Raw genomic sequence first — 288,358 nt, forward strand, 5'->3', positions numbered from 1 at the left:
TATTTTGCCGTTTTTTCTCAATATACGTAGTCTTCTTTTGAAAACAAGAAACTTAAGGCATATTCAAAATGGTAAATTTTTGTGGGGAAATATGAATTTTAAATTGGCCTCTCAGTCTGACAGCACATGAAAAATTCGTCATAACTGAAATCAGGACGGGTGGGTCGTGCTTAATCTTAGTTTTTTTTTTAATATTTAGAGGTTCTTTCAACAACACGATAGTGAAAAACATTTTTTCACTTTCTTGTTGGGAAATGAAGAGTTCGCATATTGAGAAAAAACAGACAAAATATAAGCCCCGCCCGCCCACCCACCCCATCTCAATTGTGCTGAAATTTTTATTCATTGTGATTCTGGATCTTTCGATTTTGAAAATTTTAGAATTTTCGATTTTTCAATTTTTCGGTTTTAAATTTTTCAATATTTGAAATATATATTATATTTTCCAATTTTTCAATTTCTCGATTTTTCTATTATCGCCTTGTTTAATTTCTCGATTTTTCAAATTTTAGATTTTTCGATTTCTTTAATTTAAATTTTTTTAATTTTTCGATTTTGAGTAGTTTTGATTCCTCCATTTTTCGACTTCCCGACTTTTCAACTCCTGGATCTGTCGATCTTTACGTATTTCGATTTCTCGATGTTTCAATCTTGTCATTTTACAATGTTTCAATTTTTCCATTCCTCCGTTCTTCGATTTTTCGACTTTTCGATTTTCCCATTTTTCGATGTTCCCATTTCGATTTCTCATTTTTTTAGCCATTTCAACTTTGGGATTTTTCAATTTTTCGATTCATCAATTTTTAGATATTTTATTTTTCCGATTTCTCAATTTCTTAATAGAGTATTTATATTTTACCGTTTTTTTTTTAACATACTTAGTCTTCTTTTCACAACTAGAAGCTTAAAACACATTCAAAATGGTAAATTTTTGTGGTGAAATACAGATTTTGCAATTAGGCTGCGCCCCTTGGTCTAACAACGATTGAAAAATTCATCACAAATGAGATCGGGACGGGTGGATCGTGCTTAATCTTTTGCTTGTTTTTATTTATTTTTTTATTCTTAATACATATAGTTTTTTTCTGCAACAGGATACATAAAAACATATTTCACATAGCAATTTTATGTAGAGGAATGACGATTTTAAAATTAGTTCCGCCCTCTGGCTCACGACGAATAAAAAAAATCATCACAATTGAGACAGGGTGGGTGGGCGGGGCCTATATTTTGCCCTGTTTTCTCAATATACGTGGTCTTCTTTTAACAATAAGAAACTTAACTTATGTTCAAAATGGTAAATTTCTGTTTGCAATTGGCGGAGCGCCCATAGTTCTGACACAAATGAAAAATTTCGGAGGGTCGTGCTAACTACTTGTTTTGGTTTTTTATCTTAATATGTGGAGTTTTCTTTCAACACGCGATAGTTAAATATTTTTTCAGTTTTTTGTTGGGAAAAGAAGACTTCGTATATTAAGAAAAGATAGACAAAATATAAGCCCCGCCCACCCACCCATTGTCAAATTTGATGAATTTTTTATTCATTGCTTGAACCGAGGGGGGGGGCTACTTGCAAAATCCTCATTTCTCTACAAGAAATTACCATGTGACATGTTTTTAAAATTTTCGATATTTGAGGTGTTCGATATTCCAATTTTTCATTTTTTTTATTTCTCGATTGATCTGGATTTCCACTTTTCGACTATCCGATTGTTTAATTTCCCGTTTTTTCAAATTATAGATTTATCGATTTCTTTAATTTAAATTTTTTTAATTTTTCAATTTTTAATTTTTCGATTTTGGGCAATTTTGATTTCACTATTTTTCGACTTCCCGACTTTTCAAATTCTGGATTTCTCGATCTTTACATATTTCGATTTCTCGATGTTTCACTCTACTAATTTTTCAGTGTTTCAATTTTTCCATTCCTCCATTTTTCGATTTTTCGACTTTTCAATTTTCCCATTTTTCGATGTTTCCATTCGTCAATTTTTCGATTTCTCAATTTTTTGGCCATTTCAATTTTGGGATTTTTCAATTTTTCGATTCATCAATTTTTAAACATTTTATTTTTTCGATTTCACATTTTCTTAATACAGTAATTATATTTTACCGTTTTTTTTTTAATATACTTAGTCTTCTTTTCACAACTGGAAGCTTGAAACATATTCAAAATCACAAATGAGATCGGGACAGCTATTGTGGTGTTTAATCTTCCGTGAGTTTTTATTATTATTTTTTTATTCTCATTATATAGTTTTTTTTTTTTTTTTTTTCTACAACAGGATACATAAAAACATATTTCACATAGCAATTTTATGTAGAGGAATGACGATTTTAAAATTAGTTCCGCCCTCTGACTCACGATGAATAAAAAAAATCATCACAATTGAGATAGGGTGGGTGGGCGGGGCCTATATTTTGCCCTGTTTTCTCAATATACGTAGTTTTCTTTTAACAATAAGAAACTTAACGTATGTTCAAAATGGTAAATTTCTGTTTTCAATTGGCGGAGCGCCCATAGTTCTGACACGAATGAAAAATTTCGGTGGGTCGTGCTAAATACTTGTTTTTGTTTTTTTTTTCTTAATACATAGAGTTTTCTTTCAACACGCGATAGTTAAATATTTTTTCAGTTTTATGTTGGGAAAAGAAGACTTCGTATATTAAGAAAAGATAGACAAAATATAAGCCCCGCCCACCCACCCAGTCTCAGTTGTGATGAATTTTTTATTCACTGTTTGAACCGAGGGAAGGAGCTTACTTGCAAAATCCTCATTTCTCTACAAGAAATTACCATGTGAAACATGTTTTTAAAAGGGAACATTTTTGGAGAGAAATATGGATTTTGCAATTAAGCTCCGCCCCTCGTTCTGATTACAAATGAAGAACTCGTCAAAATTGAAATCGAGGTGGGTTTTTTTTTCTTAACATATACTATATAGTTTTTTTTTTTCAACAATAGGATAAAAACATTTCAATTCCTTAATTTTTCGATTTTTCAATGTTTCGATTTTTTAGATATTAGGTTTTCCAAATTTTTTAATTTTTATATTTCTTTAATTGAAAAGTTTCTTTTTAGCGTATCTCATTTTCCACAAAAAAATAGACAATATTTTCCGAATGAATTAAAACAATAGTGAAAACTACGTTACAAATTTCCATTAATAATAGAGATATTGATTTTTAAAAAATGTAATGAAAAATTTCACCAAATTGATGCTAAAAAGAAGATGACGATCAGCCGCTTTTATAAAGCTGCTCTTGTATTAGATAGCAAAAAGTGTGGACATTTATTTAAAATTCCATAACAATAAGTCTGTTAATAACGAAGATATTACGTTCTGAAAAGAAAAAAAAAAGTCTGATCATTGACACCAAAAATTTTGCATGGGAAATGGTATTTAAAATTTATAATATAACCTACCACTGTAGATGTAATTTATGAATGTTTGACTAGTATTTCAGAAGCGAGGGAAGTTCTGATGAAAGTCCGCTACATACCTCATATAAATACAAAAAACTCAGTTAACCCTTACAACAATTCTTAGCCAAGCTTATTAAATACGGCCTTGTACGTGGTTTGACGACGGAGAAGTATTTACATTTTTTTTTTTTAGAAAAACAAGTTATCTTTTTTTGCTATTTTGTAACAACAATTGTAACGTTTTGAAGTTGTTGCATCGAAGGTTAATTTAATCGGTTCAAAGTAAAACTCGTTGTTGTTTAGCAGCCAGAAAATTTTCCGGCAATTATCCTAAATAATTTATTAAGTTTTGTAATGTTCTATTACGAATCCATTTGTTGTAGTGGGCAGTTAATAATAAACCTTCCGCCTGTTACGTCCAAAGTTAGTTCTTTGCGTAAGCGAGTTTCGTGTGTGACGTCGTCGTCTTATCGTCGTAGTCGATCGTGTGAGAGACTTCGCCTAGTTTCCGTGAGTGTGTTGCGCGATCTCTAGCTGGTGAAGAAAAACCCAACGCCCCGTAATTAGGTCCCGTCGAAAGCGCATCGCATCGTCGCCGTCGCCGTCGTCCCGACGCTCGCATCTTGGGCACGCATGCCCGAATCCGGGAGCGGCTCGCCGTCACTCAGTGTGCGGTCGTGGAGCGAGGCGGTAACATGCCAACCGAGCTCCGAGTCGAAAGCTCCGCCTCGGAAGACGACGACGAAGAAGAGGGCGCCGACGCCGGCGCCTCGGACCCCCATATTCTAAACTAGCTAGTGTTATCTTTCTCAAATTGAATTGTATTGCGTTTCCCATTATCGCCGACGTAACTCGGGCGCTTCGGGTACACGGGTATTGTACATAGTGTTAGGGACCAATGGCGCTCAGCAACCTCACAGCGCGGGCGGCCGTGGCCGTCGAGGACCTCCTGCTGCTGGCGGACAACGCCACCGCCAACCTCTCCGGCAACGCCACCGTCGCCGTGCCGCACTACCCCAGCGGCTACACGCTGCCGCAGATCGTCGTCGCCTCCGTCGTCGTCACCATGCTGATGGTGGTCGTCGTCGTGGGCAACATGCTGGTCATCATCGCCATCACCACGGAGAAGGCGCTCAAGAACATCCAGAACTGGTTCATCGCCTCGCTGGCCGTGGCCGATTTCTTCCTGGGGCTGGTGATCATGCCTTTCTCGCTGGCCAACGAGCTGATGGGCTACTGGATCTTCGGGATCTGGTGGTGCGACGTGCATTCGGCCATGGACGTGCTCCTGAGCACGGCCTCGATCATGAACTTGTGTCTGATTTCGCTGGACCGCTACTGGAGCATCACTCAGGCGGTGGAGTATCTGAAGAAGCGCACACCTGTGCGCGCCGTGCTGATGATCGCCGCCGTCTGGATACTGTCCGCCCTTATTTGCATCCCTCCGCTGTTAGGCTGGAAGGTGGAACGCACGCCGGACGAACAGTATCCGAAGTGTCAGGTAAGGGCTCGGGAGGGGGCGGGGTTGGGCGTAGGCTCGAACGCACTTACATCACGTACACTTTCATACAGAGAAAAAAACGGATTTTTTTCTGCCTCCAAGTCAGTGACAGTTCTTCTAAAAGTCCAAAGTTTCTTATAAGTTGAGTAAATTATTATTTACGTATGTACCAGGGGTGCTCAATAAAGAACAATAACCTAAGACTAACGATAAATTAGTATATTATGTTTGTTGACAATTCTCTAGGCCCGGGCTCAGTTATTTGGTTCTGGTATTGAGCCAAAATTGTTGTTTCTTTTTCTGGCCTCTGAATCCTTTGCAACATCGATTTATGTTTAAAAATTCGGTATTTTAATTTTATTTGGTGCAAACGTGACGATCACCAATTTTAGGTGGTGTAAATCTCCAAATTTAGTATATATCATTAATACACTACAGGAAAACCAATGAGCCAAGAACACGTCCTTGCGGTACTCCGAGAGTAGGAACACTTAGTATTCGTTATTACTAAAGAGCGGATTTTAGACTAAAAAAAGGTTAAGGTAAAAGGAGAATATATAAAATTAGAACTTTCACTGGGGTTTATTTTTAAATCTTTTTCTACATTTTCGCCTTGTAATACTTTGCTGACACGTGTAAACTCTTGCTACCCCGTATTTTTCATAATATATCTTGCCACTTTTTAAATGTCATTTCCAATCGTTTATACAATAGCTCTACCATATCCACAGACTGAATTAAGGTCAGCCAAATGGTTTCTAATTTAGTTATACTTGTTGTTGAGATGGTAAAATGGGTTTTTATATGAGCCAAATTATGTTTAAGATGCTTTTGTTGGAAACAGTATTGAGCATTGGCGATGCATTTCGACACTGCTTATATTTATTTATATTTTGTCTATCTTTTCTTAATATGCGAAGTCTTCTTCGGAAAAAATATCTAACTATCGTATTGTTGAAAGCAAACCCAATCTCAGTTATGACGAATTTTTCATTTGCTGTTAGACCGAGGGGCGGAGCGCCAATTGCAAAATTTATATTTTCCCACAGAAAATTATCATTTTGAACATGCATTAAGTTTCTTGTTGTTAAAAGAAGACTACGCATATTGAGAAACAAGGACAAAATATAAGCCCCGCCCGCCCACCCTATTTCAATTGTCATGATTTTTTTTCTTTGTCGTGGGCCAGAGGGCGGATCTTAATTTCAAAATTCTCGTTTCTCTACATAAAATTGCCATGGCCAAGAGGCGGAGCGTAATTGCAAAATCTCTATTTCCCCACAAAAATGTACCATTTTGAACATATTTTAAGATTCTTGTTGTAAAAATAAGCTAAGTAAGTATATTAGAAAAAAAGGTAAAATATAATTGCTATATTAAGAAAGTGAAAAATAAGTTTCATATGGTAGTTTCTTCTAGAGAAATAAGCATTTTGCAATTAAGCTGCGCCCCTTAGCTCACGACGAATAAGAAAATTCATTCCAACTGAGAGGAGGGTGGGTGGGTGGGGTTTGTATTTTGCCCTTTTTTTCTTATATGTACGTAGATTCCTATTCACCACAAGAAACTGAAAACTTTTTTAAAAGGGTGAATTTGTAGAGAAGTGTTGGAGATAAAATTTACTATTATAAACATATCTTCAGTCTTTTGTTGTGAAGATTATGTATATTAAAAGGAAAAAAAAAAAAGTAAAATCATAAGCCCCGCCCACCCGCCCTGTCTCAGTTGTGACGATTTTTCCTTGTTCGTCGTAAGTAAGAAGGCGGAGCTTATTTACAAAATCCTTATTTTTTACGAGAAATTACCATGTGAAACGTGTTCTTAAGTAAATGTGTTGTTTAAAGAAAACTAAATATTTTAAGCAAAAAAGAAACCCAATGATAGGCCCCACACTTCCGTCGCGATCTAAATCGTGATGAATTTTTCATTGGTTATTACATTTAAGCATGTAGCATGTGGAGTCAAATTCCATAATAACCTAAAATATTTCATTTAATTTAGATTTACACAACAAAATTATGAATAATAAACGAATTTTTATTATATCGTCAAAAAGATCGCAATTATATATTGCCGCTTCAATCTATGTACCCCATCTTGTCAGAACAGGTTCTGGAGGCAATGGTTAATCCGGTAAAGTTTCCTGAAAGACTTGGATCCTTAGATGAGTTTTAAGAAATAGTTTCTTTACGTTGGAAATTGAGTCATTGACATCTTCATACTGATTCCGGATAACTTCAGCTTATAAATTTGCTCCTTGGTCGGACAACAAATGAACAATTCATCACAACGGAGGTTGGGGTGGGTCGGTGGGGCTTATTTTTAACTTTTTTTTCTTAACGCATATATTTTTCTTTCAACATGATACTTAAAACATGTTTCACTTGTTAGTTTCTTGTAGAGAAATGAACATTTTGCAATTAAGCTCCGCCCCTCGACTTACGAGGAATAAGGGAATTCGTCACAACTGAGATGAGGGCGGGTGGGCGGGGTTTGTATTTTGCTTGTTTTGTTTATATGTACGTAGTTTTCTATTCATGACAAGAAACTGAAAACTTGTTTAAAATGGCAAATTTGTAGAGAAATGTGGGAGATAAAATCTACCATTTTAAACATGTTTTCAGTCTTTTATTCTGAAGAGTATGTGTGCATATTAAGAAAAAAAAAAAGTAAAATCATAAGCCCCACCCACCCACCCTGTCTTAGTTGTGACTATATTTCTTTGTAGGTCGTGAGCAAGAAGGCGGAGCTTATTTACAAAATCCTTATTTTTTTTACGAAAAATTACCATGTGAAACATGTTCTTAAATAAACGGGTTGTTTAAAGAAAACTAAATATTTTAAGTAAAAAAGAAAGCCAAAGATAGGCCACACCCTTCCGTCGCCATCTGAATCGTCATGAATTTTTCATTGGTTGTAACATTTAAGCATGTAGCATGTGGAGTCAAATTCCATAATTACCTAAAATATTTCATTTAATTTAGAGTTACACAACAAAATTATGAATAATAAACGAATTTTTATTATATCGTCAAAATGATCGCAATAATATATTGCCGCTTCAATCCATGTACCCCATCATGTCAGAACAGGTTCTGGAGGCAATGGTTAATCCGGTAAAGTTTCCTGAAAGACTTGTATCCTAAAATGAGTTTTAAGAAATAGTTTTTTTACGTTGGACATTAAATCATTGACATCTTCATACTGATTCCGGATAACTTCAGCTTCTAAATTTGCTCCTTGGTCGGACAACTAATGAACGATTCATCGCAATTGATGTTGGAGCGGGCGGGTGGGGGTTATTTTTAACATTTTTTTTTCTTAACATATGCTTTTATTTCAACACGATACTTAAAAACATGTTTCACATGGTAGTTTCTTGTGGAGAAATAAGCATTTTGCAATTAAACTCCGCCCCTCGGTTCACGACGAATAAGAAAATTCATCCTAAAAGAAATGAGGGCGGGTGGGCGGGGTTTGTATTTTGCTTTTTGTTCTCATATGTACATAATTTTCTATTCACGACAAGAAACTGAAAGCTTGTTTAAAATGGTAAATTTGTAGAGAAGTGTTGGAGATAAAATTTACCATCTTAAACATGTTTTCAGTGTTTTATTCTGAAGTGTAGGTATGTATGCATATTAGCAAGAAAAAAGTCAAATTATTAGCCCCGCCCACCCACCCTGTCTCAGTTGTGGTTCTGGGGACAATGGACAATTCGGTAAGGTTTTTTGAAAGACTTGGATCCTTAAATGGGCTTTAAGAAATACTTTCTTTACATTGGAAATTAAACCATTGACATCTTCATATTGATTCCGGATAACATCAGCTTCTAAATTTGCTCCTTGGTCGGACAACTAATGAACGATTCATCACAATTGAGTTGGGGCGGGCAGGTGGGGCTTATTTGTAACTTTTTTTTTTCTTAACATATGCTTTTATTTCAACACTATACTTAAAAACATGTTTCACATGGTAGTTTCTTGTAGCATGTAAGCATTTTGCAATTAAGCTCCGCCCCTCGATTCACGACGAATAAGAAAATTCATCCCAAAAGAGATGAGGGCGGGTGGGGGGGGTTTGTATTTTGCTTTCTTTTTTCTTATATGTACATAATTTTCTATTCACGACAAGAAACTGAAGGCTTGTTTAAAATGGTAAATTTGTAGAGAAGTGTTGGAGATAAATTTTATCATTTAAAACATGTTTTCAGTCGTTTATTCTGACGAGTATGTGTGTATATTAAGAAGAAAAAACAAAGTCAAATCATAAGCCCCGCCCACCGACCCTGTTTCAGTTGTGACTATATTTCTTTGTTGGTCGTGAGCAAGGAGGCGGAGCTTAATTGCAAAATCTTTATTTTTCTGCGAGAAATTACCAGGTGAAACATGTTCTTAAGTAAATGTGTAGTTTAAGAAGTGACTAAATGTTTTAATTAAAAAAAAAAAGGCCAAAGAGAAGCCCCACCCATCCGCCTCGATCTAAATCTTGATTAATTTTTCATTCGTTTTTACATTTAAACATATAGCACGTGGTGTCAAATTCCATAATAACCTAAAATGTTTCATTTACGAGTAATTTACTATTACACAACAAAATTATGGTTAACAATAAACAAACCTTTTTCATATCGTCAAAATGATTGTTATAATATATTCCATGAACCCAATATTGTCAGAACAGGTTCTGGAGTCATTGGACAATCCGGTAAGGTTTCCTGAAGGCTTGGATAGTCAAATAAGCTTTAAGAAATATTTTTTTTACGTTGGAAATTAAATCATTGACATTTTTATATTGATTCCGGTTCTAAATTTGCCCCTTGGTCGCAGAACGAATGAAGAATTCATCACCACTGAGGTTGGGGTGGGCGGGTGGGGTTTATTTTTAACTTCTTTTTTCTTAAAATATTTACTTTTTTTTCAACATGATAGTTAAAAACATGTTTCACATAGTAGTTTCTTGTGGAGAAATAAGCATTTTGCAATTAAGCTCCGCCCCTCGATTCACGACGAATAAGAAAATTCATCCCAAAAGAGATGAGGGCGGGTGGGCGGGGTTAGTATTTTGCTTTTTTTTCTTACTTGTACATAATTTTCCATTCACGACAAGAAACTGAAAGCTTGTTTAAAATGGTAAATTTGTAGAGAAGTGTTGGAGATAAAATTTACCAGTTAAAACTTGTTTTCAGTCTTTTATTCTGAAGAGTATATGTCTATATTAAGAAGGATAAACAAAGTCAAATCATAAACCCCGCCCACCCACCCTGTCTCTGTTGTGACGATATTTCTTTGTTCGTCGTGAGCTGAGGGGCGGAGCTTAACTGCAAAATCATTATTTTTCTACAAGAAATTAGCAGGTGAAAGATGTTCTTAAGTACAGGCGTTGTTCAAAGAAAATTAAATGTTTTAAGTAAAAAGAAAGCCAAAGAGAAGCCTCCCAAAATGTTTCATTCAATTTAAAGTTACACAACAAAAGTATGAATAACAATAAACGAACCTTATTTATATCGTCAAAATGATCTCAATAATATATTGCTGCTTTAATCCATGAACCCAATCTTGTCATAACAGGTTCTGGAGGCAGTGGACAATCCAGTAAAGCTTCCCGGAAAAGTTGTATCTTCAAATGAGCATTAAGAAATACTTTCTTTACGTTGGAAATGAAACCATTGGCATCTTCATATTGATCCTGAATAACTTCAGCTACTAAAATTTATATAAAAATAAATATTTTCAGATATTTGCCACATTTAACCATGTATTAAGCGCCGTTAGTAGCAGTTTTAGTTTTTCGTATTTGGTTCTCTTTGGCCATAATATACCTGTTTTACTATGTTTGAATTAACATTATTATCGTTCAGAAATTGGGTCACAAACCAAATTAAAGTTCGGTGTAGGTACATCAGATTACTTACCGTACCTCATAGCAAAGTCGCAAATTTGCCCTAATTGTGCAACAAAGTTAATGCAACTTTGCAACCGTGCATTGGTAAATATAACCAATCTAATTGACGTTTGTAAGATGCAATTTGAACACTAGTGCATGTCCAAGTTAATTTAAATCGATCCGAGAAAAATAGATTTTTTTTTAAATAATAGAATTACCTAACAACTCATTGATAAAACGTGGTGATAAACAATTTTTAAAACACTTTTACACTTTTAAACTTCACTTTATGATAACCCAACACGCACTAATTGATACAGGAAGAGAACTCGAAAAGAAAGTTGTAAGAGGGCTTGGTGTATTTAAACATCAAAGCTCTTCAACTTGTGTCGGGGTCTGTAAATGTGCGTTTTAATTATGTAGTGCGGATTCTGGCTCAGATCAACTGAGATCAGAGTGAGCTAGAGTCAGCAAGAACGAGTGACGAGAGAAATTATATCGAGTAAACTACAATGTTTGACTAGGGTTAGAAGTGCGACTTCTTCAACCACACGATTTTCGTGTTTCGACCGCGTAAAAACACATTTAACTGATATTATCAGCGACCATTGATAAAATTCCAAACTAATGGTTCTAGCTTTGGAAGCAAAAGGGCGATGTTATACTTTAATATAGTAATTATTCACACATTATATGCGCCTTATCGTATAATGTATGATTCCACCCGTATCAGTTAATCATTTTAAACAGTTAATATACATTCTGCTGAATGGTCTTAATTGCATGATAAAACGCTGAGTGAGCAATTGTTCGCTTAAAGTCGTAAGTCAAAATTATAGTACTTGGAGTAGCTTGATGTAACAAATGAAATTATTCACGATCTGAGGCAATAAGAATAATAAGGAGTTCTTAACAGTTTAATTATAATTAATTACTTTTAACTCCTTTGCGCGCTGTTGTACACTGTCTGGAGTACGTACACAATGAGAGTTGACAAAAATATGTTACATATTGTACAACATTATTCACTGACGCACTAAGGTTTGCTTTAGCACATTTTAATTAAACTTATTAATATGCCCCTACAATCGACATTTAGATACGCAAGATATGACTGCTTTATGAATAGCCACCTCCTAAAAATAGACAAGCAGCACGTCCTTCCACACACCCGTGAAAAATGTTATTTTGGCACAAAACCGACCTTAACATTTACTGAATGCTCGACAATCCGTGGGAAAATCTCGTAAAAGTAAAATAAAAACCACTTTGCGTCTATGCACAATGAGCTCTTTAATATTTAAAACAAAAGCAAGTAGAAAGAGACCAGCTCCCTCATTATTTTTAATAAAGTTTTTATTTTGTGTCAAACAAGGAGGCGTACAACATCTTAAATATTTAATCTCAAATCTCCTCCTTAGGGAAATTTCGAAATAAATTTGATTCGAGGAAAACCCTGGCTGGCAGCTAAAGAGAATTTTCTTTTTAATAACTCCATGCAGATTTTCGAGTCGTTAATAAAAAATAATCGACGGAAGGATAATTTTACGAGATTTCGGCAGCACAAAGTGCCACCAGCGTAATTACAATTTTACTCTCGGAACGAATGCAATGCGAGTTTCTTGTAAAACACGAAAACACGATTTTCCATTAAAAAATTAACATTTCGGGCGTTTTCAGCCAGGATTTTCCAGCTCGCGACTGAAGCATTTTTCAGCGCCTCCGGGCTGCCGATGACGTCATCTTGACAACTGTGTTCGTGTAAACTAGATCACGGTCAACAGGAAACTCCGATTCGAGAACGCTGACAGTATAAAGACGAGTGAACTTCTTGTAAATAAGCTGTCAGTTTTTAGTGGGAATCCCAGACTAACAATAAACATGTGCCGGATCAGACAGTATGTAGCGCCTTCACACCATACCCACATGCACAATTAATTCACAACTCTGCATTCACACGATCTTGCCAATCCACCCACTGACACGCATATTTTTACGAAGATTTGTTTCGAAAATAATCAAAGCAACAAAAATCGAAATAATTCTGGACCGGGTTCAAGAAAAAGTGTGGCGTCATTAAATCGGGTTGTTTACTATAAGTGTTCGATGTAAAAACTACCATGGTCAATGCCAAAGTTTGGCCGAATTTGGCACAGTTTCGTCTGCAACTTTCGGTCTCGTGGCAGTTCATCGATCAACGGCAGCCGTCTTTACCAATTACTAGACGGAGCTTCAATTTAATCCTTCGTTTAGTAATGTGGGGTGTCGGTTTTGCATTCGCCCTGTAGATGTGGAGGCCTTTTCCGGAATAATTAACTAGAGTATTGTGAACATCGAGCGATTACGTTTCGAGTAGTCGGAGATATGCGGGTGTGCAGTGATCAATATTCCGTGATGTCCCACATTGCGAATATTTGGTCATGTGCAAAATACGGGTTATTGTATGGGTAATTCGGGGTTCGTGTTGTAACGTTGTTATCGATCAAGTTATGTCCCAGTTACTATTTAATCTTGTTTTCGTTGCTACAATACAAGAATTTTTTTCTTCAAACTTGAGTATGACGTTTTTTGTGTTGAAGAGATTACTAAACAAAACTCGCTCTAAGAAAGTTTACTGTGGTTAAAGAGATTTGTAAAATGATAATCTCACTTACACATGAGACTTTAGAAACTGGAGGAATGCAATCTAAAAGTTAATTATTAAGATAAAATTTAACGAGGAAAGTTACGTATTTCACACTATGAATTAATACCAACCTGAAATCTTTGGAATTGTTGAACCTATTACTTGAAAGATTGTGTGCGCTTATCTTAGAAACGACATAATGAGCCTCTTAGGAATTGAACTGTGAAGATAAGCGGCCTTGTAGTCTAGTGGTCAGGGTACCAGCCCGGCAAGCGGTTGATGTGAGGTTCGATACCTTCAGAACGTCGTATTAAAGAAAATCACGCCAATTGATTGCATAAAATAACAAAATCGTGGTTGATGAGGTTATTTTTAGATAAAAGGTTTCTTATGACCTTTTGTTCGCCGATAAGGAGTTAACCAAATTTTAAATGCATGAAAATTGACCCTTCTTGATGAAAGAATGTGGAGGTGTGAATAACGGTCTGTGGGTCGATGCTACACTTTCTCTATTATTATTCATCGAAGTGTCAGCAAACCCGTGCACCGGAGTCGACTTGTCAAAGGACGTTATCTCCGCTGCATCACCTCCAGTTTCTCCATAATTGCAAAGAACTTCTTAAAAAATCACTTTAGAATACCAATTAGTTTTACGCCATCCATTAGGTGCGCGTTTACGCCAGGAATAAAAAAAGTCTTTTAAAAAAATCGATACAGCCCCAACATAAAGTTGCTTCATTAAAAATCGTCACATTCACTAGATGGAGAGATTAGAGAATCCAAACATGTGCGTTCTTTGCATACGCAAGTGTCGTTTCTGCCCCGCCCGAGATAAAAAAGTTAAATTGAGAGTTACTAAAGGTTCATTAAATCCCGGGCTCCCTGCGGATTTCCAGCCCAACATACGTCCACCGACATAACAATAATTGAAATAGAAGTGCAGTGTCAGCAAGCGCACAATTTGCTATTCTCTCTATTCATTGCGAGTTTTATTTCCCGGCGGTCACAGCATTAATGGAAACTCGGTCCACTAACCGTGGAAAATCATTAACTAAAGGGTTACAAGAAAACGGCTTCAACGTAGCATACTAAGAGGTGGAAGGTTGTGCCTTCGCTCTAACGCCACCCCTGGGAATGCGCCAAAACAACACCTACAATATCCGCCTCTAATATTCTACATATAGGAAAATTAAAAACAGTTTAGGACCTAAGAGACCGACCCCCGTTTTAAAGAAAACTCAACGTGATGATCAGCTTTTAGAGAAAATAGCTTCCGTTCGTTAGAAAAGATCAAAGGAAGGCAAAAATAAGACTCCAACAAATCCGCGTAACCGATGCTCCTTAGTCTGGAAATCAAACAGTATCAATTGGAGCCGGATTGATTACTGTCAGAGCTTGTTTAAATTTTTTCAGGTCAAAGCCGAGGGCTCGGATATGATAATTCGGCGTTGTTCTTTTCCGGGAAGAATTATACTCCGGAGACGTGATTAGGGGCTTTTTATTACTTCGCAGAATAAAAACGAGGACGATTGGATTGCGATCCGGAATTTAAATACACAGAGGCGGAGCGGCTCAAATTAAACGACGTCATACAAGATACCGGCTTCTTATTTCCGGGTGATTTAAAGAAGCATTAAGGTCCTGTGGCGGTAGCTGCAAGCGTCATCGGAGACTGCCACACGAGCAACATGCCATTTAATTCGGCTTTAAACAACACTCGGTTTTAAAGTGGCTGACTCCGGTCCTGCGCGACGAGCCACATAGAAAAATCACAGAGCTCCGCGCGGTCAAAAGCTCTCCTAGATAAGCCATTGATTGGATTACGCCGATTGCGCTTTTCCTGACTCTAATTGAAAATAATATCTCGAATCTTGCCAAACGGAATCCTTATCTCCGCTTCCTTTTTTCGGATTGTCTCGGCCGGCATTATGTAGGTCAAAGTTTGCATTCGGATCCTGCCGTAGAAATTGCATAAATCTCCCCCAATTTCCATAATAACGATTGTTTCGTCTTCGTTCCGCTAAAAATGATAGTTAAAAGCAAAATCCTAATGCTCCCGGCCACTCCGACAAATATTTTAGCGCTATCCGCTCCTTTTTCGGAATTTATTGTCTACTTGGCTCCATATCGGTTGAGTTTTTTCGGCGTCCGTTTTATTTTGTTTGTTGTTTTTGAGTGCTCTCGAATCCGCTGCGATGGAAATTTTGTGCGGACATGCAAGGGGAAACGTTTTAGGCGAGTGTTTTTGAAGTTAAAGGAAGTTGGAGACTCAAAGGCTTGCACTAAAGGAACAAGAATGTGGCAATAGTGCGATACCATGAAGTGGCTGGACGAGGCGAGGGGAGGGGTTCATTTGTCACGGGGACACTAAGTGGAAAATATTTATTGTTTTTATTGCCAGGTTTGTATTAACATCAAGATAAATATACGGAATTATTGTTTATTTGGTAAGTGGGCAAACAGAGATAAATTGAGTCAATAGTAGACTATTTGGGTAATTCGATAAGTAGTGGCAAGAATCGTCGTGCCAGAATTTCTTTATTTCACACTACTAAGGCTTTTTATAAAACCTCTCCTCTTTGAACCGCGCAAATTGCGTATTTGTATAAAACTCCTCGCAAATCAGCTCACACGCTCGCCCTCATTATTAATAACCCCATTCCCGCCCTCCCCCCGAATCCATAAAAGCAGCAGATTAAATTTTAATTAAAACAACCTCAAACAAATCATTCGATTTTAACCAATTACTTTCCGCAAGCCCATTTCCTCCTTTTTCGCCTCGCTCCAGACCGAGACAAAAATAGCGGGCGAGCAAATTCCACCACAAATAGTAGCATCATCGCGGATCGCAATGATAATGACACCCCATATTACACGTGCCGGCGGCGATATCGCCGAACGTAACGTTTCCCTCCAAATATATTATTTCCGGTCATGCGAGCCGCCACCGGCCACTCCGCGTCCTTTTTTCGCTAAAAGGCGAACTCGACCGGAAGCGCGTTTCGCTGCGGCCCATCTTGATGAATTAACCATGGTAGAAATCGAAGCCGGAGCATCAGGTGTGAAACGTTTAGAAGATTTAGAGGGGCTGGTCATGGGACTATGATTGATGGCGGTCGATACGTGTGTACACTTCTTGCAGTCGTTAATTTTGTTTTTTCCGGGAGGGAGGGAGAAAGATGGGAGAGGAGGCCGGAAATATCGGGAGGATTAGGTGTTGGGGAGTTATTTGTTTCTGAATTGTTGTTCAAGAGAGAGGGACGCTAACTTGATGGTGGGCACAGGACGTAGAAGACGAAAATGCGAGTTTTCGAGCTGACAGTTCACACCACGACCGCGCCCATCACAAAAAAACCACTCATTTCAACCGTGAAAGCTTTTCTACTAGCAAATATTAACAATAATTTTTATTATTAACAAGAAGAGTGCGTAAATGATTTTTTCCTACAAAAGCCAACCAAATTTTCTTTTGTGTGTTAAAAACTTTTCATAACGGCGATTAAAGAATAGCTTGTTTTTATGACCTATAAACACAATATAAGGGGTGACAAAAAAATAAAAAAAACTTACCGAAGTAAATGTGCTGTATCGCAGCTCCACGATTTTACCAGCGGTCAACATGATTGGTTTTTTTGAACGCTCCATGATAATTAAAAGCACTTTTTTCGTTTTGGGGTCACATTGATACCAATAACTGTTGTAGATTTCATTGGTTAAGCCCTCGTTCTACGGGAAATATTAATTTACTTGGATGGAGTCACCCTTTGGTTTTACTTCCTCCAGTAAAAGCGTGCCGTAGTGACAGTAGAATAATATTTGTAAAACGAAAATTAAATACGATGACACATATAAAAGAAAGTACTTATTTCCTAAAGGAACCTACAAATATCGTTATATTCCTGTGTTACAAAAAAGAATTTATACGAACCATTGTGATTCCAAGTCCACAAAAACATAAAGCAAACACATTGGCCGCAATTTTACAAAATATACAAAAGGAGAAACAATTTTCGAACTCTGATACGAAGCTATAACAAAAAATATGGTTAAACAAACTAGAAAAATGCAAACTTACGTTAAAATATTGTTGTGGTGGGTAATACTCTGTTTCAGGGTTGCACACACTTCTTCAAACTTAGTCAGCGAATAATCGTCCAAAAATTCAGTAAGATTGGCTAAATTAAGCTTCAAAATTTTCAGCTGACAGGTAATATGATACGCCAGACCTCCAATCAAAGGCTCCAACATTTCGCCAGCCAAACCCATATAAATACACACTAAAACATACTCATCAAAAAAAATACATATATTAAGAAAAAATTCATCATACCTGCACAGACGTAGAAATACGTTAAATAAAACACCCCCGGTTCTGTTGTATCGTAAGGCAGCCAAATATCCAACGACAACTTGTGTTTTTTTTCGAACAACGGGAACAAGTTCCAACACGTTTCACCCGCCACGATGGAAATGAGGTAAATCCTGACATGCCGTCGACACGTTTGAACACAGTTGTCGACGATTTTCTTTTCTTGGATACTTTTGGGCACAAAATCTGCACGTCCGAAAAAATTGATGCACTTTTGCATCCTGTGTCCATCTGTCAAGAACGGCACATCTCTGAAACAGCTGGACAAAACCGACGGAAGAAACATCGCTAACTGAGTCATTGCGGTGAAATCGGAGCTTTTTCGGGATACTAAATTGACGAAAACGCCAACTGTGAGTAACACTTTCGACAAGAACAGAGTTAAAATCAAGATTTTCGGGCGATTTTTGGTTGGGAGCAAACCGAAAAACTTGAAGATGGGTATGATAATGTCGAAACTTTGGTCGATTATGTTCGTCATGGTGAGTGTGTTTTTTACGACTGCACGTCTGGATGGGTTTGCTACTTATAAACGTATGCATTCGTGAATAAGGGAGGTTGTGGGCGTAGTTTTTTTTAATCATGAGGAACTACTGCACGAAGTAATTATTTATTTATCAAAGGTTGAAAAATTGTTTGCAAGAAGCGCCTGTCATAAATAAGTAATGAAAACGTTGTTTTTTCTGCTTGCTTTGACATTTTTTATTATTTAATCGATAATACTAATTAATGCAGTTTTAATAATTAATCGGTGTAGGGGAAAACTGTAAGATTAAAATAAGCGCATAAATGATATTTTGCCGCTTCGTGGTATTAGTGCTCTCGACTATCTCTTAGCCAATGTACGCAGATTGATGTAAAATAAATATGTTGTAATAGAAGTGTAAGAAAAAATATTTAAATTCTTTGTAATCCATTTATGGATTTTTATTAAATTTGTTGTGACACCAGTTTGATTAGCATTTAACAATCCCAAAATACATTAAAATTGCCAGCTTACCGCAAATGCACGACAGACAGACGGAAATGGGGTACCTACTATAGGTTATTCTAGGAGCTATACCGGGTGTCTCAAATTCTTCAGTACGTTATGTACGGGGGCTTCTAGAGTCCCAAAAAAATAATAGAAAAATTCCTAATGATGTAGATTACGAAAAAAACGTAATTTTATAAAAGTAACACACTTACCAAAAAAAAAGCATTTTAATCAGATATTTATAAATTATACGATTTTCTGTTGAAGATTAGTACCAATCTTCAAATAAAAAAATTTCCAGTACAAATCGACATGAAAATATTTTTGCTCATAAAAACTTTGTCACCCCCTTTTATCTTCTCGGGGATGGAATCTCGAAAGAATCTGAAATGCGTGTTTCATTATTTGTGTTGAAGAGAATTAATACCAATTTTCACCCCCTTAGGGCTTGAATCTTGGAAAAAGCTTAAATGCATGTTTCATTATGCATTAATACTAAATTCCATGTCAAACATTTACAATAGAAATCATTTTCCCATAGAAACTTAGTCTCCCCATTTCACCCCCTTAGGTGTTAGATTTTAGAAAATGCTTAAATACTTAGCCGCTCAAACTTAGACACCACTTTTCACCCCTTCAGGGGTCGAATCTCCGAAAATGCTTAAATACGTGTTTCGCATTAATACCAAGTTTTAAATAAATATTACCATAAAAATATTTTTGCCAATATACATCCCTTTTCGTCCCCTTAGGGGCTGAATATCGGAAAATGTTTAAATGTGTTTGTTTGTTTGTGCTGAAAAGAATTAATACCAAGTTTCACTTAATAATGTAAATTTACAGTAGACACATACAAATTTTATCAGCCCTTTTCACCCCCTTAGGGGACGAATTTCGAGAAATCTCTTCTTAAACGATGCCTCTAGTATAAAATGAACATTCTCTTGAAATTTCAACTTTCTAATCTTTCATTAATGGTTGGGCTGGGCGTTGATAGGTCAGTCGGGACATTGCCTTTTATATATATAATATTGTTACGAAATAAACCCATACGTCGCCCCGGTACGACGCCTATGAGTCTTCCAGTATGTACGCGTGTGTTCTCGTATCAAGTATGAGTCGCGACGGGCCCAAAAAAAGTCTCGAACCGGCGCTCGAAAAGCCTGGAAGCGGAAGTCGCGAATACCCAATTCGAGAAAGACCTGGATCGCCGAAGTATGGATTTAAATAAAGGCCGTTTTCGGGAACGCATAATTATTCAGCTAGTTGGGTCCAGACAAGCTACGCCGGAGTTATTTTGTACATAATCGCTGTCATAGTTATTCGTGTAAATTCGAGTAAGAAATAAATTGTTGGGTTTTAATTCACGCCGATTTTATTCGCCCGCTCAGCTATAGATAACCAAAGAAAAATCCATTAAAGCATTACCAACTAAACACTAGCGATGTTCAAAATTCCTGCCTTGTGCATATAAGTAGGTAAGCTCGTAAAGTTTTCAAATTTTTTGGAAAAGTTAGTCATCAGTACTTGCTAAGATAAAACTGATTTTGGCAAATAACATACCCTCTAAGAAAAGAGAGGGAGGGTGGGCGGGGTTAATACTTGCTAAGATAAAACTGATTTTGGCAAATGAGATCCTTCTAAGAAAATAGAGGGTGGGTGGGCGGGGCTAGTTCCTGCTAAGATAAAAAAATACATAAAAAGAATTAATTCGTAGTTGTTATTTATGAAACTATGATCAAATGATGGATGATCATGGATTCTTATTACTTTCATCTCACAGGAATATTTGAAATAAAATAAAGCTGCGTCAAACCATGTACCCCAATGTGTAATGGCAGCTTTAGGAGGCAATGGTACATCAGGGACTGTATCTCTATGTACTTGTAATCTTAAAGGAACCTTAACAAAAATCTTGTTGATATTATTAATTAAATTCATTTACCAGTGGAAATAGATTTTCTTCTTCCGCCATTCTGTTTATACTGTGGGCGAAACAAGTGCAATGAATCAAATTTGGATAAAATACTTTTAAGTGGGTTGCAGCTTTGACCATATTGAACACAGCATCAGAAAGCATTAATACGATTTTATTACATGGTATAGCATTGGATGAAAATGTGTTGGTTAAACTTTCTTGCACAAATCTACTTATTCGCCTTTTCTAACTATTTAATAGCAATTAAATAAGAATCTGACACAAGGTTTGCAGATGATGTACCAACTAATAAATTTACTGTACCGGGTGTCTGGAAAATGGTGGATTAACTCTCCGCTACGCTCTTAACAATCAACTGGTGAGTCTGGGAAAAAAATTACTTATAACATTTTGGTGGAGTTAGAATGATTTTAAAATTTCGCACTGTGAGAGCAATAGTCACGTAACTCAAAAACAGCATACTTTGAGGAATGATGATTTAACATTCCCAAGTTTTTATATATTATTTGTATTTTAAATACGAAATACTTAGGAATACATTATAATCGTACTGTCAACCTATTATTAATAGTGTTTTTTTGCTTTTAGAGTAGAACACAATACCAAATATTTTAACTTGCGTGTTAATAAATTTAATACAAGAACAAATAACTAGCAACACATTTTAATGAAAAAAATATAACAAAATACAAAACAATCACAATATTAATTCATTCAACATCTATTATGGCTAAACTCTTATAAAATGTGTGATAATCTGGTGTATTTAGTATTTTTTTACAAAATAATTTTAAAAATTTTATTTCGCTCCAATTAACTTTTCCATCTTTACCATTCAAAAAAAAATGTATTCCCATGTTTTCGGTCAATTCTTTTATATTAAAAATATTCTTCTGCTCTACTTCATGAACTTTGGCTTTCAAGTTTCTCTTGCTGAAGCTATTACTGGTATCCATACATTACTAGCTTCACTTTGGGATTGTTGTTCGCCTCTTGAACCTCTGGAGTGTATCAATGGGAGACTGAATGATGGTTAGGGTTACGACATGTTTCGACTTTATTAATTAACGTCATCATTAGCTTATGTTTAACCAGCTAGTAACGTGGATATTAAAATTTATGAAAATACATTGATAATTGATAAAATTAACAATTAAAATGCCCGAGATTTATCAAAATCTGAGGACGTTAATTAATAAAGTCGAAACATGTCGTACCCATAACCATTCAGTCTCCTCATGATACACTCCAGACGTTCAAGAGGCGGACAACAACCCCAAATTAAATAAAAACTTGAACAGAATGGATCTCCAAAAATTTACTAACTTCACATTTGATTTAACTATATTAGAAGACATTGTGTATTTTTTGTGTTCAATTTGTACCTAAATTAGTATCAGATTATCAACATCGACTGAAACATCAAAAGCTTCATGATAGCTTACTTAGATTTTATTTATTTTTGAGAAACGGCAGTCTTGCATTAAGTGCACATATAACTTTCGGAAATGCAATACAAACATTTTGATTAATTTGAGCAATACGCAGCTATTAAAAGCCGTTTATACTTACATATACTAAAACTACATTAATTTTTTTATAAATTATTGATAAATTTAAGAATTCGGCAAATTTTGACTTACGTGAGTATTTCTGTCACAGTGCGATTTGTTCTTTAGCTACGTTTAACAACACATTCATTATCACAATAATTAGTAATACAAGTTTGCCAAAATCAGTTTTATCTTAGTAGGTACTAGCCCCGCCCACCCACCCTCTTTTTTCTTAGAGGGTATGTCATCTGCCAAAATCAGTCTTATTTTGGCAGATACTACTAGCCCCGCCCACCCACCCTCTATTTTCTTAGCGGGTATGTGATCTGCCAGAGTCGATCTTATTTTAAAAGGTACTAACCCCACCCACCCACCCTGTATTGTCTTAGAAGGATCTCATTTGCAAAATAAGTTTTATCTTAGCAAATACTAACCCCGCCCACCCACCCTCTATTTTCTTAGAGGATGTCATCACCAAAACCAGTTTTATCTTAGCAAGACAATGTTACAAAAAATCGTCAAAATTTGAAAACATTACGAGGTTATTTTATATGCACAAGGCAGGAAATTTGAACATGTTCTCTAGTGTTTAGTTGGTTATGCTTAAATGGATTTTTCTTTTGTTGGTTTTGTTTTTGTTTATAATGTATAAATGTCTTGTTAAATGTTTTTTTTTTGGTTTATTTATTAATGAAAAATAACAGCTTTTTTATTAATAATAATGCACACCGATGAATGACTACTGGTTGTTATTGTTATTGTCCTAAAAAAAAAATAAGAGGTGGATTTCAGTCCTCATCGTTACTAAGAAATCAAAAAGTAAGCCGGAGGTATTCACGATTAGGTGTGTGCAGTGTTGCCAAATTTACTTTTATAAAATTACGTTTTTTCCCTAATCTACATCATAAAGAATTTTTTTATTACTCTTTTGGGACTCCCGAAACCCTCGTACATAACGTACTGAAGAGTTAATCCGCCATTTTCCAGACACCCGGTATATCTGCTACATACATCTGTTGTTTCGTCAAATTATTTTGTAAACGTGTCTTAATTTTAGTAACAATTTCGGTAAAACATTTATCTACAGTTGTTTTCCTAAGAGTGCTTTCGTCTTTTACATTATTTGTCCAAAAATGAATTAAATTTAGGATTACTTAACTTATATATTTAATGGGATATTCGAGGCAAGCATGGCCTGGCATAAATCGAACTTGAATGTTTCCTCTTCATTTTTGGCTGTATTAACAGATAAAGTTTCTCGTATTGATGTTTCAGTTACACTGGTTGAGTTTCTTTTTTCACAATTTCTTTTGTGCAGTGTTGGTCTATAAGATGTTTCTTTGTGCTCAAAATCTATAAAAAAAATTGAAAACAAATATTTATGTAAGAGATACCTGTTATTGACATTGAATAACATGCAAAACAAATTTTTTTATTTGGCTAATATTTTTTCTTTAGTCTAAGATCTGAAAATATATTTTAAAAACCTTACTGCCTTGTTGCCCGGTTGAAAATCGAAGAATGACATACTTACAAATGCATTCTAGGTTTTCTACCTCTTCCAACCAGTCCGCATTACTAGAAAAGGTCGGTATTTATTTACCTGCATACTGCCACTAACCAATTGTATTGAAATTAAGATTTTCACAACTTTTCATGGATATTATGGTATTAGGAAAAGGTAAATTATAACTGCTCTAGTTTCAAACTCAAGCCTACATTTTTTTATTGCTGTCAAAAAATAAAGATAACTTCATTATAAAAGAGTGTAAAATATTTTTCAGATTAAAATTTGTTTCATAGTTGCTTACAAACCCTTCATAGTAGCTATCAGTGAATAGCTTGTTTTTAAAATCTACAAACAACGATACAATTAATAAGAAAAATACAAGAAAAACTTACTGAAGTGAATGTGCGATAGGTGAGCTCAACGAACTTCCCGGCAGTTAAAATTATTCGTCTTTTTGACCTTTCCATTATAATTAAAAGCACAGTTCTTGTTTTGGAGTCACACTTATACCAACAGCTGTTATAGATAGCATTTGTTAATCCCTCATTCTACAACAATATTTTTTAGTGATATGAAGTCGCACCGTTGCGTTACTTCCTGGAATAATAGTGACCCGTAATGACAGTAGAACAGTATTTGGAAAACAAGAATAAAATAAGATAAAATATACAAAGCGATGTACATATTTGTAAAAGGAACCTACAAAAAAATTAATTAAATTAGTTTATTACAAGAAACAGTCTGTGCAAACCGTTACTAAACCAACACCACAAACTCCAAGAGCGAAAATGTTGGCCGCAATTTTACAAAATATAAGAAAGGAGAAACAATTTTCGAATTCTGATATGAAACTAAAAACACAAATAAAGTTAAAATAACAACCATAATAAATTTACCTTAAAATGTTGTTGTGATGAGTAATAATTTGTTTTAATCTTCCATAAACTCCCTCAAACTTAATGAGAGAATAATCATCTGGAAATTGGCTCAAATTTTCTAAATTATATTTTAAAATTTTCAATTGACCTGTAGCATGATATGCTAGACCTCCAATCAATGGCTCCGACATTTCGCCGCCCAAAACCATATAAACACACACTAAATACATAGATTTATTAACAAAAATAAATAAATAAATAAATAAATACCTGCACAAACGTAGATATAAGTCGGATAATAAACCTCCGCCCTTGTTAATTCATACGGTAGCCAAATATCAATCGGCATTTTCCGGTTTCTCTCAAACAGTGGTAACAAATTCCAGAACGACTCCGTGATCAGTATAGAAAAAAAATAAAACCTAACATTCCGTCGGCATAACCGCACACATTCATCCATAATTTTCCTCTCTTCATCGCTTTTTGGCACAAAGTCCGAATTTTCGAAAAAACTGAAGCATTTTCGCACTCTCTGCCCATCCATCAAAAACGGTACATCTCTCACACAACTTGAGGCAATCACTGGGAAAAACAGCGCCAATTTGGACATGACGATAAAGTCGGAATTGCGTAGAAACACCAAGTTGACTAAAACCAAAACCGCAAGCATGACTTTCGAAAAGTATAGACTCAACACCAGGATTTTTGACTGTTTTTTGTGTGGAAACAACCCGATGAATTTGAAAATCATTATGATTATGTCAAAGCTGCTCTCGATTATGTCGGCCATGCTCACGGGAACTTTACAACTGCGAGCTTGGATAGATTGTCTGCTTATAAACGATGCTAATTCGTGATTAAATGAGGATGGTCGGCATAGTGCCCTTTAATTATAACGATCTGATGCACGCCATATTTAATTATTTATCAAAGGTTTAAAGCGACTTAATTTAATTTTTAATGATAACGTTGCTTTTTCTGGGTGCTCATTTTTATGAATTAACCAATAATGCCCGTTGTGGTAATTTTAATGATTAGGGTTGGTTTATTTATTAGTATGGATGTTACAGAGGAAAAGCTGAAGAAAAATTAACAAGACGTGTGTAAAACTAAGTAGTTTTTTCGAAACTCTACCAATATTCCGTTTTCCGTTTGGTTTTACTTAACCGTCCAGTTGATTAGGGTTTTCAACCCAAATCATTGTTCAAAAATCAAATTTAATTGAGTGAACAATCACAGTTGCCAAACATTTGATTTATTAGTAGCGAGTAGTTAATTTGTGTAGTGTGTAGCAAAAGCCGGTTCGTTCTCCGAACTCGCCATTCAGCCAACATTCACTCCAAAAGGATGAAATTGACTGTTTAATTACCATTAAACGATTATTTAGCTACTAACATGCCATTCAATCACATGTATTTAAATTCAAAGTACATACCTATGTGCCTCAACTAACACAAATACAAAATGTAAATAATTATTTAATTTTTTTTTTTTTAATTCTTAGGCGAAATGATTAAGAAGAAATTATAGATTTATTTAAGTACCTTATTTTTAAAGACGATTAAAAAATAAATCTCCGGTTTTCGTCTATCTATCTGTCTCTCTGTCTGTTTATTTGCCTTCCATCTAGATTTTTATTAGACAGATAATCTCAGAAACTATTGTACCGATTGTCATGGGAGGACGCTAACCAAATTTTTTTATCCCCACCAACAATGTGATGACAAAAAATCTACACAGTAAATGGATTTTAAATTGTATAAAATACCATACTCCTACATTTGTAGTTTATGAAACCGCGTTGAGTTCAACAACATTTTGTATTTTAATTATCAATCTCGAGAACCAAGTGCTTTGAAGCGTTTTAAAATTATAGTAAGCATGATTAATCTTCAACCAAAATATATCTCTTTATCCCCCCAAAAAATTGATGATGTCATCTCTAAATTTTATCGAATAAATCCTATCTAATGACTTGAATGACGCAATTTATTTTCCATATAGGTAAGTTCTTGCCTGTCACTTGAAGGGATGAGGTAAAAATAAACACAAATTGTTGATTCTGAGAAAATTCCATACTATGCCCCTCACAGATCGGTTTTATGAATTTAAATTTTTTTGGATAATTATAATATAAATATAAATAATAGCAAACATTTTTAGGATTCTTTAGGAAACTTGCATATGAAGCTATATATTTTAGAAAGAGAAAAACAATAAAAAAACACGAATTTGAACCCAGCTAGCTGACAAACTCATTTTTCATCTGTATTCGAAATAATTCAGCGAAAATAAGCAAAGATTTGTAATGCTGAGAAAAATTTCATTAAGAATAATTCTTTTTTGGAAACATTTAACGAATTTTAACTTTTTGGATAGAAATGGTGGAGGCGCCGGGATAATAAATCATTTAAAAAAATAAATTTGCAAAAAATCTTGTGTTTGAAATGACATATTTTCGAAAGAATTATGAATTTTTTTGAAAACATATTGATATCGCATAAAACACCAAAATAAATGATATATTTTTGGAATGATTTGATCAAATGTAGCATTACTCCATATGATTTCTAGATTTTCCCGTATTTGCGAAAATACAAAGAATATAAGCATACATTCCTGATTCTCAAAAAGTTTCCCATCAAAATAACCCTTTTTGATTTTACGAACTTTAAAGTATTGCATAAAAATTGTGGAGGGGCCAGGATAATAAATAATTTTAATCTTGTTTTCTTAAGGAATTCTTTCAGGAAAGTCGTAGATGAAATGATTTATAATCCTGAAAAAACCTCAATTGAGAATAATTTCTTTTTGGCATTTAAGCATTTAAGGAATTTTTAACTTTTCTGTAACTAAAGATGGTGGAGGCGCCGGGATAATAAATAATAAAACAATATGTTTTCAAGAAGTCTTAAAAATCTTGTAGATGAAGTGACATATTTTGGAAAAAATCGTGAATTTTGTGCAAAATATAGTGATATCTTGTAAAACACCAAAATAAATGATATATTTTCGGAGTGATTTCATCAAATTTTAGATTACTTTATGTTTTTTTTTCATTATTTGTCAAGATGCAGCGAAGATAAACATAAATTCCTAATTCTCAAAACGTCTCCCATAAAAACAACCTTTGTTGAAACGACTTTACGAAATTTAAAGTATTGCATGAAAATTGTGGAGACACCAGGGTAATAAATAATTTTAAAATTATTTTTTTTAAACAATCCTAGGAAAGTTGTAGATGCAATGAGTTGTAATCCTGAGAAAAATTCCACTAAGGATAATTCTTTCGTGGAACCATTTAACGAATTTTAACTTGTTTGGATGGAAGTGGTGGAGGCGCCGGGATAATAACTCAATTTGCCAGAAATCGTGAAAATCTTGTACATGAAATGACATATTTTCGAAAGAATTATGGATTTTTTTCCAAAATTTTTGAATTCTCATTAAATACCGAAATAAATTGCATATGTTTGAAGTGATTTGATCAAAAGTAGGATTACTTCATATGGTTTGCAGTTTCTCCATATTTTTTGAAAATACAAGGAAAATAACCATTAATTCCTAATTCTCAAAAAGTTTCCCATCAAAATAACATTGTCCTAAGGATGTTACAAACTTTAAGGTATTACATAAACATTGTGAAAGAGCCAAAATAATAAATAATTTTAAACTTATTTTTTAATGAGTCATTTCAGGAAATTTCTTCTTGGCATTTAAGCATTTAAAGAATGTTTAAATTTTGTGTAAATAAAAATGGTGGAGGTACCGTGATAATAAATATTAAAACAATATATTTTTGTCAAATAAATGATATATTTTTTGAGTGATTTTATCAAATGTTGGATTACTTCATATGGTTTGCATTTTTTTCCGTATTTGTGAAAATATAAGGAATATCAGCATAATTTCCTAATTCTCAAAAAGTTTCCCATGTAAATAACCTTTGTCGTAAGGATTTTGTGAACTTTACAGTATTGGATAAAAATTATGGGGGGGGACAGGAGAATAAATAATTATAAAATTATTTTTTGAAGGATCCTTTAAGAAAGTCGAAAGTCGTAGATAAAATGATTTGTAGTACTGAGAAAACCCTCATTAATAATAATTCCTTCTTATAAGCAGTTAAAATTTTTTAACTTTGTATAAATAAAATTGGTGGAGGCGCCGGGATAATAAATAGTAAAACGATATATTTTTAAGAAGTCTTAAAATTTTTACAGATCAAATAAAACATCAAAATAAATGATCCATTTTTGGAGTGATTTCATCAAATTTTAGAAAACTTCGTACGATTTCTGTTTTTCCTTTATTTGTGTAGATACAAGGAATATAAACAGAACTTCCTAATTCTCAAAAAGTTTGCCACAAAAGGAACCTTTGTAGGAACAATTTTATGAACTTTAAAGTTTTACATGAATATGGTGGAGGCGCCAGGATAATAAATTATTTTTAAAATATTTTTTTAAGGGATCCTTGTGGGAAAGTTTTAGATGAAATGATTTGTAATCCTGTGAAAATTTCCATTAAGTATAATTCCTTCTTTGAACCATTTAACGAAGTTTAATTTTTGGATAAAAATGGTGAAGGCGCTGAAACAACAAATAATTTGAAAAATATATTTCCAAGAAGTCTTAAAATTCTTATAGATGAAGTGACATATTTTCGAAAGAATTTTTAATTTTGTCTGAAATATATCGAATTCTCATAGGACACCAAAATAAGTGATAGGAGTATATTTTTTAAAAAATTCCTAATTCTCAAAGTTTCCAATAAAAAGAACCCTTGTCGGAACGATTTTTTGAACTTTAAAGTTTACATGAAAATGACGGGGTGCCGGGATAACAAAAAAATATTTCTTTAAGGAATCTTTTTAGAAAAGTATTAGATGAAATGATCTGTAATCCTGAGAAAATTTTCATAAAGAACAATTCCTTCTTCAAACCATTTAGTGAATTTTAATTTATGCATAAAAATGGTGGAGGCGCCGGGATAATAAATAAAAAAAGTATTTTCAATAAATCTTAAAAATCTTGTGGATGAAGTTACATATTTTCTAGAAAATTGTGGACTTTGACCAAAATATATTAATATATCATAAAACACCAAAATAAATTTTCGGAGTGATTTGAAATAATTGTAGATGAGAAAATTTCCATTAATAATAATTCCATCTTGGAACCATTTAACGAATTTTAATTTATCCATAAATAGGTGGAGGCGCCGGGATAATTAATACAATTTTAAACATGTATTTTCCAAAAGTCCTAAAAACCTTATAGATGAAATAGCATATTTTTGAAAAATTATTAATTTTGTCTAAAAAATATTTATAATTCATAAAACTCCAACCTAAATCATATAGATATATTTTGGAGTGATTTGGATTACTTCATATGGTTTCTAATTTTTCCCATATTTGTAAAAATATAAGGAACATCAGCATACATTCCTCATTCTCAAAAAGTTTCCCGTAAAAGACACCTTTGTCGTAAGGTTTTTACGAAGTTTAAAGTTTTCCATACAAATTTTAGAGGGGTCAGGATAATAAATAATTTTAAAATAATTTTTTTAAGGAATCCTTTTGGGAAACTCGTAGATGAGATGAATTGTAATCTTTAGAAAACCTCCATTAAGAATAACTCTTTCTTGGAAGCATTTAAAGAATTTTAACTTTGTAGGCAGAAAAATGGTGGAGGCGCCGGGATAACAATTATTAAAACAATATATTTTTAAGAAGTCTTAAAAATCTTATAGAAGACGTAACATAAAATTCCCATTAAAAATAATTTTTTCGAGGAACCATTTAACGAGTTTTAATTTTTGTAAATAAATAAAAATGGTTGAGGCGCTAGGGTACTAAATTAGAAATACATTTCTAAGAAATCTTAAAAAACTTGTAGAACAAATGATACATTTTCGAAAGAATTATGGATTTTGTTGAGAATATATTGATATCTCGTACAATGCCAACAAAAATTAGCAATTTCTGATTTGATCAAATTTTAGATTACTTCAAATGGTTCCTTTTTTCTCTTTTTTTGTAAAACTACAACGAACGTAAGCATAAATTCTCAATTCTTAAAAAGTTTCTCATAAAAGGAACCCTTGTCGGAACGATTTCATGAACTGTAAAGTATTGCGTGAACATGGTGGAGGTGCCAGGATAATAAATAATTTTAAAAATATGTTTTCAATTAATCCTTTTAGAAAAGTTGTACATGAAATGATTTGTAATCCTGACAACATTTCTATGAAGAATAATTCCTTTTTGGAATCATTGAACATTTTCATAAAAAGAAGTCTTAAAAGTCTTGTACATAAAGTGACATACTGGAGAAAAAATTATGGATTTTCCGCAAAATATATTACTATCTCATAAAACACCAAAATATATGATATATTTTCGGATTTGATCAAATTTTAAGATATGAGAGAAACTTAGATATGGCTCCTTTTTTTCTTTTATATGTAAAGGGACAAGTAATATAAGCTTATATTCCTAATTTTCAAAAAGTTACCCATAAAGGAAGGATTTTACTAAGTTTAAAGTATTGCATAAAAAAAGTGGAGGAGCCAGGATAATAAATAATTTTAAAATTATTAAAGTTGTAGACGAAATAACTTGTAATCCTGAGAAAACTTCCATTAAGAAAAGTTCCTTCTTGAAAGCATTTAACGAATTTTAATTTTTGTATAAATAAAAATGGTGGAGGCGCCGGGATAATAATTAAAACCATGTTTTTAACAAATCTTAAAAATCTTGTAGATCAAGTGACACATTTTCGAAAGAATGATGGATTTTGTTCAGAATATATATTGAAATCTCATAAAATGCTACAAAAAAATATCCATTTTCAAACTGATCTGATCAAATTTTAGATGACTTTAAATGGTTTCTTTTTTCCCTTATTTGTAAAGATACAACGAACATAAGCATAAATTCCTAATTCTTAAAACTCTTGTCGGAATGATTTCATGAACTGTAAAGTATTACAGGAAAATGGTAGAGGTGACAGGATAACAAATAATTTTAAAAACAGTTTTTTAAACAATCCTTTAGGAAAAAATTTAACGAATTTTGTATTTTCATAAAAATGGCAGAAGCACCGGGATAACAAATAAGTATTGAGCTCGTGTGAGCGTGTGAACGTGTGTCGCTGTCTCCTGACTCCTCGCTCTGAAAATAAGTAATCTTAACCAAAATTTAAGCTTCAACATGACACGAGGTGGTGCTAAAGCTAAAAGTGATGTCTTGTGTGACGTAAACTGCGAAAGTTTAAAACACTTTATCAAAAAAATCGTCGAAGATGCTACGAAAAATCTTCTCGATAAAATCGCTGCCCTAGAAGAACAGGTGAACGAATTAAGAACAGCAAATAATCAGCTAACGAAGGAAATCAACATTAAATTTAACAAAAGACGATGTGATGATGAATATTCGTCCTTGGACAATTCTAATGTCTCCACCGAGACGGTTATCTACAATGATGATACCCTGCCCCACAAAAACACCTTAGAAAACAACGGTGTAAAGAATAGCAAGAAAAATTCCGCTAAATCAAGAAAAATAGTGACAGGATGTGCAAATAATGAAGTTACGGACTCAGATTTCGGCGGACCCAAACCACAGTTATGGTTACATTTATTTAGGTGTAATAAGGACACCACCGAGGCGAAAGTGGCGTCATATCTCAATAAAAAGCTTCCCGACCAAAAGTTTCAGATCTTTAAATTGGACTCTAAAGGTGTGTATAAATCCTTTCGTATCAACACGGACTATGATGATATTATCGTGAAACAACTGTACAGTCCAGAATTTTGGCCTTCAAACGTCAAAGTCCAACGCTACAGGTTTTTTCACGAGAGTAAACCAAAATTTGACACCAGAACCTCATCGTCATCAGGAGGACTGTGATCCAAATCAGTTGAAAAAGTACTCAACCAATTCTAACATTAAACCTGATCTTACGTTCTCTTCATGTTCGTCCCTAACTGGTAGTAAACAAGTAACCCAAGAATTACAAGATAGCCGAGAAGTACCCATATTGAAGTTGACTGAAATTTTGTTCTTCAATATCCAATCAATTAGGAATAAAATGGATCTGCTTGAATCCCTTCTCCTGAAGAATAAAATATTTTTTTCAGTGCTGTGTATTAGTGAACACTGGCTGTTAAAACAAGAGTGTGAATCTCTTATTATAAGCCAATACAATCTGTCTTCATACTTTGCTAGGACCTATGGATATGGAGGATCGCTGATTCTCACTCACAACTCCCTTATTTGCAATAACATCCCTGAAGTCACCAACTTGTCGCAGGAAAAAGTATGTGAAATGTCGGCAGTGTTTATCCCTGCATTAAATTTGACTGTTCTTTCCATATATAGAAGTCCCTCTGGTAAGCACTCTGATTTCCTGATAATTTTGAATCAAGTGTTGGATTTATTATATGACAATAGGAAAAGTTTACTTATTGGTGGTGACTTTAACTCATCATTTACTGTACCAAATGAAGATACTCGTAACTTAACTAACTTGCTGCTTAGTCACGGCTTAAGGCCACATGTTAATTTTCCTACTAGATTAGGAAATGGCTTAGATAACATTTTCACAAATCTAGATATGTCACTAGTTAGGGTTACTAATCTTAATACAGGTATATCTGACCATAGTGCTCTTAGTCTACAAATTATAACTGAGACAAACTTATTAAACAAAAGTAAAAAAGTTTCTAAATCGTTTCGCCCTTTTACAGGCTTGGGTAAAACTATGTTTTTTAATAACCTAAAGAAGTTAGACTGGACCTTTATAACTCTAGATAATATAAATATTAATAGCAAATTTAAAAAATTTATTGATGTAATCTATGCTGAATATATAATATGTTTTCCAAAAAAAAACATACTCAAAGGTAATAATAATTGTGATAACCGAGCTAAGGTTAAGTGGTTTAACTATGAGTTACAAATCATGCGAAGTAATTTGTTATTTCTGGACGATTTGTACATATGTACAAAAAATAATTTAATTAAAGAATATAAAACATTGTATAGAAATATGTATCGCAAAAGCATAGAGAAAGCAAAACGTGAGGCGAATAATAAATATATAGGTACTGCAGTAAATAAGTCTAAGGCTATGTGGGACGTAATAAACAGTAAACGAAATAAAAATAATTATAAAAATTTAGACAGCGATATCTCACCTGATGTTTTTAACAATTATTTTAATAATATCGCCAATGATATACTAGAAAATGTACCTGACCCCAAATATGATCCTATAGGATTGATGTGTAATAATAATAATGTTTGTAATAATGTTACCAAGTATTTTCGTTTTACTGAAGTTTCTGAGAGCTGTGTGCGAGATGTTATTACAAATTTAAAGTCGAGTAAATCTAGAGACATATATGGCTTCAGCATGGAATTAATAAAAAATGTGAAAGATGTCATCATTACGCCACTCACCAAATTAATAAATCTATGCATACAAAACAAAACTTTTCCTAAATGTTTGAAAACAGGGATTGTCATACCAGTGTTCAAAAAAGGTGAAATAAATGACAAGAGTAACTATAGACCTATATCCCTATTACCTGTCTTTTCGAAAATTTTAGAGAAAGTGTTATGTATACAATTAACGAAATTTTTTGAAGACAACAAAATCTTAGTTAAAAACCAATTTGGATTCCGTAAAGGGTGCTCAACATCTGACGCATTACTAAGTTTTATAGATCAAATTTCGGAAGTTTTTGAAAGTGGTAATTACTGCATTGCAACATACCTGGACTTAACGAAAGCTTTTGATCTTGTATCACATGAGACTCTTATTCGTAAATTATACGTATATAACATCCATCCAGATAGTTGCAGAATTATCAGTTCTTTCTTAACTGAACGCTTTCAGAGAGTTAGCCTTAAAGGAACAACATCGTCTGATCTTCCTGTCAGCCGTGGGGTTCCCCAGGGGTCGGTACTGGGACCTTTGTTATTTCTAATATTCTTTAATGACTTTCCCATAGAACTAAACGAAAATAATGTAATTCTATTTGCAGATGATACAACAATCAGTACTACCGACAAAAACTGCTATGAAATCCTGACCAGAAATCAGAGAGCGATATCAAAGGCTTCTGACTGGCTTTGTAGTAACGGGCTTGCACTGAATGAGGGGAAAAGTGTCAACATGTTGTTTTCCCTAAAAAAGTCACCAAATCTAGCTAATCTAACACTCTTACCAAATATTCAAACAACTACGAGATTCTTGGGAATCACGATTGATGACAAATTGCTTTGGAAAGAACATGGTGTCATATTAGCGAAACAACTTAGCAAAAATACATTTATGCTTAGAAGCCTTGCGAATCAAGTATCACAAGAAGTTCTAAAAATCGCTTTTAGTTCCCTCATTCAATGCTTCCTGCGATATGGAATCTTAATATGGGGTCACGCATCTTGCAGGCATTATCTATTCTCCATTCAAAGGAGAGCAATTCGGATAGTTGCCGGTCTACCATATCGAGCTGATTGCCGCCCTGCTTTTAGGGAATTAAATATTTTGACATTTCCGGCACTATTTATTTATGAATGTTTACTCTATATAAAACAAAATATCCATATCTTTGACAAATTTGGGGATTTCCATGCATATAATACTAGGACTAGGGATAAACTGTGTTTGAAGAGTATTCGCCTAACGAGAACGCAGACAGCTCACAGATACTTTGGTATAAAATTTTATAACTGTTTGCCGGCTGATATAAAAAATCTCAATCTTGTCAAATTTAAGAAGGTAGTTAAACAACTCTTGATAAACGATGTTTACTATGATTATGACGAGTATTTAAATCGACATTGATTGTAATAATTTTTGTATATGTTTTTTTGTGTTTATGTTTATATAAGTTGTGTTAGTTTGTTGTTTTCTGACGAATGTAAAACTGTACAGTTTGGGCACGAATATACATTATTATTATTATTATTATTATTATTATTATTAAAGTTTAAAAGTCTTAAAAATCTTGTAGATGAAGTGACATATTTTAGAAAAAATTATAGATTTTGTCCAAAATACATTAATATCTGATAAAACACCAAGATATATGAGATAGTTTTGGAGTGATTTGAACAAATTTTTCTCCCTTATATTTAAAGGCACAAGTGACATAAGCATAAATTCCAATTGTCAAAAAGTTTCCCGTTAAAGAAAATTTTGTTGGAACGACTTTATGAACAATAAAAGGTGGAGGTGTTAATATAATAAACAATTTAAAAAAATATTAAAAAAAAAATCCTTTCAGGAAAGCACAGATGCTGAGAAAATTTCCATTAAAAGTAATTCTTTCTGGGAACATTTCAACGAATTTTGATTTTTGAACAAATATAGCCGGAATAATAGGTAATTTAAAAATATTTTTTTGAAGAATTTTTAAGGGCTTGCAAATGAAGTGATATATTTTAGAAAAATGATGTAAAACATCGTGTTCTGTAGTGATTGTTTTTTTAGCATTTTTAGCTAGCCAACGTAGACCATTTTTTGACTATTTTATTATTACATTCATCAAATTCATAAAAAACACGAACGTTCTAGATTTGTAGAATGTTCAAAAGTAAAGCGTTGTTCAGCGTTTGTGGACACGTATCAGAAAGAATTCCATTTTTCAGTGTTAGAAAACACAAATTACCTACCATAGCCATGAAAAACAATAGCAACCTGATTAACCTAAATAATCCTCGCACCACATCGTCATGTTCCACCGTTAGCCCTAATGCCCATCCACACCGTAATGCATTAAACAAAACTGCCCCACTTTCCCGACTCTTCCACCCTCCTACAAATAAATGCAAGTGTATTTGCTCGCAATTTTAATTAAACTAGCTTTGAAACCTTGAAGCCGCACCTCTATCCCTCAATATCTTAGCTCAGCGCTCGGTATAAATCAACTTGAGGAGTAGATTCAATCGGTACGTTGAAAAATCCTCTTTAATTTGCAGCAGCCTAACCTCAGGCGAGAGCCGAGCTATCCAAAGCTCAGCCCATAAATTACCGAGCTAACGCCGCCACCGAGCGACACACACACGCCGAGGAAAAAATCCACCGTCGATCGAACGAGCATTCGGCAAAAAGCTCAACTATATCGGCGCAGATGAGACCGACGATTCCGGCACCGATGCACGCCATTTCCGAGCCAAAAAAGCGACTAATGGCGAAATTAATCCGGACGTCGGCAAGACTGCCGCCAAACCGAACTAAACCGAGCCGGGGAATTACCGACGGATCTGAATTCGAGCGGAAAAAGCAGAAACGACGACGTCAAAATATACACAGAACAGCAAAATGGTTCGTAAACAGTAACCAGCTTGCGGTTTTCCCAAAATCAGCACGACACTCGATAAATACTTAAATAACCCGATTCAATTAGCCGCGGCCCTAACAAATGGATGAACCGAATCGTTTAGCATTTCTGATCAAGCCATGTGACTTTGATGAATGTTTTTGGTAAACATGCGAATAATCCGACTGTATTTACATGAATCAATCACAAGAAAAACAATCTATTTCGTTTGGTTTGACGCCTCGACTAAATAGTGCTGACCCCATCAAGTATTGCTGGTTGCATAAGTACGTTTCGGTTTGACCTCATTCGAGTCGATAAAAACTCTTCATATCGCCTGTAGCTTTCCACGACTCGGCTCTTTTCCAACAGGTGTTGTTCGATCACTTCACTCAACTAACGACCAAGAGATATTAGGACGTTCATATGGCAGATGGCGTCAGTCATTTCCTACGTTTCATATTACAAAACCGACGATCCGACTGATATTGGCATTTTTTTCGTTGTTTTTGTCTGTTCTAATGTGCAGGGGGCGTTTAATACGGGACGCTTAAAATCGCTTTAATCCTGTCACTACGCAGGAAATTTGAAAAGGGTCAATGTTTGCTTTATATGAGGCTAACGAATGTTTTCCCAAACTTTTCTTGAATGAGATAGATGACGATCGCCGCGACCTCGCGAAAGTTGTTAAAAACAACACATCGATCGGGTGAGTTTGTTTTCACGGCCGGGTGGAGCTGCTGCCCGGGCAGTAAGCCAATCAAAAGTCAGTCAAAACGTGTAACAATGTTTTTTTTTCTGTGATAAAACGATATTAATTTAAATGATTATCGGGTCGAAGTATGTCATGAAAGCGTGCCGCCTCTCATTTTATATGGACTAACAAGCTACAAAGATGACGAATTTAGATTGTTCTGAACAAATGGACTATAAAGAAAGACGTGAAAGCGGGCCGTCTACATAAAATTACGTAACACTTGGAATTGAAGGTGACATTCTAGGCAAACTAAACTTGAAAACGTTGTCTGAAGTCTGGACTTTTTATCAAACGTTACACCACATAATAAATTCTAAACGAACTTTCTTTGTTGATTTTACTGGGAACGTAGCGACACCGCCATTACCATTCCCTTAATTAATATAACTCATTATACGACTAATAAAAGTAGTTAAAGTGGTTTTATTTGAAGTTGCCTTAATTAAAACAGGACTTTGTGACGAGTTATTATCCCAGTGAACAACCATATTTGCACTTTTAAAAATCGCCACCCTTTTCGGCACTTCCTTAATAATTTTACGGCCCCTAACCGCCAAAACTATGGTCGGTAAGCAACTTTATACCCCACATTTAAATGTTTAAAGTATACTTTCGCCTTTACGGCGCGAACTTTATCGCTGTAATATACAATAAAACAACAAGTAACTTTGTGCCATTTCGGTTTATGTTTTTGTATTGCAAGGGAATTAATGTCGACAGTTCGAAGCAGTCGACATTATTACAGGTGTCTGCATTACTTTTTACGGGCGTGACTTTAAAACAAACAGAGTTGATTAACTTGTGTGAGAAAAGTTGAGGGAAGGAAGCTTTATTTGCTCTGTGAGCTTTGCACTGACAGAAGTTTCTCTACCGGTTGGGATTACTTGTTACACCTGAATCGAATCCCGTCAAATCTGTCATTCACCGGAAACTCTTCTGACACGTTAAATAAATTTATCGTTTTCGAAGTGTATCCGGGGAGGGTTGGGATGAATAGGGATGATGGGGATGAACGAGTATCAGTCAAAGAAGTAGGAATTAATTTCGGCAACCACTGTTTTATTGGGTTTGGGATTCTTAATGTCAATAGCGCAATTTATTATAGTATTATTGTTAACATTTACTGAAACGTTAACCATCGTTTTTTCCACGTTGAAGTCTCTAGAGACACGTTTTACTTCCATCATCATTTAGCTGAATTATTTCTGACGTTATTGATGGCGGATTACAATTACCTTCATATCCTTTATCAAGAATTCTATTAGACTTTTTGTTCTTGGTTTAATCGATACAACTCCGGTAATGGTGGATTTCGAACTATTTATTATCCCGGCGCCTCCACCATTTAAATAGTCGTTTTGATTTTGTCAATCTGGCTTGCTTGCCTCTCGGACGTGCAACCGCGCCTTTACAGCCAATTTTTCCGCCACAGAACCACCCTTTCACCCTCCGTCTATCTCCACTTCGCACTCTCTCCGCGTAATTAACTGTCGAAAGAATGCAAACGTACACTATATCATCCCTCGACCACACTCATCCATCCGCGAAGGATATCATCCCAAATTGACGTCCAATCAGAACCAATTCCGGCTCACATTAGCGACGCAACTAGTTGAAAAAGGCCCAAATCCGTCGTTGATTAAACGTCGCCGACATGTTAATCCTTCTCGCTTTAATCACGCAATGTTTTTTTTGTAAGGGATTATCGGGGCACATCCTCCAATCATCGGCGAATAGAAAGGGCCGATTGAAGGTCCAGACGGGAGGACGGTTTAGCAGGACGTGACAAGTATATATGAGGCGGAGGTTCATTATGGACAGTGCGTTAGTTATGTGCAGCTTTCAAGCGTCATTGACAAGCTCGGCCGACATTAATAAAGTGAGACGTGTGCCTTTGACTACACTCAAATGAACAATCGGCCCGATTTAACAGGGAGGGATCACGGCGCCGTGGAGGGGCGCGGGATTTATGATGGTTCTTTCGAGTTGTGGAAGTGCGAACTTGTCACTAGCTGACCCGGCATGAGGGGACTAGAGGTGTTGCCTTCCATCTGGTCCCAGGACGATATTGATCACTGTGTTTATCCCGACTACAAGAAATACGACGGCTAGTTTGATGTAGTTATATAGTGGGGGTTCTAGTCACTTTTTTACTTTTTGCTTAAAAATTTGTCTTTGTGAGGCAACCAGGTCAAGATCGATCCAGGCACGCGTTCGAGCCCGCACAGTCCCACTAGTTTACCTATTAAAGCATGTGTATTTGTAACCGTCACGCCGTCTTCTGGCTCCAGAATTAATTCGCCTAAATTTTGAGCGTGTAGCCCCATCCCGCCTTCCGCGTTCCTAATAAATTTTTGTTACGTAACAATGTAGCCAAATTAGCAGTGCAAGCTCGTTCTCTCTAAGCGGTCCTCCGCAAAGTTGGCAGCACGTCGTAACAGTTCCGTTGATGGCGTTTATGGGCAAGGTCTAGACGTAAAGGAAATAAAGCCCAAACGTATGTAAGCCGCCGAATTTAAAGGGGTTGCAGAATATGAAATATTAAGGGCGTATTTCCATATATTACCGTCGTGTATCTATATAATAGATATTGTTATTCAAGAAGCGATAGCCGCATTATCTAAATCATCGACGCGAAGGTTTATCAGCTTTTGCGAAAATGGTGTGCAAAGGGTTTTAACCGGTGACAAATGTACATTCGAGACAAAGTTATTAAATTGGACAGTCGTAATAAATATCAGGGGATGAACGGGCATCGTCAAGGATAACCAAAGGGAAACAATATTTTGTTAGCGGAACGCAGACGAATTTATTGTTTTCGGCGAACGAATTCATTCACAGAAATAACGACAAACTTGTGTTTTTAATTAGTGCGCAAGATGCGTGACGCCTGCTCCTCGAAATGGGTGCCGTATTGCTGTACTATGTTACATAACCGCATCCATGTTGCGTGCTGGAAACACAGCACAACTACGTAACGTAACTTAACGACCGCACTTCTCCGAAGCAACAGCTTGAAGACGCAGAATCCGCCCGACGCCGATTAAAGGCCCGATCCCCGCCAATTCCTGCCTTTATAATGAAGGTATGTAATTTGCACTCGGGTCAGGCAGAGGAACGATCCAAACTTTGCAGATGTCCGCAAAGAATCCGATTCCGTGTGGGTTATTGCGGCGACAACGTGAAATCAAATTAGCATATTTATTCAAATGCGTTCATCTGTGTTGGAATTAGAATCAAAGGCGTCCCTCCCGTAAATGTCCTCGCGATTAATTTGTACCCAGACACTAAATTATTCCATTATCTGTATGTAGCCGGCGGCCGGGCCGCGTTTAACTTACTTAAAGTTAACGCTACGTGAGAGTTATTTGCGTCAAAACGGTGAGGAATTCTTTTCGAAAGCAATTAAATGGTAAATATTTGGGACCGGAATGATTTACACAGAGAGGTAAATATTTAAAGGAATGCGACGGGATTATTTTGAAACAAGAATAATTGCTGAGCTGATGATTGGGGCTCATTAAGATTTCGTCGGAAAGGGGTAATTTAGGGCGCTTTTTTCGGCTCGCCGGGCCGAAAATACAAAAAATTTAGGTTAATTGGAAAGCAATAAAAATCGATTGATACGGTCCTGCACTTTTTGTATACAGTGCAGCTTAATTATATACCGCGATGTCAGTGCCGGCCATTTGGCTTCTTTGAACATCGCACAACAACATTTTTTAACTAAGTGGAGCAAGCTGAAATATGGGTTTTCTATAAATGATATTGAAGTAGAAGTGTGCCGCCTCTCACTTTATACGGACTTATTCAAAAATGTGAAATTACGATCAACGTTATAACTGTAATATTAATGGGTGGTATTGTTTCAGGTACGTTTAGTTGGTAGCCCTGGGTCCTCGGGGTAAGTACTCCATTATGGCGTCGAAGCTGCCAACAAAAACTCGTAATTCATTATGTACACATTCGGCGTTTTTGAGGAAAAAGGGTCGAATCGATGCGGAAACATTAAACCTTTGTAAACGAATTAATTCCGATCACAATAGACACAATAGGACAAAAAATCGTAATTTGACGTAAAATCCATACAAACATTAACGCACAAAATGATGTGTTTGACATGCAACCGGCAGCTGAAAGCTCGCTTTAAAAAAATCACAACATCCTTTAAATTAAACATTGGAAAAATAGTCCGTGCGCTTTATAAATCGTCCCATTTTTCATCTCCTAATCTGAAGCGAGTCCTTATTTTTAATTTAGGTCATTGCAGATAAGCCGTTAAGCATTATCAAAAGTTTGCCGGAAGTCTCGGGTAAAATATTGGTCAAAGTTGCAGCCCGATCTTTAATACCCGATTTCTATACCGCTGCCTGTTTATGAATAAATTAACGAATTAATTGCTCGCAGGTTGGCGTCGTTAAAATTCATCAGAAATTAGGAATTTGTTTTGCAAATTGCGGGGGCTTTGCTCGATCAAAAAATTATCAGTTAATCGTCGCATAATTGGAAGGATTCGCTAGAAATTTTTTCAATAAATACGGGCGAAATTATAGCAACTAAATTGGGAAATTCGCTGCTAAATATTGAACGAGGCAATAAAAACCTGCAAACAATAAATGAGGTCTTCTAAATTCTGCGCTGTTTGTGCGGGGCATTTTTCAAGCCGGCTCGTGATGAATTTTCACTTCATAATATCGGGGATTTAAAATATTGCCAATGTTTCGGCAGACCAAGGAACTCTGGACGCTGCTGAATATTTATCTCCTCTTAATTGCTTCGCTCGTTCTTATAAACCGCAAGTCGTAATAAACCGACCATCAGGAAGAATTCAATGAGTGACGATTATATCGGACAGCCGGCAACAAAAACCTCGTTGTTGTTTTACAAACTCCTGATACCCTGTGCGTGATATTTACGTTACATTTCCGCAAAATTCATTAAAAAGCAGTCAAAACAAAACGCGGATATTTATTTTTCGGGAAAGTTTGTCTGCCCGCGTGGTAATTGGAGCTCGAATCTGGCCGGTTCGTAATTTATTAATTAGTTCGTCGTAATTGCGTAGGTAAACAGTACACGTTTAAGTTGGCAGGCCTGAAGGCGCGCCGGCGAGTGTGCATGGAAATAATGTTATAAAGTGGCGAACATTTATAAGTCCCCTTAAATCCTTTGAAGCATTTCAAGAAGTTTTATCGCTTGCTTAAGAGTGTTGACTGGAGGCCGGCTTTCGGCAAACTTCAGAACTTTCGCTTGATTAAGTGAAATAGTTATTTACATGTTAAGTGCGGGAACAGTTGTTTTGCAGACGAGTGTGTAGTTTCCAAGGCGAGTGCGCTCCGCGCACGAGCGGTGGATTTCACACGAGTCAAGCAAAACTGTTCCCGCACGTAGCATGTACAAAACTTTTTGCGCGAATCCGTTATGACAATATTTAGAAATTTATTTGCTAGAAATTTGTTGTTACATTTCATTTGTGAAGTAAATCAAGTCGTCGATAACCAACATCTAGTCACCTGAGCAGCAGAACTGTCAAAGCTAATTGAAGCTAATTTGTACAAAATGTCTTCGGATGGTAGTTGCACCCCTCCAGAAGTTAGAGAAACTGCAAATATAGCGGTCAGTAATTTATTACCGACAAAATCCCGAGCGCGATACGAAAATAGCTATCACGAGTTCGTCAAATGGTGTGATCGTAAACATATCAAAAATTACACCGAAAACTGCTTGCTAGCGTACTTCGAAGAAATCAGTATTCATAAAAAGTCACTATGGTGTATTTACAGCATGTTAAAATCTTGCATTAATTTAAAACATAACATTGATATTTCTAAGTATCCAAAATTAATAGCTATGTTGAAAAGGAAAACAGAACATCATAATCCCAAAAAATCACAAGTACTTAATGAAGAACACATTCTTAAATTTTTAAGCGCTGCACCGAATAGAGACTATTTACTAATGAAGGTAATTTTTATTTTATTAGTTCATATTGACACATTGAAAATGTATTCTTAATATTGCAGGCAGTGTTAGTTATCGGCATCTCTGGCGCGTGCCGCAGGGGAGAATTATGCAAGATGTTAGTTGATGATGTTGTTTTCAAAGATGACATTCTTATGGTTTGTATTCCTGAAACAAAAACCTACGTTAAACGGGAATTTTTCATATCAAAAGGTGATTGGATCAAAGTAATTGATCAGTTCTTAAAAATACGATTGTTAGTAAAAGGTAACAACAAAAGATTATTTTTAACATACCGTGATGGAAAATGTATAAATTCCCCCGTCGGTATTAACACTATTGGCAGAGTACCATCTTTAATTGCTGGGTATCTGAAGCTGCAAAATCCTCAAAATTACAGTGGTCACTGCTTCAGGAGAAGCAGTGCTACATTATTAACAAATAAAGGAAGTGACTTTTTATCAATCAAACGGCATGGTGGATGGAAATCTTCGTCAGTTGCCGAAGGTTACATTCAGGATTCTGAAAAAAATAAAATGAAAATTGCAGACATTTTCTGTGCAGAACCAGGATTGTCAAAACCAAATACTTACATTTTCTCTGCAGAACCAGGGCCGTCGAAACCAAATAGTTATCATGTTTCCACTGCTCTTAATAACGAAAATACTTTAAAGGCTTCTGGTGTTTCGATTTCCTCCTGTAATCAATGTACAATTAATGTAAACATTTACAACAGTAATAAGAACAAAGACACCGAATAATTAGTAGTTCGTTCATACTTACCTGTAACATTAAAACTTCTGTTACTATCTTTTGTAATAAAATGTTCTCAAAATTTTGTCTTATTAATCATCTTTCGTTGATCACACCGTGCCCTTTAATCGGTGTTCACTGACACTATTGAAAGCACAGAGTCTGTCACCTTGTCATCTGTCAAAAAATTTCCAATAGATGGTGCTGTCCTTTTTCAAAAATTAATTTATTTCAAGAAAATCTTGATGTTTTCAACATAGAACAAGTTGAAAAGTAACATTTAAGCTTAGATTCTTTAACTTTGGTAGGATAGTTTATTTTTTAACGTTCTTTTAAAGAAGAAAAAAACCTCCCGTTTTTCGCACACGAGTGCTCGCGAAACACACCAGACCTGCAAATTTGACGTTTCCGATCGCTCTTAGAGTGCGTGATAACTTGATTTTTGATTAATGAGCGCAAAAATTTCTTTTCGAAAAATTAAATACACAAATTGCGCGCCACCGTCGACAGACGATTAAATCCGGGGGCGGCAAACGAGCTACGTAACGATGAAGGGTTATTTAAAATAACGGGCGAGTAGTGAATATTTAAGTGGGGCGGAAGGCGTCCGGTACTAAGAAGTGTGAGATGAATTAGTTGCGCTTTCGTCCGAAGCGTCTTGACACGGGATCTCGCTAATGCGTAAAATTAAGCGGCGAGGCGGAGAGTACATCCACGTAAAAAATACGGCGATTAATCATCGACTAAATTATAAATTGCAAGTGCGTTTATTTTTGCGTTTCGTATGATTTATCGCCGAAATTTAAAACAGTAAACGCCAAATCTTATAGGGTGCGGAGATTTATCACTATTTTAAAGGATGCCTGATCAAGATTTATGATAATTCGTAATATGATTTGTCGTTTCGATTCTATAACAGACCTTATTTGGCGTTTATTAATCTTTATCGCGCTTCGGGTTAATAAATAATTTATCGTGTTTCGCACTTTACGCCTCATTTGCGCTGCCACTTTTCATAACGTTTTCGCTTCTTGTAATTTTTTAGAGAGAGCTTGTTTATGAAATGAGGAGTTTATTTGCTAATTCGCCGGAATTTATGCGTCGATGTTAAGTATTTTAGAGCGGGATTTTATGATTTCGCGAGGGCTTCTGGAGACGCTTGACACTCGGTGCCTGATTTAATTACTCCGTGATTAGGGTGATACTTGACGACCGAAGATGTATGATGCACACGTTCTCATCCTAATGTGTGTCTTTGTTAGACGGCTGATGAGAGCTCCGGTTGTCACGCCATCACGTGTGCGTGACAGTGACAGCCGGATTAGCATGCAAGGAGGAAACTCCATTGATAAACACTGCGCCGAGAGGAGAAAAAGGAAGCTGCAGATCGACATCTCGCAAACCAACGACTAAAAAGCAACAATCACCATAACACAACACTAATACACAAAAATACAGTTATATAGAATAAAGCAAATTCTATACGTTTGGTATTGAATTTTTCTGACATGTTTGCTTTGGCGCTCACTCTTTTTTTTGTGAGCGCATATACGTGTCTGCTTTCCATAAAAACGCTCATTCGAAACTTTAACAACATCGTTCATCCATAATGACCAACCGCAGCGAACCGACCAAACACTGAAACAAAGCAGTTGAAATAATATGGACGCATCAACTGACGTGTATATGTTGGAGTTCGGAATTTTGCTGTTGTTGTGCGACCACCATACAATGTAAAACGTCGATTACATGTTTGCATATTTCACACTAGTTAATTTTGTATTTTGATTCCATTAAAGCTGGCTTTAGGCGCGATGACTGATTTTTACACAGTGCACTGTGTTTTCTGGATAATATTAATTTAATATTTGGAGGATCAATTGGCGCGACCAGTAATTGTCACTTCCACAAACGCCAATTTTAAACCCCTACGCGTCAACAAGAAATGAATATCACAATTTAAACCTGTACGGAAATTTATAATTTAAGATTGCTGGAGTTTTAAAACCCGAAACTTCTAGTTAACTCACTTTTCTTGGCTGTGCATAATAGAAGAAATAATTAAATTTAAATTCTGCATGAACCGATTGCTTCTAGGGTGAGTAAATCTGTACTATGGATGAGTTTTTACTTGAAATTTATCACTGCACTCATATTTTTTAGATTTGCTTAAACAAGTGGTTCAAAAAAATTAATGATTGAGGCGAGCAATTTTTCTAGTCTTATGACTAAGCAGTGGCCCCGCCCACCCACCCCTTCTTCATTCCAGTGATTAGTCTTAATATTGTTCAATCTTATCTTAGCAAGTACCTACTAGAGCCTCCCACCCACCCTTTATTTTCTCAGAAGGTATGTTTGCCATATCAAATCTTATCTTAACAAATATTAGCGCCGCCCACCCACGCTTTATTTTCTTAGACGGTATGTCATTTGCCAAAAACGTGTCTTATCTTAGCAGGTACTAGCGCCGCCCACCCGCCCTGTTCTCATTCAAACGATTTTATTTCTGTTGAATATAACATCCACCTTTCAGACTACATAAAATGAATCACTGAAATGTAGGAGGGATGGGTGTTCGGGGTTAATTATATTATAATAATAATTCTGTAAAGTGAGAATGGGAACTAATAACTAATAGAACATATGTTGTCAAAAAAAGAAAAAAAAAGCTAAGAGTTCTTGTTATACCATTTTCTATAAGTTTCATTTCTTATTTCAGAAGAAACAATGAAAACACGGGTGGGTGGGCGGGGCTAAGTTTAACTTTTCTTACAGATTCTTTTATAAACAAGCAATAGCATACCAACTTCCGTCTCAGAGCTAATAAAATGAGTAAATCAAAGCGGAAAAAGGATGGGTATATATAATTTGTCAAAATCCGCCTCATCTTACCAAACACTAGCCCCGCCCATCCACCCTTTATTTTTTTACACCGTAAATCATTTGCCAAAATCAGTGTTATCTTAGCAAGTATAAGTTTTGACAATAGGAAGTGAGGTGCAGTGACAGATCTACCAATTTTGACCAAAATTCATCGTACTTGTTGATCAAGCTGTCTAGTACCTACTTTTCTCTTTGTGGGTTGTTCAAGACATTTTCAGAATGTAATATCTCCAATATTAACACACTTATTGTTATATGAAATTTTAAATGTAGCCTGTCTACAATTTTCACTATTATAGGTATAATACACGGCAGTTTTTTAAAGACAGTTTACAATCATATATTTTTTTATTTTCATCACGTATTTTTAAAAAGCAATACGTCAGTTGTTTATGAAAATTTCGGAAGGCGATTTTGACTACTGTTTTCTACAAATCTGAAAAAAATGCTGAATAATTCAGGAGTGCCTCTAGATTCTACTAACTGATTAGTTCTACAGTCATTTTCCAAATTACAAAAACAAAAATCGTGTGACAAAATAATCAAGGCGGATTCATAAACCACAAGTACAGGAGTTGTTATTTAAGAAATTTTTAAATAGTGTTTTCTACGCAAAATTTCAAACTGGCGGCATCAAGTTGTGGGTAGGGATGATTAGACAAATTTTACTAGGGAAGCACAAAATTTCAGTAATCCCGATGTATTTAAATTATTCCACATTTGCACACCACATTACACTAATTCTAAAATAATATTTAAAAAATCGACGTTAAATACTTCCTGTAATATCTAATTCTCTCAAACAGTATGAAATTCAATAATAATACGAGTATATTATTAATAATTTTGTTGAATCTCATAATAATCTTTGTTTCTGTTTGATTGATGAGATCCCAAAATTTCAAAAATTTGTGGAATTTTGGAAATCGTCGGAACATTTAGAATTTCTGATATCTAGAGCTTTTTTGGATTCTTTGCATCCCCTGAAATTTATAATCCTTTAGAATTTTTAGAAGCTTCGGAATCTTTGGAAATTTCCTTCAGAATCTCTAGCGTATTTTGACTCTCTAGAATCGCTGGAATCTCTAATAATAATTAATACAATTTCTGGAATTTCAGTAAATCCAATTGTGTGTGTATTTAGAATTTGTGGAATCCCCCAATTTTTTGGATTCTTTATAATTTCTGAAATTTACTGATCCTTTGATTTTTCTGGGACCTTTAAAATTTTTGAAATATTTGGAAAAAAAATCCTTTGAAATGTAACATCTTGTGGAAATTACTTTAAATTTTCTTTCATTATGACGGTCTGGACTCTTTAAAATCTTTAGAAATTTTTGTTTATTTCCATACAATATGGACGAAAATATTGAAAGCAATTTAGAATTTTTAGAAACCTTAGAATCACTGACAACCTTAAAATCTTTTAGAGTCTTTGGAAGCCTTGAAATCTTTGGTAGCTTTATAATTTTTAGAATATTTAGAATCTCCAGAATTTCAAGAATCTTTAGAATCTCTTTTCCGAATCTCTAGCTTCCTTTGAATCTGTAGAATCGCTGGAACAGCTAGAGTCGAAAACTTGTACAACTTCTAGAAAGTCTAAAACCTCTAGAATCTCTAAAATTACTAAAATCTCTTGAATCGCTACAATAACCGTAATGTCTAGAATTTCGGGAAGCTCTGACACTCTAGATTCTATAGAACCTCTGGAAACTTTATGTTATTTGAAACCTCGGAAATTTTGAAATTTTTACAACCAATTTCAAGAATTCCTGACATTTTTGGATTTTCAGTAAATCCAGAGATCCCAAAAATTTGTGGAATTTTCGAAATCTTTAGAATATTTAGAACCGGTTTATAGAAAGCGAAATTAAAGTTTTAATTGAGGTTCGTTGCTAGGAAACGTTCATGTTTTAACCAATCACGGGCACATTTTAATCCTGTGTTAAATTAATCGAGGATTAAATATTTAATTCCTTTTTTTATAAACCGGCCCTTAGAATTTCTGAAATCCCGAGCTTTTTTGGATTCTTTGCATTTTCTGAAATTTCTAATTCTTAGAATCCTTTAGAAATTTTAGAAGCTTTGGAATCTTTAAAATCCATAGAGTCCTCCTTCAGAATCTCTAGCAGCTTTTGAATCTCTAGAATCGTGGGAATTTCTAATAACTCCGAGTCTCTGGAATCTTTAGAATCTTAAAAACATTTGGGATCTTTGAAAACTTTACAACCAGTTGCAAAAATCGCTAAAATTTTTGGAATTCTAGTAAATCCCGAAATGCCAAGAATTTGTAGAATTTTGAATTCTTTGGAATTTCTAGAATCTCCCGATTTTTTGGATTCTTTATAATTTCTGAACTTTACTGATCCTTTAATTTTTCTGGGACCTTTAAAATTTTTGGAATATTTGTAATTATTGGAAAAAATTCGTTGAAGTCTAACATCCTGTAGAAAAGACTTTAAATTTTCTTTGATTATGAAGGTCTGGAATCTTTAAAATCTTTAGAAATTGTTATTTATTTCCATCCAATATGGACGAAAATAATGAAAGCAATTTAGAATTTTTAGAAACCTTAGTATCATTGAAAACCTTAGACTTCTTTAAAGTTTTTGTAAGCTTTAAAATCTTTGGCATCTTTACAATGTTTAGAATCTTTAAAATCTTCAGAATTTCAAGAATCTTTAATTCCTTTCCGAATCTCTAGCATCTTTTGAATCTCTAGAATCGTTGGAACAGCTAGATTCAAAAACTTGTACAACTTCTAGAATGTCTACATTCTCTAGAATCTCTAAAATTACTAAAATCTCTTGAAACTCTGAAACTCTAGACTGTATATAATCTCTGGAAAATGTATATTATTTGAAACTCGGGAATTTTGAAATCTTTACAACCAGTTTCAAGAATTCTTGACATTTTTGGATTTTCAATAAATCCGGAGAGTTCAAAAATTTGTGGAATTTTGGAAATCTTTAGAATATTTAGAATTTCTGAAATCCCGAGCTTTTTTGGATTCTTTGCATTCTCTGAAATTTATAATCATTAGAAAACGTAGTATCATTAAAAATCTTAGAATCCTTTAGAATTTTTAGTAGCTTTGGAACTTTTAAAATGTTCCTTCAGAATCTCTAGCATCTTTTGAATCTCTAGAATCTCTGGAATCTCTAATAATTAATAAAATTTTTGGAATTTCAGTAAATCCAACTGTGTGTGTATTTAGAAATTCTGAAATTCCGCAATTTTTTGGATTCTTTATATTTCTGAAATTTACTGATCCTTTGATTTTTATGGAACCTTTAAATTTTTTGGAATATTTGGAATTACTGGAAAAAAATCCTTTGAAATGTAACATCCTGTAGAGATGACTTTAAATTTTCCTTGATTGTGAAGGTGTGGAATCTGTGTTTGTTTCCATCCAATATGGACGAAAATATTGAAAGCAATTTAGAATTTTTAGAAATCTAAGAGTGTTTGGAAACCTTGAAATCTTTGGCATCTTTACAATTTTTAGAATATTTAGGATCTCCAGAAATTCAAGAATCTTTAGGATCACCTTTACGAATCTCTAGCATCTTTTGAATCTCTAGAATCGCTGGAACAGCTAGATTCAAAAATTGGTACAACTTCTAGAATGTCTAAATTCTCTAGAACCTCTAGAATTACTAAAATCACTTGAATCGCTATAATAACCCATAATGTCTACAATTTCTGGAAACTCTGACACTCTAGATTCTATAGAACCTCTGGAAACTTTATATTATTTGAAACCTCGGAAATTTTGAAATGTTTACAACCAATTTCAAGAATTCCTGACATCTTTGGATTTTCAGTAAATCCAGAAATACCCAAAAATTTGAGGAATTTTGGAAATCTTTACAATAGTTAGAATTTCTGAAATCAAGAGCTTTTTTGGATTCTTTGCATCCTCTGAAATTTATAATCCTTAGAATCCTTTACAATTTTTAGAAGCTTTGAAATCTTTAGAATCTATAAAATCTTCCTTCAGAATCTCTAGCAGCTTTTGAGTCTCTAGAATCGCTGGATTTTCTAATAATAACTCCGAGTCTCTGGAATTTTTAGAATCTTGAAAATCCTTAGGATCCTTGAAAACTTTACAACCAAATGCAAGAATCGCTGAAATTTTTAGAATTTCAGTAAATCCCGAAATTCCAACAATTTGTAAAATTTTGAAATCTTTGGAATTACTGCCACCCGGTGATTTTTTGAATTCTTTATAATTTCTGAAATTTACTGATCCTTTGATTTTTCTGGGACCTTCAAAATTTTTGGAATATGTGTAGTTACTGGGAAAAAATTCTTTGAAGCTGTAGAAATCACTTTAAATTTTCTTTCATTATGAAGGTCTGGAATCTTTAGAATTTTTAGAAATTTTTGTTTGTTTCCATCCAATATTGACGAAAATAATGAAAGCAATTTAGAATTTTTAGAAACCTTAGTATCACTGAAAACCTTAGAATCCTTTAGAGACTTTTTAAAGCCTTGAAATCTTTAGCATCTTTACAAGTTTGAGAATATTTAGAATCTCCAGAACTTCAAGAATCTTTAGAATTTCCTTTCAACTTCTAGAATGTCTAAATTCTCTAGAATCTCTAAAATTACAAAAATTTCTTGGATCGCTACAATAACCGTAATGTTTAGAATTTTTGGAATCTCTGCAAAAACCCCGAAAATCTAGATTCTACAGAATCTTTGGAACCTTTATATTATTTGAAACCTCGGAAATTTTGAAGTCTTTATAACCAATTTCAAGAGTTCCTGACATTTTTGGATTTTCAGTAAATTCAGAGATTCCAAACATTTGTGGAATTTTGTAAATCTTTGGAATATTTAACAATTCTGAAATCCCGAGCATTTTTGGATCCTCTGCATTCTCTGAAATTTATAATCCTTAGAAAACTTAGTATGATTACAAACCTTAGAATCCTTTAGAATTTTTAGAAGCTTTGGAACCTTTAGAATATAGAATTTTCCTTCAGAATTTCTAGCAGCTTTTGAATCTCTAGAATCGCTGGAATTTCTAATAACTACGTGCCTATGAAATCTTTAGAATCTTGAAAACCTTTGGGATCTTTGAAAACTTTACAACCAATTGCAAGAATCGCTGAAGAATTTGTAGAATTTTGAAATCTTTAGAATTTCTGGAATCCCGCAATTTTTTGGATTCTTTAAAATTTCTGAAATTTACTGACCCTTTGATTTTTCTGAAGCTTTTAAAATTTTTGGAATATTTGAGATTACCAAAAACAAATACTTAATAATGAAAGCAATTTAGAATTTTTAGAAACCGTAGAATCTTTAGAAACCTTAGTATCACTAAAAAACTTAGAATTCTTTAGAGTCTTTGGAAGCTTTATAATCTTTATAATCTTTACAATTTTTAGATTCTCCTTTTCGAATCTCTAGCATCTTTTGAATCTCTACAATCGCTGGACAGCTAGATTCAAAAACTTGTACAACTTCTAGAATATCTAAATTCTCTAGAATGTCTAAACTTACTAAAATCTCTTGAATAGCTATAATAACCGTAATCTCTAGAATTTTTGGAATCTCTGGAATTTTTAGGTTATTTGAAACCTCGGGAATTTTGGAATCTTTGCAGACGTTTTAAATTCAAGGTAAATTGTTAATCAAAATAAATCTTTTAATTCCCTCTAAAAATTAAAGACGTTATCTCAACATTTTGCCGGCTCAATTCTACCGAAAATGTGCAAAATATCATGAGTTTTTACTTGTGATTTATAATTGCATTCGTATTTTTTATTGATCAAATTAAGAACGAGTCGCCCCATTTTCACCAAAAAGGTGAAAATACGAACGTCTTTATTTAGTAAGAATTATAATAATGATATTCAGAACATTTTGGTTGATTGTAGCTTATTACTTAATAGTTTTGATCCTCTGTTTTGAGTGGACAAACTCATTCAAATCAAACTAATTTCTACGTGATATTCTTCCGATGTATAAAATAAATACTTTCAAGTTGTTTTTCTTATCGAACATAAGCTAAGGACGTACACTAATGGGGTCCATGGGGCAGTTTGGTACTTTCATATTTTTTCAATATTTCATAAACATAAGGGGATGCTGAACTTCCCTTAGATTTAAAGAAGCTATAATTAACCAAATGTGAATTACGACATCGAAAATCAAAATAAAATGTAGTGTTTTATTTAATAAGCGTCAGAGCAATAAAAAAGTCTGGACCGTCGGCATTGTGATCCTGTTATTGCAATTCGTAGGAAACATCTTTTAGTTTAGTTTCTCTGTTTCACTCTCACGTCTACAGGTTGATAGACGTTATCGCTATTTGTCTTAAATTACGAGTACCATAAATGATTTTCAGTTCAGTCTTCAGTCGCACCTCTGCTATTACATACGACAGACGTGATTAAATTGATTATAAATCATTATTCAATACGATTCACTCGATTTTCCAGAAAATTTGAGACTACAATACATTTATTATTAGTATTAAGTACAAAGCATCTATCCAAATTCATAATATATCAAGCCTTATCTTAGCAAGTACTATCCCCACCCACCCGACTATCGAAATTTTGAAAACCTTTTCCGAAACATACTTTCACAGTTTATCTATCGTCGGGAACTTTATTCCCTCCATAAATCTATGCCAGGCCCTCCACAAATATTGCGGTTGTTTTATCCAGCTTTCAAATATCCCAAACAAAATTGATTCTTCAAACTAACCACTGCGCCGCGCTCGTAGAAAACTTATTAAACTTGAAAACAGCATGTTTACTCGAAAACTTGAACATTATTAATATTACGTTTGTCCGGAAGTTCATTTAGCACTCGCGCTAAATATAAATAGTTAAATATTACCCGCGCTTACACAAATGTAACATGTAAAAACCCCGACACTCGTCTAATTAAAAGCCGCTATTATTTCCCAGATTTATTATTTATGTCCCAGACCGATCGTTTTTAATTCTATTCCTAATTTGCATCGGCGATAAAAACGTCCGGTTTTGCTGAATTATGTGAATCGCTGTGTAAAAAGGAAAGCTTATTAATGCAGTTTATGTAAAATACTGTCTGGCTTTTGTATTTTTAAACGTGGGGTGTATGGATGTAACGACTGTGCATTGCATTACTTGTGGATTAATCAAAATCCACCTCTTTTATGTAAATACGGGATGGATATGAAACGGCAATTAGCTACCACGTGATGGAGCACTCACCTAGCCCTTTTTTGTAGTTTTGTAGCGGATTTTCACGTGAATGCTGCTATTAGCATGATTCATAGATAGATAAATTCTGCGAGCTAGCACCAAAAATTGAAATTTAAAGCTCCATTTCGTCCAAACGAGGATTTTCGCTAATATACTTACAATTTTATATATTCAGTCGTCAGTTCTCTATTCGACAGTCGACCATAGATTAATATAGATGCGACATACAGGCTGATTTTGCAAAACCACCCTTATAGACATTGGAGTCCTCAACCGCCAAAGACAAGCGCCAAATTTAAATAGTCGATGCCAATAAAAACACTTGTTTCATTACAACTCGTCGCCTGAGAACTTGTTTGATCTACAGACCAGAGAGTGCTCAGGCCATTGTCGACTCTAAGCGTTCAGAAGCAATTTGGTTGGTTTGGACTATAATTTCTGCGGGAAATAATTGTTTGGTCGGTTTTTATAACGACTAAGTGAATATTTTTGGTACATATTTAGATGATTTTACATATTTTGTTTAACTAAGAATTAATTCTTTATTTGTGTTTTATACTAGCAACACGTCTTAAACTAAGAATATTGTTGAAATCCTAGTAACCCACTGGATTTTTTTCGGGAAAATGTTTTGGAAACACTGTGTTCTATTTTGTATGGATTTTTAAATGTTTTTGGTGACAATTTTTGTATGATATTAACAGTGAGAAAAAAAACAGAAAAATAAAAAGAAAACTAATGGAAAATTCTAAAAATCGAGAAATCTAATAATAGAAAAATCGAAACCTTAAAAAATCGTAAAACCGAAACATTGAGAAATCGAAATATCGAAGAACTGAAAATCGAAAAATGAAACATCAGAAAATCGAAAAAAAGTGAAATTCAAAAATCTAAAATTTAAAAGGCGAATAACGAAAAATCGAGAAATCGAAACTCCCAAATTTAAAAAATCGGATAACTGAAAAATCGAAACATCGAAAAACTGGAAAATCGAAAAAGCGAGAAACCGAAAAATCAAAAGATCAAGAAATCGTGAAGTCGAAAAATAGAAACCTTAAAAAATCGAAAAATTGAAAAATCAAAAAACTGAAAAATCAAAAAATTAAAGAATTGAAGTACAGGATAATCGAAACACTCGTAGGTCAAGAAATGCGAAAATCAAAACATCGATTCATTGAAAAATCGAAAAATTGAGAGTTTATAAAAGTCAAATTTGAAAAATTAAAAAATCGAAAATTTTACAAAATGACAATTGAAAAACAGAAAATCCAAAACGGGGAAGTCGAAAAATCAAAAGATTAAGAAATCGAAACATTTGAAAAATTCGAAAACTTGAAAAATTCAAATATCGAAGAACTGAACTGAAAAATCGGGAAATTGAAAAATTTTAAATTTTAAAAATAAAAAAATCTAAAATTTAAAAATCGAAAAATTGGAAAACCGAAAAAGTAACATAATCGACACATCGAAAAATCCAGGAGTCAAAAATGGAAAAGTCGAAAAATCGAAATATTGAAAAACCCCAAAACTGAGATATCGAAAAACTCTTTTTTTCGGGAAAATGTTTTGGAAACACTGTGTTCCATTTTGTATGAATTTTTAACTGTTTTTGGTGACAATTTTTGTATGATATTAATGGTGAGAAAAAAAAGAAAAAGAAAAATAATTGAAAATTCGAAAAATCGAAACCTTAAAAAATCGTAAAACCGAAACACTGAAAAATCGAAATATCGAAGAACTGAAAATCGAAAAATGAAACATCAGAAAATCGAAAAAAAGTAAAATTCAAAAATCTAAAATTTAAAAAGCGAATAACGAAAAATCGAGAAATCGAAACTCCAAAATTTAAAAAATCGGATAACCGAAAAATCGAAACATCAAACAACTGGAAAATCGAAAAACCGAGAAATCGAAAAATCAAAAGATCAAGAAATCGTGGAGTCGAAAAGTCGAACAACTGAGAAACCGAAATAGGCCAAAATCGAAAAATCGAAAAGTTAAAAACTAAACAATTCATAAATTGAGAAATTGACAATCAAAATATCGAAAAATCCAAATCCCGATAAATCGACAAATCAAAAAACTTAAAAATTCGAAAAAATGACAAATTGAGAGATTGAAAGATCAAAAGAACAAGAAATCGAAAAGTGATGATGTCGAAAAATCGAAAGATAGAGAAATCGACAAACAAAAAGTTAAAAGTTGAAAAATTGGAAAAGCGGAAAAATCAAAAAACGAAAAAATGGAAAACTGGAAAGATTGAGAAACCGAAATAGACCCAAATAAAAATTGAAAAACTGATAAATTGAAAACCTGAACAATCAAATCTCGATAAATCGGTAATAAAAAATTAACAAATCGAAAAACAGAACATCTAAAACCGGGAAGTCGAAAAATCGAAATAGTAAGAAATATTGAAAAATTAAAATATCAAAAGATTCAAAAATCAAAAATTTAAAAATCCAAAAATTGAAAAATCGAAAAAGTAAAAAGGTAGACACATCGAAAAATCCAGAAGTCAAAAATAGAAAAGCTGAAGAAATAAAATATTTAAAATCCTAAAACTGAAAAATAGAAAAATCAAAAGATCTAGAAACCGTGAAGTCGAAAAATAGAAACCTTAAAAAATCGAAAAATTGAAAAATCAAAAAACTGAAAAATCAAAAAATTAAAGAATTGAATAACAGGAAAATCGAAACACTCGAAGGTCAAGAAATGGGAAAATCAAAACATCGATTAATTGAAAAATCGAAAAATTGAGAGTTTATAATAGTCAAATTTGAAAAATTAAAAAATCGAAAATTTGACAAAATGACAATTGAAAAACAGAAAATCCAAAACGGGGAAATCGAAAAATCAAAAGATTAAGAAATCGAAACCTTTGAAAAATTCGAAAACTTGAAAATTTCAAATATCGAAGAACTGAACTGAAAAATCGGGAAATCAAAGAATCTAAAATTTTAAAAAGGAGAAAATTGAAAATTTAAAAATCGAAAAGTTGAAAAATCGAAAAAGTAAAATAATCGACACATCGAAAAATCCAGGAGTCAAAAATGGAAAAGTCGAAGAATCGAAATATCGAAAAATTGAAAAATGAAAGAGAAACAAAAAAATGGAAAACCCGAAAAATCCGAAAACTGAAATATCCAAAAACTGACAACCTAAAAAGTGAGCAATCGAAAAATCCAAAAAGTGAAGTAGAAAAACCAAAACCTTAAAAAAACTAAAAAATGTAAAATCGAAAAATTAAAGAATTGAAGAACAGGAACATCGAAACCCTCGAAAGTCAAGAAATAGGAAAATGAAAACATCGATTAATTGTAAAATCGAAAATATGACAGTTTATAAATGTCAAATTTGAAAAATTGAAAAATCGAAAATTTGAAAAAACGACAATTGAAAAACAGAAAATCTAAAAAGGCGAAAAATCGATAGATTAAGAAATCAAAACATTTGAAAAATTCGAAAACATTAAAAACAGAAATATCGAAGAACTGAAATGAAAAATCGAGAAATCGAAAAATCTAAAATTTTAAATATTGAAAAAAAATCTAAAATTTAAAAATCGAAAAATTGAAAAAACGACAATTGAAAAACAGAAAATCTAAAACTGGGAAGTCGAAAAATCGAAAGATTTAAGAAATCGAAACATTTGAAAAATTGAAATAGGGAAAATCGAGGAATCGAAAAATCAAAAATTTTAAATATTGAAAAATTAAAATACCAAAAAATTGAGAAATCTAAAATTTCAAAATCGAAAAAGTAAAAAGTCGACACATCGAAAAATCCAGAAGTCAAAAATAGAAAACTCGAAGAACAGAAATATTGAAAAATCCCAAAACTGAAAAATGAAAGAAAAACCGACAAATCGAAAAACTGAAAAATCCCAAAACTGAAATATCCAAAAACTGAGAATCCAAAGAATCGAAAAATTGAGAAATCGAAAAATCAAAAAAGTGAAGTCGAAATATCGAAACCTTAAAAAAATCGAAAAATTGAAAAATCAAAAACCTGCAAAATCGTAAGATCAAAAAATTAAATAATAAGTAAACTGAAAAATCAATCAATGTCCAAAAACTCAGAAATTAAAAAATTGAAAAATTGAGAAATCGAAAAATCAAAAAAGTGAAGCTGAAAAACCGAAACCTGAAACAATAGAAAAATTGAAAAACCTAAAAACCTGAAAAATCAATTAATTGAAAAATCGACAAATAAAGGGTTTATAAAAGTCAAAAATTGAAAAATCGAAATATTAAATTGAAGAGAAAAACTGAAAACTGAGAAATTGAAAAATCAACCGCCATTTAATTTAAACTATGACACTTCTCTATGTTCTCTGAATCGACTATCATTATCCTGGTCGAGAACGCCAGAGGTGGTGGGGGGAGCCGTAGGCAAGTCCCAGATGAGATGAACTAGCCACTAGACTAAAATGCGTGTCATTCTCGAAAAATTTGTTAAGTCTTCTTGTGTATGCTCCATCCGGGCGAAAATATCGCGTCCCCCCAATCGAAGCAAATTGCGGCTTTTCGAAGGGTATTTAAGTCGGACGCGAATGGCGCGCGAAAATGGCAGTTTTATGGATTGGCCGATGTTTAAATGATCCTCCCGAGCGTCGACTAATTACTTTCCTATTGAAAAAGTTAGTATGAAACCCGGCATGAAAAACGATGAGAACTCAAACGAACGAGGGGAAGTTGCAGCGATCCCCCGGGTTGCCCACCTACAAACCTGGCTGTCACGCTTTTAAGGTCATTTACATCCCTCTTCCTCCCTTTTTCTTAAACTTTTGTCTCTGGCGAGGCCCACGCCTTTCAGCCGCGTCCGTCCTGGGAACGCTTCTTTTTTTCATGCGTTTTCTTAGTGGCCAGGAGGGAATTGCGGATATCGTCTAATTTACACGAATTCTACTTTTCACTTTTGGAGTTGGAGCGCGAGGAGGATGAATTTTTCGTTCTGAAGGAGCAAAAATGCTTGCATGGAATTAGAGATAGGTTTAACTGTGTACGTATAATGAGGCAAGTGGAGTTCGTACTCGTGGAATCCCCTCAGAAGTGGTTTCGTCAAAGGAGCTCTCTTATTTTATAGTGCGTGAGCCTCTTTATCATCCTCTAGGATCGAAACCACAATTGCATACTGTGTTTGGCTGCTCAATTAATCGCGCATGCAATTATCGCCCCTAAATTATTCAATGAACATAATATTCAAAAGCTACTTGCTGTATTGATTATGATAATGGACGTGAACTTCTTCCGGTAATCAATAATAATATATAATGCATAATTAAAGTTGCTTTGACGATACGAATAATCCAGCGTCCACCTGCGGCTCCCCCTCTTCTCTCACCCGACCTCAAAAATCTCGTACCAGCAATCATATCCATTCCAGCTCGAAAATCGTTATTCCAATCCTGCATCCGCCGATCTCCCCACACACACACACATGTTGAGATAGGTTTTAATTGTGTTGGCCGCAATTTCGTTTAGCATCCAGCCGTTCTGTTTAACTAGTGTCTGCGTTCGCAAACGGGCCCGACTTTTTCAGCAGTGGTCTGCTGTAATGTGATTATGCTAACCAGAGCGAATCCCTTTGTTCTTTCTCGTCGTCCAAAGTGGATGCAGTGACCGTGTCCCCGCATATATTAAACGAAACCGGCGCCCGAGAATCCACTCGTTGTGTCCACACGACCACCGAACGCCCTGCATTTATAGATAAAACGTCTCCTTTACGGCCGCAAATATTTTTATTTGGGCCGAATAGAAAGTGAAGTATGCGGGGGCGTTTGATTGTGAAGACGGCCAGGAGTCACGCTAGGTGCAGAGGTCCCGAGAGACGCGTTTAGGTTAATTCGCGGTTATATAGTGATATTAGGGGTCTATTTAGTTTTTTTTTTCGAAGTTAGTACGGCTAATTTTTCTACGAACTTCCGCGTGTGGCGTGTAGTTAGGAACACAAACTTTTATGTCCTTAGTAAAAATGAACTTAGTAGCAAATTTTTCTAATTACTTTTGTTTTTACGTGTGTGTAGAAAAGTCGCCGATACTATTATAACGCTCGTTAGAAGGAAATCAGTGGTCCAGGCTGCTGCTATAAATAGAGTGGCACTCACACCACCCCCGGAACCGCTCCGGAATGTAGATATTAAAATTCCTCAGCAGTCTCTTGCTAGAGCCGTCTATATAGGCTTCGAGAACTAAATGATTTTTAGGAGGTTTCATGAATTATTAGTCAATATATAGACGAGTTGAAGGAATACAAAACACTCATCAAGTCTGACGGAAATTAAGGATTATTCAGGTCAAGGTCCGTATAATAATAATGCGGCTTCAAAATATTTACGTATTAATCGTTTTCATTTTTTACGGTTATAATTTAATTTAACTTTAATTTCGATTAAAACATAAAACAAACAAGTCTGTGGCGCGGAACCAAAAATAATAAACATTTTATGTTTATATCGAGCAACGAATTCATATTCGGTTTTTTAGCTTGTAATGTCACCTTTACTAAAATAAAATTATATAATTACGTAACAGTGTTGATAAAATACGACAAACTACGTAAGTTTCTGAACAAGACAAGAATCGATTGTAACAACTTTTGTTAAAGTTTTGCTTAAAGTTACATGAAAAATAGGTTACCAGCTTCCAGAGCGAATGCAAGCTTGGAAAAAAGAGTGACAACTGGTTGGATAAAATTTATCAGAGGAGAACTTTTATGGGTGTGTCATTTTTCGGTTGTCGACAAGTAACTGAGAAGCAGATAAAGTTCAACTTAGTTTTGCTGGGTTTTCATAAACTTAAAACCTTAAAAAAGAACTAAATACTTTCGTAAAAACAACTACATAGATAACGAGCTTGTTTGCGGAAAAACTGAACAAAATTGATGTTCAGTTTATCAGTACATGCTTAACTTCGACTGTTTATGTTTAAACTTCGAAAGAATTCGACCATTGGCATGTTCAGATAATAAACGTCAGCGGCGGCATTTGTGTTAAAATAAAACAAAACTCAATTAATTTAGTCTCCTAAGTTAATTTAAATTTCCAAAATTTTTCCAAAGAAATCGTTAAAATGGCCTCAATCGATTGAAATTGGTATCAAATTGTAGGTAATCTCCTGCCAATTACAAATCCAAAATCACGATCGCGACATTTATTCAAATATACCTAACTGACAAGTGATATTAAAATGGTCAAAATTTTTCCAAAAAATTGTTAAAATTGGCTCAATCGACTGACAATTGGTGTGAAATGGTAGATAATCTTTCGTCAATTACGAATCCAAGAGCGCTGTAACAATATCCATTCAAGTAAACGTGAAAAGTGAATCTAAATTTTTCCAAAAAAATTGGTCTAAAGAGTTTAGACAGTACTTCCCTCGCTGTCGGAAACGTGACGACTGCATGCCTATTATGTTTTTTTTTTCGCAGTGGATTTCAAAGAATTCGGTTTTGTAGTTCCTGAGTAAATCAATAAAATAAATTTACGCATTCATTATTTTTTTTGAGTCACCCTGTATATGCAAATCCAAAAAATATGAATGGAGTGATAGATCACAAGTACAGACTCATCATATTTTGTACAGCTTAGATAGGATTTATTCGGCAAACTTTCGAGCTGACGTCATCAATTTTTTGGAGGGGATAAGCAAATGTATTTTGACTACACATTTATTATGCTCTTTATAACCTTAAAACATCTGCAAGATTTCAAAGCATTCGGTTTTGCAGTTCATGATTAAATCAAAAAAATTAATTTACGCATTCATTAATTTTTTTGAGTCACCCTGTATATGCAAATCCAAAAAATATGAATGGAGTGATAAATTACAAGGACAGACTCATCATATTTTGTACAGTTTAGATAGGATTTATTCGGCAAACTTTTGAGCTGACGTCATCAATTTTTTGGAGGGGATAGGCAAATGTATTTTGACTAAACATTTATTATGCTCTTTATAACCTTAAAACATCTTCAAGATTTCAAAGCATTCGGTTTTGTAGTTCCTGAGTAAATCAGTAAAATAAATGTACGCTTTCATTAATTTTTTTGAATCACCCTGTATATGCAAATCCAAAAAATATGAATCGAGTGATAGATCACAAGTACAGACTGATCATATTTTGTACATTTTAGATATGATTTATTCGGCAAACTTTCGAGCTGACGTCATCAAGTTTTTGGAGGGGATAAGCAAATATATTTTGACTAAACATTTATTATGCTCTTTATGACCTTAAAACATCTGCAAGATTTCAGAGCATTCGGTTTTGTAGTTCCTGATTAAATCAATAAAATATATTTACGCATTCATTAATTTTTTTGAGTCACCCTGTATACGCAAATCCAAAAAATATGAATGGAGTGATAAATTACAAGTACAGACTCATCATATTTTTACAGTTTAGATAGGATTTATTCGGTAAACTTTCGAGCTGACGTCATCAATTTTTTGGAGGGGATAAGCAAATATATTTTGACTAAACATTTATTATGCTCTTTATAACCTTAAAACATCTGCAAGATTTCAAAGCATTCGGTTTTGTAGTTTCTGAGTAAATCAGTAAAATAAATTTACGCTTTCATAAATTTTTTTGAGTCACCCTGTATATGCAAATCCAAAAAATATGAATGGAGTGATAGATCACAAGTACAGACTCATCATATTTTGTACATTTTAGATATGATTTATTCCACAAACTTTTGAGCTGACGTCATCAAGTTTTTGGAGGGGATAAGCAAATATTTTTTGACTAAAGATTTATGATGCTCTTTATAGCCTTAAAACATTTGCAACATTTCAAAGCATTCTGGTTAGCAGATTAAAAATTAAATTTCAAAATGTTGTTTTATAATTTTGATTTTTTTTCCAAAAATCTGGACGTTTCGGGTGAAAAGTCAATTCGGAGTTGTAAACTACATGTGTAGGACTGTGTTATTTTATACAATTGAAAACCCATTTAGTATGTACAATTTTGAAGTGACGTCATCGCATTAATGGTGGGGATGATTAGACAAATTTTGGTTAGCGTTTTGCCATCTACATGATATTCTTAATATAAGTACAAAATTTCACAACAATCGGTCGAGTACTTTCGGAGATTATCTGTCTAATAAAAATCCGGGACGGCAGACGGACAGACGGACAGACGGACAGACAGACGGACAGACGGACAGACAGACGGAAATGGGGGACCTATTTCTTCGTCTTCTAGGGGTCATGAAAGGTCGAGAAAACGTAAAAGTAGAGAGTCGACCGACGGACTCGATTACAATACTTCCTTTGCTTACGCTCGGGAAGTAAAAATCGTGAAAATAGGCTCAATTAACTGAGAATTGGTTTCAAATTTAAGGTAATGTTCTGGCAATTACAAATCCAAAATCACTATTGAGACATTTATTTAAACATAAGTGAAAAATGATATTCGAATTTTCAAAATTTTCCAAAAAAAAATGTTAAAGTGCTTAAAATTGATTCAAACGACTGAAAATTGACATCAAATTGTAGATAATCTTCCACGAATTCCGAAGCAGAAATCACCATCACAACATCTGTTCAAACAAACGTGAAAAATGAGACTAAAATTTTCAAAATTTTTCCAAAAAAATCGTTAAAATAGACTCAATTAACTGAGAATTGGTGTCAAATTGTGGGTAATCTTCTGCCAATTACAAATCCAAAACCACTATTGAGACATTTATTTAAATATAAGTGAAAAGTGATATTAGAATTTTCAAAATTTTTCCAAAAAAGTGGTTAAAATTGATTCAAACGACAGAAAATTGACATCAAATTGTCCATAATCTTTCATAAATGACGCAGCGAAATCTTCAAACAAACGTGAAAGGTGATATTAAAATTTTAAAAATGGGCTCAATCGACTGAGAATTGGTGTCAAATTGTAGATAATCTTCTGGAAATTGCAAACTCAAAGTCACTGTCGCGACATTTATTCAAATATATGTGAAATATGATATATAGATTTTCAAAATTTTTCCAAGAAAGTGTTTAAAATTGATTCAAGCGACTGAAAATTGACATCAAATCGTAGATAATCTTCCACGAATTAGGAAGTGGAAATCACAATCACGACATCTGTTCAAACAAATCTGAAAAGTGATTTAAAAATTTTCAAATTTTTTGCAAAAAAATAGTTAAAATCGACTGAGAATTGGTGTCAAATTGTAAATAATCGTTCGATGATTACGTATTCGAAGTCGCCCTTACGAGATCTACATAAATAAACGTGAAAAGTGAATTATTAATTCTCAAAAAATTTCCAAAAAAAGTGGTTAAAATTGATTCAAGCTCCTGAAAACTGACATTGAATTGTAAATAATCTTCTGTCAAATACAAATCCTAAATAATCATCGCAATATTTATTGAAATAGATGTGAATAATGACGTTGCGATTTTCGAAATTTTTCCAAAAAAGTGGTTAAAATTGATTCAAGCGACTGAAAATTAACTTCAAATTGTAGATAATCTTCCACGAATTACGAAACGGAAATCACCAACACAACATGTGTTCCAATAAACGTGAAAAGTGATATTGAAATTTTCAAAATGATTCCAAAAAATTGTTAAAATGGGCTCAATCTGAGAATTGGTGTCAAATTGTTGATAATCATCCGCTAATTACGAATTCGAAGTCGCCCTTACTATATCTATATAAATAAACCGGAAAATTGAGTCAACAATTCTCAAAAATTTTCCAAAAAAATTTGTTTAAATGGGTTCAATCGACTGAACATTGGTGTCAAATTGTAAATAATTTTCCGCCAAGTACAAACCCGAAATCACCGTCACGACATCTATTCAAATAAACATGAACAATTAACTTACAATTTTGACTTTTTTTTCCAAAAATATGGTTTAAATGAGTTTAATCAATTAAGAACTGATGTCTAATTGAAGGTAATCTTCTACCTATTACAAGTCCAAAATTGCGTTTACGACATCTATTCAATTAACGTCAAAAGTGAGGTTACAATTTTCAAAATTTTTCCAAAAAAAAATATTAAATTGAGTTCAATCGACTGAAAATTGGTGTCAAATTATAGATAATTTTCCGCCAGTTACAAATCCGAAATCGCTGTTGCGACATTTATTCAAATAAACATGAAAAGTGAGTTTACAATTTTCAAAATGTTTCCAAAAAAGTGTTTAAAATCGGTTCAAGCTACTCAAAATTGACATCAAGCTGGGGATAATCTTCCACGAATTACGAAGCGGAAATCACCGATATAATATCCGTTCAAACAAACGTGAAAAGTGATATTAAAATTTTCAAAATTTTTCCAAAAAATGACTAAAATGGGCTCACTCGACTGAAAATTGGTATCAAATTGTAGATAATCATTCGCTAACTACTATAACTATAAAAATAAAATTGAAAAGTGAGTTAACAATTCTCAAAAATTATCCAAAAATTTGTTTAAATGGGTTCAATCGACTGAAAATTGGTGTCAAGTTGTAGATAATTTTCTTCCAACTACAAACGCGAAATCACCGTCACGACATCTATTTAAATAAACATGAAAAATTATTAATTTACAATTTTGACTTTTTTTTTCCAAAAATACAGTTTAAATGGGTTTAATCAATTGAGAACTGATGTCTAATTGAAGATAATCTTCTACCTATTACAAGTCCAAAATTGCGTTTACGACATCTATTCAATTAACGTCAAAAGTGAGTTTACAATTTTCAAAATTTTTCCAAAAAAAAATTAAATTTGGTTCAATCGACAGAAAATTTGTGTCAAATTATAGATAATTTTCCGCCAGTTCCAAATCCTAAATCGCTGTTGCGACATTTATTCAAATAAACATGTAAAGTTAGTTTACAACTTTCAAAATGTTTCCAAAAAAGTGCTTAAAATCGGTTCAAGCGACTCAAAATTGACATCAAGCTGTGGATAATCTTCCACGAATTACGAAGCGGAAATCACCGACATAATATCCGTTCAAACAAACGTGAAAAATGATATTAAAATTTTCAAAATTTTTCCAAAAAAATTGCTAAAATGGGCTCACTTTGCCCAGAATTGGTGCGAAATTGTAGATAATCGTCAGCTAACTACGAATTCGAAGTCGTCCTCACGATAACTATAAAAATAAACGTGGAAAGTGAGTTAACAATTCTCAAAAATTTTCCAAAAAATTGTTTAAATGAGTTTAATCGACAAAGACTTGGTTTCAAGTTTTACATAATCTTTCACCAATTATAAATTCTAAATCGCTGTCACGGTATTTATTCAAATAAAGGCGAAAAGTGAGTTTAGAAATTTTCAAAATTTTCCAAAAAAAAAATTAAAATAGACTTGATCCAGTGAAAATTGTATCAAATTCTAAACACTTTTCTTCCAATTACAAACCCGAAATCGCCGTCATATCTATTCAAATAAACACGAAAGATGAATTTACAGTTTTGAAATTTTTTTAAAAAAATTCAACCAAGGATCGGTGTCAAATTGTAGATAATCCGCAATCAATCACAACTCCGAAACTGCGGTCATGACATCTATTCAAATAAAAGTCAAAACTAACCTTACAATTTTCAAAATTTTTCCAAAAAAAATGTTAAAATGGGTTCAATCGACTCAGAATTGGTGTGAAATTCTAGAGAATCTTCTGTTAATTGCGAATTCGAAGTTGTCGTTATCATATCTTTTTAAATAAACGTGAAAAACGAGTTTACAATTTTCAAAATTTTTCCAAAAAAAAATTCTTAAAGTGGGTTCAATTGACTGAAAATTGGTATCAAATTTTAGATAATTTTCTGCCACTTACAAATCCGAAACCGTCGTCGCAACCTTTATTCAAATAAATATGAAAAGTGAGTTTACAGTTTTCAAAATTTTTCCAAAAAATAGGTAAAATGACACCAATAAGAAATCGCTGTCAATACATTTATTCAAATAAACGTAAGAAGTGGTAATGCAATAGTCAACAGTTTTCCAAAGAAATGATTAAAATGGACTCAATCGACTGAAAACTGGTGTCAAATTGTTGGCAATCTTCTGCCCATTACAAATCCAAAATCACTATCGCGGTATTTATTCAAATACATGTGAAAAGTGATAATTTTCAAAATTTTTCCAAAAGAGTGATTAAAATTAATTCAAACGACTGAAAATTCATATCAAATTGTAGATAATTTTCCATGAATTACGAATCGAAAATCACTCTCACAACATTTGTTCAAACAAACGTGAAATTTTTCAAAAAAAAATGGTTAAAATGAGCTCAACCGATTGAGAATTGGTGTCAAATTGTAGATAATCATCCGCTAATTACGAATTCGAAGTCGCCCTTACGTTATCTATGTAAATAAATGTGAAAAGTGAGTTAACATTTCTCGAAAATTTTCCAAAAAAATTGTTCAAAATCGACAAAGACTTGGTGTCAAGTTTTAGATAATCTTTCACCAATTATAATTCCTAAATCGCTGTCACGATATTTATTCAAATAAAGGCGAAAAGTGAGTTTAGAAATTTTCAAAAATTTCGAAAAAAAAAGGTTAAAAATGTTAAAATAGACTTGATCCAGTGAAAATTGGTGTCAAATTGTAGACAATTTTTTACCAATTAAAAACCGAAATCGGCGTCATATCTATGCAAATAAACACGAAAAATTAATTTACGATTTCGATTTTTTTTTTTACAAAAATATGGTTTACATGGGTTTAATCAACTAAGGATTGGTATCAAATTATAAATAATCTTCCACCACTTACAAGTCCGAAATTCGTGACATCTATTCAAACAAACGTCAAAAGTCAATTTACAATTTTCAAAATTTTTTCAGAAACAATGTTAAAATGGGTTCAATCGACTGAAAATTGGTGTCAAATTGTAGATAATTTTCCGCCACTTGCAAATCCGAAATCACCGCCGCGACATTTATTCAAATAAACATGAAAAGTGAGTTCACAGTTTTCAAAATTTTTCCAAAAAAGTGGTTGAATGGTTTCAACCGACCGAAAATTGGTGTCAAATTGTGGATAGTCTTAGCTTTTTAGTCAAAGTTTTCAGATCTACCTAAGGTACATCAAAATTGATTTTTTTTATATATATATGTGTGTAAACTTAATTTTAAAAAGAGTATGAAAATAACCTGAACCAACGTTTTAAAGCGTCACCAAATGACGACAATCCAGCCATAAAATTCGTTGCATGTTCAAATATCATCGCAATAAAAGCAGTTTTAGGTGCAAAATTAATTTAAAAATTCTATTTTATTACAACCATCTCAATCCGCAATTAACCTGGAAAAGTTTGAAGAATTTAATAAAAACTTAGCCGAAAAGTATCTCGAGTTTAATGGTTACAGGCCAATCTCAGTGCATAAAATTTTATTTTACGAAAAAGACATTAAGCGTGCACTTTTGCCATTTCAGAAACTATCAAAAGAACCATCGGAAACACGTAATAAAGTATTTAAGAGATTTCGGGAATAGAATTGTAGAAAGTTCTGTCGAACATTTTGAACAGTTTACTTTTGAGTTTAGATCCTTATCTCCGCTGCACTACGTTCTGAATTAGCGAGCAGAGGCGTAATGTAAATTTCGCTTAACTGAATTTTTAAACATAGGTCTCAAAGTAATCTTGCATCTAAGCCGTTGTTTCCGATAAACCATAAAATACTTACCACCCTTGCGCAATAAAACCTTTGAATCGCGCAAGTAAAGTAAACGTTATTAAGTAGTCGCTGCGTAAATATTTACCAAACTTTTATTTTAATTCGTTCGCTGTGACAATTTTCAAACGAAATTAAACATTTACATTCCGCATATCGTTATTTGCTCAATTTAGTCCCACAAACAATTCAAGAAAATTTTCAACTAAATGTTATAGGCAAACAGTGGGTATAAATCAAAAACAGAGAAATAAAGTAATGTCAAGCCACGCGTTACTAAATCGATTAACCCATTGTCACACGAGTACGTCGAAATCAAGGTTATTTCCAGCCAACAGTCAGACTTCCCCATTCATTGTTTGCCTAAAACTTTAGTATTTCAAAAACAACAATAGAAAATATTCCATCCTGCGGCTCATTTCTTCCTTCCACATCTCCAAAGCAAAGAGACGCCGGGAAAATATTGTTTATTTACAGAAGCCATTTATAGGCCATCCAGCCCTACTCCCGAATCCCGATAAAGAAATCAATAGTCGCCAGTTCGCTATTATTTCCGCGAAAAGTGCACTTTCCTTGGCACGTTTCGACCTGTAACGTTAATATAATCGAACCTTGAAACCCAATTAACCGACTTGGGGCTTCACGATTCCCTCCGCCCGTCAGAGGTGGATTTCCGCCGGTTCGCCGGTTGCATCGAAAGTGCCAAATAAGCGTTAAAATGCACGAAATGGGCAAAAAGCTGGAATGGATGCGGACGTGAAATGAGAGACGCAAAGCCCGGGACGGAAGAGCGATGAAGTGGTGGTTTGCACACCGAAGCGACGTGCTGTGAGACGTCTACAACATACAAGAATCTTCTGCCACTTTGAGTCGCGTAACACTAAAGAAAAAAAACGCTAACCGCAAACGACGAGGGTAAAACACTTCGCGATTGTTCAGACAAAATGATAAGTTGATAAACGTTTGTGCATAAGTGCAACTTTGTGTCATTCGTGCTTCCTGGTTGTTGCGGTCGCCCCATTTCCATACATTGTAACGGTCGTAACCTAACTGCAAGGAAGAAAATTCCTCAAATAGGATTTCTGTGTGTAACATACTCCGCTTGTTATGAACTTATTCTCCATAACTGGGAGCAAACTAGAGTTTATGTAAATAGGACACAACATCGAGACTCCGCCACATCAATATTACATAACTTCATTACTAAAAAAATCCTCTGTGAGTAGAAATTGGAGTATTATTAAATATCTCCATTTGGGAGGGTCGTCGTCGCCACACATAACGAAACCAGAAAGAGTTGCAATCAATAAACAAAATGGACCTTGTTTTTTTCAAGGGGAATAAAAGATATCCTACGACGAAAGAGTGGCATTCTTGGCTCTTTTCCAGCTTCGTGTATAGCATGAAAAAAATGCGATTTATCTTGCGCTATTTAATATTAAATGAAAGCTAACGGACCGTAAACATCTTCGACAGTTGCATTGTGGGAATTGCTGTTTCTGGAGATTATAAGATTTTTTCCTTTGTGGGGGCACAACGAGCGAAAAAATTAAGTGCTGGGGGTAAACAAAAGGCTCGTGCAGAGATAAAATATTTATGAATATTTATTCGCAAGCGATATTTTCCCCTTCGTCACGTAAATATGAATACGGTTTGTGGGATGCTCCGGAGAAAATGTAAATTGCCACGACGTTTTTGTACCGAAACATTTTAAAACATAATTAGATGTAATAAAATCACGGATTTTGGTGGATGCGCCGGGCGAGCACAAAAATAATTAATTTTTAACACGGTTGGTTATTCAAATGGATTTTTTCGGTCGTTATAGGATGGATTTCGAATTTTTCGGTTGGGAAAGTGGATTAATATTAACGTCTACCCTGTCCAAATTTCAATCATTTTCAATTTTGTGGGCGAATTTTTCGACCGACGTCAATAACTGTTACTTTGTTTCGCTTTCTGCTGACAAATGCTAAGCAATATTCGGAATTGAATTTATGGAAAAAATGCCAAAACGTCGCTTTCGATGCTGAATACGCATAATTATTCTCGACGCAACTTCTAATATAAATCCATTAAATCTAAAAATATGGTTGAGTGGGTGGAATTCGCTGTCATAGACGTCCAACTTTATTACTCGCAGCGCCAGATTAATAAATCCTTTGTCAACGTCTCCATAGGTGGAATAAAAGAAAAAGAAACTTGCTTTGTGTTATTTATAGACGGCTATTTATTGAAAAATTTTTACGTAATATTTTGCAAATTTTCATTTAGTTATCTTCAAGGGAAACAAATCGTTGTTTAAATATCTTGTGTCTTGCAGACGAACTTAACGTTGACAAATGGGTTACGTTTAGAAGAATAATTTTGGCGATTTATTCTGACGCTTTTCAATTTAAGGGAAAATATGTCGTCATAAATTAGGGGCGAAAATGCATATACCGTGTTCCTACTTCGCGACAACGATGAGTAAACAACTGCATAATTTAGATATGGATACGGAAATTTAAAAATACGCATAAAAAATGGTCTATTCTGGGAGAAAACAAGTACATGACAGCTCGTAATTTATCAGGCCACAGAAACGTTGCCCTGAATGAAAATTTATTGCAGCTCCGAAAAAGTTCCAAGTGATGAAGTAAATTCACAATCGAACTGAGAATTCACACCTATTTTAATTAAAACTCACGTAAGTCCGGGATGCCTCCTCAGTCTGACTCTCTTAACATTTAACGCCAGTGACATCCGCACCCGGATGAGGTGTATTTCCAGTTAGCACTATCTTCTATCCTACTACCTTAAAAACTACGCGTTCACGACTTTGTCGTTACCCGTAATCAAATAAAAAAACGTATAAAAGCCCTATACCCATAACTCAAAAAACGTATGTCCCTGCCTTATTTTATTAAAAAACGTCGTGGCAAGAAAGATAAAGTGCACCTTGATCGAGTACCCTCCCACGCTGCACTAAATTCTCCAAATAAATCAAGCGGATGCGTGGCAATATTTTATTCAAAAAGTTCGTATCGGGTCTCTGAAGTAAAATAAAAATTTGTCCGCCACTCATGTCCCCCGTTGTTTACATGAATTATAAACCGATGAGGACACCGTACGCAGCGTAATGCCGCTATTATGTTTTCCAGCTTTGGAATATAGTTTTAATTAACAGATCGCTAGCAGTCCACTCGGTGTTTTTATTCTTCATTGCGTCGCTTCGTCAACTCTCACGAATATTTAATTAATTGCTGGTTGTTTTGTCGTTTTTTTTTTTACAGAAAAGCGACGACTGATCTTTGTGGCGGAGTTTTTAACGATTTCCCCCTGGCGCTAATTTTTGCGATTCTTATCAAAACGCGTAACATACTGTTTGTCGTTTAGGCTCCTTTGTTGCCCCAACTGGTGGAATTTCGGCCGGAGGTTTCGTACAATTGGCGTGGCGCCCGCATTGTTCAACCAGTCATTTCCACTCTGCGGAATGGCAAATTGGGTGATTTTCAACGGATGTCTTACTACCATTATATAGATCATGTTAGACTGAGATGGTATTAAATATTAATTATTATGAACCGTGAGAGATAACTCCATCCGAACCAGCTCTCGAGATAATATTATTGCGTCGGGAAATTCCCGACGAAGAATAATGAACCAAACTTAATTACTGGGTGATACTTCATATTTTGCTTTTAATAGCGGGTGCTGCTTGGGCGCTCGCATGTGAAAAGTAGAGGAAACCGTCGCGTATCGCTAACGACTGGAAACAAAAATATGGATTTTGCGTTAACGGGAGTGCGATTTAATGGGTCTTTTTGATGACGGAATTCGACGGGGAGAGTCGAGGCGATTTAGCAACAAAAGATCTTGGTGGTTTCCCAACTACTTAGCTCCCTGGATGAAAAAAAAACTATTTACTAGATATTTACATATACATATTCATACTACGTCAAATGGTATGCATTATGTATTTCGTGATATATTTTAAGATCTGAAAGCAATAAATACCCAACCAAAGATTTAAACTAATCTAAGAGGTTTTTTAGTAAAACTTATCATCCATCGAAATACTGCAATTTTTGGATAAAAAAAATGACTTTAAAACACTCTATATTTTTGAAATCAGCACGTCCAAATCTGTATCCTAGAATTTTTTGGCGATTTTTAGACAACTTTTTCAAACGTGAAATTTTTCCAATAGCTCCCTCTTCTTCAAATTTCGACCCATTTTCGACCATTTTCGAAATTTAACTAAGTAAATACATTTTATTGCAGATTTCGAGCTCTGGCCTTGGTTCTTCTATAAGTCCCACCGTTTATCTAGAATCGCCCCAATGAAATATCACAATTTTTGAAAATTAAAAAAATATATATATAACCTAATATTTCTGTAATTTGGAATTAGCACATGCAGATCTTTAACCCAGAATTTTTGGTGGCACTTTAAAAACATTCTAAGACAATTTCAAAAAAGAATTCCTCGGGCAATTTAATAAACTTTAATTTTTGGATAAAAATAGTGGAGGTATCGAATACTAAATTATTATCAAAATAGGTATTTGATTAAAGAATTTTCAAAAACTTTTCAAATTAAATGATAAGAAACATTATATATTTTTCTTGATACATTTTGATGTAGTAGCTAAGATAAGATAAGATTAATTACCTGCACTTAGCCTCTAAGAAAATAAAAGGCGGAGAGTGGAGCTAGAATTTCTAAGATAAGACTGAACAATATCAAGAGTAGACATTGTAATGAAGAGGGGGTGGGTAGGGCTATTGCTTTCTTATAAAAGACTGTAGGAACAGTTAAGCTTAGCCCCACCCACCCACCCGTTCTCCCCTTTGTTCTTCTGAAATAAGAAATAAATCTTGTAACACATAGTATGACGAAAAAAATACGATTAGGTATTTTTTTTCATTTTTTAACAATCTACGTTCTATTAGTTCCCATCCGCACTCTACAAAATAACAAATACAGAAACCCGCCCACTCACCCTGCCTCTATTTCAGTGATTCATTTTATCTGCTTTGAATAAAAGGTGGATTTTATAAAAAAAATAAAATCGTTAGAACGAGAATAGGGCGGGTGGGCGGGGATACTACCTGCTAGGATAAAACTGATTTGGGCAAATAGCATATTCTCTAAGAAAATAAAGGGCGGGGTTAGTACGTGTAAGGTAAGACTAATTTTGACAAATGAGATACCCTCAAAGAAAAGAAGACTGATTTTGGCAAATGACATATTCTCTAAGAAAAGAAAGGGTGGGTGGGTGGGGCTAGTACCTTCTAAGATAAGACTGATTTTAGCAAATGACGTATCCTATAAGAAATTTAATTAAATTATTATAAGAAAATACACTAGAGACTCCAAAGCACCTTCAACTTCTTTTCAAACAGGAATACATGGAAACTCAAGATTGTTTTAAATTTCTCAAAAAAAAAACAGATCCCAAAATTAACTCAAAAACAGATCAGGTCAGATTTTTCCAAAAATAGAACAGCAAGGTCCCCCAAAATTCTAAGGAAATTTACTTTAAGAATGACCAATATGAAGGCGTTCTGCCGAACTTTCATTTTTGTTAAAAATGGTGGAGGCGCCGGGATAATTTTTTTTTTTTCAAAAATATTTGTTTCAAGAAATTTTAAGCGTTTGTACATGTATACTTAAAACAATTAAACTTTATATACTTGTTAATAAATCTTTTAAGATCTAAAAGTAATAACAGTCCAACCAATAATTTCAAAGACGCCAAGGTTTTTTTTAATAATCGACTCGACGGTCTCGAATATTTTTACAGTGAAACGTATTTTTCTCTGCCACTTCAAACGATGTGGAAAAAATAAGCGTAAATTCATAATTCTGAGAAAGATTTAAAAAAGAAGTACCATTTTTCGGACAATTTAATAAACTTTAAATTCTGTGTGAAAATTGTGGAGGTGTGGAGACACTAAATTATTGTCAAAATATTTATTTTAAAAAAATTTTTAGATGAAATGATAAACAGCAAGAGACATTATGTATGTATTGTTTGGTAATTCTTAATATCCGAAAGACATAAGAAATCAACCAAAGATTGAAGTGAATCTAGATAGTGTCTTTACCGATCGATTTCGCCAATTTGAATAGTTTGACTTCGGAACGCGTTTTTGTTTTTCTACATTTTCAACAATATGAGCAAAATAATAATAGATTCGTGAGCCTGCAATTTCCTGTGAAAATACCTAAGAATTATCGTTTTTCAGGGAACCAATTTAGATACTTTTCAATAAAATACTTGAATGTCTTCATGTCGGCGCATTTTTCTCCAACATCACAAAAAATATAGAGAAAACGAGCACAGTTTCATAATGCTAAGACAATTTGTGTTAAGAATAACCATTCTGAAGACACTTTCACGAATTTCCATTTTCGGATAAAAAACGTGAAGGCGCTGGGGTAATAAATTTTTTCAACAATATTTGTTTCGGGAATCTTTAAATATTTCTACATGGAATAATATACTTATAACAAGAAAATATTACATATTTTGTGATAAATCTTAAAATCGGAAAGCAGTAACAGCCTAATAACGATTTAAATGACGCTAAGTGGTTTTTCGCTAATAGATTTCACGATCTCGTATTTTTTTCTGCCATGTCAAACGATATGGAGAAAATGAGCGTAAATTTTAATTCTGAGAAAGATTCATATAAGAATGACCATTTTTCGTGCAATTCTGGATGAAAATTGTGGAGGTGTCGCCAAACTAAATTATTGCCAAAATATTAACTTCAAAAATCTTCAAAAAAGTTTTCTGATGAAATAATAAGTAGGTACATGAATTGTGCCTTTACCGATTGATATCACCGACATGAATATTTTAATTTCGAAAAGCTTTTTTGTGTTATTTTCAGCAATATGGGTAAAATAAGATTAGATTCTTGATCTTGAGACAATTTCCTGTAAAAATGCCTAAGAGGTATCGTTTTTCAGCCGACGAATTCAGATATTTTTCAATAAAATACTTGAATATCATCAATTGGGCGCATTTTTCTCCAACATCTCAAAAAGTATGGAGAAAACTGTACAGTTTTATAATCCTAACGCAATTTGTGTTAAGAAATTTCCGTTAAGAATGACCATTTTGAAGACAATTTCACGAATTTTCATTTTTGGATAAACAGGTGGAGGCGCCGGGGTAGTAAATTTTTTCAAAAATATTTATTTCGTGAATTTTTAAAAATATTATACATTTGGTGATAAATCGTAAAATATAAAAGCGATAACAGCTCAAATAACGATTTAAATGACGCTAAGTGGTTTTTTCACTAATGGATTTCATGATGTCGAATATTTGTACAGTAAAACGTAACGTAACTTCAAACGATATGGCAAAAATAAGCGTAAATTCATAATATTGAGAACAACTCAAATGCGAATGACCATGTTTCGTGCAATTTAACAAATTTTAAATTCTTGATGAAAATTGTGAAAGTGTCACAATACTAAATTATTGCCAAAATCTTTACTCAAAGAAATTTCAAAAAATTTTCCAATGAAATAATACCTACATAGCACGAAACATTACATTTTTCTTAATCAATTTTGATATACCAAAGAAATAAATAATCAACCAACCATTTAAATGAATCTAAATTGTGCCTTTACCGATTGATTTCACCAAATTGAAAATTTTGAGTTTGAAACGCGTTTTTTTTTCGTCATTTTCACCAATATCGTTTTTCCGCCAATTAACGATACATACAAATACAGAGTAAATTAGCACAGTTTCATAATCCTAAGAAAATTTCCGTTAAGAATGATCGTTTTGAAGGCAATCTGACGAACTTCCATTTTTGGATCAAAATGGTGGAGGTGCCGGGTTTAATTTCAAAAATATTTGTATCGTGAATTTTTAAGCATTTTTACATGCAATAATAGACTCATATTATATTTTTCGTGATAAATTTTAAAATCTGAAAGGAATAACAGCCCAAATAACGATTTAAATGACGCTAAGTGGTTTTTTCACTAATGGATTTCATGGTATCGAATATTTTTACGCTAAAACATACTTTTCTCTGCCATTTTAAACGATATGGCAATAAAAATAACCGTAAATTTGTAATTCTGAGAAAAACTCAAATCAGAATGACTATTTTTCGTACAATTTAACAAACTTTAAACTCCTGATGAAAAGTCTGGAGCTATCAGGATACTAAATTTAGCCATTTTTTTCCGCCGTTTTCAACATTATGGATAAAATAAGTATAAATTCGTGATCTTGAGACAATTTCCTATTAGGATGCCTAAAGAGTATCGTTTTTTAGCCAATTAACGAATAACTTTTAACAAGAAAATATTATATTTCGTCATAAATCTTAAAATCTGATAGTAATAACAACCCAAATAACGATTTAAATGACGCCAAGTGTTTTTTTACTATTTTTCACTGCCACTTAAAACGATTGGCAAAAATAATCGTAAATTAATAATACTGAGAAAAATTCAAATAAGAATGACCATTTTTCGTACAATTCAACAAACTTTAAATTCTGGATTGTGGAAGCGTCGCAAAAATAAATTATTGTCAAAATATTTGCTTAAAGAATTTTCAAAAATTTTTCTAATAAAATAATACACAGCACGAAACATATTTTTTAACAAATTTTGATATCCCAAAGAAAAAACAATCAATCAAGGATTTTTTTGATTAGATGATGTTTAAATGAATCTAAATTGTGCCTTTGTCGATTGATTTCACCAACTTGCATATTTTGATTTCGACACGCGTTTTTTGCGTTTGTGTCAACAATATGGGGAAAATAAGCATAGATTCGTCATCCTGAGACAATTTTCGATAAGAAGTAACCTTTTTCAGCCAATTAACGATTTACATTTTTTTCAATAACAATACTTGAATGTCTTCATGTGGGCGCATTTCTCACCAACATCTCAAGAAATACAGAGAAAGTTAGCACAGTTTCATAATCCTAAGGAAATTTCCGTTAAGAATGACCATTTTAAAGATAATCTAATAAACTTTCATGTTTTGATAAAAATGTTGGAGGCGCCGGGGTAGTATTTTTTTTCCAAAAATATTTACGTATATTTCTCGATAAATCTTGCAGTAACAGCCCAACCAAAAATTTAAATAACGCTAAGTGTTTTTTACTAATCGATTTGACGGTTTCAAATATCGATTATAGTAAAACGTATTTTTCTCCGTTACTACAAACGATATGGAAAAAATAAGACGAAACTCATAATTCTGAGAAAAAATTAAATAAGAATGACCCTTTTTTGAACAATGTAACAAACTTTAAAATCTCTATGAAAATTGTGGAGGTGTGAAGATACTAAATTATTGGAAAATATTTATTTAAAAAATTTTCAAAAATTTTTCTAATGAAATCATAAATAGTTTTAAACATTATATATTTCTCGATAAATTCTTAATATCCAAAAGATAAGTAATTAACCAAAAATTTAAACGAATGTAAATATATAGTTCCTTTTCCGATTAATTTCACCGACTTGAATAATTTGATATCGGACCCGTTTTTTTTTTCTCCAATGTCAACAATATGGATAAATTAACCACAGATTCGTGATCCTAAGACAATTTCCTAAAAAAATGTCTAAGAAATATTGTTTTTCAATCAATTTAACGAATTTAAATATTTTTCGATAAAAATACTTGAATGTATGTCTTCATGTTGATGCATTTTTCTCCAACATCTCGACAAATACAGCATAAATTAGCACAGTTTCATTATGCCAAGGAAATTTCCGTGAAGAATGACTATTTTGAAAGCAGTTTGACGAACTTTCACTTTTGGATAAAAATGGTGGAGGCGCCGGGGTAACAAATTTTTTCAAAAATATTTATTTCGGGAATTTTTAAGTATTGATTTCACCAACTTGAGTATTTTGATATCGAAACACGGTTTTTTATAGCTGTTTTAAATGATATGGTTAAAATGAGCATAGATTCGTGATCCTGAGACAATTTCCTATAAAGATGTTTTAGAAGTATCGTTTTTCCACCAATTTAACGAATTTAATTTTTTTTCGATAAAAAGACTTCAATGTCTACACGCCGGAGCATTTTTCTTCAACATCTCTATAAATACAGCGAAAATTAGCACAGTTTAACAATCCTAAGGAAATTTACGTAAAAAATGATCATTTTGACAGCAATCTGATAAAGTTTCATCTTTGATAAAAATGCTGGAAGCGCCGGGATAGTATTTTTTTTTCAAAATTATTTGTTTGGGAAATTTTTAAGCATTTTTACACGCAAAAATATACTTATAACCAGAAAACGTTGTATATTTATTGATAAATCTTGCAATAACAGTCCAACTAAAAATTTAAATATCGCTAATATTTATTACAGTAAAACGTATTGTTACGAAGCAACTCTTACACCACCCCGGTACGACGCCTATGGGCCGTCGAGAGCTTTATATTATGTTCGCACGTAAATGACGGGCGACTCATCCTTGATAATGGCGGTCGAGCAGTATACGAAAAGCCTAGAAGCGGAAGTCGCGATGGGTATTCGAGAAAGACTCCAATCCCAAAAGTATGGGTTTAAATAGCGGACACCAACCTTCGGGAACGATTATTATTCAGCCAGTTGAGTCAATAGAGTCCAGTCAAGTTGCGCCGGAATTATTTTGTACATAATCGCTGTAATAGTTAGTCGTGCAAATTCGAGTTAGTAAGAAATAAATTGCTGAGTTTTAGCCACGTTGAATTTTTTCACCAATCAACGTGACAGTATTTTTCTCTGTTACTACAAACGATATGAAAAAAATAAGACGAAATTCATAATTCTTAGAAAGAATTAAATAAAAATGAGCGTTTTTCGAACAATTGAATCGAAATGATAAATAGCTAGAAACATATATTTCTTGAAAATTCTTAATATCCAACGCTTTTTGATTCGTGATCGTGAGACAATTTCCTGTAAGAGTGGCTAAAAACTTTCGTTTTTCAGCCAGTTTAACAAATTTAAAATTTTCTTGATAAAACTACTTCAATGTTTTCATGTCAGCGCATTTTTCTCCACCATTTCAACAAATACAGCGAAAATTAGCACAGTTTCATAATCCTAAGGAAATTTCCGTTTAGAATGACCATTTTGAAGGCAATCTGACGAACTTTCAGTCGTGGATAAAAATGGTGGAGGCGCCGGGATACTAAATTACTGTAAAAATATCGGGTATTCAATTGAGTCAAAAAGTCATCAAGATGGATTTGATCTTTGTAAAGATTGTGAAGTATGTCCAAAATAAATCTAAAATTTTATTGATGACAGCCGAAATGGCGGAAGTTTCACTTATACACATACGTTTTTCGCTACGTTATCTTCTATCAAAATAACAACGCCAAATTGATAACTTTTTCAATGGAACACTCATGGACAAAATTAACGCACCTGTTGATTGTTTTTTTAAATTTTAAGGTAACGATCATGATTAAGCTCACTAATCGTTCTGATAGTAGAGACGGATCTTCTTTGATAATCCAGACACAAGCTATAAAAAAAAATGTTTGTTTTAAAATCATAATTTGCATAATTTCACATTTTCTCTGAAGTTGAAGACATGTTTGTTACAAAAATCATTAGTCAATAAACAATTTCATTCGCTAAAAGGTTTTGTGTGGTTGGTGGTGTTAAAAATGAATCGTCGAAGAAATTTATGGGTCGAGGAAACAGTAAAGGCATTAACTTTATTGGAAGAAGGATGTTCCATGCATTATGTTGAAAATTTGTTAGGACAAAATAATTGGGTATTTTTATACTTAAATATGTTTTTCTCTGTTATTTTAAAAGATATAGAGAAAATAAAACGAAAATAGTAATTCTGAGAATATTTCAAGTGACAATGACCATTTTTTGAGCAATTTAACGAACTTTAATTTTTGATCTCCCCGATAAAATAGCCCCCGACAAAATAGCCCCACATCCCAAAATCTCCACAAGTGAGCAATGAAACATTTTTTATTAAAGATCTCATTTAATTCGTATATTGTATACTGAATACTTCATATTTAGTGTTTAAAATGCATATTTTCTACTTTGAAAATACGTAAAATGCAAATAATTGTTAGTTGATCACAGTTTCATTTTTTATAAAAAGGTATATTGTATGAACTTAAATATTACTGCTTAATTATGATCTGACCTGAGTTAACCTAAACTAACATGACCTGACCTGACTTGACCTTTGACGTCGGAAACCCAAATTGTTTCAATATTTATTTTTCTTAATTTCCGGGAAACTTTTAGATGAAATAATATACAACAGGAGACCCTAATATAAAATAATAGCTGAACATTTATTTAAATAAATGTCATTTTTTTCCTTAAATTTAACTCTCACCAATAAATCATGTTAATATCTGTCAAGCATCTCATTATCCAACCACAACAACTTTCAACTTTATTCGGAACAAATTTCCAAAAATTGCAAAAATTTCGTCACTCATATTTCACCACATCCCTTTCATCGAATAGGTACGCTCCATCCCTGAACGCAGTTTTATTGTTATTTTTTTTGCGTTGCCTGGAGTGGGCGCTTTGTCTGCGCTTTGAAAAGGTAATGAGCAGCCCATCCACGATCACTCGCTTGACCTCCCCTTTCTTTCATTCCATTGTAACTTTATTAGCACCACATAACACTGCACGCTCCGGTCCCAAAGAGGATGACCCCACTCATGAAATTCCACTCTTTCTCTGTCCCATTGTGCAAAATCACTTCTTCGCCCATCGGATGTGTATAGAATGCACCCCCGTTCAATTTCACCCCTTAATGCGAAAAAAGGAAAAAGCAAAAGCGAACACAACTCGAAAAAGGTTTCCGTCTGCGACACCGCAACGGAGCCATCCAATGGCCACCTTTATGCTCGACGTAAAAGGCTGTTAGCAGTGTGTAATGTGGGTTTTTCTTCTGGATAAGTACAGAAATACCCGCAGGCCGAATCACGGAAACCCTCATTCATTATGAACGAACCCGAAAAATTATTTATTCCACTTTAGCCCTCGTTCACTATTTATCCGGCGCGCCACTCCGAAAAGAGAATAAGAGCGAAGTGCATGGTTTTGCGACAAAGGACGGCTTAAATTATAAATCGGCCGAAGTGGCATTCATTAGACGTGGAATGTACGTTACAAACTAGTTGCATGATGAAGAAATTAAACGTTTTCCAGAAACCAACTAAAAATAAATCATAATAGTGAACTGGTAGTACCTATATGGATTCGTTTCAGAATTCATATTTATTCAACTCGTGGGCCGCTGTTGTTTAATCATTACTCAGAGCTTAATTACACGTTATTTTGAACACGTAATGCTAAATATAAGGCTGCTGTTACCAGGTTATCATGGAAATTGGATCAGTAGAGAAAATCTTCAGGGAGCAAAAAAAACGTTGGTTTCAACTGCATGGTAAACACACTGGAGACATGAGAAAGATTAAAATTAATAACGCTCCAGGAACAAACACAAAGTTAGGTTATCGTATAAGTTGAAAACCGATTACCATTTATTCTGATCTCTTGTAAAGTTCCATAAACTAGATCATGTTAGTAGAGTAATGTTAATCTGTTGCAGATAAAAAGTAGGACATGGGGGTTAGAAACGCTATGCGGAGGTTTTTCCAACTCTGACATAATAAAGAGAAAAGTTCGAGCAAATAAATTCTCCGCAGTTTCGATCTAACGAAAAATTGTGCCTGTGAAGTTGGAGAGAACTACAAAGAAAACAGAGTCGACGCGAATCTCTACACGAGCGTCTCTCTATATTCCGATTTAATTAATTATTCAGATGAGCAGTTATATTTGTTTTTAGTTAGTTTCGCTGTGTGCTCATAAATTATATTTTATCGCTTTGGCAGAATAAATTCCATTTTGAGTGAAATTTAATTTCGGATTTATGCGGAAAAACGGACATAAAAACATGATATCTCCATAAAATATTGTTGTGTATTTTGGCGAATTAAAAATTAATAATGCAAAAAGTGTGTCCGAAATGAGAATTTCCGGAACGCTCGGGGTGAAAAAACAGCTTCTAAGTGAAAATTTCTTGACAATAAGCTAAGCGTCGCCGGGCTGGATTTTTGCGAGCGCAGGCAATTGTTACAACCCAATTACACTTTGTTTTTCGTGTAAAACGCCCCCGAGAATTAGGCCCAACCGCAATTCTCCACTCCAAAGAGGTGAAATAAAAATAAAAGGATTCAGATAACGCACAATAATTATTTGCCCTCTCCCAACAGAGCTATCGGAGAATTTAAATTAGGCGGTGGTGTTTAAGATAAACTTCCCTCGTTGCCGCCATATTTTCACCCTTTACCGAGGCCGGCCCAAACTGCCAACAAACACTTTATGGAAGAGTTTTTCGTGCTTTATTGAGCAATTACGAACGTCGGCTTGTGCATGCCTTTAGTCATATTTTTTAGTCCATCAGTTTCGGTTGTGAGAAATGATTGTCTACTGCCTCCAGAACCTGTTCTGACAAGATCAGGTGCATGGATTGAAGCGGAAATATTGACGATATAGAAAGAGTTTCTTTATTACTATTAAGATTAAAAGTAGACTGCAAAGAGAAACTTGCCTAAAGCGCCTATTTTGCCATTTTGCTCCTGTTTTTATCGCCTATTTTAGGGCCTATTTTGGCTTTTTTTTGATAGATCGCTGACGTTGTTTACGTCAAAGTTTTTCCCACTGTCTTTACACCGACGAGCTATTAACCGTCCGTCATCCCGAATTTACTGTTCGCTGCATCGATAAGGATATTTTATTGGCTTTGAAAGAGCCAATGAAAACGTATTAACGAGCAAGGAGATGGCTCTTGATGTTTCGCACTTCCTGTTCGAGTGGTCTCCGCACACTTACGCTTAGGGAAATGATTGTGGAAAGCGTTTCTGGCCAAAGCTGTGGCAGAACTACATAATAGTTATGTTTAACCACGCCGCGATGAATAAAATTTACGAACCGTTCATAGGAAATAAAACTTGTACAGTTTATTATATACTCTGTACTTGGCAGAACTTCAGGTGCAAAACGGCCCATTATAGTCAAACGAGACGTTCCGGAAATATTTTATGACGCCACTATTTCATAGATAATGGAAAAAGTTCGTCACTTAAGAATGGCATTCTTGGCAACTTTTGCCATCGCAATTTCCCTAATCAATTTACGGCGAAAAAATCATTAGAGAAACTCGCTCCTCGCGGACCGGATTTCTCGGCGCTGTGTTTGTTCTGTTCATTTTCGTTAAATTCAGACAGACAGAGGCTGAAACGGGGGACCTATTTTTTCATGTTGTAGGGGTTTTGTAATCAACTCGATTACAATACTTCCTTAGCTTACACTAGGGAAGTAAAAATGTTCTTTCTTTAGTACACAGAATACTGCAGTCTGACATGCACGGGGTATTGGGCACGTTTCAAACAATGGAAGTCTTGTCTAAACCGTCTAGACCACTTTTCTAATTTAATCTCTTTTATACAACGGTTTTTATTATGATTTACTTGTCATTTCGATAATATAATAAACAAAAAAATCGTGCCCAATTACTTCCACCCATGCAAGTCATTCAACACCGACGTTCGACTCGGATACGATCGGTCAACACGCCAGCGGCAAATTAGATTTTTACGCCCCTTAAAAGACCGAAAACAAAACGTCAAACATGGCCCGCCCTCCTCATTACGTTGATGGAGGTAATTATGCAAATGAGGGCGGCATAATATCGGCCCTAATAAAACTGTAACACAATTTCCACGCACATATTAGGAGACAGGCTTTGGAAAGCCACTGAAACCGCAAGATAGGATGCACAGGTTATATCAGCCATCTACTCCTCACAGGCACGCCACCCTTCACGGGCTTAAGAGGTGTAGGATTCTGGCTAAAACTTAGCGACTTCCGAGTTATGTCGTCTAGAATAAACGGCCGCAAACATGTCCCAGTAACACCACAGAAATTCAATTAGGCCCCGGGGAGTGGCCTTGGATTAACTATGCGACATCATCTCAGATTAAGCCATTACTTGGGGGGACGTCAAGTCGACGACACCTTCAACGAGCGACGCCATAAATTCGCGCACGGGATTCGCACCTGTCCTGGAAACGCACAGTTCGAGGTGCGAAGCAACAGATGGCGCCAAAGTACGAAAATGCAGGTGCAATATGAGCCAGAACCCCCAGTACTATGCCATTTCACTTTTCCTTGCGTGTAATGGTAACGAAGCAGCCGCTATTAACGTCCCGGCCCGCTGCGTCCAAATTGGCCGAAATGGTATGGATGGTGGAATTTGGTTTAACGGCGCGCTGCCGCTACAACGGTCTCTGAAATTCCTGTTTATTAAGCGCCGGTCAAATCCGGAAAAAATCCCAAGTTAATATCGCAGTTTAATTGGAAAATTGGTCGTTTCCTTTCGAAACAAAAGACTCTGGGTTCAGTGAAGCGCGATTTTATGTAGTAACAAAAGCCCCCGCAAGAATTAAATTAAAATTAAATGGACCGGACGCGGATGGTGGCAAAATGGCGCTTGTATGCATAATAACGCAATTCTCGTCTCGTCGGCCACCTGTCTGCAAAAATTAATTCGTTAATGGCGTCATTTTTCATCGGAAAGTGGGAAATCAAAAACGTTATTTGTTAAGAATGGGCGCGTGCTTCTTCACGAGTGTGTGTCATTAATCATCGGATTTTCTTATTTTCTGTTATGGCGTCGATTCATTTTTCAGGGAAATGAGCAGATACAGGTTTTTCAAGTTTTAACGGGGCAGACTATCACTTATAATATCCCAAGGGCATTGCTTGTGTCGCTTCGGCTAATTAATAACTGTTTATACTTCGAAAAAATTCGACTATTAGCACGTTCAGATTACAAGCATCAGAGGTTAAAAGAAAATGAAATTTGATTTTGTCTTCTCAACGCATAACCACACTCAATTTTTTTCTCAAAATACTCATAAATTTGAAGAATAATTTTTGCGTTGTGTCAAAACAACTGTTGAAAAACGTATACACTGACAAATGCTTCCGCGGCGTAAAATGTTGTGACTGACATCCGGATTCCCGCTTTTCTCTTGTCTTGCGCTATGTTCACGTACGGTCTTTTCTTGATCCTCCTGTTAAATAAACCCTGCAAACTCGCATGTAAGGACCTGAAAATACCCATCACCGGATCCGATTTCCTACTAATAAAATTTTGATCAAATCGCAGCTTACTCGGTTACTTGAAATTTACTTCTCTTTCTTATACGTTTTTTATTCAGGGCACGTAATAGACACGAGTGTAACTACCCCGTTGCGAACTGATAACCTTAAATCGAGTTTCATCCAACGTAACAGGTTAAATCATTGTGTTGCTGTATTTTCCTATTATTTATATTTATGTGTTCTCAAATCAAACAGCGATCGGGCGATTTATCTCCGAGGAGTGACATGTTCTCTCGTCTCCGTAATACACAAGATGTTTTCCTTGTATTCCGGGGCGCTCATCCGACGGGGATCAATAAAGTAATAAAAAGAACATTACGTTTCAGTATTGACGACAATGCAAAAAATCGCCAGCGAATGCTTGGATCGACTTTTCCAGACGAACGAATTAATAGCCCCCTCATTCGTACCTTCGTTGCTTTGTTAAAGTGGATTGTTAAAAAAATATATTACCCAAAACTTGGGTATAGAAAATTCATGAACATCCAGTCTATTAAGACCCGCCAAGAGAAATCCAGCTTTTATTAATGGATACCATTTCATATACAGTTCGTACCTCCTTACCTCGCCGCGAATTTACGTAAATCTCCGCAAGAATCACTCTTCTGGCCCCACGCGCCGTCCACTTTTCTTAATTTGCCGGCCCAGATCCCGCCGCCAATATTTCCTCGGTCAACCCTTGTAATCCCCGCGCCAATTTCCAGCCGAAGTGCGCCAGAAAAAACACAACAGGTTTATAAACAAACCCCATAAAAGCAGCTTTCACACACTTTCCAGATCGGCTTGCCTCTGTTTTTTATGTAAATCGTGTTTTCGCGGCATAAAATTTTAATGGAGCTTCGTTTCTTTTTATCTAAACCGAAAATTCAGCGCAAATGGGACTATTAAACCGTTGAAATTTAATCGGGATCGTCGGTTTACGTCCGCGTAATTGCCAAAGAGACTCCCAAACGGTTTTTTAATTTTTATTTTGTAAACTCCGCTCTGTCAAAGGCCGTCCTCTTTTATCTCGATTTTTTAATTTATTTGTCGCGCCGACGCTCCCACAACCAATCGGCTAATGTTCGCGCCTCTAATCTGTTTATATAACTCTCTTTACTGGTACGTAAAGATGACAAATGACGGCACAGAGGCGGCTCTAAAACTGAAATGGAGCGAGTAATATATGTATGAAGTTGGTGATGCGAAAAGATACGTAGTTTGAGGGAGATCAACCTTCGCTACGTCGCCCGGTTATAAGCCCCGAAAGGCGCTTCTTTGCAAAATCTGCATGGCCCTATTCGTCACTGTTAGTTATTGTGAGGAAGGCGGCCGTACTGGATACCGACAACGGCCTAAAATCACACGGATCAGCGATAGCTGAAATCCGGCATTACCATTAGACGATTCTGGTGCGTCAGGAATTCTTTATTGATGGCCCGACTCCAATGCAAAGTCGCCGACCATGCACATGCGATGCACAGATGGCTGAAGCATGCAGATGCGAGATGGGCGCAGCGAGCATCGAACGATGGGAGTGTCGAGAAATTTTCGCCGTCTAAGTATGCACACACTAAACAATTTTATCACAAACGCGAAATTGCCAGGGGCGGCGAGTGAGGCTAAGTTGATGATATTATATAACTTGTCTCGAAGATCTACAGCTCTTAAAGACCTTCCAAGTCTTTTAGGTGATAATAATACGTATCGGTTTTTGTCAGCAAGTTCATTGTATTGTAGATCGTCACGGCGACACGGATCATCTAACTGATTGCTTCCCGCAGAAACAGTCGAACCTTTTTTGTTATTCAGATGGACTGTGCACCTGAAATGTTTTTATTTTTGATATCAAGATGATTTATTTATACAGAATTTCGTGTGAAATAAAAGTCATAGTCTTTGGGAAAAGGTCAGGTCAGGTCCACTTCTAAATTTCGAAAATCCTTGAGGAAAGGTCAAAAATTTCATATATTTTGTCCTTTTTGTCTTAATATATGTAGTTTTCTTTTCATAATAAGAAACTTAAAGCATATTCAAAATGGTAAATTTTTGTGGGGACATGGATTTTGGAATAACGCCCCGCCTCTCAGTCTGACAACGAATTAAAATTCACCATAATTGAGTTTAAGGGGAGCATAGGTGGGGCTTTATATTATATTACATATAGTTTCCTTCAAACAACACCACTATTGAAGAACACGTTTCACAGGGTAATTTCTTGGAGGAAAATAAGGATTTTGCAATTAAACTCCGCCCTCAAGCCCACAACAATTAAAAATAATCATAACACTTTTGAGACAGGGTGGGTGGGCGGGGCTTATATTTCGCCTTATTTTTCTTTATACATGTAGTTTTCTTTGCATAACAAGAAACGTTAAACATATTCAAAATGGTAAATTTTTGTGGGTGATTGATTTTGCGAACGAAAAAACGAATGAAAAATTCACCATAATTGAGGTTGGGACAAGTGTGGGTGGAGCTTTATCTTTGGCATTCTTTTTTACTTAATACATATGGTTTTCTTTGAACAACAGTATTACGTAAGAACATGTTCCACAGGGTAATTTCTTGTAGAAAAGTATTGACCATGCAATTAAGCTCCGCCCTCAAGCTAACGGTTTCGCATTCTCTAAAAAAATTGAAAAATTGAGCTTCCCGCAAATTTGCCTGAAGTCATAAAAAATCGACGAGTTGAATCGGAAAACATGACGAGTTTGTGGGTCCCAGAGCAAGAGTAAAGGTTTTCATTGAAAATTCCCGAACAATGGTGGAATTTTTGTTGAGGAATTATTTAGCTCAATTCCGGAAAAACCAGACCGCCAAAAATGAAAAAATCCTGTTTACGTAGGAATGAGGCCTCTATCAGAAAAAGTAGCCTGAAGTCAATGTGATGCCTGCTTTTAGAAATATTCGATCCCAAAAAGGAATTTTTAAAGGTCTCAAAAATTTCCAACTTTCATTTTGTTGATTTTTGAAAAATGATGAGAATTTTTAAAGAACTGAAACCATAAGGAACTTCAGGAGATCAAAGTCAGCAAAAAAATCTTAAATATAGAATTTCGAAAGTGAAAGGTCAAAAACTAAAAAAAAATTCATTGAAAATTAAGTTTTCGCGAATTCGTCTGAAAATTTACAAAAATTTTTAAGAGATAGATAGCTTCCGACGTTTTGCAAAAAAACTAATTAGCCAAAAATTCTGAAGAAAAATTGTTTGCACAGGAATGAGGCGTCTATCGACAAAAATAATCCCAAATCGATATGATGACTGGTTTTCGAAATATTCGGTTCCATAAACGGATTTTTTAGAGATCTCGAAAGTTCTCAGATCGAAGTTTGGTGCTCTTGGGAAAATGCCAGGAAGTCTTGAAGAACTGAAACCGTAAGAAACTTCAGGAGAAGGAAATCAACAAAAAAACACCAAAACTTTATTTTGAAAGTGCTCGAGAAAAAGTCAAAAATTTCAGAACTGTCTAAAAATTCGCAAAAAATTCCAACAGATAGCGGCGAGCAGAACTGGAAAACGTTCGTGTCCCGGACCCAGATTGAAGGTAATTATCGAAAAGTTCGGAGTAATGATGGCAACTAAACAAATTTTTAAAAATTCCCAAATTTTATTTTGGTGATTTTGGAAAAATTATAAGAATTTTCGAAGAACTGAAACCGTAGGAAATTTCAGGGGATCAAAATATCTGGAATACTGAATTTCGAAAGTGCTTTCGAAAGTTCCGAGGAAGGGTAAAAAATTTCAGAATTCTCATTGAAAATTGAGCTTTTCGCAAATTCGTCTGAAAATTCACAAAAAGTTCTAAGAGATAGTTTCCGACGAGCTGAATCGGAAAACACAGCGATTTTGTGGTCCCGGACCAAGAATGAAAGTTATCATTGAAAATTCCGGAGCAATGGTGGCATTCTTCTTAAGGACATTTTTACCGGGATTTTGGAAAAACCTAATCGGCCAAAAATTATGAAAAAAAAATTGGTTTACACAGAAATCAGGCGTCTATCAAGCAAAATACTTAGTTTCAAGTCGATATGATGACTGGCTTTCGAAATATTCGGTTCTATAAACAGATTTTTTAGATATGACAAAAAATTCTCAGATCGTATTTTGGTAATTTTTGGAAAAATGTCATGAAGTCTCGAAGAACTGAAACCGTAATAAAGTTCAGGACATTGAAATCGACAAAAAAATACTAATACTTAATTCCGAAAGTGCTCGAGGAAAAGTCAAAAATTTCAAAGGGCTTATTTGAACATTTTGCGAATTTGTCTAAAAATTCTGTTTGTGGTCCCGGACCCAGATTGAAGGTAATTATCGAAAATTCCAGAGTAATGGTGGCAACTAGTTTTTCCGGATTAAATTCAATAAACAAATTTTTAAAAGACCTCAAAAATGCTAAGAATTTTCATAGAACTGAAATCGTAGAAAATTTCAGGAGACCGAAAACAACAAAAAAAATCTCCAATTCTAAATTTCGAGTGCTCCAGACAGCGCCAAAAATTTCAGAAAGCATATGCATTAATAATCAAGATTTTTTCAAATTCATCTAAAAATTCGCAAAAATTCCTAAGAAATGCCATTATTTTAAAGAAGATATTTAGTGCGATTTCAGGAAAACTGGACAAGCAAAAATTATGACAAAAATCGGGTGTAAGCAGGAATGAGCAGCCCATCCGAAAAACTAATCTCATGTCGATACGACGACTAGTTTTTGAAATATTCGGTTCAAAAAACAAATTTTTGAAAGATCCTGAAAAGTCCCAAACTTAATTTTGGTGATTTTGGAAAAATGCTAGGAATTTTCGAAGATATGAAACCCCAAAACAGTTTAAAGGATCTAAATCAACAAAAAAATCTCCAATACTAAATTTCGAAAGTACTCTAGGAAAAATTCAGAAGGTATGTACAGGCGTTCAAAAATAGAACTTTTCTCAAATTCGTCTAAAAATTCACAAAAAATTCTAAGAGATAGTTTTCGGTGGGCTAAAACAAGTAATTTGGCTTGTATATAGTCCCAAACCAAGATTAATCATTACTATCATTGAAAAATTCGGAACAATTGTGACATTTTTGTTAAGGACGCATTTGGCTCGATTTTGGAAAAACTGAGTGACCAAAAATTATGAAAAAAATTGTGTTTACGCAGAAATAAGGTGCCTATTAGGAAAAATAATCGTAATTCCAAACGACGACTAGTTTTTGAAATATTCGGTTCCAAAAACAAATTTTTAAAAGATCCAAAAAATTCTCAAAATTTATTTTGGTGATTTTGGAGAAATGATAGGAATTTTCGAAGATCTCAAACCCTAAAAAAATGTAAAAAATAGAAATCAACAAAAAAATCTCCAATGCTTAATTTCGAAAGTACTCTAGGAAAAATTCAGAAAGTATGTACAGGCGTTCAAAAATCGAACTTTTCTCGAATTCGTCTAAAAATTCATAAAAAATTCTGAGAGATAGTTTCCGAGGAGTTAAATCAAGTAATTTGGGTTGTATATAGTCCCAAACCAAGATTAAAGATTATTATCATTGAAAAATTCGGAACAATTGTGACATTTTTGTTAAGGACGCATTTGGCTCGATTTTGGAAAAACTGAGTGACCAAAAATTATGAAAAAAATTGTGTTTACGCAGAAATAAGGTGCCTATTAGGAAAAATAATCGTAATTCCAAACGACGACTAGTTTTTGAAATATTCGGTTCCAAAAACAAATTTTTGAAAAGTCCAAAAAAATCACAAAGTTTGTTTTGGTGATTTTGGAGAAATGATAGGAATTTTCGAAGATCTCAAACCCTAAAAAAATGTAAAAAATAGAAATCAACAAAAAAATCTCCAATGCTTAATTTCGAAAATACTCTAGGAAAAATTCAGAAAGTATGTACAGGCGTTCAAAAATCGAACTTTTCTCGAATTCGTCTAAAAATTCATAAAAAATTCTGAGAGATAGTTTCCGAGGAGTTAAATCAAGTAATTTGGGTTGTATATAGTCCCAAACCAGGATTAAAGATTATTATCATTGAAAAATTCGGAACAATTGTGACATTTTTGTTAAGGACGCATTTGGCTCGATTTTGGAAAAACTGAGTGACCAAAAATTATGAAAAAAATTGTGTTTACGCAGAAATAAGGTGCCTATTAGGAAAAATAATCGTAATTCCAAACGACGACTAGTTTTTGAAATATTCGGTTCCAAAAACAAATTTTTGAAAAGTCCAAAAAAATCACAAAGTTTGTTTTGGTGATTTTGGAAAAATGCTAGAAATTTTCGAAGATCTCAAACCCTAAAAAAATGTAAAGAATAGAAATCAACAAAAAAATCTCCAATGCTAAATTTCGAAAGTACTCTAGGAAAAATTCAGAAAGTATGTACAGGCGTTCAAAAATCAAACTTTTCTCGAATTCGTCTAAAAATTCACAAAAAATTCTAAGAGATAGTTTCCGAGGTGTTAAATCAAGTAATTTGGCTTGTATATAGTCCCAAACCAAGATTAAACATTACTATCATTGAAAAAGTCGGAACAATTGTGACATTTTTGTTAAGGACGTATTTGGCCCGATTTTGGAAAAACTGAATGACCAAAAATTATGAAAAAATTGTGTTTACGCAGAAATGAGGTGTCTATGAGGAAAAATAATCGTAATTCCAAACGACGAGTAGTTTTTGAAATATTCGGTTCCAAAAACAAATTTTTAAAAGATCCAAAAAATTCCCAAAGTTTGTTTTGGCGATTTTGGAAAAATGCTAGGAATTTTCGAAGATCTCAAACCCTAAAAAAATGTAAAGGATAGAAATCAACAAAAAAATTTCCAATGCTAAATTTCGAAAGTACTCTAGGAAAAATTGAGAAAGTATGTACAGGCGTTCAAAAATCGAACTTTTTTCGAATTCGTCTAAAAATTTACAAAAAATTCTAAAAGCTAATTTCCGAGGTGTTAAATCAAGTAATTTGGCTTGTATATAGTCCCAAACCAGGATTAAAGATTGTTATCATTGAAAAATTCGGAACAATTGTGACATTTTTGTTAAGGCCGTATTTGGCCCGATTTTGGAAAAACTGAATGACCAAAAATTATGAAAAAATTGTGTTTACGCAGAAATGAGGTGTCTATGAGGAAAAATAATCGTAATTCCAAAGGACGACTAGTTTTTGAAATATTCCAAAAACAAATTTTTAAAAGATCCAAAAAATTCCCAAAGTTTATTTTGGTGATTTTGGAAAAATGCTAGGAATTTTCGAAGATCTCAAACCGTAAAAAAATGTAAAGAATATAAATCAACAAAAAATCTCCAATGCTAAATTTCGAAAGTGCTGTAGGAAAAATTCAGACAGTATGTAGAGGCATTCAAAAATCGACATTTCCTCGAATTCTTTTAAAAATTCCTAAAAAATTCTAAGAGATAGTGTCTGGCGAGCTGAATCGGGTAACATGGCTTGTCTACAGTCCCAGACCAAGACTAAAGATCATCGGAACAATTGTCGTACTTTTGTTAAGGACGTATTTGGCCCGATTTTGGAAAAACTGAGTGACCAACAATTATGAAAAAAATTGTGTTTACGCAGAAATCAGGTGCTTATCAGGAAAAATAATCCTAATTCCATACAATGACTAGTTTTTGAAATGTTCGGTTCGAAACTCAAATTTTAAAAGAGCTCAAAAATTTCCAAATTTAATTTTCGTGATTTTGGAAAAGTGCTTCGAATTTTCGAAACGTAAGAAACTAGGAAAGGAATCGAAATAAACAAAAAAATTCAGACGGTATTAAGAATTTGAATTTTTTGTGAATGTTTCTAAAAAATCCACAAAAAATTATAGAAGACAGCTTTCAACAAGCTGAATTCGACCTAACCTGACCTGACCTGACCTGATCTGACCTGAGCTTCCTTAATTCGATAGTAGTTTTAAAATCAAGTTTGTTGTTACGTCATGTAACGAGTAGAGGCGTAAAACTGGTCCATAAGCTAACATCAAGCTTGTATTTCAATTCCATCAACCGACGATTGATCGCGTCAGACTCTCCATTGGAACCATGTGCATGTGTTTAGTCAATTGCATACAAGTAGTAAGTAAATACGTTACTACTAAATCCTAGACGACTACCACCTAATTGACTTAAGGGTTGCAGCCCCCATGGGGTGCCTCCACCAACCCCCTCCCCCGCGGACTCTCCCACCCCCGCGCATTTGCAGTCCGCGTTGGCGTGGCCCTCTTCACTGTTAAATTTTTATGGTCGTTCCGGTCACTGGGGATATCATTAGTTTCGGTTTTCACGTCTTTGTTCTCATGGGTGCTCCCTCATTCCTACATCTTGGCCATATTTTAGCAAATTGACAAGTCTGTTTCGTATTTCCGTGCTAACGAGCGCCGACATTGTGGCCTAGCCCTTGCAAATAAATATAATTAGTGCGGTAGTCGGCGTCGAACGCTAAACTACCTTTATTAAGGGCGTAACGTGCGTTTATTACTTTAATAATAATTCGCGCGCGTCATATAATATAGCCGCTGGAACTTTAACGATGGACGGCGGCAATTGTGGAGGCATCGTACGCTAGTTTTGCCTTTCAATTCGGATGTGTCATTAAGCGTAATTAAGGCAAGCGTGTCTCGTTGTAATTACGGGGAAATTTTAATAATTAACACGCGAAGTGACACTCACGGGCGGGGGCGTCTGACATTGACGCAGAACGAAACTACTGAGTGTAAATTATTAACCAAGGACACTTTGGCTTGCGCTACCGGATGACAGATGGCGCCAGCGTCTGCCACCCACGCGCGCTCTTCGCCTCAGCCACTACTTAACCCGCGACAATCCCCCGGCGCTTCGATTAAATCGCGATTTCGAAGTTGTTATTGTTTGCGCTTCGGAAAGCAAACAAACAATTCCGCCGAACACAAAATAACACATTAGTGCAAGTACTTGTTTCCATTAATTGGTTTTAAACGAAATTCTGTACAGGTTTACGTGGATTAAAGCAACGGGAATGTTAACTGCAATAAATTGCGTCGCGACGATCTGCGATGACAAAGTTAATAAATATTATAAGGCGATTATTAGCCCGGCGCCTCCACCATTTTTGACTCAGTTACGTTAATTGGTTTTAACTGTCTAAGTCTACAAATACAACGCTCGAAATATCATATAGGTGGATTAAAGCAACAGGAAATGCTGACTGCAATAAATTCCATCTGGACAATCTGCGATGACAAAATTCGCTGTTAATAACCTGGCAAATAAAATAAATTTCGTGAATCGTTCCAATCGGATTAATTTTGTAAAAAAATTCCGCGACCGCCTACGGCTAATGACACTATCTCGAATTCATTTCCTCTTTAAAAATTATTTATGTCGGCAGTTTTTCATCGCGGAGAAAATAAGAGAGGGAGTGTAAGTGTCTCTTTTCGGTAAATAATTAAAAAACATGCTATGGAAGGAATCATTTGTTCTTTTTTGCGACGTATCCTGATTGGACCAGCTGGTGTGACATTGACAGATTACGTAAGGGTTTAGACCGAGGCTACGAACGGAAACCGATATAATATATGTCCGAGGAAATCTCAGATCGCCAAAAGGCGAAATTAAGAACCATCGTGCATTCCGTATTCATTGTTTAAATTTTTTTCGAGTGAAATTTTTACAACAGGACAAAGGCCAGCGGAAATGGCAAAAACTCCCCTTTCCGAGGACAATTTAAAGCTGCTTAAAATTACAGCAGCCGTGTAGCGTTGCTTAAGTTACAACCGCTTAATGTATAAACTATGAGTTTTTAATGCCACGAATAAAAGTTTGCGACTTTGTTTGAAATTCTCGTTTACGATTAAAATATTCACTTTAAACCCTCCCCCAGACTAATTTATCAGCGAAAACCCCATCTTAAACATTAACGCGGCCTTTGAAATATTTCGTGGAAAGCCCCGTCAAGGTCGCAATTACGAATGACCCGCGCGAGCTTCCCAACTTTTCTTTTTCATTTCATTTGAAAAACTATGCAGCGAGACCGAGAAAAAAATTTAATTTCGAACCGACGATACAGGCTCCGATGCGTCCACGCTTCCGTCAGATGCTAATGCCCGATTTTTCCTCTCGTTCCCAGTTTAATATAAAATTTTAATAAATAAATGTGAGAAATCAATGTTCGAAGAAATAATAGTCACGCGAGAAATTCCATTTAGTTCCCCTTCAATTTACTTTTGTTTAGTTGTCACACTAAATTATTACTTATTATTCGTGCTCTTTGAACGCTTGCATGCTCACAAAGTCTTCGCCGTGTTAATACAATTTTAAATTACTCCATCGTGATGGATAGTTATCTTACGAAATTAATTTTAGTCCAGGAGCGTAATTTGACGCAATTTTAATTGGAAAACGGAAACCTGGTCGAGGTTTAATAATCGGACCGACGACACGTAGGAACAGAAGTAATTCCGACTTTTTTTGAAGGCGAACTTTGAAGAAGTTTCTTCCAGAAATAATTAAATCAAGTCGGGGAATTTCTTACAAGTTGTGTTTGCAATAGGATTTTCGGAGTTTATGGAATTCCAATTTGAGTTTTTATTAACCTGGTTATACGTTTCGGTACGAAAACCAACGGCGTCGGCTCTTATTCTATCATAGTTTTAGCTATCGGTTGCTAGATGGCGCTGGTTCGTACTGACGTTTTCAAAAACGGTATGTGAGTTAGTTAATCTGTCATAATCTTGACAAAGTAAAGTATGTCCTTGAAGCATCGGGGCTGTAGTGATGAAAATTAATGCTTTATTCAGCGAGGATCCGGGCGTGCTGCGAAAATGCGAATTTTAGCTAAAATCCGTGCCTGAATAATCACACCTCCAAAGCAACATAGTTGTAAATGCTTAACCACAATCCACCATTTCAAAGTCTTAAAGCTTTCTCGGCTCAGTTTGTTTTACGGGCGCTTCACTTTTATGGAGGAATTAAAACGGTAATTACACGAAGCCATTAATCATTTTGAGATAACCGGCTTTTAAATACCTGACATTATTTATTAATAACCCAAATAACGCTTTTGTCTTAATTTGAGCGTTTGTGCGCCTGTAAACAGCAAGACGGTCGAGTTTCGCACCGCCTAATCCGTCTGTTCGATTTTCCATAAGACAAACAAGCGGAGAAAATCAGTTAATTCCGCGTTCAAAAGTAACAATTGAATTTGTGTTGTAAAAACTCGAGCGGGAAATTCCGATAGGAGCTTTATGTGTTTAATTTGGAGAAAATGTCCCTCCAAGCTGATGCTGCTGGAAATTTCCGCCGTAATAGTTATGTTGCAACAACACAGCTAATGAAATTTACATTAACTGCAATAACTATCGCAGCGGCGTCAAGCTGCAGGTACGCTTGACGTTTTAATTAAAAATTTAAAAGACATTCGCTACAACGGCCGCTGTTCGGCGCACTAAACGCCACTTCCATTTTTAATTTACGGATTAATATATTTCCACAATTTAATCAGAAACACTGCACATTCTCCATTATTATTGCGAAAACTGAAATATAATACCCGAGCACTAACAGAAATTCCGCACATTTTTACCCCTGACTACGTGCTTTTGCTTGACCTCTGCCGGGGCATGATTTACGGCGGCGTTATAGCTGTTGTTTTCAGTTTCAGCCTCCGGATAGTTATACACAATTTACCACAATTCATTGCTGTTTATGGTAATTTAATTCTTGCGCTCGCATAAGGGTTGTAACTAACGATTTGTTTGCTTTTACGCTTTACCGATCGCCCGACGGGATTTATGGACGGTACGAAACTCGAATTAGTGTCATCTTGGTGGTAATTCTAATCAGTCAAGGGACTCCCAACAAACACGCGCCGATCACAATTTACAGCCGACGGACTCCACGTTCAGGACGATTCTAGTTTACACAAATTTCTACTAAACACATATTCAATACGAGCAAAAAATCGGCTGATGTCGGAAACGCTACGCTTTGAGCGAGAATAAAAGTTCAATTCAAGGCGCCAAAAAATATTAATAAAAATAATTACACCTGAAACAAACCATTACAACGTTTAGATCAGTTTAAATGTTAAGCAACAAAATCAAGAACCTCTGGTTATACATAACTTGATGGACAAAAAAGATAAGCCAGAATAAGTGAATTTCCTGACACGTGATTTATACGAAAAATTTCATGAATGTTAAACTGTGTTAGAACTAGGAACAGCTAAAAATTTTAAGATGAACTGTAAATTTACAACCGATTTTTTTCTCTCAGCGCACAATTTCAATTCAAATTGGAACACCACAAACATTATCGTATTTATTTGTTTTTCACTTTATTTTACAACAAAAGTGAAATTTAGCCTTGTAAAAGATTCAGAAAAAACAATACGTTTTAAACGCTAGCAGAGTTCACACAAACTAAAAAAATTAGTCGACAGTTAATTCGACACAACTTCCCTCGCTTCTGAAGTACATTCTAACAAATACTGCTTCGCCGAAAAATTATAGAATTTGATTTTACGGAATTTTACTTTCTGTGATAACCTCTATGGAGTAAGAACAATGTAGATGGGACTACCCATTCTGCATTAGAAAAAAAAGATTCACTTTCTTAAAAAAAGACACTTCTGATCTAGACAAGGTTTCGCCTTCTTTAAAAAAGCACATTTGGGACCCAAAAAGGGTTTCACATTCTTAAAAAAAGACATTTCGGGCCCCGAGAAGGTTTCACAAATTTATAAAAGACAATAGGAACCCCCGAGAAGGCTTCACATTAAAAAAATACATTTCCGGTCCCCGAGAAGGTTTTATATTTTTAAAAGGACAGTTGGAAACCCCGAGAAAGTTTTACATTAAAAAAAATACTTTTGGGGCCCCCGAAAAGGTTTTACACTAAAAAAAATACATTTGGTTCTCCCGAGAAGCTTTTACATTTTTAAAAAAGACAGTTGTAAACCCCGACAAGGTTACACTTTAAAATTAAAATACTTTTGGGGCCTCCGACAAGGTTTTACATTTTTGAAAAAGACAGTTGGGACCCCCGAGAAGGTTTTACATTAAAAAAAATACCTTTGGAGCCCCCGAGAAGGTTTCACATTGTAAACGAAATACGTTTGGGACCCCCGAGAAGGTTTTATATTAAAAAAAAATACATTTGGGGCCCCGAGAAGGTTTTATATTTTTGAAAAAGACGGTTGGGACCCTCGAGAAGGTATCACATTGCAAAAAAAATACGTTTGGGACACCCGAGAAGGTTTTACATAAAAAAAAATACATTTGGTGCCCCCGAGAAGGTTTTACATTAAAAAAAAAAGACAGTTGGGAGCCCTGAGAAGGTTTCACATTCTAAAAAAATACATTTGGGGCCCCGAGAAGGTTTTACATTTTTAAAAAAGACGGTTAGGACCTCCGAGAAGGTTTCATATTAAAAAAAATACATTTGGGGCCCCCGACAACGTTTTCCATCTTTAAAAAAGACAGTTGGGACCCCCGAGGAGGTTTCACATTGTAAAAAAAATACGTTTGGGACCCCTGAGAAGATAAGATAAGATAAGATAAGATAAGATAAGATTTATTCGTGCCAAAATATAAAAAATATTTACACAAGTCATTACACAACTTAACATAACAAAATAACGAAATACATGGATTACACAACTTAACATAACAAAATAAAGAGATACATGGTAACAAAGGTAATCAGTAATTTTGAAATAAAATCCATTTCATTTAAAACTTAGTTGTTAAGTATTCCTCTATATTATAAAAGGCATTTTCAATTAGATGTGCTTTAATCCTTTTTAAGAACAACTTAGGACTAAGATTCCTAATATTGATTGGTATTACATTGTAACATTTAACACAATAGTAATTAAAGCCTAATCTAGATCTGGTCAGTCTAAAACCACGTAGACAAATGTCATTTCCTCTTGTAGAGTAGTTGTGATTGGAATTTAATGTTTTAAATTTCTTACGATTTTTTACAAAATAATCTAAACATTTGTATATGAACAGACAGGGTACAGTCAGGAGATTCAATAATTTAAAATGTTCTTTGCAGTCGTCGCGATATCTCAGGTTTGATATAATTCTGATTACCCTTCGCTGGAGTCTGAAAACCCGCTCTGATAGTCCTGTATAGCCCCACAGGATTATCGAATATTCCACATGTGATTGGAAGGTCGCGAAATAAGCTATTTTTATGACGTCTATGGAAGGTTTTACATTTTTAAAAAAGACAGTTGGAACCCCCGAAAAGGCTCCACATTAAAAATAAAATACATTTGGGGCCTCCGACAAGGTTTTACATCTTTGAAAAAGACAGTTGGGACCCCCGAGAAGGTTTCATATTGTAAAAAAATACGTCTGGGAGCCCCGACAAGGTTTTACATCTTTGAAAAATACAGTTGGGACCCCGGAGAAGGTTTTACATTTTTAAAAAAATACATTTGGTGTCCCCGAGACGGTTAACATTAAAAAAAAGACATATGGGGCCCTCTAAAAGATTTTACATTTTTGAAAAAGATAGTTGGGACACCCGAAAAGGTTTCACATTTAAAAAAAATACGTTTGGGACCCCCGAGAAGGTTTTACATTTTTAAAAAAGACAGCAAAGACCCGAGAGAAGGGGTCACATTAAAAAAATACATTTGGGGGTTCTACATTTTTAAAAAAGACAATTGGAACCCCCGAGAAGGTTTTACATTAAAAAAAAATACAGTTGGGACCCCCGAGAAGGTTTTACATTAAAAAAAATACATTTGTTGCACCCGAGAAAGTTTTACATTTTTAAAAAAGACAGTTGTAAACCTCTAGAAGGTTTCACATTAAAAATAAAATACATTTGGGGCCTCCGACAAGGTTTTACATTTTGAAAAAAAACAATTTGGAGCCCCGAAAAGGCTTCACATTCTAAAAAAAATACATTTGGGGCCCCGAGAAGGTTTTACATTAAAAAAAAATACATTTGGGGCCCCCGGTCCCCCGAGAAGGTTTGGCATTTTTGAAAAGACAGTTAGGACCCCCGAGAAGAATAATCATAATAAATCTTTATTAGTGCTAATAAAAAATTTTTTCACGTCAGAAGAAGGTAGTAAATACATCAAACATAATTTTATAAAAATAAATAACAATTTTTAAAAGAAACGAATTAGAATTAACTCTATAAATATATTATCTGACTATATTACATTGAATATCAATATAGCCTCCAAATGAAAAATCGCAATTTTTAGGATTTTTTAAAAATGAATACTTCGAAAACCTTACTCCGGGATCATAAACACGATATATTTTTCAAATTAGGTCGTTGAGATCAACATTCCAGAATTTTTTGTCAATTTTTAGATAACTTCTCCAAATTGTGAAATTTTGTTTACTAGGAGCAGATTATTTAATGTATATTTCGACCTCCAAAAGTTACTTTCAGCTTGATTTTTTCGAAAATTCCTATCGTTTTTCCAGAATATCCAAATGAAAAGTCACACTATTTAGGATTCTTAAAAACCCGATTATTAAATTTCCAAAACAGATCGTTGAGATCCATACCTCAGAACTTTTTGAGAATTTTTAAACAACTTTAAAAGGTCAATTTTTCTATATTCCCCCTCAAGAATTTTTTTGTTTTTTGGAACCCCTTCAAAAATTGCCTAGAGAATTTTCTTTCTCCGAAAATTTCCATCATTTTTCCAGAATCTCCAAATGAAAAATGACAATTCTTCTAATTAAAAAAAATATTATCAAAATCGCTATTTCGAAGATCTTGCTCAGAGATCATAAACACGTTATGTTTTTGCGAATTAGGTCGTCGAGAACTATATCCCAGATTTTTTTTGACAACTTTTCCAAAAATTCTATTTTTCTACACTCCCGCCCTTGACGAAATTTGTAATCTTTTTCGAGCATGTTCGAAAATTATCTGAAGGGTTTTTTTTAATGCAAATTTCAACCTACAGAAGTTATTTTCCGTTTGATTCCTTCGAAAATTTCTACCATTTTTGTACATATTTCCCAGAATTTTTGCGGATTTGTGATCAACTTCTCCAAGGGGTCAAATTTTAAATCTGTGAAATGTTTTTTTTTCGGACAACTTTGACAATCACCTAAAGTTCTTCTTATACATTTCAACTTCGAGAAGTTAATTTTCGGTTTGATTTCTCCGAAAGTGTTCATCACTTTTCCAAAATTTCCAAATGAAAAGTGGTAATTTTTTAATTAAAAAAAAATTGTGTCCCAAGTCGAATATTTGCTCCGAAATCGTAAATAATTAAACATGGTATGTTTCCCAAAAATTCAATTTTTCAACATTCCAACACTTTCGAAAATTACCTAGAGTTTTTTTATATAGATTTCAACCTCCAGAACTTATATTGGGATTGATGTCTACGAAACTTTCTACCATTTTTCCAAAATCCAAAAGAAAAACCGTAATTTTTTAAAAAAGACGGTTAGGACCTCCGAGGTTTTATATTAAAAAAAATACATTTCGGGCTCCCGACAAGGTTTTACATCTTTGAAAAAGGCAGTTGCGACCCCCGAGAAGGTTTCATATTGTAAAAAAATACGTTTGGGACCCCCGACAAGGTTTTATATCTTTGAAAAAGACAGTTGGGACCCCCGAGGTTTTACATAAAAAAAAAAATACATTTGGTGCCCCCGAGAAGGTTCACATTAAGAAAAAGACATATGGGGCCCTCGAAAAGATTTTACATTTTTAAAAAAGACAGTTGGGACCCTCGAGAAGGTTTTACATTAAAAAAATACTTTTGAGGCCTTCGAGAAGGTTTTATATTTTTGGAAAAGACAGTTGGGACATCCGAAAAGGTTTCACATTGTAAAAAAAATACGTTTGGGACCCCCGAGAAGGTTTTGCATTTTTAAAAAAGACAGTTGGGACTCCCGAGAAGGTTTCACATTAAAAAAAATACATTTGGGGCCCCGAGAGGGTTTGACATTATTGAAAAAGACAGTTAGGACCCCCGAGACGAATAATAATAATAAATCTTTATTAGTGCTAATAAAAAATTTTTTGCACACGTCAGAAGAAGGTAGTAAATACATCAAACATAATTTTATAAAAATAAATAACAATTTTTAAAAGAAACGAATTAGAATTAACTCTATAAATATATTATCTGACTATATTACATTGAATATCAATATAGGCTCCAAATGAAAAATCGCAATTTTTAGGATTTTTTAAAAATGAATACTTCGAAAACCTTACTCCGGGATCATAAACACGATATATTTTTCAAATTAGGTCGTTGAGATCAATATTCCAGAATTTTTTGTCAATTTTTAGATAACTTCTCCAAATTGTGAAATTTTGTTTACTAAGAGCAGATTATTTAATGTATATTTCGACCTCCAAAAGTTACTTTCAGCTTGATTTTTTCGAAAATTCCTATCGTTTTTCTAGAATATCCAAATGAAAAGTCACATTTTTTTGGATTCTTAAAAACCCGATTATTAAATTTCCAAAAGAGATCGTTGGGATCTATACTTCAGAACTTTTTGAGAATTTTTAAACAATTTTAAAAGGTCAATTTTTCTATGTTCCCCCTCGAAACATTTTTTTTGTTTTTTGGAACCGCTTCAAAAATTGCCTAGAGAATTTTCTTTCTCCGAAAATTTCCATCATTTTTCCAGAATCTCCAAATGAAAAATGACAATTCTTCTAATTAAAAAAAAAATATAATCAAAATCGCTATTTCGAAGATCTTACTCAGAGATCATAAACACGTTATGTTTTTTCGAATTAGGTCGTCGAGAACTATATCCCAGATTTTATTGACAACTTTTCCAAAAATTTTATTTTTCTACACTCCCGCCTTTGACGAAATTTGTAATCTTTTTCGAGTATTTTCGAAAATTATCTGAAGAGTTTTTTTTAATGCAAATTTCAACCTACAGAAGTTATTTTCAGCTTGATTTCTTCGAAAATTTCTACCATTTTTGTACATATTTCCCAGAATTTTTGCGGATTTGTAATCAACTTCTCCAAGAGGTCAAATTTTAAATCTGTGAAATGTTTTTTTTTCGGACAACTTTGACAATCACCTAAAGTTCTTTCTATACATTTCGACTTCGAGAAGTTAATTTTCGGTTTGATTTCTCCGAAAGTGTCCATCATTTTTCCAAAATTTCCAAATGAAAAGTGGTAATTTTTGTAATTAAAAAAAAAATTGTGTCCCAAGTCGAATATTTGCTCCGAAATTGTAAACAATTAAACATGGTATGTTTCCCAAAAATTCAATTTTTCAACATTCCAACACTTTCGGAAATTACCTAGAGTTTTTTTTATATAGATTTCCACCTCCAGAACTTATATTGGGATTGATGTCTACGAAACTTTCTACCATTTTTCCAGAATCCAAAAGAAAAACCGTAATTTTTTAAAAAAGACGGTTAGGATCTCCAAGAAGGTTTTATATTAAAAAAAATACATTTGGAGCCCCCGACAAAGTTTTACATCTTTGAAAAAGACAGTTGGGACCCCCGAGAAGGTTTTACATTTTTAAAAAAATACTTTTGGTGCCCCCCAGAAAGTTCACATTAAGAAAAAGACATATGGGGCCCTCGAAAAGATTTTAAATTTTGAAAAAAGACAGTTGGGACCCTCGAGAAGGTTTTACATTAAAACAAAATACATTTGAGGCCTTCGAGAAGGTTTTACATTTTTAAAAAAGACAGTAAAGACCTGCGAGAAGGGGTCACATTAAAAAAAATACATTTGGGGGTTTTACATTTTTAAAAAATACAGTTGGGACTCTCAAGAAGGTTTCACAAAAAAAAATACATTTGGGGCCCCCGAGACGAATAATAATAATAAATCTTTATTAGTTCTAATAAAAAAATTTTTGCACACGTCAGAAGAAGGTAGTAAATACATCAAACATAATTTTATAAAAATAAATAACAATTTTTAAAAGAAACGAATTAGAATTAACTCTATAAATATATTATCTAACTATATTACTCTGAATATCAATATAATTAATAATAAATGATGTTGCTATTATTTAAGAATTTAGGAAAAGTATTCAAAAATTTTATGCCAAAGTAATTAATGGCATCCCTCGACTTGGTGAGAGCGCAAGTTTCTAAAACAAATATCCTCGTGTCTAGTTCTGTAGTTGTTATGGAAATTGACATAGGGATATAATTCTGTATGCCCAGTAATAAATTCTAAACATCGATAAATATAATATAACGAAGGAGGTGTAAGTATTTCTAGTGACTTGAGGTACACTCTACAATTTTCGCTATATCCTATATTGGCTATTATTCTGATTGATTTTCGTGCTAATTTAAAGAGTCTCGATAAAAATAATGAGTGCCCCCAAACTAAACTGGAATAATTGAGAAAAGGGTGTATCAGAACATAATAGGCCATACATAAAGAGTAACTTCATCAATAAAAAATATGTTATGACTTTATAAACATAGAGAATACACGATGCGAGAGAAAAAAAGAAAAAAAATGACAAGCCAAGTTTGGAATCGAACGCGCGACGCCCGATCTGCATTCCTGACTCGTAACAACTAGACCACAACCAGAATGCTTTACGCTGATGGTAAACTATTATTATGTTTTTGCAAAAATTTGGACGGTTAGCGAAAAACTCAAAGCGGATTCTTACACCACACTTATAGGACTATATTTTTGTATAACAGTTAAATCAATTGAAGGTAGAATTCTTTGAAATGACGTCATCAAATTGTTTTTTGGGATGAGTAGCAAAATTTTGGTTAGCATTTAACCACCTACATGAAATTTCTAATATAAATACAAAACTTGACAACAATTCCCGCTTTGTTTACTATTCCTTTTAATTTTGCCTATTTCGTTGCGTCAGCACAGATGTAGAGTGCGATTATATTCAATGTTTATGTTTGTTACAGACATAAATATCCACTATTGAAACTAGTGCGTAAAACTGACACCCACAGAGACAAAAAGGTCCAGTTGTGATTGTGATTTAGTGTGACGTAATTGTTAAACTTTTCAAACTGTTCTATTCTAATCATTGTAGGTGAAAATTTTCACTTTTCAGGGGCGATTTTGCGGTCGAAATCTGTTTATTGGACAACCGTGGTGACTTAAGCAAGCGTAGCACAAACATGTCGAAGAACGTCGGCTTAAAAAAAGATTTATAGCGGTTGTTCAGTAATGGCCGTAAAAGATGAAGTTTTGTAGCTGTTTATTAAGAGATAAAAAAGTAATTTTTCATACTTTTGACACTTGCCGCGATAACAGCCGTTAACTTGACACTGCCATGCGAGTGCAGCGTTCCGTCGATAGCACCCCGGTGAATTATGGATTATTTAAACAGTTGCATTATCATATTTTAAAATGACAAAACTTTAATCTCGCGCAAATTTATGCTCACCCAGCCGGAAGCTCAAACAAAATGCCAAAAAAAATCAGAAGTGGGATAAGACGCCCGCCTCAGTTTCATGGCCGTTGATTGCAAACTTCGTCACTTTTCGCTAACAAATACACGTGAAAATCTCATCAACATTTCAGAGCTGAAGTAGAATATGAAATAGCTTTCCGTATAATGCAAACTTTTCCCAACTCTACTCGCTCGTAATGAGATTCGTCTCCTGTTATTACCGTTTCGTAAAAGGTTTATTTCAATTTATAATGCACATGCCGAAATAAATTCAGCGACATGGAAACTTCACCTACGGGTTTTTAACGGCACAAGAATGAACCAAGGTTAATTGAGATCCTCGGGGGCGTGGACTTTACATAAAACAAAAATCCAATTTGAATCGCGCACTCCTGTTTTGCTGCGTATGTAAACTGAGAAATATTTGTTCGAAGAACGCGAACGCTGCCTATATGCAAGAGTATCTATTAAAATTTCACCCGGCTTTAAGCTACCTGGAGGTATGAAAGCTTTTTTTATTCATGATAGCGAGCATTGTTTGCTCGTAATAGAAGTCGCTGCCTCAAATTGGAACGGGTTGTGTACACACTGAAACATGTATGCTTTTGTCGGACGAACGCCCCTGCGCTCCCACCTCTTCTGACACGATTCGGAGCGCGGAACGTCAGTCGCAGCGCCACCCAGTCATATAAAGGCCAGTTTTAGCACTCGACGATACTGTAGACTAAAAGTCCGAGAGGCGCTGCTGTAGAACGGTTGATTTTTAAGTTTATTTAAAGCGGTTTCGAGCTGTCTTGTGAATGGTAATCGCAACCAATAAGATTTCTATCTCGCACGATCTGAACATTGAATGGACAGTTTTGAGGAGAGGTCTATTGAGATTCTGTGTTCCGTGACAACGTAAAGCGATTGTCTTGTAAATTAGGGTGCGTTCATTTCTGAAAAATGTCATTCATACAATATCAGTGAATTGTCGGGTTGAACGAAGGGAAAAACTTTCTCGATGTAATCGTCGAAAGTAATTTGGAAAGTGATCCTTTTGGTTCGGCTGGCTTTTTATTAAGTCAAATTTGTTACTCGAGAAGTTTTGCATTTTACGATTAAGTTCATCGTGAAGTTATACCATTATTTAATCGAGTAGGTTCTGAATTAAAACGGCATCAAATTTGCATTGGAGAAGTTTGTTAATATCGCGTTTCTTTGAATAATTGATCGAAGTAGGCGGAGGTTAAAGGAGTGCAGTCGTTAGGAATGTTTGATGCGCCTGCCAAATAGCTCTTAAATTTCGACATTATAAATCAATTTCCTCCCGTGCCTTCATTACGCGAAGCTCACGAGTATCGTAATAGAATAATAGGATAAATCCTAATTTGATTTATCTCTATTATTCTCGACTGGTGCGCGAGGTGAACGAATTTTCCAAATACATTACTCGTACTTAACCACAACAAAGTCTTTTCTTTATGACCCCTAGAAGCTTTTATCGTAATTAGAAACTGGAAAGTCCATACATTATGCACTCCTTCCTGCCTTTACCATTATTTAATACACAATAATGGTTTACTTAAGACACTCGCTCGAAAACTTCAGACAAGTTAAACAAGGGCGATCTTCGGAAAAATTCCGCCACAAGTGGAAAGCTTTCGTTTATTATGCAAATTCGACACAATTCCGGGATATTTTCGGACCCGCGACAGCTTTTCTTTGCACTATCATCGATACCTCCAGAATTGGAAAGTTGGGTTTAATTAAATTCAGAAAAAGGGAAAGTTCGAGGGCTTACAAAACCATTTACATAACAAAACCTAAAGGAATTATACAAGAGATCAAAATCTCGAACGGAGCAACCGTGAAATCCTCTTTTTGAATAATAACACCGCAATAATTCTAACCGACGTCAATCTACATACAAGCAAGCCCAATTTGCATATTAAGCCTGCTCCTGGGAAAAATGCTTAAAACGCGGATTTAGTGGAGTGCGAGGACGAACGGAGCGACGACGGACAGACGCTGCAGCGCAAACAGGAACAGGGAAAAACGCGATGCAAATCGCTACAAAAAACATACACCGATTCGAGCGGGATTCTCGTTTCTGCAACAAACTCGATTTGCTTTAATTGTCGAAAGCTGCTAATGATTTTCTCACTTTTGGGGAACTTTTAATTGCTCGGTGTACGCTGATCCACTTATGTGGAGGGCTTAAGGTGGTATGGATGAACAGCGCTGAATAATTTTCGACGGTGTGTAAAAAGACAAACAAAATTAAACACGGTGAAAAGTAAATACGTTACGGAATTTACATGTTAAATAAGCTTTTACGAAGATGCATTAAGCTTGGTTACATAAAACATGTCATAAGATAAAATAAGGTTACATTTTATTTAAATGAGTGGAAGTAAAGTTGCATATGCTTGGACTCCACTCGGGATAATTTTAATTAACAACGTCCGTTCGTGGTTTGTATATTTGATATTTACTTAGTTTGTATTTTTATTACGCGATTTTTATGCTTGCAGTACTTGTGAGTAGAATTATAATTTTTAAAATCATTATTATTAAAGCGAATGTTTCTAAAATTTTGTCATGGGACCCTAAACACGCTATATTTTTTGAAAATTTTTAGAAAACTTCTGCAAATTTTTAACCTTATTTCGAGAACGCTCGAAAATTACCTAATCCGATTTTTTGGAGATTTTGACCTCCAGAAGTTACTTTTCAAACATTTCCACCATTTTTCTAAAATCTCCAAAAGAAAACTCGCAATATTTCGAAAAACTTACTCCGGAATCATAAACAGGATATATTTTTCAAACTAGGTCGTTGAAATCAATATCCCAGAATTTTTGGTCAATTTTTAGAAAAATTCTCCAAATTGCGATTTTTTTTACCAGCAGCAGATTTTTTTGTGTATATTTCGACCTCCACAAGTTATTTTCAGCTTGATTTCTTCGAAAATTCCTATCGTTTTCCCAGAATATCCAAATGAAAAGTCACATTTTTTAGGATTCTTAAAAACCCGATTATCAAATCGAAGTTTTCGAAAATTTTGCTCCTGGATCTTAAACACGCTATGTTTTCCAGAACATATCGTCGAGATGTATATTCCAAAATTTTTTGAGAATTTTTAAACAACTTCTTTAAAAGGTCAATTTTTCAATATTCTCCTTGTGATTTTTTTTGGAGCCCCTTCGAAAATTGCCTAGAGAGTGTTCTTTATATATTTCGACCTCCAGAAGTTATTTTCGACTTAATTTCTCCGAAAATTTCCATCATTTTTCCAGAATCTCTAAATGAAAAATGGCATTTTTTCTAATTTAAAAAAAATATTATCAAAAAGGCTTTTTCAAAGATCTTGCTCAGAGATCATAAACACATCATGTTTTTTCGAAGTAGGTCGTCGAGAACTATATCTCAGAATTTTTTAACAACTTCTCCAAAAATTCATTTTTCAACACTCCCCCCCTTGAGAAAATTTTTAACTTTTTGGAGCACTTTTGAACATTACCTAAAGAGCCTTTTTGAATGCTTCAACTTGATTTCTTTGAAAATTTCTACCATTTTTATACATATATCCTAGAATTTTTGCGTATTTGTTAACAACTGTTTTTTTTTTCGGACAACTTCGACAATTACGTAAACTCTTTTATACATTTCGACTTCGCGAAGTTAATTTTCGGTTTGATTTCTCCGAAAGTGTCTACCATTTTTCCAAAATTTCCAAGTGAAAAGTGGTAATTTTTTTAATTAAAAAAAAATGAGTATCACGTCGAATATTTCGTATATCTCTTGCTCCGAAATCATAAATAATTAAACATGCTATGTTTTCCAAATTAGATCGTCAAGATCTACATCCTAGAATTTTTTGTGGATTTTTAGACAACCTTTCCAAAAATTCAATTTTTCAACATTCCAACACTTTCGAAAATTACCTAGAGTTTTTTTTATATAGATTTCAACCTCCAGAACTTATATAGGGATTGACGTCTACGAAACTTTCTACTATTTTTCCAGAACCCAAAAGAAGAACCGCAATATTTAGGATCTTAAAAACCTGATTGTCAAACCGAATTTTCAAAAAATTTGTCCTTGTATCATAAACACGCTATAATATACATACACACACAATACATTCGTCTAGATCTATATCCCAGAAATTTTTGTGAATTTTTAGACAACTTCTCCAAATGGTAAATTTTTCAATTCTCCCCCATTGTGAAATTTTTGATTTCCAAAAGTTACTTTCAATTTAATTTTTCCGAAATTTTCCACCATGAAAAATTGTAATTATTCGAATTTAAAAAAAACCTTGCTTGCTATATTTTCCGAATTAGGTGAGAAGAGAATTCTTGGCGAATTTTTTTGACAACTTTTCTAAAATTTTTACTCTCTACAAAATTGTTTAGCTTTCTTCGGGTACTTTCGAAAATTTCCTAACAAGTTTTTTTTTTAGACTTCGTCCTCCAGAAGTTAATGAATGAAAATAGGAGTTTTTGGGATTTTTAAAACTTTGAATTATAACCAAATATTTTGAAAATTTTGCTCTCGAACGTGATTATGAAATCACGTTCTGGTTCTGTTTTCCAAATTAACTCGTCGATATCTATATCCTAGAATTTCTTGAGAATTTTTAGGCAACTTCTCCAAAAGGTCAATTTTTCAATACTTATACCCTTATGAAATTTTTAGCCTTTTCGCAAATTCGAAAATTAACTAAAAAGCTTTTTTTTGTAGATTTCGATTTCCAGAAGTTATTTTCGCCTTAATTCCTACGAAAATTTCCAACATTTTTCCAATTTCTCCAAATGAAAAATGGTAATTTTTTAAATTATTAAAAAAATTTATTACCGAAACGAATATTTCAAAAATCTTGCTCCGAGATCACACACATGTTTCTCGAATCAGGTCGTCGAGAATTATATTCCAGAATTTTTGTGAATTTTTTGACAACTTTTCCAAAACATCAAATTTTCAGTATTTTCCCCTTACGAAATTTGTCACCTTTTTTGGACACTTTGCGACCTCCACAAGTTATTTTAGATTTGATTTCTCAGAAAATTTTTACCATTTTCCCAGAATCTCAAAATGAAAAATCGCAATTTTTAGGATTTTTAAAAATTCGATTATTATTATCAAACCGAATTTTTCGAAAATTTTGGTCCCGTATCATAAACACCCTATATTTTCCAAGACAGATGTCGAAATCTAAAGATATTTCTCAATTTTTTGTGTTTTTTAGAAAGTTTTCCAAAAAGGCAATTTTTCAATTCACCCAATTTTTGATTTTTTTTTCAAATACTTTCGAAAAAAAGCTAAAGATTTTTTAATAAATTGCGACCTTCACAAGAAAATTTTTACCATTTCCCCAGAAACTCAAAATAAAAAATCGCAATTTTTAGAATTTTTAAAAATTCGATTATTATTATCAAACCGAATTTTTCGAAAATTTTGGTCCCCTATCATAAACACGCTATATTTTCCAAGACAGATGTGTAGATCTAAAGATATTTCTGAATTGTTTGTGTTTTTTAGACAAGTTTTCCAAAAGGGCAATTTTTCAACTCATCCAATTGATTTTTTTTTTCAAACACTTTCGAAAATTATCCTAAAGGGTTTTTTTGATAAATTCAGACTTCCAGAAGTTACCTTCATCTTGATTTATCCGAAAGTTTCCACCATTTTTCCAAAATCTCAAAATGAAAAGTCGAAATTTTTGGAAATTTTAAAAAATTTGGATTTTAAACTAAATATTTTGAAAATTTTGCTCTCGTATCATGAACACGCTGTATTTTATATATTCCAGAACTTTTTGTGTTTTTTAGACAACTTTTCCAAAAGAGCAATTTTTTTAAATCTCTCTTGTGAAATTTTTGATTTTTTTTCAAGAACCTTCGAAAATTGCCGAAAGAGCTTTTTTTTATAAATACAGACTTCCAAAAGTTACCTTCAGCTTAATTTCTCCAAAAATTTCCACCATTTTTCCAAAATCTCAACTTTTGGGATTTTGAAAAACTTGGATTTTAAACCGAATATCTTGAAGATTTTGCTCTCGAATCATAACACATTATGTTTTCCAAATGAAGTCGTCGAGATCTATATCCTAGAATTTTTTGTGGATTGTTTGACAACTTTTTCAAAATGTCAATTTTCGATACTCCTCCCTTGTGAAATTTTTGACCTTTTCACATGCACCTTCGAAAACTGACTAAAGAGCCTTTTTTATAGATTTCGATTTTCACAAGTTATTTTCACCCTGATTCCTACGAAAATTTCCGCCAAAATTGCAGAATCTCCAAATGAAAAATAGTGATTTTTTTGAATTTCTAAAGGTCGTCGAGAATTATATTGTAGAATTTTTTGTAAATTACGAAGTTTCTACAGTTTCATAAACACGCTATATTTTCCAAGACAGATCGTGGAGATCTATAGATTTTCCAGAAGATTTTGTATTTTTTTAGACAACTTTTCCAAACGGTCAATTTTTCAATACTTGTGAAATTTTTGACCTTTTTTCGTTCGCCGTCAAAATCTGGCTAAAGAGTTTTTTTTTTAATTTCACTCTCCAGACGTTCTTTTCGACTTGATTACTTCAAAAATTTTTACCATGTTCCCAAAATCTCAAAACGAAAAATAGCAATTTTTTTAAATTTTTAAAAATCTATATCCTAAAATTTTTTCTGGATTTTTAGACCACTTCTCCAAAAAGGTCAATTTTTCAATATTCTTCCCTTGTGAAATTTTTGACCTTCTTTCGTGCACCTTTAACAATTCACTAAAGAGGTTTTTTTATAGACTTCGACTTCTAGAACTTATTTTCTATTTCATTTCTTCGAAAATTTTTACCATTTTTCCAAAATCTCAAAACGAAGAATCACAATGTTTGGAAAATTTGAATTTGGATATTAAACCGAATATTTTGAAAATTTTACTCTGTGCATTTTTAGAGAACTCCTCCAAACAGGTCAATTTTCCAAAATTTTTACGATTTTTCCAATATCTGAAAATGAAAAACCGCAATTTATAGGATTTTTAGAAATTGGATTATCAAACTAAATTTTTCGAAAATTTTGCTCCCGTATCATAAACACGCTATCTTTCCAACACAGTCCGTGGAGAATTTTTTGTACATTTTTATACATCTTATGAAATTTTTAATTTTTTCCCAAGCACCTTCGAAAATTGTCTAAAGAGTATTTTTATAAATTCAAACATCCAAAAGTTGCTTTCAGCTTGATTTTTCCGAGATTTTCCACCATTTTTCCCAAATCTCCAAATGAAAAATTGTAATTTTTCGAATTTTTAAAAAATATTTCAAAAACCTTGCTTGGAATGATAAAGATGCTATGTTTTCCGAATTAGGTGAGAAGAGAATTCTTTTTGAATTTTTTTGATAACTTTTCCACAAGTTAAATTTTTCTACACCATTCACGAAATTTTTTACCTTTCTTCGAGCACTTTCGAAAACTACAAACAAATTCTTTTATAGATTTCACCCTCTACAAGTTGTTTTCGGCTTGATTTCTTTGAATTTTTTTTAATTTTTCCAAAATCTCAAAATAAAAAAATCCCAATTATTTGATATTTCAAAAAATTTGGATATTAAACCAGATATCTTGAACATTTTGCTCTAGAATCATAATCGTGTTATGTTTTCAAAATTAGTTCGTTGTGATCTATGTTCTAGAATTTTTTGTGGATTTTTACTTCTTCAAAAGATCAGTTTTTCGATACCCTTATGAGAGTCTTTTTTTTATTGACTTTGACTTCCAGACTTAATTTTTTCGAAAATTTTTACCTTTTTTCCAAAATCTCAAAACAAAAAATTGCAATTTTTTGGATTTTGAAAAATTTGAGAATTAAACCCAATATTTTGAAAATTTTACTCTCGAATAGCAAACACGTTATGTTCTCCAAATTAGGTTATTAGTATATTTCTTTTTTCATAAATTGCGACTACCAGAAGCTACATATTTTCGACTTGATTTCTTCCAAAAATTGTATCATTTTTCCAAAATCGAAAAGTGCAATTTATAGGATTTTTAAAAATTTTATAATCAAACCGCATTTTTGAAAATTTTGCCCCGTATCATAAGCACGCTATATTTTCCAAAACAGTTCGCTGAGATCTACATTCTAGAATTTTTTCTGAATTTTTTGAAAATTTTTCCACAAGGACAATTTTTCAGTTCTCCCCTCTTGCCTAAATAGTATTTTTATTAATTCCGACTTCCAGAAGTTACTTTCAGCTTGATTTCTCCGAAAAATTCCACCATTTTCCAAAATCTTCAAATGAAAAATTGCAATTTTTTGAATTTTAAAAAAATTTCATTACCAAATCGAATATCTCGAAGATCTTGCTCCAGGATCATAAACACGCTGTTTTCCAAATTAGGTCGATAATTTCCATTAAATGGGTGTGTATTTTTATCCATTCGGTGTATTTTCTCTCGAAAAAAGGCCACATCTGCACTTTCTTGTGGTAAATTCGTGCAGATTTTTTTCAGCGGTTTGTGTTTCAGGTACGTGTCTCTCAAGCAATCCCTCTCTAAATACGTAAGTACGGTCTTTCAGCTCCTATCCTCGCAGACTTATTTCCTACCTATTTAGATCCCGCACCGTACTGGAAAATAAATCACGCGAACTATCCAAACTTCCATTCAATTTTAGTTTAATCGGGCGAGTTGAAGAAAGATACCGCAAGCAATTTAAGCGCGCATCCAAGTTTCCCGGTTTGTAGTTGAAGTGTTAAACAAATTTGTTACTTCCTATCAGCAGGTAAATTCGCAACAAAACTTAAATTGGTATAGGCGAAAACAAATAGCTGCCTATTAATACATCACAAGATCCGCATTCCGGAACGCGGATGTAATTAATAGGAAACAAATGAAGAGAGTCCTTTACTCCTCACATCTCTCCAATTTTTGCCTGCACAAAAGGTTTAATTAAAAATGTTTGCGTCCGCCGGATGCGAGACGGGCTTGATTCCCCGGAATTACTCCGGATGTTTGGGAGCGGCGAGTGGAGACAGTTGGCAAGGTCCGACTAATGGGGCAGAGACGCCAAAAAGGAGAAAAATCCAAAACGACCGACTGCGTGGTCATCCTGAAAAGATTCTTTAAACCGAGGACAAGGACTTCGCGAGGATTAAAATCCGTGATTTTTCGAGTGTTGTTCATTGTGACGAGTCGTTAATAAAATAAGAAGCGACGCATTCTGTTGTATGATGACAAGGCGAGAGCTCTTCGCTCGCTCATTTGCACCGAACGAAAATTGTATTGACATTTTCCAATTCGCTTGTCGCGTTTTCTTTATTGAGTTTTGATAACAACGGAAGAGACAATTTGTTATGAGGCAATTAGAGGAAATTAATTTGGGAATGTGCGTGCTCTAACTCTTATTATAACGAAGTCGGCTGGACGGATTTTTTTTTCCTTTTTTCCATGAAAAATGGTTTTAATATAAGTAAATGTATTATTTCTGCCAATAAAAACTACAAAAATATATTTTTCACCAATGAACGATAATCAAAGAACACCTGACGAACTGATGAATGCCATCAATAGAACACAAAACTGAAAATCACCAAAACCAGACAAAATACATCATTTTTGGATCAAAAAATTCAATTGTGTACACACTTATTTACTAAAATTCTTAAACCAGTTCCTTCTTAACCCATCCATATTTCCAACATTTTCATGTCGTGTTAGTAGTTATATAGTGGGGCTCCTAGGCCAGGTCAAATGGGGTCAAACTGGTATAGGAGCCTCACTACTTTTTATAGAACGTTTGTCATCACCTTATGCTCGGTCGACCAGACCTCGACGACGATCCTGTTTTGCTCAGACTCGAGTTCTCTCCCAACTATCATCTCATTATACCGGGTGTCTGGAAATGACGGACTAACTCTCCGCTACGCTCTTAACAAACAAACTGGTGAGTCTGGGAAGAATAGTAAAAAAATCCTCCGGTACGACGCCTATGGGTTCCCAAATTTTCTGGCGATAATGACGCATCGTGGATGACGTCACCCAGACAGCGCTCGCACAAAGACAGGCCTCGAGGGGATTACCGGAAGTCTCGATTGCGGTGTCCAGAAAAACGATCGAAGCGGCGTTCGATAAAGAAAGGCCCAGAAACGGAAATCGCGATGAATTCCATAAAGACCTCGATTGGGAAACATCGAGAAGGGAATACGAGTTTAAATTGAGGCAACCGTCGGGGAACGGATCAGCTAGTGGAGTCAAGAGCGCCCAGTGAAATTCGCCGGATTAATTTTTGTACATAATCGCTGCAATAGCTAATCAGTACAAATCAGCAAAAATCGAGTAAGCAGTTAAAAATATTTAACGTATCAAAAATTGTCAAAGTTTTCAAAACACTACGTTTAAAATATTTGCAGTTAATTTTAGGTCCCTTAATGATGTTTTATTTTCGGATAAATTTAAAGGATAAATTTTGTTGCTGGATGAACCTGAAAAAAATCTTTTGAGCTAGTGTTTTATTTCTTACGAATTTGAAAAAGTCTTAAGTGCCGCAGTGTTTGAGTACCCATGGTGTATTATTTTGGGAGCCCATGGTGATATATTTTGTAAATTATTTAAAAGAATTTTGGGGACTTAGATGTTCTATTTTTGGAAAATTCTGATCTGACCTGTTTTGGAGTCAATCTTGGGACCCCCTTCTTTTTTTTTCTGAAAAATTTAAAACAATCTTCAGGTTCTAGATATTCCTGTCTGGAAAGGATAAGAAAGTTCTGTGAAGCCTCTAGTACCTTTTCTTATAATAATGTAATTAAATTTCTTAGAGGATACGTCATTTGATAAAGTCAGTCTTATCTTAGCAGGTACTAGCCCCACCCACCCACCCTCTCCTTGCTTAGAGAGTATATCATTTGACAAAATCAGACCTAACTTAGCAGGTACTAGCCCCGCCCACCCACCCTCTTTTCATAGAGGGTACATCATCATTCTGCCAAAATCGATCTTATTTTATAAACTACTAGCCCCGCCCACCCACCCTCTCTTTTCTTAGAGAGCATGTCATTTGCCAAAATCAGTTTTATCTTAGCAGGTACTAGCCCCGCCCTCCCGCCCTCTCTTTTCTGAGAGGTTATGATATTTGCCAAAATCAGTTTTATCTTAGCGCGGACTAGCCCCGCCCACGCGCCCCCTCTTCGCGTAGAGGTTATCACATTTGCCAAAATCGATATTATTTTAGCAGTTACTAACCCCGCCCATCCGCCCTGTCTTTTTTTAGAAGGTATCTCATTTGCCAAAATCAATCTTATTTTAGCAGGTACTAGATGTGTAGACGGGCCATTAGCTGCTAAAATAAGACTGATTTATTTGCCAAAATAAGACTAATTTTGGCAAATCACATAGTCTCTAAAAAAATACCGGGCGGGTGGGCGGGGCTATTGCTTGATAAGATAAAACTGAACAATATTAAGAGTAGTCATTGAAATGAAGAGCGCGTAAGTGGGTGGGGCTACTGTTTGCTTACAAGACTCGTCAGAGAAAAGCTAAATTCAGCCCCGCCCACCTCTTTTCCCTATTTCACTGACTTGTTTTGACAAGTTGTAGAATCTAAGATTTAAAATACAGTAAAAAGTAACACCGCCCAGCCACCCCTATTCCATTTTGATCTTTCATTCTTATTGGCTCTGAAGAATGGAAGGTGGATTATATTGATGAATAATAGAATCTAGGATTACATTTTTTAATACAATTTAATTTTTACTAAATTGTCTCAATTTTTAGATTTTGCAATTTTTCGATCAGCAATTTCAGGGGATCTCAATTTTTAATTTTTCAGTTTTTCATTTTTTATTAGTACTTGCTAAGATGAGACTGATTTTGGCAAATCACAGAGCCTCTAAAAAAAGAGGGCGGGTGGGGGGCCTAGTATTTGCCAAGATAAGACTAATTTTGGCAACTCATATAGTCTCTCAGAAAATACCGGGCGGGTGGGCGGGGCTATTGCTTGATGAGATAAAACTGAACAATATTAAGAGTAGTCATTGAAATGGAGAGGGGGCAGGTGGGCGGGGCTACTGTTTGCTTATAAGACTCGTCAGAGAAAAGCTAAATTCAGCCCCGCCCACCTCTTTTCTCTATTTCACTGACTTATTTCGACAAGTTGTAGAATCTAAGATTTAAAACACAGTAAAAAGTGACTCCGCCCACCCACCCCTATTCCATTTTGGTCTTCCATTCTTATTGGCTCTGAAGAATGGAAGGTGGATTATATTGATGAATAATAGAATCTAGGATTACATTCTTTTAATACAATTTAATCTTTACTAAATTGTCTCAATTTTTAGATCTTGCAATTTTTCGATCAGGAATTTCAGGAGATCTCAATTTTTAATTTTTCAGTTTTTCATTTTTTATTAGTACTTGCTAAAATGAGACTGATTTTGGCAAATCATATACCCTCTATAAAAAAGGGTGGGTGGGCGGGGCTAGTACCTGCTAAAATAAGACTGATTTTGGCAAATGAGATATCCTCTAAGAAAAGGGAGGGCGGGTGGGCGGGGCTAGTACCTTTTAAAATAAGACCGATTTTGGCAAACGACTTACCCCCTATGAAAAAAAGAGGGTGAGTGGGCGGGGCTAGTACCTGCTAAAATCAATTTTATCTTATTGATGACTAACTTTTACAAAAACTGATCAAAATTTGGAAACATTACCAGCTGACTTATATGAACAGGGTAAGAATTTTCAACATCTCCAGTTTTTAGTTGGTTAAGCTTTAATCGATTTTTCTTTTGTTGGTTTTGTGTTTGTTTATAATTTATAAATGTCTTATTAAATGTTTTTTGGTTTATTTATTATAGAAAAATAGCAGCTTGTTTTATTAATAATAATGCACAACGATTAATGGCTATTGGTTGTTATACTTAGGTAGTTTCCTAAAAAGGTAAAAGATGGATTTCAGTCTCCATCACTACTAAGAAATCAGAAAGTAAGCCGGAGATCTTTACGCATTAGGTGCGTGCAGTGTTACTAATTTTACTTTTATAAAATTACGCGTTTTTTCGTAATCATAAAGAATTTTTTAATTATTTTATTGGGATTCCAGAAACCCCAGCACATAACGTACTGAAGAGTTAATTTTCTAGACACACGGTATAGGGTAAGACGAAAGTATTTATTAGTGTAGTCAGGTTGGTTGAGCGATCTAAGACGTCATATTTAAGCTCTGATTCTCGAAAGAGAGCGTGGATTCGAATCCCACACCTGACAGTTCTTTTTTTATCGATTTAGAAATCATATACTGAATAAACCAGTTAAGTGTAATCAGGTTGACAAAGTGGTCTAACGCGTCACCTTTATGATCTGATTCTCGAAAGGGAGCGCAGGTTCCAATCCCACACCTGACCGTTTTTTTTTACGTATGCGTTTTCTCTAGATAATCACGAAAAAATCGAATTATCGCTTTTGCTAAACTGTATTTACGTTTGAAAAAATGCAATTCGACCATTTTTTGCGTTCTAAATATCTTTAACATTATTTAATGAACAGAAACGTTGTTTATTAATAGGTTTATAATTATCACATGCTGGGATTTCTTTGGTCAATTTCACAGAGTTGCTTCCAGACTCACAATCTTGCGACAGTCTTTTCCTAGCTTTTCCATGAGATGACCTTACTAGTTTTCTATTGTTTATATATTTCCTGATTTTCAGCTACGCTTTGCACATAACGTACTGAAGAGTTAATTTTCCAGACACACGGTATAGGGTAAGACGAAAGTATTTATTAGTGTAGTCAGGTCGGTTGAGCGATCTAAGACGTCATATTTAAGCTCTGATTCTCGAAAGAGAGCGTGGATTCCAATCCCACACCTGACAGTTCTTTTTTTATCGATTTATAAATTATATATTGAATAAACCAGTTAAGTGTGGTCAGGTTGGCAAAGTGGTCTAAGGCGTCACCTTTATGATCTGATTTTCGAAGAGGAGCGCAGGTTCGAATCCCACACCTGACCGTTTTTTTTTTACGTATGCGTTTTCTCTAGATCATCACGAAAAAATCTAATTATCGCTTTTGCTAAACTGTATTTACGTTTGAAAAAATGCACTTCGACCATTTTTTGCGTTCTAAATATCTTTAGCATTATTTAATGAACAGAAACGTTGTTTATTAATAGGTTTATAATTATCACATGCTGGGATTTCTTTGGTCAATTTCACACAGTTGCTTCCAGACTCACAATCTTGCGACAGTCTTTTCCTAGCTTTTCCATGAGATGACCTTACTAGTTTTCTATTGTTTTTAAGCTTTAATATAATCATTGTGACTGCGGTCACAATATGGTTATATATTTCCTGATTTTCAGCTACGCTTAGCATAATATTCAGCTCGAAGAGCTGTCTCACAGCCATAAAAAAGCGAACTTTTTTAATTACTTAGTATTATTGGTTATTACTTCTGGAGTACATTTATCTACACGCAACATTATTCCGCATTTAATATTGCATGTATTGTTAGATAAACAATAGCATCCATATATGTATGATTTATAGCACCATTAGCAAAATTATTTCATTAGAATAATTGTTTCGATTATAATAAATCTGACGAGAGATGGCCAAACTTCGTTCAAACCGAGTTACGCTGACCCAGCACGAGCTTTTCCTCGTCTGTTTTGTCCTAACTCGAAAATACGGTCCACATCATGTCCTATTTCTTTCAGTTATAGACATTGCTTCTTCCGCCAGCAGCCATCCATTCCATTAAAATTAAGTTAAACCTACAACTTGGAAACTTAGCGCAATAACTTCGGCGTCCATCAATCACGTACACAACCTTGTCGAAATTTTGGCGCAAGAGAATTTCCGAACTTTTTCCCACCTCCATATCGCATTATTCGCATGTTCGCGACCACTTCGTAAACGAACAAAACAGCAGTGGATGTTAACGATTTAACAGTTCCTCCCGGGACCCTGAATGGTTTTAATCTAGTGGCCGGCGATCTTCCGAAGTTTTATATTTCCCCAGGGCTTTCAGGGTGGGTGGGGACAACAGCTCTGTGTTTTGTTTCAGCACAGCCAGCCGCGTTACATTCTATTTCTCTAGGATCGAATAACAAGTTGTTACATCAAAAACTTTGTCAAGCGATAATGGAATTTCGCCAGCAACGGAATGAAATTTTTAATGCGGAAAATACGAAACGGCTTTTTGCAGCATCGATTGTAATTATATCGGCGCGTTATATAGCGATTTTTTAGGGAAATTGTTTAGTCATCAGGGAAAATTGGAAACCGGCCAATTATTTTGTTGGGGTATTCATAAGCGGAGCCATTTAAATTCTCTGATTAGTTATGAATTAATTAAATCCAAACAAAGGATCTGTTTAGACCAGCCGGTTTAAGACGCCGGAATCGCAAGAAAGCGGCTTTGCAAGCACCGAAAGCGCCAACTACGCGGAAAAGAATGATTGTACCATTTTACATTCAAATGCGTTGATTTTCCATAGCCGTCTACGCAAAATGCAAATTTTCATGACGTCACATTACAAAAACGAGCTCGATTTCGACGTAGCAATACAACGACTGATCTTAACCCGAGGAGCATCAATGTGAACTCTAACACGTACACACATCAAAAAACTTTAATTAATCTTCCCTCGAACGTTAAAATATTCATAAAGATGTGAATCAGTACTGAAATAACCCTTTTTACCCGGCTTTCACAAACTTAATGACCCTAATAACACGTGTGCTGCCATTTCAAACAATAATTGTCACTGGATGTCCTATGACGCACTCTAAACTTTATTACCCGAAGTATTACATTAAAGGAATGTGCTGAAAAAGGGAAATCTGTGTTATCTTGCCCCCACACGACATAATTGATATAATTCTTGCTGTTGTTATTGTCCAACATTAAGTATAAAGTTTGTGGTCAAGCAACCGAGTTTCCGCTATTTATTCCCGGAGCATAACTTGCTCGTATTTTTTGCTTCCCTTTGATAGTGGACCGCCGAAAGCCACACCGAGCCGCCGCTACATTGTGCGTCTTAATAGACCCCTATTAACTCCGACACACGGCGACACCCGAAATTTACAGCCAATTTCGCGATACCCTAATCTAAATAAAGCAAAACAGGAGATGAATGTGTCGGATAAGGGTGTGAAAAAAGTTACAATTAAATTAGGGAATTATCAAGATAAAGTGCGCACGAAACCTAATTCAAGTTTAATAATATATCATAAGCCGTCTAAACTGGTGCCGCCATCAGAACCCGCTTCAACGTGAACATCGACAAGACGCCATAAATAATTATGCGAATTAGACGCGATAAATTCGCGCAGAGCGAGCGAATAAATCCCTAAACTGGTGTAGTCGGTCGGTGTGCTAAATAAATCGCAGTTAATGAGGGTTCGAAGTAGGTTAAGGATTAATCATGATTAAAAGTTAAGCGGCAATCCTGAGTAATCAGTCGGCGGAAAGCGAACAACACTTGTCACAAACTAAGATGGAGGGTTTGGGTTGGACATGTTATGGCAATTGATGCCAGATGGGGACCGAGTGTGGAAGGGTGGCAAGTTTTCGGGAAAAAGCGGAACGGGAGATTTTCTTGGCGGGAAAATGTGGCGGCGAGGACGTCAGCTTGCAGCTTATTTGGTGTAGTGTGAAAGAAACGACACGGGGCTGGGGAAAGTGTGTCTGGTAGACGAGTGATGGCGTTGCTGACAATGTCAATCATCCGAAATGGTGGTCAGAACGATGCAGGACTTTTTACTCGGAGATATTATACAAGACGTACAAATTGGAAATTCAGGACAGAAAGAGACGAGAATACGTTTAAATAGCAAAGAGAGAAAAACGTAACCAAAGTAATTAGGACTTGTCGGCATCACAAGTATTCGGTATAAGAAACAAGATATTGTAGATATGAGAAAAAAATTAATAAAACAAAGTTTACAAGAAAAAGAACAACAAGAGAAAAAAATCCTCAAATGTTTGGGCGGAGTCTGATATTTACCTACGGTTACAGCCCTTCTAATTTACAAGAAGTTTCCGCTAAGAATTGTATTTTAAACACATGCTACACGACATAAAGGGTGAATAATTGATATTTGGGTTGTTCCAGTTCAGAACGGAACAGGTCAGGTCGAGTCAGGTCAGGTTTTCGGAGTTGGCACCGTGTAAATTGAGTTTTTGGGCTCAACGTTTCGCACACTTTCGTCACTGGCATCTTCAGGAGCAGGGTTAAGAATAAGGCAAAGGAGCACGGTAACTCAGTATGTCAACCGTACCAGAGGCGAAACTCAATTTACACGGTTCCAACCCGGAAAACCATCATGTATTGATTCCGACCGTGGAAGCCTCCGAAATTATTTAGGTCATGTCAGGCTTTCCTTTTTTCTTAGAGGTTTGTTTAAATCTTGTTGATATTAGTAGTTCTATAGTGGGGCTTCTGGGCCAAATGAGATCAAACATTACTTTTAATCGATCGATCATTGACCTGTGAAGTTTTGTAATTGTATAAATTTCGACATACGGTGGAATTAACACAATACATGAAACTTTAAAACCTACAAAACACTTCAAATTCTTAATTGGACGAAAACACCAAGAAACAAACTAGATATCGACAACGTTATCATCATATATTGATATTTAATGACGTCACCAAAGATCAGACATCTCTAAAACAAATTTTAATCGAATACATCGAGAAGCATGGGGTGGAGATCGTATACGCGAAAGCTAAAAATGTTTACAATTGGCTGTATTCTATATTTCCTCAGTAAATAGCATAACATTAAAATGTGTTTTATTTAAACGCAAAAAAAACTGTCAGGTGTGGGATTCAAACCCACGTTCCCTTTCCAGCATCTGAGCTTAAATCTAACGCCGTACACCGCTCAGCCAACCTGACTACGTTTGAATGTTTTATTTATAAATCTGTACTTTCCTACTAAGCTATATAAGGGGATAGAATTTGAGTCTGCGCAGGACCCTCTACGGTGTCGGGCCAACCGAGCACAAGGCGATGACAAACGCTCGATAAAAGGTAGACCGATGCCACGTGCCGACCTCAGAGGTCAATAATCGATCGATAAAAAATAATGGAGCTTCTGGGCCAGTTTGACCTCATTTGACCACTATATAACTACTGACATTTTATGCTGCTTTTCCCATCTTTCCATAAAATGTGGATTTCTGCAAAGGATTATATTGCAATTGTTGATGAGTCAACAACTGATCAAGAAGGAGAAGTTTAGCTCCATAGAATAAAAATTGGTCGAAAAAAATACGCTCACTTAAGAATAGGTATAACGGACTACTTTTACTTCCCAAAAAATTAGGTCTCCCGTCTCCGTCTCTGTCATCTGGTCGGTTTTTATTAAACAAATAATCTCCACAACGACTGAACTGATGTCAAATTTTATAGGTACTTTAGAAATATCGTAACTATGGTAAAATGCTAACTAAAATTTTTCTGATCATCCCCATCAACAATTGTCAATGCTACTTGCAAGTGTTACGTAGTAAACGCTATTTCAATTTAATAAAATAACATACTCCTATACTGATGGTTTATGAATCCGCCTAGATTGTACAACAAAATTTTATAGTAAATTGAGAAGAACGTTCAGCAAGCGTTCATTAACTCGGTTGGAGTGTCATCCTAATAACATGAAGATCATGGGCCACTTTTTTTGTCTTACTCTGTGAATGGTATTATCTATATATACACTTTTTAGTTCCCGAGCGTAAGTAATTGGCTTCTTTCAGGCTTTTTCGGTGTTTCATGACCCATAGAATACGAAAAAAAATAGTCTTCCGTTTCTCTCTGTCTTTTGTGTCGAGTTTTATTAGACAGATAATCTTCGAAACTACTGGACTAATTGCTCCCAAATTGTTTATGCATAGTAGGAGACAGTAAAACCTTGTTCAAAATTTGTGTAATCATCCCTACAACAATTTGATGATGTTCGCCTAAAATTTTGCTTAGTGCATGACATATAAATTTTATAAAATTAACATATATCTCCACTTGTGGTTTATGAATTTGCCTTGATTTTCTTTATTATTATTATCATTTTTAATATTCAATATTCTTCGTAGTAAAAGCTGGTCTTTAAATACATAATACCAACCATATAGTCGCGACTCAGTAGCAATCACAACTGAAGAGTCTGGGGTTCGATCTCCGATATATCCATTTTTTTCCCACACTGGCACTTGTTTTGATTTAAACTGTTTTAAATCCTTGATTTTTCCACTTGTCAAAATAGAATTCAATTCCCATTTTACACTAAATAAAATAAGTCAGTGAAATGGAGAAAGGAAGTGGGTGGGGATAAGTTTAGCTAGTCTTATGAGCAAGCAGTAGCCCCGCCCACCCACCTCTTCTTCATTCCAGTGACTGTTCTCAATAGTGTTTAGTTTTATCTCAGCAAATTCTAGCACCGCCCATCCGCCCTCTATTTTCTTAGAGGGTATGCCATTTGTCACAATCAGTCTTATCGTAGCAAGTGCTAGCCTAGCCCACCCACCCCTTATGCTCTTCGAGAGTACGTCGTTTACCAACAGTCAGTCTTATCCTAGCAGTTTCTAGCCCCGCCCATTCGCGCTATTCTTATTCTAACGATTTTTTTTCTGTTCAGTATAATATCCACCTTTGATTCAAACCAGATAAAATAAATCCCTGAAATAAAGACGGGGAGGGTGGGCGGGATTAATTATATGTTCTTTTGTAGAGTAGGAACCTGAGCTAATAGAACGTCGACTGTTAAAAAAAGAAAAAAAATGCTAATAGTAATTTTTCGGTATGTCATTTGTTATAAGATTTATTTCTTATTCCAGAAGAAAAAAATTAAAGTACGGGTGGGTGGGAGGGGCTAAGATTAACTTTCTCGCATGATCTTTTATAAGAAAGTAATAGTCCTGCCCACCTACCCCCTCTTCATTCTAATGACTACTCTTAATACTGTTCAGTCTTATCTTAGAAATTGTAGCCCCACTCTCAGCCTTCTATTTTCTTAGATAGTAAGTCATCTGCCAAAATTAATCTTATCTTAGCAAGTACTAGCCCCGCCCACCCACCCTTTATTTTCTTGGAGAGTATGTCATTTACCAATATCAGTCTTATCTTAGCAGGTACTAGCCCTGCCCACCCGCGCTATTCTCATTCTAACGATTTTATCTCTCTTCAATTGAGATCCACCTTTGATTCAAACCAGATAAAATGAATCAGTGAAATAGAGGCGGGGTGGGTGGGTGGGGTTATTTATATGGTATTTTGTAGAGTAAAGATGGGAACTAATCGAACGTAGACTGTTAAAAAAATGAAAAAAAATAGCTAATCGTAATTTTTTCGTTATAGTTACTAAGTTACTATGTGCTATAAGATTTATTTCTTATTTTGGAAGAACAAAAGAGAGAACGGGTGGGTGGGCGGGGCTCTAGTTTTAACTTTTTCTTACGGTCTTTTATAAGAAAGCAATAAATAGCCCTGCCCACCCATCCCCTCTTCATTCCAATGACTGCTCTTAATCTTCCTCAGTCTTATCTTAGAAATTGTAGCCCCACTCTCCCCATTTTATTTTCTTAGAACGTAAGTGATTTGCCAAAATTAATCTTATGTTAGCAAGTACTAGCCCCGCCCACCCGCCCTCCATTTTATTAAACGTTATGCCATTTGCCACAATTAGTCTTTTCTTAGCAAGTACTAGTCCCACCCACCCACCCTTTATTTTTTTAGATTCTGTCATTTACCAAAATTAGTCTTATCTTGGCAGGTACTATCCCCGCCCACCCCCGCTATTCTCATTCTAACGATTTTATTTCTCTTCTGTATAAGATCCACCTTTGATTCAAACCAGATAAAATGAATCACTGAAATAGAGGCGGGGTGGGTGGGCGGGGTTATTTATATGTTATTTTGTAGAGTGAGGATGGGAACTTATAGAACATAGACGGTTAAAAAATGAAAAAAAAACCTAATCGAAATTTTTCCGTTATATTATGTACTATAAGATTTATTTCTTATTTCAGAAGAACAAAAGAGAAAACGGGTGGGTGGGTGGGGCTAATTTAACTTTTCCTACAAATTCTTTTATAAGAAAGCAATAGCCCCGCCCACGCACCCCCTCTTCATTCCAATTACTACTCTTAATATTGTTCGGTCTTATCTTAAAAATTGCAGTCCCACTCTCGGCCTTCTATTTTCTAAGTCATTTGCCAAAATTAATCTTACCTTTGCAAGTACTAGCCCCGCCCACCCTCCCTCTATTTTGGTAAAGGTTATGTCATTTGCCACAAGTAGACTTTTCTTAGCAAGTACCAGCCCCGCCCACCCACCCTTTATTTTCTTAGATAATATGTCATTTACCAAAATCAGTCTTATCTTAGCAAGTACTAGCCCCGCCCACCCGCGCTATTCTCATTCTAAAGATTTTATTTCTCTTCAGTATAAGATAAACCTTTGAATCAAAGTAGATAAAATGAATCACTGAAATAGAAGCGGGGAGGGTGGGAGGGGTTATTTATATATTATTTTGTAATAGTGAGGATGGGAACTCATAGAACGTAGACTTAAAAAATGAAAAAAATAGCTAATCGTAAATTTTTCGTTGTTGTATGTGCTATAAGATTTATTTCTTATCTCAGAAGAACAAAAGAAGAACGGGTGGGTGGGCGGGGCTAAGTTTAACTTTTTCCTACAGTCACAAATAAAAAAGCAATAGCCCTGCCCACCATCCACCCCGTCTTCATTCCAATTACTACTCTTAATATTGTTCGGTCTTATCTTAAAAATTGTAGTCCCACTCTCGGCCTTCTATTTTCTTACAGTCTAAGTCATTTGCCAAAATTAATCTTACCTTAGCTAGTACTAGCCCCGCCCACCCTCCCTTTATTTTGGTAAAGGTTATGTCATTTGCCGCAAGTAGACTTTTCTTAGCAAGTACTAGCCCCGCCCACCCAACCTTTACTTTGTTAAAGTTACGTCATTTGCCACAATTAGAGTTTTCTTAGCAATTACCAGCCCCGCCCACCCACCCTTTATTTTCTCAGACAATATGTCAGTTACCAAAATCAGTCTTATCTTAGCAGGTACTAGCCCCGCCCACCCGCCCTCTATTTTGTTAAAGGTTATGTAATTTGCCACAATTAGTCGTTTCTTAGCAAGTACTAGCTCCGCCCACTCACCCTTTATCTTCTTAGAGTCTATTATTTACCAAAATCAGTCTTATCTTGGCAGGTACTATCCCCACCCACCCCCGCTATTCTCATTCTAACGATTTTATTTCTCTTCTGTATAAGATCCACCTTTGATTCAAACCAGATAAAATGAATCACTGAAATAGAGGCTGGGTGGGTGGGCGGGGTTATTTATGTTATTTTGTGTAGAGTGAGGATGGGAACTTATAGAACATAGACTATTAAAAAATGAAAAAAAATCCTAATCGAAATTTTTCCGTTATATTATGTGCTATAAGATTTATATATTTCTTATTTCAGAAGAACAAAAGAGAGAACGGGTGGGTGGGCGGGGCTAAGTTTAACTTTTCCTACAGATTCTTTTATAAGAAAGCAATAGCCCCGCCCACGCACCCCCTCTTCATTCCAATTACTACTATTAATATTGTTCGGTCTTATCTTAAAAATTGTAGTCCCACTCTCGGCCTTCTATTTTCTTAGAGTCTAAGTCATTTGCCAAAATTAATCTTACCTTAGCAAGTACTAGCCCCGCCCACCCGCCCTCTATTTTGTTAAAGATTATGTCATTTGCCACAATTAGTCTTTTCTTAGCAAGTACTAGTCCCGCCCACCCATCCTTTATTTTTTTAAAGTTACGTCATTTGCCGCAATTAAACTTTTCTTAGCAATTACTAGCCCCGCCCACCCACCCTTTATTCTCTTAGACAATATGTCAGTTACCAAAATCAGTCTTATCTTAGCAGGTACTATCCCCGCCCACCCGCCCTCTATTTTGTTAAAGGTTATGTCATTTGCCACAATTAGTCTTTTCTTAGCCAGTACTAGCTCCGCCCACCCACCCTTTGTTTTCTTAGAGAGTATGTCATTTACTAAAATCAGTCTTATCTTAGCAGGTACTAGCCCCGCCCACCCGTGCTGTTCTCATTATAACGATTTTATTTCAGTTCAGTATTTGATTCAAACCAGATCAAATGGATCACTGAAATAGAGGTGGGTGGGCGGGGTTATTTACATGTTATTTTGTAGAGTGAGGGTGGGAACTAATAGAACGTAAACTGTTAAAAAAAGGGTTCTATTTATTTGGTCAGTATTTATATGAATAAAATGCAAGTACTTTTAATAAAAATGGTCAGTATTTTGTGTATATTACGAGCAGTATAATATACATCATTATCAGTATAAAATTGATTTGAGTAAAATAATAATTCGTGTATGGTCAGTAATTTTATATCCTTTTATCAGTAAAAACTTTAGATACTGTTAGTAAAAAATAATTGAACGTCTTTAAAATATAATTTTATTTATTATATTAAATAAACAACAAATAAATGGTAGTAAATACATTTTTATAGGAACATACTTTAAATGCAATTTAACGAAAAATATCATTGTCTTACAAATAAACGAAAAACTCTGTATCAGTAAAACTTAACTGTAATAAATTCTTGTAAGAACATAACAAAAAATATAGGAATAATTGTCTTAAAAATAAACAATAAACTCTAAAATACAAGCAAATGTAATAAAATAAGACATTACAGTCAATCAATTAAGAGAACCCGTGTTGCCAATTTGGGTCTCCCTCTTGACCGTTTTTTACCTATAGGTAGTATAGGTACTTGTTTGGCACTGGGAGGAGGTGCAACATATTTTAACCTAATGCATAATCCTATTGTATTATGTCTGCGTTTTTTTTTTGCCTTACTTTCTGTGTAGGAACAGAACTTGCAGCTTCATCGTCGGATGTGTAAGCATTAACATTATTAAGAGTATTTTGAGACATCACGTTGACTTTCACGACACGTTTTTATAGGTTATGTTTCTGCCGCGAAACTACATACTGCCACATTACATTATAAAAAACAATTTTAATTAATTTACAGACGTTACAAATTAAAATACTGCTAGTTTGTGTTTAATACATTACCTACTATTTAAAATACTGACAAAATATAAATTTTACTGACCACATTTTCACTGATCATAAGCTACTGACCTCATCCAAAACAAACTTATTTTAAACTATAAAATACTGACCATTTATTGAATTTACGGACAAAAAACAATCAAAAATACTGACCACATAAATGACAGCCTTAAAAAAATGGAAAAAATAGCTAATCGTAATTTATTCCTTGTACTATGTGCTATAAGATTTATTTCTTATTTCATAAAAACAAAAGAGAGAACGGGTGGGTGGGCGGGGCTAAGTTTAATTTTTTCCTGCAGATTCTTTTATAAGAAAGCAGTAGCCCCGCCCACGTACCTACTCTTCATTCCAATGATTAGACTACTCTTAATGTTGTTCAGTCATTTACCAAAATCAGTCTATTCTCAACAAATACTACAATGAAACCAATTTTTTGCACTTGTTTTTTCCATGTATATAAGGTTTAGTCAATGACGAAGATTGTAAGCGTTTCCATCAAGACATATAATAACTGATGGAAAAACGTCCTAATGAAACAAATTTTGGCGCGAAGCCCCGACAAGGGTACCGGAGGCAGGGGATATTTCATGACAACCGCGTCGCGCCGACGCCTCGAAAACGATTTCGAGTCTGAGGACATATGTGAAGAGAGTTATGAGAAAATCGAGGAGAGTTTTGGAAGTGCAATGAGAGTTCCTACATTAACCTACGACACCCTACCGTCCCGTGAGTACCCAGTTAGGCACTGCATGCAATTGGCTCGCCGCCCCCGAGGATCAAAAAATCGTCATAACTGTCTCGGTCTTCTTTTTTATACCTGCAGCCACACATCGATAAGAGCCGATAACCACCACCGCGCCTGCCCCGGTTCCGAAGCAGTGAGGAACCGCCGTCAAACAGACTGCAAGACGGTGTTCTAGAGTACCCCGGGTATTCTTTCTCCGGAGAAGGATCTGGCACCCTAGTAGTCGCCCCAATATAAGGCGCCAATCCTTCTAAACCATCGAGACATGTCAACAGAGGCACTAATCTGTTCAGGGCACGGCGCCGACGTACGCCACAACACCTACTACGATATCGGCGAAACCGGGAGTCAAGTGGATAAAGTCAGTGTTGGACTACTGCTAGACAGCTGGTGATTTTGTAACAGCGACGATAATGAGTTTCTAAAAATCCTAGGATAAATCCTCTAAAGGCGTTTTCGCCACTTGTTTAGTAGGTACGAGTACATCTATAGAGGCGTTGTATTTTCTCGGATTTTTCCCTCTTCACCATTATGTTGTTGGCTTAGAGCGTTTTACATTTATTTAATGTAAGCAATCGAAGAAACATCCTCATCATCGCCCTTCGTTGCCCCTAGGACGCACCACGCGGAGCCAAATTAGCGTAGTAAATCCCCAGTTCCTCCTCGAATTAAATGCACCTCCTCTACGTCAGTCAAAATTACCCCCATTAAACCGGTCCCGATCCAGCTCTCTCGTAATTAACCGTACGCTTTGAGCGTCACCACCTTAGGTGTATATTTGCAAATATAATGTATCGCAAAGCGGCCATTCTTATTCATTACTTGCGTCGACAACTTCTTCCAAACTCCATTTCCATTCACTACATATAAAGTGCGCCATTAAAGAGAAATCCCGCTTATGTTCACACGGTCTCTTATCTCTTTCGCTTCCCTCCAATCATCTGATGCACTCGATATAGCGCTGTGTGCCGTTTTCCCTAAACCTCCTCTTGCATCTGAATACAAAATCTCTAACGAATTTATTCATTGTTTGATCTGCGCGAAATTCGGTAAGGAAACGTGAGAACTCGTCTTGTTTGCGCGCATTGTTGCTTCTTTTGATAAATGGCCATTTCTGCTCGCATGCACAGCGAGTGTTGGTGTGTGAAAGTATAATTAGTTGCATACGCTGCAGGAGCTAATGGACGGGAGCCGAGTTAGTTGCATACATCACGAGCACCGGCTTACGTTATAATGAAGTGGAGGATTTGGCACGGACGTTCTATATCGATTGTCGTGTTTATCTACTGCGCCAGGGTGAATTATGGTCTATGCTAAACACAAGGATGGGGATTTCACCGGAATCAGGCAACGATTTGGAAGAGTCGGAATTAATTTATGCACAATAAAGTCGAGAAATACCCAAAAACGCCGCTGTTGCTGTCATATCTCTAGATTTCCTTCGTTCCACGGTTTATCTTTCTATTAATCACTTCCGCCGGGGGCTGAATGTTTTCGGGCTTGTCAGATTAGATTAGTGGAAAAGCGGAAAAACTAACGTCGCGTTGAATGGCGCGAATTTTTCTACATGACATTTCAACGTGTGTCAAAGAGGCCACTGATCCATACTAATTGACAAAAAACTGAAAGGTTACTGCAAATGGGCGACTCAAACTGCGTCCAGTTAATCAGTTCGGAAAATCTCGCAATTTTTCTACCACCCCCACAATAAATCCTCTAATTCAGAAATATTGTTAACCGAGCTCCATTAAGAAACGAAACAGTGGAAACGATAAGGTGCAGATCTTAATTTCCCACTAGTCTCATTAGTCATTACCATTAATTCAAAAATTGCATAAAAGCACTAAAACCCTGAGTAAATTAATTAGAGCTTTATGAAACGGCACTTTGAGCGATCTCCCAAGATTCCAACAAACGGGCGATTTAAATAAAAGAAAAACAAACTCCATTTGTGTCAAAACAAAACGCTGTTTCATAATTACGCTCGCTCCGACAGAAATTACACATAAAATTTACTCTCCAACAAAAAAATCGCGTCAAAGTTTCAACTCTAGTTGAAAACAAACAACCTGCTCATTTTTACCACGTTTCATAAATTTTTAAGTAGTGAAAGCTGGGCGCTTTTCGAATTTTCCGATTCCAAATTTTCCCCGGCGCGCTTGATTGAAAATGAAGGAAAAATGCGACGTTAACACTTCACTCCATCTTCATCCATTTCGCGTTGCGTCAAGAAAACATGTCGACACAACAAAGCAATAACGATAAACCACGTGACATTCATGGGTCGAGAAATGAATGAGACGTTCAAGACGGAAAAATTTCTCTCTAGATTGATAGTTGTACGAATTTGGCAAGAAAAAACGGGTACAAGGATAACGACTTTGCGCCTTTTTAGTATTTGTCACGACATGCACCCAAATAACGGAGATAATGAAGTGGGCGGAATGCAAATGAAGAGAGTTTCATAACACGGCGCAGTCGGTAGGATACACCCCTATTGTTTTGAAAAACCTACATGTCGCTCGTTTTTCCTTAAATAATGTAGAATAGCATTCCGGTGCCTTTGGGGGTTACCCGGTTACGACCCCTACGCGCAGACTAATACGTCGCCCGGGACCCAGCAGATAAGTAGTAACGCACAACATAACCTAAATTCCACTCTGGAGATTTTATGAGAAAATTACTTTAATTTACTCCCTTTATACTAAATGCAACGCCAAGTCTAATTCTTATAATTGCGCCGCCCCGGTAATTTATTTAGTGGCCGTTTTTCACTTGTAATACACGTGTGTGTAAATAATCCGGGTGGAATTACGAGCGTTCTGCTCGACGAAACACAATGATTACTTTTTTTATTGTTTATGTTTCTTGTTGTAATGAGAAATATGATCGCATCCATAAAAAATGAACAAACAGAAACTGCGTAAGAATAAAAATGTTCTTGTTCCATTTATTTTGATTGAAATATTAGGACAACGGCAGTTGTTACGATAAAATTGTACGCTCCATTTGGCTGGAGGGCGTTTTTACTTCGGCGTGTTTCGAAATGGTGCTTTGGAAATCGAAACATCCCTCTCGATATTCCGGGTAAAAGTCGCTACTACACCCCGCCGTAACAATTGTTAAACAATTACGACATAACACCCCCCCCCCCCTCGAAAACTCCAGCGTTTATTAGCTCTAACTATCGAAACCCCCCTAATTGCGGACCCTAAATCTGCAGCATGTGTACACAAAGCCCGAATTCGTTCCAGTTAAATTCATCATCATTATAAACCACATCGAGCAAAATCCGAGCTTTGAATAGCTCCGTTCCGGTGATTTGTCCGACGCAGAGACGACACGCGTTACAAGATAAAGCTTTAAAACATAAAATCACCATTTAAATGGCACATCGGGACCTGGAAGACCACGCGCCGGGACCATTCGGGCTCCCCTTCGTCAATAATTGCGAAGAAAGGTATCGAATGCTTTCAAAGCCAAAGATGAACGCGCCGGCCGCATTAAAGAAAATAGTAAATCGTCGGTCTATGGCGCTTTTGAGGGTTTTGCAGCTGAACATCCCCTAAAATACGATCGCAGTTGACACAGTTTTCTTTTAACCCGGTTCGATAACTCGATACTTACTAGTTACGATAATAACAATGCTGATTCAATCTAGAGCTGGAACACCCTGTACAAGATAAAGCTTTAAACACTAAATCGCCCTTTAAATGGGACCTGAGCGACGAAAAGATCATGCGAAGGACCGTTTCATTGGCCGGACCTCAATAATTGCCGGGAAGGTAGCGAATCCTTTCAGAGCTTAAAGATAAAGGTGTATTGGTGACATTAAATTTCTATCAGGGGTTCGAATTCAATTACGGCTTTGATGAAAATAGGGCAGATAGCAGTGGTCAACGAAGGTTTTTCCTGTTAGCCACGTTTCCTAAAAATATCTTTGTTTATGTTTGGTCTGGCGCGGAGTGCCGGGAAATCGGGTGATTGCTCCAGAAGTTACTTTTATAAAAAAGTTAAGGTTCTCGTTGAACACTAATCACCAGCAATCAGGTGAACATGTAACGGGTCATTTTTTGAACGACCATGCGAGGAAAGCTAAGTATTTTCATCCCCTTTAATGAAAGTAGTGAAAGTAATTAACACACAGGTCCGGAGAGAACGCTCCCGATTTCTCCCTATTCCATCTCCGAGTTTTCTTTCTCCTCCTCCCGGGCCGACACTCCCAATTCGGTCCCGCTACCCAAGAGATGCACAAGTTGTTTGCATAGGCCAGACGGAACAATAAAACGTAGCGCTTATGCGGACCCACTGGACTTCTTATCGAGATAGTTTTGTTTGGTCGCTGTATTGATTTACGTTGGAAACGGTTCCCAGAGAATGAGGCTGGAGGAATTTATGTGGTGCGTTGAGCATTTCGAAGACCGATCGTCGTGATATATTTTAAACAGGTGTGTTTTTGGCGGTTGGTATGGAATTTTTGGAATCGTCGAACGATACCATCTCGAAAATGGATGTTACATCACGATCGGGTGGATTGCTGTGTAACATGCGATTGCACAACATGTCGTACATCACGTAAAAGATTAGTTTTGCCATAAATCATCCCGCGTTAGGGACTTTTACATTCACTTGCAGATTGTAAACACGACAGGTCATCGCTCATCGGACGTCGAATAATTAAAAGCATGATGGTCTGGCATATTTACTTTGGTTTGACGTGGACCCGTTCTAGGCGAAATTTTGCGAAGATAGCGAGCCCCCATTTCGGTCGAGGTTAATTAATTCGTGCAGTCTCTGCGCACATATGTGGAAGGTTATTATATTAGATACCTGTTAATGTACTAACTTAATTCTATCGTGTAATTGCCTCGTGTTTGTTAAATGCGGGTCCCATTATGTATTTCGTACAATTACAAGTGTCACAGTGCACGAACTGAATTTACCGCACCGGAATTAATAACCACGTAGACATCACCAGTTGCAGCGTTGTTAGCGGGTTAAGTTATGCTAATGTTTCGGAAATTTTCGCGCGACGGAAGATCGTTATTTATGGGGGTTTTTACGCGAGCGAAGCGAGCTGCATTCAAGCGACGCGAGCGACTTTCTTATTAATATCGTTTGTACCTCAGCAACAACTCGTCCTAAAAAGTGAGCAAAGCGAGACGTCTTACAATACGTACAATTTGTAAGATAACCTCTCTGTGTTATTTCCGCGTGACAAATTACACTTACAAATACTTTCCAAGAAGTAGCAGCAGCATTTCCAGGCGGGTTTCTTATAGCGGAATTCCGGCGATATTGTGTCTCCGCATTTTGAATATGTAGAATTGTGGCAATTTGGTTTTACAAAAGTTGGGCGGTGTCCCATTCCGCTTGACAAATTCAACTGCAGTTCCATGCATGTAATTATCATTTATCATACCTCCGATGCGATTAGATTGTGTAACTGTTGCGGCCAGATTTGACCCGGGTATGTCATCTATTCAATAACTATCGCAATTGTAGATATTTACTAACGTTTCAATACATTAAACATCGCTCAATAAACCAGCCGCCATTGCGCTCCACCCCATAGACGCAAATCCGTGATTATTAATGATTTGTTTTGAGAAGCCGTTGGGGATTCGATCGCCACTTAAGCTCGTGAATATTTCACCGATGGGAAAAAGTCGACCAATTTTGGGAAGCGCAACGTGGGAGGTGCAAAAGTGATACATTCGGGTTATATATTTATAGCAACGCTTGTTCGAGATGGTGCAGCTTTGCCGCTGGCTGTGCTCGCGCTGTCATAATAGTTTGACGTCTGGATTGATTTATACCAACACGGCACGTGTTCGCCAACGCACTGTTTCTGCTATTAGTACACCCTATATTATAGCTTTGTCTGAAAGAACCGCTGCTACAATACATTTTTAAGCCGGCACCCGTGGTAAAAAATCCCACACCTGACACCACTTTTATGTGTGAGATGATTTTTAGTATTTCGAGAAAATGTATGCACCAACGGCGACCTTGCCTGTAGCTGGTGTAAGACCGAGGCTGTTCCATTTGCACGTGCTACAATTACGGCAGGAAGTAGGAAACCAAGCGCTGTGGACATTACCGCCGGGGGCGTTAGCGGTAAACCGTAGGCTACTTCAGGTTTCCACCCTCCTGGAAATAATTAACCCTACCGTCAATCCCACGGCATGGTCGATTTTTCCTCTCCAAGCCCGAACTTTTGCAGCAATTTTCTGGGTCCAAATGCACGATAATTTAGAAATTTCACTTCATTACGCTGAGTAGTCGTTCCCTTAACAGCGCCATCGTACAAATTGGCGCGATTTGTCAGCGCCCCAACTTGTTTCTTTTATTTGTTTGTTTGTTTTAATTAATTCGTGTTTGGCTAAAACGCGGCACATCTTCTCCGCATCATTTTATTAGGCACATATTTACTCTTTATCGCATTCTTCGCCCGCCTTAAATTGAAACACATAAATACGCTTTGCTTGCGTTCGCGTCCGCTCCTTCGGTTCCCGCTTTCCCATCTTGTTTGTTTACATTCGTGTATGTGCGAAGAAAAGTTCACAAGCCGACTTACACGCCTGTCAATCCCGAAAACGACATCGATGGTGGTAGATACGTCAATACCGGCTCCAGCCAGGATTAAAAAATAAACACAAAAATTAACAAAAAGGGTTTTACCCCGAATCGGTATTAAGTATCTATCTGCTGCTGTATCCGGGAATTCCGTGCGAGTGTAGAGAGGAAAAGTTTCAATTAAGTTGACGTTTATGAAATTTCCAGGACGTGTGCCGTACGAACTCGGAAAAACGCTTTCTTTCCTCTAATTAAAGCTGCAACTTCTTAACCCAGTTAGTTGAATCTCGCCCGGAACATTCATATCACCGCTCCCTTGTGTTGTGCGCACTGGTCGAAGTTACTTTCTTGTTGCAGGGACGTCGTTAACATACGCCCAAGTAGTTGGAGAACTTTACCACCACCCTCTGCAATCAACGCAAACTTCGGCCACGAAAAAATTCCGGCAGAAGTGGATTCTCTTAAAACTCGATCAATATTCAATTCGCTTGAAAGCCGACCACTGATTCGGTTAATTTATGCTCGTTTCTTTTATTTGGCTTCCGACGAAACTCTTGTTTTGTTTCGGAATTTAATTTCGTTACTTTGTTAGATAACTTGACACTTTATTGCCTGTTTCATACTCTATGAACACAATTGCGCTTAAAAAGTCTCATAAATTTCCTCGGAACGCGTAAACGTCGCAGCGTAAATCAGATTTTCAACTCTTGGTGTCTTGGAGACAAATTTTCAGTTTTATAATCAACTCGACGAAAAATCACACCCTAACGCTCGTTAAGCGCTTAAAAAAGCAAACTTTAATGCGGACTCTACTTTAAGCTTCGGAATACGGTGGTGAGATGTTCCAGACTTAACTACTCATAACTCCTCATACCCAACTAAAACCGACATTACTCAAACAAAATCACGACAGCATCTTGATGTTGTCTGGGAAAACGAATACACGTATTTTTCCACTTTTTAAGGTTACACAGTTTGTAGAATACGAAAATGTGAGTCTTCAATCAAGTTCGGGCGTTCGCGCCGCGCCTCGCTAATGTTCATATTTCATTACCGTTCCGTCTGTTTATCGCGCCGTTTCCATTCCACACTGTACGAACAACACTATCCTCCGTATAATCTCTTCCAATTGGCTATTAAAAATAATAGAATTTTAAATAAGCCGAATAAAAACTCCCAACTCTGCAGCAAGTCTCTCCCCAAAAGATTTCTTCAGATAACGAGTTTTGTTTATGACAGACGCTATAACGTTACCAACTAAAACTACCGCATAATATGCACATTATAATGCGAATTTGCATTGTAACCCGGGACCTCGAGCGCATTTCCCCAGTCGTGCATCATACTTGATGTAACTTGATGATTTTTGTTAGGAGAGGGACTTTTAACCCTCCTAGGTACACCACCTTTAAACGTTAAGTTAGTTTAATGCATAATATATACTTCGTGCAAGATTACAGTTGGAGCTTTCAGTAGGAATTTCGTCAGAGAACAGCGTAATATAATCTCGGAACTGGCAGGGAATCAGATTATAAACTTTAACAAAACTGGGAGTCATCTCGACGAGTTGACAAATACACCACTGATTCCATATATAAGTTGGTGGAGCGTTTCCGCTCCCCTTCTTGGAAGGCAGGCTTAAGTGGGTGTCTTCCTATATCAATAGGACCATGATTGATACCATTATAGTTGTTGCAGGGTATTTGGAGCAAGAGTTGCTAACTTGGTGCAAAGTTGCATTAGTTGGGCAAAACTAGATCTAAATAACAAACTCGTTTTGTAGAACGCAGTGTCGGAGTTGGGTCGCGTTGCTTGCTCTTAATGGGTTCGCATCTTGCCAACAAACTTCAATGAACACTTAGCGAACTGTAATTTAGTTATTGCTGTTTTTTTTTTTTTAATTAAAGAATCGCCGCTGCAACACATGGCCAGCAAAAAAGATTTCACCATTTCTAATTGTCTTTATTAAAATCGTCCGCAACAACTTAATCCATAACTTACGCAACCCTCCACCAAAAATACATCCGAAAAATAATAAAGCAAAAACGTAGCATGTTTCGGCGATTTTTTACTCCAAAACAAAAACAACCCCAAAGTATAAAATCCATTTTTTCTTCCGTCTCCGGCACGCGCCCCTCGTTTTTGAGGTTTTAGTAATTTATCTTCTCATCTGATCCCCTCTTTGGCAGAGAATTTCATAGAGCGCAGTAAAAGAGCAGGCTCGAACCCTAAATTGATTGATCGGACCCTCCGTTCGCATTGTGAAAAAGTAAAATAAAATTACCACCGATATGCGTTCAATGCGAACGTATCGCGTAATTCTTAACTTTCGCACCCACTTTCTCCGGGCTTTCCATCCACCGAGAAAGCAATTTTCCCCGCGTTTGCTCCATGTACAGATAATAATTTGTTTAGTCGTAGAGCGGCATATGACGTGAGAAAATGTTCTCAGCCCCAAACGTCGCTTTTGCAATTTTTATGCAGTTCGCGTGCGCACAGCGTAAACAGGGACGAGCCCCAGGCTGTTAAAATTATTTTTTATTTATAATGCGGTTTTACGCGAGAATTGATTTACTCTCAGCTAAAAGCGACAAAAAATTCATAGCGGGCTGCACGGACGCGCATATGGTGGCGTATCCAAGGAGAGATTATTCGTAGTGTTTGATAAGCCGCATAGATAAAATAAGCAGATCATTGTGGACTGATTCGACCAACTACAATTTTTTTCGTTAAAAATGGTGGATGCGCCGGGATACTAAATAACTTTAGGAACCATAGGAAAACAAGCACAGATTCCCTATCCATCGAGCCATCTCTTTATGATCTCTTGAATGATAGATTAACCCAAAAAAATTCTTCCATCTGCCCCTTTCCAAAGTGACATGACGTCCCTGGATATGACGTATTCGCCTCATTTTTTGCAATAGACTTCATTTATGGAGACAGACGGCGGGTTCGGCGCGCTCGTGAAAATTTCAATAACTTAATGCGGCTGAAGTGTTGTTGGGGGACAATTTAGTTTTCTCTAATTAACTTAGAGCAAACGCTGCATAAAAACTATGGTTTGTGGGTTTTATGCCACGCCCATGTTTGATCTGCGTAACAGCACTTGATCAACTTAAATAAATCTGTCGTTGGTATTGTATGTAGATTGGATTGTTTGGACGATTTGCAACAATTTGAGCGTTGCGCCAATTGGATAAGTGATTAATACTGTTTAGAGCGCTCTCTATGCTTCATCGTGGATTGTTTAATTGTTTCGATGCTTTTCAGCGAATGGTAATGTTGGGCTTTTGTGGACAGCAGCGGTATTGTTGTAGCCGAAATAAGATTAAACGTGATTATTCAATATATTTTCATTGTTTGACCAGTGCATTGTATGTACTCTTTTTAAAGACCTTGTTCGTGTGTGGGCATGTTTTCCATATTTTGTATGTAGAAATGCAGCCAAGCCAGAACAACAAAGCGATTAACATGAAACGACAAAGGCATAAATAAACCGACGAAGCTTGCAAAGCGCATGATCTAGCATATAGGAAATATAAAAATCAGAGAAATATCAAATTCAAATACAAAACATATCCTACGTAAAAAACCAACAAAAAAACATTGAAATTGGTATTTTTATACACTACTCAAATTGTCATTAAATATAACGTTATTTGATAGCCATATCCCGGCCAATAAAAAAGTTATTCACGTTCGAATCGGTTTAGTGTGCGTCAAAGCGGCACATTTAAATTTAAACGTATCCACACCTGTGCCAAATTCTGTAATATGTCAATGTGACACATCCAAGCACGAATTAAATTTCCAGTGGAATATAATGACGCACGAAACGCCGTAAGATTCCCCCGTCTGCCTAAACGAAGTGAAACCGACCTCGATCCAATATCGCCAACCGAAAGAATTCATTCGAATCAAAAATCCTCCCAATACTCCCCACCTCTCCCCGGTACATCCCTCATCTATCATCTCCGCCCTCGAGCCAAATTTAATGACGCATTGTTAAAAACTCCATTAATTTTATTGGCAGTTTCACGTGTTCACGAAGCATTAATATGTAAAAACGTTGAAACACAATCGAATTATGACATGTGGGCAAAACGTTAAAAGCTCGCCGAAGCTTAAATGGAGGACCATCACACAATTAAACGACGACCGACACGCACCATTTAACGACACCATCAACCGCATAAAAGTCAAGGGAGACAGAATGTAAACCGGCCCGGAGTCTCCAGTAATGACATATTCTTCGGGTTTCCGATTTCGCGCTATCTTCGAAATCCCGCAGGAACGAGCTGACCTCAGGCGATCCTCGGGGGAAATCTTCATCTGCACACACTAACTACGTGCACTGGATGACGTGATCACGAGACAAAAAGATTCCTGCGGGCGGGAGCAATGGGGCAGAAGAAAATTTTGTGAAAGTAATAATCGTAAAAATTGTAATAATTTATGCGGAAGTAGGGTTAAAAGTTACAATGGGGTCGTTCGACGACGCCGATTTAATCCTCAGCAAGTTTGATTTTTCGCTGATTACGTTATTTTTCAAACGCGATTACTTGTCGCTGGAAATTTCAGATTTAGAGGCCACTTTCAGGAATGCAGTCCCGGGCAAAGAAATGCCGCTGCTTTTAGGCTCGTTTCTTTTTTAATATAATTCATTTCTTTTACTTAACGGGGGATTTCGCTACCTCAGGTAGGCGAGAAGAATGCTGCGGTAAGATCTTTCAGACTTAATTACGCCCACGGAATTAGTTAGTTACTCTTCTTAATTAAACCCGTCTGCACTTATAGGGGTTGGTTTAGCATCTGCCACAATGGAAAGAAGTTCGAATTTCGAATGAGCAACATTCGTTTGAGTTTTTCATTCTGATTCGATTTCCATTCGGGTTTCGTTTTTCATTAGCAGCAGGCGATTGATGAGAGGAAATGTGAGTGAATTATTTTAACTTCTCTCTTTGCAAAAATGGGTGAATTAATATCCGCGAACTTTCGTTATTGAATTTACATAGTTGGGGGGTTTGATGAGCCGCAGGCTGAAAAAAATTGAATCAGAATGGAGTAATAATTTCTATGTGTACTTTAACAAAAAACTACATTTATTAACTTCAATATACGCTCACAAAACCCAATTAACATTTCAGATATTAATTGCTAAGTAGAAATGAACACATATTCTGATAAGTTTCAAATATACTAATATAGTAGCAAAATTGACAACGAAAATTGCGAAAAAACATTTTTAATTAGATCGCGGTGGCAACTCAACACCTTCCCAGGTCGTTTTCAAGAGTCGGAGCAGATGCGGGTCTCATAATATTAGATTGCCAATTGCCTGGTAAACGACTAGCAACAGGCGATAGGGGCAAAAATCAGTTAGATCTCGCCTGCAAGGAGCACGATATAACCTACAGCAAAGATAAAAGTCTTCTTCAGTTAAATATTGGCAATAGTGCCGCAAAACACAATTTTTACTTCATAGCTAACAAGGAAGTTACCGACCTTGAGAAGCTACAAATAGTTTATAACCGGTTCCTCTAAATTTGAACGAACTGTCACGCGGCAATTTATGGTTATATGGTAAAATAGATGTCGCTGCTGATTCGACAATATCTAAAAGCAAACGATGGGCCCGCAATGTTGCGCCGAAACAGTGAATCGCTGCAATAAATTACGAAATTTTATTTAAAAAATATGAAAGGAAAAGACGCAATTTGAAATTCCATTCCCGGAAAACGACCCGGGATCCGAGTGCATGTAATCAGAAGAACGGGGCCGAGTTCGGAAGCAGTCAATATTGTCTCATATTCAACTATTCAATAAAGGATAAAGGCCGATTTCTGAGTTCCTGCCAACAAAAGAGCTATTTGCTATAAACTTGTAAACATAAAGGCGAGAATCAGGAAAGATTTTGTATTTCACGCTGTCTGATTTTCGCTTTAATGCTTTGCTTGAAATAAAATCGAAACAAACGCGAACCTGATTGGTTTCCACCTTGGAAAAATCAAATTCGAGGAGAGCCTGTTTGTTCTAAAAAAGTTTATAGTCGATGCGGAAGTGGAGTAGTAAATCGTGGAAAGGGAACCGATCCTCGATAAATCTTGCCTCCAATCTCCGATTCTTACAATGACAGTTTGGAAAACAATATGTTACAGTTAAGTACAAGTGAAATAAATGGCTGCCTTGCCAGCCAAACCGCTGACCAATGTTTATTTGGAAAGGTAAATACAGTTTAATAAATATAACAGTATAGACATATATTACAGGTAAAACCGGGAAGATTCCCGGTTCGTTATTTGGGTCACTGGAGGAGCGACAACGCGGAATTTCCGCAGAAATTTATTGCGGGACATGATAACTTCCGACGTTCGCGAATATTCACTTATTTATTTATCGCGATCACAATGGACCCTTCCGCAGCTTCCCTCGCCCGAAAAGCGCAAAGTGAAACATCCGATGGAATATTTAGAAATGTCACAATTAGGACAAATGCTTTATCAATACTTCCGGGACCGCCCGATCAATAAATAATAAACGATCGTGGAACCGTTGATGGGAATTGATCCCGTCGAAAGCCATTAACTTGAAAACTGTAAACCGCGCACAACATCAACACTCTCACTATTGATATTTTCAATTTCAAAATGGCGTCGGCATCCTCGCGATTAGTTGTTTTGACAGTTCTCGATCGGCCTCTCCAAAATTGCGATCGCTGCTGAGTATCGATGGCAATTATCCGAAAGCTCCTGGATTAATACGAAATTAGCGTTCTCGTTCTCTAACTAAAACAACTCGACAACATTGCGTTCATATCTGAAATGAGTGCCACCGTTCCTTTGAAACAACAACAGACCGAAATGAAACGATAATAAGCATTAGATCCGTAGCAGAATCCGCAAACCTCCAACAAAAACTTCTCGAATCCCACCGACTGCGCCAATCCACAAGTGCAATGTAAATTTAATTTCTTTCCGAACGAAAGAATCGGAATGCAGTCGCTATCGCATGAAATGTGGTATTTTTCCTTTTCGGAGAATCGGGCACTTAGTTGTCGTACCGACTGCGCCAATTTGCATGTGTTCTTGTATTTAATTCCGACAAATTTCTTCCGTTCCAAGCACTGATTAGGAGGAAGGAGAATCGACACGCAATCCATTCAGGTGTCCGAAACGGAAACCAACAATTGCCGCTTTGCCTTATACTCCTCATAAATTCACGTAATCGCTGTTCGGTTTAGTTTTCTTTGGGTTCTCGTCCGCCGATTTAATCTAGACGGCTATACACCTGTTGTAATCTAGTAGTAACCGATATCCGGGGGCCCTTGATTGTCTCTTTTATCCACTCTGCATGTCTCTACCTAATAAATCACTTCATTTTATTCGAGGTATCGTCGAAAGGTACGCGACACGTGATACATCTGGTTATCGACTTTTTCGATTAGATCACTTTCTGTTTCAGCTGAACGGGCGCAGATTTGCAAATTGGGGACTGTTGGGATTTTCTCTATTTTTAGAAAGAAGGATAAAGGATTCTTTACAAGGATATTAACATTCTGGGCGAATATGTTGTCTCAAATTTCCATTTCACTACACATTAACCATTCTTTCGTGAATTTAAATTCGACCAACACTTGAATGGATATAGACACATATACACAACTCGTGGCGTTGTTTTCTTTTACGCGTTGTGATGATTCCTACTACGTGCCGCGTCAGCCAGAACTACAACAAAAAATTAAAGAAATAAATAACTGAGAACAGGAAGAGGGTCCTTGCTTGAGTGAAACCGTGTTTACGAATACTAAGCGGAGCTTAACACGCCTAAATTTATAAATTAGCAAACTTAACACGACTCCCTGATTAAGCGGTCTCATGAAAGCGGTTTCAAAAAACTTTTCAAAAACCTGATTAACTTTTTGAGAAAAAGAAATTGGAACATACAGACAATCGTGGAGATATATTTTTTGAAAGCAATAATTCACCTAGATGCCTCCAGGCCATTAGGGACACCTGAAGGGCGCGTCTATTTCTAGCCTAAATTTCCAAATTGCGTGTGCGTCATATTTCATGGAAGCTATGGCGTCAGACACCCCCGAAATCTAATTTATCACAGCAAAAAAAATGAACTTTAGAAGTGGCGTGTTGAAAATATTTAAAAGATTAAAGTAAAACTGGCGAAGCGCCGAAGACTAGTAATAATTGAAAAAGCTATTCCGGTAGAGCGCGATTTGAATATTCGAATTCAGTTAATAAAATTCCGCATAGCTCTCCCATCAAAACAAAACGAACAACAGAAAAAAACAAGTCTGCAATGTCCGTGCATAGAATATCGAAACACGAGTGGCGTCTGAGCCGAGACGGGCGAACGTCTAGTAAATTGCTTAAGATAGGAGTGCAGAAATGGGGAAAATTGCCAGAAATCAGAAAAAATATCGCATTTCGGGGAGAATGATTGTGATGAATGCCCTAGGGGAAGTACTACTTATAAAAGCTCGGCAACGGGGGTTCGCGCGAAAGTAATAGAGATAAACGAGGAAATGTGCACGTGAGAATGAAAGTTTTTTTTACTGTTACAATAGTCACATGTGTGACTCCGCGGTAAAGCGTATTTATGACTGAGATGGTCACGTGGGAGGATGAAATGAGAATATATAACGTTCGTCGATATTCGTACACAGCGGTCGGTTTGTGAGGATTTTTCCGGGGCTTCCTTAATCCCGAATTGCTCGATTTAAATAGAAAGAAACTAAATTTTGATGGGGCGTCATCTCAGGTGTGGCAATTTCTCTTGAGTGAGTAAAATTTATTCCGGGACGGCACAAGATTTGTCTTAAGTATTTTCGAGTCCCTGAATAGGTTTGGACCGACCCTAAATCCAGCGAAAGTGTCAGTTCAGCAACTTTTAGATTGCTAAAACCGGTGCGTCGAGCAACTCCAAAAATTTGTCTTGAGGTCCGATTTAAAAAAGTAACGATCCTGAATCCTACCGACTGCGCCATTATAGCAAGCTTTAATTCTCGGACTTGGTTGGAATACGTTTCGTGGCGAGGCATAACTTCGCGAACATGGTCTGAGGGTATGTTGGAGCAATAAGAATACTAGGAAGTAAGCCGAGTTAGCACTGACCCGCTCCTTTGAGATGGTAATAAAAATAAGATAATTTGCAAGCCAATTTCGGTGTAAGAGAGGTTTCTCCGTGTGGAACGAGCAGAAATGTGGAGCTTTAGATAATAACAGACTCCTTCTACCTCAAAGCAGTGCATTAGAGCTTAAAGGATTTTTATGTTTTATGCGTAATAAAAGTGTGATATTTCATATTTATAACGTTCTTTTTTTTAAAATATCAGCACAAAACGAAGCGGCGAACCTCAGAACCACTTGATAACGTGATACGGTTCGCATAACTCCGGATAAAGCTTCAGAGTAGTTTAATTAAATTTTTGTCTTGGTGTGAAATTAAATTCGTGCCGTTGTGGCATGTCTGGTAAACTAACGGGAAGGGTATGCAAATATTGGAAGTGGGTTTCAAGAAGAATGTGTGATAAAAATCGGCGTAATCGTGGGGCGAAGTCGGGATTGTCGGGAATAGACAATTCGTTTCTAATATCGGTGGGGTAATAACAATTGTATTCGACTCAGGTCTAAAATATGGATCCAATTTCGAGGGATGTTTTGAGGTAGGTGTGTGTATAAAGGAGTCAGTGCTGTAACAATTCAATAAAATGGAAAATCCTGATGTGCGTATATTAGTTTTCTTATCTTTTATACCCTGTCAAACTTTCTATTCCCAAGTCATCTCCATTTCGAGATAATCCATAGAAAAAGAGGTCCCTCCGTCAGGATGTTTGACAGTTTCTCGAATTATAGCCTCGAGATAATGGATGGCTGAGGTGCGCTCACCTATTTAGCAGCCGAAAATGTGTTATGATGTAATCTTATTAAGGTGGAAAGATTGGCCCCGGAGCCTGTCGTTTTAAATGCAAAACAGATTAAAATGAATGCAAATATTTTTACCTTACTCAGTTATGCAAATTTAATCCGAAGCAATAAGCGAGGGTCTTTAAATTAAAATCAATTCAACTCGGAGTCATTGAACAACAACAAGGGTGAAATTTAATAAAGCCTGATGAGGATGCTTGTGGCATATTTACTTAAACCAGATTCGCGAATTTTTTCTCGCCTAGTTTTTCTAGGCGTTGTTTTTGCCCCAAGACTCCCCGAGGACCCAATCTGCCACTATTGAATTCGAGTTAGAAGAGATGAGAGATCAAGCTGGCGTCACTTATTGAGTAAAGCACCTGTCACCGAGAACGAATAAAGACTCGCCAGTCAATGCCACAATTAAATTTCTACTCTCAAACGCTGGTTCGTTCGACGGCTGGGGTCGGATAACGAAGTGCCGAATGCAGCCTTCATCCACTCGCAGATTATATAAACTTGAATTATCGAACACAAAAGACGGATGCGACAACTCCCGCCAGCGATATTACCTCATAAAGAGGGAGACCTTTTTTAAAACCTCAAACGATAAACGCTCATCGCGTCGGCACTTGTTTAACGACTTTTCACACGTTATCCGCCCGCCAACTTCCACCGATTTTCACGCCGCGCGTCCCTTTGACACCTCAAGCGTTGGTTTTTATTTTTATTCCAGCCAAAACGCATCACGCCGCATCCAACCGACTGCGCCAATTTCGTTAGGTGACAATTAATGCCTACTGCTAAAATAGACTATTAACGGTCTTTCTCCAAAGGATCGGATTGCTTACGATGCCGCTTCCGGCTGGCAGCTGTTGTAACTTTCTGGAAAACCACAACTCGGTTCTGATCAAAGGGGCAATAACAAGAGAGGCTGCCGAGAACTCACTTGTCACACGAAGAAAGAGTCTTTCATGGGGGGCAAAACATGGAATAAATAGACTAAAATTAAATGATAGAAACGCCGCCGCAATTAGTGCGAGAGGAAAATTCGGTGCTGGAGGGAGAAAATTAAAAAATGTATCTGAACGGGTATCCTACCGACTGCGCCACGTACATATATGTTATTTCAGGTTAAATAAAAAAGCATTTTATGGGTGGCGCTGATAGAACAGGAGCATCCCACGTCGCACAGTTTCCATCTGTTTTATTATAAATGCATACAGTGGCCCCATAAAGTCGACAATAGTTTATTGAGAAATAAAACGAAAATGACTATAAATTTCTTCCGAAAAAGTTCATCATTTCGATCACGTCAAATTTATGGGTTGTTGGAAAATGCAAAACCAGCACTCTATTTTATAGCTGCTTATTGCCTAAAGATTCATGCTGGAACCAATTTTATATTCTCTTCCGTTGTGTAACGTTCGCCAATAAAGCAGTAAATGAGAAACGGACCCTGCATAAAGAGTTATAAACGTGAGGAATATTGGAAAATGTCGGTTCGTGACAATAACTTATAATTAAACAAAACTAGTGTGTTTATCGTTAATAAATTTTTACAGATTTAAACCAACCGTAGCATGACCGTGTCGGTAATTAAGCTAAACATAAAATGCCTTGTATGACCACCCTGGTATAAATTAAATTTTTTTTATTAGCACCAAAAACAAAATTAAAATTTACTCATTACCGGTGTAAATTTATGCAAACACAAGTACGTAACTCGGAACTCTCTCACTCTCTCGATTTTTCCCAAAAGGATAAATAAAAGATAAGCGCAAGTGTATGTTTGAACGTCGTGCTCCCCGAGGTAAAGCAGCGAAATAAATTTTACATTAAAAATAAAACTCATAAATAAAACATCTCTTCTTGGTCATTTCGACGATTTATATTTGAGAGCGGCGAAGAAAAAAAATCCACTCGCGATTATCTAAAATTCACTGCATACCACGTAAAACGAATCGTAAAGAAGCACTCCTATTCATCCCGCGTGGTGGCGGCAAAAACGGAATGTTTTTAATCCTGACAACAAAGCAACTTCAATTTCTCTTACGTCATAGCTGGATGAAGCGACAATAATTTCCGCTCACAATAAATTCCGTTGTGCGGCGTAAGTGCACTGCCCCGGAGCATTTACGGAAATTTAATCCGCGACCAAAAATTGCCCCAGAAATACGAGCGACGTGGAATATATTTCGGAGCATCCCACCGACTGCGCCACTTTTGCGCCTTTTTTAAATCTCGAAATAAAGCAAACTCGGCGCGGAAAATTGGTGCTCAAACCGATGAAAACTAATTCAATTAAGAAAAAACTAACCCCTCGTCGTTATTAAAAACCCTCATTTTGACGGAGCAAATTAATCTTGTCTGGGGACAATTTTCATTAAGTGCTTTCAAAGATGGTGGGTAATGGAGATTTAAAAATAAATTAGACGCAACCGAGTGCGGGTCGGACCTTTCGTCTGCCCATTGGTATTCTAATCGGTACGGAACAACGGCGAGATTTACGTCTTCGATTTAAAATTGTATACACTTGCCCCAACTTATCTCGGAACTCATAAATTGTCCTTTACAATCTTCCAGCCGTTCTAAACTTCTGGTATTTCGGCACAAAACAGGACAACATCAAGAAAACTAATTATTCAGGCAAACGACCAAAAGTTGCTCCATCGATCAGCGCGACAAAAAAGGTGCACGAGAGAGGTCATTAAAGCCCAGTCGGTTTAATAACTTGGTATTAACTTCCGAGTTAGGGAAAACATACAAGGTGACGTTTATGCAAATGTGTAGCGACAGCTTATTTTTTCAAGTAAACAAACTGTCACAAAAATGCAACGTGTTCAAAAGAGAGCTGGAAAACTTACGATGAAATATTTGCTTGGGAACTTGGGAGTTTTATTAGACGAGAAAACAAGTTTTTTGTCCAAAAAAGTTGAGCGGGCGACGATTGCCGTCTGCAAAAACTATTTCGATAAAAGCTTCGTTAATTAGAGGATGTGGGGCTTTCGCGATGGGGGAATTAGAACTGGAAGTAGACGGAATTCATGTGTGCTTTCTTTATAAACGCGATTACGGCGTTAATTCCGGCTTGAAAGAACGACAGTTGCGCATTCATTAACTCGTTCCGAAACTAAAACATGATCTTCCGTCTTTGTCTTACAACAGTCGGGAGGGCTTAGATGTTCCACTCAACCTCAGAATTTCTCGAATGATTATTTTTAATGTTCGTCTCGTGTAACGTTGTAGTTCGTGTGAACCCTATTGTCATTACCGTCCACCGTTTTTGTGCGAGTTAAAGCGAGACAAAAGTAACCCTCTGAGCCGTCTTCAGCGACCATTTTTTGCGACGCCGTTCACTATACATCCGCCGAAATTCCGTAAACCCTTCAGATAACTTAATTATTCCAATTTCCATAAAAGTAGTCATTCAGAGTTCAGATTTAGACGAAGAAGTCGTTTGAAAACGTCTCCTCTGAATGCTACAACTGCCGACAACCTTAAAACGACATTCCCTCCAAGTTTCGCAATTATCCGCGGCAAATTTAAATATCTGTATCGTAAAACTTTCTTTTCCTGCATTAACAGTGCTAGAAATTACCAAAATTATTCAACGAACGGCCGTTAAATCTCGTGCAGCGCCGGCGACAGGGAATTTCGAGAGGTGACGTAAAGTAGCAAAGTTGCGCCTAACCTAAATCTGTTATTCTGATTTCATGTTCTGCGACAGCGACGGACCTTACAAAGCTCGTTTCTACACAAAAACGGAAGCACTTATAAACGTCCACTTTTTGAAACAATTAATAAATCATGCGACACAAATATGGAAGCCGCGTTTTCGGTCTTTGATATACGGAGTTTTTTTGTCGGAGGGGGATGAATTATGTGACGTCAGAGTCGGCTTAGAGTTTGCCAACGGACAGTGAAAATATTGCGCATGAGGAGTCTCGGAATCAAATCCGATTTACTTGTAATCGAACGGACGGGTTAATGACGTATGTTGTTCTTTAATCGCGCCGATGAAATTAAGGGTTAATGTTTCCACTTTGTCTGCTCTGCGATAACGTATTGGGGCTGCCGGGATGCTTTATACTAGTCAATTTTTTGACGGAAATTTTACGACTTTTAGTGCGCTTGATTTAACATTACTAGACTTGACAAATGGATACGAGTGTGTTTTTGTCATCGGTTTTTGTATTAAGGTTGTTCGCTAAATTAGCCACGGATTTTCCCGGGTACGCCAAGGCGGGGACACCAACAAACACAACATTTTTATTAGTCGAAGTTTCAGCAACAGTTGTATACTAAAGAACAAACACACTAATACGGGTTAATTATGGAGTGACGGCCACCTTGGGTCCGGTGCTATTCTTACTTTATCTTAATGATCCACCTCGACTATTTTATGAAATTTTCTTTCTTTGGCGCAGTTAACATGTTTTGATACCGTTATCAATTCACTAAAAAGCTGTGCAAGCCCGTTTGGCAGTCGAAAACGTGGCTCGCCTTAGGAACTCCGCTGCCATGAAAATGTTTTATGTGGGTTGCGCCGCTGCTTTTGTATACGTTTTATCGGCATTTATGCGGTGTCCTTTACGGAACTCGCTATGACATATTCCGTGCGCATTCCGTTGTTATAAGGTGGCATAAAATAAAATATGCGCTGCGCGTACGAGATCACCTGTATCGAACCGGCGATTAAAATGATTGCCGCTCGCCTGAAACGGTGATTCTTATTTTCTCCGCAACCAATAAAACTTATATAGCTTCTTGCGGAAGACAAAGTCTTCAGCAATAAACTTTTACGCTGTCCTGTCATTTTAACTCGCCGGGAGTTTTATTATGGGGATAATTAAGGCCTGCGACACTCCGAGGTACGGATAATTGGGCGGCTTCGACTCTCCCCTACGCGCCAAACTCGATTTCGGTACACAACGTGGCTTTCATCTATAAACTATCCTTTTGTGGATTGTTAAATTTCTTCAAATATTGAAGCGAAACAGACGCCAGTCAATCTTTTTCCGATACATCGACGGGAGTGACGACCGTTCAATCTTGCGGGATGTAAGGAAATACGGCCATATTTTTTGATATAAATGTATCAACGATGGAGATATTTCAATTTCCTTTAATTTTTTTCGCCTCCGTATTCGCGCCATTATTTCCTTCCTGTTTCTCGCATACACAAAAAACTGAGACGATGTCGGACGCGAGACCATAACTTAACGCACAACTTCAAGAACAGGATGTCGCTGCGAAAAAGGAGACGAGAATTTCTGCAGGCGATTCCGGACGCAATCGTATTAATGCGAGGCACAAAAAGCGCGCGACGCTGGGCCGCGGTAAAAGTTCTAATTTCATAAGATGGAAAATCGCGACAAACTCATTAAATCAAACAAATCTCTACGTGACATCTCCAGATGGATAAGCAAACACTTGAAGCTATCGCTTATTATTGCTGAGAGGCCATTTTTCCCGAACGGGATTTGTTGGAGCAAAAAAAACTTTACCAATTTTTCTCCGTTAAGACATACTGCGTCGGGTTTAGATGTCTGCGTTATCTAGATATTTTCATGTCGACAATGCCCGTCACAGTGACAAATTATAAATTCATCCCGCTTCCATATCGCCCCTTTACTTCGAGACCTGAGATCTATATCATTCCCGCATGGCCTTATTTCATCTCACAAATGTCGAGAACGCGGAATTGCTGATTTGCGTAACTGGTTGCTCGCTCCAGGAGCCGCACCACCTTTGTCTGCCCGATCTCGCTCACTGCGCGAGCTCTTTGTATTCGATCGCTTTGGTTTGGTCATGGAATGACCCGAATAGTTTCATATCTCTCCCGGAGAACAAAATAAAAGCTAAATTGTCACTTGGGACCCTGCCATTAGAATCTTCCGGTGCCATTATTTAAATGAACGCCGACCACACACTCGCAAATCTTGGCGGCGGCCTCACGCTGCGAGAACGCCGAACGAATTTATGATCGTTTAAAATCTGATCATGGGAATTATCTCGGATTCATATTACACTATTACAGGACGATAAACCAGCTTTATGGATTATGACGCCCTCCAGATACGCCGATACGGCTGTTGGAGACTCTCAGCTATAACTAAATCGCAAATATGATTTTCCGGGAGATTCGTACGTGGAAAACAGCGCGCGGGAAATCGAACGCGACATTAACAACGAATATATGGTCCGATTAACGCTGGTAGTGAAAATTGTCGAAAAGGCGGCCGTCGATCCTGATCCTGACTACTTAGAATAGACTTATAAGGGTGAAGCGATCTCGGCAGAAGCGGTAATTAAACGCTGAAAATTTTATGAATATCGGGTCTAGTTTCTTTTCAGTTTGGTGACGCGTTCCAACCCTGTCGCCGAGATTAATATATAAAGGGTTTATGCGGACAAGGAGGGAGGATTTCGGGAGCGAATATGTGCCAGAAGAGCCATAAAATCGCGCTTGAGAAATCTCCTGAATGACAGATAAAATAAAAAATAGATTTCTGATACATTCTATAAATTTTAATGAGGCTCTAAGGCGATAGCGGGACACGCTGTAAATTTTCGATAGGATATATTCGGATCCTCCGGCTCGTTTTTTATTTTATTTTGAACAGATTTATTGATTGTTTATGCCACTTGCGTTTTTTCGGTTTTGTCATTTGTCAAATTGAAAATAACTGATCCGGGGAAACTGTGCACCTTTCATAATTTTGTTTAGAAGTTTCACCCGTGACTAATAGAATTACGGAATACTCCGGATTGGTTTTGAATGAGTTGGAGAAGTTTGGAGTTACTTTCAATCCCGAGTTTAAATGAAAATGTACTTAAATGTTGCTAATTTATCAAGAATACGAAGTTTACTCAGTTTAACGGGGTGTTTTGCGATTACGCTGTTATTTATCGCACGTATACGGGGGATTTCAAAACTTTTTGTATTTGTTAGTCGTCACAAATACGATCGACCTACTTCTTGCGTTACACTTATGTTGTACAAGGTTTCTATAGATGATTATAGGGTCGAAGTGTGCCGCCTATCACTTTATGCCAATCTTACCAAGGATTCAGATACCAGACGCATCTGTATAACTGGTTGCCTAAATTGTCTTGTTCAACAGAATAGACAATTTTCACGGTCTTCGCTTCCTAGCACAAAAACAAAATTTTCATGCGTAAGCACCAGGGGTTTTGAAAACGACTTAACTTGAGTACTTCTCTCTGATGTAGTTTCATTCGACGATAAATAATTAGCTCAGGTCTCAACCTGCTGTCACCGAGGCACTAGAGTGCTAATTAGCAGTGCCAAAGTGACACGACTAACTCCTGGCGTATTATAAACTACCATTATCACCACCAGTTATAAAAGTTTGAACTACAAGTTTCCTACACTTTTTGAGGACGATTAGATTATCTCGGTACATCTGGAGGTTTGCAAGAAAAAAAACAACTTCATGGGCAAAATCGCGGGAGAAAAGCTATAGAAAATATAAGTCTGAAGAGTGGAAATTCCAGTAAAATTCCTTTTAATTAGAGTTTGGGCGGCGCTCGCCGCCGCCACGACCCATAAAAACTTCATGCACACACAAAACCTCCACCGATCTGAAACTTCTCGGCATAACTTCTCAAAAAAAGCCCCTCACAACCAGAACGCGCCTGAAAAATGTCCAACACAAAGAAAAACCTCTCGTCCAAACCACTCATATTAATGTTTTATTATACAAGCCAGCCGCGATAATATTAATAAATGTAAGGATCCTCAAGTGTTCGCCGCTGAACTTGATGACATTCTTTCCACCCCCATAATTTTCATCACGTACATTTGGGATATTAGATATTAGTCGGCGCGAAACGAGTCAAGTGATATATTAGTCTCTGGAAAACATTTTTATTGCGCGATGGACGCTCAGCAGCGACCTCTGTTGTAATGGAGGTGGCGTCGGTTGAATTTTTTATTTTCCAATCTTACTGCTTCGGTAAAAGGGGAGTTCAATCTTTCACGACGGTTTTAGGTTTACCGCAGTTGATGATGTAGCCTTAAGAGACGTCGACGGTTTGTTTAAATCAAGCGGGAGCTCGATACACAAATGTTAGTTTCTGCGATTTTCTCATATAGAGGGATGTCTGCAGCGACCAACTGTTGTGCAAGTGATCTAATTTCGACATTGCAGAGATACAATTTTCCGAGCCGGAGGAAACGTAAAGAAACCAAAATGAGCACAATAAGCCGCCACAATCGACCACTGCATTCTTATTTCGCCCCAAACCGTTATTTAACCGGGATGATAAAACACAATTAAGCTACAACAAAAACCACGTGACCGAACTGAACGAAACAAAAACGTGAGCAGCAAAAACTGGGGCCGCTCGGATTCACGGCCAGTCGGGGGCCGGTGGACAGGGGGCGGGCGGAAATTTACACAGAACCGAAACACAATATTTCGATGCAGGAAATACCCGGTTTTAATTTCAACAGGCTCTACATTCCTTCCGTACCTATATATATAAAATCTCGCTCACCCCGCGAGCTCTGTTACAGGTTGAATACACTGATACTGATACCAATTTTTCTGGATCTCTTAATTTACTGGGCTAATTAGTCGCCTGCTAACCCCGAGTCCATTTTACGATTTAGCCCGTGATTAGCGCCATAACCCGGCTTTACGGTCCATTTTCAAAGATTACAGGCGTAAATATTAATATCAATTCCGCGTTCGGAAAAACAGGCTAATAATTTTTGTAAAACAGCCCCGGCAGGAATCACAAAATTCCATGTTCCTCATATCAAAGGATATACGAGACACAAAATAGCGCTTAGCAAGCACAGTGGAAATCAATATCTGGCGCACAAAAACTTGTCTAACACATTTCTCTTGTGCCCGAATGAGGCTTGGGGGATTTTTTCCTCTACTTTCGCAGTAATAACAGAACGCACGTCATATGCACTCAGGTTTAACCCTTGTAAGAGTAAAAAATTCACCGCCATGGAATTAATCCGGCTCTGGACGCCTGTCCGGGAAAATTAGCGCCAGTTTTTCTTCTCCGATGATCGCCTGGCAAAAAGGCGTTTTAATCTTACCGGAAAGTCGCAAGGGAGCTTCAAGTGCTGAATTTAAAAACCGTCTAGACGAGTGGACAAAAAGGGGCGCTGGCGGAAAATAATAATCGCGGCAGCGGCTTCAACGGATCAATCAGAGCCGAGGTTTCTTACAATGTTGGACGCTTTCAAATATTGTCGAATTTACCTTAACTGCATTTTAATGCGGTGCAGTAAACCCAGGAGCTGCTACTCTGCAGCTCGTTATTTAGCTTGAAAGCTAGATTAAACTCGAAATTGCCACTCGAACTATTATTCTCAAGCATCGTTATTATAGTCTCGTGCACTTTTAACAGGTGAGGAAGTAATGGACTGTCATTCGCTTTAAAGTCTGTTCGTCTTTATCTTCTTCACGATGTAGGTATTTTCGTCATAAAGTCTAAATGTTTTTGTTTCGGTTTGCGTTCCATTATAATAACTTTTCTAGCTTTATAACCTTCTTCGCTGTTCCTTATTTTTCTTAATTCTATTTTTACGACGGTCTCCATTATACCGTCTACTTTTCTCCTGTAAAACACTAGTAGTATCTTTCAGGTTGTTCTATTTGTTTTCATAAAGTAAATGGAACCTTATGGCTAGCAGTGTGTTTGGATTTCCGTGGCTACTGCAGAAATGTATAACCATAAACAAATATTCTGGATGGAGCTTGTTACCAATAAACATATACAATTTTATTTAAATTTTGTTGTTACGATTTTTTGTAGCGGCGCATAATTTTCCAAGTTCAGGTTCTGAAAAAAATTATTCAGTATTAATTAGTATTAATTAAACGTGAATTTACAGCTACCTTAAAAATTATAATATATACAAAGAGATCTAAAAATTTGTCAAAGACTAAGGCGTTTTTAAGACACTAAAAAAATCTGTCCTCATTTGTATAATAAACAAATACACAAAACAGTGTTTACTTGCTTTTTCCACTCGGAATGAGGATGCTACGGTGAAAATGTAATAAACTTGAAAACAAGACTAAAAAATTTACAGTTTACATTGCGAATAAAATATTTATTCAACCAAATTTTTCTTTCAGATATTGGATTTTTAATAAAAAGTATTAAAATAAACAGCATGCCTCGATACCAGATACGACGATAACCATAAAGAAATTACATTGTTCAATACGAACAAGAAAACAGTGAATTCTTTGTAAGCAATATATAGCCAGATCGCATCCATACATTTTGAAACAATATTAAATTTGATGGTGCTTTAACCGTAAATATTATTTCTAGAGAATTCTGAAATACACGGTTTAAAGGTCACAGCTAAAAACGGAGGGGATTTTTAACATGGATGCCGGCGAAAAACATCCAGCTTTCGATAATAGGCAGAACAAGAGGGCCAATTACTTAAAAAAACAATTCATTCAATTATAAATTGCTGTTTGTTTCTAAACGCCAAACACTTGCTCGACCTAATTCCGATAAATATCGTATTTATAAGCTGGCTGCAGACCACAACATAGAAAATCATTTATTTATAAAAACATGAATATTTCGCATAGTTTAGACTTAGAGAATAGTTTGCTGCTTGATAGGTAGGCAACCAGTAATTCAAGTGAATGATCATTTAATTGGTCACATGGCGAACTCGACCAACTGAACTCTCACATTCATGGGTTAATCATGATTTAATATTTAATTCGAATAAAATATTCAATTTATCTACTACAAACCGACCCTTATTTACTTTCTCCAACAAAACACACATTGTCCGAAGCACCTAAGCAAAATTACTCTTACTTTACATTATCTCGCCTCAGTTTAATTGATAATGTAGGCTTCTATGTAGTACCCATCAAGTTTAACAAAAGCTAGAAAAAAAAAATTACGCAAGATCACTGTTTTTAAAGTTAGAGGTGTGATAATTAAAAAAAAATTAAACCTCTCCTGTGGTATTGTATATTATTTATAAAAATCGTCATTCATGTTACACCTACCTTGTTTGTTGTCACTCCTTTAATTTGAAATGTTTTGTACACGTCGTTTTTTGCATTTTTTATGACTCAACAAACACACTGAGCCTCAATAAAAAATGTACGATCCACCTCTGCGTTCTGGTACTTTCAGTATAAATCCACACCAAACTAATTTCACTGAAGTGTTCTTCCCAAAAAGAACTAAAACCCAAAAACCAAACAGTAAAAAATTTCACACTGACTGTTTTAGGTGAAACTCCGATTATATGGACATAACCTACAAAAAAATTGTTACACTATCATTAATGAAAAAATTAACGAAAAGTTGACACAATATTCAGATACTCAAGTCAGGGATGACCAACTTTTAATGTTCGCCGTTACGTTGCCGTTGCCGTTGGGTTTTCAACCTATCAAATTGCGGTAGTGTGCAGCGCTGCCAACCTGAAGGAAAATCCCCTCAAGTAATCTGGTTGGCAGCACTAATTCCACGAAAATCAAATTTTACTTATGCCTTGTTAAAGATAGTTCTCGATGTTTATATCAACAAGATTTATTGCTATTCGTCTCAAAAACAGATAAAGTATTATAACTACAAGGGCTTGCATTTTGCCCTTTTTTCTTAATATGTGTAGTCTTCTTTTCACAACAACAAAGGTAAAACATGTTTAAAATGGTAAATTTTTGTAGGAAACTGTCGATTTTACAATTAGGCTCCGCCCCTCGGTCTGACAACGAATGAAAAATTCATCAGGATTGGAGTCGAGGCGGATGGGTGGGGTTTCTCTTTTGTTTTTTTTTTTTAATTAATACATTTTAGTTTTCTTTGTATAACACGATTACTTAAGAACACATTTCACATGGTAATTCATCGAAGAAAAATAAGGATTTTATAATTAAACTCCGCCCCTCGGCTTAGCACGAATAAAAAAATCATCAGAATTGAGATCGGGCGGGTGGGTGGGGATTATATTTTGCCTTTTTTTCTTAATATATGTAGTCATCTTTTCACAACAAGATACTAAAACGTAGTGAAAATGGTACAATTTTGCAAGGAAATATGGATTTTACAATTATGGGGCGAAACCTAATTGCAAAATCAACATTTCCTTATATAAATTTTCTACACATATTAAAAAAAAAAGACAAAATGTAAGCCCGCCCACCCGCCCTATCACAATTGTAATGATTTTTTTTATTCGCTATGAACCAAGAGGGCGGAGTTTAACTGCAAAATACTTATTTCTTTACAAAAACATGTTTTTGAGTATCGTGGTGTTCAAAGAATACTACGTATATTAAGAAAAACAGGCAAAATATAAACCCCGCCCACCCGCCCCGTCTCAATTGTAATGATTTTTTAATCTTAGAAACCTAAAACACGTTTCAAATGGTATTTTTTTGTAAGGAAATATGGATTTTGCAATTAGGCTCCGCCCCTAGGTCTGCCAACGAATGAAAACTTCAATACCATTTAGATTAGGGTGCGTGCAAATGAAAAAGGTACGACCCGTTTTACTATCTACAGGATGTTACTAAAATACAATCATATAAAATTGGACAGTCTGGTAGTTTCGAAAATTGTTTTAAAAATCGACATAGACTACAGACAGGAAAAATAAAAAAACAATGAACATTAAAAAATCGAAAAAATAAAAATACAAACAACGAGAAATAGAAAGATGTAAAATTTTGAAAAAATTGAAGAATTGAAAAATTGAAAAATCCCAAAGTTGAAATGGCAAAAATTGAGACAAGTGGAAATATCGAAAAATGCGAAAATCGAAAAGTCGAAAAATCGAAAAACGTAGGAATGGAAAAATTGAAACATTGAAAAATTAAAGGATTGAAACATCGAGAGAAAATTTTAAAAATTCCAATTTAAAAATTCAGAAAATTGAAAAATAGAAAAATCGAAGAACTGAATTGTGTTTAAGTATCTTGTTGTTGAAAGAAAACTATTTATGTTAAGAAAAAAAAAACCGCCCCGATCTCAATTGTGATGATTGTAATCAGAACGAGGAGCGGACTTGAATTGCAAAATCCATATTTGTATAAAAATGTGTACCCTTTTAAAAACATATTTCACATGGTAATTTCTTGTAGAAAAATGAGGATTTTGCAACTAAGCTCCGCCCCTCGGCTCAAACAATGAATAAAAAATTCATCACAATTGAGAATGGGTGGGTGGGCGGGGCTTAAATTTTGACCATTTTTTCTTAAAATACAAAGTCAGTTATCCCAACAAGAAACTGAAAACATGTTAACATCCTGTTGTTGAAAGAAAACTCTATATATTAAGAAAAAAAAAATGATTAAGCACGACCCACCCATCCCGATCTCAATTATGACGAATTTTTCATTTGTTGTCAGACCGAGGGGCGGAGCGCCAATTGCAAAATTCATATTTCCCCACACAAATTTACCATTTTGAACATGCCTTAAGTTTCTTGTTATTAAAAGAAGACTAGGTATATTAAGAAAAAAGGCAAAATATAAGCCCCGCCCACCCACCCTATCTCAATTGTGATGATTTTTTCATCATCGTGAGCCTAAGGATAGATCTTAATTTCAAAATCCTCGTTTCTCTACATAAAATTGCTATGTGAAATATCTTTTTAAGTTGTTGAAAGAAAACTATACAGATTAAAAAGTTGAAGATTAAACATCCTGATCTCAATTGTGATGAATTTTTCATTCGTTGTTAGACTAATGGCCGGAGCGTAATTACAAAATCGATATTTCCTTATACAAATTTTCCATTTTACACATGTTTTAAGTTTCATATTGCGAAAAAAAGTCTATGCATATTAAAACAAAAAAAACAAAATGTAAGCCCGCCCACCCGCCCTATCTCAATTGCATGATCTTTTTTATTCGCTATGAATCAAGAGGGCGGAGCTTAACTGCAAAATACTTATTTCTTTACAAGAAATTAAAAACATGTTTTGAGTACCGTGTTGTTCAAAGAATACTATGTATATTACGAAGAAAAAGGCAAAATATTGACCCCGCCCACCCACCCCATCTGAGTTGTGGTGATTTTTTTTATTCTTAGAAACTTAAAACACTTGAAATGAAAACTTCATTACTATTTAGATCAGGTCAGGTATTGGTGAGGCTTAATTTTTGGCTTTATTTTCTTCTTAATATACATGGTATTCTTTGAATAACATGATACTCGAAAACATGTCTTGGTAATTTCTTGGATATAAATAATAAAGATTTTGTCATTAAATTCCGCTCCTTTGGCTCTCGACGATTAAAAAAAGAATCATCACAATTGAGACAGGGCGGGTGGGCGGGGCTTATATTTTTCCTTTTTTCTTAATATACGTAGTCGTCTTTTCAGAACAAGACGTTTAAAATGGTAAATTCTTGTAGAGAAATAGAGATCTTGCAATTAAGCCCCGCTCCTCGATCTGACAACGAATGAAAAATTCATCACAATTGAGAATTGAGATCGGGGCAGGTGTGGGTGGGGCCAAATCTTTGGCTATATTTTTTCTCAATATACGAGTTCATAGCATTCTTTGAACAACAGGATACTCAAAAACATATTTTTAATATCTCGTAGAGAAATAAGGATTTTGCAGTTAAGTTCCGCCTTCTTGGCTCACGACGAATAAAAAAATCATCACAATTGAGACAGGGCGGGTGGGCGGGACGACATTTTGCCTTTGTCTCTTAACATGTGTAGACTTATTTCGACAACAAGAAACTTAAAACATGTTTAAATGGTAAATTCTTGTAGTAATCAACTTAAATCCTCCACTTTTCTTCTACAGCCCTTTTAAATAGGGCAAAAGGGGAACATCAAAATTACTATCAACGGGAACTTGGCAACGTTTATAAATGACAATTTTCAGCTCTAAAAGTAACGTCAGCGGGAACAGCAACTGCAACGGGAACTTCAACGTCAACAACAAGTTTATAAATACCACTTTAGTGCTGAAATTGAGTTCATCAAAAGTAGGGTTATAAATCACTGTGTGTGATGGGAGTGGACCATGAATCTTCCTCCAGTGACCCACAGAGAGATTTTCAAAACATGAGAGGCAAACCCAAGCAATGGGAAAGTCAAAATTTTCACTCACGTTTAAAACGTCTAAAAATAATAATTGTTTTGACTTACTTACTCAAAATTTTGTTAACTTTCCAAAATTTTGTTAATAATAATTATTGTTCCATTCGGCATCCCTGCCTCTCGTCTGTCAGTCTAGTCAGGTCTACCAACTTAGAGTACAATTTTTTTAAATTAAACTTAAGGAAACCAAAATGTCTACATTTAGAACTCTGTCTATCCAAAAAATGTCTCACTTTCGTACTCAAATCAATCATCAATTTGTACATTACATTACATTACGCGAAGCGATTAAGATGCCGAAATTCTGTAAACGCTATTGTTTCTATCTTAAAGGGGGAAGAATCAGCGTTTGAATACAGCTTTGAAGTTTGGTTTACAGTCTTCAGGATGCTGAGATAGTCATTGCCAGAATAGAGGTATCCGCCATAATAGGTTAGAATTTAGTATATACCGAAAAACCAACACTCTTACCTATACCACTGTTATTTCCTAGTACTGTCCTCAATTCAGTCTTTCTTATTTGTTTTCAAAGGGTTGACAAAAATTTGCTTGTTTTAAACTCAATCCATCTTTCAAACGATTCTGACACCTGAAAGACAAAACGAGGTTAAAAGAACAATAACAGTTTATACAATCAGGAGCAAACATTACAGTTAGATGTAAAAAACCCAGAATTGCCCAATATATATTTGAAAATGGCCACAGAAAAAATTAATCTTGCTCACAATTAAAAGATACTAGACGCTTTAGAGTCTCTAGAAAGAGTTAAAAACAACGATACTGTGAAATCTGATAATAATAGATAATAAACATAATTTTTAAATGGGCTTCTACAACTTGTTGAAGTGCTTTATACTGCAATTACGCTGAAATAGCTTTTATTGTAATAAAATACTAATACCGCTGAAATTCTTTCTTCAAGCTAAAACCATTAGCGTTTACAAATCCTATACAACTGTTTTCAATGCTTTTTCCAACCATGAAACATTCTTCTCGCGCCTCTCGAGTCCACCTCTGACCCTTTTCCCTCTGTTGCAGCTAAGCGAAGAACTGGGTTACGTGCTGTACTCGGCACTGGGCTCGTTCTACATCCCATCATGCATAATGGTGTTCGTGTACATACGCATCTACTACGCGGCCAAAGCCCGCGCCCGGCGCGGCATCCGGAAGCCGCCGCGCCGGCAGCCGCACGACGCCGTCACCAGCTTCACGAACGTGGTGCCGCTGACGAAGAAGGAGAGCGACGACGCGGGGGCGGGCGCCTCCGTCGATCGCAACAGCAACACGTCGCCGCGGGACGGCGACAGACAAATCGCCACCATCGAGGCGATCCCCTGCCCCATGCCCATTCCCACCGTCACGTGTGATCTAGCATCCGATATATCAACCAGTGACGCGGGAGAAATCACCGCCGAGACGCTGGAACAGAAGGATACGCTCAAGGTTTGTACGATTGACAATGACGGACCGAAATGCGAGCCGACGTGCGACACGGACGACACCCAAGTAGGTTATGGGGTTGAAAGGGAGGGTAGAGGTAGATTGGTGTTGTGACGAGTAAAGAGCGGATTTTAGGCAGCTTGTCAGAACAGGTTCTGGAGGCTATAGACAAACTAGAATCCGCTCTTTAGTGATAGAAGTCGCGACAGAAACGGTCGTAGTTGCAGTGGAACCTACGAATTTTTTTCTATGAGTTAGTATGAGTATTGTAGATGGTTCTGTGCGATGTACAAGTTGGTGGCGTTTCTAGTTTTGTTTAGAAGTGTCGATAAAATTACTTGTCTTCGGCTTATCTCCCGCCTCATATAAAATTGCATTAGAGCGTTTCAGAGGGAGCTACACAATGTTTCGTGCCTATAGCAATTACAGAAACTTTGCAGAACAGGCAGCTACTTTCCGTCTGGGTTGGTTCGCGTCGAGTATGTTTCATTTTTGCGTAATGCCCAGGGAGTGATGCAAGAAGGGGTGTACGAAGGTGGAAAATGAGTGTTGAAAAGCGGCAATCCTCTCGAGCTTCTGAGGCATTCGTCGTACGGCTCGTTGAGATCAGAAAAGGTTTTTTGACAAGTTTATGGGTCATATCTTTTTATAACTACATTAGCAATCTTGTAACTTTTTACTTTAAAAAAGTTCGCTTTTATTTCGTCGCTTACTTATTAAGTTTGTTGAAGACTCCATCAGTAGCGGAGGTTATGTTCAAGTTTGCTTTTGTCAGGAACATACAAGAGTTTGATGGTGGCTTCCAGGGGCGCAAAGTGCTCGGAATAAAGAAATTATGAGCTGGGGAAGACAGTAAAAAAGAAAATGACTGACCGGACGTCCACGAAGTCCCTTTATTTTCAGATAAATTGTTACGGTTGCCAAATGATCCACTCCATTATTTAAGCATTATTTCCATAAAGTTTAATTAAACGGTTTCTTTTATAGGGTCATAAAAATTATGGGTTTGAATAAATGTCAGCTGAAAGGAAATTAACGACTTCATTTGCAATTTTTCGCGCCGATATAGCATTCATGTTAGTGTTTTAAAGTCTTTACAACTTTTGGAATTCTCAACTCGAATCGTGCCATGCTTCCAAGTTTTATACTTTTGTTGTGAGACCATTGAGTTTTTGTTCGTTAGGAGGCTAATATTGGAAGTCGTAACGAGCAGATATAGCGCTGCAAACTTATCAAGACACCAGAAAAGCGTCACGAAAGAAATCTTCAACTCACAACTTTCGAAGTAGTTTGCATTCGGCACCTTTCATTTCTCGAACGTGAAATACACAAGCAGACAATCAGGTCACAGGGACGAATGTGTATTTTCATGTTGTTTCTCCAAATCCAGGTTAAAAAACTGGTGCCCGAGTCCGTATTATAGGTGCTGCATATGCACAACCTTGTTCTTGTTTGAGTGATAGTAATGACGTCCGCACTATTTCTAATCGATATACAATACAGTTCGTGCATTAAGTAGAATGATAAACCTCTCATAATCCTCCTAGTGCTCCTTGAAGCCTCGACACGGTCCAGTTTTTGCTGTCATTTATAAATAAGTGGATGCACTTCACAAAGTCGGCACTAGCGAGAACACTTTCAAGCTATTATCAAATCCACTTATCGATACTTCCTCCCGAACCTTATCGATTTACTCCTCACGTCAACTCTCCCGGCCGCATCCTCCCGCAAATCCTTACCCCTTTAAAAACTACAAACCCCCCATCTCCATTGCACCCGCTGCACTCCATCAAAACCCTCTCCCGTCATCAATAATTCAGAAACCTGTAGAGCCCCGGGCCGAAAGTAGTTGTTTTGTGTGCGGGAATTGAAAGAGATTTGTTGGAAACTTTAGTAAACTTTACTACAACTAAAATATTTAAGTAAGGCAGTTTATTGTTCAGAACTTCTCCCCGATGGGCTTGATGATGAGGTCGTGCACTTGGCAATTGGGTGACGTCGACAGGGCGTAAATGACAGCATCAGCGCAGTCGGACGAGGCGAGCGCGGCCCTGGATTTGCGCTCCTCCAGCGTCTTCGCGTCCAAATAAATATTACTGGTCTCATCGATTTCGGTAGCTACGACTCCGGGGCTGACGCTCTGGAAAGGTTTTCTCAGCTCATCAATCGCCTAAAAGCCAGCCTGTTCTCGCTTACCGTCACTTTGATTTTCGAGCTGATGGTGTTGAGCTCGGTGCGGAGGGTCTCCGTGAGGGCGGTCACGGCGAACTTGGAGGCGGCGTACACGTTCATGTAGAGGAAGTAGTTGACGATGTGGCCGGACACGCTGTTGATATGGATAATATGACCGTCAACATTGTTAGCCCGCATGGTGCGCACGGCTTCTCGGGTGGCGATGCACAAGCCCAAGACATTAATGTCGAGGATAGTTTTCCATTTCTGGGTCTCCCCGTCGATGAGGTTCGTGTCTTGAAGCACCCCGGCGTTGTTAATCAAAATATGGACAGGGCCCAAGTTCTTCTCAGTCCATTTGAAGGCATTCAGAATGTCTTCTTCCACACCAACGTCGGCTTTCAAAGCGTAAAGCTTACCTTTCTTGCCTTCCAGTTCCTTGACTAGCTTCTCGATGCGTTCGACCCTCCGGGCTAAACCAACGACCTGCAGCGAGATTAGCAAAATCTACGAGACCCAAAAAAGTGTGTGTATTTACCAGGACCCCTTCGTCGACTAGTTGCTTCACTATTTCTACACCGATTCCCGCGCTGGCGCCTGTGACTATTGCCACCTTGCCTCTCCAGCGGTCCATAGAAAGCGGCATTTTTTCGTTCAGATAGTTTAGGCTTCTCTTGGCAATTAGTGTGTGTGTTTTGACAATAACATGAGGAACGGCACACTTTTATAGCGTGTGTTGAGTGCTTTTCCAGATTAATGCGTTTTTTTACTTAACGCGATGACTTTCACAAAATGTTGTGACCTTAAATCGATCGAACCGAATTTGTTGTGTGTTTCGTCACCTTGCACTCTTATCTGAGACGTCATTGTGTCCGATAGCGCCTTATCTACGCCATCTGATAACAGTTGCGCCGAGTCATCCAGTTCGAAGATGTTAAAGGGAAATTGCAGGCGACAAACAATTAGTGTTGAGCCCTAATATATGCACGTGGTAATAATACAGAGAGCTCATTGTCATGCATTGACGTACGAAACAATATCCAGACTGCATAATAATTATTATCTTGGAGCACATTACCTGTAGACGAACGTGCACGAGTAATATACGCCGAAATTCCTTAAATAAACTACGAAATGAGGGAGTAGGGTTTTAAACAGCCGGCTCCCAGAGCAGATTACAAAGTAACAACAGCTCTGGAAATTTTAAAGCTGATAGATAGAGAAGCTTCAAAGCTAGAGCCGCGTGTATGATACATAACTAAAACCAACACTATAATCCACTTTCTACAAACTGAATGTTTTCAGGGAATGGCAGGAATTGTGCAAATTTAGGTCAGGCGATATTACGTTGAAATTACAAAATTCAGATCATTCTCTACATGTCTGAGCATCCTATTTGCGGAAGTCGATCAAACTGCTCGATTTAGGAAAATTCTCTCGCGACGTGACTGTTGCAGGCGTCATACGATTCCGATTCCCGATAAATCTGGAAAGAGTTTAAATCTGGATTAAATCGTGGGTGATTAAAAGCGAGTTGCGGAACGATCGCTGAAAATTCGGAAACATTTGACGTCATCGAAAAGGCGCTAAGCAATTCTTGGATCGATACAACCACCGAGCGAATTATAAGTAAACTAAGCCGTTTTTCCGCAACTCCCATTGGTGCAGTTTGCATCCGAAGCCACTTTTCTAACCGTTTTAAATAAAAGCGTCTATGTAACCATCTCGGTCTTGCAGACCGCAAGCACGCTGAATCAGAACAACGTCTGTAATTCTGGACCGCAATCGCAAAACTAACAATCAAGGATTATATTGTCTCTGTTCGAATATAGCGACGAAACAAGTTCTGTACTCGCTATCGAAACCACCGAAACCGCTCTCCTCCGTAAGTAAATATAGCTGACACAATTAAATTGGCATTAAGTGGAAAATCTACAAGTTGAATCAGTTAAGGCGATTACCGACGAAAAACCCCCCAATGGATTATTCTTTTAGAGAAACCCCAAACTTACACTAAATCGATGCTTTTACAATCCCTGCAAGTCCTGTAATGAAATTTCGAGATTTTTTCACCCCTTGCGTGACCGAAATCTTAATCCAGATACTTCCGACGACCCAGCCCGTATTAATTTTTTGGCGCGCTTAAAATTCTAGCGTGTCGCACGATTATATTAATTTAATTGAATGTTAGCTCGGGTATGGGAATTACTTTAATCAAGGGAGTGGGAACTGAAACCGCTATTTTTGAGATTTTTAATGTATAGCCGGAATTGATGTATTTTTGGTGTTAATTTAATTGCAAAAGGGTTTTAATGCGGACAGATTACTCGACAATTCAATTTGCAAAATTGCATTTGTTCAGATATTGTAAATGGGCGGCTGGGATCGGTAAGCCTCCAGTTAGATTTACGATATTTTTAGATATATTGTACCCCGGTATAAAGGATTCGATGCATAATGGGAATATTACAAAAGATTGCGCGCGATAAAGTGACATGCTAGCAAAATTTACGAATCCTACTAGCTGGTAGTTGTTGAAGTGTGCTGTTGTTATTGGGTGATCATCAACTCCAGTCCAACGTCATATTTCATTACTCTGGTACCCGGAGGGCCTTGATCCCTTGCCTTAACTCCCGTCCAAACTGACAAGAGCACCTATTGTAAACTATACATAAATTTTAGTTGTGCCTTTTTAAATTCCAATTCAGTTTTAGCACTTTGGTAAAGGTCCGAGAGGCGCTGTCCCCTGGTAGTGAGTTACTGAAAATATCGGTCGAACTGTTCTACAGATCTCTATTTCCTACTGTAGTAGTTGCGCATTGTTTAGGCTTAAGTGGGATTTATAAACTTGCTGTTACCACTGACGTTGCATCTAGAACTGAAAATTGTTATCTATAAACTTCGTTGCCAAGTTCCCGCTGATAGTAACTTTGACGTTCAACTTTTTCCGTATTTAAAGGGGTTGTAGACGAAAAGTGGCGGATTTAAGTTGATTACTACAAAAATTTACCATTTTAGACATGTTTTAAGTTTCTTGTTGCCTAAATAAGTCTACACATATAAAAAAAAAGGCAAAATGTAGCCCCGCCCACCCGCCCTATCTCAATTGTGATGATATTTTTTTATTCATCGTGAGCCAAGAGGGCGGAGCTTAATTGCAAAATACATATTTCCGTACGAAACAATCACCATTTTAAATGTGTTTTAGGTTTGTAAGAATAAAAAAAATTAACACAGTCGAGATGGGGCGGGTGGGGCGGGTTATATTTTGCCTTTTTTTGTTATTGCATTCTAAAACCCATACTCCAGAATAAAATAAAATTATTACTCAAAATTAAATATATATATTAGGGATGGTACAAGCAATTTGTTGTTGGATATATATGTACAAAATAGATATAGACATTAATGAATGGCAGAATCCAGGGATAAGAGCGGCAGTCGACGCAGCCTCCTCGTCACGGTTGAAGTTGAATTCCGGTTATCTGGGCGATCCGCTCGTCGTAGAAGGAATTGGGCAATTTGCCGTTCATCGTAAAGTGGGATTTATAAACTTACTGTTGACTCCGTCGCCAAGTTGCCGCTGAAAGTAACTTTGACGTTCAACTTTTGCCGTATTTAAAGGGGTTGTTGAAGAAAAGTGGCGGATTTAAGTTGATTACTACAAAAATTTACCATTTTCAACATGTTTTAAGTTTCTTGTTGCCTAAATAAGTCTACACATATTAAGAAAAAAAGGAAAAATGTAGCCCCGCCCACCCACCCTATCTCAGTTGTGATGATTTTTTCTTTATTCGTCGTGAGCCAAGAGGATGGAGTTTAACTGCAAAATTCTTATTATTTCTCTACAAGAAATTAGCATATAAGACATGTTTTTTAGTGTCGCGTTATTCGAAGAATACTATGTTACTATGTATATTAAGATTAAGAAAAAATTAAAGCCAAAGATCAAGCCCCACCCATACCTACCCTGATCTAGATAGTAATGAAGTTTTCATTCGTTGGCAGACCTAGGGGCGGAGCCTAATTGCAAAATACATATTTCCGTACAAAAAAAATACCATTTTAAATGTGTTTTAGGTTTGTAAGAATAAAAAAAATCAACAAAATCGAGATGGGGGGGTTGTATTTTCCCTTTTTTTCTTAATGTATTCTAAAACCCATAGTGCAGAATAAAATAAAATGAATACTCAAAATTAAATACTCTAGGGATGGTACAAGCAATTTATTGTTGGATATACCTATATGTACAAAACAGATATAGGCATTAATGAATGGCAGGATCCAGGGATAAGTGCGGCAGTCGAGGCAACCTCCTGGTCACGGTTGAAGTTGAATTCTGGTTCTCTGTGCGATCCGCTCTTCGTAGAAGGAATTGGGCAATTCGCCGTTCATCGTAAAGTAGGATTTGTAAACTTACTATTGACTCCGTCGCCAAGTTGCCGCTGATAGTAACTTTGATGTTCCACTTTTGCCGTATTTAAAAGGGTTGTAGACGAAAAGTGACGGATTTAAGTTGATTGCTACAAAATTTTACCATTTTAGACATGTTTTAAGTTTCTTGTTGCCGAAATAAGTCTACACATATTAAGAAAAAAAAAGGCAAAATGTAGCCCCGCCCACCCGCCCTATCTCAATTGTGATGACATTTTTTTATTCGTCGTGAGCCAAGAGGGCGGAGCTTAATTGCAAAATACATATTTCCGTACAAAACAGTTACCATTTTAAATGTGTTTTAGGTTTGTAAGAATAAAAAAATCAACACAGTCGAGATGGGGTGGGTGGAGGGGGGGGTTATATTTTGCCTTTTTTTGTTATTGCATTCTAAAACCCATACTCCAGAATAAAATAAAATTATTACTCAAAATTAAATATATATATTAGGGATGGTACAAGCAATTTGTTGTTGGATATATATGTACAAAATAGATATAGACATTAATGAATGGCAGAATCCAGGGATAAGAGCGGCAGTCGACGCAGCCTCCTCGTCACGGTTGAAGTTGAATTCCGGTTATCTGTGCGATCCGCTCGTTGTAGAAGAAATTGGGCCACTCTCCGTGATCGTAAAGTGAGGTTTATAATCTTACTGTTGACTTCGTCGCCAAGTTGCCTTTTATAGTAACTTTGATGTTCAACTTTTGCCGTATTTAAAGCGGTTGTAGAAGAAAAGTGGCGGATTTAAGTTGGTTACTACAAACATTTACCATTTTAGACATGTTTTAAGTTTCTTGTTGGCGAAATAAGTCTACACATATTAAGAAAAAAAGGAAAAATGTAGCCCCGCCCACCCACCCTATCTCAATTGTGATGATTTTTTTTTTATTCGTCGTGAGCCAAGAGGGCGGAGCTTAACTGCAAAATTCTTATTATTTCTCTACAAGAAATTAGCATATAAGACATGTTTTTGAGTGTCGCGTTATTCGAAGAATACTATGTTACTATGTATATTAAGATTAAGAAAAAATTAAAGCCAAAGATCAAGCCCCACCCATACCTACCCTGATTTAGATAGTAATGAAGTTTTCATTCGTTGGCAGACCTAGGGACGGAGCCTAATTGCAAAATACATATTTCCGTACAAAAAAATACCATTTTAAATGTGTTTTAGGTTTGTAAGAATAAAAAAAATCAAGAAAATCGAGAGAGATGGGGGGGGTTATATTTTCCCTTTTTTTCTTAATGTATTCTGAAACCCATAGTGCAGAATAAAATAAAATGAATACTCAAAATTAAATACTCTAGGGATGGTACAAGCAATTTATTGTTGGATATACCTATATGTACAAAACAGATATAGGCATTAATGAATGGCAGGAACCAGGGTAAGTGTGGCAGTCGAGGCAGCCTCCTCGTCACGGTTGAAGTTGAATTCCGGTTCTCTGTGCGATCCGCTCGTCGTAGAAGAAATTGGCCCATTCGTCGTGATCGAAAAGTGGGGTTTATAAACTTACTGTTGGCTCCGTCGCCAAGTTGCCGCTGAAAGTAACTTTGACGTTCAACTTTTGCCGTATTTAAAGGGGTTGTTGAAGAAAAGTGGCGGATTTAAGTTGATTACTACAAAAATTTACCATTTTCAACATGTTTTAAGTTTCTTGTTGCCTAAATAAGTCTACACATATTAAGAAAAAAAGGAAAAATGTAGCCCCGCCCACCCACCCTATCTCAATTGTGATGATTTTTTTTTATTCGTCGTGAGCCAAGAGGGCGGAGTTTAACTGCAAAATTCTTATTATTTCTCTACAAGAAATTAGCATATAAGACATGTTTTTTAGTGTCGCGTTATTCGAAGAATACTATGTTACTATATATATTAAGATTAAGAAAAAATTAAAGCCAAAGATCAAGCCCCACCCATACCTACCCTGATCTAGATAGTAATGAAGTTTTCATTCGTTGGCAGACCTAGGGGCGGAGCCTAATTGCAAAATACATATTTCCGTACAAAAAAAATACCATTTTGAATGTGTTTTAGGTTTGTAAGAATAAAAAAAAATCAAGAAAATCGAGAGAGATGGGGGGGGGGGGTTATATTTTCCCTTTTTTTCTTAATGTATTCTAAAACCCATAGTGCAGAATAAAATAAAATGAAAACTCAAAATTAAATACTCTAGGGATGGTAGAAGCAATTTATTGTTGGATATACCTATATGTACAAAACTGATACAGGAATTAATGAATGGCAGGATCCAGGGATAAGTGCGGCAGTCGAGGCAACCTCCTCGTCACGGTTGAAGTTGAATTCCGGTTCTCTGTGCGATCCGCTCTTCGTAGAAGGAATTGGGCAATTCGCCGTTCATTGTAAAGTGGGATTTATAAACTTACTATTGACTCCGTCGCCAAGTTGCCGCTGATAGTAACTTTGATTTTCCACTTTTGCCGTATTTAAAAGGGTTGTAGACGAAAAGTGACGGATTTAAGTTGATTGCTACAAAAATTTACCATTTTAGACATGTTTTAAGTTTCTTGTTATCTAAATAAGTCTACACATATTAAGCAAAAAAAGAAAAATGTAGCCCCACCCACCCACCCTGTCTCAATTGTGATGATTTTTTTATTCGCAGTGAGCCAAAGGGTGAAGCTTAACTGCAAAATCTAAATATTGTTACGTTGATCAGTGACTGAAAATCGGCGTGGGTAAAACTCAACAATTTATTTCTTAATAACTCGAATTTACACGGCTGATTACACAGCGCAACTTGAGTGTTTCTCTTAATATTCGCTGGATTCGACTACCCTGCTCCCGACGGTGGTTCCTATTTAAACAGCCACGCGGTCCTTCTAGAAACGCCTCGGTCGCCGCTTCTAGACTTGTCTGGAGCACCTATTCGCGAATTCTGCTTCCAGGCTCTTCTTTAATGAACGCCGTCCGGCCGCCGTCACCGCTGCACATACTAGAAAACCCATAAGTGTCATACCGGTGCGGCGTATGGATTTGTTTCGTAACAATATGTAGTAATGAACTTTTCATTCGTTGCCAGACCTAGGGGCAGTCCATATTTCCTTACAAAAGTTTACCACTTTAAACGCGTTTCAAGTTTCTAAGAATGAAAAATTGATCACAATTGGGATGGGGTGGATGGGCGGGGTTTATATTTTGTCTTTTTTTCTTAATATACATAGTATTCTTTGAACAACACGATACTCAAAAACATGTTTTTAATTTCTTGTAAAGAAATAAGTATTTTGCAGTTAAACTCCGCCCCCTTGGTTCACGGCGATTAAAAAAATTATCACAATTGAGACAGGGCGGGTGGGCGGGCTTAGATATTGCCTTTTTGTTTTAATACATATGTGTAGACTTCCTTTCACAACAAGAAACTTAAAACATGTTTAAATTGGAAAATTTGTATAAGGAAATGTCGATTTTGCAACTAGGCTCCGCCCCATTATTGCAAAATCCATATTTCCTGGTAAAAATGTACCATTTTAACCATGTTTTTTGTTTCGTGTGGTGAAAAGATGGTATATTAAGACAAAAATGGCACAATATGAGCCTCACCCACCCACCCTGTCTCAATTCTGATATTTTTTTTCATTCGTCGTAAGCCGAGGGGCGGAGCGCAATTGCAAAATCGAAAAAACTGCACACTAGACATGAATATAAATTAAAGCCTTAGTGCCGACCGGAGTTAAGATATCCGAATAGTGAACGCCCGACCTGAACCAGAGTTAACAATCTCTCTTATTTTAACGACTCATGAATATCTAGACTCAGTTTAACTGCAAATTTGTTGGATATGCAACAACAAAGTAGTGCTAGTTTAATATTGTTTAGGTTCCACTGCATAAAAATAGTACGCGTTTTTGCTGTTCAGTAGAAGTCGGTTATAACATCGAAGGGGCGATTTTAGAGTTGGCGCAGAATCTGCACTGTAAGGTAAGCCAAAAACCAAAAATCGATACTAATAATTGACGTTACAGCCGAATTCTCGTAAAAACTAGTCCTTTTATGTCTAAGTAGCCAAATTTGTCAGTACGGTCCTGCTTGTCAGTCGATCCATCTAGAGTGATGGGTGGTGCGGCAGGAAGCACCCGTAAACAAATCATAAAACTGTTTGAGCGTTAATCATCCGGTAAAGCGGATCATTCGTTTCCGCTAGAGCCGACCGCACCCACGTAGGGTCCCCGGTAAAAGTGTGCGTTCCGTATGACTAGATCAGTAGAGCGTAAGCCCCGGCAAGTGCATCTTGCAGCATCCCCCGGCGCAAATCCCGTCCACTTTTCCGGTTCGTTGGCCGCTTTGGCGGCATCGAGCCCGCTTTCGGTAGCTAATTGGCGTCCCGTTTTTCCGCCATAGCAGCAATGACAGATCGTCCTGTTTCAGGTGTTCACAAGTGCCCAGGTGTCCCGCAACCCGCTGGCGCAGAGCCAGTTCCGGGGCTCGACGCTGTCCGTGAACGGCGAGCTGCAGCAGCAGGCGGCGGCCATGGCCCGCATGCGGCAGCCTTCCATGGGCATCGACACAGACATGGTGAGCGAGTTCGACCCCAGCAGCTCGGACTCGGGTGTAGTGTCCCGGTGCGCGGTGGTGAAACCCCTCAAACTGCGTCTGTGCAAGCCGATTTTCGGGCGGAAGGCGGGCAAGAGCCGGCGGGCCGGCAAGGACAAGGCCTGCCCCAGCAAGGAACACATCGTCGAGGAGGTGCCGCGGGTGCAGAAGCCGCGCGACCCCGAACGCGAGAAGCGCCGCATCGCCCGGAAGAAGGAGAAGCGCGCCACGCTCATCCTCGGCCTCATCATGGGCTCGTTCATCGCCTGCTGGCTGCCGTTCTTCTTCATGTACATCCTCAGACTGGCCTACCACATTCCGGCCATCGCCTTCTCCACGGCCTTCTGGCTGGGGTACATGAACTCGGCGCTCAACCCGGTCATCTACACCATCTTCAACAAGGACTTCCGGAGGGCCTTCCGGCGGATCCTGTTCAAGTGATGTTTGGCGTACGTGTGCTGCTACGAGTGCGTCAGCCGACGGATACGCACGGCGCAGTACCGCAGCGCACCGAGCGCCCTCTACCGACGCTGAACTCTCGACAATCTGAACGTTATGTGCTCTTCGATATACGTGTGTACATCGTTATTCTTGTTAGGTACGGATGGCGCAATCGTCGTCAACTCACGCGCGGAACTCCCGACAGGTGGCGCTGCGGGGGGCGGCGCGCGCACTGGCCACGCCCATGTCACTAGAAATACCGCTGCGAAACGTTGCTGAACGCCGGTCTCTATGTATTTATATTTAACTGTTGACGCGTTGTGTTTTGCGTTATTGCCATAAGTACAAAAGTTATCACTACTACCTTTAAAGGCATCATTCTAAAGGTATCTCGATCGACATCAAACAAGTTATTTGCCTTAATATGTGTTGTTTCACTGTTCCCCTTGCATATATCAAACCGAGATCGTTCCACTTCCAACGCAGGTTTTATCCACTTCCAGTACTGTTTGTGTCGTAGCTTTTAAGATTAGACAAACATAATACTCGAGTTTTATTATCAAAACCGTTACGAGTTGACCACGATTGTTAGATTTTATTTGACTCTATTGTAATAATAAAATATGGAGCAATGACTACCACTGTGATAATATAACGCTTTCATTCTGGAATTTATCGTAAATAGTCTAAAGAATACAAACTATTATGTGTTTTTAAAAATCTTCGATGTTTAGGTACTTCATTTCTTGTACATACTTAAGCGACATGCATGACGAACGAACCAGAAACCGCCACCGGAAAGCAATGCCCGGGCGATACTCACACACACGTTTTTACCTCCCCGGTAGTACAGTCGGTCGTAAATCACCTAGAACTAGACACCCTGAACATTAAAGGCGAAACTTCCCTCTTCTAATGAGCCACGAAGACCTATTTTTGTTATATAAAAAAAATGACACCGAACCTTGCCCTATATAGTGTTGACAAATAGAAGTGGCAGACCTAATTTTTAAGACCATAATAGGATTACCACAAAAGTATGAACTGCATAGGGGCAAAATTAAGATAAATCAAGTGAAGCAACATTGAAAATATTTGACATAAGTTTATTCTTTAATGGTATTGCTGTTGCCGTCTTAAAAGTTAGGTTTGCCACTTCTATTTTCCAGGGCTATACCTGTCAACGCCAACTTCTTCAGTCTTCCTTGATTTAAACATCATAGTAAAAGTGAGTTTTCAGCACTAAAGGTGTTGTCATTCGGCCGCCATCTTGAAACTAAAGCTGCATTTATTGTCTTTTTTGTTATTAGTAAAAGAATTAAGAAGATCCCCCCCCCCCAAATTATAATTGCACCCTTATTTTTAAGATAGCGGTGGAATGACCACACCCCAAGTGTTCAAAACTCAGTTGGACCTTCAGTTTATTACTGTTCATCTCGGTACCACTTTGATTGTCCGCTCACTACAAAAGCCACCGTAACTTTTGGCTGGGAATTTTCGCCTGTCAATATCAAGGGTACAAAAGCTGGTATTCGGGGGCTCTTCCTCCCGCAAAGCAGCGCCCCACTTCACTCCGGCGCCCGGAAGGGGCTAGTGCGGTCCCTGCGGACCCTCGGACCAACCCAACGCCGCCCGCAGCCGCCGGTGCGCCCTTCCCGGCCCTCCGTTTCGTTCTCGTTGCGCAAAGTCAAAATTGACAAGGGACCAATGAAAGCCGTTTTTAATTATGCGCGTTCCACACAAACACAGCAATAACCGATCTCGGGGGCGGCTTTCCGGCGGCGGTAGCTCGTGCGCTCCCTCAATGTTAATAGGACGCGAATGGAGCGAATGGTGAGAAGTTCTAGTTTAGACACCAATTGTATCAAACCTCTGGAGGCCGTCGGCCGTCACCTCCTCGTGCGTTCCCTCCTCCCGCTCCTCCTAAGACGATGCCTTGGCGAGGTCTCCAGTGGAAGTCTTCCACGAGCCCGCGGGGTCTGCTCTCCGACTCCTGACACAAATTCTTGCAACGAAACTATGGTGCTATTGACTGCTCGCCGGTCGAGCGAAGGGTTCCTCAGGCTCTTCGAGCGACCCAGCGCAGCCCCGCGCGGCGACATCGAAACTCGCCCTGAGCCCGCGATTTTCGATCTCGCGAGCTCTTTATCTTGTTACGTCTCTAGAGTAATTGTTATATAAAGATGAAACCAATTATAAACTGTAATACTGTCCTATATTTGTGTGTGTACATTTCTCGTGTTTATTATAAGATATGAATAAATCAATATGGTACCGAACGGACTTTCAATACTCGGGGAGCTTTCGCCGGATGAATATGGAAGCTGCGGTGTGTTTGGCAATGTGTCATGCCGTGTTTATGGAAATTGAAGAGGCAGATGGTTCGCAAACTCGACGCCACTCTTTCTACATTTGCATACGCGATCAGTTCGCGAGATGAGTGCACTTTTTGCACTAGAAACCCCCGGAATTCGGCTGGGTGAGTAAAAAGGTGCAATGCCTCGGAAGCCCGGAGGTTCTCGGATAAAACTTTACCCTCGTTCGCTACAGGCGCCTCTATAAACAGCAATCAAAATCCAACTTTACGAGCGGTAAGTACTTGATTAAACCGAGTCACTCCACCAATAAGTAATAAATAAACTTCGTGGCTCTCGACGTAATGAAAACGGCTGGCAAACACTACGACAGCAAATTCTATATTTCAATGCAAGGCTGGTTGCCTAGCCAAAATGGAAAATCGCGTATCTCATCTTCATGTTGTTTTATCGATGGATTCTTGCTTAATTCAGCTGCAAAAACGACTCTCATTAACAGAGTTTATTTTAGCCAACGTTTTCACTTTGTTACATCGGTGCGAAAATATTGAATTCTGGTCAATAAACACAGACTTTTTAATTTCGCCGGTTATAAAATCGTAATAAAAAAGGCGCCATTACGCCGTGATCGTAAAACCATACCAGAATCGAAAACACATTTTCATTTTATCAATTCGCATTCTGCAAGGGTGGATTTTGCCCCATCTTAAAACAATAATAATTACAATAATAGTCGAATTCTTCCAAGTATTAATAAACAGTCGAAGTTAAGTAAGTATATGAGAATATATTTTCCCAAAAAAGAATTTATTCTAGAATGACCCCATCACAGTCATAAAACCTGCTGAATGTCAGTTTTATTGCATCGGATCGTTGTCGAAAGGACTATTTCGTATTTTAAAGTTCAGTAAGTACTCTAGTCGAAATAGTGCTACAACTTTCTCCACACGAACAAACCCCGCACAAAAAATTGTAATTTATCTAAATAGCACAAGCCCTCGTTATCTCCGTCCGATTTTATACAGGGCTACAAATTACTCAGGTCAGTTTCTGTTTACCACTGATTGCATTATCTTGCATTCCATAAATTTCAGCGTGATTAACAACAGCAGCGCCAGCGTAAAATTTCATTTAAAAATCCTCATCTGGTTTAACTAAATAAATACAAACATAAACAAACAGTCGATGACCCTGACGGATACCAGAAGTGTCGTGTGAAAAAATTTCCTTCAAAAGGTAAGTCGAAAGAACTCGTTCGATAAAGAATCCGGCGTTACCGTACCGCACTGTGACGAAACTGGGTCGCTATAAATTTGTCTTGTTAAGTGGTATATTAATTTATTCAGTAATGAAATGTTTGAACCTAGTCCGCTCGAAAGAAAGTTTTAATTACTTCAACCCTGAAACAAACGCTCCAAAAGTGAGTTCAAAACAAATAAAGCAATCAAAACGCGGCGAAAAAAATCGCAAAGGCTGTGAATGGGAGTGCCGATTACTTATACGAGAATATATAAATTTTTATCATCTTATTTGTAAGTCAAAGCGAAATTACGACAAATGAATCACGCTAATCCCGTAAAGGAAAACCGGAATATGAATGATCACGGGTTTCCGACAAAGCAGGAGGCTGTAGCTAAGCTAATCGAAACGTAGTGGTGTGCCAAGTTAAAACTTTAAACACGTAGTACGTACATCATTTTAGTGACCTTTGCAATTAAGATGAAGTTGGCCATCACTAGTATGTTTAATTCCACTTTGTTATGCAGTGCCAACTTCGACTGAATTTTCCAACTTTTCCGCAGCATACTTAGTATCCATAAATTTTTTACAAGAACACGCTTAGTTGGTAGCGTGCTGTAATGATTATTTAGGAAATGAAAAATAAACACTGGAGAGCATAAAAATGCACAATTTATGTCCCGCAGACCTCCGAGCTCCGTCTCGTTTTGCAATCTACACCACAGTTATAAAGAACAAATATTTTGCGGTATAATATTGGCTTCGATTCAAGGGTATCACTTTTAAATAATGTACATATCAGACACAAAAATACGTACTTGTAGTTGCGATTAAAAAAAAATATTGCAGTTAAGGTCACCCGAAAAACTAAGTGGAACACTTTGTTTTGCTTTTACGAAATGTGCACCAAGAGTGAGTCAAAAGTCAAGGAATAAACTTAATTTCATTCTTCTGTGCATTTTGAATTTCGTGATTATGAATTCCGACTGTCACAAGAACATTCCGCCGAGTTTGTTAATCGGAATGCTGCAACACTAGACTTATTAGCTGTGAAATGCGTGGAAATACCTGAAAGAGAATATAGTTATTTGACAAAGTGGAAAAAGGACGAGAAAATGGAAAAGGTAGTTTCAGTTGTTAAATATCTCGAAAACAACGAAAGCCTCGCCATTCCCTGCTAAAAACTACCCCACGGAGGAAAATGACGCACGTTTCATTCCCTTATTGTCCGATTTTTCGGCAAATGAAATTTGTCCCAGCGCCAAGCCCTGCAGCATTCCGCCACACGCATTTCATTTATCGATCCTTATTGCGTAAATTCTTGTGCAAACAACTAATTCTCACCTGTACCACACACAGTCCTCTTTAATTCGTCATTAGTCAATCGCTGACGGATGACCTTTCCCCGTTCACTCTAACGACTTTTAAATGAGTCAATGAACCGCGTTAATATCGCGGAAAATCCTTCGTCCCTTTTTCGGGATGGTCGAGATAGCGTGAATTTTAATAAGACGTGATTGATTATTGCGACGATGCACTCGACTGTGTATTTTATTTTATAAGGAAATCAAGTGCGAAAATCAACACGAAACGTACCTACAACAAACCTCGGGCAAGGTTCGGATTTATGTTTATCTTCCGTCGGAGAACAATAACAGAGCTGACATTTTCGCCGATAAATCCCAGGATTTGGTTTTAGTGCAGTCGAGTTGAGATTTACTACTGATGTGGCTTCATCTGGGATCATTCGTGCGAGATAGGCAACTTTGTTTGAGGTGGAGGGTACTGGCTACATTTTAGCGGGACGGGTGTCGATGGTAATTGCGTTGCGAAGAAAATTAATTACGCCGTAATTACATTCTTTCAGGGACGCATGCTGAGTTAAAAACACGCCTTTCTAAAGTTGGATTTGGAAAAAATCTGCGGTGAATTCACGTGTGTTTGAGTTTCGAAAAACGTTGGTACTGACGTTGTTTATGTCTCGTCGGTCTTAATAGAAAAAATAATGTTGAACGCCCACAGATTAGGTGTGATTTGCGTTGTTTCTAAAACATTTGTTTAAATAGTTAACAACATCTCCATGTTACAACGATACATTATTTTTTGTATTACAATGTTAAATACGTGATGGCTGCAATGTAATACTTTAAAATTAGAGCGGCGTCATCGCAATTGGAGTGTCGTTAATATAGTGAAGGTGTTCAAGTTTCTTACGGTTGTTCTTAGAAGTTATTAAAAATTGTATTCATTGCTAGAACCATGCACGTCACAATTTTATTTGTTGTCTCCAAGTGTGACGTTTTTTTTTAATTTTCGTTTTTCCTGGGGGATTTTTTTTCTCTCTAATTTTAGTTACCTTTATCAAAATTTGTCTAATTTTATAAAATATCATACTCCTCTACTTGTAATTTATGGATCCGCCTTGAATTTTTATCCTTAGCATCCAGATTTGCTCGAAAAAAAAAATAATATCATAATATTTTATACTAAAAAGTATAGGAACAACCCAAAAACTGGCGTAATGACCCCGTCAAAAAGTCCTGACAATATAGCTCCCAACAAAATAGCCCGGTTGAAATATTTGTAGCTAAAAAAAATTCACAAAAGACAACTGTTTCAAGATTGTACTTTTTGATTTTATTTATTCACGAAAATGTTTAAAATTTGGTTAGGTCAGGTCATAATTTTTGTTGTAAAGCTTTTTGTCGGGGGCAATTTTGTCGAAGCGGTTGTTTCCACGTCTAATTGTGGTACCGCAGAGGTCATCAGTTAGACCTCCTCATATGGCCACATTTTTTCTTACACTGTAATTGGTTTTATGTATATATGTTTTTAATTTATAGAAATCACCATAAAATAAATAAAATGTCGCAAAATCAAATTTTACAATTTTTTCGAAAAAGCTGGATTTATTGATTGTACTTCGGGGGCGAGGGAGGTTCTGTCTAAATAACAATGGACCAATTTTTTTATTCTGTTTCACTAATAACTAATATTTTTTGTACTTTTTTGTCTGATTCAAATCTATTATTTTTCAAATCACAGTAAGTATTGCCATAGTTGTAAATAAACAAAAGTCCAGTTTCCAATTTTCTATTCAGTTTTCGCTTTAATTTATTGACAGTTGTTTATAATTCCTTTATTTTGTTTCTCCATATGCACTAGAATTTTTTAGGTTTTTCTTTTTTTTTTGTTTTGTTGTTGTGCATCTGTGTGTTTTTTTATTTAATTTGCTTTTATACTTCCCGAGCGTAAGAGAAGGAAGTAGTAATCGGGTCCGTCGGCTCATTGTCTACTTGTATGTCCGTCTGTCCGTTGGTCCGTCTGCCCGTCTGTCCGTCTGTCCGCCTATCCGTCTATCCGTCTATCCGTCTATCCGTCTGCCTGTCTGTCCGTCTGTCCGTCTGTCTGTCAGTCTGTCCGTCTGTCTGTCCGTCTGTCTCTCCGTCTGTCTGCCGTCCTAATTTTTATTATACACATAATCTCCGAAAGCACTGGGTCGATTGTTGTCAAATTTTATATTTATATTAGGAATATCCTGTAGATGGTAAAACGCTAACCAAAATTTGTCTAATCATCCCCACCATCATTTCAAAATTGTAGATAGGAAATGGGTTTTAAATTATATAAAATAACATAGTCGTACACATGTAGCTTAGCCCCGCCCACCCACCCTTTTTTCCTTAGAGGATATGTCATTTACCAAAATCAATCTTATCTTAGCAGATACTAGTTTCGCCCACACAATTTTATCTCTCTTCAATTGGAATCCACCTTTCTTTCGGGCTAGACAAAATGAATCACTGAAATGGAGGCGGGGTGGGTGGGCGTGGTAAATTATGTATTCTTTTGTAAAGTTAGAATAGGAAATAATATAATGCAAGATGTTAAAAAAAAACGTTCGTCGTAAGTTTCTTGTTATACTAGTTTTTTGCTGTAACATTTATTTCTTATTTCTGAAGAAAAAAAAGAGAGAACGATTGGTTGGGGGGTCAGTTTAACTTTTTCCTACAGAATCTTTTATAAGCAAACAGTAGCCCCGCCCACCCACCGGCTCTTTATTCCAGTGATAACTCTTAATATTGTTCGGTCATTTACCAAAATCAATCTCATCTTAAGAAATACTAGCCCCGCCCACCCGCCCTTTATTTTCTTAGAGATTATGTTATTTACCAAAATCAATCTTATCTTAGCGGATACTAGCTCCGCCCACACACGCTGTTCTCATTCTAACGATTTTATCTCTATTCAGTATAAGATCCACCTTTGATTCAAACCAGATAAAATGAATCACTGAAATAGAGGCTGGGTGGGTGGGCGGGGTGAATTATATGTTCTTTTGTAAAGTGAGCATGAGAAATAATAGAGAAAAACGTTAATTGTATTTTTTTTAAATGTACTACTTCTTGCTACAATATTTATTTCTTATTTCTGAAGAAAAAAAGAGAGAGAACGGGTGAGTGGGCGGGGCTAAGTTTAACTTTTTCCTACAAAATCTTTTATAAGCAAGTAGTAACCCCGCCCACCCACACCCTCTTTATTCCAGTGATTACTCTTAATATTATTCAGTCATTTACCAAAATCAATCTTATGTTAAGAAATACTAGCTCCGCCCACCCGCCCTGTATTTTCTTAGAGGGTATGTCTATTTGCCACAATCAGTCTTATATTAGCAAGTACTAGTAACTCCCACCCACCCTTTATTTTCTTAGAGGTTATATTATTTACCAAAATCAATCTTATTTTAGCAGACACACACTGTTCTCATTCTAACGATTGTATCTCTATTCAGTATAAGATTCACCTTTGATTCAAATCAGATAAAATGAATCACTGAAATAGAGGCTGGGTGGGTGGGTGGGGTGAATTATATGTTCTTTTGTAAAGTGAGAATGGGAAATAATAGCAAAAAGCGTTAATTGTAGTTTTTTGTTATACTACTTCTTGCTATAATATTTATTTCTTATTTTTAAAGAAAAAAAAGTAAGAACGGGTGGGTGGGCGGGGCTGAGTTTAACTTTTTCCTACAGAATCTTTTATAACCAAGCAATAGCCCCGCCCACCCACCCCCTCTTTATTCCAGTGATTACTCTTGATATTGTTCAGTCATTTACCAAAATCAAACTTATCTTAAGAAATACTAGCCCTGCCCACCCGTCCCGTGTTTTCTTAGAGGGTATGTCGTTTGCCACAATCAGTCTTCTCTTAGCAAGTACTAGCCCCTCCCACCCACCCTTTATATTCTTAGAGAGTATGTCATTTACCAAAATCAATCTTATCTTAGCAGATACTAGCTCCGCCCACACACGCTCTTCTCATTCTAACGGTTTTATCTCTATTCAGTATAAGATTCACCTTTGATTCAAACCATATAAAACGAATCACTGTAATAGAGGCGGGGTGGGTGGGCGGGGTGAATTATATTTTCTTTTGTAAAGTGAGAATGGGAAATAATAGAAAAAGCGTTAATTGTATTTTTTTGTTATACCATTTCTTCCTATAATATTTACTTCTTATTTCTGAAGAAAAAAAAGAGAGAATCTTTTATAACCAAGGAATAGCCCCGTCCACCCACCCTCTCTTTATTCCAGTGATTACTCTTGATATTATTCAGTCATTTACCAAAATCAATCTTATCTTGAGAAATACTAGCCCCGCCCACCCGCCCTCTATTTTCTTAGAGGGTATGTCGTTTGCCACAATCAGTCTTCTCTTAGCAAGTACTAGTCCCTCCCACCACCCTTTATTTTCTCATAGGTTATGTCACTTACCAAAAGGAATCTTATTTTAGCAGATACTAGCTCCGCCCACAGACGCTGTTCTCATTCTAGCGATTTTATCCCTATTCAGTATAAGATCCACCATTGATTCAAACCAGAAAAAATGAATCATTGAAATAGAGGCGGGGTGGGTGGGTGTGGTGAATTATGTGTTCTTTTGTAAAGTGAGAATGGGAAATAATAGAAAAAGCGTCAATTGTGTTTTTTCTGTTATACTACTTCTTCCTATAATATTTACTTCTCATTTCTGAATAAAAAAAAAGAGAGAACGGGTGGGTGGGCGGGGCTTTGTTCAACTATTCTTACAGAATCTTTTATAAGCAGGCAATAGCCCCGTCCACCCACCCCCTCTTCATTCCAGTAATTACTCTTAACAGTGTTCAATCATTTACCAAAACGGATCTTACCTTAACAAGTACTAGCCCTGCCCACCCGCCCTCTATTTTCTTAGGGGGTATGTAATTTGCCACAATCAGTCTTATCTTAGCAAGGACGACTTTGCACCAATCCAAGTTCATATACGTGTCCTCGCAAAAACGTTGATGACGTCATCACCAATTTTTAATTGGTCAAATTAAGAACGGTCACCCCATTTTCTCGAAGACATGAGACTACGCACGTCTTTATGTAATAACGAAAAATAGGAATTATAATATTCAGAACATTTTGTTCGATATTTAAATCAAACTAATTTCTACGTGACATTCTTTCGATGTATAAACATAAATAAACACTTGAGCTTCAGATTGCTACTACCTAGTGCTGAAGGACATTTTATCGTGTTAGTAAAGTGCTTTAAATACATTTTACATTGTCCGCACGGCAGTGTCTGCACGCAAAACCTCCCCGAACCACAAATACAAGCCAAACACAACCAGTTCCCATTGTTTCCTAATCATTTCCTCTCATTATTCGCCATATTCAAACTGGCGGATTTTTATTATTCCAATAATAACACTGTGGAAAGTTTTTTCGTTTGACAAACGATGCATCAAAACCAGTCGATGATGTTGCAACACAGAAAAAAATTAATAGCAGCTTTGTCATAATTTAATGAATTGTAAGCTATAAAATTGTGTTTTATGATATAGGAAGCTATACACAGCGTAAAATCAACTAAGTGAGAAATTAACTTCCTCTTTACGATAGACTCAACCCACGGAGTGCAGCGAAAGATGTGCAGAGAGAGTATCACACAAAAAGCATAAAATCTCGCGAGATCACACAAATGCGGACATATGAAATGTATTATATTTGGAAAGAATTCGACTATTAAGCACGTACAGACAACTAAACCAAAGTATGCAAACATTATTGTATACAATTTAAATATCCTTCAATATGAAATACGTTGAACTGACGTCATAAAATCGCTGGTGGGGATGATCAGACCCAATTCAATCTCAAAACTGATTTATTTTTTCCGAACTGGTAGGTGTTGGATTCTAGTCACGAGGAAACGAGAGTTTTTTTCTGTTTTGGCAAGCCAGTCGAGGCTGACACGAGATTTAGAAAGATTAGAAAAAAAATTGGCACCAGTTTTAAGCAAAATTATGCGAACTGTCGCAAGAGTTCCACCTTCCGGGTTGTTATTTATTTCATTTAACGAACACTCCGAAGATGCACCTCCATTAAAACACACCACATAGGAACCAATCCACGCCGGACCCGCCCCCATAACCGGTTCCATAAAATGACATTTTATAACTTAAATTACAAAAAAAAAATGGGGAAATACAACTGATTAGTAATGAAACTGACAAAACAAACTGAAAGACTACAAAGTGTTTTTTTTTTTCGATTTTTAAAATTTGATGTTTTGAACGAATAACAAAATTCCATTTAGCTTAAACAATAACAACAACAACACATCAAATGGACATAAAAATGACGAAACATGTTTACTTTATCAGTTTACATTATCAACAATTCTATCTTTAAGCAGCTGTATAAAAACAAAACTCGGGCACTTAAGTTACCGACTAATTTCTCTCAAACCTAAATTTAATGCACGTCGGAACCAGTTACCACTCCATCTTCAGCGTCAAAATATTAAATCCGACTCATTGACGTCAACCGTGATTCAAAATCCCGACAAGGAAAACTTGTAAATATAAATCGTCTTTGATAATCGCTCCGAACAGATTTTACGATATCTAACTACATAAGAGTTTTTTCGACGTGACCGGCTTGTTTGCGTCAGGGCCTGACTCGGCTTTTATCTTTATCAATTTGGCTAATTCGTCGGCGCCCCAGGCTCTCCCGTGTGGCCATTATCATTACCAGGTCCCGTGACTGCCCGAAATCCCGAAAATGAATCGCATTTTTGCGAATTAATGACGCCACGGCACATACACAACTCCTGCGTTAAAACTTTGAAAAGTTGGCGCTTGTTTCGACAATACGGTTAAGTGCATGATTGTGTTCATAGTCGGGAGTCTCAGTCCTCCGCTTTAAAATCTTGGAGATCATAATGGGTCATTAGGTTTCCTCGTTTAACGCCGTGGAAAGATTCGTTTTAGTTGTTGAGTTCTTTATCAAAGGCAGCGTTTCAAAGGGGAAAAAATTCCTTCGTTTCTATACACACGATGATGTTTTGCATTTGCTTCGTGCCGCCCTTTGTTTATTAAATTTTTCACGAATTCATTGTTTGATGTTCCATTAGGATGATCGTTCGCGATGGGAATGTATTTCATTTCGCAAGGAATTGGGAATCCGAGCTGGGTTTTTGGCTGAGGGAATCACTCGTAATGAAGTACAAGCGGCAGTGTCGTGGGGGGCAAAGGTCTCAAAAGAGAAACGAAACAACCACGGTTGTTATGTGTAGATCTTAATCTAATCATTCAGAAAAGTGAAACTGACGAGGTTAGCAGCAACCGCGAAACGTTATCTATGCACGTACGAACGCTCCTAGGTTGTAATTTCTCCCACAATTAATCTATTACAAGTCACTATTAAGTGATAAAAGCATAACAAATTTTATGCATGTGGATGGGTGAGGCGTAACGAATGCTAACCATTTGAATGATAACGCCTAGTAATGCTATATGCATATCAACACTAATGAGGAATGCCAATTTTTGAATGATATTTTATTTTAGCTAAATATTTCAAACACCGCAAAAAATTTGGGAACGTGCAAGGTTTTCAGAATATCTTTTTCAGTTAATATTTAATTCATATTTTTCGTAACATTTCCGTACAAATAGAGTTAAAAAACAAGTGTGAATTATGCATGCCAGCTGCTCCTTTTAGTGATGTTACTTAACATTTTACAATTACGACATCAGTGTTTTGGAGGCAATAAATCAATTTAGAATAGAATTTTGACATTTTTTATTTAATTCAGTTTTTTTAAGCATAATCGATAGTCCGAATTAATTGGGTAAACGGCGTGCTCGAATTAGAGATTTGTTCGGATCACCGAATTTCACAAATCAAATTTCCTACTATGTATACACTAGGGTGATTCAAAAAAAAAATAATTTTTTTTTTTCGTGCAAAGAGGTTCAAAAGTTTCTTTTCAACGTAAAAAAATAGCAGTTAAAATTTGAGCTCTTAATATTAATATTAAGACCGTCCGCATCGCGTTTTTCTATTTCCCATAAGAATAACATGGGAAAATTTTTGTTTGCACCTTCTGATTTTTATTGCTAGCCCGTCGTGTGTCGTGAAAAAAATTCAATCACATATTTTTATAGAGAATTGAACGCTCTACAAAAAGTGTCTCCTATGATTGTGCGAGAAACCTGATAGTTGAAGAGTTATTTTAGGCTAAAGTTAAATTTATCCAAATTTTGACGTTTTTGATGCATTACAATAAATTTGATGGTCTTATTGGAATAAATCACCACAAAAATTTATACACATTTTAAATTTAGTTTTTTAAACAGTAATTGTTTATAATTTTATGCTATAATGAGGCCAGTAAAACTCTTTCCGAACATTTTGAGCATCAGTGGGTTAAAAAATCATAGTCAGGTTTCTCGCAAAATCATAGGAGACACTTTTTGTAGAGCGTTCAATTCTCTATAAAAATATGTGATTGAATTTTTTTCACGACACACGACGGGCTAGCAATAAAAATCAGAAGGTGCAAACAAAAATTTTCCCATGTTATTCTTATGGGAAATAGAAAAACGCGATGCGGACGGTCTTAATATTAATATTAAGAGCTCAACTTTTAACTGGTATTTTTTTACGTTGAAAAGAAACTTTTGAACCTCTTTGACACGAAAAAAAAAATTATTTTATTTTTTTGAATCACCCTAGTATACACCCTAATGAAAATTTCGAGTTCGACCCATTTTCGACGATTTTCGAAATTAACTTTTTCATTTTTATCATTTTCCTTTAAAATTTTTGGATTATTCAATTTTTCAATTTTTGTAGTTTTCGGATTTTTCAATTATGAATTTTTCATTGCTTCGATTTTCTTGTTTTTCAATTTTCCGAATTTTTCAATTTTTAATTTTTCAGTTTCTTAATTTAAAGTTTTGCAATATGCAAATTTCGCATTTTTAAATTGTTTCAATCTTTCAGTGTTTCCTCGATTTCTCGATTTTTCCATTTTCAATTTTTTTTATTGTTTTTTGTTCCTTCGATTTCTCGAATTTTCAATTTTTCGATTACTGAATCTTTTTTCGATTTTTCAGTTTCTCAATTAATAGCTTCTGGAACTTTTCATTTCAGAAGTTTGCAATTTTCGATTTTGCAACTTTGGAATTTTTCGAGATTTTTATTTTTGAAGTTTTATTTACCATCTTTTTGATTTTGCAATTTTCGAATTTTTCAACTTTTCGATTTTTGAATTTTTCATTTTTCGATTCTCAATTTCTTGTTTCTTCAAATTTTCAATTTGTAATTTTTTTAGTATTCAATCTACAATTTTTCTAATTAGCAATTTCGGTCGATTTTTCAACTTTTAAAGTTTTTCAATTTTCCAATTTTCGAGTTCTTTGTCTCGTCAATTTTTTTGTTTTCTATTTTTCGATTCCTCAATTTGTAAAATGTTCGGTTTTTCTCTTTTATTTTTTAGTTGCTCGATTTTTTGATTTTTCGATTTGCTAATTTTCTAGTTTTCCAGTTTAAACTGTTGTTTTGAATTCGTCATTTTTACCATTTTCGTTTAAAATTTCTCGATTATTCAATTTTTCATTTTTTGTAGTTTTCGAATTTTTCAAATTATGAATTTTTCATTGTTTCGATCTTTGATGTTTCAATTTTTCGATCGATCAAATTTCCTTGTTTTTCAATTTTCCGAATTTTTAATTTTTCGATTTTAATGTTTTCAATTCCTTAATTTAAAGTTTTTCAGTATCAAAATTTTTCAATTTGCAAATTTGGAGTTTTTCAATCTTTCAGTGTTTCTTCGATTTTCCGATTATTCCATTTTCAGCTTTTTTACTTTTTTTTTACTATTTTTTGGTTCTCGATTTTGCAATTTTTGGTTTTGTAACTTCCTGATTTAATTTTACTACTTTTCAATTTTTCCGATATTCAATTTGCAAGGGTTCTCATAAAAAAAAATTAAATTCGAATAATCAAATTTTAACATTTTTCGAAAAGCTGGATTTGTTTTATTGTATTTCAAGAGCGAGGGAAGTCATGTCGAAATTACTTTAGACCAATTTTTTTAATTGTCGAGACTCTTGGGTACCCATGGTGTATTATTTTGGAAGCCCATGGAGAATCAGTCTTATCTTATCGCGTACTAGGCCCACCCACTCACCCTTTCTTTTCTTAGAGGGTATGTTATTTGCCAAAATCAGTTTTATCTTAGCAGGTACTAGCCTCCTCCACCCACCCTCTCTTTTAAGTAAAAAATAAAATTAAAGAAAGCCTAGATTCTATTATTTATGAATATCAAAAATCCAACTTCCGTCCAGAACCAATAAACTGAGTGATCACAACGGAATCGGGGTGGGTGGGCGTGTCCACTTTCGACTTTGTTTTAAGTCTTAGATTCTACCGTTTGTCAAAATAGAATTCAATTCCCATTTTACAGTAAATAAAATAAGTCAGTGAAATGGATAAATGCGGTGGGCGGGGCTGAGTTTAGCTTTTTTTACAGAGTCTTGTAAACAAACAGTTGCCCCGCCCAGCCGCCCCTCTTCACTCCAATGACTGCTCTTAATATTGTTCTGTTTTATCTTAGTAAGTAGTAGCCCCGCCCACCCGCCCTGTATTTTTCTAGAGGATATGTTATTTGCTAAAACGAGTCTTATCTTAGCAGGCACTAGCCCCGCCCACCGGTGCGCCTATCATTCTAACGACTACTTTTGTTTCTCTTCGGTACAAGATCCACCTTTCTTTCAGACTAGATAAAAGTAATCACTGAAATGGAGGTGGAGTGTAAAAAAAGAAAAAACGCTAATTTTAATTTGTTTGTTATACATACTATATCCTATAAGATTTATTTCTTGTTTCAGAAGAAAAAAATGAAAGAAAGGGTGTGTGGGCGGGGCTAAGTTTAGCTTTTTTAACACAGTTTTTATAAGGCAATATTAAATAGATAAGCAGAATTTAATTTAATCCTAGATTGTATTATTTGTAAATATAAAATTCAACTCCCGCTGCCGAGACATTAAAATCAGTGATCAAAAAGGAATGGGGGTGGGTGGGCGGGGCTAAGTTTTCCTTTTTTATAGAGTTTTTATAAGCAAGCAATAGCCCCCCCCCCCTTCTTTATTCTAGTGACTACTCTGGATATTGTTAATCAGGGGCGGCTTGTCCTATTAGGCAGGTGAGGCAATGCCCCAACAATTAATTTGCGGTGTATTATTATTTTTATTATTTCTCACCGATACATTTGCGCCGAATAATTTTTTTTTTTTTAATATTTTAAAAATAATGTGGAAAATTATTGTTATTCTTATCTTGGTATATAGATATTAGCTATTTCGCAGAATCTAGAGGAAACTAGAAGAATCTCAAAGAGTCTGAAGTGATCTGGAAAAATTTGAATGAATCTGAGAGAATTTACGGGAATGTGAGAGATCTCGGATTCTGAGAAATTCCGAAAGAATCCGGAAGAATTTGGAAGAGTCTGCAGGCATCTGAAAGGATTTATAAGAATCTCAAACAATCTAAACAGAACTGAAAAATTTTAAAGAATTCTGAGGACTTCGATTCAAAAGGAAGAGTCGAAAAGAAAATGAAAGAAATCTGAGAAATCTGGAAGAATCTGAAGCGATGTGGAAAATTTTGAAAGGATCTGGAAGGGTCTGAAACGATTTGAAACGTGACAAATTCTTGAGAATCTGAGAGAATCGAAAAAAAATCTGAAAGGATCTGTAAAGATATGAAATGATCTGAATAGAACTGAAAAATTTAAAAGAATCTTGATGGTGTCTTTGAAAACAGCTGAAAAAAAATCGAAAAATCTGAAATAATCCAGGAGCATCGAAATAATTCGAAAGAATAAGAAATATCGAAAACATCAAGAAAAAAAATCAAAGAATCTGAAAGCACCTGAAAGAATCTGGAGGGATTTGAGAGAATCTGAGGGAATCTGAGAGAAAATGAAAGAAAGAATTGGAAGGAATCTGAGGGAACTTGTGAGAATCTAGAAGAATCTAAAGAAAACTGGAAGAATCTGGAACAGTCCGCATGGATCTGAAAGGATTTGTAAGGATCTCAAACAATCTGAACAGAATTGAAAAATTTTAAATGATCTTGAGGATTTCGATTCAAAAGGAATAGTCGTAAAGAAAATAAAAGAATTTGAGAGAATAATCCGAAAGAATAAAAAAAAATGGAAAGAATCTGAAAAACAGAATCAGGAAGAAAATGAAAGAATCTGAAAGCATCTGAAAGAATTCGAAGAAGTCTGAGGGAACTTGTGAGAATCAAGAAGAATCTAAAAAAAAACTGACAGAATCTGCAGGGATCTGAAAGGATCTAAACGGAAAAATTTGAATTAATCTGAGAGACTTTACGGGAATATGAGAGATAACGGATTCTAAGAGATTCCGAAAGAAACTGGAAGAATTTGGAAGAATGTGCAGGTATCTGAAAGGATTTATAAGGATCTCAAACAATTTAAATAGACCTGAAAAATTTAAAAGAATTTTGAGGATTTCGATTCAAAAGGAAGAGTCGTAAAGAAAATGAAAAAATTTGAACAAATCTGGAGGAATTTGGGGAAATCTGGAAGAATCTGAAGCGACGTGGAAAACTATGAAAGGATCTGGAAGGGTCTCAAACGATTTGGAAGGTGAAGAGTTTTCGAGAATTTGAGAGAATCGGAAAAAATCTAAAGGGATCTGTAAGGATCTGAAATGATCTGAATAGAACTGAAAAATTTTAAAGAATCTTCAGGATTCTTGACAGTGTCTTTGAAAGCATCTGAAAAAATTCGAAAAATCTGAAATAATCCAGAAACATCGAAATAATCCTGAATAATCCGAAAGAATAAGAAAAATCGAAAAAATCTGGCACATAAAATCAAAAAGAATCTGAAAGCATCTGAAAGAATCTGGAGAAATTTGAGAGAATCTGAGAGAATTTGATAGAAATTGGGAGATTCGGGAAGAATCTAAAGCAATTTGAGAGAATCTGACGGAATCTGAGAGAAATTGAAGAAACTGAACTAGTTTGCAAGAATCTGAAGCGATGTGGAAAATTTTTGAAGGGATCTGGAAGGATCTAAAACGATTTGAAAGCGAAAAAATTCTTGGGAATCTGAGAGAATCGGAAAAAATCTGAAAGACGCTTGGAGAATCTATGAGAGTGTGAGAAAATCAAGAGAATCTGAGGGAACCTAAGGGAATCTGGGAAATTTACGAGAGTCTGAAAGAAATTGGAAAATTAAAAAAGAATCTGAGCGAATTTTGAGGAATTTCGAACAATTTAGAAAAATCAAAGAGAATCTAAAACAATGAAATGAATTTGGAAGAATTTTGAAGAATCTTCAGGGATCTGAAAGGATCTGTAAGGATCTGAATGTATCTGAATAGAACTGAAAAATCCGAAAGAATCTTGAGGATTCCTGGCTGTGTCTTTGAAAGCATGAAAAAAAATCTCAAACAATCCGGAAGCATCGAAAAGCATCCGGAATAATCCGAAAGAATAAAACAAAATCGAAAGAATTTGAACGAGAGAATCAGAAATAAAATGAAGGAATCTAAAAGCATCTGAAAGATTTGGAAGGAGTCTTAGGGAACTTGTGAGAATCTAGAAGGATCTAAAAAGAAAACTGGAAGACTTGGAACAGTCTGCAGGGATCTGAAAGGAGCTAAATGGAAAAATTTGAATGAATCTGAGAGACTTTACAGGAATGTGAGATCTCGGATTCTGAGAGATCCGAAAGAATCTGGAAGAATTTGGATGAGTCTGCAGGGATCTGAAAGGATTTATAAGGATCTCAAACAATCTAAACAAAACTGAAAAATTTTAAAGAATTTTGAGGATTTCGATTCAAAAGGAACAGTTGTAAAAAATGAAAGAATTTGAACAAATCTGGAGGAATTTGGGGAAATCTGGAAGAATCTGAAACGATGTGGAAAAATTTGAAAGTATCTGGAAGGGTCTCAAACGATTTGAAAGGTGAAAAATTTTTGAGAATCTGAGAGAATCGGAAAAAATCTGAAGGGATCTGTAAGGATCTGAAATGATATGAATAGAACTGAAAAAATTGAAAGAATCTTGCGGATCCCTGACGGTGTCTTTAAAAGCACCTGAAAAACTTCGAAAAATCTGAAATAATCCGGGATAATCCTAAAGAATAAGAAAAATCGAAAAAATCTGAAACAGAGAATCAGAAAGAAAATCACATAATCTGAGAGCATCTGGAGGAATTTGAGGGAATCTGAGACAATTTGATAGAAATTAGGAAATTCGGAAAAAAATTGAAGGAATCTGAGGGAAATTGTGAGAATGAATCAGGAAGGATCTAAAAAAAACTGTAAGAATCTGGAACAGTCTGCAGGGATCTGAAAGGATTTGTAAGGATCTCAAACAATCTGAACAGAATTGAAAAATTTTAAAGAATTTTGAGGATTTCGATTTAAAAGGAATAGTCGTAAAAAAATTGAAAGTATTTGAGGGAATCTGGAAGAATCTGAACCAGTTTGCAAGAGTGTGAAGCGATGCGGAAACATTTGAAGGGATCTGGAAGGATCTGAAACGACTTGAAAGGTGAAAAATTCTTGGGAATTTGAGAGAATCGGAAAAAATCTGAAGGAATCTAAAAGACGCTGGGAGAATCTATGAGAATGTGAGAAAATCAAGAGAATCTGGGAGAATTTGTGAGAATCTGAGCGAATTTTGATGAATTTCGAACAATTTAGAAAGATCCAAGAGAATTTAAAACAGTGGAAGAATTTTCAAGAATCTTCGGGGATCTGTAAAGAATCTTGAAAATTCCTGACGGTATCTTTGAAAACATTAGAAAAAAATGGAAAAAATCATCCGAAATAATCCAAAAGAATGAAAAAAAAATCCAAAGAATCTGAAAGAGAGGATCAGAACAAAAATTAAGGAATCTGAAAGCATCAGAAAGAGTCTGAGGGAACTTGTGGGAATCTAGAAGAATCTAAAAAACTGGAAGAATTTGGAATAGTCTGCAGGGATCTGAAAATATCTAAATGGAAAAATTTGATAGGATCTGAAAAATTTTGAGGAAATCTGACAGTCTTGATAGATTTTTTGGCGTAGAGAAATTACACACTTTTGGCGTGTTCAATGTTTCTAAAATTTCATTTTTTCCGAAAAAAATTGGATGTTAACTAAAAACGCAAGCACGACAATATAATTTTTTCGACATTTAGAAATTGAACCATCTAGTGCTGTGATCCTAAATCCGCAAAATTTTTGGAGCCAACACGTCGGGATATATATCCCTGAATTTTTTGAGAATTTTTAAATGACTTAAAAAAATAACTACAAAAGTGACAAAAAACACGATAATTAAAGGATAAAAAATCTCGAAATTTTGGTTAGCATTTTACCATTTACACAATGTTTCTAAATACAGATAAAATTTGTTTTCATACGCTCGGGAAGTAAAAATGTAGATAATAATCACAGTAAAAAAATGGTCAAACCCCAAGGCAGATTCATAAACCTCAAGTAGTACAGGAGTAAATTATTTCGAAAAAACAGACAGAAACACGAGAGCGACTTTTTCCCCGTATGCGAATCATGAAACGTCGAGAAATCATTAAAGTAGCTTAACATTCGTTTTAAAAAATTGTTCGTTATTTTTAAACTAATTTTAGTGACCTGAGTTGACTCCAGCGGGGTTAAACTGGAGTTATAAATAGACAGCAGTCAGACTTTCCGCAAGAAAATGATTAAAATCTTATGCTGTTTATAACACACTCAGAACATAAGAACTCCCTTTATAACCGACGCCGAAGTTGCTGTATCATGCGATCGAAAAAAAAAATGAATTAGAGCAGGCTATGAGGGATTTCTCAAAAAAGCGTCAAGCTTGTAGTGCAGGACGAAAAAATTAACAACGCCAATAAAATACGTATTAAAAATATTCAATTGGGAACATAAAGCTCAATTTATTGACTGCTTTGACCGGATCTACAAGTATTTTGGAAAAAATATGACCAGACTATTTTATTATAACATGAGTCACAAATGTCTTGTCTGCAAGGACACAAGCTATATCTGGTGATCATCGCTAGAGTTGCAAGACAATGACATCATCAATTGTTCCTGCCAAGATAAATTTTATTTTCAGATTGGAAATTCAGATCCGATTCGACATCACAGTTATAAATATAAAAAATCGTAGACTTTATATTACACTTATTTATAATTTTCGGAAGACAAGTTAATCAATATTTATTAAATCAGCGACAATTTACATAATTTTAAATTATCGTAATAACTGTACAAGAACTCAGCAGTTCCACCACATCTCCCTCAAATCCTTCGCCACTTCAGCCAATAAACAAAAGCTTTTTCAAAGCGCCCCAACCAGGACCACGTTTAACCGCAAAAGTTCCGAACGGCCCATCCCAAGATAATAAAACTCTAAAATTTCACCAACTCGTTCCAACGATCGATTTTCGAAACCTGTTTCGGCGATTACACGTTTCTAAATTAACATCCTTACGTTTAGCCGCGCCAATCGCAACAGTGTTATTTCTTGGAAATCACGTGCATCAATCATCTTAATTGCAACTGAATTGGATTTTTATCCCGGATTTTTTGCTTATTTGACGCATTTGTCGTGTCACTCATAATTTAATTACGGCGAATTTTGCACTTTTACTTGTTAAACTGTAAGTCAACGAAACACAATGATGCAGATCAGCTATTAGTCACGCGAAAAAGGACCACTAATAAATTCAATTATCGCCGAATTTCAAACCAATACGCGATAATCGAGGCGCCAGAAGCCATCCAAAAAATAAAACAGCGACAGTTATCACTCAATTAGTGGCGAATTTGCAGGATTTCGCAAGGATCGGGCTGGTACTGGTACCACCACCAGGATGCAAGATGGCGTAGGTAATTGTCGTAACTGCGCCAAAAAAGCAGCGCTATTATTCGAAGCAACCACCCAGTAATTTTTATTGTCGAGCAATTTGCTAATGCAGCGTTTGCAAAAACTTAATAGGTTTGTTTACTTCTATTGTATAAGATTTAATAGTTCGAAAAAACGAAAATCATATGACCGACTGACTGGCTGGGGAAAAACGTAGTACCTTTTCGCAAATTTCGATTAAAGTTAGCACGTGACGCGAATCCACGTGCCCAAAATTCCGAAATGCCTACAACTTTCGAATTTGCAAAGGTCGCGCCAGAACATGCTCTCCTTAATGTGCTCAATGCTCTTCCTCTAAATGATCATTGCAGCAGAATGTTTGCTTAATTACAGATTTAATTATAGATTGGTGGTATATTTTTATATTCTGCTGCTTGTCCGGTGTAACTAATGAAATCTGTTTAATCCACAAGGAAATAACGCGGATTTCCGGCAAACATTATTTTCGAACCCGGCCGACAAAAATCATAACTCATACATAATGATGCAACAAGCACATGGCAAAAGCGCTTTTAGCGGTAAGGTAACAAACCAATTTTCTATATACGTATATAATAGAGACCACAACATTATTATCGGTAGTCATCGTGCGGCGTGGTTTGCAAACCACTCGAAATGTGCTGATTGGTGCGAAACCTGTGTACTGTTTGAAAGTTTGGAGTGACGACAGTTTAGTGTTAAGTTTGGCTTGGATTTGGATGTAAATACAGCTTAAGAATCATGGAAAACTTGTAAGCAGTTATTTTTTTTTATGTCGATATTAATCCCTTTATATTCTATATCCAATTATGCACGTCATAGAACTGATTTTTTACAAAGCACATTTTACTGTTTTTTTTTTATTATTTTAACGTCCTTTAGTTTTCGATTAATGGTCATTTTATATTCCCATAATTGTAGTAAACGTTCACGCAAAAACGAACATTTTTGAAAGAAAATAAAAAATCTAAAAGTATAATGACGAAAAGTAATTAGTTAAAAAATAAAAGTGCTTACGCATAATCGTAGTGCGTGAATAATGTAAACAATTTTAAAAACAGACGACTACAAAGAGCTTAGTTATATAATATTCATAGTTACGAACTTGAGCATAACCGAACGGTGCACTCACATTGGTTAACAATTTTTTTTTTGCAAACTTTGATTTTTTTAATGAATGCTATTTTCTGTGGAATTACCTTGTCTTCTATATGTCGTCGTCTGAGAACTTGTTTGATTCATAGACCGGAGCGCGCTCAAGCCAATGTCGACTCTAAGCGCTCACAATTTCTGCTATTAGATGCTTTTATTTACAAACGTACATATATCACATTTCACTCGATTTTGACATGCAACTATTTTTGTTCAATTAAGAATTAATTATTTAATTGTGAAATTGAAAAGTTCCCAAAACTAATAATACTAAAAAAATTGAGAAGTCGAAAAGTCAAAAAATTTAAAAAATCGAAAACCAAGATGGCAAAATCAAAAAAAAAGAAATATTGAAGAATCGAAGAACTGAAAGATCGAAACTTTGAGAAGTCCAGAAGTGGGAAAATCAAAAAATAGATTAATTGAGAAATCGAAAAACTGAAATTTCAGAAACGTCAAAATTGAAAAAACCACAAAATATTGAAAAACAAAAATCGAAAATTCAAAAAAATTAAAATTGAAATACTGAAAAACAACAAATCGAGAAATCGACACTCGACAATTAAAAAAAATTGAAAACTGAAAAACTGGATAATTCAAAAATCGAAACATCGAAAAATCGAAAAGCCGAAAAGTAAAAAATCGAAAAATCGAACAATGGAATAATTCAAAAACTGAGAGATCGAGAAATCAAGGAGTCGGAAAATTGAAAAATCAAAATATAGAAGAACTGAAAATTCGAGGAATCGAAAAATCTAGAATTTTAACAATTGAAAAATTAAAATTTCGAAAAGTTGAAAAATTGGGAGATCGAAAACATGAAAAATCGGGAAATCTAAACGTCAAAAGATCAAAAAAATAAAAATTGAAATACTGAAAAACAGCAAATCGAGAAATCGAAAAATCGACAAATCGAAAAACCGAAAAACTGACACATCGAGAAATCGAGGAGTCGAAAAGTCGGGAAGTCGAAAAGTTAAAAATGGAAAAATTGATAAATCGAGGGATTAAACAATCAAAACATCGAAATATCCGAATCTCGATAAGTCGAGATCTCAAAAAATTGAAAACTCGAAAATTTAAAAATTTGGAAAATTGAAAAATTAAAATATAGAAGAACTGAAAACTCGAGAAATCAAAAAATCCTGAATTTTAAAAATGGAAATTCAAAGTATCGAAAAGTTGAAAAATTGAGAAATCGATAAATCGAAAAATTTTAAATTTAAAACATTGACAAATTGAAATATCGAAAAATTGTAAAACCGAGAAATTCAAACGTGAAAAAATCAAAAAAATAGAAACTGGAAAATATAAAATTTAGAGAGATCGAGAAAATGAACGATCGGTTAATTTAACAATCGAAACATCGAAAAATCGAGAATTTAAAAATTCGGAAAATTGAAAAATCAAAATATAGAATAACTGAAAATTCGGGGAATCGAAAAATCTAGAATTTTAACAATTGAAAAATTAAAATTTCGAAAAGTTGAAAAATTGAGAAATGGAAAACCTGAAAAATCGGGAAATCTAAAAATCGAAATGTCGAAAAATTGTAAAAATCGAAAAACCAAGATGACAAAATTAAAAAATCAAAAAATTGAAAAATAGAAATATTGAAAAACTGAAAAATCGAGAAATTGAAAAATCTAAAATTTAAAACTGATAAATTCAAATATCGAAAAATTGTAAAAACGAGAAATCCAAACATGAAAAAACTGAAAACTCTAGAAATCGAAAACCTAAAATTTTAAAAACCGAATAGTTAAAATATCGAACAAAATTGAGAAATCGAAATATAAAATAGTCGAAAAATTGAAAAATGTGAAGTTCGAAAATCCAAAAATTAGAAAGTCGAGCAATCGAATAATCCAAAACGCGAAAATTCAAAAAGTCGAAATACCAAAAAATCCCAAAACTCAAAATCGAAAAATTGAAAAATTGAAGAATTCAAGAATCAAAGATCGAAACTTTGGGAGGTCGAAAAATGGGAAAATCAAAAATAGATTAATAGAGAAATCGGAAAACCGAAAATTCAGAAGCGTCAAAATTTGGAAAATTAAAAAATATTGAAATCGAAACTCGAGTATTAAAAAATTGGAAAATTGAAAAGCCGAAAAGTAAAAAATCGAGAAACCGACAAATCGAAAAATCAAATCATCGAAAAATTCAAAAACTGAGACACCGAGAAATCGAAAAATCAAAAGAACGAGAAATCGAATCAAAAGAACGAGAAATCGAGAAGTCGAGTTAAAAATGGAAAAAATTGATAAATCAGAGATTGAACAATCAAAACATCGAAACATCCGAAACGCGATAAATCAAGATCTCAAAATATTGAAAAATCTAAAATTTAAAAATTCGGAAAATCGAAAAATTAAAATATAGAAGACTGAAGAAAACTCCAGGAATCGAAAAACCTAAAATTTTAAAAATTGAAAAATTAAAATGTAGAAAAGTTCAAAAATTGATAAATCGGAATATAAAACAGTCGAAAAATTTAAAAATCCAAAGTTTAGAAAAGGAAAAACTGAATATCCAAAAAAAAGAAATAACGAAAAATCCCAAACTGAAAGAAATATCCAAAAATTGAGAAATTATAAAATTGCAAAATTGGGAAATCGGAAAACCAAAAAAGTAAAGTAGAAAAATCGAAGAATTTGAAGAAGTGAAAAATCAAAACTTGGAGAAGTCGAAAAATGGGAAAATCAAAAATAGAATAATTGAGAAATCGGAAAACTGAAAATTTAGCAACGGCAAAATTTGAAAAATTGAAAAATAGTAATAATAATAATAATAATAATGAACTGAAAAATAAAAAATCGAGAAATCGAAAAATCTAAAATTTAAAACATTGAACAATTAAAATATCGCAAAATTGAAAAATCAAGAAATCCAGACATCAAAATTCAAAAAATAAAATTCGAAAATCTAAAATTTAAAAATCGAAAAAATGGAAAATTGGCAAATCAAGGAATCGAAACCCTAGAATTTAAAAAATCGAAAAATTGGAAAATCGGATAACTGAAAAATCGAAACATCGAAAAATTCAAAAAGTATCGAGAAATCGAGGGGTCGAAAGTCGAGAAGAAAATTAAAAAAATTGAAAAATCGATGAATCAAGAAGTTGACAATCGAAACAACGAAACATCTGAATTCGATTAATCGAGAAATCAAAAAATTGAAAAATTTGAATAAAAAAAAATTGAAAAATCGAAAATTTTAAAATTCAAATAGGTATAGAAGAATTGAAAACTCGATAAATCTAAAAATCCAGAATTTTAAAAGTCGAAAAATTAAAACATCGAAAAGTTGAAAAATTGAGAAATCGAAGTACAAAACAGTGGAAAATTGAAAAATCTAAAAAGTTTAATAAAAAATTGAATATCTCAAAAGTAAAAAATCAAGAAATCAAAAAATCCAGGTGTCTAAAAATCGAAAAGTTGAAAAATCTAAGTATTGAAAATCCCAAAATTGAAAGAAATATATAAAAAATTGAGAAATTAAAAAATTGGAAATTTGAGAAATAGAAATACTAAAAAAGTAAAGTTGAAAAATCGTAAGCTAAAAAAATCGAAAAATTAAAAAGTCAGAAACCTAAAAAATCGAAAAATTGAAGTTTTGAACGAATGAAAAATCGAAAAAATTCAGAATCCAAAAAATAAAAAATCAAAAAATCGAGAAGTCGAAGAAACGAAATATTGAAAAATCCCAAAACTGAAAAAATATCCAAAAATTGAAAAAATATTGAAAAATCCCCAAAACTGAAAGAAATATTCAAAAATTGGGAAATAAAAAAATTGGAAAATTGCGAAATCGAAAAACCAAAAAAACAAAATCGAAGAACTGAAAAATCGAAACTTGGAGAAGTCGAGAAATGGGAAAATCAAAAACAGATTAATTGAGAAATCGGAAAACTGAAAATTTACCAACGTCAAAGTTTGAAAAATTGAAAAATAGTAATACTCGGAAACTGAAAAATCAAAAAATCAATAAATCGAAAAATCTAAAATTCAAAACATTGAACAATTAAAATATCGCAAAATTATTGAAAAAACGAGAAATCCAAACATCTAAAAATCAAAACATTAAAATTGGAAAAACTAAAATTGAAAAACCCAAAAACTGAAAATCGACAAATCGAGAAATCGAAACTTCAGAATTTAAAAAATTGAAAAATCGAAAAATCGGATTACTGAAAAATCTAAACATCGAAAAATCAAAAAATTCAAAAACTGCTGAGACATCAAGAAATCGAAAAATCAGAGGGTCAAGAAATCGAGGAGTCGAAAGCCGAGAAGAAAAGTTAAAAATTGAAAAATTGAGAAATTGAAAAATACAAGACCTGAAAACTCGAGATATCGAAGAACCTAGAATTTTAAAAATTAAAACTTTCTAAAGTGGAAAATTTGAGAAATCGAAGTGTAAAACAGTCGAAAAATTTAAAAATCTTAAATTTATCGAAAATTGAAAATCCGAAAAGTAAAAAATCGAGAAATCAAAAAATCCAGGTGTCCAAAAATCAACATATCCAAAAACTGAAAGAAATGTAAAAAAAAATGAGAAATTGAAAAACTGGAAAATTGAGAAATCGAAAAACTAGGCGAAAAATCGTAAACTCAAAAATCGAAAAATTGAAAAATCAAAAACCAAAAAAATCAAAAAAGAGAATATTTTAGAAATCGGAAAACTGGAAATTTAGAAACATCAAAAATTGAAAATTCGAAATATTTAGAAACCGTAACATATTGAAGAGGACAAAAAATGAGGAATCGAAAATTTGAAGAATGGAAAAATTGAAAAAGTCCAAAATTGAAATACTGAATAATCGAAAAGCCGAAAAATCTCAATACCGTATTTATAAAACATAAGTTCAGGACTTGTGTTTTAACATTTAAATAACATTTATTCGACAAAATTGTAAGATGACATCATCAACTCTGGGGGGCATCAACGGATAAATCTTACGTATAACGATTTAACATTCTTCCAGTAACTATAAATTGGAAAATATTGTTGTTTTTTTTCCCAAAAATCTTGACTCAACACGGATTCATAAACCATAAACGGAGGAAATAAAATTTAAATTACGTCTACTTTGTAAAACTTGGGGATTACGTCATTTCATTGTTGCTGACAAATTTTGGTGAGCGTTTTACCATTTAATAATACAATTCCAAATGTAAATTTTGTCATTCCGGAACATTATAAATTAAATTCAAGAACTTTGTACACTTATTCGTTGTAAAGTTCGAGCAGATGGTCGACACGGGTTATTTTTTCGTAATGAATCGCTTAGAGTCGATATTGGCGTGAGTGCGCTCTGGTCTGTAGATCAAACAAGTAAAATTTAGTTTGGTAATATATTATTATTTTAATATTTCAAAAATTTTCCATGCAGACTGTACATTCACAATAAATTTAGAAGCCTGTGTAGATCTTAAGAAGTTACATTGTTACTAACGACTGTTGACCTAATTTAATAGTCTTTTTATGAATTAAAAAAACAAATAAAACTTCAAACCTTGAAAAAATTTTAAATGTTTTAACTCTTCACACAAAAGTCGTAAAATTATCCATTAAAATAACCACGTCAATGGTACCAAGAATGCTGTCGATATAAAGCATCAAATGTGACTTCAAAGTCAAGTGTTTTTTTCATCCTGTAATATTTTTCCAGGTACTCGCCAAAACTGTTCAAATTTTTCTTCCTCCTTGTTGCGTTTACTTCCTTCTTTTTCTTCGCAACGGAAATATTACGCCATCTCAGGTACCAAAAAAGTATCGTCTGCTTTCTGTGTCGTGTCGTTGCTGTCAAAAAAAAATCTTCTCTGAACTATCTTTTCCAAGAACCCTTCACTAATCCGCCGTTTTTCTCGGCCGTCGAAGATGAATTATAGTTATTACATTCAGACAAGTCACGAGATTATTGCTTCCAGCTAAGGCTAGAGATTAACAATGATTCATCGGTTGAAAACTCGTTTTGCAAATTAGCAGTTGTAGACGTAGTAGTAACGTGAACCAAACAAATAAAAAATCGATTTTGAATGAGAACCGCAACTGATTCAAATAAAAATGATTCATTGAGGTGTAATTACGCGAGAGATAATACGCCACGGAAACATAAAAAATGTTTAATGACAGCATTTCTTCGAATTACTCCCTGGCGCTATGTAGGTTATGCGTGCAAATAATGGTCACACTGAAACCACTTAATGACAGCGCAAAAATGTTTTCGTAGCCCGCTAGACTGTGCGGTTCCACATGTTGAATGCACCCAGAAGTTAAAATTTTTTCGGCGCTATCGATCTGTTGAATTTCCGACGGAACTTTTCAACTTTATCTTGTCAAACTTCAACTGATACACGAGTCGTACAAAAGTATCAATATTTCCCGACATCAAAAGAAGATTGCGTTACCTTGTTACAATCGTTAAGTTTAAAAGCCCTCAAATCAGACATGAAAAGTCGGATCACATTTCTGCGACTGAACGGCGAGTTCTAACGATCCCTTCGCACCTAATTACAACAAGCAAATTTAAACAAAACACGGAATAATTACAACTCCATCATTAATTTTCCGAATTTAACAAAAGTGTGGACACGAAAGTCCTAAAATAAAAATGATTAATGATCAAAGGAAAAAGCATAATAAGCGACTTCATTAAATCTCCTCGAAAAAATACAATTAAGCCGTAAATTTCACGACAAAATAAACAAACTTGCTTCACACCTGAAAGTTCATTACTTCGCGTGAAAACGAGAGGTTGTCGAGCGACCTTGTGTACATTCTTTTCAAGGTTAAAACCGGTTGCTAGCCACACAACTGTTTCGACAGGTTTCGGCCGAAAAAAGGGCGTTTCATCAGAGCCGAACCTACTTTTAAAATTGTATACAGTGACACGCTTGCATGATTATATCTAATTAAATCTGAGTAAGAGTGGGCCTACATCGAAAAATACGGTACAGAATATGATTTCGCAAGAGAACTCGTACAAACAAACTTAGAAAAATAACACATCGTCAATGTTTTTCCACAAAATATAAACAGCATTCACCACGCAAAATTTTGAGGTGACGTCATCAAACCAGCGGTGGGGATGATCACACAAAGTTTGATTAGCGTTTTACCATCTTCACAACATTCCCAAAATATACCAAAAGTTTGACGACAATGAATCTACTCTGTCACATTTCAGGAGCTGCGAAACGTCGAGAAAAAATAAATGACATTGTTGTACAAACTTTGCACAAAGACGCGAAATCATTGCGATTATCAAGTGGCCTTGTGACATTCTTTTTGATTTAAAATAACTTGGTGACCACAGAGCGGTTGCAACAGTTTCCAACTAAAAAAGTATTTCAATTACTAGTAGTTCCATTTTTAAAATTCCCTGCAACGCACGATTGCATGATTAAAATTAAATCTGAGTAAGAGTGAACTTTACACTTTGTACCTGTGGTGTCTGCCAAAGTAAAAATGATCAAAGTTGAAATAAATAGCCGTGTAAATATCGTGGAGACCAGCCAGTGATTGAGCAAAACCCGTATTTGTTTAACCGCGTTGTTGAAAATTAAACTCGTTCTAAATTGCATGTAATCATCCTCACATGACTAAGAAAATAAGCGTTGCATAATTTTTATCGGCTTAACGATTTTGTTGTCGATAGGGAAGGTAATGGACGGTCTATTTTAAGACTTAATGTTTTGTTTTTGTCATTGACTCCCTGGACCTTTTCCAATTCACACGCTAACAGGAAATTTTCGGATTATTTTTAAAGCTTCGTAGAACACAAAGGCGAATCTGTTGATGCTCTCATGTGGATAATTATTGGTCTTAATCAAATATTTACTGACTTCTAATGTTGAATTAACTTAAGTGGTTTGTACCAGTTGTGTAGAAATGCCAAATATTGGTCTACCGAAATGTGTATCAATTAAGTTTAATCACTGACGTCAACGGACGACACAAACAAGACCTTATGCAAAGTTCTATGAATCACGGGTTAATGGGTTTTTGGAAAAATTTCGGATTAGAAAGGCTCGATTTTACCGAGTTTCTGCATTAACAGACCTGTCTGCATTTTAATAGAGGTGTTTGAGAGATACGCGGAATTTTGATGATTGCACCTTGGAGAATGTAACGTGGAAAGCAAAGGTTGTGCCAACAGCGCGATCTTCGGGCTGTTTTTCAGCATAATTATCGTAAAAAACATGTTTATTGGAAAAATAGCGCACTCGTCGCACGTGGGAAGCTTGTTTTTCGTGGACTGTAAGTCTTGGATTTGTCATAAATCGTCAATTTCGTGTTTCTCGACGCTCGATAAAAATAATTACGATGAAATTTTACGTTTTTGTATTTTAATAAGAATTAGTTGAGCATAAATTTTCTGTTTCCTAAAGTCTGTTCACTACTTCCTGGTCTCTACTATACATAATACAAAAAACGAAATTTACTATTTATCGAAGAAACTATAGTTGTATACAACACGGACTTTCTTCAAATTTTTAGTAAAACACCAACTAACCCTGACTTAGTATTACAAAATAGCAGTAAAATTTTATCTATTCAAATTCTCCGATAAACTAATGACAGCACCTCAAAATTCTGTTTTATTTTGCAAATTTTCTTGGAAAGTAGTTAAAAAACTATTCTGAATAAACATTACTAGCGAATTCTTTTACTCTAGATAGACAAATAAAAAATGTACAACGTACAACAAAAGTATGGAACCATGCAAATATTTCAAAAAAGTATTATTATTACAACTAAATATCTTTGACTTTGTAGAAAAATTTATAACTCGAAAAATTGCAAATTGGAAACTTGAGAAATTGAAAAATGTAAAAACTGATAAATCGAATACTTGTAAGATCTAAAAATTAAAAAAAAAAAATCGAGAAGCTGAAAAATCGAAAAGTTGAAGAAACGAAAAATCAAGACTCAAAAATTGATGAATCTGAAAATTGAGAAATCAAAAAAAAGTCATGATCTCAAAACTGTAAATTCGCAAATTAGAAAATCGAAAAATTGTAAGATCAGAAAATTGCAAATCGAAAAATCAAAATCCGAGAAACTGGAAAATCGAAAAATTTATGAAACGAAACATTGAAAAATGGAACAACTAAAAATCGAGTCTGAAAAAAAAATTAATAATCGAAAATTGTAAATTCATAAAATGGAGAAATCGAAAAAGTGCTAACTCAAAAAAAAATTGAAAAATCCAAACATTATAAATTAAGAAACTCGAAAATTGTAAAAACGGAAAATTTAAAATATCGCGCAATTCGAAAAATTGAAAAGTTGAAATGAAATTCATGGGTAAAGACTCAAAAATTGCAAATCTAAAACCGAACAATTGTAAGATCAGAAAATTGGAAATCGAAAAATTAAACACCGAGAAGCTAGAAAAACAAACAATTGAAGAAACAAAATATTGAAAAATCGAACAATTAAAAATCGATGCTGAAAAATTGATAAATCGAAAAATTGAGAAGTCAAAAAATAATAATCGAAAATTGTAAATTCGTTAAATAGAGAAATCGAAAAGTTGTATACTCGAAAAATTGAGACATTGAAAAATTGAAGAAACTGAAAAATTTAAATCGTGCTAGCTAAAAATATTGAAAAATCGAAAACTGAAGAAATGAAAAATTGAAAAATCCAAGGAATTATAAATCGGGAAACTTTTTTTTTTTTAAACTCGAAAAATTGCAAATCGAAAATCGAAAATTTAAAAACAAGAAAAACTGAATAATCGAAAAATTGTAAGATCAGAAAATCGCAAATTCAAAAAACTATAAAATGGAAAAATTAAAAACGGAGAAACTGAGAAATCGAAAAATTGAAGAAACGAAACACTAAACCATTGAAAAATCGGACAATAAAAAATAGAGCTGAAAAATTGATAAATCAAAAAATTGAGAAAAAAAAATTGAAGAATAAATCGGAAAACTGAAAAATTGAGAAAGTAAAAACTCCAGAAATTGTAAAACGAAAAATTGAAAATATGGCACAATTCGGAAAAAATCAAAAGTTGAAATGAAAAATTCATAAGCGAAAACTCGAAAAATGGCTAATCGAAAATCGCTAATTGAAAAACTGAAAAATCGAAAAATTAAAAACGGAGAAGCTGAAAAATCAAAAAATTGAAGAAACGAAACCTTGAAAAATCAAACAAAAAAAAATCGAGACTGAAAAATTGATAAATCGAAAAATTGAAAAATAAATCAGGAAACTGAGAAATTGAGGGAGAGAAAATTCACGAAAAACTGAAATATCGCACAATTCGGAAAAATTCAAAAGTTGAAATGAAAAATTCATAAGTGAAAACTCGAAAAATTGCGACTCGAAAATCGCAAATTGATAAACTGAATAATCCAAAAATAAATAACTGAGAAGCTGCAAAATAGAAAATTGAAAAAACGAATCATTGAAAAAACGAACAATAAAAAATCGAGACTGAATAATTAATAAATCGAAAAATTACATTTCGAAAAATTGAGAAACCGAAAAACTGAATAATCGAAAACGTGTAAAATCGGAAAATTGAGAAATTGAAAAAATCGGGACTGAGTAATTGGCAATCGAAAAATTGAAGAAATTCAGGCATAACGACTGCTAACTGAAAAAATTGAAAAATCAAAAACTGAAAAATGAAAAATTGAAATATCCAAATATTATGAATTAGAAAACTGAAAAATTGAAAGAAAGATAGAAAACTCGATAAATTGTAAAAACGAACAATTGAAAATATAGTAAAATTCAAAAAATTCAAAGGTGAAATGAAAAATTCACAAGTAAAAACTCGAAAAATTGCAAATCTAGACCTAAAATGAAAAACATTGTAAGATCAGAAAATTGCAAGAGAAAGTGAAAAATCGAAAAATTAAAAACCAAAAAACTTCAAAATCGAAAAATAGAAGTAAGAAAACATTGAAAAATCGAACAATTAAAGATTGAGACTGAAAAAGTGAGAAATCGAAAAACTAAGAAAAAAAAACTAATAATCGAAAATTCATAAAATGGATAAACTGAAAAACTTAAAAATCAAAAAATTGTATTCTCCAAAAATGGACAAATCGCAAAATTGAAGAAATTGAAGAATCTAAATACTGCTAACTGAAAAAATTGAAAGAAAGAAAACTCTAAAAATTGTAAAAACGAAGAATTGAAAATATCGCACAATTCGAAAATTTCACAAGTTTAAGTGAAAAATTCATAAATAAATACTCAAAAAATTGCGAATCGAAAATCGAAAAATGGAAAACTATAAGAACTAAATTATGGAAAAATTGTAAGATCAGAACATCGCAAATTGAAAAACTGAAAAATCGAAAAATTAAAAACCGAGAAGCTGAAAAATTGAAGAAACGAAAGATTGAAAAATACAAAAAAAAAGAGATAAAGACCCAAAAATTGATAAAGCGAAAAAGTACATTTTGAAAAATTGAAAAATCGAAAAATTGAAAAATAAATCTGGAAACTAAAAGACTGAAAGAGTGAACTCGAGATTTTTAAAAAACGAAGCATTGAAAATTTCGCACAATTGGAAAAAGTCCAAATTTGAAATGGAAAATTCATAACTAAAAACTCGGAAAATTGAGAAACCAAAAATTGAAAACTATGGAAACTGAAAAATCGGAAACTTATTAAATCAGAAAATGGTGAAACTGAAAAATCGAGAGTGAGAAATTGATAAATCGAAAAATTAAGAAATCAAAAAAACGAATAATCGAAAATTATATATTCATAAAATGGAGAAATCGAAAAATTGTATATTCCAAAAAAGGTGAAATCAAAAATTTGAAGAAATTGAGGAATCTAACGAGTGCTAACCGAAAAAATTGAAAAATCAAAAACGGAAAAACGAAAAATTGAAAAATCCAAAAATTATAAATTAGGAAACTGAAAACTGAAAGAGTGGAAACTCGAAAAATTCTAAAAACAAAAATTTGAAAATTTCTCACAATTCGAAAAATTCAAAAGTTGAAATGGAAAATTCGTAACCGAAAAATTAAAAATATAAAAACCGAATAATCGAAAAATTATGAGATCTGAAAATCGCAAATTGAAAGACTGAAAAATCGAAAAATTGAAGAAACGAAACATTGAAAAATCGAACAAAAAAATAGAGATAAATCTAAAAATTACATTTCGAAATTTATAATTTTTCGGAAGAAGGTACAAAATCGAAAAACTGAACAAACGAAACATTGAAAAATGGACCAAAAAAATCGAAACTGAAAAATTGAGAAATCGAAAAATTGGAAAATAAATCGGGAAACTTACACAATTCGAAAAATTCAAAAGCTGAAATGAAAATTTCATCAATAAAAACTCGAAAAATTGCGAATCGAAAATAAAAAAATTAAAAACTATAAAAACTGAATAAACGAAAAATTTAAAATTAGAAAATCGCAAATTGAAAAACTGAAAAATCAAAAAATTATAAACGAAGAAGCTACAAAATCGAAAAACTGATCAAAAAAAATCAAGACTGAAAAATTGATAAATCGAAAAACTGAAAAATAAATCGGAAAACTGAAAAATTGAAAAGGTGAGAAAAATTGTAAATATCGCACAATTCATAACATTAAAAACTAAAAACTCGAGAAATTGCAGATCGAAAAATGGATAAAACGAAAATTAAAACCAATAAAAACTCAATAACCGAAAAATTGTAAGATCAAAAAATTGCAAATCGAAAAGTCGATGAACTGGAAAACTGAAAAATCCATAAGTTAAAAACCGACAAGCTGAAAAATCGAAAAATTGACGAGCAGGAAGATTGAAAAATCGAACCATTAAAAATCGAGACTGAGAAATTGATAAATCTAAACACTACAAACCGAAAAATTGTAAAATCCTAAAATACAGAAATTGAAAAATTGAAAAAACTGAAAAATCTAAAAAACGCTAACTGGAAATTTAAAAATTGAAAAGCTGAAGAAACGAAAAATTGAGAAATATAAAAACTGAATGAACGGAAAAAATTGTAAATCGAAACACGGAAAAACTGAAAAATCGAAAATAGAGAAAACAAAACAATGAAAACTCGAACAATTACAAGTAAAAGTGAAAAATTGATACATCGAAAACTGAGTAGGTAATCGAAAAAGTGAAAAATCGAAAAAATTTATAAATTCAGAAATTGTAGAATCGAAAAGTGGAAAATTCGAAAAATTGAAAAATCCAAAACTTAGAAATCGAGAAAGTGAAAATTGGCAGTGTATATTTTAAATGCCGTAATTTATAATAAATGATTAACCCATAATTTTAATTTTTATTATAAATTCTGACGACTTTACTTTTAATTTAGAATTGCTTATACCAACTCAAGGAAATTAATGAATGAAACAATTTATTTTATTGTTAGTTAATTTTAAGACCCCAAAATTAATTTAAACTTCACCAAACAGTTCATTCATTACATAAAAAAAACATTATACAAAAATTTAAATGTATGTTCACCATGGTTGTCTAGAAGATATTCTTGATTAACATTTCCACATAACCGTCTTTTCTTGGACTAGAACTTCGTTTTCGTTATACGGAAGTTCAGCTGCATTATGTTGCATCCTGTCAGCAATGAATTCAGGACATACGATTTTAGGAAAACAAGACACTAGAGTCGGAAAAGCATTCCAGCGTAAGAACAACAACAAAAATAGACATATGCATAAAAAGTAAAACCGATAAAAATACCACAAAGATCGTGCGACATTTTCTTTGCCGCCAATTTGTGAGGAACTTGACCTTCCATTGAATTTTCTTGAGCATGCAAATCGACATTTGCTGGGAAACAACATATCTCGTCTCGACACGTAATGAAGAGATTGTAAAGTTCACTTTACGACCAGATTACCAAACTTCGTAATTATTTACATTTACATTCGCCAGACATGTCTAGAATATAATCGCGTTGTCTTACTCAAAGATATTAAACCTCTAACCGAAATTCGCCTCAATCAAATCGCTCGGGTGTTCAGTGCTGCTCAGCTCGGTGGTACCCTTTCATTAAAGTCTCCACGCCACAATGTTGCGTACCATCTCCACTCCCATGGTACGACTCTGCTAAAAATACCCATCGGCATCGCTCGAAATGGGCATGACTCGTCACCAACCGGAAGATCCTCGTCCGTTGCGCGCCAAACGACATCTTTTTCAGCGGTCTTCTCGTCTAATCCAAATGCGTCTAATTATAGTCTTGACCAGCTATAAACGCACGCAAGTGCTCTACACTGTTTTCCATCACGCCTCGGGCACATGTTCAACTTTTTGTTCCTGTTTAAGCCAAACGGGTTCCATCTCGTTGTTTAGATCCTCTCTCAATACGGTACGCCGGATCCCCTCTCCGCGCCATTTTTTTCGAAAAAATCGCCTCGCAAACAAGGCTTGAAAAATCTTTTCTCAACGGCCGGCTTAAAAGCTCTTCGAGCCGGTGGTGGGGGATAGTTGGGCCGCGACCTGACCGGAGGTGGTTCTGTGGCTATTTTGTAAATATTGGTGCGTCCGGTGTGCACGTTTCGAAACTGTGTTGGATTAATTGGCGCGGATTCTTAGTGACATTTGATAATCAATAGTTTTGCGCCTGGCGGTGGGATTCGACAAGAGTGGATCCGAGGACTTGTGACCTTTTGGCGCTGCTGGTTGAAGGTGCGAGAATTAGAATAGAGGGTTAAGGGATTAAATATTAACCATTTCATGTAACAAAATTTACCAAAAATTTATTTTTCTTTATTAATTGAGGGAAATTATGTCACATGTTGTTTAATTATTATCACTGAAGATAGATGAGTTTCACCCAACAAGAACTTCCTGTACTATCACAAAGCTCGTTTTCGAATAATAAAATATCGATTCGGTGAATCGGTCCATCGTCACGTTTCTCACTCGTAATAATTACGTTATTACACACTTTTCAAAGTCTGACACCACACGCTAGTGAAACGTATACATAATTACGAACTTTCAGTTGTTCGAAACGGTATCACCAGCGACGTGATTCTCCTTTCGCTATAATTTACTATAATTGTGAAAAATCAAAACTGCGGTAATATTCTGGTCCAAAAACACGTAAAAAATAATTCTGTTGCAAGTGATAAAAATTCTTTTCGTGCGTAGGTTTCCTGTACGGGTCTTGCTCCCGTTTCGCAACTAGAATTTTTAACACTCGTGCCATAAATAACTACTTTATTCCTGACCGAAAACTCACCAGTTTGTTACAGTGAAATAAACCTTTAAATTTGCAAGAAATGTTAAAGCAGTGAAAGGTCGATGCAGTTTTTAATGACATGTATTTGTAGCGTGATACCTAAAAATACTCAGTCCAAATATAACTGAATTTCGTATGACCGAAATAAATGTACAGGGTGTTTCATCTGAATGATAATACTTTTAAAAAATATAAAAGGGGTCGTATTGTAGTGCCATAATTAGTTCCTCTTTGGATTTTTCATCTTGTAATTTTTTATTCACTTTGAAGTATGAATAAGCAGGAAAAGGGGAGTAAAAATCTTGGACGGAAAACCGTCATTAATCAATCGTTTCATGGCAAACTGCTTGCTTTATGGGTACAACGTGCATTTTACGCCAATATTGTTGGTAATCGTTTATATTTCATATGTCTAAACTTGTAATTATGTGGTATATAAAAGGCGGAAAGGAAAATTTAACCTTTTCGTCCTATATGTGTGGAGAATTATTGCACCACAAGGAAGAAAACGCTCTTTCCCTTCAGAATTGTATAAAAATATCTTACAATTTAACATTGAAACTGGAAAATTCAATAGCAACATTTTACAATTTAATTTTGAAATTGTAAAACCCAATGCTCTGGAATCTTGCAAACGTTTTAAGATAGTTACGAACATGGTACATCGTTAATCACAACTTATTCGTTTATGCTCCTGTCAAAAATGATTACGTCATTTTACAATTTTGCCGAATAAATGTCATCTAAATTTTATAAAATAACATATTTTGTAGCAAAATTAAATTTTTTAAATGCTTTGTAAGTCAATTTTTTAAAATCATACGAATTGCGATATTTCAATTCATGGTCATGCTTCCGGATAAATGGTAGTAATTTTCGAAGAAATGGAACAGAAAATAACTTCTGGGGGTCGACAAAAAAATGTCTTTAGCTAATTTTCGAAGAAGGTCCAAAATGATCAAAAATTTCTAAAAATTGAAGTTTTAGAAAAATGTGCTACAAATCTCCAAAAAATCCTAATATTACCTACATTTCAATGGGCGATTTTGGAAAACTGGTCGAATTTTTCGGTGAAAATAATCCGAAAATGACTTTTGGCCGAAAAACGAAACGATAATAATTTTGGGTGGGGACGGTCAGTCAAATTATGGTTAACGATTTCTCGATTTTTCGAATTTTTTAATTTTTTGATTTTTCAATTTTTCGAGTTTTCAATTTCTCGTTTATCGATTTTTAAATTTTTGGAACTTTTGTTTTTTTATTTTTTGTTTTTTTTGGGTTTTTCGATATCTCAATTTTTTAAATTTTTGAATTCTAGTTTTCGATATACCAAAATCTCAGTTTTTCCAATATTGATTCTGCATTTTTCGAATTCTCAATTTCTCGATTTTCCAATTTCTCACTTTCTCCATTATTTGATTCTGCATTTCTCGATGTCTCAATTTTCTGTTGCTAGATTTCTGGATTTTTCGACTTTTCCTTCTGAATTTTCTTTTCTTTCGAATTTTCATTTTTAATTTCGTGATTTTTGAAATTTACAATTTTTTGATTTTGCAATTTTTCGTTCATCGATTTTTAAATTTTTGTAACTTTTATTTTTTTTTTCGTATTTTCGGTTTTTCGATATCTCAATTTTTCAAATTCTTGAATTCTAGGTTTCGATTTACCAAATTCTCAGTTTTTCTAATATTGATTCTGCATTTTTCGAATTCTCAATTTCTCGATTTTCCAATTTCTCAGTTTCTCGATTATTTGATTCTGCATTTTTCGATGTCAATTTTCTGTTTCCCGATTTCTCGCTTTTTCGAATTTTCGTTTTGATTTTTCGAATTCTCGATTTATCATTTTTTCGATTATTTTCATTTTTCGGTTTTTCTATTTTTCACTTTTTCATTTTGATTTTTCGTTTTATCGAATTCTCGATTCTTTGTTTTTTCGATTGATTTTTTGATTGTTCGATTTTTCGAATTTTCAATCTTTTAATTTTTCAAATTTCCAAGATCTCAATTTTTCCATTTCTCGATCTTCGAATTTTAAATTATCAAATTTTTTCTTTTTTAATTTTTCAAATTTTCGATTTTTCTCAATTTCTCGATTTTTCAAGTTTTTAACTCTGCATTTTTCGATATTTCGATTTCTCGATCTTCAATTTCTCAGTTTGTCGATCTTCCGGATTCTTAATTTTTGGATTTTTCGAATTTTCAATTTCTCGATTTCTCAGTTTCTCCATTTTTTAATTCTACATTTTCCGATTTTTCAATTTTTCGATTTCTACATTTTTCGAATTGTGATTTTGATTGTTCGATTTGTCGAATTTTTAATTTTTCATTTTTTCAATTGTTCGATTTTTCGATTTTTCGGTTTTTCGATGTCTCAATTTTTTAAATTCTGGAATTCCAGTTTTCGATTTCCCAAATTCTCAATTTTCCCAATTTTAGTTCTGCATTTCTCGATTTTTCGATTTCTCGGTTTTCAATTTCCCAGGTTCTCGCTTTTTCGGATTCTCAATTTTTGGATTTTTCGAACTCTGAATTTCTCGATATCTCAGTTTCTCCATTTTTTGATTTTTCAATTTCTATTTCTAAATTTTTCGAATTGTCATTTCGATTTTTCGATTTGTCGAATTCTCAATTTTTAATTTTTTCGAATGTTCGAACTTTCGATTTTTCTGTTTTTCGATGTCTGAATTTTTCAGATTCTGGAATTCTAGTTTTCGTTTTCCCAAATTCTCAATTTTTCCAATTTTGATTCTATATTTCTCGATTTTTTGATTTGTGAAATTCGCGTTTTTTCATTTTTTCGATGGGACGAATTTTCTTCCATTTTGCTGTTTTTGGGTGCCTCAATTTTTCTAATTCTGAAATTCCAGTTTCCGATTTTTCAAATTCTCAATTTTTCCAATTTTGATTCTGCATTTCTCGATTTTTCGATTTTCCGATTTTCGATCTCAATTTCTCAGTTTTTCGATTTTTCGGATTCGCAATTTTTGATTTTTCGAATTCCCAGTTTCTCCATTTTTCAATTTCTGAGTTTCTCAGTTTGTCCATTTTTTGATTCTGCATTTCTCGATGTCTCAATTTTCAATTTCTCAATTTCTCCATTTTTCGAATTTTCATTTTGATTTTTCGAATTCTCAGTTTTTTGGTTTTTTAGTTTTCTGAGTTCTCAGTTTCTCGATTGCTCGATCTTCGAATTTTAGATTATAGAATTTTTGCTTTTTGATCTTCCGAATTTTCGATTTTTCGCTTTCTCAGTTTCTCGATTTTTCAAATTTTGCGTTTTTCGATATTTAAAATTCTCGATTTTCAATTTCTCAGTTTCTCGATTTTTCGGATTCTTAATTTCTCGATTTCTCAGTTTTCGACTTCTCCGTTTCTCCCTTTCTTGAATTTGCATTTTTAGATTTTTCAATTTCTCGATTTCGAAATTTTTCAGTCATTTTGATTTTTCGATTTTTCGAATTTTCAATTTTTCATTTTTTCGATTGTTCGAATTTTGGGTTTTTCTGTTTTTCGATGTCTCTCAATTTTTTAAATTCTGGAGTTCTAGTTTTCGATTTCCCAAATTGTCATTTTTCCAATTTAGATTCTGCATTTCTCGATTTTTCGTACTTGTCAAATTCTCAATGTTTCATTTTTTCCATTGTTCGAATTTTCAATTTTTCTGTTTTTCGATGTCTCTATTTTTCACGTTCTGGAATTCTAGTTTTCGATTTCCCAAATTCTCAATTTTTTCGAATTTCAATCTCAATTTCCCGGCTTTTCGATTTTTCGGATTCTCAGTTTTTGATTTTTCGAATTCTGAATTTCTGTTTCTCCATTTTTTAATTCTGCATTTTTCAATTTCTCGATTTTTCAAATTTTTATTTTTATTTTCCGAACTCTCAATTTTTTGAATTTTCAATTTTCCGAGATTTCAATTTCTCGATTTCTCGATCTTCAAATTTTAGATTATTGAATTTACGATTTTTGATTTTTCGAATTTTCGATTTTTTAAATTTTTGATCCTGGATTTTTTAATGTCTCATTTTGATTTTTGGAATTCTCAATTTTTTTATTTTTCTATTTTCCGAGTTCTCAATTTCCCGATTTTTTGAATTTTCGATTTTTCGATATTTCGATTTCTCGATTTTCAATTTCTCAGTTTCTCGGTTTCTCAGTTCCGGATTTCTCAGTTTCTCCATTTTTTTATTCCAATGCTTTTTCGATTTTTCAGATTCTCGATATCTAAATTTTTCGATTTGTGGAATTATCAATTTTTAATTTTTCCGATTGTTCGTATTTTCGATTTTTCTAAAATTTCCCACGTTTCAGTGGACGATTCTGGAAAATCTGCAAGATTTTTCGGTGAAATTGACCCGAAAGAAACTTTTGGATCGAAATCTACAAGAAAATATCTTTCGCACATTTTCGAAGATGATGGAAAAACGAAATGACGTTAAAAAATATTTAAAATTACGCAACTGTTAAATCAGCAGTTTCAAAGTATTAAGAAGGTCAGTAGACCAGAGAACAGACAGACGAAACGGAACTACTTTTTCATATTCTAGAATCTACGAAACGCCAAAGAAAACAAAAATCTCAGTGAGGGTATTTTGAGATTCACTGGACTGGACCACAACAGAGACATTTAAAATGATAAAAATATCAAATGTCTATTTTTAAAATGTAAATTAAACACGACTATTCGGATATCGTTGCCACTAAAATCTTAGACGACACTGTCGAAAATTATATTAAAACAAAGCAGTTCTTGAAAACTTTGTCAAAGGCACATTTCCCGACTTCTATATACTTCGCAACTTTATTTGATGTAAACATAAATATTTAAACCAGGCAGTAGATGCATTTGCGAAAATAAATCCCCTGGAAGAATTCTCTTTTATTTATTTCTTCAAACAAAGCTGCTCTCCGTTTTTTAAAAAAATGTTAAAAGTAGGTACACATTAGAGTTTAGCATAATGTAATTTTATTCTGTTGCTGGCAAACATGGCATGTGCTATAAAACAAAATAATGCGTCGCAGTGGTATCTATGACAGTGATAAATTAATTCAATAAACGATAACAAAATCAATCAAAGACATGACAAATGTTTTCATGTCACACTCTAATCAGAAACTTTTTGCGTGCACGTTATATTCTCGATCTATTGCTAAATGTGTCTGGTATCTTCGTAAAAAACAACGTACATTCATAATCGTAATTTATTAAAAAAAAAATATGTATTATGGAATTTTTGATGAAACTGGATTATAGTTTCTGTAATATAAAAGAGAATTATTTTATTCAAATTTGCTGCATTTGCGTCGTGGAAGTTACTGAAGATGACGCTATCACCATTGTAGAAACCGGTCCCAAAAAATCGAAAAACAATCTCAAAGAAATCTTTCCGCGATATTTAAAACACAGGAAGCGTATCTCTGAACATGAACGCGAACACGTACTCCTGCTGACAATGAACTGAGTTCCACACATTTACAAGGATTTAGCAATTCTCAACGATAATGATGTGTGGAGATAATGTGGTTTAAGGTCGACAGACAGTGCTGAAATGAAAAACGATCCTTGCGTACAATTAAAACTGAACGCGAATAATTAATTTACATGTTTATGGCTTGTTTACATTAAAGAAGAAAAGCGAAATGAAACCGCAGAGATCACCACAATCTTTGCGTGTTTCGGTTCTTTGACCAGCCACAGCCGAATCTCATCAGAATAAATTAAATTTGGCGAATTTCACATTCTTGCTTTTTGCGTGTGCGTGCACACCTGTGGACTCGAAGGAGCGAACAACTGTTTATTGGCGGGCTACCAGTAATAGACACAATTATAAGCGTAGGCGGATGCAGCACTCCAAATGCTCGACGATGATTATCTGAGCTAAAAAAAAACCGAGAAAGTTATTTGGATCACAATTTCGCGAAATCGATCAGTAACAGCATATACAGGCAGACGAACCGGGAAACGCACATTTTTGTATTTTCGGATTGAAAATAATGGAGCTTGGAATAAACTAGGTACAGGTTTTTTTTGGCTTTCAGAAGCAGTTTTATAATTAAATGGACGTAAGTAGGTTACACTGGGGACATTGAACGCAGCTGTATATATTTACAAGAATTAAACAATTAGATAATGATCAGTGTTGACAATGCAAGATCATCTGCAGATTAAACGAACAGCAAAAGCCGAGAACGGACCCTTGCGTGAAAAAATTTTCTCTTCTCCGTTTCTTCTATATTCTATAATCTATAGTTTGCGCAGCAACCCATCACCCATAATCGCCCATTTCCCATCACCGATGCCTTCCGTGACCGCCCGCCGCCGCCGACACGCACCCAAAAAACCCAAATCACCATGTTTTCATTCAATTAAGCGCACTTTTCGTCCGAGGAATCAATTAAACAGACTTGGAAGTTTTATATAAATAGGACGAAAGTGGAATTAAAGGTTTCTCTTAGACAAAAGCTTTGTTCCGTTGAGGTCGATTCCGAGCGAAACGCGTTCTTGAATGAGAGCCAAAATAATCAGCGGATGAAGATTGGCTTTTTCGTTCTGTTTACATCCGATTTTATTAGTGTTGTGGCGGTCAATGATAAGAGCGGCTGCGTTTCACGAGTTGGAGCGTGCTTTCGGAGCACGTGGACCGTTCTTGTTTGCGTAATTTTTTCGGCGGAACCTTCGGAAGTGAGTATTTTTATTAACGTGTTGGTCGTGTCGCGACATTCAGGTCAGATCGGTTCGGATTGACTTTCCAAGGTAGTACCTAGTTTGTGTTTACGTAAACAGAGTAGATTAAGTAGGTAGAGCACTGTTTGGGTGCAGTACACGCAGAAAAATCGGTGAGTGTTGCGCTGAGCTGCGTCAGATTGAAACGCTGCTGTTGACCCGATTTGGCGCTGTAAATATGTGTTTAAGCCGATAGGATGTGGTGGCTTCTTTGAAATTTTCTTGTTAACGTTGCTTGTATGCTTTTTGTTGCTGCAGCATTGTAACGTCGAAGTAATTTTTTTTTTTTCAAAAAATGTAAATAGTTTTTTCTCGTTTCAATGTTCTTGGACTGATTTGTACACACATTTGTGTACCTGAATATTTCATCACATTTTATAGTAGACTATTACTACATTATTTTTATATTTGTGGTGTATGATTCCGAGTTCACTTTTCACCCCAGATATCCAGATTTTTGGAAAAAAAAAATCAAAATTGTATAGCATTTTGCGATTTAACTTTGAAACTGCAAAACCGGATGCCCCGAAATCATGCAAACGGTTTAAGATTATCACAATCATGGTAAGTCGTTATTCGTTTATCTCAAAACTTTTCTGAATAAATTGTTGCGTAATCAATACACTCATAGTTTTTAGAATTACTTATACAGGGTTACTGAGAAAAAAATATGAATAAGTCCGTTCATTGGATTGATTAAATCAAGAAGAATTTGTTGATGACGTGATTACAAAATTTTGTTATGCAGTTTCTTTGATTCCAATTTTCAATTTCTCGATTTTTCAATTTTTCATTTTCATTTTTCAATTTTTCGACTCCTAAATTTTTTTTGATTGTACAATTTTTCGATTTTCGCTTTCTCAATTGTCGATTTTTCGATTTATCGATTTTTTCGAGTTTGGGATTGTCCAATTTTTCGTGTTTTGGGTTTTTCGAGTGCTAGATTTCTCGATTTCCCAATTTCTCAATTTTTAAAATTTTTTGTTGTCTTTGTCGATTTCCCAAAACTTCGGATTCTCAATTTTTGATTTTTCCATTTCATTTTGTCAATTTCTCCATTTTTGATTTAGCACTTTCCGATTTCTCTATTTTCAATTTCTCGATTTCCCGATTTTTCGAATTTTCAATTTTAATTTTTCGATTTTTCTAACCCTCAATTTTTCGTTTTTTCAGTTGTTTGGTTTTTCGATTTCTCGATTTTTCGTATTTTCAATTTTTTTTTCGATTTTCCGAATTTTCAATTTATCGTTCTTTAGATTAGATTTTTAGATTTTTGGAATTTTTGCTTTTTTGATTTTTCGAGTTTTCCGTTTTTCAATTTCTCAATTTTTCGCCTTTTCGCTTGTTCGATTTTTCAAATTTTGGATTCCACATTTGTCGATATTTCGATTTCTCGATATTCAATTTCTCAGTTTCTCGATTTTTCGGATTCTCAATTTTTGGATTTTTCCAATTCTCGACTTCTCTATTTCTCGGTTCTCAATTTCTCAGTTTCTCCATTTTTCGATTTTTCAATTTTTCGTTTTTTCGATTGTTCGATTTTTGGATTTTTCCGTTTTTCGATGTCTCAATTTTTCAAATTCTCGAATTCTATTTTTCAATTTCCCAAATTCTCATTTTTCCCAATTTTGATTCTGCATTTTTGGATTTCTAGATTTTCGGTTTCTCTACTTTTCGGCTTTTCGATTTTTCGGATTCTCAGTCTTCGATTTTTGAAATTCTCAATTTCTCAGTTTCTCCATTTTTTTTATTCTGCATTTTTCGGTGTCTCGATTTTCAATTTTTTGGATTCTCGCTTTTTGATTTTTCGATGTTTCCAATTCTCAATGGCACGGGTTCCCGAGTTCTCGATTTCCCAATTTCTCCATTTCTCAATTTTTAATTCTACAGTCTTCAATTCCTCGTTCTTTTAATTTTTCATTTTGATTTTTCAATTTCTCTGTTTATTATTTTTTCGATTGTTCTAATTTCCGATTTTCGAAATTTCGAGTTTTCGGTTTTACGATTTTTCAAATTTTCATTTTGATTTTTCGATTTTTCAAATACTCAATTTTTAGTTTTTTAATTGCTTGATTTTTCGATTTCACGATTTTTCGCATTTTCAATTTTTTGATTTTTCGATTTGCTGAATTCCCAATTTCTTGTCTCTTACATTAGATTTTTAGATTTTGGAATTTTTGCTTTTTTGATTTTTCGAATTTTCAGTTTCCCGAATTCTCGATTTTTTTACTTTGATTTTTCGAATTCTCAATTTTTCTTTTTTTCGATTGTTCGAAGTTCTGATTTTTCAAATTTTCATTTTGATTTTTCCATTTTTCAAATTCTCGATTTTTCGTTTTTTTAAGGGCTTAATTTTTGGATTTCCCGATTTTAGAATTTTCGGTTTTTGTAATTTTCAGTTTTGTTTTTGTTGTTTTTAGATTAGATATTTAGATTTTTGGAATTTTGCTTTTTTGATTTTTCGAATTTTCGATTTTTCAAATTCTCAATTTTTCGTTTTTTTGATTATTCGATTTGTCGATTCCCCAAGTTTCCATTTCCTGATTTCCCGATTTTTCGTTTTGATTTTTCGAATTCTCAATTTTTCGTTTTTTCGATTGTTCGATTTTTCGATTTCCAGATTTTCAATTTTTCGATTTCTCGATTTTTCATTTTGATTTTGTGAATTCTCAATTTTAATTTTTCGATTGATCGAATTTCTGATTTCTGAAATTTCGATTTTTCAATTTGTCAAATTTTCATTTTGTCCTTTTCATTTTTCGAATTCTCAGCTTTTGATTTTTTCAATTGTTTTTTTTTTATTTCTCGATTTTTCGAATTTTCGATTTTTTGATTTTTCAATTTTCTGAATTCTCAGTTTCTTGTTTTTTAGATTAGATATTTAGAGTTTTAGAAATTGACTTTTTTGTTTTTTCAACTTCTCAATTATTCGTTTTTTCGATTGTTCGATTTTTCCGTTTGTCAAGGTCTCAATTTTTAAAGTTCTCGAATTCTAGTTTTCGATTTTCCAATTTTTCAAATATTTGATCTTCATTTTTCGATTTTTCGATTTTCAATATCCCGATTTTTCGGATTCTCAATTTTTGATTTTTCGATTTTTCGAATTATCAATTTTTCGGTTTCTGAGTTCTCAATTTCTCAATTTCCGCATTTTTATTCAGCATTTTCCGATTTCTCAATTTTCAGTTTCCCGAAATCTCGATTTTTGAATTCTAGTTTTCCATTTTCCAATTTTTCAAATTTTTGATCTTCATTTTTCGATTTCTCGATTTTCAATATCCCGATTTTTCGGATTCTCAATTTTTGATTTTCGATTTTTCGAATTATCAATTTTTCGGTTTCTCGAGTTCTTAATTTCTCAATTTCCGCATTTTTATTCAGCATTTTCCGATTTCTCAATTTTCAGTTTCCCGAAATCTCGATTTTTACTTTGATTTTTCGAATTCTCAATTTTTCTTTTTTTCGATTGTTCGAAGTTCTGATTTTTCAATTTTTCATTTTGATTTTTCCACTTTTCAAATTTTCGATTTTTCGTTTTTTCAAGGGCTTAATTTTTTGATTTCCCGACTTTTAGAATTTTCCGTTTTTGTAATTTTCAGTTTTGTTTTTGTTGTTTTTAGATTAGATATTTAGATTTTTGGAATTTTGCTTTTTTGATTTTTCGAATTTTCGATTTTTCAAATTCTCAATTTTTCGTTTTTTTGATTATTCGATTTTTCGATTTCCCAAGTTTCCATTTCCTGATTTCTCGATTTTTCGTTTTGATTTTTCAAATTCTCAATTTTTCGTTTTTTCGATTGTTCGATTTTTCGATTTCCAGATTTTCAATTTTTCGATTTATCGATTTTTCACTTTGATTTTTTGAATTCTCAGTTTTTCATTTTTCGATTGATCGAATTTCTGATTTCTTAAATTTCGATTTTTCCATTTTTCAATTTGTCAAATTTTCATTTTGTTCTTTTCATTTTTCGAATTCTCAATTTTTGATTTTTTCAATTTCCCGAATTCTCAGTTTCTTGTTATTTAGATTAGATATTTATATTTTTGGAAATTGACTTTTTTGTTTTTTCAAATTCTCAATTTTTCGTTTTTTCGATTGTTCGATTTTTCGATTTTTCCGTTAAAGGTCTCGAATTCTAGTTTTCGATTTCCCAATTTATCAATTTTTCAAATTTTTGATCTTCATTTTTCGATTTCTCGATTTTCAATATCCCGATTTTTCGGATTCTCAATTTTTGATTTTTCGATTTTTCGAATTATCAATTTCTCGGTTTCTCGAGTTTTCATTTTCTCAATATCTCCATTTTTGATTCTGCATTTTCGGTTTCTATATTTACCATTTTTCGATTTTTCATTTTGATTTTTCGAACTCTCAGTTTGATTTTTCGATTTTCGGTGTTCTCAATTTCCCGATCTTCGATTTTTATATTATTCAAATTTTTGCTTTTTAGATTTTTCGAAGTCTCGATTTTTCGTTTCTTCAATTGTTCGATTTTTGATGTTTCAATTTTTCCAGTTCTGGAATTTTAGTTTTTTCGATTTCTCAATTTCTCGATTTCCCAATTTCTCGATTTTGCAAATTTTTGATTCTGAATTATTCGATTTCTCGATTTCAGATTCCCAGTTTTTAGATTTTTCGTGTTTTCGAATTCTCATTTTCTCGGTTTCTCAGTTCACGATTTATCAATTACTCCATTTTTTTATTCTACATTTTTCGATTTTTCGAATTCTCAATTTTTTTAATTGTTCGAATTTTCGACTTTTGGATTTTTCGATTTTCGATATTCCGATTTTTCCAGTTCTCAGTTTCTCGATTTCCTTATTTCTCAATCTCTGCGTTTTTTGATTCCCAACTTTTTGGATTTTTTTTTTTGTAGAAAATTTCTTATTGATTTGGTAATACATTTTTAAGCATAATAATCGAGTCCATGTTTTATTACCCCAACAGTACGAAAAAAGTGGTTTCTCATTTCCGTCTGTCGTCTGTTTCCGTCTGTCTGGCAAAATAATCTTCTAAACTACCGGACCGATTGTTGTCAAATTTTAAATATATGTTAGGTGCTAAAACGTTAGGCAAAATTTTGCTAATCATCCCCTCTAGTAATTTGATGACATCATTTCAAAGGTTTCTAAATGAAAATAATTTATTATTATTAAACCGAACACTAACAAGTGTGGTGGGTTAAATTTCATACAATAATATACTTCTATACTTGTGGTGTATGAATCCGCCTTGAGTTTCAAATTTTCACAAAACACAAATTAACAGGGTTCTGTTGGTTTAATCTTCGGACACTTTTTTTTCTTCCTTGTTTTAATACTTAACGTTATCGTAAAAATACTGGATTTTGGACATTTTGCTTTTGTTTAAAACACAACGAAAGAACTAAATTCAGAAATGTTCAAAATAAACTCAATTTATTTCCGCATCACGTGACAGAAGTAAAAGCAGCGATAAGCGGTTTTTAATGATAAGTTTACTATAAACATTATTTATTAATTTATTTACAAATATTATTTATTTACAAATATTTATTTATAACACTGTGAAGACAAATTACATTTCGAAACTGAAACAATTTTTACTAGCAACCACCGAACTGGCAAATGGGTCATCTGCATCGTCCTAACGAGAAATAACGTCAACCCGATGAAAACAACAAACAACGAACAGATAATGATAATGCAAACAAATTACGGCTTTAAATGGACACTGATATCATGTTCCATAATGTCCATATAATTAAGCACCAAAATAAAACAACATTCGACATAATGTATCAGCACGTGATTCCTAATCCATGAATAATTCAGACCGAAGCGACAAACCACATTCTCTTTTTTCAACACAACAAAAATGATATGTAAATATAAGATAACAGCCCGAGATTACTCACAAGAAGCTTCCGCCTGTTTTTATGCAAACGCGTTGTGCAAATTTGTACGTTTCGTAAAGTTCGCGATAAAAAAAAAACGAGCTAATAAGAGTTTTAACAAAAAATCGCGACGTTGAAGAACCGGGGAGACTATTGAATGGCATCTGCGCCTTATTTTTTGCTTTCAACAACAAGCGACACAGGTCGATTTATTTGCAAGCAAAATGCATGATTTATTCCTTGGAGTTGCATAATTAAGATTTTACAACGTCATTCTGTTGTGATTAAGCGTAAAAAATTATACAATTGCATGCAAAATTCAGTTTGGAAAAAATAAAACAGGCCAGGGTGTACCTCGGAGCGTATTAACATTACTCACGTCGTAAATTATTAATTGCTTGGAGTGGATGGCTGGCGTAAGTACAAGTACACGCAGAAAAAAAAATTATAAATTGGTCGAAGGTTATTTCGACCGAAGTTCGCTCGCCCCTGAAGTACAATCCAACAAATCCCCCTTCTCTGAAAGATTATAAAAAAATTAGCTACTTTTGTATTTTGTTAACCTCTATAATTATATTTTTTACTTGAATTTTTCGATTCTTTAATTTTTCATTTCTTCAAATTTTCGAATTGCAATTTTTGGCTTCGTTTTTTTTTTATTTTTACAATTTTTCGCTTTTTCAGTGTTCTGATTTTATAATTTTTGGTCTTTTCAATTTCAGTTTTTTCAATTTTTCGGTTCTTCAATTTCTCGATTTGCAGTTTTCTAATTTTTCATTTGTTGTTTCTTCAATTTTGCGAAATATAACTTGAGTTTCCATTTTTAGATATTGCAATTTCTCGATGTACAGTTCCACGAGTTTCACATTTTTAATTTCTCAATTTTTTGATTTTTTAATTTTTCGTTTCTTCAAATTTTTATTTTTTTGTTTCTCCAGTTTTTCGATCTGCAATTTTTCGAGTTTTCAAGATTAAATTTTTCAGTTTTCAATTTTCCCAATTAAAAATTTTTCACTTTTAGATTTTGCAGTTTTCGATTGTAAACATTTCTCCAGTTTTCAATTTTTAATTTTTCAATTGTTTGATTCTTTAATTTTTCATTTCGATTTACATTTTTTGCATTCGGTTTTTTAATTTCTTTATTTTTACAACTTTTCGATTTTTCAGTGTTACGATTTTATAATTTTTTGTGTCCAATATCAATTGTTTCGATTTTTCGATTTGCGGTTTTTCAGTTTTTCATTTCTTTAATTTTGTTGTTTCTTCGGTTTTTCGATTTGCAATTTTTCCAGTTTTCAAGATAAAATTTTCAAGTTCCAAAAATTCTCAGTTTTTCATTTTTCGATAATTAGGTTTTGCAATTTTTCAATTAAAAATTTCTGGAGTGTTCATTGTCGCGCTTTATAGTTTTTGTTTTTTTTTCAATTTAAATTTTTTTCAATTTTTCGTGTATTCAATTTAAAATTGTGGTTTTTTTAGTTTTTCGCTCTTTTGTGTCTTCAATTTTACGAAATGTAATTTTTTGGTTTTTCATCTTTTAGGTTTTTTAATTTTTCGTTTTTTCAACAAGTTTTTATTTTAAATATGTAATAATAATTATAAAAATTTTTGCTTCCCCAATTTTAGGATTTTAGAATTTTTCCATTTTTCTATTAATGGATTTTAAAACTTTTTATTTATTCCACTTTTCAATTTTCAATTTTTAATTTTCGAATTTCTGGATGTTTAATTTTTCGATCTTCCAATGTTACAGTTTGCGACTTTACAATTTTAGCGATTCTGTAATTTTTCGATTTTATAATTTTTGTGTTTTCCAATTTTTCGATTCGATTTGCTTTTCGATTTTTCAATCCTTTTTCTTCAATTTTTCGTTTCCTCAGTTCTTCGATTTGGATTTCTATTTTGCAATTGCTCGTTTTTTCAGTTTTTCGATTTTCCAATGTTTTCAGATTTTTCGATTGTTAATTTTTCGAATCAAAAAATGGAAAAATTGCAAAACTGTAAAATTGATAAATCAAAAATGGAATTAGGAAAAAGTATAAAACGAAAATTTTGAAAAATCTAAAATTTGGACATCAAGAATTTGAAAAATTGAAAAATCGAAAGATTTAAAATTGAGAAACTTCAAAATCGAAAAAGTGCAAAATCGAAAAAGCGAAATATTGGAACTTAAGGAAAATTTTAATTTTTCGATTTGTAATTTTTGGTTTCGGTTTGCTTGATTTTTTTTAATTTTTCGATTAGTAATTTCTCAATTTTTTATTTTTTTGTTTCTTCAATTTTACGATATGCAATTCTTCCGAGTTTTAATTTTTAAAATTTTTCAGTTTTTCGTTTTTCCAAATTTTAAGTGTTTCACTTTTTAGATTTTGCAATTTTCCGATTTACAGTTTTTCGTTTGCATTTGTTATTTTCTTCATTTTTTTCAATTTTTCGTTTGTTAAATGTTCAGCCTTTATAATTTTTTTTTTCATTATATATTTTTTGATTTTTCAACGTACGGATTTTTTAATTTTTCGTTTTTTCAATTTTATATTTTTCAGTTTTTCGATTTTTCATTGTTTCGTTTTTCTATTTATGATTTACAATTTTCCTAGTTTTCATTTTAAACATCTAATAATATGTAATTATAATTTTTAAAATTATTCACTTTTAAAATTTTAGAATTTTAGGATTTTTCCATTTTTCAATTATTATTGGATTTTAAAATTTTTACATTTATTCGAGTTTCCAATTTTTTTATTTTTAATTTTTCAATTTCTCGATTGATGATTTTATAGTAAAAATCGGACTTAAATTGTGTTAAGAAAATATTTTTATTTTATAAAAATATTGGTCGAGGGTTATTTCGGCAGAACTTCCCTCGCCCTTGAAGTACAACACAAATCCAGCTTTTTTTTTTAAAATATCAAAATTTTTGGGATTTTTGTAGCCTGATAACCTCTATAAAGTTAAAATCGATTTAAATTTGTCAGTTTTACAATTTTCCAACTTTCGAATTTTTCAGTGTTTAAATTTTGCAATTTTTGGATTTAAAATTTCTCAAATTTTCGGTTTCCAATTTTTGATTTCGATTTTTTATTTTATTCATTCTTACAGTTTCATTGTTCCATTTTTTATAAGTTTTTGTTTTTTGGCAATTTTAATTTTTTCAATTTTTCAATTTGCAGTCTCACGGGTTTTGCATTTATAATTTCAGGTTTTCGATTCTTTAATTTTTCGTTTCTTCAAATTTAATTTTTTTTGTTTCTTCAGTTTTTTGATTTGTAATTTTTCGAGTTTTCAAAATTAAATTTTTCAGTTTTTAAAATCTCCCAATTTAAAATTTTTCAACTTTTGGATTTTGCAATTTGTCGATTTAAAATTTCTCGAGTTTTCAATTTTTGAATTTTTAATTTTTCGATTCTTTAATTTTTCATTTCTTCAAATTTTCGATCTGCACTCGGTTTTTTGTTGTCTTTATTTTTACAAGTTTTCCATTTTTCAGTGTCGCAATTTAAATTACTTTCTTTTTCAATTGATTTTTTTACAATTTTTCGTTTCTTCAATTTCAATTTGTAGTTTATTCAATTTTTAATTTTTTTGTTTCTTCAAATTTTCGATTTACAAGTTTTATAATTTTTTTCAGTTTTGGGATTTTACAATTGTTTGGTTTTCAATTTTTCGGTTTTTCAACTTTCAGATTTTTTATAATTTTTCCTGTTTTCAATTCTAAATTTTCAGTTTCTTGATTTTCCAATTTTTTTCATTGTGAAATTTTCGGTTATTCAATTTTTCGATTTTTCAACATTTTTAATTTTTCGTTTTTGCAACATTTTCAGTTTCTCGATTTTTCACTTTTTGTTTTCATTTTAAATACATATATAATAGTTATTTATGTATTAAGGGCATAATCAGGGAGATTGTGGCACGAGGGAATGTTTAAAGCCCGACGAAGGAGGGCTTTTAATTTCCTGAGTGCCACAATCGACAATTATGCACGTGGTACATACAACGTTTTATTCTATTTTAGTTTATAAACTATTTTTAACGAAATATTGAGTATTTTCGGCAAGACTGTGTGAATTGTGCCGATGCGAATTTTAATACATAGCTGGCTATTATTTTGATGTTGTTATGGATACCACGTTGATTATTTGATAATTCGTTTTTCAAAATGTAAATTAAAGAAGCGGAAAACGTTTATTCAAACGAAAGTTTAGAAGAATTTGAAGTCGGTCAGGTAATGATTTGATAAAATATTGTTTTTCCAACTTAAGAAAAACGTTGAATATCGAAGCGTGTTTGAATAATTAATTGATTAGAGTAAATGAACAATCAATTGTTGCTTAGCAATTTTTGACAGATTTGTGCTAAAAAGGTCAATTTAAGCCCGCATTTGGGTGCTTATAAATAAGATTATGGTTCTAAAATAGAATAATAATTATAATTTTTAAAATTTTTGACTTCCTCAATTTTACGATTTTGGAATTTTTCCATTTTTCGATTTATGGATTTTAAAACTTTTTCAGTTATTCGACTTTTCATTTGTTCGACTTTTCAATTTTCATTTTTAATTTTTCCATTCGAATACAAAAATTGGAAAATTTTTCGATTTTCTAATTTTTGGATTCGATTCGTTTTTCTTTCCAACTTTTCATTTCTTCAGCTCTTCGATTTGCAATTTTTCGATTTTTCAGTGTTTTCCAATTTTTTAGTTTTTGAATTTTCAACTTCTCGAATAAAAAAAAATGGAAACATTGCAAAACTGTAAAAACGATAAATCAAAAATGGTATTACGAAAACGTATAAAACGAAAACTTTGAAAAATTTAGGAATTGGAAGTCAAGAATTGGAAAAATTGAAAAATCGAAAGATTTAAAATTGATGAACGTCAAATTTGAAAAAGTGCCAAATCGAAAAAACGAAATATGGAAAATTAAAGAAATCGAAAAATCGGATGATTCGCAAAACAGAAAAATTTTAAAAATGGAAAATCAAGGAATTGAAAAATCAAAGATTAAAAATTTGAAAAATTGAATAAACTTAAATTTGTAAAGTCGAAAAAAACATTTAAAAAATTAAGGAAATGAAAGAATGAAAAATTGTGACGCATATCGGGAAAATGAAAAATAATATAGCTAAAATAAAAAATTAAAAAAGACACGAAAAACTGAAAAATTGAAAATTAAAAATTGTGAAACTGAATAGTCGAAATATTAAAAAAAATCAGTCCAAAATAATAACAATAATTTCTCCAGTTATAAATTTTAATTTTTCATTTTTTCGATTCTTTAATTTTACATTTTTTCAAATTTTCGATTTACAGTTTTTCGTTTCGGTTTTTTACTTTCTTTATTTTTACATTTTTTGGTTTCTTCAGTTTTTCGATTTGTGGTTTTTCAATTTTTCATTTATTTTGTATGTTCAATTTTCGCTACGTAACTCTTGGAGTTTTCATTTTTAAAGTTTTCAGTTTTTTGATTTGCAATTTTTAATTTTTTAGTTTTTCGATTCGCTAATTTTTCATTTCGGTTTTTTACTTTCTTTATTTTTTTGTTTTTTCAATTTTTCGGTTTTTAATGTTATGATTTTATAATTTTCTTCTTTTCATTGTGAAATGTTTCAATTTTTGTTTTTTTTTTTTTGATAAGTTACAAATTCAACAGCGGCTAAATAGAAAAATTTTAAAAATGGAAAATCGAAGAATTAAAAAATAAAAAATAAAAAATTTGAAAAATTGAATAAACGAAAAATTGTAGTCGAAAAAACATTGAAAAAATTAAGGAAATGAAAAAATGGAAAATGGTGACATAAAATCAAGAAAATGAAAATTAAAAAATCGGTAAAATGAAAAATAAAAATCAAGAACTTGAAAAACTGAGGAGACGAAAAACTGAATCGAAAAGGAAAAATTGGGAAACTGAAAAATCGAAAAATGAAATATTGTAAAATCAAAAAATTGCAGCAAAATGGAAAAAAAGAAGAAATGAAAAATGAAAAACTGTGGTATAAAATCGAGAAAAATGAAATAATGATATCAAAAAATTTAATTTTTGAAAATTATACGATTTGCAAAAAATTACGACAGTGAACATCATAAAAAAATGACCCAAGATAAAAAGAGTTGTATACATTAAACATATCCACAAGAGTTGAGTAAATAAGAAACTGCAAAATGTTGCTATACAATTTTGATTTTTTTTTCCAAAAATCTGGATATCTAGGGTGTGCAGGAATGTGATTTTATAAAATAGTAAAAATGTAACTATTGTAACTTTTGGAGATGACGCCATTTTATTGTTAGTGGGGATGATTAGCCAAGTTTTGTTTCGCGTTTTACCATATACATGAAATTCCTTGACAACAATCAGTCCAGTAGTTAGGGCAACTATCTAAATTGATATGTCACTTTTGTTTTTTGATTTTTCATATTTTCGATTGTTTGATTTTTTGACTTTCGATATTTCCATTTCTCGATTTTTTACGCTGTTTGGATGTTTAGGTTTATCAATTTTTTGATTTTTATATTTTTCGAATTTTGTTTAGCTTACGCTCAGGAAGTAAAAATACGTGGAAGGAAATGCTTGTTATTTTTTCTTGGATTGGAGAAGTTCAAGCTCTGTAACAGTAATTAATCTAGCTTTTGAAAACTTTTGGCCCTTGGGTTTCAACCTGTGGATGAATTTCTCATGTTACTAAAATTTCAGTAGTGTGTATAACAACAACAAATCGATTCAGCGGCCATAACTCACCGTCTTGTCGCCTTCTGGCCACGAAGAGGCGTCTGAAACAGCGTCAAAACCGCGAAATGGCGCCTCGCTATGATACACAACAATTATTTGTGTTTAAGGGCTCGTTCCGTCCTTATGTAATTTTAGTAAATTGTGAATCGCAGGTGTAGAAGCCGTTGTTGTTGCCGGCATCCGCAAAGCAAAGAGAGATTACGGAGTTCCGAAGCGAACTTCATACATCCTTGACAAACTCAAAGTAACCGCGTTAATCATGACCCTTCGGAGCGCCACGTGCGGCGGAAAATTTTCCGCAGCTATTTTTCGGGCGCTTATTTTCAGCGCCAAGAACCTTGTACTTTACTTTATTAAAAATAATAAACCTCTAGTTTCGAATTTGTTTTATTGCGGTTATAACAATAAAGCCTGCACTCGTCCCGAATTTCCTCCTCCTTTGATTAAAATTTTCCGTTTTTCGAGGAAGGAAAAGTCGCTCGAACCGGATCAAAGTATTATAACTATTGGGGAAGACATCGGAAGTTTAATTACTACGAGATATAAAAATGTTCGCTTTTCTTCTTCCAGGACCTATAAATCAACAGATCCGAGTTGGAGCGACGGCCCGACAATGTCGAAGGACGCAAAAAGCATGATATGGGACTATCTGGTCTTTGTGATTTTTGTAATCGCAAGCACCTTTGTCGCCGTCTATTCCCGTTTCTTTGGTCCTAAAGAAAAGACAAAGGCCGATTTTGTTTTTGCTGCTGGCAAAGTTTCCATGGCAGCGATGATGCTGAGTATAGCGAGAGGAACGCTGGGTGTTCGATCATTTTTGGGTGAGTATGACGAAACGATTTATATTTCTTTCTTTAGACGGATAAAATTAGACGCCACAACCTCGAAATGTCTATATTTACAACTCTTCCCACTCAGAAATTCGCTACACGATATTTCTAATATATATACTAAATTTTACAACAATCAGTCCGGTAGTTTGGAAAACTATTTGTCAGACAGACGGAAACGAGGGACCTATGTTTTTGTATTCTAGAGGTCATGAAACGTCGCGAAAACAAAAAGTAGCGGTGGAATTGCTACGCTCGGAAAATATAAAGAGAATTAACGCCGCGACGTCACTGTTCAGAAATACGCGGAAACCCCATGTTTATAAATACGTTCCACAGCACGCTCTTCACGCGTGCAGCTCCTAACTACCTCGTCGATTAACACTTCTGCGATTAACCAGCGACCGGTTTCGTCCGCATTCATCAGTACCGAAAATTTATCGCAGTGCGCCGACTTTATTGTTACAAAGAAAATACTTGGGTATGCTAAACTCGCGTTTATTCGAACAAACAGAACAAATTTATGGCGACACATCCGCTCAATGTAACTTTTCTCTTGTACGAGAAATTTTAAATATCCCAAACAGTCGCTAGTCTGCATACATTTTTTAATCTTTTTTTTTCATTAACTTAACTAGCACTGGTTTACGACAGTTCCGTTTAGAGCCAGCAGCGTTATGACAAATTCACGAAACTTTAACTACCCATGAAAGTTTGCAGCAAGAACAAAACTTGATCTCATTCGAGTATAACCCACTTAAAAAAGTTTCGAGTCTGGAGGAGAAAAAAACGATTAGAATATTCTCGGGGTCGTTTTTAAAGTGGTTGATTTCGAGATTGGCAAACACCATCTTCGCGTCAGTTGAGTGGGGTAGTTTTTAATGATTTTGTTTGGTTTAGGTTATCCGTCGGAATTGTTCTACCGCGGCTCTACCATGTGGGAGACCCTGTATGGGATGGTCCTCGCCTACCCCATCGTCTGTTTCGTCTTCGTCCCCGTGTATTTCAGCCTGGGGATTACATCGGTGTATCAATATTTGGACCTCCGCTTCAAATCTCGTCTAGTCAGATGTTTAGCATCAGGAACTTACATAGTGCGACAGCTCCTGAACCAGGGGGTGACCGTCTTCACCCCCTGCGTTGCCCTCAACACCGTCATCGGCATCCCTTACTGGGCGTCGATCTGCGGGATCACCCTCGTCAGTATTATTTTCACAATCCTGGTAAGTCAAATTCACCAGGGTTTTTACTCAGTGAACTAAAAATGTTTCGCTGTGTGTAAAACCTTGACGGTTTTATTAACTCGCCGGTTTATTATTATCTTTTAATTTTCCGACAGGGCGCCAATTACCCTATTGATTGATTATTTTGGGTTGTAATTTTTCGTTTGGCGGCGGCGATGATGTCGTTTCAACGTCACAATCAATTTTCATTCGCGTCGTGCCGGAGTTCCGATATTAGACAGTTGTTAAGCCTAAGAGATGATTAATATTAAATTCACTTCTTCGCTTCATCGGAAAGTTCACCGGCGGGAATCCAACAAGGAAACAATAACAAAGTTTGGGTTTATGCAGAAAAAAGGAAACTTTTAATACGATATGTAAATACAAGACATATTTATAAGTCCGAAGTTTGCTCGTAATACAAATTTACATAAAATTTCAAAGAGTCGTGCAAACTGTGTGAAACACTTAAATTGATTGTGCATTGAACGAAGAAAGGGAGGCTGAGGAAATTTTAATTTGCTTTATTCTAGCGCTACTTCGCCGAATCGGGATTATTACACGCGCATAATTCCAAATACGAAACGCTGCGAGGAAAGCCGGAACTCGGAATAAAACGAAACTTTTTGTTGCTCTGGAATAATTACACGAGCGACCCCAGAAATCGAAATGCACATGCTAACGCGGTGACGTCACAGGCGTATTGTGTGTTGCATACACTCTAATGGATCAATGTTTACAGTGATCATCGGCTACTAGATAATTGGCTGCCACTTGAGGAAGCCATTTATTTTGTTTACAAATGTCGTTTTCACTAATTTATCCATTTTCCGTGTTTTATTTAATTGCTTCTTGATTAGTTTCATTAGCATACATTTGGCGCTTTTGTATTTGCCTTGACAAAATTTGTCCGGTAAGCAGCGACGAGAATCAAGGTGAAGTTCATTACCTGTAACTATCGCAATTACCGCACGCGAATTCATAATTTGATAATTTCATAAAAAAATAATCCCCGTAAATTGACTAAATGGTATTATATTAAATAAATTAAATTGTGAAACTCTTGTGCGTTGTAATATAATGGCGCGCTTCCTGTCGATAAATTATTTCAAACGTCAATTATTATTTAACTCAAGCAATATTACCCATACATTAGCCTGGTGATATATTGTGTTATTTCCTCGGTAACATTACCCCATTTACATTTACACCTGCTCTAATATACGTCGTTCATGATCTGCCCCCTTCATAACACACTTAAACAATTGGTTATTTCGTAGTGAAAATTAACATAATATAAAAAACGAGAACAATAATAAATATAAATAAGGGGCAGTCTCCTCGTCACGGTTGTAGTTGAATTCCGGTTCTCTGCGCAATCCGCTCGTCGTAGACGGAATTGCGACACTCGGCGTGACTGTAAAGTAAGATTTATAAACTTTCTGGAGGTTGAAGTTCCCGTTGCAGTTGCTGTTCCCGCTGACGTTGCTTTTAGACCTGAAACTTGTCATTTATAAACTCCGGTGTCAGGTTACCGTTGATAATAACTTTGAAGTTCAACTTTTGCATTATTTAAAAGGATTGTAGAGGAAAAGTGAAGGATTTAAATTGATTACTACAAAAGTTGACTATTTTAGACATGTCTTAAGTTTCTTGTTGCCGAAATAAGTCTACACATATTAAGAAAAAAAAGCAAAATATAAACCCCGCCCACCCACCCCGTCTCAATTGTGCTGAATATTTTATTCTTAGAACCTTAAAACACGTTTAAAATTTATAAATTTTTGTAAGAAAATATGTATTTTTTTATTCGTCGTGAGCTTAACTGCAAAATCCTTATTATTTCTCTACAAGAAATTACCATGTAAGACATATTTTTGAGTATCACATTATTCAAAGATTACTATGTAATATATTAAGAAAAACTTAAAGCTGAAGATTAAGCCCTACATACCTGCCCTGATATAAATAGAAATGAAGTTCTCATTCATTGACAGACTGGATGGCGGAGCCTAATTGCAAAATCCATATTTCCTTACAAAAATGTACCATTTTAACAATGTTTTAAGTTTCTTGTTGCCGAAATAAATCTACACATATTAAGACAAGAAAGGTAAAATATAAGCCCCGCCCACCCACCCTATCTCAATTCTGATAATTTTTTTTATTCGTCGTTAAGCCGAGGGGCGGAGCTTAATTGCAAAATCCATATTTCTTTACAAAAATTGACCATTTTAAACGTGTTTTAAGTTTCTAAAAAGAAAAAATCATCACAAATGAGATGGCGTGGGTGGGCGGGGTTTATATATATTTTGCTTTTTCTTAATATACAGACTATTCTTTAAACAATACTCAAAAACATCTTTCTAATTTCTTGTAAAGAAATAAGTATTTTGCAGTTAAGCTCCGCTACCTTGATTCACGGCGAATTAAAAATAGTCACAATTGAGATAGGGCGGGTGGGCGGGCTTACATTTTGACTTTTTGTTTTAATATGTGAGACTTCTTTTCACAACATGAAACTTAAAATATGTTTAAAATGAAAAATTTGTATAAGGAAATATCGATGTTGCAAATAGGCTCCGCCCTATTTTTGCAAAATCTATATTTCCTTGCAAAAATGTATCATTTTAACCTTGTTTTAAATTTCTTGTTGCAAAAATAAGTCTGCATATATTAAGAAAAAAAAGGTAAAATATAAGCCCCGCCCATCCACCCTATCTCAATTCTGATGATTTTTTTTATTCGTCGTTAAGCCGAGGGGCGGAGCTTAATTGTAAAATCCTTATTTTTCTACGAGAAATTATCAAGTAAAATATGTTCTTAAGTAATCGTGTTATACAAAGCAAACTAATTAATGTATTAATTAAAAAAGAAAACGAAAAGAGAAGCCTCACCCATCCGTCTCGATCTCAATAGTAATGAATTTTTAATTCGTTGTCAGACCGAGGGGCGGGCCTTAATTGCAAAATCCATATTTCTTTAGAAAAATTTACCATTTTAAACGTGTTCTAAGTTTCTAAGAATAAAAAAATGATCACATTTGAGATGGGGTGGGTGGGAGGGGTTTATACAGGGTGTCCCAGAATTCGCGCCATTCCCGTGAATGACATGTTCCCTGTCCCGAACTGTGCCGTAATTCGCAAAAAGAATTGTCCAGGCTTTAACCGTGTGAGAACTGGAAGGCGATTAAGTTGACCAATAGAGAGGCTGCTTTTATATCCGAACGTTTCTATGTTCAAAGTTACCTATGCCAAGAACAAAAAATCGGGTAATACTAAAGTTGAATGAATTTTTTCCGAATCCCCCTCCGTCAACAAAAGGAAACAGAAGTGTGGTTATAAATTTAATCATTTTGACAATTGTTTGTCATAAACTGTCACGAAGTTTATCACTGACCTGAAGAGACGCTTCTGCGCCAAAGATGACTGATTAATGTACACAGAGACGTCAAGGTTTACTTTAAGGCAAGTAGCATGGGACAGAAGTTATTTCTGCTGCCATTCTAGTTAAATTGTGTTTAACTGGGCTGTACATGTCATAAGAGAAGCTGTTTCATTTCATCGTAGGCAAATAATACATTTATTACTATTCTACATAGAGTAGCTACCGAAGAGCAGGTATTAGAAGTCATTTTCTTAGAACCCCGTGAATAATCGTCGGCACCCAGACCAACATGTGTTTCACCGATTGTTACATCGAGCAAGAGAAGATCTTTTCAACCTAGTCGGAAAGGCCGTGCTGGGGCTCCACGGAATGTACGTGTAGGTGCTGAAGAGCAAGTGTTAGGAAACATGGAAGCGGATCCTAGGAGAAGTGTCCTCTACGTAGCGCAAATTAGTGGATGTTCAAGATCGACCACTCATCGTATCCTTCAAGAGAGAAGACTGCATCCTTACCATTACACGAGAGTGCAGCATCTGCGACCAACCGACTACCCGCGACGAGTACATTTTGCTCAATGGTTACTGCGACAAAATGAACTAAATCCTGATTTTACACGGCGCATTCTTTTCACCGACGAATGTTCATTTTCCCGAGAAGGAATGTTTAATGCACACAATTGGCATTTCTGGGCACACGAAAATCCACATCTCACTAGGGTGAGAGCATATCAGGAGCGATTTACTATTAATCTATGGGCTGGAATCATTGGTACTACTGTGGTAAAAATTTTAATGCATCTGATAAAATTATCAGATTACCTGATCGCCTTAATGGGGATGCATATGCTAATTTTCTACGACTAGAGCTTCCGGCATTGTTGGAAGACGTTCCTTTGAATGTACGGCGGAATATGTGGTTTCAGCACGACGGCGCTCCTCCACATAATTCGATACTTGTACGACGAACATTGAAAAGAGTATCGTCATAGGTGGATTGGGCGTGGCAGTACTAATATCTGGCCTCCTAGATCTCTAGACCTTTCTGCTTTGGACTTTTTTTTGGAATCAAATTAAAAATTACGTATATAGAGAACCCCTAGATATGTTAGAAGAACTGGAAGAGAGACTGCACGAAGCCTACGCTACAGTTACTCCTGAGATGTTACATAATACACAACACAACATAATTCAACGAGCTAGAACTTGCATTGAAGTTAATGGTGGTCATTTTGAGCACATTGTTTAATAACGTTACAGTACGACGATTCCAGCCCATAGATTAATAGTATTGCTCTTGATATGCTCTCACGTTAGCGAAATGTGGATTTTCGTTTGCCCAGAAGAAGTGAATTGTGCGCATTAAATATTCCTTTTCGGGAAAATCAACATTCGTCGGCGAAAAGAATGTGCCGTGAAAAATCAGGATTTAGTTCATTTTGTCGCAGTAACCATATAGCAACATGCACTCGTCGCGCAGTCGGCTCGTCGCAGATGCTGCACTTTCGTCAATAGTAAGGATGCAGATTTTTCTCTGTAAGGATACGATGCATGATCGATCTTGAGCATCCAATCATTTGTGCCACTTGTTCTTCACTGTCTATGCGTATAATCCGTGGAGCCCCAGCACGGCTTTCCGCATAGGCTGAAAAGATCCATCTTCTTTTGCTGGATGCAACAAACGACGAAACACATGCTGGTCAAGGAGCCGATGATTGGGGAAAAGACCTGTATATTCGCGCACAGCAGTGGCTGCATAGCGTGTACATTCTCCATAAATTGTTTGTATTGTTCTTAAAAAAAATTGCAACTATTGTTATAATTTTTATTCGTATCTTTTCAATCTCTAGAAAGTATGTACTCACAACTTTAAAGAAACTGTCTTAAATCATCATGTGCAACATCAATATTATTCTTGAATAAGTCTCAGTTTTCAGTATCTTCCCCACATGATTGACACCACAGCAGATACCTATGATCTTAATACACCAGAGAAGTGGAGTCTCGTCTATTTTTTCGTTGCTTAGATTAGGTATCAGCAACAAAGCTGTTCAGTAAAAATTGATACTGTTTATTGAAAATCATAATCACTGATTAATCAAAAGCGATATTTATGTTTAAATACACTTAATAACGTTCTTTGAATGGACATGTGGTACTCTTTTTTAGAAATAACGATAAACTTAATATCAGGCATATGATGCATTCTGAAAATGTACTAATTTTCGTTAAAAAGAACAACACATTATTCACGGGGCTCTAAGAAAATCACTTCTAATACCTGCTCTTCGGTAGCTACTCTATGTAGAATAGTAATAAATGTATTATTTGCCTAAGACGATGAAATGAAACAGCTTCTCTTATGACATGTACAGCCCAGTTAAACACAATTTAACTAGAATGGCAGCAGAAATAACTTCTGTGCCATGCTACTTGCCTTAAAGTAAACCTTGACGTCTCTGTGTACATTAATCAGTCATCTTTGGGGGCAGAAGCGTCTGTTCAGGTCAGTGATGAACTTCGTGACAGTTTATGACAAACAATTGTCAAAATGATTAAATTTATAACCACACTTCTGTTTCCTTTTGTTGACGGAGGGGGATTCGAAAAAAATTCATTCAACTTTAGTATTACCCGATTTTTTGTTCTTGGCATAGGTAACTTTGAACATAGAAACGTTCGGATATAAAAGCAGCCTCTCTATTGGTCAACTTAATCGCCTTCCAGTTCTCACACGGTTAAAGCCTGGACAATTCTTTTTGCGAATTACGGCACAGTTCGGGACAGGGAACATGTCATTCACGGGAATGGCGCGAATTCTGGGACACCCTGTATTTTGTATGTTTCTCTTAATATACATAGTATTCTTTGAACAACACGATACTCAAAAACATGTTTTTAATTTCTTGTAAAGAAATAAGTATTTTGCAGTTAAGCTCCGCCCCCTGGATTCACGGCGAATAAAAAAAAATCATCACAATTGAGCTAGGGCGGGTGGGCGGGCTTTCATTTTGCCTTTTTGTTTTAATATGTGTGGACTTCTTTTCACGACATGAAACTTAAAATATGTTTAAAATGAAAAATTTGTATAAGGAAATATCGATGATGCAAATAGGCTCCGCCCCATTATTGAAAAATATATATTTCCTTGCAAAAATGTATCACTTTAACCATGTTTTAAGTTTCTTGTTGCAGAAATAAGTCTGCACATATTAAGAAAAAAAGGTAAAATATAAGCCCCGCCCACCCACCCTATCTCAATTCTGATGATTTTTTTTATTCGTCGTTAAACCGAGGAGCGGAGCTTAATTGTAAAATCCTTATTTTTCTACGAGACATTATCAAGTAAAATATGTTCTTAAGTAATCGTGTTATAGAAAGAAAACTAATTAATGTAATATTTAAAAAAGAAAACGAAAAGAGAAGCCCCACCCATCCGTCTCGATCTCATTCGTGATGAATTTTTAATTCGTTGTTAGACCGAGGGGCGGAGCCTATTTGCAAAATCCATATTTCTTTATAAAAATTTACCATTTTAAATGTGTTTTAAGTTTCTAAGAATAAAAAAATCATCACATTTGAGATGGGGTGGGTGGGCGGGGTTTATATTTTGTATTTTTCTCTTAATATACATAGTATTCTTTGAACAACACGATACTCAAAAACATGTCTTTAATTTCTTGTGAAGAAATAAGTATTCTGCAGTCAAGCTCCGCTCCCTTGGTTTACGGCGAATAGAAAAAATCATCACAAATGAGACAGGGTGGGTGGGCGGGCTTTCATTTTACCTTTTTGTTTTAACATGTGTAGACTTCTTTTCACAACATGAGACTTAAAGTATGTTTAAAATGGAAAATTTGCATAAGGAAATATCGATTTTACAATTAGGTTCCGCCCCACTTTTTCCTTGCAAAAATGTATTATTTTAACCATGTTTTAAGTTTGTTGTTGTGAAAAGATGGTTATGTATGTTAAGAAAAAAAGGCAAAATATAAGCCCCGCCCACCCACCCGATCTCAATTCTGATGATTTTTTTTTATTCGTCATTAGCGGAGGAGCGGAGCTTAATTGTAATATCCTTATTTTTCTATAAAATATATATATATTCTTAAGTAATCGTGTCATACAAAGAAAAATAAATGAATTAAAACAAAAAACGAAAATTTACCATTTGAAACATGTTTTGTGAAAACACATCAAGGAAAAATTGGTCAAAAGTTGTTTCGACAGAACTTTCCTCGCTCCAGAAGTACAATGAAACAAACAATGATAAAAATTTATCATGCTTATCATAATTTTAAAACATCTGCAAGATTTCAAATCATTCAGTTGTTCAGATACAAAATTAAATTGCAAAATATTGTTTTATAATTTTGATTTTTTTTTCTCAAAACTTTCAACACGGAGTCATAAACTACGTATGTTTTTTTATACAATTTGAAACCCATTTATTATGTACAATTTTGAAGTGACGTCATCAATTCATCACATTATTGGTGGGAATGATTAGACAAATTTTGCTTAGCGATTTACCATCCACATGATATACTTAATATAAATACAAAATTTGACAACAATCGCCCCAGTACTTTCGTAGATTATCTGTCTAATAAAAAATCGGGACGTCAGACAGACAGACGACGGATAGACAGACGGAACCGGGAGACCTATTTCTTCGTACGCTCGGAAAGTAAAAGTTGGTTATTTCGATAAAATTTCCCTCGTCCCTGAAACATATAGAAGATTAGAATAATAAAATAACTAAAACCCATACTCCAGAATACAGTGAAATGGTTACTGGAATTATATATGTACAAATCAGATATCGGGCAGGGTCCAGGAATAAGTGCGGCGGTCGGGGCAACCTTCTCGTCACGGTTGACGTTGAATTCCGGTTCTTTGCGCTATCCGCTCGTCGTAGAAGGAATTGCCTCATTCAGCGTGACCGTGACTGCAACTCGTACGGGGAAAGATTCAAAATATTCAGATCCCGGAAAATGTTGAAATTAACACTCCCTAAATTTCTGATCACCTGGAATATTTCCCGGATTTGAGAGAATCTAAGTACAAAGTAGAAAGAAAATGAATTTTCGTGTTCATACGTTGAAGCAAACATGTAGAAATCATAAAAGCTGAAAGTCTTAGAAAGTTTGAAAGATGAAGTTTTACGAACGTTTTATATTCGTTTGGTTTGTTTATGGTTGTTCCCGGGCTCACTACCTGTCGTAGTTGTCGCCCGATGGGTCAATTTTCTAGCAATGAGTACTCGCAAATAGAACTCGGTTGCTTTTGATAAAACAATAAGATTGAGAGTACGAAATCGCAGAGTAATTTAAGTATGAAGTAATCGTTTTAAGCAGTGATTTTTAAATCCGCTCTGAAAGAATGATTGCATTATATCGAGGATCAGAAAAAGCTTGGATACTCGACGGTTGACGCCTTTGAAAAATGGTTTAGGGAAAAGCTTATCGCAAAATTAGTACACAAAAGTGCCATTGTAATGGATAATGACAGGGAATTGGTTTTATGGGTTTGGATTTTTTTGGATTCATTAGTGCTGAGGCGCCTGGCAAAATCCATTAATGTAACAATGTAATTAATATATATAACGTGATTTTCTTCGTTGTAATTTAATCACGAAGCTTGTTTGGTTGTAATTGTGATTAAACCATTCCCACATATCAATTATACAAATAGATCTCAATTTCCCACAAAACGTTCGCCCATCCCAATTATTGTCAGGTAATCGAAGCCCAACTAGCGCAGCAAATGCCACGATCGGACAATATTTGTCCCGCAAATTCAAGTGCTCAAGTGTGAAATTAACATGATCAACACGCCGGAATCCACTCTAGTTGTTTTAATCAAAAAAGTGCCACTTCCAGCCTCTCCTCGACCGATAGCTTCGGCTTTAATAAAAGCGATAAGTACGGCAACGCAATTTCCACCAAAAATTAATTAAAACCCCCGGAAATAACTACCTGCGAATTTCTAAATTTTCACCAAAAACGTCATCGAATCGAAGAGGATATTTCCAGCACGTTGTTGTACAAAATGAATTATTTAGGTCGAGAGTGGTGCAAGCCGGCGTATTTCATCCACTATGCAAATAGGGGTCTAACTTGTGTAAGTGGTGATGAAACTTGGAATATTATGAGCATTCGAGTATTATACGGGGGAAACTGACCACTTTGTTGGAGGTTCGTGTTCGGTAAGGTCGTATCCTTCGGTTACTCCAAGCCAGAACAAACTTTTGTTTAAGGAGTTTTAACCGCAGAATGTGCATTATTCATGACCGAAGAGTAATGAGTTTATGCATATTTTAATTATATCTATGCAGCTGAGATAGTTTTGAGAGTGGAAGGAAACGAACTCATTAACTTCCGCAAGAAGTTTGCTTTTTAGGAAAATGCGCCGCTTTGCAAACCAAGATGTTAACGCGTCTTAATTAATTTCTGCATTAAGAATGCAAATACGAGGATGTGTGGTAGTTCGTTATTTTTTGAAAATTTTCTGTTAAATTAAAAGCAGCCTGGTAGCTGAATAAGCAGGGTCGCTCCTGGCCCAAACCAACTACCCTTGCACCCTTTAATTCCGGCAGGCGGCATTAGGTTCAGCCCCGAGCGGCTTAAACGAAAGTCATCTTCGCTCTGCATCCCGAATAAATAAAAATTCTTGCGCTCCCTCTTGTTTAAAACGTCACCGAATAAGAACGACCTTTTTCTGTTTGCTATGCTTTGTGGACGTATAGGGTTTATTGTTATTCGCGACGCGTACATTTTTTAATATTGTGGGCTTTGAAGAAAAAAAATCGAAAAAGGAAGATGACGTGCGGAAGGCTAATACGATGAGAACGCTCATCAGAGCGCCGGTGAAATATTTTCCTTTTTCTCCCGGATGGCCGATTTTCTGCTTGATCAGGAAACGAAATTACTTGGATATCAAAGTCATGAGTAAATTTTAAGAGTTGATGGCATTTCTTAAAAGATGCTCGTCGAACTTCAGACGACACGGAAAGAAAATGACAAAGTGGTGAAAACAATAAGACGAATCTGTCAAATTACTTAAAAGGGGGAATTGGCGATCGATTCCGCGACGGCGTACACAAAAATCGCGCAGAATAACTTGTAATTAGAGCTTTCGCGGAAAATAGGGTCATTAGTTGCGACTTTTCGCCTAGCCGGTGTAATTAACTTGGACATTTTGTATAATTTCTTTTTCTGGGAAAAGGAGGCGTTTAAATAAAAATGTGTGTTACAATAAGGTAACGGCGAAACTTCCTCCTTACGACACGATAAAGAGCGAAGGAACTATTGAAAGGCCGCCCTTTTCAGAACTCATTTTCGTGTCTCATTCTGTTTTCATTTTCAGGGAGGCCTGAAAGCAGCAATTCTTGCCGACGTAATGCAAGGATTAACAATGATCGCAGTGAGCCTCGCAATAATCGTCCAGGGCTGTATCGAAGTGGGCGGCTTCGGGGCCGTATTTGAAAGAAACAAGAACGATGGCCGTCTGGACTTCCTCAAGTAAGTGACAGTTAACACTAATTTAATTCCTAACATCCACACCCATTTACATAAAAAATCCACCTACACCGCGATTTAACTCGAAAAATTAAGTAGTCGTGGCCCAAATCCAAGTTTTATATATTTTTAAATGAAAAAAAAATTAGGCCCTTCAAAAACAAGACAATACATCCTTGAGATTGTTTCAAACTACTTCAAAAACAAAACACAACGGATCCCCGAGATTATGTCAAATTACTTCAGAAACAAGGCCCACAGGAGGTCCCCGAGATTCTTTCAAACTACTTCAAAAACCAGACACAAGGGGTTCCCGAGAGTCTTTCAAATTACTTCAAAAACAAGACCCACAGTAGATCTCTGAGATTCTGTCGAACTACTTCCAAAACGAAACACAAGAAGTCCCGAGATTCTTTCAAATTACTTCAGAAACAAGACCCAGAGGAGATTTTTTCAAAGTACTTCAAAAACAAGACACAAGGGTCCCCTGAAATACTACCAAACTGCTTCAAAATTAAAACACAAGGGGTCCCCGAGAATCTATTAAACTGCTTCAAAAATAAAACATAAGGGATCCCCGAGATTCTTTTAAATTATTTCAGAAACAAGACACAAGGGGTCCCCGAGATTTTATCAAGTTACTTAAAAAAAACACACAAGGGGTCCCCGAGATTCTAATAAACTGCTTCAAAAATAAAACAAGGATTTCCCGAGATTCTTTCAAATTACTTCAGAAACAAAACCCACAAGAGGTCCCCAAGATTCTTTCAAAATACTTCAAAAACAAGACACAAGGGATCCCCGAGATTCTATCAGACTATTTAAACAAAATTGGTCGAAGGTATTTCAACAGAACTTTCCTCGCCCCTGAAGTGCAGCCAAATAAATCTCACTTTTCTGAAAAATTATCATTTTTTTGCAATTTTTGTTTTCTGATAACCTCTATAAAATAAAAACCAGTCGCGTAAATAACGTTCCAGTTTATTTGATGTGAATTCTTGATTTGAAGTTTAAATTTAATTTTCAAAAAAGTTTCAACTTTTCGATTCAATTTCTAGATTTTGCAATTTTTCGATTTTTCATTTTTCAATTTTTCGTTTCGTCAGTTTTGCGATTTGCAATTTATCAATTTTTGTTTTTTTTTTTGTTTAATTTTACGATATCTCTTCGAGTTTTTATTTTTAAATTTTCCAGTTCTCCGATTTTCCAAATTTTGAACGTTTCAATTTTTAGATTTTGCAGTTTTCCGATTTGAAATTTCACGAATTTTCAATTTTTAATTTTTCTATTTTTACATTTCTTCAGTTTTTCGAGAAAAACGAGAAAGTACAAGTTATTCCACGTGACTTAAATTAGGAGTACAGTCCAAAATTATTGAATAATAAATTGACTTTATGTTTTTTATTATAATATCTTTTGTTCTTTGTGGCAAAAAATTGTTGAAAGAAAACTATGTAGGTATATAACGAAAAAAAAACAATTATTAACCACCATCCACCCGCCCCGATCTCAATTGTGATGAGTTTTTCATTCCTAATCAGACGAGGGGTAGAATTTAATTGTAAAATATTATTTTTCTAGAAAATTCTACCCCTTTAGAAACATATTTCATATGGTAATTTCTTGTAGAAAAATGAGGATTTTATAACTAAACTCCGCCCTTCAGCTCACGATGAATAAAGCATTCATCACAACTGAGAAGGGGTGGGTGGGTGGGGCTTATATTTGGTCCATTTTCTTCTTAATATACGAAGGCTTCTTTTCCCAATAAGAGACTGACAATATGTTGAAGTATCCTGTTGAAAGAAAACTCTATACTTATATTAAAAAAAAAAATTAGGCCCCACCTACCCACCCCGATCTCAATTGTGATGAGTTTTTCATTCCTAATCAAACCGGGGGGAGTTTAATTATAACATCAATATTTCTCTAAAAAAAATCTACCCTTTTACCCTTTTAAAAATATATTTCATATGGTAATTTCTTGTAGAGAAATGACGATTTTGCAACTAACTCCGCCCTTCAACTCACCATGAATAAAGCATTCATCACAATTGAGAAGGGGTGGGTGGGCGGGGCTTATATTTTGTCCATTTTTTCTTAATATACGAAGTCTTCTTTTCCCAACAAGAAACTGAAAAATGTTTAACTATCCTGTTGTTCCAAGAAAATTGTATATATTAAGAAAAAACAAAGATTAAAATCACGCCCACCCGCCCCGACCTTAATTGTTTCATTAGTTGTTAGACCGAGGAGTCCCCAAACTTCTTTCAAATTATTTCATACCTAAAACCCACAGGAGGTCCACAGGATTCTTTTAAACTACTTCAAAAACAAGGCACAAAGGGTACCCGAGATTTTATCAAACTGCTCCAAAATAGAACATAAGGAATATCCAAGATTCTTTCGAATTAATTCAGAAACAAAGCCCACAGGAATCTCTGAGATTTTTTTTAACCTGCTTCAAAAACCAGACCCAAGGGGTCCCCGAGATTATTTCAAACTACTTCAAAAATAAGACCCGCAGTAGCTATCCGAGATTCTATCAAATTACTTCAAAAACAAAACACAAGGGGTGTCCGAGATTCATTCAGATTACTTCAGAAACAAAACCCACAAGAGGTCCCCAAAATTCTTTCAAAATACTTCAAAAACAAGACACAAGGGATCCTCGAGATTATATCAAACTACATAAAAATAACTTTCTAGCTTATTTGACTTGCATTTTTTTTTCAATTTTTAATTTTTTTGTTCCTTCATTTTTTCGAGTTTTGAAGATTAAATTTAATTTTTCAATTCTTCAACTTTTCAATTTAGTCTCTAGATTTTGCAATTTTTCGATTTGATTTTTTCGAGTTTTCAATTTTTAATTTTTCCATTTGTAATTTTTCGTTTCAGTTTTTTAATTTCTTTATTTTTACAATTTTTCAATTTTTCAATGTTCCGATTTTATAATTTTTTGATTTGAGATTAAGCCCCACCCACCCGCCCGATCTCAATTGTGATGAGGTTTTCATTCCTAATCAGAGGAGGGGTGGAATTTTATTGTAACATATTATTTCTCTAAAAAAGTCTACCCTTTTAGAAACATATTTCATATGGTATTTTCTTGTACAGAAATGAGGATTTTGCAAATAAACTCCGCCCTTCAGTGCACGAAGCATTCATCACAATTGAGATAGGGTGGGTGGGCGGGGCTTATACTTGGTCCATTTTTTTTATATACGAAGTCTTTTTTTCCCAACAAGAAACTGACAATATGTTTAACTATCCTGTTGTTGAAAGAAAACTCTATATATTAAAAAAAAAACAAAAATTAAGCCCCACCCACCCGCCCTGATCTCAATTGTGATGAGTTTTTCATTCATAATCAGACCGGAGGGCGGAGTTTAATTATTGTAACATTAACATTTCTTTCAAAAATTCTACCCTTTTAAAAATATATTTCATGTGGTAATTTCTCGTAGAAAATGAGGATTTTGCAGCTAAATTCCGCCGTTCAGCTCACGATGAATAAAGCATTCATCACAATTGAGAAGGGGTGGGTGGGCGGGGCCTATATTTTATCCGTTTTTTCTTAATATACGAAGTCTTCTTTTCCAAACAAGAAACTGAAAACATGTTTAACTATCCCGTTGTTGCAAGAAAGTTCTATATATTAAAAAAAAATCTCAATTGTGATGAATTTTTCATTCGTTGTTAGACCGAGGGAGGGGTGGAGCATCCCCGAATTTCTTTCAAATTACTTCATACATAAAACCCACAGGAGCTCCCGAGAATTCTTTTAAACTACTTCAAAAACAAGACACAAGGGGTCCCCGAGATTTTATCAAATTGCTTCAAAAATAAAACACAAGGGGTCCCCGAGATTCTTTCAAATTACTTCAGAAATAAGACCCACAAGAGGTCGCCAAGATTCTTTCAAACTACTTAAAAAACCAGACACAAGGATTCCCCAAGATTCTTTCAAATTACTTCAAAAGCAAGACCAAGAGTAGGTCTCTGAGATTCTTTCAAACTACTTCAAATACAAAACACAAGAAGTCCCTGAGATTCTTTCAAATTACTTCAGAAATAAGACCCACAAGAGGTCTCCAAGATTCTTTCAAACTACTTCAAAAACAGGACACAATGGTTCCCCAAGATTCTATCAAACTGTTTCAAAAATAAAACACAAGAGGTCCCTGAGATTCTTTCAAATTACTTCAAAAATAAGACTCATAGTAGGTCTCCGAGATTCTATCAAACTACTTCAAAAACCAGACACAAGAGGTCCCCAAGATTCTTTCAAATTACTTCAAAAATAAGACCCACAGGAGGTCCACGAGATTCTTTCAAATTATTTCAATAACAAGACCCACAGCAGGTTTCCGAGATTCTATCAAACTACTTCAAAAACAAAACACAAGGGGTTCCCGAGCGTTTCTATTTGAACTGATTCAAAAATAAAACACAAGAGGTCCCCGAGATTCTTTCAAATTACTTCAGAATCATAACTCCACAAGAGGTCCCCGAGATTCCTTCAAATTACTTCAGAAACAAAGCCCACATGAATCCCCGAGATTTTTGCAACCTGCTTCAAAAACGAGACACAAGGGGTCGCCGAGTTTATTTCAAACTAGTTCAAAAACAAGACCCGTAGTAGATCTCCGAGATTCTATCAAATTACTTCAAAAACAAAACACAAGAGGTTCCCGAGATTCTTTCAAATTACTTCAGAAATAAGACCCACAAGAGGTCTCCAAGATTCTTTCAAACTACTTCATAAACAAGACACAATGGTTCCCCGAGACTCTATCAAACTGCTTCAAAAATAAAACACAAGAGGGCCCTGAGATTCTTTCAAATTGCTTCAACAATAAGACCCACAGTAGGTCTCCGAGATTCTATCAAACTACTTCAAAAACAAAACACAAGGGGTTCTCGAGATTCTTTCAAATTAGTTCAAAAACAAAACACAAGAAGTCCCTGATGTTTCTCAAACTACTTTAAATAGAAAACACAAGGGGTCCCCGAGATTCTTACAAACCACTTCAAAAACAAAACAAAATGGATCTCTGAGATTCTATCAAACTGCTTCAAAAGCAAAACACGAGTGGTCTTCGAGATTCTTTCAAAGTTCTTCAAAAACCACATACGTTGAGTAGAGACGGTTCAAGAAATCGAGAATTTTCCAAAGGCGCCAGTAGTCAAAGCAGCGTGTTCGAATCCAAATTTTATATATATTTTAAATGAAGTAAAATTTCGGTCTTTCAGTCACCTGTCTGAATTTTTCTTGCGTTGGTTCACCAGATCGCATCCACATGTGCTTGCAAGGATGAATTAAATATTTACTGTATAAAATTTTTCCCATATCATAAAGTTATAAATTAACAAACAAAGAACAATTTTATTATCAATAAACAGTAGATATGAACAATAATCTGTATACAAGTAATCATTATTATTTAAAAAACACCAATTCAGGATAAGACGTTTACGGCTGGTACGATTTATTCGTGTTAAGAGCCGCTACACCCAAGGGATGTCCGCCCGATCGTGCCTCCCTTGGTCCCACAGATCGAAGCTAAATTTAACTCCCATGGCGTATTATTTTGAAACAAAATTATTAAAACTACTACGGATCTGAGAAATATTGTCTCGCATGATCTTCCTACGTGACAAACATGTAACATTAAAATATCTTGATGCGGGTATTAACAATCCTTTTTTGACGATTAAAAACATCCGAAGGAAATAATTCTTACATAATACACCTTAATAGTCGTTTTATTGCAAGAAATGTGTTTATAATTGAAAACATTTGAAAACATGATTTTTGCTTTGTAATAGCTACTAGTAATACTACCTCAAGGGTATTATTATTATTTCCCATCAAATAGGTGGACGTGTTTTCTAAACAAAAATACACAGCACTTCCTCTATCTCGTCTATTGTTTATAAAAACATATAATTGTTTAATAATGTCGCCAGTCGGAAGAATAAATTAAGATAAAACGTCCGTACGCCTACGAGACACACATAAAAAGAAATTATGACGTCCAGATAAAACAGTGACCTTGGAATTAATGCGGAAAGGAGTTTACTTCGCTTCAAGAATTACAAGAAATTCGTAATTTATTACATAAACATTGCTCTGATTGCATCTGACGCAACTCGTCTGGTAAATTCATGAAAATTAAAATAGTTGCAATATCGAGAGGTTCGAATTCCATCAAGTGAGCACCTGGAAAGCTACGTGAAACCTATTTGCAAAACTGTTATGTATTCTGTAACAAGAAACAGCGAAAGTTTAAATTCTATACACGTTTATGTCTGGGAACAATCATGCCGCGATGCTAGGTGAAGTTAGAAATCGGTTGGTAAAAACTAAAAGGTCAAGATCAGTCTGGTAACTTTAACGCAGCTGTTGGTAGCCTACTAGAATGCATAACCTCACTTCTCGCTGCGACAGGTGTCCCAGCGCCGCTCTTTCCCAAGAAACCACTCCAACCGCCACCATAAATCCCCTCGAAGCTTTTTTCTTGTTTCGCCGTCGCCGATTCCTGTTAGGTCTCTGTTAATTCGCGCAATTATTTTCGTCCTGCTAATGAATTTCAGAAGCTCGGTTATTAATAATCCGAATGTTCCCTTCGTCGGGTGCAGCCGAGGTTTCCGTTTTCTTTTTGCTCTTAATGATGAATAAATTATGGCAGCCGTGTACCAAGGAATTTTCGATTTAAGGCAAATTGCTCCGCGAAACAAATGGCGCACTGCACATTTTAAACAGAAAATTATCGTCGAAACTCGGCGCGGGAACGTCGAGTGTAAAACGCTCGAAGAACATAATAATTTTCCTTAATTTATCGTCACAAACATCACCAACTGGGCGGTACAATATTATTTTAATCCGTTATTGAAATGCGTCTTCATTAAACTCGCCGTCAACTTTTCGCCAAACTTTATAATAAAGGCACGGAGCTGTAACTCGGTCGTACTTTAAAAACTCCCAGACCAAGAGATAAATTAAAATAATTAAATCGGAGATGCTCGGATTTGCTACAAGAGCCATCCCGCTTCATTTGGCCAACTGAGTGCAGACCCACTTAGCCACACTTTTTTTATCCAACTCCATCTCTTCGGTAAACACAGTATACCACGGTTTTCACGTGTTATTATACAATTTAAACACCCGATTGTCGTTTTCAGCTTCAACATGGACCCCACGATTCGCGTGACCACGACGTCGGCCCTCGTGGGTCAGCTCTTCATGTCCCTGTCGATATTCGGTTGTCAGCAGAACTTCGTGCAGCGCTACTGCAGCATGGACTCTCAGAAGAAAGTGACAAAGTAAAACAAACCCTTATTTCTCTACCCAAATAAACGAGTTTCTCTTCTAGGACTCTCATGTACAATATACCCGTAATCACGGTCCTGTTCAGCTTATCCTGGGTCGTCGGAATGGTCGTTTATGCCACGTATGCCACGTGCGATCCTTATAGCTCCGGCTATATAGAAAAATTCGACGAAGTACTCCCGTTCTTTGTCGAAGATCGCTTCAACTACTTACCGGGTATACTCGGTTTATTTATGGCCTCGCTTTTCAACGGAGCGCTGAGGTAAGTCAGATTTTTTAAGAAGATTCTTAGAATGTGACGGACGTGGCTGAGACGTGCGTGAGCGGTTAGCGTTGTGCGGAATGGCAAATTTGAACGATTATAGTCTCATGGGGGGTTGCATAACCGTCCAGGCGCACGCAAATTGACTACTTATTTTTAGTGATTGTTAATTAAGTTACACGATTTTTTCAGCTTGAACGTGTCTAATTTGAATTCTTTGGCCACCGTCGCTTTCGAGGACTTCCTCAAGCCCCTGCCGTGCCTAAAGGGAATGACGGACAAGCAGCAACTCAACACCATCAAAGGAATCGGAGTTCTCCTCGGACTCGTTATCATGGGAATCAGTTTCGGAGTGGGTCTCTTAGACGGCGTTATCGAATCATCTATGCTGGTCACCTCCGCCACTTCGGGCCCTCTCCTAGGAGTCTTTATAATGGCCCTGTTGATACCTTGCGCCAACTGGAAGGTAAGCCCTTTATCTGCCCTACAAAGACCTAAATGGACTGCGCGCAAAGCAGCGGATATAAAAAGTTCCGCGAAAATTTTGTTTACATTTTTGCTTTTTAAAAAGAATAATAATGACAATAATTATGTGATATCCTATCGTAATTAGACGTAACGATGTATACATACCGTACACGAAACTGATAAAAGAAATTCAATGTTGTTCGTTATCTTTTTACTTTGGACTTTGAAAGGGCCTAGAAACAATGTTGACCTCTTTCTGTTTCGCGAATGTTTTTTTCCTTTGGTTCGCTTCTGCAATTTCCAGAGCGCTCTAGCCACTGCTCCGTGTCATATTGGTTCTGCAAGGGTTTCACAAGCACTATATTATCTTTTATTACCTTTGAGATGAAAAATAGGTGACGAAGAACTTTACACAAATAACGCAGGTCCTGAATAATGTAAATGGAAACCCCATCTGGAGAACAAAAAATATTATCCAACCGTTGTTGCGGCATATTAAGAGTGCACCTCACGAAATAGCACGTGCTTCTATCTCACTATAAGTTGGCACCACTGTTTAGGAAATATGTATATTTAATTATGCAAAGCCGCTTCGAAATACGCTAACTGTGTCAATACGCTTCAACTTTTTCGGAAAACTTCATTGCATACGTTATTCACCTTTATATGTCAGCCATCGTTTCGTCGCCGAAGGCAGGGTTGGAATAACCGTCAGGAGCAGCTCTTAAGTTCTCTCTGTTAACATCGATTCGAGATTATGTAAGGGGTTTCGATTGTCCCCAGAATTATTAATTGCGAATGTCCCGAAACCATGTTCGCCTCCGTTTCGTGAACACGCTAATTTGATTGATAAATTTGGAATTGGATTGATCGCGCCTTTATGCCAAAATCGCTCGTGCAATTAGGAAGTTCGTTATACGGGGGCAAAATTCACTAATGTGTATTCGGCCTATGTCGCCGCCGGAGGGTGCTACGAGGACGGAATAATTTATAAAATTATAAATAATAGAAATAGGCCGTGACGTAATGACTACGTGAATTTAGATAGGTGTGGGAGAGGAATGCGAGGATGGACTGGCGAAAACTGAAAGGGAGCTATTGGTTATAGAGTGTGGACCACCGTGGACACGAAATGACAGATGCAATATCAAAATAATTTAAGCTATGCTTTTAGTCGCTCAATTAAAAAAAAATGGAAACAGACCTAAGACTAACGTTGTAAAATGTCATAAAATGCAATATTTAGTGTGACTACGAGCCATGTGCCACGTCCCATTTATATCTAATGGCGGTTCTTTTACTCCGTTTTCAATGAACGGCGTCGTAAAACGGAAGAGCAATAAAACGCGCGAGTAAAGAAGCCAATAAGAGTAGTAATTCAAATTAAAAATGAATTTTTGTGTATCCTAAAGAACCATCGACAGGTTATTGGTAATAAATAGTCCCTTTGTGGATCTTAAATCGCCGCCGTAAAATCGACGTCATATCATCCCAACACCCCAAAGTCTTAGAAACCGCGTGAATAAATAAACAGTAAAGCCATAACCCCAGCTCCCGTCGTGAAGTCCAAAACCTAATAAAACTTTTTTCGGCGCGTCGTCAGCCCGCCATATCTCGAAAAAAACTTCCAGATTAAAATAAAACGTCAGCGTGATGTATGATAAAATTAGTTCGGAATTCCTCCGCCGTGCAAGTGAAAGTTGATATTTCCCTCCATAAATTTATAATAAATAGGGCAGATCGCGTCCGGAACAGCAGCGAATTTTCAAAAGTTTTACGATAGGTCAGTATTTCATAATCACGAATCATAAATCGCTTTTATAACTGAACCGTGTTGCAGCGTTATAAAATATTTTAAATGCGATATTAAATCTGCCGGCTAGCCATAAAACCCGACATCAAAATCAACAAAACTTTTGTTCTAGGGAGCCTCGACCGGCGTCATCGCTGGACATCTAGTTACTTTATGGATAACCTTCGGGAGATTAACCATCGAAAAACCACCGACCCCGCATTTACCCTTATCAACCGAGGGCTGTACAAACACGTCCTTCAACGATCACATTTTAAAACCCGAACACCAAACATCCTTCTGGACGATCACCACCACAACCCCCGCATCTATTAATTATACGGGCAACTTCTCCAGCGACATCATCAACACGACACGAGCGGCGCCCTCGTAAGTAGAAAAAAAGTTGCATGCAATAGGCAGCAAAAGTATTACGAGTTGCATATGTGCAACGCAACGAGAAAGCTTTGAGTTTTAAAATAACAACCATGTTCTTTGCAGAGACCCTCTCACCCAGTTGTACTCAATCACCTACATGTACTACTCACTCATAGGCTGCTTCATCTCGATCCTCGTCGGCTGGACCGTTTCCTACTTCACTGGTAGCGAAAGAGACCTGTACGACGAAGAACTCATTCATCCTATTGCCCGCAAGATGGCCGACTTTTTCCCGGGAAAAAAGCGCCGCTACGAGGAGAAAACTCTCAACAAAATGCCGAGGAACGGGTCGATGATTCCTTCAGCCAGTGTGACAAACATGGAACGAAAATGTGGGAGTACGAATCTTGCCTTCACCCAGGATGTGCCCTTGGAACAAATGGAAGTGTACAGAACCAAATTATGATCTAGAGATTGATGGACTCATTTTTAGTGCCTTAGCTAGGCTGCATCTGTGATCTCTAGCTGATAGGTTTTTACGATGCGTGTTCTTTGTTTCTTAAAGAAACACTAGACTACTTAACTATTTTTTGATACATTTATTGTTGGAATTGATATTATATATGTACTCTGAGTAGTCTGTAATGTATTTATGACGTTCTTAGATATAATTTAGCGTGTGTAAGCCAGTAATGAGTATTTATTTGCATAGTTATAGTTAGAAAGCGACGGAACTGACGATCAGCTCCGTTACAACATGTAAGTTAGAATAGTGAAGTACTTACAAAGGAATTGAAACGAATTAGTTGCGTACGAACTGACGTAGCTCAAAATACAATTTTTACTGATTTAATCATGTTGTTTTTATTTATTGCCCCCTTCTCGTACATTACCGACTGCGACACCATAGCCACTTCCTCGCGCCTGCGTCGCCTGTCATTCCACAACTGTCACTTTTAAACAATTTTTACGTACTGTTTTAGGTTATGCCGGTTGTTCGTTTGTTGTTGAATTCGCTCAAAATCGTTTAAAAAAATGGACAACGACTTAGAACGCTCTGTCCGACTTCTCGAAGATGCGTTACAGACTCCCACCAAGGGTCTCTTCAAGCCCTCAGCGCTAACCCCACGACGAGAAGCCATCTCCAATTTATCAGTGAGCATGGCCCCCTCGGAGCTCCGCAGAGTCCTCGAATCCGAAAACACTTTATTTGCGGACACAATGGCGTTGATGTTGCACGACGATAAAACCATCGCTGGCTCGGTGATTCAAGGGGGTACTCCATGGAAGAACACAGTGGACAATTTATACACAGAGTTCGCTAATATTTTGCAGTCGTGTTCTGAGGAGTCTGAAATTTTGGAAGTCGCTAAAGAGTTGGCTAGGTGTTGTTCGGACGCTTTAGCGGTAATCCAGTCTTTGAAGTCACAGGTGGCTGTAGGTGAACTGCCGGAGGAGAAATGGTTGGAAAACGAACGCAACAATTGGAGGTTGTTGTATGTGTTGTATAATGACAGAATGCATGCTAAAGATAGCAATAATGAAGATCACATGATTGATTTTGGTAGCAGTGAGAAAACGTGCATTAGTGAGTTATTTAGGCGGGAAAATTTGATCAGAGAGAGTCAATTGGTGATTGATTGGCTTGAACAAAACGCGTTAGATAGGGATGACCCTATATTGCACCACTCAGACTGGACATACGGATGGGAGCACACTTTACACCAGCTAATCACGCCAGATTCCATTGCTATAGGCAGCACTGTGGATATAGTGAAAAGTATACACCCAGACGCACCCCATTCCCAAGGGTTGTCACTCCACCACTTAGATAGTGAAAATGACAAAAAGTTGTGTCAGAGGGTTTTTATGGAGATTCGGTGCGGTAATTTAGAAAAAGCCCAAGAAGTAAGTTTATGACTCACTTTGTAGCTAAGTAATATTGAATTCTTGTTTCAGTTGTGTTCTTCTTGTGGGCATCCATGGAGAGCCGCCATGCTTGAAGGTTGGAAACTTTACCATAACCCAAATATAGTACAAAATTCTGAAGAGGTAATGGATGATGGCTTGAACCACTATAAAGATGTTGAGGGTAATAGTAATAGGGATTTGTGGAAATCCTGTGCCATCAATTTTTGTAAAGCCGTATGTGTGTTAACTATGATAATAAAAAGCGCGCGAAATGTTTAATTTTAGTCACATCTTAATATTTATGAAAAGGCGGCTGTGGCGAGTTTGTGTGGGAATTTGGAGGGGATTCTTCCAGTGTGTACAACCTGGGAAGATTATTTATGGGCTTATATGAGAACTATGGTTGATATTAGAGTGGAATCTGAAATCAGAGACAATATTATGAAGAATTACAAGCCTTTGCCTGAAGAATACTGGGAGCAGAAGTTTGTACTAATCTATGTTTTGTAATTATTTGACTTTTTGTTTTAGACTTTCCTTGAGTCAAGTCTTTAATATTTTGGAAACTTCTAAAAATTTGACGGTTTTCACTGAAGCAAAACAGACTGATCATATCATTCAGAAACACATTATTTTGGACGAAATTCCAAAATTGATTAGTCTGTTAGAGGCACGGTCTGAAGAACCCACTGTTTCAACTCACTGGATGAGGTTTTTTGCTCATTTGGTTCTATTTTTTGATAGCGTGGGCGATTTTACAAACAGGAAGGTTTCAGAAAAGATTGTGGAAACGTAAGAATTTTTAATTAGCAGGTTTGCTATTTGATGCGTATTTTGTGTTTTTCTTATTAATCACTTTTTTTAACACAAAAATCTTGCACGAGAAAAATGTCACCAAAAAAACTTCTCTAATAGGCCATGCAATTTACTTTTGAAATAATAATGTTGGCAACACCAACGCGGTCCTTGCCAATTTGACAGTTACCGGCAAATAACTGTCAAATGAAGGGTCAGACAGGCGCAATACCAACATCAACAGACAAAATACTGTAATGAAATTTCAAAGGTTGTTACTAAAAATGGCTGCGAAATGCCCTTTCAAAATTCACTTTAATGTCATTTCGCTAACCAGTTCCCCGGAGTTTATAGTTAATTTAGAAAATTTCATGGTCACGAACTAAAGAAGTTAATTATTGATTATGATGTGAAGTGGGCGTTGGAAAAGTTTAGTGACAATTCATTCTAAAAGGGTATTTCACACTAATAAAATATTACTCTTCAGCACTAATTGTGGAATATGTAATAAGTAATAACTATGCTCATAAGACTGAGAAATGAACATTATTTAATACGTTTTATCATGATAAAACATTACTTTGAAAATCCTTCCTTGTTAGTTTTGATACTTGGATTTAGCGATTTCGCCACTTTTTTTACGCCAAATCACGTGTTTAAAAGCGACATTGTTGTTGAACTTTCTTTTCGCATATTTGGGTTACATTTCGTTTTAATGTTTTTTTTTATATGTTATATTAAATTGTGTTAATCTTGTGATGTGACGTGAAACTTCGTTTTACGTTTCTACTGCAACCTAAAATTTCTCTTAAATGACATGAGAGGTGAGAGTTGCAAATTTTGTAGGTGGCGTTGCGGACTAAAATAGTATGCGTTTTATATCTACATTGTGTTTGTGTGCTTATATATTTTTGGAGATGCTTTGATTTACAATTTTGTGCCCTAGTAAGTTGATACCTTACGGTTTACTAAATTATTATTTTTCTGTTTTCAATTTTTGAGTAGGATTATTTAAGCCCCTTAGTTACAGGCAACACCTTAAACAATATATATTTTTTTAATACTACGGCCTTAAATAATTTTGGCCATAAATCATATTGTCATGATGCGTGTTTTGTAGGTGCTACTTTTTCTTTTAGCTGTGTGATTAAAATTTTATATTTAAAAATATTTAGGTTTGCGCACAGTGGCAATGAAAGAAATAATAGAACAAAGAACGAAATGATCCTTGACTTGTTTTGATAAAAAATATCTTTTGTTTTTAAGATTAGTGATAGTACCATAATATACCGGGTGTCTGGAAAATGGCGGATTAACTCTTCGCTATGCTCTTAACAAGCAACTGTGAGCCTGGGAAAAATAGTAAAAAAAATTCTTCTCACGTTTTGGTGGAGTTATAATAATTTTAAAATTGGTTCTTTGCTGCTAGATGAACTTGAAAAAATCTTTTGACCTTTTAATGTTTTATTTTTTATTTGAAAAAGTCTTGAGTGCCGCAGTGTTTTTTTTTTTTAATTCGGTGTATTATTTTGGGAGCCCATGGAGATTTTTTTGTAAATTATTTAAAACTATTTTGGAAAATTCTGACTTGACCTATTTTTGAGTTAATTTTGGGACCCCGTTTTTTTTTCTAGATATTCCTAAGTTTGCTAATTTTTTGGAGGGGAAGCTTGATTTAAGTATACAGTGTTTTGAGCACTATACACTAAAATTATATTTAACTATACAGAGTGTTCTATTTTCAAGGTGTAACACACAACTTGTTTTTTTTTTTTTTTAAGTGAAACGCCCAATATATTGTTAGTACTTTGATTGACTTTTTCTTGAGCTTTACAGTCACAGTTTTTTTTTGGAATTCTGATGCAACATTGCCACGTTATTCCAATTTTCTTGAAATTTTTTAGTACTGGCAGGTTCGAGAAAAAATGTCAGGGGAGTTCATTTTAAAATCTGTGTTACAGGATTTTGTGGAGAGACAAAGTTTGTTGTGATATAAACAAAATAAAAGTTTCATATACGTAGTGTATATAAAAGAAAATAATTAGGACTCACCCTGTATTTAATAATAAAAAATTTCAAGGAAATTGTAATAATGTGGCAACATCGCATCAGAATTTCAAAAATACAGTACGGTTTTAACGCCATGAAAGATGATTCCAATGATAGTGTGTAAAAATATATAAAATGTTCTATTTAAAAAAATTAAGTCAAATACAAAACACTCGGTACAGGTAGTTGAAAATGTTTATGGTCTCTGGTGCTTACATCATCACACAACTAGCTTCAGATTTTTTTAATTTCAATAAAAAAAAAACTAGAAATAAGATTTCATAAAAGTTACATTTTTAAAACAAAAATACGTGTTAAGAATTAAATTTTGAAGTACACAAAAACAAAACACAAAAATTAGAACCGTTTTAGTTTTGGCAATGGAGCTACAATTTTTTTTAAGAACCTCTAGTTTATGACTTTTACATTTAAATGCAGCTGAAAAGTAGACGATTAAACCCTTTATAACACACAGATTATAGTGTAACCACAACTTCGAAAAATAACTACGTCATAAAAACTGATTAAATTATGATGCTTGACAGACTAAGTTAAAATATTGGTTAAAACAATACACAAAATTCAGACTTATAGTTCCGGTTCTGAAAAAGTGCAGAAGTCATTTAATCAAGCCCGAACTATATAAAAGCCCGTCCATTCGTAAGCTTACCGCTTCCACATTATCGTGTTTTTTTTCAAAACTTTCAAAAACAAAAAGGGCGGGTGGGTGGGGCTAGTACCTACTAGAAGAAGACCGATTTTGGTAGATCTGCCTTATCTTACCAGGTACTAGCCCCGCCTACCCACTGGCCTCTCTTTTCTTAGAGGATATGTCATTTGCCAAAATCAGTTTTATCTACAGGTGCTAGCGCCGCCCACCCACCCTCTGTTTTGTTAGAGGGTTTGTCATTCGCCAAAATCAGTTTTACCGTAGTGGGTATCTCATTTGCTAAAATCACTCTTATCTTAGCAGGTACTAGCCCCGCCCGCCCACCCTCTCTTTTTTTGGAGGATATGTGATTTGCCAAAATCAGTTTTATCTTAGCAGGTTCTAGCCCCGCCCGCCCGCCCTCTCTTCTCTTAGAGGGTACCTCATTTGCTAAAATCAATCTTACCTTGGCAACTACTAGCCCCACCCACCCACCCTTTCTTCTCTTAGAGGGTATGTCATCTGCCAAAATTAGTTTTATCTTAGTACCGATGACTAAGTTTTACAAAAAATGATCAAAATTTATTTATTAATGAAAAGTAACAGCTTGTTTTATTAATAATCATGCAAAACGATTAATGACTTCTGGTTGTTATGGTTATTGTCCTAAAAAAAATAAAATGTGGATTTCAGTCACCATCGTTACTAAGAAATCCGAAAGTAAGCCGGAGGTATTTATGCATTAAGTGCGTGCAGTGTTGCCGTTTTTTTTTTCGTAGTTTACATCATAAAGAATTTTTTTAATTATTTTTTAAGCGCAAAATTCGACCACTGGACAAAGTAAAATTCAATCTTTATCAGATAAAAAAAAAATAAATTCAAAAGAGAGGTGGGTGGGGTTAGTTTTTCCTTTTGTCTACACTCAACCGTGTATCAATGTAAATGCCACTTTTTGTCCAATAAAATGAGTGATTAGAACCATAACCGGGTGGGTGGGCGGTGCCACTTTGAAGTTTTATAAGCATAGATTTGGCCACTTGATAAACTTTGAAGTTTTTTAATTAGATTCGACCACTTGCCATGGAATTCAATTTTCATCTCCCAATAAATAAAATAAGCCAATGAAATGCAGACGCCGGTGGGTCGGATTAATTCTACCTTTTAGTCCATTTTAGTATTGTTTGCCAATATAAAATCCACTTTTCGTCTCACAGCCAACAAAATGAGTAAATAATTCCATTGGTTCTTAATTAGAGACCAATGTCATCTCGGCAAACATGACATTCTAGAAACAGGTAACCGTAAAATTTAGAATTAGAATTTACAGAAAATTTTAATGTTTTAAGAGCTTGAAAAATATAATTAAAGTTATTTTACCGAAAACGTCCAGATTTAAGCAAAAAGACTTTCAAAAGAGAAATAAATACCTAATATAAAAGTTATAAATTCAGAATAATTAAACTTAGTGTCAACACAATAAAATATTAATTCAAAATTTTGGGAACAATTATTTTGAATGAGAAAATTAAAGTCTTGAGATCAGATCAGTTTTGGCTAAAAATAAGAACTAAATAAAACAGGAAAAATGTCGGGTCAGGTCAAATTAAAATCTACTTTTTGTCCAATAAAATGATCAGAAAAAAAACCGGGTGGATGGGCGGGGCTACTCTCATTTTTTTGGTACTGAAGAGTCAATCCGCCATTTTCCAGACACCCGGTATAGAGAAGACAGTATTCCATAAAATGGCGTTTCAACCTTGTATTTCCTCTCTATTTACTAAAAATAAGTCAGTTATTTCGTAACTACCAACAAAATTGACAATTTTTTTAAATATTTTACAAAAATGTTTCAGCTGTTGAAAAAAACCTTGAACCGCCGACCATGACACTAGTGTCAATTTATTTCATCATACATATACTGGTGTACTTGTGTATATTTATAAATAATTGTCGTATCAAAGTCGGCATAAACTTTGCCGCCTTACCAAAATAGGAATTATAATCGAACTAACCTTATGTGATTAATATAATCGGTGTCACTGTGAGGTTGAGCGGCAAATTTGACAATCATTTATGGAGAGCTGTATTCAGTGTCTTTTTTTTTAATATTTACATTTTTCACATATCGCATAAAAAACTATATATGTAAATATTAAATAAGAACATCTTTTTACAGTGTAGGTCTCCCGTTTCCGTCTGCTTGTCTGTCTCCCGTCTGTCCGGATTTTTATTAGACAAATAATCTCCGAAACTACTGAACCAGTTGTTAGATGGGAAAACGCTAATCAAAATTTGGCTAATCATCCCTACTAACAATTTGTTGACGTCATCTCCAAAATTTACAGTAGTAAATATTATTTAAATTTCATAAAATAAGATATTCCGGCACATGTGTTTATGAACCCGGTTAAGTTTTTACCCTTGCATCCAAATTTTTGTAAAAAAAAAAACGTTGTATAACAATGTTTTACATTTTAATTTTGAAATTGCAAAAATCGAATGCTGTGGGATCATGAAGATATTTTAACATTGTTTTGTGTTCTTTCCTCTGCATTGAGGACACAAAATCAACCAAATTTCACTTTCTTTTAAGCGCTGATGCTTGTAATCAGAACGTGCTGAAAGTCGAATTCGGTCGAAGTATAAACATAAACAGTCGAAGTTAAGCATATATGTACTGAGAAATTGAGAGTGTCTTATTTTTTCCCGTTAGTTGTCTACTTTAACTTTTTCTTTTTGTCACTATTTTTTCCACTAAGCATAGTTTAAGAATTTTTTAAGTATGCGCAAGTTCAAAGTTAACAAAAATGAAAACCGAAAATCTCTTCTTGCTCAGATACATCAACCGCTTAAGCGACATGAACGAGACCCAACTCGTCGCTTTCTACGTCAGTAAGCTCGGCAAGCGCAAACAAGTCGTCCTCTACGCCAAACACTGCGAAAAAATCCTCACGCACAACGACCGCAAAAACGCGCTCAATTACGCCGAGCAATTCAACCTAGACGTCTACGCAATCAGCACACGAATAGTGGAAAGCATCACCAACAAACCGAGCGAAGTCGACGTCCCCGGAAACCTCCAGGTAACCCCAAACCCGCGCACTCCCCTCACCCACGTTTCAAATTTCAGAAAAAACTAACCGAAATCGACGAAATCAAAATCTCGTCTTTGGACTGGCTCATGTTCTACGAAGAACAACTAGCCGAAGCGCTCGCCCACACGAACACCCTCATCTTCAAGTTCCTCACTCTGGGGAAGCTTGAAGCCGCGCATTTGGCCATCGCTAAAATTCCGCACGATACAGTGGACAAGATTAAGAGCGAGGGGGAGGTTTCAGAGCAGACGGAAGAAATTATTAAGGATTATTTGAGTTATAAGGCGTATTTGGACGCTCAGGAGGGGTTCAATGAGTGGTTTAGGCAGTATAGGAATAAACCGACGCCGCCGCCGGAGCTTCCAGAGAGCGCACAATTCACGGAAAAAGTCGCTCATAAACATAAAGTTTCGCAGTTCAAAGCGGAGACCGAAAGGTGGAAATTAACGACTTCGCATTCGGCCAAAACTGCGAAAACGCTGTTGTATAATGTTTTGTTGTTCCCGCAGGGGTGGCTAGTGGGGGCAGAAGACGCTGAATATTTAAGGTCCGTTTGTATTCCAGAGGTGGTGTTGTTGCTGTATTCGGTTATAAGCGAGTCAGCAATGCACGAAGAGGCCGTTCAATTGTCGGATTTGGTAGCCGCAGAGAAATACGGGTTGTATAAGGTACGAATCTAGGGAATCGTCTGATTATTTTTGGTGTTCAATTTTTTTTTAGGTTTACTCGAAAGAGAAGTTGGGCGAACTTTTGGAGAAAATTTGTGAGAGCTCGGTTGCCCTTCTAAACGCCAAAAAAGACCCGTTTGGAAATCCATCTCGAGCTTAACCACTAGTTTCTTTCTATTTTAATAAATTCATACTTTTCTCGTGTGTGTTTGATCGCCATCGCGAAATCCCACACTTCAAATCCACAATCCTTCATTTATTATTATAATTTTTCCATTCCACGGCATTGTTCCGAGTGCAACGCCGCGGATTAAGACTTATTCAAGCGCACGCTATTTGTACTGATAAGATAACCCCAACAAAACATTTTTAAGTAGCGTGATTACTGTTATCACACATAATTATAGTCTTTTCCTGGGTGAGAGACCTTTCGGTTGTATCATCCCGCTTTTTAACTGTTTATTTTAAAACTGACCCGTTATCATCTGTACCGTTTTCGAACTGGACCTTTATCACCCGAGAACTCCAAGTCAATATCCTTGGAAAAATAATACCCGATTTCCGGTTCGAACGTCGGACGGAAGCGGAAAATTAATGATGGGGAGGTAGAGCGCACCTTTTCGTAAAAAATGCCAGCATAAAAGCGTCTCGTATCAAAGGCACAATCACGATTTCGAATGCGGAAGGAGACCTGTGGGAATAACTTTATTTAATTTATATTTGGGCGATTTTTACCGACGGCCCTCCGACACGCTATCTCTCCATCTTGAGGAGGATTTACTTTCTATCGCTTTTTATAGTGTGCGTTTTGATGTTTTCTCTTTCAACAGATGATCGTATCTCCGGTCCCTGCTTGATTGATGGTGCACGGGGGGACGAATAGTAGCAGGTGCGCCCGGTATGCACCCGGTTCACGATTCCGAATTGGCTTTGACTAATATTTTCGGATAATTTAACTTTCAAAGGAGAATTTTAAGATTTTTATGTTTAAATGATTATTACAACTATAACTATTGTATTTATGCTTTGATTTCCGAAATTTTAATCGATTACCGGTGTACGAGTCCACCATTACCAAATTTTTTAATGTCATATGACTCATATGTTACCTGTTTGTTAATAAAAACTTCTCAACTAAATTAATTTTACTTACTGAGCGTAAGCTAAGATGGCCACTTTTATGTTTTCTCGACGTTTAGTGACCCCTAGAGTACGAAAAAATAGGTCTTCGTTTGCGTCTGTCCGTCCCGTCTGCTGCCTGTCCGGATTTTTATTAGACAACTAATCTCCGAAACTAGTGGATTGTTGTCAAATTTTATATGGGTGTTAGGATTAACGTGTAGCAAAACTTGGCTAATCATCCTCACCAGCAGTAGGATATAATATAATAATTTTATAAAATAAGATACTAATGCATTTGTGATTTATGAATCCGTGATGAGTTGTTATCCTAGACATCCAGGTCTTTGAAAAGAAATCAAAATTGTGTAACATTTTGGTGTTTAACTTTGAAACTGCAAAACTTGAAATCATGAAATCTTTAAAGTAATAGAAAGATCTTTTCGATTTTTCGAACATTTGGTTCAATTTTCGACTTCTGGAGTTTTTTATTTTGATTTTTGATTTTTGGATTTTCCGATTTTCAGTTTTCGATTTTCGATTTTTCCATATGCGAATTTTGAATTGTTTTAATTTCGATTTCTCGATTTTTCAGGTTTCCATTTTTGGAATTTTCGAATTTTCGCTTTAAGAATGTCGATTTTTTCGACTTTGATATTCCGTTTTTTCTACATTTCGAATCTTGGATTTTTCAATTTTGCGGTTTTTCGATTTTTAGATTTTTAAATTGTCGGTTTCATTAACCGAATTTTGTATTTTTCGATATTCGATCTTTCAGTTTTTCAATATTTGAATTTCCAGTTTGTTTCCTTTTCGACTTGCTGATTTTTTAATTTTTCCATTCTTTGATTTTAAAAATTTTCGATTTTTCAATTTTTCCATTCCTCAGCTTTTAGATTTTTCAATTTTATCAATTTTTTTTCTTTTCGATTTTCAATTTTTCCATTCTTCAGTTTGACGATTTTTCAACATTTTTCCTTGGATTTTTTGATTTATCGAGTTTTTTATTTTTAGGTTTTTTGATTTCTCGAGGTTTATTTTCTATACTCGAATTTTCAGTTTTTCGGTTGTTCGATTTTAAGTTTTTCGAATTTTCGGTTTGTCGATATCAGAATATCCAAACGTTCTCTTCGATTTTTCAGTTTTCGAGTTTTTCACTTTCCGGAAGATTTTTGTTTTTTTTTTTATTTTGGAACATGCGATTTGTCGATATTCCGATTTTTCAAACTCTCAGTATTCCAAATTTCAATGTTTTCTACTTTTCGATATTGTGATTTTTATTTTTATTTTTTTTTTCAATTTTTCGATTTTTCAATTACTTGGTCCATTTTTCGATTTTAGATTTTCGATGTTTCGTTTTTTCTGTATTTCCTTTCTTGAACTTTTCAATCTTAGAAATCTCAATTTTCGGTTTTTCGATTGCCAATTTTTCATTTTTCAATTCTTTGATTTTTCAAATTTTTCGAATTTTCATTTTTTTTACTTTTCGAATTGCAATTTTCCCATTCTTTAGTTTTACGATTTTTCAACATTTTCACTTTGAGATTTTTTAATTTCTGGAGTTTTTTTACTTTTACGTTTTTTGATTTCTCAAGTTTTCAATTTTCCATACACGAATTTTCAGTCTTTCTAGTGTTTGATTTTTTGTTTTTCGAATTTTCGGTTTTTCAATCTTTACATTCTTCAGTTTTTCGATTTTTAATTTTTTTTACTTTTATTTTTGTGATTTCTCGGCTTTTCGATTTTTTGAATTTTCGATTTGTCGATATCAGAATATCCAAACTTTATCTTTTCGATTTTTAAGCTTTCGATTTTTTCACTTTCAGGAAGATTTTTCTATTTTTTTAATCAGGAACTTGCGATTTTCCGATATTCCGATTTTTAAAATTTTCAGTATTGCAAATTTCATATTTTCAATTTTTCGATATTCAAATTTTCATTTTTTTTTTATTTCAATTTCTCGATTTTTGAATAATTTGTTTATTATTATATAATATATTATTATTTTGTTTATTCTATATTTCCTTTCTCGGACTTTTGATATTTCGAAATCTCAATTTTCGGTTTTTCGATTTCCAATTTTTACATTCTCAAATTTTCGGTTAACACCGATTTTTCGGATTTTCGCTTTTCGAATATTTGATTAATCGAATTTTCGATTTTTCAATATTCGAATTTTCAATTTATTTCCTTTTCGATTTCCCGATTTTTTAACTTATTAATTCTTTGATGTTTCATATTTTCCATTTTGTGAATTTCCGATTTTTCAATTTGTCCATTCCTCAGTTTTTAGATTTTTCAGTTTTCTTATTTATCGATATTCGAATTTTCAGTTTTTTTACTTTTCGATTTTCAATTTTTCCATTCTTCAGTTTTCACTTTTTCAACATTTTTACTTTTAGATTTTTGATTTCTCGAGTTTTTTACTTTTAGGTTTTTTATTTTTGATAGTCGAATTTTCAGTCTTTCTACTGTTCCATTTTTAGTTTTTCGAGTTTTCGGTTTTTCAGTTTTTACAATCTTCAGTTTTTATACTTCACTTTTTTTACTTTTCGAATTTCAACTTTCCCACATTTCAGTTTTTCGATTTTTTAGTTTTCGTACGTTTCGATTTTTTCATTTCTCGGCTTCTCGATTTTTCGAATTTTCGATTTGTCGATATCAGAATATTCAGACATTCTCGTTTCGATTTTTCCATTTTCAAATTTTCAGTATTATAGATTTTATATTTTCGATTTTTCATAAATTTTAATTTCGATTTTTTGATTTCCAAGTTTTACATTTTCAAATTTTCGGTTTCCCATTTTTCGGATTTTCGTTTTTCCAATATTTTGATTGATCGAATTTTCGCTTTTTAAATTCTTCGATTTTTTCAAATTTTCGGTTTTTCAATTTTCCAATTTTTCCATTCTTCAGTTTTATTAAATTTTTTACTTTTCGATTTCTCGCTATTCAAATTTTCAATTTTTTTACTTTTTGATTTTCGATTCTTCCATTCTTCAGTTTTTCGATTTTTGAACATTTTTACTTTTCGATTTTTTGATTTCTCGGCTTCTCGATTTTTTCACTTTTTGGAAGATTTTTCTATTTTTTCGGTTTTGGAACTTACGATTTTTCGATATTCCGATTTTTCTAATTTCCAGTATTCCAGATTTCATATTTTCGATTTTTTGATATTCAAATTTTATTTTTTTTTTCAATTTCAATATCTCGATTTTTCGATTATTACATTTTTCGACTTTCGATTTTTGATTTTCGAAATTCGTTTTTTCTGTATTTTCTTTCTTGGACTTTTCGATTTTTCAAAATCTCAGTTATCGGTTTTTCGATTTCCAATTTTTAGATTTTCAAATTTTCGGTTTCCGATTTTTCGGATTTTCGCTCTTCAATTTTTTTACTTTTCGGTTTTTCGATATTCAACTTTTGAATTTTTTTACATTTCGAAGTTTGAATTTTTCCATTCTCAGTTTTTCGATATTTCAACATTTTTATATTTAGAGTTTTTGAATTCTCGAGTTTTCGATTTTCCATACTTGAAATTCAATCTTTCGACTTTCCAACTTTTTCTTTCGAATTTCGAATTTTTATTTTATTTTACTTTCCGATTTCTCTGCTTCTCGATTATTCGAATTTTCGATTTATCGATATCGGAATTCAATTCACATTCAAACTTTCTCCTTTCGATTTTTTCACATTCCGGAAGATTTTTATTTTTTCGATTTTGAAACTTGCGATTTTTCCATGTTCAAATTTTCATTTTTTTTTAATTTCAGTTTCTCAATTTTTCAATTATTCAATTTTCAGATTTTCGATATTTCGTTTTTTCTGTATTTCGTTTCTTGGACTTTTCGATTATTCGAAATCTCGATTTTCGTTTTTTCGATTTCCAATTTTTAGATTTTCAAATTTTCGGTTTCCGATTTTTCGGATTTTCGTTATTCGAGTATTTGGTTAAACGAATTTTCGATTTTTAATATTCGAATTTTCAATTTATTTGCTTTTCGATTTCCCGATTTTTCCATTCTTCAGTTTTTGGACTTTTAAATTTTTTTGCTTTTCGATTTTTCGATACTCGAATTTCAGTCTTACTACTTTTCGAATTTTTCGAATTTTCAACTTGTTTGCATTCTCCAGTTTTTCAATTTTTCAGTTTATTTTACTTTTCGATTTTTTGATTTCTCGGCTTCTCGATGTTTCGAATTGTCAGTTTATCGATATTCTAATTTTCATTCTTTCAATTTCAATTTCTCAATTTTTCAGTTTTAATTTTTCAACATTTTTACCTGTAAATTTTTTGATTCCGCGAGTTTCTTACTTTTAGGTTTCTTGATTTCTATATTTCCTTTCTTGGATTTTTCGATGTTTCGTATTCTCAGTTTTCGGTTTTTAGATTTTCAAATTTTTGGTTTCCAATGTTTCGGATTTTCGCTTTTCGAATATATAATGTAATCGAATTTTCGATTTTTCAATATTCGAACTTTCAATTTTTCAATATACGAATTTTAAATTTTTTTACTTTTCGATATTCGAATTTTCATTTTTTTACTTTTAGAATTTTTATTTCTCGATTTTTTCTTACTTTTAGGTATTTCGATTTCTCGAGTTTTCAATTTTCCATACTCGAATTTTCAGTCTTTCTACTGTTCGATTTTCAATTTTTCAAATTTTCGCTTTTTCAGTTTTTACATTCTTCAGTTTTTAGACTTTAGTTTTTTACCTTTCGAATTTTCAACTTTCCCATTCTTCAGATTTTTAAATTTCGTTTTTTTGATTTGTCAGCTTCTCAATTTTTCGAATTTTCGATTTTTCAGTTTTCGGTTTTTCAAGTTTTCAATATTCCAAATTTCATATTTTTCAATACTCCATTCTTCGATTGCAGATTTTCGATTTTCCAATTTTTCCAGTCTTCAGTTTTTGGACTTTTCAGTTTTTTTCCTTTTCGATTTTCAATTTTTCCATTCTTCAGTTTTTCGATTTTTACTTCCCAAGCGTAAGCGAAGGAAGTATTGTAATCGAGTCTGTCGACCGACTCTCTATTTTTACGTTTTCTCGACCTTTCATAACCCCTACAGTACGAAGAAATAGGTCCTCCGTTTCCGTCTGTCTGTCCTTCCGCCTGTCTGTCCGTCCGTCTGTCTGTCCGTCCCGGATTTTTGAGTTTATTTAATTTTCGATTTATCGATATCAGAGTACACATTCAAACTTTCTCTTTTCGCTTTTTCAGTTTTCGCTTTTTGGAAGGTTTTTCTATTTTTTACTTTATAGAGGTTGTCATAAAAGAAAAATCGCAGTATCAAACTATATAATTTAAAAAAGCGAGTTTTATTGATCGAAGGAAGTTCTATCGAAACAAACTTCGACCAATTTTTATTATTGTCATACTGTTTGAAAAATATTTTTTATATGGCTTACCAAGTTAGGCAACAGTGGCCACTGATATAGATATGCAAGTACGCCTAATTAAATTTAAGCTCGCAGACGGTCGTCAAATATATTCAGCGAGATGTGTGATGAATTAATTCATATGACCTGAAATGTCAGACAGCCTGTAGTTGCGCTACAGTCCAATCACGACACAAATTGTCAAATACACACGACTTGGCGCCATTTTCTCGTAAAACCACACTTCCCTACTAGTTTCCACCAATTTAAGCATCTATTGATTACTACGAACGACCAAAACCACCAACGAAATTATTCTCAGCGGTGACTAAATAAAGATATAGTTAACGTCAAGACCAGCCATGCAAAAACCACTTCATTTGAATGTAAATTTACATATTATTTTGAATGGGGAACAATTTTGGGCACAGTTATGACGTAATAATCACCCCCTGCTTAGATATTGTCATATCAAAAATCAACCGATCATAAGTTTATGATATAATATTAATATGAAAAAGTTATAAGAGAATTCTTCAAACGATTGTAAGTTTTAATGGAATTCTACAAAAACAATATTATGGATGCTTCAACCTTAATAAGACTCCAGAAGTCTGTTTGTTACCGTATAGGTTTACTACAGTCTCATGTCTCATGAGAGCAGCATAATTAAATTAAAACACAGATGTGTTTTCTCGGCGTGGCTTTCTTGTAGCGCTTTATTGGTTTAGTAAAATAAATTTCGGCTCTAAATGGCAACACGGTCAAGTTTTTACCCAAACAATTACCCAAACCTGTACACCGCGCTTACTTGAAAGAATGGGAATGTAAACATTGTCGTCTCCTAATAATGGCGTCTATAATTACCATTTATGCAAAGTTTCGTAAATTAAGCCCCAGCAGTTTTAATGAGATCTGAGCCCAAGCCAAACATATAATTAATTATTATTCAGCCAGTGAAATTCGGTTCCTTTACCTTTGCGTCGAAACCAGCCGAAATCGGAGCAGCATTTTCACAAATAAATCAAATTCCTTCATCACGTTAATTGATACACAGGAAAACTAGAGTATAATTTAATGCAAATTAAAATAAGACCAGTAGGGTTTTTTTGCGCAAGCTCGCTCAACAGACTAGTCTTACACACAAACGTACACTTGGTATGCAGCATGGAATGTCAATTTGGCCGCAACAAACAACAAAAAACTACTAAAACAGACAAACACTCCTTGTGTTGTGATAAACGTTACGCTATAAATATGGAATTGTGATGCTGCATCTGGGCAAGTTATTGCATTTGTGATTATGACTGCAACGGTTTAGACTTGTTGGATGCGTACGAGGGGCGAAAAAACAATCGATTGCTATTTTAGACGTTTGTGCCATATAGGGCACGACGATGATATTTTCGGTTTAACGGCAGCTTCTGAGAAACAATGCATACGTTTTGCGTTTTTGCGGCCAGGCGCGGATCCAGGGGGGGGGCAATGGGTGCAATTGCCCCCCCCCCGACACACGACCGAGGGGCTTTATTTTGACCAATTTCAAAATTTTGAAATCGCATTTCATTTTGTAAATAGAGTACTTACAACCTCTATAATCCGAATTCACGATTATCCGAACATCCAGTAATCCGAGCAGAGGCTATTTGAAGTCGATGCTTCTTTAATCCGAACAAAAGCTCTGCAATCCGAACTGAACTTGGAAACACGCACCTACTTGCAAAAATGACGCAAGGTCTTTCTGCATATGTTGTATGGAATATTTTGAAATTTTTAAAAATTGCGTTATTTCAATGCACTGAATTAATTAACTAACTAAATTCTGGAAAAAAGGTTGAAGTTGTCGAAAAAATGAGGTCCGAAATCTACAAGAAAAAGTATTTATTTAAATTTCGAAAATCGTCGAAAATGGGTCGAAATTTGCATGAGGAAAATTTCACTTTTGAAAAAGTTTCCTAAAAATTCTGAAAAAATTCAGGGATTCAGTATATCCCGACGTGCTGATTCCAAAAATATAGCATATTAATGGTAACCGAGCAATATTTTCGGAAAATTCGATGTGAAATTCGAATTTTTCTAAATTTTTAAAAATTGGGATATTTCAACTGGACAAATCTGGAAAAATGGTTTACATTATCGAAGAAATGAAGTCAGAAATGACTTCTGAAGCCCAAAATCTACAAGAAAATGTATTTAGTTAAATTTCGAAAATCGTCGAGAATGGGTTGAAATTTGCATAATAGAGGTAATACAACATGGAAAATTTCATTTTTGAAAAATTCATCTAAAAATTCTGAAAAAATTCAGGGTATAGATCTCGGCGTGTTGACTCCAAAAGGATAGCCTGTTTATGATCACGGAGTAATATTTTTGTAGAATGTGTCTATTATCCATCATTGTTGCGTAAGAATTCTTTAATTTTGTTTAATAAAATTAAGGTTTATTTCGTGAAGTTTGTTTTCAATTGTGTATGAAGTTGTTTTTCAATTCCCTTTCAGATTTTTGGGAAAATCGCTGATCCGAACAAATCGTTAATCCGAACACACCTTTTTGCCAATTAATGCGGATTCTCGAGGTTCTACTGTATACTATACGTGTAACGAAAACAACCAAATGTCACCCATGTTATGTGAAAAAGAGTATACTAGCTAAAAATTTATAATTTTTTTTGTGTAGAACGAATTTCTGGGAGATAAAATCACACAAAAATTGCCCCCCCCTAAACGAAATCCTGTATCCGCGCCTGTTTGCGGCTCGTGAGGAGACTGCAGATGCGGGCGGTTCTAGGCCAAATTTGGCCGGACCGAGAACAACCCCCGCGACTGCCAAACGGCAAGAGTGTCTTAAGTACTTTATTCGTAAAGTCTAATTTCGACTATAGTTTTGGTTTTGAAATAGGGGTCACGGGTCAAATTAGTACTAATAAATTTATTTCTAGATGGCTATGATTCTCTTAGAGTTTTTTTTTATTTTCGCCAACCTTCACATCATTATTCAGAAATTAATACTTCAATTATATTTAAACAAAATAAATTAATAAACAAACAGGAACTTCAGTATCGAAGTTTACGTAAGTTATATACAAAATAAAAATGTCGATTTTAATCTCTGTATCCATCATCATCATAGAAATTATTTCGGAAAGCCTGGTCAGTTGACATTATCTGAAACCCAGCTGACCTATGAAATTAGCGAGTTCGTTTGCATAACACCTTCTTTTCTGCACTTCTTTTTAAATTCAAACGTCTTCAAAAGAATTTTATTTTTATTCGTCAATGCATTCCCTGTTTTTTTTTTATTTTAAATTCTCAGTCGTTATACAATTTGTGTTTCTTCTTGATTCAGTGGAGATTCCAACCTTGTGAACAATTCCACTTACTGCCTTTGTGAAGATGCAGCTGAAGAAAATATTCATTTACTAACTCAATTGGCGAAATTTTTTTTAATAGTTTTGTTTATCGTATCAGGATTGTATATTTGTGTACGTCTCATGACGCTTCACACCTTATGGAATACGAAAATCGGTGTCTGTTCCGTCTGTTTGTCTCTTGGAGATTTTATCAAACAGATAATTTCCAAAATTTGATTAATGTGATCTGATGATGTCACTTATTTTATATCAGAAAAAAATGGTCTTGTCATCACAGACTTATGTTAATAAATTTCTATTCTAAACATGCAATAATAATTTATCTGTATTTTATTGATATTTATCTTCTCTAAAAAATAATGACGTCTTTTCAAAATTTTGTCTAGTGTTTAGTTAGTCGAACAAAATTGAAGGATATGCCCCACCCACCCGCCCCACTTCCATTGTGATCAATATTCTTATTGGTTATGAGACGGGAGGTGGAGCTTAAATGCAAAGTTCATAGTTTTCTAAAGAAATCACAATGTGAAACATCTTTTTAAAAAAGTCAAAAAATAAGCCCCACCCACCCGCCCCGATTTCAATTAGGATGGATCTTTCATTCCTTATAAGATCGGGGAGGTGGAGCTTAATTGCAAAGTCCATACGTTTGAGGAATAGTCGTATTGTATAAAATAGAACATTTTGAGGAAAAATAGGGGACGAATATTCTTCAAGTCAAGGGGTGATTAATTTTTTTATTCGTCGTGGGATGAAGGCGGAGCTTAAATGAAAATTTCGTGTCAATATCATTTAAAATTTACACACGTGGCCCTCGAGATTGTGTCAAAATCTTTTAAAATAGATACTTGGGGTCTCAAGATTCTTTGATAATCCTTTTAAACAAACAAATATGAATTTTGCAATTAAACTCCGCCCCTCGATCTGACAACAAATGAAAAATTCGTCACAACTGAGAAAGATGCGGGTGGGTGGGGCTTAATTAATCATTGATTTCTTGATATTCTTCTTAAAAAAAGACACTCGGGATTCCCGAGATTCTTTAATAATCTTTTCAAAGAATCAAACAAATATGAATTTTGAAATTAAGCTCCACCTTCGATATGAACAAATGAAAAATTCTACACAATTGAGAATGGGGCGGGTGGGTGGGGCTTAATTAATTATAATTGGCTTTTTTTTCTTAATGTTATGTAGTTTTCTTTCACGATACTTAAAACATAATTTTAACCTCAGTCACCATTTTAAGTATTTTATTGTTGAAAGAAGGCTATGTATATTACGGAAAGAAAATCTAAGGATATGCCCCACCCACCCGCCCCACTTCCATTGTGATCAATATTCTTATTGGTTATGAGACGGAAGGTGGAGCTTAAATGCAAAGTTCATAGTTTTCTAAAGAAATTACAATGTGAAACATGTTTTTAAAAAAGTCAAAAAATAAGGGTACGAATATTCTTCAGGTCAAGTGGTGCGCCCCACCCACCCGCCCCATCCCAATTGTGATTAATTTTTTTATTCGTCGTGAGACGGAGGCGGAGCTTAAATGAAAAGTTCGTGTCATGATCATTTAAAATTGACACACGTGGCCCTCGAGATTGCGTCAAAATCATTTAAAGTAGATACTTGAGGCCTCAAGAATCCTTCATAATCTTCTTAAAAAAGACACTTGGGGCCACCGAGATTCTTTAATAATCTTTTTAAACAAACAAATACGAATTTTGCAATTAAACTCCGCCCTTCGATCTGACAACAAATGAAAAATTCGTCACAACTGAGAAAGGGGCGGGTGGGTGGGGCTTAATTAATCGTTGGTTTCTTGATATTCTTCGTAAAAATAGACACTGAAGATTTCCGAGATTCTTTAATAATCATTTCAAAGAATCAAACAAATATGAATTTTGCAATTAAGCTCCTCCCTCGATATGAACAAATGAAAAATTCGACACAATTGAGAATGAGGCGAGTGGGTGGGGCCTAATTAATTATTGGCTTCTTTTTCTAAATATTATGTAGTTTTCTTTCACGATACTTAAAACGCAATTTTAAGCTCAAAGTCACCATTTTATGTTTTAAATATTTTATTGTTGAAAAAAAATCGAAGGATATGCCCCACCCACCCGCCCCACTTCCATTGTGATCAATATTCTTATTGGTTATGAGACTGAAGGCGGAGTTTAAATGCAAAGTTCATAATTTTCCAAAGAAATTACAATGTGAAACATGTTTTAAGTATCGTATTGTTGAAAGAAAACTACACATGTTAAGAAAGTCAAGAAATAAGCCCCACCCACCCGCCCCGATTTCAATTATGAATCTTTCATTCGTTATAAGATCAGGGGGTGGAGCTTATTTGCAAAGTCCATATGATTCAGGAATAGTTTGTAATAATATTGTATACTATAGACTATTTTGAGGAAAAATAAGGCATGAGAATGAAGTCAAGGGGTTCTATTGGTCTCTTGAAGATTTTGTTAAATCGATAATATCCGAAATTTGAGTGATTATTGTGAACTTCTAAATGTGTTTTAAGATTATCCTGAAAGTGATAAAAGGCTAAATAAAATTTTATCCCCACCAAACATCTAATGACGTCACTTATTTTGTGGTAGAAAAAAATTGTAACGTTGTTACAAAAAATTGTATAATAATTTCTGTTGTTAATATGCATTAAATAGAAAATAGAGGGCGGGTGGGTGGATTAAATATTGGTTGATTGGTTAAAATAAGATTGATTTTGCTAAATGACTGAACAGTATTAAGAGTAATCAGTGGAATAAAAAGGTGGGCGGGGCTATTGCTTGTTTATAAAAGATTTTGTAGGAAAAAGTTAAACTTAGCCCCGCCCACCCACCCGTCTTCCCGTTTTTTCTTCAGAAGTAAGTCCGAATGAAAGGTGGATTTCAACTGAAGAGAGATAAATTCGTTAGAAAGAGAACAGCGTGTATGGGCGGGGCTAGTACCTGCTAAGATAAGACTGATCATGGCAAACCACATACCTTATAAGAAAAGAGGGGGCGGGTGGGTGGGGCTAGTATTTGTTAAGATAAGATTGGTTTTAGTAAATGACATATCACTTAAAAAAAAGGTAGGTGGGTGGGGCTAAAATTTGCTAAGATAGGACTGAAAAATATTAAGAGTAGTCACTGGAACGAAGAAGGGGTGGGTAGGCGTGGCTACTGCTTGCTCATAGAACTAGAAAAAAGGTAAATTTAGCCCCGCCCACCTCCTTTCTCCATTTCATTGACTTATTATATTTAGTGTAAAATGGAAATTGAAAAATAACAGTACTGTATTGCCAAAATTTTCTGGGAAAATGGAATGAGCCGTTCCTGATTAATATAATAATTTAATAAAATAAACTGACTCATTCATTAATTTTTTTGTACAAGCATAGACTGATCATAATTTGCACATTTTAGATAGGATTTAATGCAAAATTTTGAGATGACGTAATTAATTTTTTTTTTTGGTGGAGGGAGGGGAGATGAGCAAATGCATTTTGATTAAAAAAATTACCATGTTTATGATAACTTTAAAACATCTTCAAGATTTCAAAGCAATCGGTTTTGTAGTTCCAGATTATATGAATTAAATATATTCACTAGGGATGTACCGACTAGTGGCCGACCGGTCGGATAAGCCGACTATTCGGCCGTTTTTCATCGTCGGCTGCAGTCGGCGACTAGTCGGCTAAACAGCCGATCGGTCGGCTTTTTTTATTAAAATTAAAATAGTATATAAAACAATTAAAATCGGTTTACAGAACCTCAATTAAATATTTAATTGCGATTTAATTTTTAACCCTGCGTTAAAGTACCATGTGACCGACTCTACGCCAATCAGACGTCGCTAATGGCCTTGCTAAATGCGTGATCAACTTAATCTCAGTTAAAATATTGTATAGACTGGCCCTAAAATGTGTTACTCTTTATTTTTGTACTGAGTTATTAAAAAAAATTAAATGTTAAAATTATCCAAACAAATTTAACACATTTTTTGGAAAACAAAGGAACTTTAGTTATTCCTTTTATTAAAATAGAACAAATCTTTAAGGTAGTCAGAGAAATAGAAAAAAGAACACACTGTTTGTCGCATTTATAAACCGGTTTTAGCAAAGCCGAACAGTCGGCCGACTAGTCGGTTTTTACTGGCCGAACAATCGGCTAGTCGGTTAGTCGGCCAGACCTACAGTCGGTACATCTCTAATATTCACGTATTCATTAATTTTTTTGAATCACCCTGTATAAGCAAATTCAAAAAATTTGAATGAATGATAAACCAGAAGTACAGACCCATCGTATTTTGGACATTTTAAATAGGATTTATTCAGCAAAATATTGGGGTGGCGTCATACACGTTTTAGGGGGGATAAACAAATATATTTTGATTACAAATTTATCATGCTTATCATAACTTTAAAACATCTGCAAGATTGCAAAATATTGTGTTATAATTTGTTTTTTTTTCCAAAAATCTCAACACGGAGTCATAAACTACATGTGTAGGTCTATATTATCTTATACAATTTAAAACTCATTTACTATGTACAATTTTAAAGTGACGTCATCACATTATTGGTGGGGATGATTAGACAAAGTTTGCTTAGCGTTTTACCATCTACATGACATTTCTAATATAAATACAAAATTTGAGAACAATCGGCCCATACTTTCAGCGATTATTTATCTAATAAAAATCTGGCACGGCCGACAGACGGACAGACGGAGACACAAGACCTATTTCTTCGTACTCTAGTATAGGCCAGTGCCGAAGCCTTTGAAAATGGTAAAAAGTGAAACAAAATTAGAACAGGATGATCCTCATTGGAAAAGGAAGAAAATATAACAAAAAGAAAAGGAAAAATAATTTACGGGCGATCTGAGGTCGGGAAGTGGAAGAGGGGGAGCTTTTAAGGGTAGAAAACAGTTTATCACGATTTCCGGCAAAACTACAAGTCCTATCGCAAAAAGTTAAATAGCAAAGTTATAGGTAATAAAAAGATCTACAACTTTCTTTACATAACCTCAAAATTTATGCGAAAAATGCAAATAACCGAGTTTTTTATTTTTATCTCCCACAAAAAAAAATTTTTTTCGTGAAATTTAGTGAAAACTTACCTATTTATGTCCCAAACTCACTGTAATTTTTTTGATTCAAAATATTTATTTTTTCGCCTTATTTTGTTTTAATATCGAAAAACTACCCTAACTTTCAATCGAAAATTCTCACGTCAAAATATTTGCTTTTTTAAAAAAATGTGCTTTTTGTTCGCTGAAATCTCTACTTTCTGATGGTGTAAAAAAAATTATACATTACTACGGCAAATTTTCACAAGAAATGCAAAAAAACGAAAAAACTCGAATTCGAAATTTTTTTTTAATCATGTAAAATTTTGACATGTTTATTAAAATTTACACGCTAATTACTCGAAAAACGTAAAAAAAAGAATTTTGTTGATTCATCTTTCCTAAAAAAGTGGTGACGTAATCTCAAAATTGTGTCTAGTCTTTAGTTAGCCGCATTCAGTTTAGAAAAAGGGTTTAAAATAATTTTGCTTATCATAATAAGGTACCAAGACTGTTTTAGAAGCACACAATAATAATTAATTTATCCTTACTTTATTTTAGCATTTAAGGATGATTATAGCAAAAATACATCTTGTTTATTCATCTTCCCTAAAAAAATTGACCCAAAATTTTGTTCATCATAAGGTATCAAAACTATTTGAGGAGCATACTTTTTTTTCTCGATTGTAAACTATGACGTTTCAGTCTTGTAGAATACGAAAATTTGTGTCCTATTTCCGTCTGTTTGTCTCTTGGAAATTTTATTAAATGGATAATTGCCAAAATTTGACTGATTATTGTGAAATTTTAGATATGTGTGAAGGTTATCCTACAAGTGATAAGACGCTGAATACAATTTTAACCTCAGAAAACATGTAGAGACCTTACTTATTTTGTGACAGAAAAAAAGGCAACGTCGCCACAAAATTTTGCTCATCATCATGTATTGTACTCCCAGTTTAAAGTGGTTTTTATGATAGGTCCATTGTGTCGAAGTTGATGATGGGGACAGCCATAAATAAGAAAATGGTCGGTTTCTTGCAGTGCCGTACTTTGGTATACAACTCATATTGGCCGTCGTGGGGTAATGATGAGGTGATAATGTTTATTTTCTTGTCATAAAAACCACTTTCAACTGGGGGTACACTACCAACACTGTTTTAGGAGCATTTTTTGTACTTCTCGATGGTAAATTCTCACGTTTCACAGTTCATAGAATACGAAAATATGTGTCCTATGTCGGTTTGTTTGTCTTTTGGCGATTCTGTTAAACAGATAATTTCCGAAATTTGACTGATTATTGTTATTATTATTATTATTATTATTATTCCTAAATTAAAACTTATGAGCTTTAATTTAGGAATAGTTACTAGTGAATGGGAAGCATCCAATTTAACTGATTTTTCGCCGCGTTAGGAAGCAAATGAATTCTCTTTAATTTTTGTGAATATTGATTTTAATTTATTATGATTCTATTATTATATATGGAAATTATTACGAACCAGCTTTAATGATATTTAAAAAACGAGTGGCCGGCGACATGCGGGTACCGAGACCAGTTATTATAACCAAAACTCTCGGTGTTTTATTATCCATAGTCTGTCTGCCTTCTGCCAATAACAAGCGTCTCGCTTGTCCCAGTAATAAGTTTCATACAAATCAGGTCATAAATAAACCGGGAGTTTTACTGGCGTCTAATCAAGCCTCAAAGAGCTAAGTCAAAAGTACAGGTAAAAATTGAAAAAGGGATAATTCTTGCGGGAAAGCCATAACGATTTATGGCTTTGGCGGCGTTCGTGTCCTTTGCAGATCTGCGGTAGGTAAACAGATAAGGTCTAGTTGAAGTGAAACATCATATTTTAGAAGCGTCGCAGCTGCGGTGATTGAAATTTACAGAAATCTGTCAAAACCGACCTTTGCTGCGACATTACGAGTCATTAACGTCACCATAAATCCCCTCCGACGATCATTATAATCGTGTCGATTTTAAATTTAAATGAGATATTTATATAACGACTTAATTTTGAGCATTTCCCGTCTGTCGGTTTAATTATCCCGCGACGAAATCTGCCGAGTGCATTCGAATTTTGGTCATGTAGGCCTTTGTTGTCAGTCTGGGTAGCGGCAGACGATTGATTGGCATTTGAATTTGGCAAATGTAGCAAATGAATACCATTTATAGATTTTAGTTTCTAAATAGGCATTGCAATAAAATCAAAAGAGGCCGAAGGTATTTTGGTCGCTGCCGATGCAGCACGTGGGGCAAGGCCGCAAAAACAAGTTGGATTTTAATTTCGAAAGATGCATTATTCAGGAGAGTCCGGCCGAAAGTGGAGTTGTATATGGGCACGTGCTATATATTTTTATTTATTGGAATCGCGAGTGTTTTCGCGGCCTTATTTGGAACAAGGAGAGAGGCCGCGGTTTTTTCGCTTTCGAGTAAGGAAAAGATGAGTTATGGGTGTATAAGCTAACGTGGATGCGGTGGAGTTTTTTGAGCGTCGTAACGTAAAAATAATTGTTGCAGAAGCAATCTGAGATGTTGTTAAGGTAATGCCACGGAGAATATTTAATCGCGCTCCGCGGTACTATCGACCATCTAATAATGGTAACGCGAAAATTGCTTTGAAATTGTCCATGCCGTGTCTCGGCCAATTACCGGCAGTCGCAATTTGGCTTATTAAAGTGCTAGCGCCGGTAATTAATGCGATCTGATAGCGGCGACCTTGGCTCCGCCAAATCTTATCAAATAAAATACGTTCCTGTTTCTATTCAAATTCTGAACGTTGATAGGTCAAGGAAATCTTGTCGGTCTTTTACAATTCCTCCAAAATGTGTCACACTCTTAATTGGGATAAAAGACGATAAGACCATCAATATATTCACTCGTGACTTTGCGAATTTTTTCACCCGAGTGACGTCATTTTAGGAATTTTTTAAGGTATGCTGTTACTAGTTCGCTTTTGAATTTTACATTTATTAATTTTGGTTAGAGGGCATTAACGTATTATGTAGTTTTTAAGAGTGTGGAAGTCAGAAAGAAACATAAATACGGTAGTCCTTTGTTACCATTGAAAATAGTGCAGCTATAGATTTTACTCTTTCGAAAGTTGGCAATACTATTTGGAAATAATTAAACCGCAATTTTTTGTGTTATAACTTGCCTTCAAACTATGGCAATGTTTTGATAATGAGTTAATGACCCAAGAAAATGGTAGAAAATCCACAAAAGGAGATCTTGAGCTATAGAAGAAACCAATGTACAAAATCTGGTCTACGATATACCACTCACTGAACATTCACTGAATAAAACATCTGTTGATTAAAAATGAAAGTATATTTGAACAAAAATAACATTTATTTATTTATATTTACAATGGTATTACGAAGTTACAAACTAATAAGAATTAGGCAATTAACGATCAACCAATAAAGCATCTGTCATTCCTAAAATCCGACTTTCTCCAAATGCACCCCGATCTTCTAAAATTTTCCTTTTTATTTTACGTTGCTCTTTCTTAAGATTTATTCTAATCAGAAATAAAGAAAACATTTTGTTAAAATGATATAATTTCCGAAATTACTGAACCCATTGTCAAACTTTATTTATTTTTAAATTCTAAGTTTTTTAACTTGTTTTTTCATCTATTGTGATGTACTGTATCATCTTTTTTTATTAAATAAAAAAAGTTCATTTCTGTCGTGAAGTTTTTTTAATCCATTTTTTAACCTTCATCCCATTTTAAGGTTATTTTTTACCATGATTCCAGCGGATCTATATAGAAACCACTGACTTTGAGATTTTTACAAAAAAATAAAAAAAAAACCTCTTTAAAATCAAAATTGGCCTGTTTTCTAAAAGAAAAGTGATAAAGCATCTTTAATAAATTAAATTAAAAAACAAAATGTGAGGTGAAACATGTCATAAGTTTACCCCTTTTTTAGTATTAGATATGTTATTTATTTTTTTAGGATTTCATACTCCTGCATGTGTGATTCATGAATTTATTTTACAATTTAACTTTAAAATTCCAAAAGCGAAGGTACTGAAATATTCCAAACGTTAATCAAAGTTTGTTCGATTAAGACCTTCCCAAAAAATTATGACTTTAGAATTCTACCGAAAAAATGTTATACAATAACATAGTCCTGCATGTGTTATTTATGAATCCGTGTTGACTTTTTACCCTTGGCATCCAAATTTTTGGAAAAAAAATCATTATATAACAATATTTTACAATTTAACTTTGAAATTACAAAAATCGAATGCTGTGAGTGAAATCATGAAGATATTTTAAGATTGTTTTGTGTCCTTTCCTCTGCATTGAGGACACAAAATCAACCAAATTTCATTTTCTTTTAACCGCAGATGCTTGTAATCTGAACGTGCTAAAAGTCGAATTCGGTCGAAGTATAAACATAAACAGTCGAAGTTAAGCATATACTGAGAAATTAGTTATATGCTTTAAATATATTTCATATTTAAAGAGGCAGCAGTTGCAAGGATGTTAATTACGCCATTTTATAGAGGTTGACAGTAATCACAAAACGAAAATCGTAAAATCTATAGTATTCTTTAAACAGCACGATACTAAAAAACATGGTTTTACTTAATTTCTCATAGAGAAATAAGGATTTTGCAATTGACCTCCACCCCCTTGGTTTACGATGAATAAAAAAATAATCACGACTGAGATAGGGCGGGAGGGCGTGTCTTACATTTGGCATTTTTTCCTTAATATGTGTAGTCATCTTTTCACAACAAGAAACTTCAAACTTGTCTAAAATGGTACATAAATTTGTATAGGAAAATATCGATTTTGCAATTACGCTCCGCCTCTCGGTCTGACAACGAATGAAAAATCCAACACGATTGGGATCGAGACGAATGGGTGGGGCTTGCCTTTTCGTTTTATTTTTTAATGAATTCATTTAGTTTTCTTTGTATAACGCGATTATTTAAGAACATATTTTATATGGTAATTTCTAGTAGAAAAATCAGGATTTTTACAATTAAATAATAATAATTAAAAAAATCATCAGAATTGAGATAAGGTGGGTGGGCGGGGCTGATATTTTGCCTTTTCTTCCGTAATATACACAGCCATCTTTTCTCAACAAGAAAATGTAAGCCTGCCCACCCCCCCTATCTCAATTGTGATGATTTTTTTTATTCGCTGTGAAGCAAGAGGACGGAGCTTAACCGTAAAATACTTATTTCTTTACAACAAATTAAAAACATGTTTTCGAGTATGGTGTTATTCAGAGAATACTATATATCAAGAAAAAGAGACCAAACATAAACCCCGCCCACCCACCCCATCTCAATTATGATGATCTTTTTTCATTCTTAGAAACTTAAAAGACGTTTAAAATGGTGAATTTTTATTTTTGTAAGGAAATGTGGATTTTGCAATTAGGCTCCGCCCCTAGGTCTATCAACGAATGAAAACTTCATTACTATTTAGATCAGGGCAGTTATGGGTGGGGCTTAGTCTTTGGCTTTAATTTTTTTCTTAATATACATAGCATTCTTTGAATAACACCATACTCAAAAACATGTCTTACATGGTAATTTCTTGTAGAGAAACACTAAGGATTTTGCAATTAAATTCCGATCTTTTGGCTCTCGACAATTGAAAAAAAATCATCACAATTGAGATAGGGTGGGTGGGCGGAGCTTATATTTTTCCTTTTTTCTTAATATACGTAGTCGTTTTTTCAGAACAAGAAACTTAAAACACATTTGAAATGGTAAATTTTTTAAGGAAATATGGATTTTGCAATTACGCTCCGCTCCTCGGTCTGACCACGAATGAAAAATTCATCACGAGATAGATGGGTGGGGCTTCTCTTTCGGATTTCTTTTTTTTAATTAATACATTTAGTTTTCTTTGTATAACACGATTACTTAAGAATATATTTCACATGGTAATTTCTCGTAGAAAAATCAGGATTTTACAATTAAATAATAACAATAAAAAAAATCATCAGATTTGAGATAGGGTGGGTGGGCGGGGCTGATATTTTGCCTTTTTTTCTTAATTTCATCTTTTGTCAACAAGAAACATAGAACATTATTAAAATGGTAGATTTTTGCAAAGAAATATGGATTTTGCAATTATGAGGCGGAGCCTAATTGAAAAATCGATATTTCCTTATACAAATTTTCCATTTTAAATATATTTTAAGTTTCATGTTGTAAAAAGAAGTCTACATACATTAAAACAAAAAAGCAAAACGTAAGCCCGCCCACCCGCCCTATCTCAATTGTGATGATTTTTTTTATTCACTGTGAAGCAAGAGGACGGAGCTTAACTGCAAAATACTTATTTTTTTGCAAGAAATTAAAAACGTGTTTTCGAGTATCATGTTGTTCAAAGAATGCTATCTATATTAAGAAAAAGAGACCAAATATAAACCCCGCCCACCCACCCCATTTCTATTGTGATGATCTTTTCATTCTTAGAAACTTAAAACACGTTTAAAATGGTAAATTTTTATTTTTGTAGGGAAATATGGATTCTGCAGTTAGGCTCCGCCCTTAGGTCTGCCAACGAATGAAAACTTCATTACTATTTAGATCAGGGCAGGTATGGGTGGGGCTTAGTCTTTGGTTTTAATTTTTTTCCTAATATACATAGCATTCTTACATAGTAATTTCTTGTAGAGAAACAATACGGATTTTGCAATTAAATTCTGCTCTTTTGGCTATCGACGATAAAAAAAAAATCATCACAACTGAAATAGGGTGGGTGGGCGGGCGGGGTATATATTTTGCCTTTTTTCTTAATATACCTAGTCGTTTTTTCATAACAAGAAACTTAAAACACAGTTAAAGTGGTAAATTTTTGTAAGGAAATATGGATTTTGCAATTAGACTCCAGCCCTAAGTCTGCCAACGAATGAAAAGTCATCACGATTGAGATCGAGACAGATGGTTGGTGCTTCTCTTTTGGTTTTCTTTTTTAATGAATACATTTAGTTTTCTTTGTATAACACGATTACTGAAGAACATTTATTTTACATGGTAATTTCTCATAGAAAAATCAGGATTTTACAATTAAATAATAATAATAAAAAAAAACATCAGAATTTACATAGGGTGGGTGGGCGGGGCTGATATTTTGCCTTTTTTCCGTAATACACATGGCCATCTTTTCTCAACAAGAAGCTTAGAACATGATTAAAATGGTAGATTTTTGCAAAGAAATATCGATTTTGCAATTATGACGCGGAA

General features: G+C 35.0%; 4 protein-coding genes and 1 long non-coding RNA gene across 9 annotated transcripts; 3 read left to right on the plus strand and 2 right to left on the minus strand.

Annotated features, from left to right (window-relative positions):
- Positions 1–4,104: 4,104 nt before the first annotated feature.
- On the plus strand, positions 4,105–176,390 carry LOC135139176 (alpha-2 adrenergic receptor). Its single transcript, XM_064069301.1, has 3 exons — positions 4,105–4,928; positions 164,293–164,697; positions 175,694–176,390. Exons 1-3 carry the CDS (start codon positions 4,326–4,328, stop codon positions 176,297–176,299), a joined length of 1,614 nt encoding a protein of 537 aa, XP_063925371.1. The 5' UTR covers positions 4,105–4,325; the 3' UTR covers positions 176,300–176,390.
- Positions 43,710–44,861, minus strand: LOC135134405 (uncharacterized). The gene is made up of 4 exons (XR_010281295.1): positions 44,503–44,861; positions 44,313–44,416; positions 44,016–44,241; positions 43,710–43,887 (listed from the first exon to the last, which is right to left on the minus strand). It is a non-coding gene; the product is annotated as an uncharacterized LOC135134405 (long non-coding RNA).
- LOC135139185 (farnesol dehydrogenase-like) lies at positions 166,627–167,816 on the minus strand. The gene is made up of 3 exons (XM_064069315.1): positions 167,405–167,816; positions 166,891–167,352; positions 166,627–166,834 (listed from the first exon to the last, which is right to left on the minus strand). Exons 1-3 carry the CDS (start codon positions 167,510–167,512, stop codon positions 166,634–166,636), a joined length of 771 nt encoding a protein of 256 aa, XP_063925385.1. The 5' UTR covers positions 167,513–167,816; the 3' UTR covers positions 166,627–166,633.
- Positions 176,391–198,743: 22,353 nt separating the features above from the next.
- Positions 198,744–257,864, plus strand: LOC135139201 (sodium-coupled monocarboxylate transporter 1). 5 transcript variants are annotated; one of them, XM_064069340.1, is made up of 9 exons: positions 198,744–198,875; positions 234,387–234,637; positions 235,547–235,869; positions 246,624–246,778; positions 253,964–254,104; positions 254,155–254,373; positions 254,566–254,839; positions 256,767–257,023; positions 257,135–257,864. In XM_064069340.1, exons 1-9 carry the CDS (start codon positions 198,865–198,867, stop codon positions 257,475–257,477), a joined length of 1,974 nt encoding a protein of 657 aa, XP_063925410.1. In that variant the 5' UTR covers positions 198,744–198,864; the 3' UTR covers positions 257,478–257,864. The 5 variants fall into 5 exon arrangements, with proteins under 5 accessions (XP_063925410.1, XP_063925418.1, XP_063925443.1 ...); XM_064069348.1 differs by lacking the exon at positions 198,744–198,875 and adding an exon at positions 213,623–213,930; XM_064069373.1 differs by lacking the exon at positions 198,744–198,875 and adding an exon at positions 221,035–221,245.
- An 83-nt stretch (positions 257,865–257,947) lies between these two features.
- On the plus strand, positions 257,948–266,378 carry LOC135139190 (nuclear pore complex protein Nup107). Its single transcript, XM_064069329.1, has 7 exons — positions 257,948–258,919; positions 258,971–259,156; positions 259,208–259,407; positions 259,454–259,714; positions 265,252–265,498; positions 265,546–266,178; positions 266,231–266,378. The coding sequence occupies exons 1-7, from the start codon at positions 258,047–258,049 to the stop codon at positions 266,336–266,338; spliced, it is 2,508 nt and encodes an 835-aa protein (XP_063925399.1). The 5' UTR covers positions 257,948–258,046; the 3' UTR covers positions 266,339–266,378.
- The last annotated feature ends 21,980 nt before the right edge of the window (positions 266,379–288,358 follow it).

This window comes from Zophobas morio, unplaced genomic scaffold (genome assembly GCF_036711695.1).
Source record: "Zophobas morio isolate AGI-343-1 ecotype UQ-CSIRO unplaced genomic scaffold, CSIRO_AGI_Zmor_V1 ptg000004l, whole genome shotgun sequence".
Taxonomy (NCBI): Eukaryota; Metazoa; Arthropoda; class Insecta; order Coleoptera; family Tenebrionidae; genus Zophobas; species Zophobas morio.

Coding starts and splice junctions, on each gene's coding strand:
- LOC135139201 (XM_064069340.1), top strand. Junction 234,638..235,546: donor GGGTGTTCGATCATTTTTGG/GTGAGTATGACG, acceptor TGTTTGGTTTAG/GTTATCCGTCGGAATTGTTC. Junction 254,840..256,766: donor TACCTTGCGCCAACTGGAAG/GTAAGCCCTTTA, acceptor CTTTTGTTCTAG/GGAGCCTCGACCGGCGTCAT.
- LOC135139185 (XM_064069315.1), bottom strand. CDS start 167,512: ATGCCGCTTTCTATGGACCGCTGGAGAGGCAAGGTGGCAATAGTCACA. Junction 167,353..167,404: donor TAGTCGACGAAGGGGTCCTG/GTAAATACACAC, acceptor ATCTCGCTGCAG/GTCGTTGGTTTAGCCCGGAG. Junction 166,835..166,890: donor GCTCGAAAATCAAAGTGACG/GTAAGCGAGAAC, acceptor AAACCTTTCCAG/AGCGTCAGCCCCGGAGTCGT.
- LOC135139190 (XM_064069329.1), top strand. CDS start 258,047: ATGGACAACGACTTAGAACGCTCTGTCCGACTTCTCGAAGATGCGTTA. Junction 258,920..258,970: donor ATTTAGAAAAAGCCCAAGAA/GTAAGTTTATGA, acceptor TTCTTGTTTCAG/TTGTGTTCTTCTTGTGGGCA. Junction 259,157..259,207: donor CCATCAATTTTTGTAAAGCC/GTATGTGTGTTA, acceptor GTTTAATTTTAG/TCACATCTTAATATTTATGA.
- LOC135139176 (XM_064069301.1), top strand. CDS start 4,326: ATGGCGCTCAGCAACCTCACAGCGCGGGCGGCCGTGGCCGTCGAGGAC. Junction 4,929..164,292: donor AACAGTATCCGAAGTGTCAG/GTAAGGGCTCGG, acceptor CCTCTGTTGCAG/CTAAGCGAAGAACTGGGTTA. Junction 164,698..175,693: donor AACAGAAGGATACGCTCAAG/GTTTGTACGATT, acceptor GTCCTGTTTCAG/GTGTTCACAAGTGCCCAGGT.